At 35.4% G+C, this 288,358-nt stretch overlaps 14 protein-coding genes across 15 annotated transcripts in view; 6 read left to right on the forward strand and 8 right to left on the reverse strand.

The window, feature by feature from the left end:
• LOC113503604 (arrestin domain-containing protein 17) overlaps positions 1-6,804 on the forward strand; it is a 6,922-nt gene extending 118 nt beyond the window's left edge. Inside the window, exons 1-8 of the mRNA XM_026885654.1 lie at positions 1-98; positions 269-424; positions 1,213-1,424; positions 1,862-2,044; positions 2,496-2,684; positions 4,322-4,519; positions 5,033-5,132; positions 5,506-6,804. The exon at positions 1-98 is cut by the window's left edge and continues 118 nt beyond it. Of these exons, the coding sequence (XP_026741455.1) occupies positions 1-98; positions 269-424; positions 1,213-1,424; positions 1,862-2,044; positions 2,496-2,684; positions 4,322-4,519; positions 5,033-5,132; positions 5,506-5,651 (1,282 nt within the window). The 3' untranslated portion in view covers positions 5,652-6,804. The remainder of the gene's footprint in view (positions 99-268; positions 425-1,212; positions 1,425-1,861; positions 2,045-2,495; positions 2,685-4,321; positions 4,520-5,032; positions 5,133-5,505) is intronic.
• A 16-nt stretch (positions 6,805-6,820) lies between these two features.
• On the reverse strand, positions 6,821-15,272 carry LOC113503603 (regulator of nonsense transcripts 1-like). The gene is made up of 10 exons (XM_026885653.1): positions 14,917-15,272; positions 14,619-14,803; positions 13,698-13,898; positions 13,238-13,308; positions 12,799-12,866; positions 12,051-12,166; positions 11,410-11,619; positions 10,911-11,081; positions 10,377-10,536; positions 6,821-10,182 (listed from the first exon to the last, which is right to left on the reverse strand). The coding sequence occupies exons 1-10, from the start codon at positions 15,094-15,096 to the stop codon at positions 8,428-8,430; spliced, it is 3,117 nt and encodes a 1,038-aa protein (XP_026741454.1). The 5' UTR covers positions 15,097-15,272; the 3' UTR covers positions 6,821-8,427.
• Positions 15,273-48,762: 33,490 nt separating this feature from the next.
• LOC113503591 (A disintegrin and metalloproteinase with thrombospondin motifs 12) lies at positions 48,763-129,789 on the forward strand. Of its 2 annotated transcripts, none has more exons than XM_026885638.1 (20): positions 48,763-49,183; positions 74,884-75,248; positions 82,353-82,572; positions 93,734-93,896; positions 103,915-104,535; positions 104,734-104,907; positions 105,167-105,417; positions 114,621-114,734; positions 121,156-121,302; positions 122,936-123,009; positions 123,289-123,455; positions 123,760-123,947; positions 124,425-124,555; positions 124,934-125,056; positions 126,060-126,208; positions 126,538-126,653; positions 126,735-126,849; positions 127,157-127,331; positions 127,728-127,882; positions 128,186-129,789. In XM_026885638.1, exons 2-20 carry the CDS (start codon positions 75,071-75,073, stop codon positions 128,318-128,320), a joined length of 3,396 nt encoding a protein of 1,131 aa, XP_026741439.1. In that variant the 5' UTR covers positions 48,763-49,183; positions 74,884-75,070; the 3' UTR covers positions 128,321-129,789. The 2 variants fall into 2 exon arrangements, with proteins under 2 accessions (XP_026741439.1, XP_026741440.1); XM_026885639.1 differs by lacking the exon at positions 48,763-49,183 and adding an exon at positions 74,587-74,607.
• On the reverse strand, positions 129,782-134,382 carry LOC113503592 (G kinase-anchoring protein 1-like). Its single transcript, XM_026885640.1, has 7 exons — positions 134,261-134,382; positions 133,883-134,056; positions 133,516-133,632; positions 132,874-133,054; positions 132,026-132,331; positions 131,425-131,567; positions 129,782-131,047 (listed from the first exon to the last, which is right to left on the reverse strand). Exons 2-7 carry the CDS (start codon positions 134,039-134,041, stop codon positions 130,961-130,963), a joined length of 993 nt encoding a protein of 330 aa, XP_026741441.1. The 5' UTR covers positions 134,042-134,056; positions 134,261-134,382; the 3' UTR covers positions 129,782-130,960.
• A 307-nt stretch (positions 134,383-134,689) lies between these two features.
• LOC113503365 (leucine-rich repeat protein 1) lies at positions 134,690-136,742 on the forward strand. Its single transcript, XM_026885262.1, has 4 exons — positions 134,690-135,443; positions 135,522-135,613; positions 135,939-136,093; positions 136,268-136,742. Exons 1-4 carry the CDS (start codon positions 134,873-134,875, stop codon positions 136,680-136,682), a joined length of 1,233 nt encoding a protein of 410 aa, XP_026741063.1. The 5' UTR covers positions 134,690-134,872; the 3' UTR covers positions 136,683-136,742.
• LOC113503364 (putative elongator complex protein 1) lies at positions 136,703-144,913 on the reverse strand. Its single transcript, XM_026885260.1, has 8 exons — positions 144,495-144,913; positions 143,122-143,341; positions 140,502-142,953; positions 140,259-140,425; positions 139,961-140,180; positions 139,454-139,658; positions 139,235-139,385; positions 136,703-136,819 (listed from the first exon to the last, which is right to left on the reverse strand). Exons 1-8 carry the CDS (start codon positions 144,834-144,836, stop codon positions 136,755-136,757), a joined length of 3,822 nt encoding a protein of 1,273 aa, XP_026741061.1. The 5' UTR covers positions 144,837-144,913; the 3' UTR covers positions 136,703-136,754.
• Positions 144,914-145,293: 380 nt separating this feature from the next.
• On the reverse strand, positions 145,294-148,312 carry LOC113503435 (28S ribosomal protein S30, mitochondrial). Its single transcript, XM_026885412.1, has 5 exons — positions 147,797-148,312; positions 147,346-147,484; positions 146,947-147,088; positions 146,328-146,483; positions 145,294-146,115 (listed from the first exon to the last, which is right to left on the reverse strand). Exons 1-5 carry the CDS (start codon positions 148,237-148,239, stop codon positions 145,352-145,354), a joined length of 1,644 nt encoding a protein of 547 aa, XP_026741213.1. The 5' UTR covers positions 148,240-148,312; the 3' UTR covers positions 145,294-145,351.
• Positions 148,313-148,528: 216 nt separating this feature from the next.
• Positions 148,529-150,009, forward strand: LOC113503347 (eukaryotic translation initiation factor 2 subunit 2). Its single transcript, XM_026885234.1, has one exon. The coding sequence runs from the start codon at positions 148,639-148,641 to the stop codon at positions 149,566-149,568; it is 930 nt and encodes a 309-aa protein (XP_026741035.1). The 5' UTR covers positions 148,529-148,638; the 3' UTR covers positions 149,569-150,009.
• A 34-nt stretch (positions 150,010-150,043) lies between these two features.
• Positions 150,044-151,868, reverse strand: LOC113503346 (beta-ureidopropionase-like). Its single transcript, XM_026885233.1, has one exon. The coding sequence runs from the start codon at positions 151,462-151,464 to the stop codon at positions 150,304-150,306; it is 1,161 nt and encodes a 386-aa protein (XP_026741034.1). The 5' UTR covers positions 151,465-151,868; the 3' UTR covers positions 150,044-150,303.
• Positions 151,869-152,742: 874 nt separating this feature from the next.
• LOC113503395 (microfibrillar-associated protein 1) lies at positions 152,743-157,432 on the forward strand. The gene is made up of 9 exons (XM_026885332.1): positions 152,743-152,815; positions 153,540-153,736; positions 154,073-154,284; positions 154,431-154,543; positions 155,104-155,285; positions 155,743-155,867; positions 156,339-156,482; positions 156,888-156,984; positions 157,160-157,432. Exons 1-9 carry the CDS (start codon positions 152,743-152,745, stop codon positions 157,343-157,345), a joined length of 1,329 nt encoding a protein of 442 aa, XP_026741133.1. The 3' UTR covers positions 157,346-157,432.
• A 1,061-nt stretch (positions 157,433-158,493) lies between these two features.
• On the reverse strand, positions 158,494-159,519 carry LOC113503396. The gene has a single exon (XM_026885333.1). The coding sequence runs from the start codon at positions 159,398-159,400 to the stop codon at positions 158,717-158,719; it is 684 nt and encodes a 227-aa protein (XP_026741134.1). The 5' UTR covers positions 159,401-159,519; the 3' UTR covers positions 158,494-158,716.
• A 1,094-nt stretch (positions 159,520-160,613) lies between these two features.
• Positions 160,614-161,689, reverse strand: LOC113503397. Its single transcript, XM_026885335.1, has one exon. It carries the CDS (start codon positions 161,298-161,300, stop codon positions 160,695-160,697), a length of 606 nt encoding a protein of 201 aa, XP_026741136.1. The 5' UTR covers positions 161,301-161,689; the 3' UTR covers positions 160,614-160,694.
• Positions 161,690-167,237: 5,548 nt separating this feature from the next.
• Positions 167,238-170,469, reverse strand: LOC113503496 (acyl-CoA Delta(11) desaturase-like). The gene is made up of 5 exons (XM_026885504.1): positions 170,051-170,469; positions 169,507-169,637; positions 168,839-169,044; positions 168,352-168,537; positions 167,238-167,679 (listed from the first exon to the last, which is right to left on the reverse strand). The coding sequence occupies exons 1-5, from the start codon at positions 170,262-170,264 to the stop codon at positions 167,394-167,396; spliced, it is 1,023 nt and encodes a 340-aa protein (XP_026741305.1). The 5' UTR covers positions 170,265-170,469; the 3' UTR covers positions 167,238-167,393.
• An 86,306-nt stretch (positions 170,470-256,775) lies between these two features.
• On the forward strand, positions 256,776-257,627 carry LOC113503539. Its single transcript, XM_026885569.1, has one exon. The coding sequence runs from the start codon at positions 256,776-256,778 to the stop codon at positions 257,625-257,627; it is 852 nt and encodes a 283-aa protein (XP_026741370.1).
• Positions 257,628-288,358: the final 30,731 nt, after the last annotated feature.

Consider the following 288,358-nt stretch of genomic DNA (forward strand, 5'->3'; position numbering starts at 1 on the left):
AAATATATATTTCGACAACCAATGGAATACATATTACGCCGGTCAAACTGTAAATGGCAGAATAGAGTATGTGTTCGACAGTCCCAAAAAAGTTCGAGGTATGTTATGTAGCTCGTACGATTACTTTTATTGTGGTCTTATACATTATGAGTCACGCATTAGTTAGCACACAAAAATAAAACTATTTATGTGATGATCGTAACACGATTCGTTGAGAAATCCATCGTTATTTCTTATGTTTTATATTTATGAGTGAATTTTTCCGTAGGTATCCATGTTAAAATTAAGGGAGAGGCACACACTGAGTGGTGTGAAAGTAAGGAGGAACAGAACTCTGAAGGGAAGACAGAAACCTCAGATACTATGCACACAGGCCATGAGGAATATTTCCAAATTTCCTACTATTTACTTGGGAGCAATTCAGGTTTAACATTATTATTCTTGTGTTTTAAATCATTGATACACAAATCACACTCATGATAGACAGGTAGGTAGGTAAAATTTATGTAAGAAGCTAGGAATGGGGAAATAATGTAAACCTGATGATAAATGTTTATACAAACATAAAGGTGACATCCTTTGACTTGTCTACATAAAATAGCAAACCAATACTTATTATCTAATATTGTAAACATTTGATATACCTAGTACTTGTTAAAAGCTATTTCAATTATAATCTCTGTTTGATATTTATCAATGCATTCTTTCTAATAATAGAAATTTATTCATCCCACACAAAGTTGACATCAATAACTAGTGTTAAATGTACCTCATTGTAAGATCAAGGTTAAAAGATAACTATAGTTGAATAAACTCAAACAATATACAGATTACATTGATTTGACATAAAAAAAAAATGTTATTGTTTTTTTTTTATGATAAGTATAACATAATACTAAAGAAAACAGGTAACACATACTTGCATTTCTGAGAACACATTGAAAGCAAGTGTAGTAAAATTATTCACTTTTAACATTTTACATTACTCATTTTGCTGTCTCTAGTCATCCTAGTGTCAGTCTTAACTCACTATCACACAAACTTTTTATATTGGCACAAAATACTGCTTTTTTATTTTAATCCACAACACATATACACATTGATAAAATCCATGAACACAACAAGAAGGTTTGATCTTTCAACAGTTAATGAGCGATTTTCAAAGCAACTTACCCCAATAATTTCTAATAAGTACAATTTTGTTCCTAACAGGGAATGAAATAGAAATTCCGTCAGGCAAACAAGTGTACAACTTCACTTGTACATTACCTCCTGTCCTGCCATCATCCTTTGAGGGCCAGTATGGATACATAAGATACACAGTTAAGGTCACCCTAGACCGTCCATGGAAATTCGACCAAGAAACCAAAATGGCTTTCACTGTCCTAAATGCATTTGACCTGAATCTGAACCCCTCATATAAGGTAAGGAATGTTTTACAGTTGCACATAGAATATGTAATATTTAAGTAACTTGTTTATGCAATCAATTAGCATAGATAAAGAACTATACAATACATGTTAACTGATAAGTTTTACTGTTACATAATATTTGATGTCTCTTTACTAGCAAATAGTTTTTATATACAGACAATGTTTCTCTGTAGCAATATATGCTCATAAATTTACACGATCAAAATGCATCCATAATGTATTTATGAGAACAACCATTTCAATCGCTAGCATTTTTATTTATGTTTCTAAGAAAAATGATCTTGTCTCAAGGAAAATACTGAAGTGAATTCTAATTAGATGTGGAGAATACTAATACAAATATTCAACTATTTATGTGAGACAAATAAATATGCAAAAAAAAAAACAATTACTTGTTATTTTTCCTGTATACAATGTTTTTATTATAGGAACCAATCCATATTCAACTAGAGAAGACATTCTGTTGCTTCTGCTGTGCCTCTCCGCCTCTGTCTGTTGATGTTCAAGCTCCGGTGTCAGGCTATGTGCCTGGACAAGTGATACCTATAAGAATTGACATTGAAAACAAGAGTAATGTGCAGCTTCATCTTGTTAAAATCTTCTTGAGAAAGGTGAGTTCTTAAAGTTTGTTCTTTTCTTTCGTTCCAAAAAAACTTAGTAATATTTAGTTATAAGACAGTTATAGTGGTAATTGGAAATCGGCAAACTGCGTCATGTTTACAAATCAATTAATTTTAATTATTATTTGTTTCCAGTTTTGGTCTATCTTGTTTGAGTCAGTCAGTTATTATTATTATTGTCTCACTGCAGAAATGCAGTTTTGTTCTTCACAGTTTCAGTATAATGAAGCTACTACACATAATTATCTGATATTTTTAACTGTAATCTAAGCAGCTTTGGACAGCGGCTCCACCCGCAAGTGCGACGCCTGTGTTCGTTCTTGTAGTTCAAACTATCCCCATGCTGAATATTAATAGCATCGGTCTATTAGGCTTGAAAACGTAACGACACACAGACTGAGTTCCTTTCACATGTATAATATTAAATCGCTTTTTCTTTTAGGTGGTCACATACAGAGCTACATCGCCAACAAATGCGCTTAAGAAAACTAAAGATGTAGTACTAACTGTACAAGAAGGTCCGGCCCCTGCAGGTTCTACTAAAAACTGGAACTTGACTATGGAAGTACCCCCAATACCGCCGTCCGATCTCGTCAACTGCAACATCATTGACCTGGACTACGATTTCAAGGTCAGTAAAAATTATTAAATTGTGGTTTCTTAGGTTTACGCGAATGTTAGACATTGAAATGAAACGACTTTTACGGATTTTATCGCGGTTTAATTTTTGGTTTTAGTTCCCGACGTTTCGACACCTTTGCAGGTATCATGGTCACGGGCAGACTGAGATGGTGTTCGTCTTGACAGAAGATGTTGCTCGTTCTACCTTCATATTTTTAATTTAAAATTAAACCGCGATAAAATCCGTAAAAGTCGTTTTATTAAATTGTGTTAAATAAGCCGGTTAGGACACAAATTCAATTTCACTATCATTCAGTTTTACAACAGTGAATAACAATTCAGAAATATACAAGATAAAATAATGAGACAATTAATAATTTTTTAATTCTTCGAAAGTGATCGTAAATAGTTGTTTCTTTGCCAGCGCTTTCGTAGAATTTAGACGCGGCACTAAAGGATCTTTGTATCTATATGTAAACCTTCAACTCGTATTGTAACTCATAATAATTCTTTTTTTTTCTCATAATAAAACTTGTTATATTTTATTATCATCGTCAATCATACACCACAGTACAATTATCTGTTATTAAACTTATTATATCATTGTACTGTGCTTCGTGGCGCCGTTTCCAAGGTAACGTAATCTAATATCGTGGTTTATCTCACGGTGTCTGAGTTTTTGTGTATCTGTGATGTAACGATGATGTCATGCTTAGGTCTTAAATTATATTTGTATGTTGTGTTAATGAATGGTCGTTTTGAAAAAATGCTTGCTATAGTTTTATATATTATTTTAAAATCGTTGATTTAAAATATATCGAAAAAAGAAACGTTTAACCGTAATCGGTTATTCAATATTCGATTATGACTTTATTGCAACCCACTTTGACCTTCATAATATTTGCATACGTTGTTGTAACTTACCTACGTATAATATTATAAAAACTGCGCATTGTAGATAAGTCTGATTCTCAGGGGAAATGAGTCATTTTACTGTGGAGATAAAATACTTACGGATAACATAACAATTATCAAGTCCGCCCAAAAGGCCCAAACTACTGGTTGCCCTAAAGTGTCATTCTTTATTTCTATAATGTGTCGAAAGATTTCACTACCAAAGATAGTATTATAACAAATATTTCATCGAGCTTAAGTCAAAAACTCTAGTAGCCAAATCTAACGAGAGATTTAGTACAGTAAATGGACGTAAATAAGCTACACGCAATGTTTACAAGACCACTAACGGTCGTACTCCCTCTTACATTTTGATTTAGAAAAGAAGTTTTTTTGAATCGAGATTGAACTGACAGAAACAAATAATCAAGAGCGATTCAATGTTCTCAGATTGATACGGCTTAACCCTTAGCGTAAAGCGAATTGTCACAAATTTAAGATTCAGGAAGGTTTTTTTTTTGTTTAAAAAGTGACTTCCGTACTAAAGAGTTTAAATAGTTTAATCTTCGTGCGTCCTCATGACTTAGTGCACAAGACTGAGATTCAGAACAAGCATTCGTGGATCACAGAAATACTGACCTGCGCATAACCCACGACGCGTCACACTATCATTGACCTTATGTGCTGGCGTTCTGACCCTACTCGGTTATCCGATTAGGTATCAAGATTCAACTAACTATCATTTTTATACAGGTGGAATGCGTAGTATCAGGCATGCATATGAACATGCACGATAAAAAGTACATCACTATAGGTACCGTGCCGCTAGTCGGTATGATTGGGCAGGCCACTCCTTCAGCACCACTTCAAGACAATGTTGGGAACGGTGACCCAGCACAGTACTCTCCGAGCCAGCCAGCTGTCCTACCCGTTGGACCAGCACAACCTAATGTAAGTACCGTAAAACGAGGTGGATAGAGTTTCAAGGGGTGAACAGAAAATAGTGTGTTTTAGAGGTTGCATGAATATTTTCTTACATAAAAATACTTCAACACAATTACTTTATGAAATGTTTGCGAATGTTCGTATAATATTGCGTATCTCTATATTTTGTCTTATTAAACGTCCAAGTTTAATAAAAACTCTTCTGTCCACCCCAAAAAAATCTCTATTCACCTCGTTTTACCGTTATTTAATATTGACGTTTTATTGCCCTTGTATGCGTAGAACACATGAGAAAAGAAATCATATAGATAGTAACGACAAATTATTATCTACCTAACTCAAGTGTTACCAAGACAATAAACAGATGCAACTTGCATTTTATGGCTAATGTGCCATTTAATAAAATTTATTGTTTGAAGAAAACTGTTTTTCTACCAGTTTATGATTTTTAGTACTTACATCAAATTGTCTACTGGGATACTATCGTATATATTTTTATATGTTGTAAATTGTTAACAGGCGCCGTCGGCTCCCGGTGGTGACGCCAATCCCGGCGGTTGGGTGATGCCTGGAGCGCCGCCAGTGCAACCACCATACCAGACATTGTACCCGGCACTTAGTAAGTTATTACGGAATATTTAATATGTATGTTTAATACTAGCTGTAGATGTCCTTTTGCTGAGCCTCTTTCCATATAGAGAAGTTATGTGCATTGATCACTACGGTTACCACGCTAGCTCATATAATATAATACTTTTTGATTTATGAAATATATAAGGCAGGTAGTCGCTTTAATATTTAGCAAAATGCAATTAGTAGATCATAAAACTTCCTCTTATTTAAAGTCGGTCGTAAAGTTATCCCATTCTTTTAACATTATCAGGATAAACTATGAAAATATGGACGTTTTTCTTCATGTTAAATTATTTACACAAATTATTAAAGAACGAAGGGATAAGAAGGATAATTTCTATTAATTATCTTATTTACAGCATCACCGGTTTACAAAGAATCTCCGTACACAGCTCGTACGATTCAAGACCGAGGCGAGTCTAACCATTTAATGATAAGCGGTGGTAACTTCGCCCCATTCTACCCTACCTACGCTGCCGTCCAGCCGCCGCCGCTACCTCAATAAGCAAGAGCTTCGCATTTCGAAACATTTATTTCAATTTTAAGACACATTTACAATTAATATTTGTATTTTTAGGTATAAGCCAACTTACTGCCTTTTGGCAGTATATTTCATGGATACCTTAAGGTCTACGATATGTATAAGCGAAGAATAATACCTATATTGATGTAAGACTCAAGTTTTTAATAAAATCCATAGTTTATTAACAGTGGCGAAGTTGTCGAATTACATTGTGCAATATACGAAATATTGAAATAAATATTTACAATGTTGAAGTTGTAAACTATATTGAAATAAATAAGACTAGGAAACGTGTTTCAGATTCTACTTGAGTCTTACGTGTGCATGAATTGCTTTTAAAAAAATACTCAAAAAGATTTAAGCACAAATTAAATTGAAAGCCCAGCTCAAGCTTAAAATTGGTCGTCTACTGGACTTGCCTTGGTAACTTCCAAATTTCTCTACACATGCCTACTTGGTGCTTACTACAGAAGCTTGTATAGTCAACTGCTAGTTCGTGACTGCATAGTAGAGCATCAGTCTTCCGATGACATTGACTGCTACCCAAAGCTTGAAAAATATGATACTTTTGGAATGCGTCTTGAAGCACAAACTAGATTAGATAGATTTAGGTCCTTTTTACCAAGTATTTTCTAATTGGAATGTTTGATTTTAAACTGAAATAACAGTTTAAGATAATTTTTTAGTCATTTCTTTTTTTTTCAAAATTATAAGTCCACCTTATTGGGTGAAATGTTTAAACCTGAATGATATTTTCTTTTTTTAGTGCTTCTAACAGAAGTAGTGTTTGGTTGAGCTCTGAATTTTGTTGATCTGGCCTAAATAAAGCTTTAATACTGTGCCAATAGAATCATTAAAATGACGTAAAACACTTTGTGCTAGAATGATATAGGAGCAATGTTCTTTTTTATTTATACAGTACAAATGCACGGATGTTCAATGGTATTTTAGTAATCTCGTTTTACTTTCAAAGTTTATCAAAGTAAATGTTTACTTTAACATATATTTATAAAGAGCTTTTTATGTTACTCTGTTGTCACTTGAATCTAATATAATATGGTAAATGATAAGAGATATTGTGTGATCATTTTATACATGTAATATTGTTTATACAAATAAAACTGCTTTATAATTATGACATTCTTTATTGATTTTCCTTCACAAACAAAAACAAAATGTAAAAACCATCTAAGACAGTTCATTATTAACATAATAACAGGAAATACATCAGACTAATAGCCGTAAGAACCCTTTCACAATATTCACTTACATTAAAGGTTAATCCCCAGGAAATTTTAATTGTCTTTAAGACTAAATGAAATTTGAGTTGCTTTAATAAATAAAATGTTTCAAAAAGTAACAGAAAGTAAAATACTCAAGGAATGTTATGAGCATGTGTAAATCATTAGATCATAGAGTACTTCATAGTATATATCATGAAATGGCGAAATCTTGCAAGAACGGTTTACTTAATATGGAGATTTGTAACAGACATAAAATATCAACGATAAGAGAAAAATAGTTTTAGAAACAGTCTTAAAATATATTTGATATTCTTGTAGTGTTCGGCGCCATGGAAAGCGAGTACCGGATGAGAAGGAAAAACAATAGAGCCCCGTTTAACATTCATATTGTTTGTCTAAGATGTAGAACTGACACTTTGATATCGTCAATGATATTTATAAAGTTTAATATGAACATTAAGAAATTCCCTATGACGAAAACAAACCATTACTAGAATTACTGTATGTGTCGCCTAACAAATTATAATCTGACTAATTGGCTTACCATTTTCGTTTTTTTTTCTTGAATGTGAAATAAAAAGTAAGTTTAATTTCTAAGATGCGAACTAAGATGTTAACGTTCACGTACCCGAATGATGGGACATCGCGATTCTTTTATACATCTAGAAACGAGAAAACAAGTCTTGCCTTTACATACACAAATAAAATTAAAATGTTATGATTGATTTAAAAATACTGATAAAGAATTTACTGATTTTTTGACGTAATTAAAAAAGTCTTCTTGTAGTCTTGTCTAGTGTTAGAATAATAATATTATTACTTCAAATCATATAAGGTGATCAATTAACGTTTAAAAAAATCTTTACATATATTTATCTGTCGTTGTTGCCTCCATATCTTTCTTCAAATCCCGGAAGTTCGTCCCGAGCTCTCTCAAGTCTCCGCTCTGACATGCCATTGTCTACTCGTTTCTAATTGTGTAACATAGTAACACGTGTAGTAATAGAGGATAGCAACAAGTTTATAGTAATGTCAATTTGGTGCATACGTGTCTAATGGAATTTGATTTAAACTTTAACGACCAATTTTTTTTTAAAAGAGCGTGTATTACATAATTTTCCCTTCGTTTGAACATCAGATTTACTTTTGTATCAACATCCTATAAAAATTTCTATCCCTGTAATGGAACGGTTACATTTTACTTCGCGCAACAAAACGTGTTGCGCAAGTTTGCTCCGCGCGTGACACAATTTCTAAGTTTTGAGTTTTCACTCTTCAATACGGTCGATGGGCGAAGACAAGTCGCGGTCGGATTCCGCCGCCGGCGCAACCGATTCAACCCCGCGGTTATAAAGCGACACGGGGAATCCTCTGTCTGTCTCTGCACCCGAGTTGAGATCGTCGTCAGTCAGGTGTGCGGTGCGCATCGGCGTCTGTCGTCAGTACCGTGTATCTCCACCCCGGAGGAGTGAGGTCGGCTGTTGCGGCGCGGCCCCGCGGCGGACGCCCGGCCCTCAGTACTGGCTGCAGCGTGCGCGGAACCCGCCCTGGTACGTGGAGTCCTGGGACAGCAGCCCGTCCGGCTGCGACGGGCAGTCGGGCGCCGCCGACTCCTGGCTGAAGTCGGGCTGCGACGCGCCCTGCGACAGCGACAGCGGCGGCTGCTGCGACAGCGGCTCCTGCGACAGGCGCGGCGGGCGGCGGCGGCCCGAGCGCTGCGCGGCGCTGAGCGGCGGCCGCGCCAGGCCGCGGTGCGCCGAGAAGGCGGCGGGCGGCACGGGCGCGTGCAGCATGGCGGCGCGCTCGGGGCCCACGTAGGCCAGCGGGTCGCGCGGCGGCCGCGCGCGGTCGTAGATGGAGCCCGGCACCATCGCCTCGCGCGCGTCGAACATCGACGTCGACATGAAGTGGGAGCCCGGGTTCTGGGCGTTCACCAGTTTCTTTGGCTTGGCGAATTGGATCGCAGATTCCTTTAGATTGGATAGGGGTCCTTCCGTGAGTACGCGGCGTTCCTTGTAGAATGCTAACAAATGATTCCACAAAGGCTGTTTACTCAACACCTTGGGGTTACCTACAACTATCAGACCATATTTGGCGCGTGTTAGAGCGACGTTCAGACGACGCGGGTCGCTTAAGAATCCGATACCTTGATGTTCGTTTGAACGGACACAAGACATGATGATAATATCCTTTTCTCTGCCTTGGAACGCGTCTACACTGGCCACTTCGATTTCTTGGTAAAGTTTGGCATGTAAGCTTCCCTGATATTGCATGTGCTGTACGAGGTAGGAGCGCTGGCCTTCGTACGGTGTAATGATACCTATCTGTTCAGGACGAACACCCGCTTTTAAAAATCTTGTGGTCAATTTTTCTACATTGGCTGCTTCTGTTCTGTTTAAATAAGATGTTCCAGAACCCGCAATTTCCTCTTGTCCTTGAGTTACGTAGAAGAACATAGGGCGGTCCGGCCTGGGCCACGGAAAATCAATTTTATGCAAGCGACGCTCTTCCGCGCTTACACCATTCTGTAATGAACCCTCATAGAAGAAATCGGAGGGGAATCGAGATAACTCAGGATGCATCCGATATTGGACTTCAAGGCGGAACGGGCGGATACCAAGGACGACTAAACGCTCGAAAAGACTTTGGCTCAGTCCAGCTTTGGCAGCCTTCTTGCACATAACTACTGGACCAAGTTGGCAGTGGTCTCCAACGAGGATCAATTGCCTCGCACCCAGTACGACAGGTACCATACACTCAGGTTCCGTAGACTGCATACCTTCGTCGATGAGTATGGATTGGAAGCGCATGCGGGCGACCCTGGGATCTCCAGCACCTACACAGGTGGTACACACCACATCAGCAGCATCTAAGAGGCGTCTCTCAGCGGCGCGGCGCAGAGCTCGGTACCTCCTCTCATCAGCGGCGGACAGCTCACCGGCCTCTTCCTTGAGCCGCGTAAGTTTTCTTAGTTCGCTGTCTGCCGAGCCAAGAGCTCTCGCTTGCTCGTGAAGGGCTAAAAACGAGACCGATGACTCCATAGCTTCACGAGATTTAGCGCACAGTCTGACTACTTTGAGACCTGTTCTGTGGATCTTTTCCGTTAGTTGGTCCACGGCAGTATTAGAGGGAGCACAGACGAGCACTGGACCGCTGTTTTGTCGCACCAGTTGGTATACGATTGTTGCAGAAGTCACAGTTTTACCTGTACCCGGTGGTCCTTGAATCAGAGAGAGAGGACGCTGTAGAGCGTGCTTCACAGCATATACCTGTTAAGAACAATATGGGTTACAATAACAATTTTTACTTATGGAATTACTGAAGGTAAGGAGGTCTTTTTAAAAAAATTTGGTAATACTTTTTTTCAATCGACAGATTACTTAAAGCCGGATTTGTGACCGCAGCAGTAACTGTTCCTTTTAGGATTTCGTAAAACAAAGTTGTATAATTGAAACTTATTTACCTGAGAACGATTTAGGTCAGGCAAGTTTGGAGCACTGAAATGTTTCGGCAGATGAACTCTGAACAAAACTTCTTCGACCTCATGGCCTAAAAGACGGCGGTAGATGTAGCCAGACACCGACGAGTCATCGACCGCAAACTTACGCAAAGCTAGCTGCATTCTGAAACAAACAAAAATATTATCCTACTATTAATCTAACCGCGAAAGTTTGTATGTATGGATGTTTGTTACTCCTTCACGCAAAAACCACTGAACGTATTAAGACGGAAGTGGGTACACTGATAGTTTATAACCTTGATTAACAGACAGGATAGTTTTTGTCTCGATTTTATGTTCCTGTGGGATCATTTTCGATACGTATCGGGCGAGCCCGCGGGCAAAAGTAGTATATAATATGACCAGCATGGTCCGTAAATTAGAGCGTGAAGAGGTAACAAATACACATAAATACTACCATGAATTTCCTTTTTCTTATAGGGGAATAATTTATATGTAAAATCGTCAAAATTATAGGTATGATAGAACAAACAATACCTGTCAAAGGATGTACTCTTCCAGATGAAATCAACGACGAAGTTAGACGTGCAGTCCAGCGGTGCGCCGGCGCCGCTCTTCAGCTCGAGGCCGACGTCGTCGCCGTAGTTATCCGGTACCTTGATCACGTGACCCACGCCAGACCACGCCTTATGCAACTCGCCTACATATCTGAAATTTTAAAGAATTGTTATTTAGCAAAGAGATTTTTGGCTAAACCGGATCGTAAATTTGGCCGAACCACACGCACTACGATTTTAATTTATTTTAGTTTAGCACGCTTTTCTCTGGTATTTTGCTGCTATTAAGTCCAATGTCATAAAAAGCAGCATTAAAAAATTATTGTTTATTTTTTAAGGTTTTCAATATGTCAATAGGTCAACTCTATCTCTGTACAAATTTCATTAAAATCAGTTCAGAGGTTTGACGTGAAAGCGACAGACAAACAGAGTTACTTTCACATTTATTATATTAGTAAGGGGTAAGGATTTAAAGTTACCTCAATCTAAGTTCATCTCCATGCATGAGTTTCATATCACTGTCAGTTTTAGCGAGCGTGAAGTACGCAATGGTCTTCTTATTGAGACCGACGTCCCAGCGGACTTCAATACCCTCTTGAGTTTGAGACTCTTTGAGCCTCTTGTCGTAGTCCGCTTCTAGTTTCACTAGTGGACCAAAGATGTTTTGGTATTGGTAGCCGTCTTCGTATCTAGAAAGAGAAATAACATATTAAGTTCTGTGAAAGTAAGTTTTGTTAATTACATGTGAGCCATAGAATACTACTCTGGTTCAAATATAGTTTCCCTATATTCACTATTAAATAAATGATAATAAATGCGGACAACATCACATACATTGTTCTGAACCCAAAGTTGCTAAAGCATTTGTGTTATGGAATTCAGATACAACGAAGGTACCACAAACACTCAGACCCGAGACAATGTAGAAAATGTGAATTTTAACATTGATCCGACCGGGGATCGAACCCGGGACCTCAGAGCTAGCGACACTTTGAAACCGGTGCGTACGCCACTCGACCACGGAGGTCGTCAATATTGTACATTCAGTCCATTGAACTTTGTACAAAGCTGATATCATAATGAAATAAGGCAAAAATCATGAAAATATGTTCCTATTAACCTCAGCAGCACTTGATGGGGCTCTTCATCCACGCCAGGCTTCTCCAGGTCTTGAAAAGTAGCGTCCACATTGTCACGCCACAGCTCTTCAAGACGTCCAATCTGTTGTGGAGTCACCTGAAAGAAAACATAATATTACTTATTTGCTACTGGTACTAATAGGCAAGGAATACTGGAAACTTAAAAAGTTTATGATCTAGTAATAGAAAAAGAATATTTTAAAGTTTAATAGATACAAACAATTAATTAAAAAGTTAATTGTGAGTCAGTTAGTTGTGAATACTAACTGAATTTTTATGTAGGCAGAGTAATCAGTTAGTTTATTCAGTGCCGGCGTAAGGGCTACTGACACCCCGGGCGAAAATATTGTGGCGCCCACTTGAGGGAAGCAATATCAAGTGCTAGTTTTTTGCTGATCCCAAGTAAAATTATATTAAGAATTTCATCTTTCCTTTAGCGTTACGTTTGGCGGTGGAAGTATTCCACCTCTAGCGTAGAGCACAGTTCTGAGGGTTTGCGCCAGGAGAGACAAGAGACTCCAACTTCAGACCTTGGCGCCCCCCAGAATTTGTCGCCCTGGGCCATCGCCCCATCACGCCCCCCCCCCCCCTAACGCCGGCACTGAGTTTATTCTGACCTATTTGAAAGTGATATTTTTATTTGAGCAGGGCTAATCCGTTCAATCAAGTTTTGGTTAGCTTCCATAAATAAAGTATTGTTTTGATATTATTAGTTGATGACTGACTTACTTGACGGGCTCTCATCTGCTCAGCCTCAGAAGGCACCTTCACCAGCCAAGATAGAAAGGCGCGGTCAGCTGTAGAACACAATAATTTATCAATTAAACATGTAATAATCGAAATTTGTGAGAAATTCATATAGACAGGACCAGTTTGTTAGACAAGTTTTTTTCAATTACTTGAAAATATTTCCACTGTATTTTCCTTTTGATATGGTTGATGTACAATCTTGACCAAAGGCTTCTAATATGATTTAACACATCCTTGAAAGAGACTCAGATGAGTTGGTTATCCTATCTTTTTTCACCAATTAAGGATGTGAACCACTTTGTAATTTATACACGAATTTGAAAACACATGGATGCATGCCAGAATTTGAATCCCTAAAAATGCTGTTAATATGATAAAAAAAACGAAAGGTTTTTTTCAAAAGGTTTTAGTTACTTACATATTAATGGTTTCCACTGTTCTTGATCCCAGTTCATATCCTTCAATGAACTTTGAGCTGCGCAAGGTTGCCTGGAAACAAAAAGGTAAATCAGAAAAACTCTTAAAAGCTACCTTTTAGTTTTGTATTGTTTTGCTTTTAGAAGTAAGTATACATTTCTATGAATTTTTTGTAAAATGGTTATTTTCGTTTTGAAAAGTCTTAAATAGGTCATAAAATGTAATGAAGATCTTTGACAAATAAACATAACTCTTCTGCCAAAATCAAACTTATGAAATATTCTTTAAGATTGACAATGTGCCAGAATGTATAATTTCATATTACAAATCCTGCAATTTTATAAGCATAATATAATTTATTTTTTCTTTATAATATTTGGTGAGAAATTGTTAACACTTGACTCCTTTATATGTAATTTTTAGGTAGTTAGATTCGTACAAGAATCTAATTGGTTTATTACCTGCAAAGCAGTACAACTACGGAATCTGCCTTGGCTGGTATAAAGCCAAGTACGAAGACATTCCTGGCACCGCATGAGTAGCATTCCAATAATGTTTCTCCTAGCGGTCCGTCACGATGTAACGCAGCTTCCTTGTGCTTGGCACGGACCAAGTGGTTGATGATATGTGAGCCTGACGTGTTCCCACGACCGTTGCAAAACCTGGAACAAAGTTATAGTTGAACTCCATAGCTATAATACTTACTATCATCGTTAAATAGTACTTCTGGTTGGTGATTTTCAGTTGGTAAATATTCTTTAATATTTTTAAGTTTCAACTATAGATACCTAAATGTATTTTACCTTCCAAGTACTGACATATAAGTATGTATTAAGCAAAAAATAACAACTCAATTCTAACCAAACTTGATAAGTACTGTGAATAATTCACTGCAAATATGGTATTGTCGAATATAATAAAACTATGTTTTTATTAATTTACAGAGAATATTATCTATTGCTTATTGTATAGCTTATCACTTGTTTATCTGTCATGCAAGTTGTAGTCTTGGGTATAATATTCAAATTTCAGTTCAGAAGTAATTAAAATGTTAATGAGATCATTTGAATTACATAAAGTATTCTAGCAAATAAATTGAATGAGGTATTCATTACTAAAACCTCCTTTTCATTACAATGGCAAAAGGGTCAGTTATATTACAAGAACAACTTAAATGCAAAGATTATTTTACTGTTTGGAAATAACCTTGAATGAAGCTTGTTTACTCTAATGTTTTCGCTGTTGCATAATGTTTAATCGTATAAATTTACGATAAAATAGACACACGATTGTGTAGGGTAGAATGTACTGCATGACATGACAAAAACATAAATACTGTGGACTTATATATGTAACTAAATAGAGATGATAAAGTGACTCACCACTTGTTGCAAATATTGCACATGACAACAGTGGCCGGGTCATGTATGCCACAATACTTGCAAGCGTGGTCAGGCAATTCTTTGCTGTACAAGGCTTCATCTTCTTCCTCAAATTGCAACTCTGCTATGGCATTGGTCACGTTAGAAACTTTTGATGACAAATCTGAACGTCCCAGACCATTCACCTGCAACGAAAACAGTGCCAAGTAAATTATCCGTTATCCACTCCGCGAAGTTACGTATTCATCAAAATAAGGTTAGTAGGAAAACAAAAATAATGAACTATGTTTTCACTAACCTGATTTGAAGATGACAAGCCATGGTCATGTTGAGAAGCCTGTGTTTGGCTCTGCGATGGAAGGGTAAAGTCAGTGAATTCGAATTCGGAGCCCTGAGTATCAGCCCCAATAAGATCCGCTTCCTCAGTGTCCAAAAACGTGAGTGTTTGTGAGCTCGGTCCGTAGGCGTCTACACTCATTTTTCCTCGATATAATTATATTGAACAAAACAAAGAAAATGTGTCTAAAAGATAAAATATTGCACGATTACACCAAATTCCCATAACAGCCACGCAATAATTATCAAACGACATGCGAAGAATGATGAAAAATCGCCATGTTAGCACATGGTTTGTTTCCGTTTACAAAGTCATATGTTATTGGTTCAGGGAGTAACATTTTAAGTACGGGCCAATCATCGCTGGGCATTATTACAGATAACAAATTGTAACCAATCACAACGTAAGAAAACAAGGACGATAGTTTCTTTTTTATAGATTTAGAAACATCTGTGTTTGGATACCTGCAAAATGAAATGGTTTTGGCATGATTCATGATTTTTGGTTATTATAATAAAAACTTTTTCAGTGCAAGTGATACGATTTAAAATACCTTCGGCAATTGTCCCTTATTTTTGTATATTTTGATATTTTTGTCTTTTTCTTCCGATGGACTACAGCTACGAAAATAAAAAAAAAACCAAATTCACCGGTTGGCGGTTATTACCTTTATTCTAGCGATAATTTCTACTGATATTTTCGGTAAAGTATTTTACGGCAAACTTTTGATTTTTAAATACCATTTATATTGTTTTTGACCAAATAATAATGTAGTTGTAAAGCCACACTGACTCGCTGGTAAATACGTGCCTACTCATTTTTTTCCCAAGCTAACCTTACCGTGGTCTGACGATCATTTATGATACTAGGTAGAAGCAAGTTTTGATTGCTGGATGGCCACTTGAGTACAAGCAGATGATTTGTCGAGTCTGGCTGTCTGGTTCTAGTTTAGTAGTTCTATTTTCGTTGCGTATGAGTAAGGCACGGCCTGCAAGAGTAAGAAACAAAAAGGTGATTAATAATAACATACATCTGGCTGTATCGAGGTACTCAAACCCAGCTATAAATTATTACTTATAAAGTTCATCCAAAACCTTTCTAAAATCATAATCCAAAAAAATAAAACAATTATATATACTTACACAAATAATCATTGAAACTTACGTATACTATCATACGTAAGTATGTTTTTTGGTTAGCCATTGTAAGCTATTGTTAGAAGAGAAATAAGAAAAACTTTTACCAGCGTTTGCAGTAAATTTAACAGAATAAATTTAAGTGCCTACATGTTATTTGTGAGCATTAAGTTCTGCGGCGATAATTTGCTAAGAAGGTTATTAAAATTGTATAATTTTTAGGTACTTTTGGAGATCTGGCGTGAAAAGAATTTTATTTTCCTGTAGTGGCATCACAACTGTTATACCAGATTTTAGTAAGCCTTTCGCCATTTATACAGATGGTAACACTCGAGGACTTTGATGATACATTTTAAGTTTAACAACATGCTTATATACATCCCATGGTTGGGTACAGGCCTCTTTCCGTACAAGAAATCTTTTAAGCAATGATGACCACGCCAGCTCCTTGCGGGTTGGTGATTTCAGATCAGAATATTTAGCATCCAGGTTTCCTCAAAACCTTTTCCTTCACCGTTTGTCAAAAATTGTCATATACCTACACTGGGCCCCAATTCCGCTATTAACAATGGCCGAAGAATGAATGGCAATTGGATTTACGAGTAATTTAACACTATTTGTATTCGCATAAGTATTCCGTCAACACAATTATTGGAAACTACTGAATTTCATGCTATTTTACCATGTTATACCTACAAAGATTAGACAGCTATAGCTAAACTAAAAGTTAAAAGGTTCAAAACTAAAAGTGAGGGTATCGTAACCTCGCGTACGAAGGGTCTAATAAGTCGTAAAGTTTATAGTTGGTACATACTTATCCGCTGTCTATAATAAATATTAGACATCCGAATCTTACTTGGGAACTAATCACGGACGGTAAGTACCATAACTTTACGACTCAAGTTTTAATATTTAATCCTATTTTGAATGACTTCCGCCAAAAGTTATATAATCCTTGTGTCGCGGAGTGTCATGTCCATTGACACCCTTTATTCAAAATCTGTAAGAATCTTACCAGAGTGTGGTCAGTCGCAAAAATTGTATTGTACCCAATTGAATTCAATCTGTTCTGTTCTCTTCATATTTTTATGGGCCAATATTACAAGTATTCCTTATCAAACAAAAAGATTCACTTAAATCTCATCGAATAAAGAATTTCTTAGGTTTTGCAAACAATCGGTAAAAAAAACTGTTTATTTCCATGAAAAAAAAAGACATAAGATTCTAAATATTACATGTTAGGTGATAGGTACCATTCTATTCTAAATCTGAAAATTCTTATTCTAAATGTGAAAGATGACTGTTATATTCCACTAAAGGTTTAACCTTATAACCTATATAATCTGCGGGATATTAAATCGTTTTTTAGGGTACGGATATAAAATATTTTATATCGTCTCACCACACACTCTGTAGAAGTGGCTATACGCGCTGCCGCAAATCTATACTACATGTAATAAAATCGTAGGAAAGTGAAATCTGTACATATATTTAATATTTAAAGTTCCGTACCTCAAAAGGAAAAAACCGGTCAAGTACGAGTCGTATTGGCGACATAGAGGGTGCCGTACAAATCGGCTGATGGAAAATGTTGTTTAACAGGTAATAAAGGTCCAAATATTACTTGCAGTATGGTTTACTAACGATAACTGCTATATTTTTTCTCTCTTTTTTGACAATTTTTCTGTGTTTGTTCAAACTTATACCAGTAATGGTTTGATTTATGTACATCCAATATTACTGACAAGGTCACGATTCGACGCCGACGAAGTCGCGAGCACTTCTAGTATAGAACTGTAATTTTATTTGTGCAAATTTATAGAGTGCATTTTCGTCTAATTTAGAAACCAGTTTCGTTGGCGCCCATCCAAGTCTAGATTATCATCAAAGAGTTTTAGTTTTACTTACACAAATGTTGATTACATTAGACATGGCGACTGCGTCTGGTGTTACATATTTTTTATGGTTGAAATTAGAGGTGAAGCCCTCTTTCACAAACGTTTGCGTCAGTAAAACAATCAGTAATATGTCAGTAATAACCATCCTAAATTGTCCTGAAAAAAAAAACTCGAAGTGATAGAATGGAGGATGGTCTTTCGCCATTAGGTACATACATTGTTCAGTAACCGCAGTAATAAAGAGTAACGTAATAAAGCTGAAATGACATTTCTATATATTTGAGCGAAATTTTGCAGCGGTTGTAGAAAATTTAAAACTTTATTTTTTACTGCGGTTTTACTAGACTCTCTACTTACGACCCTGAAGATCTATTTTAAGTGAGACTGAAGAATTATCACCACCACAACTAATAACGATATTTGGATCAGTATTGCATACCATTTTCATATAAGTTCTCAAATTGTTGCGACATAAATTTCATGAGTTATCACATTGACCAGAATCAAGAACAATCATGACGGATGGGTCAAATGATACAAATTATTTGATACATACATAATAGTGATTGGTATTCAAGGGTTGGATAACAGATCAGAGGTACCCAACATAAGATGATAGAAACGAAAAAATGAAAATTAGTTTTGTTCTAGCACTTATTGTAACTCCTGTAAGCTAGGATGTACAATGAAACTAACGAAAACCACCAAAATAGTTAAATTCGGTGTGTCCCAGGGGGAACAATTAACTGCCTTACGAAATTAATCAGAAATAGTAAAAAGGAGGAGTAAGAAAAAACGTTCCACTTCCCTCTATAGCAAGCGAGACACTTAGTTTATGATGGCCTGATATAAGCTGTCCTAGATGAAGTGATATTCACCGGTTCGTTTGAGCTATAACAGATTTTTATCCACTTAACAGTAACTGATCCATAGATCATCATAATTGTCGCATTAACTCTCTGATAAACTCTTTCAATGCCGAGTAGTTATCTGTGTGAGGTTAAAAGACAACAAAAAGAAGAAAAACAAGTGTAAGAATTAAAAAACAAATCCAGCTTTCAATATAATAATCAAAATTGCCCATATGTGGTCGTTAACCGTATCAGTCTTTGTCAAGTGATATCTGAGTCACACAAAGGAGGCGCCTGTTCTCTTGATACGCACTAAACGTCTGAAAAGAAGTGTAATGATAATTTTATGGCTCGTTGATGCATTCTAAATCTCAAAATAATGGTTATGATGAGTGCCTGAGTGTTTCTGTATCTGTATGTTGGTAGCAATGGATTTTACGCTACCCTTAATGTTCGTTCGCACGCTTTATGGAGTTTCGACCTTCATGCAAACAGTTTAAAGTGGCACCAGTAATTATTGTGTGGGTGACAAAATGCTCTTATTTGAATACGTTGCAAATAACTATAAGAATCTACTGCAATTTCATAGGGACAAACACTATCGTTTTAAATAAAACCGTTTTAGCGCCACTTAATACTTAACGGTATCTTTCTTAACATTTGGTAGGAAATTATTGTCTCGATACCGGAATCCTGTGTTGTTCAAATCATGACGTCAAATGGTAGTATAAGGCTATAAATGTCTCATGCTAATTATCTTTTACAAACATCTCATATGTGCATATGTTCATTTGTATTCGACCCATTTCGGACGAAGGTCGTCTGGATTCCTTCCGCCTTACAATCACTCATGTTACGCTTTATTTCACCTTTCATCATTTCGCGTGACGACAATTATCCATCCGGATAATTCAAGTCCTCTGACCACCCAGATAATCAATTTGAGACCCATAAAGTTCTTTATCTCTGCAAAATAAAAACAAAACTTCAATGGCCGTTCAAGATGTCATGTACACACATCCAATTAAGGGCCTGCAAGTAGGTAATGTTGAACAATATGAGCATATCAGATTACGCTGCAGTCTCGAAGTTAACTCTCAAAGCTAATTGATGCAAACGTCTTGATTGATGAGAGCGACGACCTTCAGTCTTATTTATTTGTAAAAACACAAGGAGACCGGTTCTGTCAATTAAGATTTTACAATGCCCTTTGTGAAACGGGAGTAAATATAATTATTACTGTGCAATGATTTCATTAGGTCGTTTAGCAAATTGTACGCGCGCCATGCTAGTCATAGTAGGACTAGCACGAGACAATTGCTCACAATTGGTGCGCAGCGGCGCCACTCGTGATGTCACCAGGACTTCACAACTACTCTAAATCTTAATGTAATAACATTTAAAACGGTTAGTCAGATGTGTTGTTACCACAGTTCTAACCATATGAGATTCCAGTAGTACCCAGCCAGCAGTATTGCGCGTCCAATTTGTGAGGCCTGTTTATACCTATTGCGGACACTACAATCCAGTTAATTGGTAGGTATTTTAGATATAGATTTGGTTTCGTGAAGTAAGACGTTAAGGGTCTACATTTATCATGCCAGGATCATGAATGTCTATTATTGTTGTCGTAAAATTATGTAACAAGAGCTGTGAACGATGTCGTATAAGTCAGCTCGTTTTTATTAAGCGATTGTAGTTTACTCTGACTGATTAATTGCTACATATAACTTCCTGAGTCTGTCCGAATCATTCATATGTAAATGTATGGTGAAATCGCTCTAGTAACGTATTATGCGTTGGTAATAAAGCATAATGACATAGTGACGACACGATTCTGTATTCAGAGTTCGCAGTTACACCTAGACCGCAGGACTAAGAATTTGTCTCGTGAGCTGTGGAACATAACAGTAGTCGGTAGAAAATAGACCATGATGGATGGCGGAAAGTTTCACTTTCTCATGGTAATAGATTTGTTCATTTAGGAGCACGGAAACATTGTTTGATGTTTCAACTTATAATAGTTAGAAGTGATCTACTTTTAAGTGCCTATGTACAAGGTGCCTAGGTAATACATGTAGACGGGAGGAATGCGGAGAAGGCTAATAGATATCGTCGCATACGTTTTAGTTTAAGATGCCAAAATCTTTACGCAAAATGTGCATTAAAATCTACAGATTTTAATTACAACAGAGTCTTTAAACACTCCCAAAAAAACCGTCAAAAAACGACGCGCGTGCAAGAATTTTCAAAGCCCTCTCTAATTTTCATTACAATTACGATTTGGTTTATATTTTCTGCGAATATATTGACACAATATTGCGTTGAATATACAAGTACGTGGATGTCTGGAAGTACACGGCACGTTTTAAATAATTAGCTATGCCTGTTTCATACTAATATGCAGAGCTTGGCGCCGATACTCATCGGGATTCATGACGCGACGTTCTGACCCTAGTTCGTCTCACAAACTATTAACGACAAGTGAAGTGTGCCCTGACTTGTGTGGCACCCAACTATGGTACGTAGATTTATGATTAATGAAATATTGGCGCTGTCATATTGTAATAGCTTATAATATTATTATATTAGCTATGCCAGCAACTTCGTTCAACTGAAAAAGTGTTTTTTTGAGGTATTTTAAACGTATTTAATTTTTCTACGTGTAATTAAAATCGGCAGATTTTTATTCTTAAAAAAAAAACAAAGTTAAATGCAGCATACCATACATATGGTTATATGCACCACAATAGATCAGAGAAACCTGTAGAATTCTATCTTTTCAAGGCTTTTCAGGACAAGCATTCAGCGGTTATTCAAAAGCTTGTCCTACGCAGGGTTCGAACCACCTACAAATCGTGCACAATGTTTTTAACGTGGTGTCCTTAACCACCACACCACCTTAACAAGATTAAGTAGATGTCGGCATGCGGAGAACAAAAAATTCAAGTTAGAATTAAAAGAAGTAGAAAACTCTGTAGGTGATTACTATCATCTCTGACGCGTTTACATGAAGTTATGAATAGTATTCTTATTTGATAGTTATTTAGATGATCATTATAAGCCTTGTAATTAATGTAACCTCTCGACCCCTATGACTTTGTCTCACAATTTCCTTTTATTTTTATAGTTCTTTGTAGTTGTAGTGATTATAGTTTCCTTAATACATATGTTTGAACTTTTTTGTTTGCACATCGCGATATTTTTTTGAGTTTCTCGCAAACTTTTAATTGTTTCTAGTTAAATATGGCAGAGTTGGCGTGTTATGTACGTGGTTAAGCTTTCGTCCTTATAAGGACTATATAGCTGATCGAAGGTACAATGTTTTCTTAGTGCCCATGAGTAGGTACTGGCTGGTACCCGGGTCCCGAATCGAATCCTGCACGCAATAATGTCTTTTGGAGCTCATGTGCATTTTAAAAGGTTGTAATAGCTTGCTTGAAACGGTGAAGTTTGTCGCCTTCTTTTATTTGTTTTTGTATGCTGTTACTCTCTTTTTCTGACTGATATTATTAATTATTTCTAGTGTTTACCGACTCTTTGTGTATTCTCTTCTCTTCTTACTGTTTGTTTTACTCTCTAGCGAATGGGTGAGTTAAAATGGCCAAGAGTTATTGGTAATTTATTTTTGTTTTGTTAGTGTACTTGTATTTTATATTTTTAAGTTGCGTATTTTTATTTATTTATATTAATATTTTATTGGCATATTTTTATTTGAATGTCTATGTGTGATTTCAACTTAGACGATAGTTTTTTCTCTTGCTCTTCAACTTCCAACAGTTTTGTCAGCGCTGATGGCGACTCTTCTGCTCTCTTGACGTTGGGTGATCAGATCTCCTCACTTCTGTCGCCTTATCCTAATAATTTCAACATAGCCCACATAAATGCTCAGAGTGTTCCTGGTCATCACTCCGACCTTCTGGCATCTATTGACAGTGCGCACCTTGACGCTTTGTTGATTTCCGAGTCCTTTTTGAAACCTTCGCTTCTGTCTGCTCACTATGCCCTCCCTGGTTTTGTTCTGGTTCGGAACGACAGAACGGGAAAGGGAGGTGGGGGTGTTGCCATGTACTTGCGGGCTGATGTCCCGTATAAGATCATCAGTGCTTCCCCTTCATTATACTCGGAATCAGCAGAGCATCTATTTCTTGAAGTTATCCTAAATCACACAAAGATACTTCTTGGAGTAGTCTATAGTCCAAACCTCCATATTAATTACTTCGACATGTTAGATTCGCTGTTGAATGATTATTGCCCGTTGTACGAGCATATAGTCATGATGGGTGATTTTAACACTTGTCTACTGAAGGATGACAGTCGAGCGCTTAAACTTAATTCTCTTCTTTCTTCTTTCAATCTCAGTATTTTACCTCTCTCTGCTACTCACCACTTTCCCAATTGTACTCCTTCCTTGTTAGATCTTATGATTGTGTCAAAGATCAGTAATGTTTCTTTTCACGGACAGCTAACTGCTTGTTTTTCCTACCACGATTTCATCTTTCTTTCTTACAGGATTCGTCCTCCTAAGCGAAAGCCACAGTACCTTTTCCTTCGGAATTACAAGGGCATTGACTTGGAGGCATTGACGCGTGATGCTGATCTCATTGACTGGACCTGTGTGTTGGAGAGCACCTGCATCAACGAAATGGTAGACTGCTTCAACCTTAAATTACTACGTTTGTTTGACAGCCATGCTCCCATTCGTCGTGTTAAAGTTAGGAATATTCCGGCTCCCTGGCTCACTCCTGCCATTAAAGAATTGATGGCTAGTCGGGATAGGGCGAAGAGGAGGCTGAAGCGTAGTCCGTCTGAGTGCAACCTTATTGCTTACAAAACTTTACGTAACCGCTGCAGTCGAATGTGTAGAGATGCTAAGAGACGCTACTTCCACAATTCTCTCGATAATCGCAGCTCCTCCGAGGTTTGGAAATTCCTTAAATCGATTGGTATCGGCAAGGCTGAGGCTACTTATAGTGGTGACACTGACGTGTGTGCTCTTAACAATTACTTCTCCTCTCCTCCAGTTCGTTTGGCTGCACACGTCAGAGCCAGTACATTGAGTCAGCTGGCCAGTCTGCCGTTGCCTGATTGTCCTCCATACGAGTGGTGTGCTGTGACCTCCGATGATGTGAAGAAGTCTATTCTGGCAATTTCATCTAATGCGGTAGGTAATGACGATATATGCTCTAGAATGATATCCCTTACTCTTTCCTCTGTCCTTCCTGTTTTGACTCATATTTTAAATTTTTCCTTATTCTCCGGTTCCTTCCCTGATCTGTGGAAAGCAGCGATTGTCATTCCTTTACCCAAAATTGTACATCCTGCTGCTTTAACTGATTTTAGACCCATCTCAATCCTCCCTTTCCTTTCCAAAGTTCTTGAGCATTTAGCTCACCGTCAGTTGTCTGCGTATATATCCAGAATGGACCTGCTGAGTCCTTTTCAATCTGGCTTTCGGCCTGGTCACAGTACATCAACAGCACTGCTGAAGGTCACCGAAGATATTCGCCTTGCGATGGAAAACAAATCTCTCACCTTACTAGTTCTTCTGGACTTTAGCAGTGCATTCAACTCTGTTGATTTTGATATTCTTCTCGGCATTCTAAAATCTATAAACTTTTCCCCTTCCACCCTAAGTTGGTTTGATTCGTATTTAAAAGGCCGTTCACAATGTGTCCGCCTTGGTAACCTTACCTCTGGCTGGTGCAATCTCTCTGCTGGTGTACCTCAAGGTGGCGTTCTCTCTCCTCTCTTGTTTTCCATTTTCATTGACTCTGTCACAAAGGTCATTTCTTCCCACTTCCATCTCTATGCAGACGACTTGCAGCTTTACAGACATTTTCCCTGTGCTGATGCTGAAGCTGCCGTTGCTGCCATGAATCGTGACCTGGATGCGATTTGTGATTGGGCGCAGTCCTTTGGACTACAAATTAATCCCAGGAAGTCTCAGTCCATGATTATTGGCAGCAGATACATGCGTAGCAGGCTAGATGTTGCGTCACTACCACCACTGTGTTTGAATGGGGTTCAGATTGACTACGCTAATTCAGCGAAAAACTTGGGTGTTACTCTTGATACCTACTTATCGTGGTCAGCTCAGGTCAATGAAGTTAGTCGCAAAGCTCTCTATACTTTTCATACGCTGAAATGTCTTCAACAGTTTTTGCCCTTGAAAACCAAGATTTCACTTGCTCAGACTCTCATACAACCCATTATAGATTACGCTGATGCCTGTTATTTGGATGCCACCGAGGAGCTTTTAAATAAACTTGAGCGCTTGCAAAATCTTTGTATTCGTTTTGTCTTTAATCTTAGAAAGTATGATCATGTTTCTCAATTTCGCAAGGAACTCAAGTGGCACCCAATTCGTCTTCGCAGGAACACTCGCATTCTGTGTCTTTTATTTAATATCCTTTTCAATCCTAAATCTCCTTCGTACCTGCGGGAACGCTTCTCCTTTCTCCGCTCACCTGATGCGTCCTGCAGGACACATCTCAAATCCTTACTTAAAATCCCTTCCCACTCCACTGATTACTACTCCTACTCCTTCACCGTGCACGCTGTACGGCTATGGAACAATTTGCCGCCTGAGCTGAGGAGCTGCCAAACTGTTGCTTTATTTAAACGGAAGTTGAAGGAACATTATCTGTCCTTATCATCATAGACGCATATAGTATTTAGTGTATTTATATATATTTATTTATTTATATATATATTACATATGTATTTAGGTTAAAGTTAGTAATTATTTTTAGTTATAGCTTCTTTCTTTTTTGTTTTTTACACACTATCTGCATCTCTTCTTATTCTAACTCTCCCATAACGGGCCTGCTGGAAGAAATTTCTGTTGAAATAAGCTGTGCCTATGTACTATGTGTTCCATCTTTCTTCTTTTCTGTACTCTGTGTGTGTATCTGTGTACATAAACTATTAAATAAATAAATAAAGGGAAACATCAAAAGGAAACTGCACAACAGATTTTTTTTCAGGTTTCCTAAAGCCACACACCATAGAACTCACAAACATTCAAACTCTGATACTAATTACTCACATAAACACTCCAATTTGACACCAGGTTGTACAACAACCGTTACGATGAGAAGAAGAAAAATACTCCACATTTGTACCTACTTTGTCGAGTAGGTAACCTATCATGTGTATGTTAACTAACATTGCCTCTTATAATATTTGTGCCACAATATTCCAATCAGCTATAAGGGTGATGGCCTGATTTATTCCTAAGTGGCCCGATTATCTTATTTACATTATCCGTTGCTTAAGAAAACGTATCACAAGTCGGCTATATATTATGTTATTGCGCAAACTATAAGACGTTAACGAGTAGTATAGAACTCGGTCTAGACAGAACATTCGTATTTACCTAGACTAAATTAAGAACAATTTACGATATGGTTGTTTTATGTTTGCAGACAATTTGGTTCACGGCTCATTCGCAACTATGAATTTCTGCAACAACTAACTCTGCATTCTTAAATGCAACCTAAATACCAAAGTGTGGTTAATTTTACTTGGTAACGAATGTTATCGTTCTTATGACAATAATAAACCGAATTCTCTTTGAAGCAGGTTCTTTGTGAGCTTTTAATGTGACCTTTTTGTTTTTGCAACGTCGTTCGTTTTTTTTTCTTTACCCGCTGTCAACGATAGAATCTAGTGTCAAATTTGAAAATAGATGGGCTATTCTCATAATAATTATTTAAACGACTTGTTTGTTCTAGGTACTGGTTTGTGGCAATCGATCATTTTAGTTTATCTATGGGTCGATGCCTGTTTTTCGGCACGTGTTTGTTATTAAATGATTTTTACGCTCCAACGTTTATTGTGAGGTAATTTAATCACTTTATTGGATAAATTGGTACCGGCCACACAGTAGGTTTCTATTGAATGAAAAATAAACGAATCATCGTCGCACTCAAGAAGTCGTTAGAAGTACGTATCATAAACTTAAGTAGAATTTTATAGCTGTAATTTATTCGTTATTAGTTGATTTTCGTTTTATGGTGTCAATGGGCATTTGATATAAATTACTGGACGTGTTTTTGAATGGTTGTAGAAAATACAGGCTCATAAACGGTACACGCACGACGCTGAATCTGTGTTATCTCTTGTTAAGTTTAATTTGCTGTATGTTGGGATTTTACTCGTGCCTTAAAATGCTTGAGCACTTATTGGTATTGTATTTACACTATTTTCATAAATGAAGAGGAGATGATGTATGAGTAAGTTTTTTAGGGATTTTTGCCTAAAGAAATGTAATTGTTCTATACATAAAAACTGTGATAAAAGTGTGTGTGTACTGGTGTGATTAACACTGCATTTATGGAAAACTACATTCTCTGGACTTTAAAACAGGCGATGATCCCTGCCTGAGATTTTTTCGACGTTCCTTCGACTCCAGTTTGCTATTTGCAGAATTTATTATTAATTATTTCGTTTGAGGTATATCTTAAATTAATTTTATATCCGTCGTTCTTTGTAATCTATCTAAATTATTGCTATATGTAGTCAAAAACCCCCTTGTGAGATTAAAACTACTTTTTCCATGACTCTACATTTCACTCTAGGCTATCTAGGCTTATTATAATGACTTAAATGTACCTACTAATTGACTAATTTGATATTTTTTACACTTTCCTGTGTTTTTATTTGTATCTTGCTACCCATAAGTCTATTACGATGGTGTTTTAAATAGGGGTAAAGTATTAGTAGGTGTGGTAAATGTTACTCCATACTTTTATTGCACTTTAACATAGGTGCCAATGAAATAATATGCACCTTATATTTAGAAATTCAGGGCGCTGCATCTTTAGGAAGCCATTAAAATGTCGATAGAACATTGAAGTTATATCTGTGATAGAATTTTATATATAGCTAAATAACTAGGGTAATATTGAAATTTTGCAGCATCCCGATCGTAGTAATGGTACTATACTGCAAAAGAATTTCAAAAAGTTTAATCAATATGCTTTCTTCACTGCAATCTACTTACTCAATACACAAAACAAAAGCGCCAACATTTCTATGAGCTCAACGTCAGAGGCTCATCAGATAACTTACATTTTTGAGCCGAGCTTTCAGAACCATGACCATTGTTCGAACTTTAATCACGATCACACGATGAACCAAAGAGAATAATCTTAACAACCCAAACCACATTTCAAGTGTTCTTAAATTAAAATCAAATACACTTTGAACATTACCGCTGTGTAATTTTAAATGTCAAATTAGCCGAGTATAATGGCAAATTAATTGGTCCCATTTGCTCGTTATTTTTCTCAAGCTTTGATCTCTTAATTTCTTGGTTAGCCGTATAAGAACGTACAATTCAATACCATTTTTGTATACCGAGGCCTTGACAGTCCATAGCGGATAATAATGTAATTATGTTTTGTAATTCATTATGATGACGTATGAGCCCAAATTTATACGTATGACGTCTCTCATTTCGGTTAGGGTAACATAAGGTCCATTTCAAATCCCATATTTGAGGGGTACTGAAATAGATTCACATACGACATTTGTGGAACCAATTTGAAGAGAACATGCATTGCCATTCGAAGCATGCCAGATGCAATTATGTAACACGAATTCGAGCTAAGTAGTTAAGCGCCATCTTAAATTTTATTGGATACATAGTAATTGCTAATTAAGCACTAAAATGTAAGTTGCATTCATTTGTTTTACAGCACACGTTACAGGAAGTACGTCATAAAATACGAATGACGTTCGAAATAAAATTCTGCATTTCTTAATTTATAGTAGGTAAATTGGTTACTTTTAATTGTATTTTTATTGATGGTAGATTCCGCTATACGTGATGGTAAGGAGGAACATGTCTTTTGACAGGAACTGACGTTGGTACATCGGTTATGGTGGCCTTAAAATTGATTCGTTGAAGTCCGCTGGGCCGGCCTTCACCGTCTGCGAGGCCCGTCGGTCGTTCACGCATCTCCCTAGCTAATTATAGAAACTTTGAATGGGTCACGACACATTCTTTTACGGATATTTTAATAGCTGTCTAAATATGCTTATGTATTAAATTAAATTATCATAGTAGTTGGCTATTAGCTTTAAATGAAGAACACGAGACTAGAGATGTTGTACAACTTTCAATAACGAAAAAAAAGTTGGTTAAAACCTTCTTGCTCAAATTTGGCCAGTTCACCGAGTAGGTAGCATACTTATAAAAATGAGTATTTAAAGTCACTTAAAGTATTTAAAACATTTTTATTACGACATTTAACTAATCTAAAAGTACTGACAGTGTTGACAGTTACAATAATAGGCGGTCTAGATCAATAGTCACGCTGTCTGCGGATCTAAATGCTAAACAGTATAAATAACCAAGACCGATTAACGAACTCGCTATGTTGTTCTTAATATAGGGAATTAATTAGAACTCATGCTAAACTAAAAGATTAGTTGGTGATTATTTTTAAGACAAAGTTTAATCGTTTAATCAAAGAAAAGTTTGACGGCAGAGTCGCGCTTTCTTTTTTAAATTTAATAATTAATGCTTGCAGATTAAAAGCTCTCATTCATGCTCTGATATTAGTATCATTCATACGGTGTGTTATCAAAATCCTACACAACTATTGACAACTAGTCATAAGAACTTATTGTATTATCCTCTCCCTGGGTAGTCTATTATTCTTGCATAGTTCCTGTCAAAACAAGAGGCCATTATAAAAGTTTTTAGAAAGCAGGACAGTAAATCACGTCTACCATACATCGGTGGTTACCTTTAGCATCGCTACCACTTTTACCTTACTTAGTCATCAGTGTAAAGCACTCAATCAATTACAGTTGCTTGTATTAAGACGTTATGAACACTAGAGCTGTATTATCGGGCATCAAGCGCCGTTCTATCAATGAACCCTTCAATTCATTTATCGCGATAGTGTCACCCATTGACCCCATTAGCGATCAATTGTAAGCTAAGTTCTTACGTAACTTTACGCTTGTCAGCATTAAGAGAAGTGCAGTATTGTGCCTTTAGATATATCTTCATCTAAAGGTACTTTATAAGGATCTGGTGGCCTATTTAAATATGCTGCGTAGTTTCATTGAATAACAGCCTTTTATTGTGAACTGCTGAACTAATCTGTTTTAGACTTCAATTCATTCATCCATGATCGAAACCGATGTTAATAAGGGAAAAGAAGGTGACAAGACAGGGTGAAGGGAGTTATAGGGTATTTGACGAAATAAATGTTTAGACCGTCAGACAGATTTCCCAAATTATTGGATCCTTCATAGGCGTAAGAAAATATTTCTTATTCTTGAGGCAATTACGCAGTCCTGTTGGGACGATAAAATAGAGATGATATAAGATGGACTGATAAACAAACGAAAATAATATAAAGTCACTTTTCTTTCTTTCTTGGCAGTTTATATTATTGCAAACAACTTTTTTTCAAGATTGAAAGTTTAAGGCCTTTGCGATGCGTAAACCCTTCTAATGAACTTTTCGTAAACACGAATAATTTATTAGCTACGATTTTAACCTTAGACTTATCTAAAAGACTAGGAGCATTTAAAGTATTATTCAATTGGATACCTAGGAGTATGTAAGCCAAAAATAAATTGTGAATTGTGATGTGTGATTGGAAGGTGAACTTGGTGAAAGTCATGGCATATTGCATGATTGGCTGACTTTTTAAAAATTCTTTATGTAAATTTAAAGATTTGCATGTTTTTTTGTTCTTCATTTCTGAAAATTGTTTTACTGTGCTCGCAATAAATAATAAAGTACACAAATAAATAATACGTAATCTGGGACAGACTCATTGGTTTGATGTAGATAAATTGATTTCATTTTATCTACTGAAACGTCTGGTGGTTTTCCCGTAGTACTTATAGTATTTAACTATAGCAGGGAATTTCGGACAACTTTATATCCGTGAATTTTTCATTAGGTATTGGTGTAAAAGATGTATCCAAATTGAAAAGGTTGTCTGGAAGATATCGCTATGAGATTTTAGACCGTCATTGTATCTTTATAATATAACTACTAGACTATATAGATTATGCCTAACTTTTGTACGAATGTAATTTGTTAGTTTATCTAAATCTTAAACATCAAATTCAATGCAATGTATACTTTTATGCAACCCAAAGACAGAATTTTAATCTTCTTTCAAAGCTAAGTTTCAGATTATCCAAGTGTCCTAGAATATTGTCCTCGCATTAAGGTTTTATCATTTTTTTACTGGGTGACCAAGTAGATCCGGAATGTGAAGCCTAACGGAATGTTAATACAATCATTTTAAATATACATATATTTATTATCTGGAAAGTAGCACTATTGAGACTGGATCAAAAGATGTTATAAAGGTCAACTGGATTCTCAATTTTTATTTACGTGTATTATTGGTTCAGGTACATTACTTCTTATAAATAAGAATATTTTTACAAAAGCAGGTACTGATTTTGGTGATTTTTACAATAACTATCCAACTTAGTTTATCGTAAGGAGGTTTTTTTTTGGGTAAGTTAAATAACTCAGGCACAAGATAAGGGTAGAAAATTACTACTTTTTAAGCATTTAAAAGACACTCCATATGGAATTACGGGTAAAACAGACAAAAACTGGTCAGTCGCGAGCCGGGCTCACGACACTTATGTCCAGTATGAATAGGCTCAAGTCAGACTGATAGTAGACGGACAGATAGGGTTCCAAATTATTTTTTTGGCTCTAGAAAAATAAAAAAGCGTCTACAGAAAATGGAACAGTTTAGCCCTGGATCAGAGCTCAGAGCTCCAGGATACTTAGAAGGATTTCGTTCTCCAGTGGTACAGCTAGAATTACCTAATACTAATAATACAGTTACATAGCTTACATTAATTCCCACAAGAATAATAATACGATTTACATGTATTGTGCCCTCGTTTTATGAACACAAAGAGTCGTTAATTTCCCTAGGTTTGTTCACTGGAGTATATCTTTGTCGACTCGTTCATCGAGTCCTCTGATCCACGCCCAGCGTAGCCGCCATTACACGGTCCATTACTCTCAAATTACCTTCTAGAGGTTCATGTCTCGATGTCAAATGAACATCGTTAGCAAAAGACGAACATACATCTATTTTGATTCCTGCCAGACAGGAGTCATTTCTTATACAAACCGTTATTTTTATGATATTCTAATTCATGAGCGTATTTGACGGTGTAGTAGTTTTAGGATTGTTGAAGTTTGTTGTGTACGGAATTTTAATTATTTTTAATGAAATAAACACGTGCTAAGGACCACACAGGTTAAAAATGAGGCCCTAAATCTCGATATTTATTCATGTTGAGTTTCATCGCATGTTGTCTACCTAAAGAACTTACGAACTGTTTGCCTTATGCAATTCGTTATGAATGACATGGTTGCATCAGAGTGCATTGAATTGTATTACATTAGCATGGACACAATGAGCCGCTCCATACAATACAATGCTCCACGAACTGAAATCTTCTGAAATAAATGCACGTGCATAAATGTGGATGGGATACATAATATGGGTCTTGGTAACAACGGTAATTATATGGTGTAGGGAGCACGTACGAGAGCTTTTTGCCTTAGACTTATCGTACTTGGCGGTGGCCAGAGTATTCCATAAGCAAACATCTTAACTGTTATGTCATCTGTGAACTTGTACATGTGCTGCCATCATTCTTGTGCCAAGTTAATCATTCATTCAGTTCTGCGATAAACGAGAGAGAAACAAGGCAAGCTTAGTACTAATGTAGTTTTAAAAGTAATTTTACACTGAATTAATTTAAGACGCCTTTGATGAACTGTGAAGGAATTTATCGTAGGGAAACCTTGATTTCAATTATTCATTAGCGTGGTAATCATTGCTTTAACGTTCACTTTATGGAAGGAGGCTTCTCTGTGCACAGCCTCTTTCATGGTGAGTGGGATATATATTTGCTGATATTTTATTGACTAAATCCGGTCTAACATAAAAAAGTGAAAGGAGCAGATTTTTAAAAGGTTAATTTATCAGTTCAATTGTTTCAAATGTCAATCCAATGAATTAATTTGGAGTACAATAGATGATTGACGAATCGATATCCGTTTATCAAAAATTGTATCTAAAATATCGAATTTGCTTAGCAGTGGGTGTCACGGTGTCTCCTACGCTGTCGAGACAAACGGAGGAAGTTGAGTCACGCATTAAGTAGTTCCTAAACGATAAATTTCAATTTACTTAATATTCTGTAGAGGACCCTCCGCAAATCATTCTGCGGAAAGGCGGCCACCATCGCGTCGGACGAATTCTATGCGGCTCACATACTAAAATATGGAGGAAATCGAAAATTGGAGTGTCAAAAATTTCCGAAATTTACACCCAGCAATAAAAGTATGCGTAAATTCTTGAAACAACGAGGCGATCATGTAGCCAGATATTGGAAACGACGCATGCGATGTTTTGTGACTCAAATTTCAAATGAAGTTTTTGAGTTTCGTGTTCTGTCACGGAAAAGGAGTTTCTGTGTTAAAATGTATGTCCATTGGCGCGGTATCTTACTTTTATCAAAGGTCTTTGCGAAGAGTAGGACAAACGTGTTTCAGATTGAGCTGACAAGCATGTTTTTGGGAAGGGTAGGACGATTGGCGTATGACAATTAAGTTGAAGATTGTATTTCGTCGTTTCACTTTCATTAGTCAACCCTGAGTGGTGATGGTGAAAAGGGAGGCTACAAAGAGGAACTTTTGAGGAACTTCTATATGACAAATTATTATTATTTTGTTGTGGGGCAATTTATGTCATTTTGCATGTAATCTTTTTTAAAAGAAGAGACAACTTGCTATGCTGTGGATGGTTCCGCCGTTTCTTCTTAACTATGAACTTAGGAAGTATTGAAGGGCGATGCAGGGTGCTACATAATTTTTGACGTAAAAAGAGTGCTTCTTTGTCCTTTTCGAAAAGGATATTGTTATTTTTATTTATGTGAGTAAATATATCAAACGATGCGATAAAACTAAATGATTGGCATTAAAAACCATGTTTACCAAGTTCTCTTTGTTACTGAAGCAGAAACAAAAACTTCTTACGAAAGATTAATACTCATATGGACATAATACAACTGCTCGTAACACAACATCAACATTTCCATCCATTCAGATACATTTACAACATGAATCGGTGTCTTTCAAGAAAGGACTTAGTGTAAGTTTTATGCAAAGCCTGTCTAACGTAACGGGTGGTAATTGGTAATTTGTGGACGGTATTATGCATGCAACGACACGAGTGCAGGTCTGTTGCACAACCTATACCTCGTCACTGTGACACAGCTTTACTGGGGAACTTAAGTTGCAGTTACATCGAGTACTTCGGGCTATCATTTTGGAAGCTATACTTGGACTTCCAGAATTTCATTTCTAGCCTTAGCCAAATTGTAAGAACGTTACCCAATTGCCAATCCTCTGAGATTGGTGCATCCGTCTGTCACCACGCTCTATCGCATTAACCGTTACAGTTAGACAATGTTTAATCAATTTCTGTTGCCGCTACAAACTGTTAGTACGGTCAGAAGTTTGATGGGTAATTATTTGCAAATTAGTATTTTTTTCTGTGCTTATTTGTACGGAACCTTTAGTGTCCTGAGCCTGACTCTTATTAGTAGTAGGTAGTAGTAGTAATAGACTGTTATTATGAAATAACACGTCGGTAGTTTAATTAAAAACCTTATACAGCTTACTATAATTTTCATATTGGTGATGGATTTCAATCTGACAACATCAATTTATACAAAAGTAAATCAGTAAAGTTTTAACCAAACTGCTGTAATTGAAAGTTTTTGTAAGTCGAAACCCACTCACGGCACTCACAAGTGTATCTATGTCCTAATAATTCACAAAATACTATCTAGCTAACATAAAGTGTCAAGACCCAAGATTCTAGTTATTTAAGGCTGTTTAAAACGCAAATTGCTTGTAAAAAGCCTTACCGAAGCCGAGTGTGTTTAGTATTCCGATCGAGAAAATGTTCGTTATCCTGTCATTATTCAAACGTTAACACGTGGTGATTTGTCGGCTTAATGAAGAACTATTAACCAGCAAATCTGTATTTACCTCGTCTCATTTGAATACGCGTACTTTGAAATAGACGCAATTTAAATGTGTGCGTTCTTGCATTATGATTAAACCTGTTGTTCTTCTTATTCGTGATAAACATAGAAAATATAGTGACAGTTATTTTTTTTAATGTAGAACCAGACGAGGTAATTTTGACAGAGCAACTTAATTTTTTAATTGTGAATGGAAATCATCAATTTCTCATTAAATTAATCAAAATTAACCTCATACATTGCAATATACCCTGATTGAAGGTACATGTATTTTTTTGTTAATTTCGGTTCTATTCATAGCTAGAAATACTAAGAATTACGTTTTATTAAGTAACCTCAACGACTATTGGTCCAGCCTGTAAAAAAAACAAATTTATACACAAATGTATCTATACTTAACAAGTGTGAGGATTAAACTCATTGAACATACTACATCTCTTTACACATGCATAGTATATGAAAGTACATCGATCCTTCAAAGCTTCGAGTGTGTGAACGTGTGTTTAAATTCATTTCCAAGAAAAGCAAAACAGTGCATCTTGTTTGAGTTAAATAATAATATGTATTTTCCATGCGTTCCCCGAACTTGACCTTCTGAATAAAGATATATGTAAGTATGTTTACATACACTACCGAGTCAGATATTTGAAAATAATACACGAACAGTGAACTAATTTGTTTAGATATATTTTTCTTCTGTTTCAGAATATATGGCTTCCGTTTCTTTGTATAATTTCCTAGTTTCTCATAAACATTATATTTACTACAAAGTTTTTGGAAACAATCATTGATGTACTCTATTAAACTTTGGATGTCTGTGTCTATTTCTTCGTATTGATTAGTCATGTTATGTTTAGATGTTATGATTTGAACACATCAAAATATCCGTTGCAGCGTACGCGTGTTACAAGATGAATGGGTACATTGTGGTATTCTTTTGTTTTTTCTACGATGATTTCCATCAAAAACTCTCGCAAGATAGAACAGTTTGGACAGTGTGTCTTAAAAGCCACGACTTATAAAAAAATACTATAGGCGTCGTATCTGCGAAACTCCCCGCGATACAAGGATTAAAATCCTTAGTGCAGGAATCGTATAAAAAAAATTGAAATTATTCAATTAACTCTAGAGGCGTTCCTACTCTATGGATAGTACTAAAGTCTAAACCTACAGTTTTTTATCGACCTTACACTTTCCCGGGTTATATATGTCTTTTGCTTTTAAGGCTTCGTTGCCAAGGGGTAAAAACGGTAAACTTTCTATCTGTCGATCTCTCCGACCTATCGCCCGTCAACAGGCTGCATATCACTTTTTTATAATATCTATCTGCATCGCCAAGTGACCTTCTGCAACTAGATTCATAGATTTATTCTTGAAGCAGTTGGTTTGCGAGAGACGATTAATTTCTGTATAGTATCAATAATTTCAGCTAATGAACATCACTAACCCACATATAAGAGGCATAATTCTCTATCAAACTGTATTTTACTTTGTAGTAACTAATCTCAAATAAACTTGTAGGTGAAGGCTAAACCCAAGCTCATTGCACTAATACTTAACCTAGTAAATAAAAGATAAATCCATATTCTATACAAGTTCTTTTTCAAGTAGTCAAATCTGTCCAGTTCTTGTGAAAGAAGTTCAAATGTATTTAAATGACATTTCTTTTTGACAAGCCACTTTATTTTGACTAGTCCCCTAGCCAATTGCAATCGTTAACGTCAAAAGAAACTAAATTTCATTTTCACACGTTAGTGGGTTTTCTAGTCGCGTTACCGATGATAGAAATGCCCCTTGGCTGGAAGAGGAGTTAAATGCATTGCATTTGAGCAATTGGATAAGCGTCAGTGTTTACAGAGGTGCTGCTTCCAAAGATGGCCGGTTATGATATAATTATATTGAAGGATGCCGACAGGCGACAGTGTCCCAATAAACTATTACGCTTTCACAAAGATGATGGCTTTAACAAAACCACAAAACTTTCACTATGTTATTTCAATATTTACCGCTAGTTAACTTAACATCAGACCAATAATGACAGCAATTTGCTACCGATTATAACTTGTAAAAACTATATAGACTATCGGATACTCCAGTACTCCATAAGTACTAACTTACGAAAACAAAAATATATCTCAACAGAAGCAAAACATGATTTAACAACGTTTACGTAAAAATAGCTTCGTTATATAAAAAAAGAATTAACGTTAACGCACAAGTTTAACCTTAAGGACACCAGTGACTAACCCCACTCTGTGCGTGCGGTGCGTGCCTCAAATGTAAACATGAAAATCCACAACAAAGTTTCCATAAACATATAATTAGTAGGGAGCTCTTACATAGTTTCAGGTTTGCAAGGCGAAGGTTAATTTTCGTTACAAATATTCCCTGTATGTAAATATACATTGTAGTATTTACATTAGCTCCGCGTATTAGGTCAATGACGAACGACAGACAGATTAATCGTTATAGCTAACGGGTTTCTATACATGCGTGAACTTAAGTGACATTGCGTTATGACTTGTATAAATACACATGTTTGAACAACCTAATGAACGCAAATTTTCGTCCTCGAACTCTTGAGTTTTTATACGGAAGTAATTGTGAGTCACGGATTTATTTAAACTCGTCCGTATTGGTTTTGGATTTGAACGACCCAAATGGCGCAGTAGAACGTGGCCTATTCCGAGTTAACAGGATCGATGTAGGAAGTAACTGTTCGATATAGGCTTTTTATGACTGATATAAGGAACGGTTAATGACCTCAATACTAAAATCATCTTCGTTTGTGATCATTGAGCTAAGAGAGAAATTTATGTTTTTTTTACGAATCACGTCTAGACTATTTATAATATAAGGTGATGACGTGTGGTCTAAAAGTCCTATTTAGTCACAATTACACTAAGCAATTACTTGAGAAATCTCAGCTCCTAATTTTCCACTTGCAAGCAATAAACTCGAAAGCAGTTTTCGTACCCACAATTATGAAGTGTGAACCTCATGATATCACTTCCAAAGCCTAATTTGAGTAATTATCCAAATTAATGCCTCCAATTAGCAAGTATTGATAGAACAGACTGCGTGTGTATTTGCGCGATTCTCCGTACTTTGCACAGGTAAATGAATTCCAATTTGCTGTAATTTTACGATCTGCTAAAAGCCAGGTATATCTGTTATGACAGCTTCGTGTGTATACATATCGTGTTTGTTCGTGTCTACGAAGTTCGGTAATAATTGGTATCATCATCTAGCCAGACAGCGGGGCGCGTCAGGTAGTAATGTACACTAGATTCTGTGATCTAGAACATAGAAATTGCTGTATTATCTCCGTTTAATTGAGGCATGGTGTAAAGTGTCACAGCCTGCAGTGGCGCTAAATTTTGCAACAATTTTAATTGACCCAGACAGCGATAGAAATTACAAAGATTTATGATCTCGGCTTTATGCTCCAACCGATGTAAAATACACTCTTGTCTTTATTAATATTACAGGCTATAAATATTTCAGGATTTGGAAACATCGTTTACTATTACGTCATCTCGTAATCCCGAAACGATTGTGGGTTATTAAAAAGATTCGGCATTTTTTTCGCTTTAAAATCGGACTATCAAAATTCATTCGTTCATTGTTATGAATGGAAGACAATGGGGCTGTTGAAAAGTTTCGATAATGTATTAAGTTCGAGCCCACGCTGCACGCCATATTAAGCTGCAAATACTCGTAACACGTTGAAAGACGCCGCCTGTATTTTTTGCCGAATGTGCAACGTAGCATGTCTATATTTGATTAAAAGTAGATTGTAACTAAATGGACAAATTTGTTGAACGAATTGATTATATTATAATTCTTAGAAATGACGAAGGAGTAGCGAGAGGTATTGTGTAATGGACAAATATAATTTATTTTATTTTGAGAATGGTAATACATCATCATTTGAATTTCATTTTATTTATAAAATTGACTGCTACTTATTTAGTTTTTTTTCCAGAGATAAATGGCAGCGCATGCCCTTAGCAACAAGTTCGACTTGTTTTACATGGCGAAGTAAAACATACACGCGGAAGGATTTGAGACGCAAACGTTACCTAAACAAAACTAGAGCGTCTAGTTTCGCCTGAGAAAGCGTTCCATAAACAAAGTCAATTGGTCTAAACGAGTAAATTTTTATTCTGGGGCGATGAGATCATTAGGTGAATGGCCGATGGGTGCGCGGTTTTTGAGAAAATGGGTCGCGGGGACTCCTTCATGACACTGGTGGGCAAATCTTGAGATTTGCTTGAAACCAGACTACGTACATATAATAAAATCATAGAAAAGTAAAAAGTTTAATAATAAGTATATTCATTTATATCTATGCATAACAATAAAATAGTTAGATGCAAAGTTACTACGCTGGTTTTGGTTCATCTGTTACAACTTGAAACAAAATAGGAACTTATTGTATTACTTTCAAATATTGAAATAGTGTTCTCTTAAATTGGCAACATTACATACACAATAGTATAGATATACTATACTAATATTATAAATATGATGTTTAAAGTTTGTTTATTACACTTTCACGCGAAAAATACTCAACTGATCGTCATGAAACTTTGTACACCTGTTCTTGTAGGGATAAGAACAAACTTTGTATGTATAAAATTTTAAGTTAAAAATTTTGTGAATGAACATGCTTTAGGATCGGCAACCTTGTCACATTCAGACATGAAATAAAATGTAAGTGCTAAAATGAAATAGCGCGAATAGCATTTAAATAACGTTTGTTTTATTACAGAGTTTGTATTGGTCTGTTTATTTACTAACTTATATAACTAGGTTGCACGCTATGCCAAATGATTTTCATAATCTATAAAATAAATAGTCCGACAATAACAATCAGTATAAATGTTTTAATTAACTGTTGCCTAATATTAGCTCGAGAATAAACTTTGAAGCATCTGTTTTGAATATAAATTCTTCAAAGACACGTATTACATGAGAACGGAAATTAAATTTAAATCTTAGTGACAAGACTAATCCACATTAAAATAACGAGAGTTAAAAATAACTTGTTGTTGAACTTTTATTTGTTTTAGGCGCCTCGGATGGGTTGGACTATAAACTGTTAGACTACTTCCTAGATCTCAGCTATAAATTTTCTGTAGCAGACAAAACACTTAGTCTTCATATTTTATAATAAAAAATAAACGTAATTTTACTTCTATTGACTGCTAGATATTTAAGTTTTTTTTTAAGAAAATATAATTTAAAACCTTAGAAGTTTTTTTTCTTAAGTTTGTTTATTATTTCTTCACATTTCACACTAAGACAACCAAATATGCAATTAATTAAATGAAAACTATAAAAATCTGGGTCCATTTTAAAGTGTTGTTTTTATGACTATTGTGACTAATGACTATGTTATTAAATGCCAATTCTTTAAATTAATTAAGATACTTTTTATTTCACTAAGTGTTTTTTTATTAACAAACCAATTTGTTTTATACTAATTAATATAAATATACAAGTATGTTATGACAGGATAAGTGTCCATAAGGATGTAGAAAACGATAAACTTTTTGTAATTCAAATACCATTTTTTTCCTTTCAAAATAGCTTTAATAAATCGAATCAAATTTTGTCAATTAAAAATAAGTAGTAGCTTAACCAGATCTTGGATATATTTTTTTCTATTATTTTAGTAATTCAGATAGAACAGCTGGAAAAGTCCCAGATTGATCAGTTTCTAATAAAAATAGATATGATTAGTTTTAATTAGGTCGAAGTGTCAAGAAAATGTACTATTCCAATAAATTTTGAGACTTGTAACGAGAGTGATGCGGTGTGTCAAATAAATAGGTTTGGAGATGTAAGAAATCATGTCGTGTAATGTAAATAGGTTGATAGACACTTTGAATGGCATGTTTGAGTAATGGGCTTAATATAAAACACTGGTTCAAAAATGTTACAATGTATTTTAATACATCCAAGCAATAGTTTATGAAATAATTACATATCACGCAGACAAAATTATAAGCAGCTAAACCATTAACAGGTTTTTACACAATTTTTCGGTTCAAAATTACCGCTATACCCTTATATTAGGTTTGGTATTTTTAATCTGATAAAGAAACTAAATAAACTACAGGAGATGAACGTCCAGGGACATTTGAAACCATCAGTAATAAAACCTCCTTTATTGAGTAACTACGCAATCTACGCATGTTCCCATTCAAAACGGACAAACGATGCTTAGGAGCCATAAAAACTTTAACGCACCGATTAGTCTGATTGATATATATTTTTTATTTTGATTAGTGCTCTATTTCTCGTGTGTCGACATGATCCCCGTTGATAGATTGCGCGCCATCAATCCGACTGATTGGTGAAATTGATAGGCGCCGTCTGCCATGCTAACAGCGAGATGCACTACAAGTAAGATATATGTATATGCAGAAGCTCCAGTTTACACTACAAATTCTAGGAAAGATACCACGAGGAACTCCTTACTGGATGTGATATGAAAAGTATTTTTGCCTGCCATGTTTTATGATAATATTGAAAAGTTACGGTGTAAATCTATTATTTCGACTAGCATTTTTTGTGGATAAAGTAATGTCCTAAAACACTATGAAATTCAAGGAAAACAACAGCCACATTGTCTTAAAATGACTAATGTAATGTATTTTTTATGTGAGTTTAATCAAATGGATGTATTAAGAACGCACTTAATTAAAAGAATGTCGGTTGTAACCTAAAAAACAATTCCAAGTTTTTTCTCTCCGTGACTACCATTATTTTTAGGAACTCATCTTTGTAGTATTCACTGACATTGACTACTTAATAAACCATTTAAAATCGCATAAGGAAGAATTTCCTCAAACTCTTATTATGATGGACAAAAATCAAGCAAAAAGGTCTAATTCAACAACAACATTTATTCTCAGAGCGAATATGACGATGTCCTCTGTTCTATCAAAGTTTAAGTGTAAAATCGGTGTAACGTTACAATGGATGTTTCTAATTAGGGTCCACGCCCACCCTTAATTCCGGGCCCTGATTCAGTGTAACATAAAACCCGTTCACTAATACTTCTGAACCCGTTTATTTGTTATATGTCTTCGTTGAGCGATCATTCATGACTCATTCCCACGTGACCGTCCCATTTGCCATGGAAATCATCTAGGATATTGAATAAGTAACATGCAAAAAAGGCGCCGTTTCTAGTCAAATACGTGATCCTAGTACAAATGTTCCGATTAACAGACGAACGGTTTATTATTCTTACTTATAAATACTTTCGCTGCAAATGTAACTAAAATAAACACAGGTTCAACTGGTTAATGGAGTCACTATACGAGTACTTCGTAGTTATAATGCACTTTATGGAACGGTTAGAGCAAAGTCCATTGGGTATTTTTGGGATCTTTTTATGTCAGACAATAATATGTATTAGTCTCTGCAATTTTTTTTTGAAAATCGTCCCACAAGAACATAAAATCGGAATAAAAACTCTGTGTTATAATTCCAAATTTTATCTTAATCCGTTCAGTTGTTTTAGCGTAAAGATAAAGGAATCCATTCATACAAACTTTCGCGTTTATAATATTAGTAGGATTTGGGGCAGTGCAAGATCCATCACAGCCTTCACCAGCGATCAGCGTGACTTCGGCTCCAGCAGCGGCAACCGCCTCACTATCACCAGTAGCAGTCAATCCTCAGACCTGCTGTTTACTTAGAACGTATGTTTCCATTGGGACAATACATCCTTAAAAAAAACAAATCAATAAACAGTAACAATGCCCTTTGCCCACTGTTGTGATTAGGCTTAGATGTTGTTGACCATTTATGTCTTTAGGCAGACCTTTGCCTGTATGATGCGCTGATAAGTCAATATATTAAGACTGAAGTAATCATGCAATTTGTGACAGATCCTCTATTACATTCTGTTTATGATAAACATTGAAATTAATGACTTTCCTCTGCTGTTCTCCGTTTTTAAATTTATTATAAAGCAGTTATCTTTTAGCTAGATTATGTCTAGGCATTTAAGCGCCGTCTGCATTTTTTCCAACATAACGACTGGCCTGTATTCAGACAAGCGGGTTCGACGCGAAAGTAAATATTTGTAAAAAAAAAACATTTTCAACTGAAAACTGATCCTTCAGTATTACAGAAAATCTTGAATGCAAAGATTATGTAATATTGGTTGCTAGCTGAGATTTATAAATTTTTGATTAATGTTATTTAGAAAAGTAAGTAAGGAATTCTGTTTAGAAAATAAATGAGGGAGTGAAGACGGAGTCTGATAAATATTGGGTAATTAGTATTGAATATTTCTTCTGGAATTTATTCTACGTAGAACTGCCTGCATATTTGTAGAGCTGATATTGTTAATGAGCTGAGATTGAAGGAAAAAGATCACGGCAACTTTGAGATTTGTTTTTTACTGAAACGAGACGATTTTAACGCTATAATGTACAAATTACGCTTAGGTAGATACTAGCTATTTTAGCAATGATACCGGTAGAATTGCAATAATTTGTAATACTAATTTCTTAAACAAATATTCAATTTTCTGTGTACAATATCCTCTCGCAGACGTCATAATAATAGCATATGACACACTTTGAAAAACGACGTTCGCGGTTTATGAAAGTGGCGCCTCTGCGATCCAGATCTGTAAATCATACAATTTGGCAATGCGCCGGACAAAGATTAGCGAGTCCAACCAATGAAGACTGCTACTCTAATTTTCTCTATGAAATTAATACACGAACAGCGACCGCTTTGCTTCACCACATCAGACGATTTCGGAAGCCTTCGGACGCTTTCGTGCACTTTCGACCGACGTCGTTCAGCATAAGTAACATTGGTAAATCTTCAAGCTAAAATATTGCCAGTAAATAGAACACATCATAACGTGGCCTAGATTTAGCATAACATATTGCGAACTACCGGATGTAAGTAAAACCGCATCCCGGGATTAATGCTCGCTACATGTACTAACGTGAATGAACTATCCATTGATCTTATTTACAGTACTAACATAAAGTTTACAAACATGTCTATATTTTCTGCGTAATCTCAACTCTGTGGTCGACGCAATTTATTTTTATTAAATATTTTAAATTAACTATTTACTGTTGGAAAACTGATCTTTATAAGATCCTCAAGGAAAGTGAAACAACTTCGAACGCAAGTTTCGTCGACTTACTTGTTTACAAAACAAAAGAGGTGAATGAATTTGTCGAGAGTATCGTAAACATGTCCAGAACTATAACTGTTTTGGAACACGTTAGTCTACGAAGTGCTTTTATTGCGACAACTAATATCACCAGACGGCTTATATACTAGGATGAAACGTTAGAGCAAAATTAGCAGTGCAATACCCGGCGGACATATTTCAAGCACTTTACGCTGACATGAGACATCGTGCCAACTCAACGTATAATTTTTGATAGTAACGGATATCTTGTTCATTGTTTAAATAGACTTGTATCGCGGAAGGAGGTAGATAAAACTAGGTGATGAATTAATGTGTTGTTCATCAAGATTTAGACGTAGTCAAATGAATCATTGTTAGTTTGAATAGTACGTAGTAAACACCGTTTATCAGTGTAGTTAAAACTAGATCCTATATCAATCGTTTTGAATTGCTATCGCACAATATTACTTCATTTATTTTATTGGATAGTAATTCGATATTCAAATTTGAATACTGCACAGAATTATCAATATTTGAACGATAAATTAATTTGGCCAACTACAACATTTTTTTTGTTTTGCTTTTTTCTCTTTGATTTTAAATTTCGAATACAGCTGTGACAGCTTAATCCTTCAAAATGGCCATTATACTTGATGCTCAGAATCAACAATGTAAACATTTATTCAGCCTATAAACTCTCTTTACTCTCATTTTTATTTGAGCAGTAATTTTAGTAAGTAGTCGCTCGTATTCCGGGAGTTGGTAACGAGTTGTGGGTTTGTTTGAAGTGGCATCGCCGTTGCTAAATGTGTACGATGTTATGACAGACAATCGTTTACGCAAACGGCTTTGCCAATGTTTCAGTACATAACACGAACAGCACGAATACGAAATATTGTTATTAAATAATACATTTCGACGACGATTTATTTTAATTTGACTCACGCTCGGTTGAATATTCAAAGATAAGTTACAAATACCATTTTATATTATAAAACTAATCATAATACTACATATAAACTACACAGGGACACAGAACAATTGATCGTGCTTATCACACATTGTCCTGGGTGGGAATCGAACCCACCTCCTCCGGCATAGCAGTCAGACCAAAGGGCCAATCAATTAAGTACATTATTGTGCAACGTAGACTTTATTAATTATATTCCAGCACGTGGGTCCAATATTAACGAACAACGGGGGATTAGAACGTATTAGGAGTACAAGTCGGGCCACGAACGTGTTGATTTGATAACTGACATGTAGTGAATGCTATTGTACATCGGAGGTGACAATTGATATTATCTGACAACCGGTTGATGGCTGAGAGAGACCACACACCGACAAATCGAGTGTTACTTTAAATATACAGATGATTAAACCGAATCTTAGAAGCTGCGGTTGATTTCTTACAAATGAGTTCTATTTATGACAAGCCTTTTTTATGTAAGTGGTCCAATATAAATTGTTATAGTGAGACAATCACAACACACACACCAACACAACACCTTCACAAATATTTTTTAAGTGATAATTTATTCCCGTTATCTACACTTCTAATTGTTGAACCATCTTGATATCCATCCTAAAATTAAGGCGTTCAAACAAACAAACAAACAAACTTTCACTTTATAATATTTATTGAAAAATGTAACTGGTGGAATGCTTAACGCTTAAGTAAATGATTACTTGATATGAGATCACATTCAAATACTGCACGGGTAGGCGATTGGTCGCGGTCACCACGCCAAACCCACTATGCGCCACGTGCCGCGAGTTCGATCCCCGCGTAGGACAAGCATTTGGTGATCCAAGAATGCTTGTTATGAGTCTGTGTGTCTTCTTGCATGTGATTTGAAAGTTTTTGAAACCCACGTGACACATGGATTAAATTCATTACTGTGGGGGCGCTTTTTTTAATTTTTTGCGCTTTGTTTGTGTTCAAGGTTCCCGTCATATTAGGGTACAGTCGCAACACGCTCCTAAGTACTCCAACTCTTGGATCATTGCGAAGGTCTTCCAAGTTCGATGGGATTTTGCGCTTGAAGACGCCGAACGAAACACTTGGTAGTCCGTTGATTAAATTCGTGAATACATCTACGGGACTCATATTTCTTTTCTATCCGTGACTGATTGTGTGAGTTTCCTTTGACGGATGTATTTCTGTAACACAAAAATAGCAATATAAATAAATGCTGCAATGATAAGAATTGGTGGAATAAATTTGACATAAATGAAAAAAAAACATGGATGATGATGATAGATGCATCTCATTTTATATTATAAAGTTCACAACAATCTGTATGTTGAACCTGGGTCCTTGTAGAAAGATCTTTTGTTTTCGTTTTGAAAGTCCCTGTAGTACATTCATAATGGAAACACTCGAATGTATGGAAATGACATTTCGTTCAATAAGTCACGTGACTTTGATCTGTCACCTCTATAAAGTCGAACGTTTTCTATCGACGTTAACGATTGTACGAATGTCACTTTTCTAGAGAGTCTTTGTATGACAAAATGACAGGTGCATGTTTGGCTGCTAAAAAACATAAAAAAAATACTGTACACTAAGCAATTCATTATATTTAGCTCTATAGACCTCGGTAGAGTTTCAGTAATATCTATAGAGTATATATATTTACGAAATTCTTATCGATAAAGGAACTTAAGTGGTGTATTGTGGTCAATACCTTGATTCACGTACTTGTAGAACTCGATCGAAATAATAGGGCTAACTGCATTGTATTAAGATTACTAGTACTATGAGTCGTCGTCCACAAATGCAGCCGAACTATTCAAATAAATATGACAGTGATTTACTTGAACTAAAGGCTCAGTTACGAAACTTTAAAGGTGTAAGCGAAAAGGAGGTTTTAAAAGTTCCGCTGCAGTCATACTGTCTTTGTCTAATTGGCCGTTTTAAAAAGAGATAGTGATAGCTGCGTACGTAATTCAGTCCCACTAAATCACAGACATAATTACAGCTCTAAAACGTCGCCGCATCGTATCTGTTCGCTGTACTTACACTATTCTATTTAACAAGGACCAGAAGCGAGCTATTTTAATAAGTCGCTATACGCTATGGGTGAATACTAAATACGTATTTATTAAGTACTACCTGCACTAAGGTACTAAGGGTAACTCTTCGGGGCATTTTTTTTTAAATTGCACTACGGTATTTCAGTCTTGGCATCGCGGCCATTACTAGCATTACAAATATTACAATAACATTTATAAAGACTTCAAACTTAGCACAATGGGTAAGTGTAGATTTAACCCTCGATACGTCTTCGCCATTGGGCTATCCGTTAATTAAAACTTTCACGGTAAAAACTTCTCAGAAAAATATAAATTTCTCGTTAACGACAATAAATGTTAATTCCTCGAATACGTAAAAAGTCAGACGCGGTTTGTGTATGTTGATAATATCAAATACTAATTCTGTATCTGTTAGTTCGCGAAATTGGTTATATGGTCATGTATTTACACCATACCTACATTTATTTGTTTAGACTCGGGCAACAGAACATAAAATTTTATCTTCGCGTTGTAAACGTGAATTATGTTACCATAGCCAGTATGTTTATGTTTGATCCAAGGGCTGGGTAACGCGGACTGAGGTTGTCGGACGAGTGACTGCCGTTGGTTTGGTGGTAAGTGGCCCCGACTGCTAATCCGGAGGTCGAGGGTTCGATTCCCACCCAGGACAAATGTTTGTGTAATGAGCACGATTATTTGTTCTATGCCTGGGTGTAATTTATCTATATTTTGTATGTATTTAGTAGTATAAAAGTATGTTTATCCGTTGTCTAAAACTAGATGGCGTTGTGTGAAAGAGGAGTCTCTAATCCCTCCAAGTGGTGTCGATAAATCAGTCGCAATCATGATTGGTGACATCACCTTGTGTCCGACCTTCCAGCTAATAGTCTCATACATTTTCATGGTAACTAGACACATGTAGGTCGAATGCCTTCTGTAATTGTTAATGGCTTATGAAAATTTACGAACAATATTTTGGTAACGCATTGCGTGTGCCATAAAGTACAGATATTGTGTGTCCCTATCAATTGATTTAGGGCGCTATTGTATGTTGTGTTACGAATTATACAAATTTACAGATTCACCTTTGTGTTGACATTCTTTGCATGTTATTAGGACGATAAATGGTAGTGTAATTGACTGTAATGATTTTTCTTTGGCGACAACAACAGAGCAGTTGAAGTTTATTTGTTTTAAAATAAAATAGCTGGGAAAATACATGAGGTGACTTTCATAAGTGTGAAGGTCGTAGCCTTTTAAGTGCTCTCGATTTTTTTTATTTATACTACAATTATAATATAGTTAACAATTACGAATTGATTTTGTTCAATTTTTGGATATTAAACAAGTTTATTTTCTGTTGATAACCACAAATAACAGATATCAATAGCAAAGCCTAGTAATTAAGAATATTTATTCATAACAGGATACAAATGATTAGGTACTAACATAGATTTGTAGATAGGAAGAAAAAAGAATAGATGATTAAAAAATATCATAAGGTTTGATATATGGTGAATGAAAAAAGCAGGCGCCGAACGTCTTAAGTAGTCGGAAAAGCGTGCAGACGCCGCGGTTCAATTTTTAAAATTGGAAGAGTTGAAAATCGACAGCAATCGCAAGCGCACGGGCAGTCAGTGGCCCGCAAGTCGTCGCGACGCGCGCTCCGCTCTCCGAGCCGCTCTGTACCACGACGCACCCGACTTATTTAGCGAACGCACTTCACTTAGAACTCTATCGTAGATGCGAACGAAAATACCGATTTATTGAATTAAAATAAAAAGGATTATTTTTAAATATCGTCTCTTATAGAGGAACCGAACTTCATATTATCAAACACGTGTATATATAAAGTTGGCGCGAATAGAATACGGTGTTGCTGATCCACGTTTTTCACTCCGAGTGAATAAATAATTAGCGGGCGACGAAGACGTCGCGAGAAATTTCACTTTTTACCGGCAAGGATCGCCTCCTTGCCTTGTCTACGGACTGTCTATACCAAATGGAACGGAGATAATACAATTAAACCAAGTAAGTATGCACTCTTCTTTACATATCGCATGATTTTTATTTCGTTATGTGTTTTAATTTAATAGTAGGTATATATGGGTATCGGTCATTATTATTATACATGCGTTAGTATATATATTTGGATGGATGTTTGGTTCTTTTTCAAGCGAAAGCCACGGACGTGGACCAAATTTAGCAGAGAGATAGTTTTTATCCCGATTTTGTGTTCCCGTGGGAGCATTATTGATTTGTAGTAATCGGCAACGCTGGCAACAGCAAGTTAAGTATAGATATTGAATTGCAATTTGTGTCGATATTATAAATAGTTCTGTAGTGTTTTCGCGCGATTTTATATTTCATTGAAAGTAGCGCGGTAGAGCAATTAATAAAATAAAATGAAGGCTTTTTAAATAACATTTCATTCACCTTTGAATTTAAGAAAATGATTAAATACTTTTATAATTGACTAGAAACCGAACCGCATACTAAGTCGATGTGACATTCACTGAACCAACAGGTCTGCAAATATTGTGTAACTCATTTAATATTTGTACGAAGGTATTATCTATTGAGCCGAGGTGTTAGATAATCGGGACAGGACGGCCATTTAATTGACCATAAGTGCTTTCTATTTGAACAAGTACTCGATGTGTACAATCAAAATACACGCGTCTGTACACACTATTTCATTTCACCTGAATAAACTCAAGTTATCGAACTCTACCTATTGTACGTCAACTTATAATTTCTAGTATCTATACACTACCCACAATGTTTTTCCTAATTTGAATATAATTATGCATTAAGTAGGTAATACAAGTGGTAACGAGTCAAAATTTACATTAAAACAATATTAAAGATTAAATTGCGTTAGTATTAATTAGATGTACAAAATTTAAATTCTCCAATTCTCAACAGCCTTTGTTAATAATTAACGAGTAGGATTAATTGAGTATTATTTATCTGTACATTTAATTATGAAACTCAAGTTAAACCGCGAGACAAATTACTCTAGATTGGTCAATCAAATTAATTATTCTTAGTTATTATGTTGTCTGTTCTCGTAAGTACGCGCTCGGTTGATTAAAATTAAACTAGAAATATATTTTTAGTTGTTGTTTCTATTTTATCGCTCAGGTGCATGACCTTATGGCTTGTGATACCGGTACGGATTGACTCGCCATGATAATTATCGACTATGAATGAAACGTTGTTCTCTGCATTTGCAATCTCGATGTCTGCTAGTCCACAACATTGTGTCTAGAAGTAGTATTTAAAAAGCATTTAGATTATTTAAATTAGCTTTATTATTATTGTATGAAGAATAATGCTTCCGTTTATTTTCGGATCTACAAAGACAAGCTTTAGTCACAGAATTTATCTGCCCGTTAAGGTTGAGTGATTTTTACGAGCGTTTATATTATGAAGCGATAGATAACAGCGGTAGGTCTCGCAGGTGAATGAACAGTAGTTCACAATATGTGCTAATTTTCGCTTCTGTTTTTGGTTTGCGGTTCCATTTCGCAATTACGTAGAAAAGAGACCTTGTGGAGCCGACACGTTAATTGCTTTTGGTATTCGCAAAATATTACAGTTTTTGCGCGGCAGGGAGCAAATTGAGATCCTGTTACTTTAAGATTGCTTCTTCATTTCGTATCGCAAATGTCCATCTGTTATGAATTATATTTGTAATCAAATTTTATTTAAAGCAGTCTTGTAAATGCGTTTATATTTTTTGTGTCACATGCATTCGAGTAGCCGCCAAATATTTTTTTATTTGTCAGTGTCCGAGTCTTATTGCCCGATTGGCTCAACACTCATCGAGCCATTTAATGCTGTCACGTCGTGGCCACCTCGCCAGCAGTTTGTATCAATTAAATCGTTGTTGTTAATTTTCGCGTTAGGCTTGTGAGAACGACGTCGGGGTCGCGCGATCAATGCTGTGACGAAGCTTCAGTACTACGTAATTCGACTAACATAAATAAAACTCATTATTTCATTAAGATCCAAAAGACAAAGAAAAAACAAACTAAACAATAGCGTTTTTTTTAAATCTCGGCTGTATAAGACGTGACCGAGCCTAAATGTCACATCGCAAATGTCTCATTATATTTTTTTTCTATTTCAAAGCAAGGCTTAGCACGATTTAAGATTACTTTTCCATGCCAACAGCTGAAGTTGAACTCTAACATATTATTGTTTATTTAATTTTAGGATATGTTATCTAAACACGTCGAAAAAGAATAATAGTATTCGCTTTTTGTTTGCATTCTAAAAATCGTACGATATTTAAAGTGGTTTCGATTGATGGTAAAAGTGCCTCAACCTCAAGCCTCAACAAATCAACTGCGAAGATACGCCCTCCTCTGTAGGTCACAGTGTTTTAGTTGATGAATGATGCATAAATTTCTTTTACAAATAAATGTATACACGAAATTCATAGTCTATTTATTTTAGTCAAAATGGATGTTCAGTGCTTCGTACGGAATGTGAACGCATTCATATTTCGAACACTCTTTACTTCTAATTTACAAAGTGCCAGTGATATAATAGATCTAACTAAAAAGTTCCGTAATAAATGAGGTTGAAGTTGTTTTCGTAATAAATAAGTTTGGTAATGATCTCTCACTTCATCCCATTATTAAATATTACCTTGATGAGAGATTTAACGCGCGCTGATACAGCAATGGTATACTAACGGTAACTGTTATAGTTTTGTGCGTTATTTCATATCACTAACGCACCTCAGCAACCGCCGCACTATAGCGATAAAAGCGTCGGCTGGATTACGTCAATGAAATGGGTTAAATGGACTGAAGCAATAAAAGTAGCCCTCGCCGTGAACTCAGGAACAGCAGCCCCGCTGAAGGCCGGCAGAATACTTTCAGTAAAAACGTTATGATAATAATATTTTATTGTGATGCTACTACTCTCTAACAGCTTTTGAAATACAAATATAAGCCTATAAAATCTCTGATAGTTACAACTAACCTACATTTCCAGAGAAGACTGACCTATTTAGACACTCGAAACTGTAAATTGTATCCAGAAATATGAAATTGATTTGATATTCAAACTGAGAACAAAAACCAAAAGAGTGTTCTTTTCAAAAAAGGTTCTTGAAGGATTCAAGACTCGAACGTGGTGCGTTTTTGAGCAAGCGTTCGATTTGCGAATCCTTTTCTTTTGACGAGAAACAAAAAGATTCTTAACCGTGTTCCGATGCATTTCTGTAATAGTCGGTGAGAACCAAATATGCAGATGAGAATGTAAACTGGGTTTTGAGGTTCTTGTAAATTATAAGTTGAGTTGACCGTGGAATACACACACCTTGCAATTTTAGGCGGTGTGCGGAATAATAATGTTCTCCATTACGCGTCCGACGTTAGACAGATATTTTTGGGGACAGTGATTAATTAATACTTATTTAGCGTGAGAAACAATATTGTTTCTTATTATTACTTTGATGAAAATGTATTTTTGTCGCAAGTTCTCTAATCGCTTGTCATTGATATTTTATGCATAGTCGAAAATAGATTACATATTAACTTTTGCAAATCAACAGTATACTTCAAATAGATTTATCATATTTAGCATTATTGTTAAACAGTGAACCATTATTTTAATAAAATCCAACCTATTTATGACAAACCAGGTTTTAAAACAACATCATTTAAATAAATTGCGTGAAATATGTAGCGATTGGGGGCCTACCGTCACGACTACAGCAAAAGCTATTGCGGGTGTAAAAAAAAGACACCACTCTTCGCTGTATTGCGCTTTCACGCTTCTACAACCATAATAATGTTATTTTAAGGAGTAGTGGTAGACCCTCAGGCGCATTTCAAACAAATGAATATTGACATTCTACTTCTTCCAATCGAATCCACGGTCTTCATTGAAAAACTGACGTGAAAGAAAGTAAAAAAAGTGCAGTAGTCGTTCCAATTTTGTTTCTTTGATTAAACTCAGCTAAAAGAATTGCTAAAAATGTCAAACAATTCACTTAGAAATGGAACGCGCCCGTTGGTAATGAACCGGGGCATCGCATTGAATGGTAATGATAACGGCGGTCGTTGAACGATGAATCCGTGAACTTGGCTTTGGCCTTCGTGCCTCGCACCATCTTATTGTTAAGGTACAAGTCTACAAGGCATTGTTACGTCACCGTTTTTGGTTCTAAAATTTAAGTGCAGTTTGTAGTTGATTTGTGGTGTTAAGGGGTATACACACCGTAGTTGGCGGGTCGGGTTCATAAGGTCGTGGTCGCTGTCTCGCTGAGTAATTAGTTACCAGTTCGAGAGCACACTATTAAGGCGAACATAAACGTCGAAAGCAATTCCTTTTGTAAGACCATAAAGAAAACGTACTTAGTTTAATATAATAAGTTTTTTATCGGGTGTAGTGTTTTGGCTAAAAGTTTGTAAGATGTAATTATTCATAATAGTAACACATTATTTTAATTAGGTGTGGAATTATGATAAAAAATCAAGTCCAAACGTGTAAAATGTGATGCAAGGTTGAACATATATTATTTGCACTTATTAATTTATCGGAGTAAGCACAAATACTTCACTACTGCCTAAGAACAAGATTAAAAAGATTAGGTCCCAAATATTTTCTTAGAATTAGCGATATTCCGTCATTAATTTGCAGAAATCTATTCAATCAGTGTCGCCTGTATATTTTATCAAGTCTAGTTTTTCCCTCGTAAAAGAAATCACATTCACGCCACAGATACAAAAATTCTAATTTTGAAAGTAACTCGAAACCGGGTGACAACTGTCTTTCTGAAGTCATCTATCGTCACTCCCATTTGTAACCGTCACATCTCTATAACTAGGACTAGACTAAATCGTGGCACGTTTCGCTAATTGGTACTGGCACGTGACAAAATAATGAATAATATTATTTTTAAATAAACTCGATACACGTGTTGTACGATTGCGTTATAGATATGCTTAGGAATAAGTCGAAGGAAGTTTATCGATAAGCTTAGAACGAAGAAGGAAGAGTATTGATGCAAAATAAGGGTATGACTGGCCATGTAGTCATAAATTCTGGCTTTATATCGGTTGCTGAGTCCCTTGGTAAAACCCGTTAATCACTACGATATGAAATTAAATAAACAGTATTATAAACCACCTTTACAAATTAGTCATCTGTTTTGTTTAGACATCACCACCGGAAACGCAGGGTAAGGTGTCTTAGTATTCTAGTTATATTTTTACAATATTTTTCCCTGCTATCTATTTCTCGTGTTCTCAAATTTATTCTAGACATGAAATATGACATGTAGAAACTACCAGAATATTCGAACGGAAGATAAATCAGGTCATAGATTCAATTTATTTCAGAAAATAATCCGTTTCAGATTAAAGCGTTGAAGAAAATATTTTCATTTCACGTGCGTGGCTTTAAAGATAAATACTAGAACATAACTGGCACTTAAGCCCGTCCGTTTAATAGGCAATCGGCCTCATTAAGAGCTAGATATTTTGCAAACATGCACTTAAGTGTCAGAATTATTTAACTACATAAACATAAAATATAGAAGTATTTGATATACTTGCAGCCGACAGCGTACTTACCTACCCAGATTAATATAGACCGGATCAGGCCTTCAAGCCATCAAGGAGTAACATGCATCTGACTATCCCTGTCATAACACATTTCGAACGCCTCTTTACATTCAAGGTTTCACTCGTCAAAAATGTCAGGACCACTTTTATTCCGATAAACAAGGCATTTCTAATTGGTGCCCATTGCAACTATGTTTGTCTAGATTTGGGTCGTACGTGATTTTATCCGAAACTGTGAACGAGTTCAACTCTAAATCTGGTGGGACCCGTATAACCGACCTCAATTACTTTAATAATTTTGTACCATTAAAAGCACCACCGTGTATTTCGGTCGTCCTATATTGGCGAAAGACATAAATAGCGTGTGTATCGTATGACTGAACATAAATTTCCTCTAACATAGTCTCTTTACGTTTTGTATAGACAGGAGGCTGGCACATTGGCCTAATTTTCATAGTTCAATAAAACATTTCCCCGACTAGTTTCCCTGAACTTGCACGCGGTCGAACTGATGCGAGCCGCGCAACAAAAATAGATCGCAGATTCATGCGTCAAAGAGTTATACATGTTATTACATATTGGAGAAGGCATATTAAAAAATCTTTTTATAACCCTTAATCAAATATCAGTACTTAGTTAAATGCATCAATTTAAAAGATAACAAACAGTACCAACATTTCTTCCGAGAAGTATATCTTCATGTTAGCAATAAGTAAAGAGATAAATAAGCTAAATTTAAAACCGATCATCCGATTTGAAGTGAATTATTGAGGAAAAACAAAACAAGACAGTTGTTGCATACCACATCCACTCGGCAATGTTATCTTTGATTAGTACAGGGGTGTTCAGAGTCGTGTGATTTTTATTTTGGCCGGGAGCTCGGCACGCCGGCTATGTCGTTAAAATTTAACTGCTGTACGTATTCAACACCACAAATGTTGTTATTCCTATACGTATGGCGAGAAAAAGTTTAAAACCAAATATATGGATCAGCTGTTGCTATGGTAACGATTTTTTTGCTTCTATAGAATACTTGAACAGCAAAACAATAATATTCTCATTCTCGTAGCTTCATCGGTTAGAATCGAAATTAGTTCTTAGCAGAGCCAAAAAGATGCTCCCCGTAAACTAAGATGTCGTCTACAAGTATAAACATTTGAGATTCGAAAATGAAATCACAGTCACGAAAATAATCTCGTTCTGTTTTCGGGTGTCGCAAGCTTAGCCTACTGCAGTCAAACCAGACAGCATGATAACATAACAAATTCAAATACTGAGAATTTCTCTAATCAATCATTTTCGTGTGAAATCTTCAATAGTTGTAATGTGTATTGCTGACGTCAATACGATATCTTTACTATCGACGATCACGATGCAGTTTACAACCAGGATGTACTGCATTTAATTCGAGAATACCCTCGTGCGTTGCCAAGAGAAAATTGATAAACAGTGTGATAAGGCTGAGTGATGTAATTTAGTGTTATCATAATCTAACGGTTGACGTTCTCCGGACCTACAGCCACTTGTTATAATAAGACTGCTGCGGATGTAGAAGCGAGATGGTGAACATAGTGAATAGCGTCGTCTCTTTTCAGTAACTGCTATAACATTACTTGAACTCTGATGTTGTTGATGGTCACTTGCTGTCGCATTAAACGGTAGTAATGTCTTACCTGCTTACTGGCAAGATGTACTAGATAAGTAAGTTCTTAATGACGTGTCCAGCTGCGTATTTAATATTTGAGTCTAGAGGAAATGAATTATGACGTCTGATAAAGTTTATATATGTTACTGTCTCTTTTTAATTGATGTTATTAAAAGTATCTGTTATATTTCAGTCCACGTTGTATGTTAATTGTATCTTTGGAACTATTACTTCCTTTTATGTTATTTTCTTGTACGTTTTGAGGATAAAATAATGTTAGATATAAATATGTAGAGTCGACATCAGATTTGATTCTCCGTGTGTTTATTTTGATGTACCATTTGCTGCACTCAACACTTGAAGCCATTTCAATCCGTTCTTAAACTTTAATAGGTGTTGACAAATTAACATTAACATTTCGTTCGCGATTAGCTTCTGTTTTTATTTGTGAAACTCATGAGCATTACAATCTCACATTTGAATGAGTTGCAGAAGAAATTATCACCAGCCTCTTGAAGTATACCTAAGTATGCCCATTCTTTGATGTTTTTCAAATATCGAATCATGTTTATAATAACTGCATTTGCAGTTGTATCAAGCAGTGTAATATTTAACTTAATGCAATCGTTAATTGAATTTACAGCTACGTAAAGTACTTTAATTAGATAGAATATAAATTAATTACTTTCATAAAAGTTTAAGGACCTTTTGAGTCTTAATTAAGGTTAATAGAAATGAGACAAGCGTAGGCGTTCGTAGGCGATGTATCGCGCCTACGACACAACACTAACCCATTTTCCTCGGCAGGCTTAAAATAGATCTGTCAGTATCCGGTTGTCCGTTTATCATTATTCTAATAAACATTCTAATTATACGATATGACAAGTGACAACTGAGATAAAAGTGGCGCCATTATTGTTATAAATAAAATTTTATTATTAAGTAGAGCCGTATTCGTTGTGTAACGCTGAAGTAGAGTTTATCCAAAGGTCTTCACACGTACGGTAATAAAGTACCTATTATTTCCAACTTTGTAATAATTAGTTATTTTATTGATAACTCAGTTATTTTTATGCCTATTGTGGTGAGACGAGTGTTGTAAGTTTGCGATATTATAATCGAATGATATGACTAAAAATTTGACCTCAAAGATCATTGTTTTTATAATTTACGATGTTAAACGGTTTGTTTTAAACATTTAAGCTCTGAAATCGAGTTAATTATTAGATTGTTTTTGTTAATTGATTGCGTTGACACAATTTTTCGACCTCCCTGAAATATAATTATAAGCTGTATTTACTTAATCTTTAAAAAAATACTTTAACACTGGTTCATTAAACTTTAATAATTAGTTTATGATGGCGGCAATGTAAGTCATTGATTGTCGTATCGGGATAATTCTTAGAACACATAATTTAAAAAAATATCATAATTAAAGATCAATTATATCTCTATTATCAGCCAAAAATCTTGTAGATTTAATTTATCGTTCATTAAAACGTAACTGTTTGATGTGAGAGCGTCGGGTTTTGATAATCGTGTTAGTAAAATAAATAATAGATAATAATCAGTCGACGGATGGCCTTGTCGAGGTCATTATCGCTATGAAAGTGATAACGTTATCTACAGCGGAGGATTTTGGTTGTACTGATCTTTTACAAGTTTAACGTCAAATATTACTTACCGTCTCTGATCTCGAATGATATGAGTGTTGTCTTGGCAGCTTGTCCAGTAAAGATTAAAAAATATATATTTGCCTAATAAAGTCATAAAACAAAGGCTAACCGTTGTATTATTGTTAATTTTTAAACGTATCTTTCACTTATTGTGAAAGTGGTTTAAAGTGGTTTTTCTGTGGTGAACTTAAACACTTTGAACCGGACAGTCAAATAACAGCGTTGTAAAACGGTATTCCTAAAAAAATCGTGTAGTTTACGAAAAGTCTGCTTTTAACATACTTATTATAATTCTCAAAACTACTCTGCTCTTCATTTGCTATGTACTAATAAGACCACTTCTGTCAATAAATTAGTAGTCACTGTATTACAATTAAACTGTAGCAGCCAGTGCTAAATACTCATAATTATGATAAACATAATAAATACTGGCGAATATTTGGCAGTAGTAGTAGTAAAGAGGTTTTTCAATGGACTATAAACTCTTTTCTTTTATATCGTCCTTGACAGTCGTTACAAAGGTGAATACAAAAGAAAAATAACTATATGTTCTCTATCACTGTATTGTGCAAATTGTGTTATTTACATATAGGTATATATTTTTTCCTTCTAGCAAATAAAGATTAGAATATTATTTTTTTCTTCGCTAAAACTGAATTTTTACACCATTATTTCTTGGTAAAGTATTTAATAAAACTGAATCCTACACATATTATAAATAGATTTAGACGAAACTTGGTACACAGATAGAGAGACAGTTTATAACACCCGATTCCCGATTTTATGCTAGCTAGTGTAAAATCTTTCTGACATGGTGTAAGACTGTATGTAAAATCTTTTCTGTTTCACTCATGAATAAGTCTACTATAGCTGTTAATAGAAAATACATCGTTAATATCTTTACTGACCTAAAATAATACAAGCCAGAAATACGAAATCTTTGGTAATTACGTTTAATCTCATAATTACATCTATTCTAAGCACCTCACACGCTTAAATGCAAATTGTTAACTTGTAATTAAAAATAATAAATGTTAAATTATAATTATTAACAATAAAAAAATATCATTACATGAATTTTCATGTCAGTCGGTACAAAAGTCGGGCGATCGATTAATTAATAAATATTAATGATACTAAACTAATGATGTTTATGTTTTTAGCCTGATTTAAATGAAACATGACATGAAACATACAAAATCTGTCCCAAAATTAACGTACATTTGTTATCATATATACGATTATCTTATCGGACCACAGAAAGTTATTTGAAATGTGTTACGCAGTTATTAATAAACATTAGATTATATAATAGTAAAATAGGTAAATTTTAGTTCATTATGTGAAATAATGAGGTAAATGACAAATGACTATTGTGAAAAATGGTTATTCTTTTATATACTTACTAGTTTTTTTCGACGTTAGCGAAGGCGAGACAGCCAAGTTTCTATAACAATTAAATATTATTTCTAAATATCGTTAAACAAATAAATAGTAGTTATTTATTATATACTACACTTAATTTTTTGTTTACTAGTAATGCAACATAGCCTGCCAGCATTCGCAATTTTCGCCGACATGTTTAAAATTAGAATGATTCGAAAATTTTCTTTTATTTTTTATTCTCGAATAAACCAAAGAAGTTTTATTGAAAATAAAAAAGAAGTAAAGAGTTATAATACTAAATTCAGCTATAAACTGGAGTAGTTAATCTTTTTAGATATAAAATCTAGGTTTTCAGTTTGGTTCCCGGTTCAACCGGAAACTTTGAACTTCGGTCTCTTTTGATCTAATATTTTAAATAAACACAATGCTATTAGAACGTTTTGTTTAAATTAGATAATGTATTTTGGGGTTAATAAACTTCTATCGCGGTTGTTAGGCTCGCGTTTATCTGTTTTTAGGAAGTGATAATTTATATTAGTTTAAAGCAATTTTTTCATTGGATTGCACCATTTTCATATGCCTCCACTTATAGTCTACTAGCCTTTCGCCCGCATCGAGGTCGGATATATCGCGTTTCCAAGAGAACTCTTCAAAAGTTTGGGATAAAAACTACCTTATGTTCTTTCCCAAAGTCAACTCTATCTCTGTACCAAATTTCATTAAAACCAGTTCAGTGGTTGAGACTTGAAAGCGTAACAGACAGACAGAGTTACTTTCGCATTTATAATATTAGCAGGGATCTATTGACAATCGTTGATGCCTGCTGGCTGGTCGAATATTGACTTTATGATCTTAAAATAGACATTTAGGGTATACGCAAATCAAAACTTACGAAAGGCAACGGACAGATTTAGGTAAAAGTGTGTAAGTATAAACAGTAAAATAAACAAAAGAGCGGTGCCGTGTGAACACTGACTTACATTGTCATCCGTTGTACCGGTTGTACAGTCAACAGGTAAATCATAAAATTAATATTAGAAGGAGGTTCAGTACGTATTCCTTTGATAACGTTTAAAATCATTTCTTTTTATCATGATTTTGACACTAATTATCACTAAATAATGTATAAGTTTAATGTATTAATTATCCTTGCTGAACAGTAAAACTTTAACCAGAAGTTGCTCTGAAAAGGCTGAAAAGTTTCATTTCAACACTAATTATGAACCAAACTTTTAGACATGCGTATCATTAAATAATCACAAATCAATGTTACCTGAAAAAGCTAATGTTGAAACCTATTGTAATGCTATCGCTTCATGTGTTCTTAATCACAAATTTAACTTAACAAATTATAACAAGCTTTTTTAAACGAGAGGTTACTCTTATCTTCACACTAGCTTTTCGCCCGCGTCGTTCTCGGTTATATCGCGTTTCCCAGAGAACTCTTCAAAAGTAAGGGATAAACCCATGTTCTTTCTCAAGGTCAACTCTATCTCTGTACCAAAGTTCATTAAAATTAGTTCAGTGGTTTAGACGTGAAAGCGACTGACAGACAGAGTAACTTTCGCATTTATAATATTAGTAGGGATGAATCTGACGGCTCATCGGACATCGGCCCACAGATTAAAAATAGTTTACAGATAAATAATTATACATCAATATCAGTACAGACTAAGCGAAGTGTCACGCACCTTGTTTATATAATTAAAAAATGCTAAGTGTTTTAATGGAAGACAATTCAAAAGCATGAATTTAAATCAAGTAGTTTTATTCGTGGCGTGCACTTGGAGAGGCCTATGTCCAGCAGTAGACTGCGATAGGCTGATGATGATGAGTTTTATTAACAAAATATATATAAATAAATAAATAATTAATTACTGTACAAGTGCACTTTTGTTGTCCACAGTACTAACTTCCAAGTGTACCACTTAGCCTGATGACTGGCAACCTAACACCGCACTTACGTTTGTCTGACTACAAGATATTTTCTTAAAATACATAAGACATATTCCTAAACCGTTAGCGGTTAATGGTTAAACTGTTTATCTTTAGTCAGTCATACAAACTTTTTACGTACGTACACCTAAAACATACTTATTATTCCTTATTTTGCTTCAGAACTAAACACTTTGTTTTGATTAGTGTCTTATTGTATAGTAAGGCTTGCCTCTTTATATTTATCCTGGTCTAACTACAATGGCACAAGTTGACTGAAGCTTCACTTGATACGGACGGTCCGTGGATGGGTAACCATATACGTCATAGCGTGTTTCTCCGTGTGTTAGAAGGCACGTCAAATTGTGTGTCCCGGCTGTTAATTACACCTCTCCGTTGCCGTTAGAAGCTGGAAGGATGGGATGAAAAGTCTGACTTAGGGGTATCGGGTCGCCTAGGTAACTGGGTTGAGGAGGACAGATAGGCAGTCGCTCCTTGTAAAACACTAGTACTTAGCTGCATCTGGTTGGACTGGAAGCCGATCCCAACATAATTGGGAAAAGGCTAGAGTGATGATGCTGGTTACCTGCTGCCAATGCTTAATTAATGTCATCTGCAATCTCTTAATGTTATTACAAATTTGGAAAAGTGACAGCAGTCTCCGCGACGTAGAGTGTCCACTCTCTTCAACATCTGTCGTTAAATAACTTTAAAAGATAGAGATGTAAACACACTAAGTTTAAAACTCTATTACATTCTAGACACTACATGTTTTGCTAAACTGTATGTGATTTGAAATCAGCTAAAGGTTATCACAAACTAAACAAGGTTACGATTCATTCACAAGTGACATTCGTCGTCATTCACTGGCTTATTATGAATCAAACGTATAGAACTGACGACAGCGGAGTTAGCTGTGATTTTTATACGAAACAAATGACTTCTGGGATTTAGAGATAGATACTTACATATACACAAAGGTGTTTGCTTTCCATTTAAAAAAACGGTTTAACAACCAAAGAATGCTAGCAGTATCTTAATAATTTTGTTACTTTGCATCGTGTATGGCTTGCTTTTTTATAAAAAAAAGTTTTTTAACAATTTTCTAAGCAAACTATTAAGAAAGTATAAATAAAAACATTAAATTGTTATTTAGGTCAATTCTAGCAGTTCCTTTAGAATGTGGCTCATCAACGATAAAAGTTGCTAGGTTCATTAGTCTCTAACTAAGTGTTACCTCAGGTGAAAATTGTTTATTATCTACCTATAATGAGAAACATTCATTATTTATTATCATATAATAAAAAGCAATTATAAATTCCCCTATTACATCCTCCTGACTTCCATAGTCACAACGGCACATAGAGATAATAAGATCAGGGATCACAAACGCTATCATCTTTATAGAGGTGTTAAGTTTTGATTGATTGGAGATGTGCAGGGGTCGTAAACAATTTACATTTCACGGAAAATTTAGAAGCAACAAATCGAACGTTGACGCGGCGCTGTTTCGGTGAAACGTGCCATAAAATAAACTTATTAAACACCTCGGCGACCCTGGATTTTAAGGTGTACTAAATCTTCGCAATTATGTAATACTATGTGTATAACACCTCGACTGTATTTTACCGTTATAAAATCGTATAGTTTTAAAACAAACACAATTTGTTTAAACAGACGTTTCTGTGCATTAAATGCAATAGTCTGTTCCGAAAGAAAGAGAACTCGTTTACAACATTTAATCAGCTGATGACGAATGTGTATTGTGAGCGCATTTTCCATTCAGTATTGGCTGGTCTTCTTAATGTTAGTGTTATTTCCATGTATACAAGCGATATTCAAAACATAATTGGTTTTTTTTTGTATTATGGAAAAATAATAAAGGTCACAACGAAAATAACAAAAGCGCGCTACGTGTTGCAGGTTCGATCATAATATTTTTCCTTAAATCATTATTTTCTATTAACTAATTTTCTATTGACTAAAAATGTAGCCCAAGATTGAACAGTCTTTCTTCAATAAATCTTGTAAAACCATCTAATGGTACTATTACTAGTAAAAGATGAATAAGTAATGGCGAGTGCAGTAAACTATCTGCCGATGAATACATACGATTCAATAGAATGTGTATCGTTATAAATTGGCAGTATTCTCTACAATAAGACCGTGTGAATGTGTCCGTTGCTAAGCAATCATTTATTCACGTCAGTCTCTGTACATCAAGATATGACTTCGTATTATTTGGTGTTTACAGATGTGTATATAAGGCATAATTTCACTTGCAATGACAATTGTTTCTATGACTTTACGCCATGAGCTAATGACTTCGAAGTACGTTAATTTTACCTACGAGAGGAATGTTTAGTCGTGATTGTAGTATTATGTGTGTGATAAGCTACCAAACCAGTTAAATCAATAATGAAGTATATTTAGGTACTATCAAGATTCAGGTACTTCCGAAATGTAGTAAATAGGTAATCTAAATTATATAAAAAATAAATACTAACTACTATTACTACTAAACAGATTCAAATAGAGCATCAAAAAGCACTTGAAGCAATAAAAAGCCATACAATTTTACTTTACGTAAACAATTTTCGCAGCAATTCCAGTCTAAATAGATATGAGCAAGTTACAGGTAAAAGATATAAATAATTTCGCCCGCCCACGGTCTTTCAAACTGTGCCATGGACCAAGATCAGTTAGTTGGTTTCACGATTTTCTCCCGACAATCAAGGACAGATTTATGTATCCTTTTCACGGCCTACGCGTTACATCTCGGTCTATGTAAATAGATGCACCTTATTCTCAAAATAAATACAAAAAGTACTCTTCCAAGAGTTGAAAGTGAATGACAAATAAGGCGAGAACGTGTTTTGTTTTTTGTGTGCTAATAATCTTGATACTTGCTGTAGCTTTTTTCGTTTGTGATGTTAGGTCTATTGGTTGCAACAAAGGTTCTATTGGTTGCTTTCTTAGCTCTTTGATCTATCCTCTTTTAAGTCACCTTATCGGAGTGGCATTCGCTGAACACCTGTATCAAACAAGCAAGTCTTAGTGGTCGTCATTTAGAGGGTTCTACGCTAGCTTTAAAACATCATCTTTTAATATGACCAATACTATTGTGATTTTGATATATTTGTGTACTCACAAAGCTTAATCCGTTATATTGGTGAATATTTGTTCCTACCACCTAAGCTCTAACAGTTGAGTCCCAAAAAACATCATGTATTTAATTCTTCTAACTTGAATCAATATTTTTTCTTTGTAATTAAATCTCACCCAAGACTGCTTAAACTTGATAATTTCATTAAAAAGAGATTCTTGGTTGTGAAATTTTGTCCATATAAGTAATAGTTTAATTTGACTGCCAGTGGCACTTAATGTGTCTATTATAATCGTCTTTGGAAGATATAGGTAGATGTGGGCGTTTAATTTAACTATGATGGCTTTAAAAACGTTTATGCCATGCCATTAACCTGATACCATTTTAATGACACTTAATGCAATTTAGAAATGTTTGTTGTCAATAGAATTAACATTTAAATGTTTTATTTTTTTATTAAATTACCATAAATGTTGGTTAGGGCAATTAAATAAGAATTCACATGGAAATAAAGTTACTAAAATGCGAATTCGTTGTTAATGGTAAAAATAGTAAGGAAAAATTGACAAAAATGAAACATAATTTGTTAAAAGCTTGTTTTCGCAAAATAGGTAGAAAAAAATCCCGCAAACAAGGAAATATCGCGTCGGTATCGACCTAATATTGTAATCCTAAAAATATTTGAACGTTGAATAAAACCTCTGTGGTTAAATAGTGTGACTATCAATGTAAGGAAAAATCAGGCATTACGAAAAAGCGTAATTAAAAATTAGGCTATTTAACAAATAAATATGTACGTAGAAACTATAAAACTTACTATAATGTAATTAATTACCTTAATTACCAGTTTACACATAGGGCATTTTTCCAAATACAGTAGGCTTACTAAGGAATAAGAACAAGAGTCAAGTTCTTAAATAATTTATTTGTATTCATTTCTTCTTAGAAATTCTGTTCCTAAACATGCATCCCAAACTACAAAGGTTTCACTTCAATACATCAAGTTACATACAGACAAAACAGTTAAACGCTGAGAAAAACCTTCCACCGTTGAAGAGAGATGAAGCGATACACCGTGTATTGCTATCACTCTTCCACCCGTAATAATATCACTGTCTTATAACTTTAAGAGGTTGGTCGTGGCAGTTTTCTACAAGTGGGCGAAGACATCAGGCGATGTCACTTGGGGACAGTGGAATAACAACCGATAAAACAAGTACTTACTTCAATTCACATTTCCTTTGCGCATAAATTGCGCTTAATTTGGTGTACTTACAAGTACAATTAACTTGATGTTCGGCTGTTTTGAATGCCTGCTTGTATTTAACGTAATTTTGTAATTTTATGAAAATAAAACAATTTTGCTTGAAAATTCTACATTAAACACTGACAGCCGTGTGATAGAACGCTCTTTAGGTAATTAATTTATTAATTATCTTTTCTTGTCTTCATTCCACCTGACATGGAGCTGTGCGTCGTTTTTGCATGTAATAGAATATTCTATATTGCACGTCACATAAGTACATGATTAGACAAATGATAAATACCTAATGCTCTCGACATGATTAAACTGTGCAAAAATATTGTCTTTGAGTCTGCAGTCTGCTTTCCACCAAAGCAAGTCTCGATCTAGTCCAAGTTTAGAACCTAGTCAAGACTTCAAGTCATTATAAGCATTAATTTCCGTTTTTCTTTATTAAAATACATGCTTTTGTTTAAAAGTAAGTAAGGTGTTAATTTTCTTGCTCAATTTCGGTACCTTTTGTTGATATGCCCGGGGTGTACTTAAACTCCTTGTTTAGAAATAAAAACCTCAATGAACCAGTATTATAAATATATACCTAGTTGTCGTGCGTAATACCGTAATCAATATCACATATAATACATATATTTTCCGCCTTCAGTGTCAGTTATATAAATCATGAATGATATCTGCTGTATTACATTAACGTTTGTGAATGGGACCCAATAACTAGTGATGTGGCTTCGTAAATAAATAACGTTAAATTAAAAGTACCTACATATTTAAAATATGGTGAAATCAGGAGTTTTTATACGTTTTATCGAGGTAAGAGATACAAATCTTTAATCTTATTGTAGGTTTTGATATGTTCTGTATATTTTGCAATATTATGCAATTAGTTTGAATACGTAGATATCTTCTTATATGTATATCTTTTAATATCAAAATAAATACCAAAAAAATTACCAGATTATGAGCAAATACCTCCTAATCAACATATTTTTATTTTTTTATAAATTTATTAAAAAGTTGTAATTTTTTGCAAACTGAAATATGTAGCTCACGAATGTCGTGATTTAAAAACTCCAACAAATAAGATAGTAAGAAATAAATAATCTGTTCAATAAGTACACAATTGAAAAATCTGTTTTATGATGCTTGACAATAAATTTTGAAAGGCGGAAATAAATTTAAAAAATACAATTCGACAATTTCATAAACTGTTATAAATGGATTCCCGAAAGATGACAATATGGATCGTGAACCTATTATCATCGAAAAAAATTTATCTTTAAAAGTTTTGCCAAAACTCTGTTTCAAAAGTTAAAACATTAAAACCATCGTGATTTGCAAAACGAAAACGTGCGATACGACTTTTGATTTATCGATAAAGGAACTGAGTGTTACAGTGCCATCACTAGTGGTCGACCTTTCTGTTCGCAGTCAGGTCTGTGACAGGACGAGTTGCAAGGCAACGATCTCAGTCGCATGCAAATCTTATGCTGCTGACAATCTAATTAGCACCTTTATCGCGTGCGCGCCGTCTACAAGTAATGTCATAATCCCTTATGGTTTTATGATGTGAAAACTGTACATTAAGTACATAAAATTATACAGTATCTTGCAACAAACCTTTTTTCTATCGCACACATATAGGAGCGGTATCATCTCATGTTGTGTTTCAATGTTTCAAACCTTTTTGTAACAGTGTAACTTGTATTACTTTAAGTTGTAAAACTGTAACATTAACGCAAAGAATTTGCATTTCATTTAAAGGAAAACACAAATAGGTAAGTAATTAATAGCTGTACTGTAAGAAAAACGTGGTGGATGCGTTCCTACACAGGCAAGGATTTGGTAAAAAAACTATCAAGACTTCTATCTCATATGGCAATTGTTTTTTCTGAAAGATCAAGAACAGACGCTCATAACTATCATGTCATCAGCCACTTGAATACAATTTATTTAAAATGATGTACATACATTAGTTTTATTAAACAGTGGTTTATGTAAAACACGTAGAACAAATTCGCACGCGATCCTCGTACGACAACGGTGCGACCGACATAATTTTGCCGGCCTATTAACATTCTTTCTATAAAAACCGGTTTATGGGAATAGGTTCTTACGAACTGCGTTTCCAGGTATGTCTCGAAATAGAAACACTACTTAAAGTCCTGACGCTAGATACCTTATACACGTGTTGGTACTACGTCGCTGTTACAAGTAATATACAGAATTATTATTCAAAATATATCCGAATAAAATACTCGTCAAACATATCCGGATGAATAAGAATTCCTGCCAATTTATAATGATTGCTCTATAACGAATTTATTATAAGTGTATAAAATTATCATAATTACCAAATTAAGTAGATAGGTCCTATTCCAAATAGCCAAATATATCTTAATTTAAATAATTAGATATTTTGACACGAAATGAAACTTAACTCAAATACGGTGATTGAGCTAATAGTAATTTATTTGACTTCAATTTATTCCGCTCTTAGCAAGGAATTCGTATAGAACAAATATTGTTCAGAAATATAATTTGTTCGGCGATCAAAAGTCACATAAATAAGGGTTTGTGAGACTGAATATTGATCTCCACGATCCACTAATATATTGCTTGTTCCAAATTCAATTTATAAAATTAATAAAATCATTCAATTCTGGAACTATAATCTGTCTCATTATTATTCATAAGTTAACCACACCTTAAGCTTTAAAGTTCTCGTAACAAAGCGCGGTGCGAATGAGTGCATTTAGATGCAAGGTGTTCCTTCAAGAAAATTATCGTAAAAGAATAAAAACCTAATCATATACAATTTGTAACCTGAATAAAATAGATTTCTATCGGTACATGCAAACACAATAGGACATTACACGATAGGTATTCCGATAAATCTCTGCCCACGCGTTTGAATGTGTTACATGCGCATGCGATCCTAAATCGATGTTCTACGAAACTGACAGTTGTCAATGTAAACGTCAGTGTCATCAAACTCGCGGCTCAGGTTTCATTCATGCACTTCAAGTAACTTATAAATATATGTAAACATTTGTATTTAGGCATTTAAGTGTCGTTCAACTTTGTATGAAATGCTAACAGGTTGTTTGTACTGGTGCGTTTTGTACAATTTTATTAATGTATTAAAGTATTAAATTGATATTCTAGTGGGCCTAGTTGACTGTTATCGACTCTATTTTATATTTTACTTGAACTTAGATAGATTTTATATTAAAATTTGTATAAAACTTTACCAGATGTTCAGATTGAAATTCTATCTAAAATTATAAATGCGAATGCACTTGGCAAAATGCCGCGAGATCTTCAATATGATGAATAAATAAAGATACCACTAGACGGATATTATAATCTGAAAAAAAACCAGCTAAAAATAAACAGACAATCTATGATCTACTTTTAGTCACATATTTCAAGCTCACTTTTACAAACAATGGTGTTTATGAATTATTCAGTCAGTCAGACAATGATGGTATCAGCATTCACCTAGTGACGAACCTCCCCTTTGATCCACGTTGACTCACACATCTGATCTAGTCCATCTACAAATCAATATTTTGTATTCGGAACAAACAGTTATTCTATTATTCAACGTTCTCGGCTCTTGTTTGTTCTCGTTGAGATGTGAAAAGCTCGTCCCAGTATTGTTGACAGCGGCCAGTATGAATGGACCCTTACTTTGACGAATGACACCTCCGACTGATTTCTTGACCTATTGATAACCGATGTACAGCTGTGAGAAGTGAATGGTTGATATGCCCTCTGTACTGTCAATATGTATGTTTCCTTCAGCGTTATATCCGTTTCCTAGAAGTTTGTTTGTATCGTTTGCATGTTCCATAAATGAGACGATTGTGACTGTAATATGTGTTTTACGCGACGCGTATCGGTGTTTGATAAAACTGCACTTAAAATATTAATACAATGCAATCAAACGTCAGCAATACTTTCTTACGACTTACTGTACTTCGCAGTGAAACTTGAGATTAAGGATTAAAAAGCTTTGTTACACGTCGAGCTTAGTAAATCTTCAGCCACGAGAGGGTCAATATTACGTACGATAAAGATTAATTTGTTACACCGGATTTGGCGGGACAGCCCAGTTTACAAAGCTGAGCCAAAGTTCAATAGTCTGCTGTGACGTGGGATACGCGTAGTAGATTTATAGATAAGATAATATAGATTTACGTAGGTATAATTATTATGTGTACCTTGGAAAACTAAATAGGCAACACGTAATTGTTGAGTGATTATATTTAATGGATAGGTGCTATGTTTTGTGAAATTTTTAATTATATAAATCTGTAGTGAGTAAATAGTGTTGTAAAAGGCTTTATGATTCATGACTATAGCTAATGTTAAGCGTAAAACCTCCTGTATAAGATAAATCAGAGTTTCGTAAATAAAACACTTTCTTCTATTAAAGAAAAAAGTCGTTATCGTCATGTTGTCACACGTGTAGCCATTTCTGAAACAGAAATGTTCTAAAGAAGCAACATTTAAAAAAGTATGACATAATAAAAAAAAGCAATTTAAATAAAAAATAACATTTTTTTTATAATTAAAAATTAATAAGTATTCAGCTCTATTCAAGTTAAGACTATAAGTAAAATACTGTCATGAAAATTAAATAAAAAGAAGAATAAATAATTTCAAATTGAGAATACTGTCTACCATTTAACGAGTAGCCATGAAATCTGGATCGGGCTGTCGGCCAGTGGCCTGTCAAAGAGGCGACGCAGCAGAGACAATAGGCGTCGAAAAAAATACTAGCTTCACCCGTCCGACAGCATTCTACAGATTCCCATGAAGGATTTCCGGGTTAGCTCATTGTTTTATTATTACAAATGCATTTTAAAGATTAAATTAAGCTATAGTTGGGTGTGACCTGAAAAAAAGTGTTTTTTGTAGTCGTAAGGCATGAAAAACCATCTTGAAAGAGCTGAGATTAATTAACAAATTACTATAAAGTTATACGACGCTGATCACAGACATAAGAGTCTCAAAACATTAAACTTTTTAAACAATCGAACTAATATAATATCCTTACGGCACCGTAACACAGGACATAATGATTATTAATAGCTAAATAAATTAGGATTCTCCTAGTGAAAAGGCTTACCTAGCGAAGCGTATCAATCAAACCAGTTTGACACAAAACGTGTAGGCTGGTGTGCCTAATGGATCGATTGAACTATCAATTCTGTTTACATGTGACCTCTGTATTAATAAAGCTTCTTATGTTTTGATCTTTAAATAGGTAGCTTAAATTGCAATGAAATACAAAAACTAAGAGCGATCTGTTTCGTCAATGGATCGAAATAGTCCTTTTATAATAAAACCTGCGTCTATATTTTTAGGGGTTGGGTTTTCTTAAATATTGAAGATGTATAGAAATGATCGATCACACGTTTCGTAGTTTATAGGTAACTACATACTTTTCCTCTCCAGAGTTTAAAATACGAGTAGCGCAGCGAAAGCCAATTTACTCAGTAACAACACGAAAAAGGAAACAAAAAGAGCATAGTTTCTTTCACGCACTTGCAGGTTCCTATTTCACATAAATTCGAACGATCTCAGAGGCAGGTCGGTTCATAAAGGGCAATAATTCGAGCCGAGCATAACCGGCGCTACCGGTCCTCACAATGGCTCCGGTGTTCAGACAAAGCCGAGTGCGCGCGAGACGATGACGGATGCCCCCAGCGCGGCACCGCGAGCGCATTGTTAAGCTCACTACACGTCGCGGAACTAACTCGCATCAGCCAGTATTCACCTTTTTTATTCTATCATACGCATATACGCTTCAAATTATAAATTAAATATCCCGAATTATTTCAAACACGTGCCTTTATCTCTACATATAAAATACAAATACCCACCATCATACAAATGTATTCTATACGCTAATTTATATTAAAATGTTGAATCAAATCTGAATCACGTTAGTTCTAAATGAAGACGTTATCTAGCTAACATTATCTTTTTAAACATACGTAAACGGTACAAAAAAACGGTTTATTCACCATTATTGTAATTTAAAAATAGCACAATAAAATATGATGTGATAAGAGGCTTTGTTAAGTTTGCATCAACTGACAGACACATTATGTTTTAGTTTTATCATTCTTTACACGAACTCTTTATATTAATGAAGAAAAGTTTGCGACAGTATAATGTAGGCTGTGAGAACTATAGATTGAAGTTAAACGAGAGGAAAGTCGAATTTGTTCAATATTACAATCGTAGCATTGTACGCAGGGATTTGTTAGTTTGTCCTTTCTAAAAGTACGTTTCGTTCAAAAGAAATTGAAGGAAACTTAATTTAAAAAAAAAAGAACATCCCAGACTTCTAGACGATGCAGAAACTTCCTTAAGAAGGATTAACTTTAAATTAAATTTAATATTTATATCGTTAATCTTTTGCATGTGAGAGACATCTTGTACATGCAGGAAGTCTACGATCGACGTAAAAAGGTTGATTAATATTGAAAGTATTTTATAAGGGCCTTGCTTTCGTTGCGCTTGGAGAAAAAAAAAACTTTAAGTACAAGTTCCTCCGAATCCTATCTCTGAGCTTCAAAGTGGACGGTGGCCGGCGCCACCGTGTCGTCCGAACAACTTCTTGCTACCCGAGACCGTCATATTATCTATATTAAGCATACTATTACAAACTGTAATTTAAATTCACTTATTCGTTGCTTAGTCGGAGTTGCAGGCTGTAATTCTACGTGATCGAATCCTAACCAGCGGCTGCTTCGTGCATGATTAAAGCCTTCTCGTTTTCATTATTGTTACTTACAAACGGGGGCCCCTTCAGTTTTATCTTGTATATACTAAAGCGTTAATGATACGTCTATAAGATATGAATATTATATAACTTCAAATTATAACTTGGTTGGCCTTAAAAACCAGGTCGCTTAAGTCTTCTTATATTATCTGATGTTTGAATAAGACGGTGGAGAAAAACTGGGTTCAGGTCATACGTCATTATTAGCCTAGGCACGAATCAGGTCAGCACTAAGATTAGGTGTTGTACACATAGAGATATTATTATCTTTGCTGATAACAGTGATACTACGTGATACCGCGAAATCAGAGAGTTGTAAAGATTATGATGTTTATTATGTGTGCCGTGTCATTAGTTTCGCGTTATTATTATGTCAAATTTATCTCATTGATAGATGTTTTAACTGCAGAGAAAGGCTGTTTAGAAACTTAATTAAACTTCTTCTTGACATCAACTTTTATTTATTTTATGATGCCATTTGTTACTTCGAATTCACTACAAATTAAATAAACCTTAAAAAAAACATTATTTAATAGGTCTAGGTATATAAATAAACGGCATCAATGAATTGACGATACTATCAACAGCATGAACCCGATAACAGCGGTTCATTGCATATTTCCTTGTAAAAATACCGACAGTTTTAATTTACAGTTTCACGTGACAAACTTTTCTACTAGCCTGCTGTAAACTCGTTACCAAGCCGATTCAATGACTGAATAGATCTAAAAATTGACACAGCTGTAATGTTACACACTGCTATTGTAATGTGTACCTAATGTTTGGTACAGGTGGCCTAAATTGGCACGTATGATATAATGTAGGCTAGCGTATCGCAAAAACGTATTCACCCGAACGTCACAAGGTATGAAACAAATGAAATCGAAATATCAATTATCAAAATTTATTTTTTCGTATTTATTCTGATATTCGTATTAAATATTTGTTCTACATTATTGCTATGACACTTGCTAATTATTACCGTACATTCTCGTTCGAAATTGTTTTCTTAATGTAAAGTCTTAACTTTTTTTCTTTGCGAGGACTTTCATTCATTGTTTAAAATACCATAACGGTCAGGTGAAACTGCGTTTGCTCTTACCATCAGATAAAGTGGGGTAACTCTTTGTTTCCACTCATATAACGTTAATTACAAACCCATAAAGCGTCTCGGTAAACATTTTTAACAATCCGTCTTGGCGCCGGGCCTCGCCTCCTGCTCGGAGTCAAACAAAAACAAAGAGGAGCCTGGCGCCTGCGTTATCGCGGCACGTGGGCCCTACCAACGCCCTTAGCTACTAATTCCTAAAACAAATTCCTTCATAGAAATGCACCTCTTGTTATAACATTGTCTTCGAACATCACTAGTAACAATAAGTGGACACCAGTAGAATTGCAGCAACTTTCATGTTAAAACTACATGCAGTAATGTATGTACATAATTGTAGAGAAGACTGTTTATGGTTTAAAATTGTAAATAACGCAGCAGTCTGTCAATCATTCTTGTTTTGTCGCGATGCCGATGAAGAAAGCTTCTCCTTATACAGAGAAGTAGTCAGCTATTCTTGGTGTTCAACGTTTAATGGGCCGAGTTTTTTGTGAGAATAAATAAAATTTATATCACGTCTCAATCTTAGCACATCTGTTTCTTGTAATGTATTACTATGTTAATATGTCACAGCGTTTGCAATTTCACGTGTTAATATCGTTCGTATTTTGTTTTACGTGTTATTGTAGAGCGTATCAATATTATCGTATAGGTATTATAGTTATGAATGGATTTAATATAAAGATTACTGTTTCTTAGGACGTTTTCCCCAAATTGTGTGTACACACGAAGTGAGGAGATAATAACGTAATTATGAATAATTATATAACCTACGGGCCGGTTGACTCTCAGATAGAGATAGCGATCTAAAGTCAGCGGTCGCGTACTGTGTAGGTATAACTTGTCACGTAGCAACATCACTCTTATTTTATTTTACGTACCTATTAAATTTTAATTAATTAATTGATCGTTTTATATTTAAATAGTGCTGTATTCTATTAAGCATGGTGAGTGACCTTAGTTTCAGTGTTTAAAAAAAAGTACTTACTCTAAATTTCGTGCTCCGATGTTGAAAACGAAAATGTTGTGTATTAATTTATGCTATTAAATAATAAACCTGCCTAAATATTGTGACAATAAATGACACGTGATTTATAGAATAATTTATAATTTGTGAATTGGTGTAATAAAAACTTTTTACATATTTTTATATTCATCTGTGAATTTTAAATAGGTTACAATTTTGACGTCTAAATTTATTTTGTATTTTTTATTTGTTGCAGGTAGTGTATGATGCGAAGTCAGCTCAGGAGGCGAATGATGAGCGCATTATCAATATCCAATTATAAACATAAAGCTTCGTAAATGTTACGCAGAAAATCAGAACTATATTTTTGCCGGTAATAGTGTGGTGAAAAGAAAAACAAGTGAAATTTCAAGACTAATTAAAAAAAGAAACGTGGACTCAAAATGCGTGTTTCTAAGTGTCGGGTGCTGAGAATTATGGATGTGCGGTGTTTGTTATTCAAACTGTTATTGTTTCAAATGCTGGTGGCCTGGTGTGCCGCTAAGCATGTTACGATACAATTGAAGGATGCCGGAGAAGTGGAAAAAGGGGTCCAGGAAAGCATAAGAAACATGCTAACTGGTAAGTTTTCAGATATATCCTAATACATCTAGACGCCTTCACGTAAAACATTCACAAAACTCCTTAAAAACTTCTTAGACCTGTCATTAACATTATATTATCTATCAACTTTCTTCTTAAAAACTTACTTATACAATTCTACTTTTAAAATATTGGTAGAAAACTTATCTGTTCATAGAATAAAATCTCTTTAGAATTAAGACTTGCCAAACACATTTTTAATTAAGAATAGTATCCAATTCAAAAATGGAACATTTAGGCAGTTTGGTATATTAATATGACCGACTTTAACGATCGTGTTTTTAATAACAATTAGAAACAATTGACGCACTTTTTTGCTATCGCTTCATCAGCAAAGAAAGTAGATCTACATATTTGTCTATGCGAATGAAATAGTCAAATCATCATTATGAAGAAGATGGCTTAAACAATTATTTTAAGTAGGCATTTAGGTCATAATAGTATCTAGCTAAAAACAATTATTATATAAGAAGTTTTAAAATAATTCTGTATTTAAATATTTGATTATTTATTACCACTCTATAAAACGGGCCTTATAAATCGAAGCATGAATAATGCAATTGTAGATTCTCTAAGAATTTACTGAATAAATGTCTCAAGTCGAAAAGCGCGGAAAGAACTGATTTACAGAACTATCAAAGCTTTCGGTACAAAATGAAGACGTTTCTCTTGGTCAATACATTTTGCTGGCTCATTATCAAGATAGAAATAATAACACAGCACATTAAATACTTACCTACATATATAAGTGTGTGTGAGATTCAACTGCGCGAAATGGGTTAATAGAATCGTAGGCGATGCCGACAGTCATTTGTCTTATTTATACAGTAATCGCGATTTTTAAATGAGGCCGTTATAATGTCTCTTAAATATATAGTGTTGGCACTGTCTCATGTTTCCCTATAAAACTTCGCTACGTAAAAAAAAAATACCATTTAGTTATCTGTCAAAGACCTGTCAAATTTTGACTGTCTTCTGTAGAACGTAAAATGAGTTAGTTTAAGAGGTATAAACATACTTGTATACTACTTTTAATACTTAATTTAAATTTAATTCACATACAAGGAAGCGAAGTTGCTTTTAAACCGGTAATGTAAATATTTACTTATTAAAAAGTGATCAAAAGAATAATATATTGTAAAAAATAAAACTGTCACGATACGATGCAAGCATTGCAGTGTTATTATTAAAAGATAAAACAACAAGCTATTCAAATAATAAAGTTTAAACTGTTGACCCACGTGATGTCTGATTGTCAATAAAATTATTATTTAATTCGATAAAACATGCGACAGAGTGATATTCATAATAATACGATAAAAACTAATTTTATAGGCTCAGTTATTTACTAACGACCTCGGGATATGTAAATCAAAAACGAAATAAAATTAGTGATAAAATATTCGAATGAATCATTTTAAATCACGTTAACCCTAAAATTATATTTGACAAGAGTGACACGTGACGTGGGTCAGTCATCAGATAAATATCATAATGTCAAGTTTAAAGAATTTAGAGGTATCTGTGTTTATGTCTTGTATGTTGTTTTGTGTGTCACATAGTTTGAAATACGGATAATTGGACCGAACGCGCTTGACAGTCGCGACCCGAGCTCGCATTACAAGGGTTAAGTCATATCAATTTCATAAAGACGGCATTTGATATACCTACAGCATAATATCAAAATTTAGAACATCCATTTTACAATTATAAATGTAAGTTTTATAGTCATTATTCAATATCCAACATATAATTTACATAACATTGTTTTTCAATATTTATTTCCGAGTAATTATAAACAAGTTTGCAATAAATTACTATTGTAAAGTTGTATTCAGAGATACACAGACAACGTTACACAAGAACCGACCAACATATAATTATTTTAATTACAAATTTCATCTACCAGACAACGACCACCGGCAGTTATAGTCATTTCGAGCTCGTTATAAAATACTCGAATCTCAGAATTAAAAATGTTTTTGGATATGTCCTACCGCATGAAATCGGCTTATGAAAGGCTGTAAATTAAAACCCTAAACTATAATATTACTCGGTATTGTGTTACTGTATCCATCTGACATTTTAACACACGATCACCTACGTGGTAGATTTTTTCTTTTTCTTTAACAACACCTGAAGGTCGTGATAAAAATAGTCCATTTACCGTATCGCTTTCATATTACTTGCAATAATTTAATAAGTGATAAAATTAGTTGCAAACTCTTATTAGTAAATCGCAATATCAACATAAAAAAAACGCTGACGGTGGTATTGATGAAATCATACGATGTCTGGCCAAATCTTTGATGAGTTTTACAAAATAGTGATGTAATTTATGCGTCTGCATTTATCCGTTTAGACATACTGGCTACACGAATGTTCGCATGTTTTGCGTAAAACGAACGAAAAGTACACCTGTACAGAATTAACAAACTATGTACCTGATTGATGATTTTAAACACAACTGAAGTCTGGAATAAGTGCTGATAATAAATGAATTAACCAAAGCACTAAAATGCAGCAAGGAGTTCTATTTGCAGCGTTAAGAACGTTTCAAAAATAGATCGTGGATAACGTAGAGTGAGTTGAACTGAAAGCTTCAAAATGAAGCATAAACGTAATCAAACCAATAACCGTAAAGCGGCAATCGGCGGCAGGATTTATAAAACAAAGCTGTTAGTGAGCGACACGGTCGTCGAACTCTCATTCTCAATTCGTACCTGTGACTGCATTGTGCCAATATGTCCTACTTAAAATCAAGAAACGAACAACTGAATATAACGCGAGAACAAATTGATTATCATATGGTAAACAGTACCTTATAATTGCTCAAAATTAACGCAGGAAAGTGCAAAGATCCTGATTCGCTTATCTAAAAAGTTCAATATTTGTCTAACCAATCTTATCAGTGTCTCTGCAAAAAGGCGCGATTCTGTTGACTTTGGTGACGCGAGCCATGACGTAAAAGCGTCATTTGCTAGATGATGATATGACCATAATAATCGTAAGCCTTTATATTTATTATGGACGAGAAAATAAGAAAAATACTGAAAGACCAGATGACACGATTACTCCAGACTCTACATTTTGTAGCATTGAAGCGATTTATTTTTCTAACATTAATCTAATTCACGGTGTCTCTAATATAATTTAGTCACAATGTAAACAACATCTTATGTTTTGCAGGAAACTATAAATATGACGTTTGCTCTTGTCACATCTCATATAATACTTGTGTACACTCTGATTATGTACAATTTAGGGTGATGTAACACTTTTATCGCCTCACGCAAAATTTAGTTTAGTTTGTTGCCTAGAGACTTAGAAATTATACCCATTTGATAAGCGATATTCAAGTTAGTTATTACAAAAACTTATGTCAATTACTGGCTGCCTTGACCCGAGAGTCAAAAAATAATGACGAATACAATATGGAACCTATTCTAAGACGCAAGATTATCAGACTGGTTCCGATCCGGTTTACAGCCTTATGAATAATAATTAATTAATTCTATTAGATTACCTACTTATTATAGCCACAGGGGGTACTCGTGTTAAGATAAGGACGATACTATATAAATACTTAGTCACACGGTTAAATTACAACTCTACGCTCGTAAGGCCTTGTAAAGGCGCCCTAGAGAGATAATGGCTCCTTGCCTATCTTAGCTAGCCTATCAAATAAATTTAATTCACAATAAAAATAATTTACTTGTGAACTCGTAACCATAAAATTAATTTACGTAATCGTTCGACATAAACTTCTAAATATACAAAAAATACTCATAATTAAACTCTTTTAGTTATAAAATGGTTATAGTCTGATAAGGATATCGTCAAGTCAGATCATTAATATTCTGTATGGACATCACATTCATGGTCATGTCGAGCTTGTAAACAAAATAGAAGGGATAAAAGTTAAGGGCCTATTAAGTCCACCCATTCACGCAGTGATGAGCGCAGGGGGTCCTACCATCAAATCTTTAAGTAAGACTTGCTGTTGTTGAAGCGTGATAGGGCACTACGCGTCATAGAGCGGCATCTCTGTTCCGCAACTGCAATAATATTTCTTGATGAGGTGATAGGTCCCCCTAGCTGTGTTGTCGCCCGGCAGGGGGCGGTGCCGTCAGTGTAATTACTAGTATTTGCAGTCATGCATAGCAACTGCGGCGAAATAAACAGCCCACGCCTCTCATTACAACACTGATTAATTTTAACATGCTGGCTTTTAAATATAATACAAATTTCGTCATTTTTTAAAGTAAATGTATAAATAAATGATGAAAAAGGAAATCGTAAAATGTAAGGAAAATATCTATTTTAGAAATAAATCATTCCGAATAGGCACGTTATTTCTTTTAGTGTTTTTTAACATTATTATTATCGTATTTTTTTTTATTTTAATGGTTCCTTTAATTGGTCAAATTATAAAATCCTGTTCTTATCAAAAAACTAAAGCAATTAAAATCGTTTTATGAACTATATTATATTCAAGGCAAGTTCTTTGAAAATTATCGCTCTATTAATCCATTTATCGTCTGGAACATTTAAACCTGCTATGGCTAGAACAATTGTAGTTTTTACCTTAATTAAATTCATTTATGTATGGGCCTCGGAAGACTAATATGGAGTGAGAAAAACTCGAGTTGCAAGTAGAACCTGTGTGGCCTTAACAGTCAGCGAGTGTCGAGTGACTAGCGCCACTGCGTCGCCGCAACGCTGACCGCGCACACAGATTTCATATGAAATCGTTCATATGATGAGTGATAAGCTAGTAATTATGATTATCTATGAAAAATTGAACTTATTACTAGGAACTGTGGTGTCTAGGAACGTGTCATGCTAACGTGCCACGGGGTAATGTTACCGAGCGCTTGGATAACAAGTCATTTAATGAGAATGCAATTTAACATCTAATATTTATAACTATACAATTTCATAAACTTTATTCATTTTAAGTCACAATAAAAAGTACACTTAAAACTTAAATTACACGTTTTTACAAACCTGTAACTAGTCAGAGAGTCCGAGAAATAATGAAATTATGATTAATGCCAGAACGTCTTCCATGCCTTTTCGAGATTATTTTCTTGTTAAGTTATTAATCGAGGTATACACTTTAACAAAAAACAATGTATGAAATGTCGTCATAATTTATTAGAGGTATGTTCTTAGGGTATAATTAAGGCGTTAATCGCTTTGAGATATAAAAAAGAATGGTGGCGCCTATAGGCTGGACGCCGTATTTAGGGCGAAGGGAATACCATGAAGTACTTTTATACAATGGTTTAAAAACCGGTGCGTCATGCTCTCCTGGTAACACTTAACTTTCTTTTATTTTATTGTTCCATTTACAAAGGTTTTATTTTATTTATTAGGGCATAGTTTCTTTTAAAGCAATTGTTATTTTCAGTCAATTCTTTTTGAGTAGGTAGGACATGGTTACAAGACAATACTTACCTTCTTAATTAATGATATCGATTTTCAAACTGAATTTATAGAAAGCGCACGATACAATAGACCATAGGACGAGGACGACCATAGGACGAGGTTAAAAAAGTTGATAAATGATCAAAGAAACTGTTTTCATGGAATTCAGTAAATGCCATTGCAATTTTGTCTATTCGAGAGCATTGACCCAAATTCTAAGAACTCGTCGAAACAATAAAAAGCAAATAGTTTAACGGCCTCTAAAATTTGTACGCTAGTCGTTGACCGAAAAATAATATCGTATTACAGATATCGTACGATCCCGATTGCAAAAATAATGCATGTGTGAAAAACAATTGTATATTTATTTACTACCGTCAGCTTGTTCTGTCTATATGTTTGTTTGGTTTCCGTTGTTACTGGAAAGCATTGTAATTATATACAGCCGGCAACGATAGATAGACAGACTCAGATTTACGAACAGATAAAATTGTTTAAAAACGTCTATATTGTTTTTCTTTTAGCCAATTTCCAATAGAATTTGTTAATTACTTATTATTAATATGTAATTTTCTCTTCACGTAAATGTAGTTGTGGAATTTTATGACAGTGACGTTTTTCCCTTTCAAGCCAGCTCAGGAGCCTGGATTGTTCGAATGGGTTACCGCGACCCCCTTACGCAAAGGGCAAAAGAAGGAACATGGGTGGGTCTTAATCAGTAAAAGACTGACACTCCCATCTACTAAACCCAAAGAGATTAGTGATTTGATGATTTCAAAATTGAATCCGTCTTTTTAAGAAGTAGCTCTAACATGAGTTATCGTGGTAAAATATTACTCAAATAAACGTAACATGCACGCCGAAACCCTACTCTCAAATAACCAAATTTAATTCTTTAACAGAATAATTTGCTAGTCTTCCATCACCCCAATGTTTTCTAATACTTCTCCGTGACTCAACATGAGTAACATAATAAGATAATTATCGTCTACTCTATTTATTTACGTTCGAAACCCTTCCTAGTTTACGCCAACCGTCCGTACCAAGCTATTTCCATCCTAATGAAAAACAAACACTACTTTAATGTTCGTAGTACGAGGGCCCGTGTACTTTTAATCTCCCTGAAAACTTGGTCTGTTGCCAAATTCCACTTTTTGATTGAATATTTTATTCTGTTCTTAGACTTTGTTAATTAGGATTATGTATTGTTATTGTTTTCAATTTGAGCAGAGAACAATTGAGGGTCATGTTTCTGGTTCTAAAAGTAAAATATTGAGTGTTGCAAATTTTGTGTGTTCTTACTCTTATTATGTCATTTAGATTTTTTAGATGGGATACTTATTTTTATTATATTCTAGTTTAATTTTAACAAACGTCAGTATTTCTTAGCCTCAAAAGAATCTCACATCGATCACACCGTAACAACATAACCTATCGTGCTTATTCACAACTAACAAGTTCGTTATCCATCTTTTAAGGATCCAAACTTCTTTCATTACACCTTTCAAATCTTTTCATTAATTACCTCTTACAAACGAAGTAGAGGCTGGCATAGTCGCCTCGAGTGACTGAGGACTTGACAACCTTTAGATTAAAAAAAAAACAAGTATCTAACCTCTTTGACTCCAACCTCCAAATGCTTGTCACCAGGTATCTACTCTCACCAACACCTGGACCCATCGCAAGTGCAAGTGGTGCACCCTGTGAAGGTGACGCGTCACGGCGAGCTGGTCTCGCATGCGGTGGAGCACGCTCACGAACATGGGCACGCGCGCGCCAGACGGGACCTGCACTACACGGAGCAGCACCAGCCTCATGTCGTGCATTACAACCTCACTGTTGATGGAAAGGATCTCAGGCTGGACCTGAGGTAAGTGAACAGCTCATTTTTTCTTTTTGTGGTTTTCTAATGTCGTTTGCAGTTGACCTCCTTTTTTCCTTTAACAAAACTATAGCATTGATCAAGTGTATGCTTGTATCGCTCTGGCTTCACAAAAAAGTCACAAGTCTCCAGATTCAGAACAGGCATCACAAATGCTTATCCGAGGATTGATCCCGCCACCACGCACAGTGGGTTGAACGTGGTGAATTCAAATACTAGGCTATTAGTGACGTTCCGTTATTTGAATAAAAATAAAATCTAGGAATACAGACCAAAATTACCTTAAATGTCACAGTAGTTCGAAGACAAAAATATAGTGTGAATCTTCTATGAGAGATGACACATTTTACAAGTGAAGTGCCATCGTAAGTAGCTGTTAAATATTTAAATGAAAGTCCCTAAATATTTCCAATAGCAGAGTCGAACAGAAAGACTTATTAATTTATAACACTTCAATATTTCTTACGTAATGAAAAATCTGATATAAAAATTACAAGAGTAGTATTTTGCTACTACAAAAACGTAATCTTACAATAGGCTTATCGGCGAACATACAGTCTGTTAAATCAGCTGATATCCCTCACATTGACCTAACACGTTGTGATGTATTTCATCTATTTAAATAGATAAGAGCTATGACACTATCTTGAGCACCTACACGTGGATAAACGAATGCTCGAAATCTAAGAGTAGATATGAACGTTGATCGTTTAAACAATTTGGACGAATGTAGAGTCGCGCAACGATAACATATTTTTATAACATCTACAAGGTCTTTATGATTATGTTATATTTTATGTAGCTCTGTGGAGGTGCCTCCAGGCCCAGTGGGATTGTACGAAAGGGTTACCGCGGTCCCGGTACACGAAGAGCAAAATAGGAACTTAGATTTAAGTAAAAGTCTGACTCTCTTTTCCGCTCAATCCAAAGCGAAAGGAGTCATTTGATGATTTTGCGCTCGAAAAAAAAGAATTTTGTATTTATGTATTGTGTTTTTCGAAAGATATGACTTTGGATGAAAAACATTGCAATGATTAAACCTTATGAGATTATTTAAAGGCATATGAGTATAATAATAGGTCGATAGAAAGTGTAGCATCGTATTCTCTTCACACTATTAGATCACTTAGGTAGAGGTGAATTGTGTGCAATAACGTGAATAAACAAAACAAACATTAAAACCTGTGACACATCTCCCAGACTAATATATAACCTTGTAGACAAGAATCCCTTAACCAAGTAATCAGGGAAGTAGTTAACATTGATTCGTGACTACAGTGCGTGCAAAACATAAGATAGGCCTTGGTAAGTGATGATATACTTATGAGCAAACGATAACAATAAATAAATAATTCAAAAGCTTTAATGGACTGGGAAACACATGTCGTTGTAGCGTCATTTCTTTTATTATTGCTGTCATCACATCCATAAATTTTAATAGAGATGGTACTTCTTCTGGAACTAAATTTGAAATGAGATTTAAAGTGATGTGTCCATACTCCTTGGATGATTGTCTTAGACTACAACAATAAAAATGTTTTGATGTTTGCTATTTGTGCAGGTCGTAAAACATTTTTAGACGGTTTTATTATGCGTATAGACTACAGTTACAAAACATGATTCAGTATATCTGGCGACGATAACCCGGGCCATGTGAAATTTCGGGCATTAGAGCCATTATTAGATAAGGAAATGTGCGCACGTCCGCACAGCACGCTGTTGCCGACTGGACTGACACAGTTTCTTTTTTTTCATATCGCGAATCGGCCTTCTCAAATATTTGAACTTGGATCTAGCGTTTTAGGACATCGACGTTTATCATAAAGCACTAATGAATTATCTCCATTATCTGTATGTTCTTTGTCCAGATAATGTTCTGTCAGCTGATTATGTTCCACTTTTTGTTTCATACGGCATTAGTTCAATGCAAAAAGTTGAGGTAGAAATAATCAATCACATTGAATTATGGCCATCTGTAAGCTGATATTGTGCCGATTAAGAAGCAAATTACTTTTTTATGGCTTTATATATTACATCACGTCTGTATTTATATCACAGATAAATAGCGTGGAAGGTACAAGTACATTGTACCAACATTTATCTGTTGTGGTTACCTATTGTAATTTATTAGACACATTTCGTGGAGATTCATTTAAATTTGGAAGCTAATAAAACTAAACAAATGCCTGTCAACTTATCCTTAATCGTATTTCAAAAGATTCCATATAGTTCTTAATTTGATTAGGTAGCACTAAAAAAAACAACCATATCAAAAATGCATTCTGACCGCCCTTCTTTGTAATCTAAACGACCGATCTGGTAGAGTTCTCGCTGAATTAACAAATCGACTTGAATATCTTTGAACTCACAATAAATCGCACTGCAGTTCAATTAAAATTTATTTTATTCAAACACAACTAGTCATAATTATACCAAAACATAAACTGTGGTACGTTTAACTAAAAATATAACAATATCTTCGTCTGGAATTACGTGATTTTAATAAGTATTAACCTTGAGACGGTCTCAGCCCGTTTCCGAGGAGTAAGAACATAAATCTCTGTAAATCTGCCTCTTGTTGGTCTGACGTAGCATTAATATTGGTGTCGCTACCGGCGACAAAACTCCACTACTATACAAATGAGTCTTTGTTTATTTAAATCTTTATTATCGTATTAAGAAATCTTTTAAACATGTGGTTTGAGGATTTTAAGATTTATGTCTTTAGGTTGTATTTAGCAGACCTAACTGGCTTTTTTCCGAAATTGGTCATTTAGATACAGCCATACTTAAATATTTCTAATTACACCTAAACTTAAAACAAATGATCGTGCTCATCACATTAAGATTTCTCCTGGGTGGTAAACGACCTCCTGTATAGCAGTCAGGGTCCTTAACTACTAAACCAACAGGCCGTCTTATTTGGGCGATATCGTTCAAGTGTTATCGGTTGTCTTAACTGTCCACAGTGTTAGGTCAAAAAAGTACAAAATCGATTAAATTCATTTAAAATAACTCGATTCTGGCGTTAGTGAGCCTACTGTTACGAGAAGTTGTTACTTAAGTCACTCCAACTACTTGACATGTATCTTTTATATCTAATCTCTTGATCGATAAGTCTTTGATTATATCGCAACTGATTTATTATCATGATGATACAATTATTGTCGAGTTTAACTCGTGGAAGCCCAAATTCATTACTCTCATACATGCTAATGAAAATTTTTTAGCATGTATAAAAAGTTGATTGTTATTAAACCTCTTTTTTCAGTCACTTTTGAATGCCAGTTTCATAATAACATATACACGACGTTCCTTAATAGTTAATAGGTGTTTAATAGTCGTTACATTTAACAATTTAAAGCGCCAGTGTTGCCATTGACATAACAATTGTCTGGAAGATAATCGCTGCATGCACGATCAAAACCAGGCCTATTAGTCGCTGACTGGCTACGAAGGTTACGCCATGAACTGTAATTGTAGGTACTGATAATCTGTCCTAATAATATCTACACGTAAGTCTAGTTAGTCTGTCTATTAGATTTCACGGCTAAATTGCTGAACCGACTTTTATGAATCCACGAGATCTTGGGACTACGGACACGTAGCGTTTTACTAAAAATTAGCGAAGATTTTATGAGTTAGGTTAAAGTATTCAATTTAATCCTTTCAATTAAAAACATCCAATTCACATGAACAAAAGCGCCTAGATTCAGCATAAGCATTAGTGGATCACACTAATGCTTGTCCTACACGGGGTTCGAACTCGCGACACGTCACGCTTTAGCGTGCTATCCTCTACCACTCGGCTACCAGTACATATCATATTACTCTATATTTCATATTTACAATATTCAATTAGGTCCAAACTCCATGTGTTGGCTACTCGGTACCAGACATGTAGTTGGCCCCGCGCCTAGCTCACCGCACGCGCTACTTACTGAAACTCATAAATTTCTACAGCTATTCCTGTACATTTTTACAGCAAAACTTTTATCCCAAAGACCGACATTAATTCGCGTGGGAGAGAAAAATGTTTACATACACACATACAACGTGATTTGTATGATTAATTGTCACTGGAAACTCTCAGAAGTATGGTGTTTTAATATAGAATACACGGAAAATTATCGCGAAATATTAACGCTTGAGATCAATGCCCCGGGATGTCCTTAACGGCACATTTAAAAATGAGACGAAATATGCATAAAAACTTAGATTTATTATGAGATGTTTTTTTTCCTAAAATTGCGAATTCCTTATAGTTTTTTTTTCATCTAAGATCAAGCGCTTTAATAATCAGCAATCAACTCTTATAAACTGTCCCATTTAGACCTTACATATTTGGCAATTTTAGTTTTTAACTATTATTATAAATCTTTCGTAGATAAACCCAAGTTCTTACTCATAATTTCACAAAACCCTAGAAGCAATATTCGTCAACTAAATAGCATGAGAACGAAGGCTATGCAAACTGTTACGATTGCAAAATACATATAATATAAAGTCATCGTGGTATCTAATTTAATTAATTTTAATTGTTCAATTTATAAGCTATGCGCAACAGACAATAAATCAAACGGCGCATAATGTAATACGCATAATTATCAACACTCGCACTAGGGCCGGCCTTTCGCTTGCTTACATATCTGCGACATTGTTCCTACATTGTTCCACGAGAATTTAATTACTATGTAATTTAAATATTCAACAGAATGATTAATAGGACGACAACCGGCTAAAAATCTAAACAGATGTTGTTTTTTTTTCAACAAGTTTTTTCGCACACAAATCGCTTTGACAAACAAGCCAGTATTAAAACATGCAACAGCTGATTCGATAAATCGATAACCAAAAGATTGTGTTGCCATAATAAATCAATAACTACTGTTACCAGCCGCAAAATACCTAATGCTTAGTTTTCCTAATCGAGCTTTAAAGCTTGTTTTATCTTAGTTAGATATAATGAATTCCAAATCTGGAAGGCATAACAGCATTCCTGTGCCAAATAGTGTTAATAATTTATGAAAGACTAGATAGTTAATAAAACTGAATTTGTTCGTAAATATGTACTTACTTTCCGGGATATAAATAACGGTCATTTACTCGTTTCTGTATATCGAAGACATTAATATTTCGTAATATTCAAATTTTATCGAGTATCAAATGGTAAAGTTTAAGAGCGGTATCGTCCACATGTTGACGCGGAATGAAATCAATAATATAATTTGCATTCATATATGCACGCGGAATCGGTATAGGTATCTGCCTATAATTTATTAGTTTGATTAATTGTGACGGTGTGCTTACGCAACTCACACGCGTACCTAATGTCGCCATCCGCTAACGCAATCCCAATCGTGGGCTATGCACACGGGATCAGATACATGAGCCACTCATTATTTCTTTCGAAATAGATAAACCCTTGCTCACTTGCACTCAAGATTATCATTACATTGCTAAATTATTACATCACAATTTCATTCGCAACGTTGTCTTAAATATGGACATTCTTGAAATTGGTATAACCCTAAAAAGAAGATTGACAGCCCCTTTTCTTTTGGACATATCAAGAAAATTACGTATCGTTCGACTTTCGTGTCCAATTAATTTATAGTTTCGAGCACCGATAAGGAGTAGATAATTATGCTCTTATAGCTATTAAAGTTCGATTTGCAATCCGCAGTGATTTATAGCCGTGTCTTGGTTATGAGACAATTCTAATGGGAACGAGATTGACGGATAGCGACTTAAAGCGTGGTTGTACAAAGTTTGTTTTAGAATTTGATAGTTAAACTATTTAGAATTGAGCGGTGTCCTGTCTGCAGCGGATGATCAAAGCTGCGCTTGCGTCGAGTGCGCGTCGCGGTTTCGCCGCGCAATAGTTTCGCGGAAGCGTCGCTATCACTCGCACTCGTGTGAACGCAACACTAGCTAGAAGCTGTCCGTGCACTTTTTGTACCTACGCAAACCGACTTGATTGCAGCTTACCTTATAAAACACACACTTTCTAAAATAATAAAAAAAAAACACAAAATACCTAAGGCGGATATCAGGATATCATGTACGGTACTGTTTCAATGACAATAAAAAAATACACATGATCACCTTAATGCATACAGTTGTCACCAAACTTGACAGACTAGGGTGCGGGCGCGCGACCTCGCCGAATTTCTTCTTATTCAGCAACTGGGACACAGGGCTCATGCATTTTTAATGTTCTTGGGACAAAAACTCAACAGTTTGAAAGTTGCTGTATGGTCTTCGGAGTTCAATTCATACATATTTATGTGGCAATTATTGTAATACAATGAACGATGAATATTGCAAGGATTGCACAACCTGACCCTACGTAGCGGGACAAGGCGTGCACCGAATATAGTGTTACCCAAATAAATAATAATAATAATATTCCACAACTTTCAAACAACGCCATCTAGTCTCAAACTAAGAAAAGCTTGTATTATGAGTACTAGACAACTGATAAACACACTTAAATATTTCTACATTAAATCACAAAATGTTGACCCAGACACAGAATAGAATTTAACTTGGGTGGGAATCGAACCCCTCTGGTATAGCACTCAGGGTCACTAACCACTAGACCAACAAATCAGTCGTAACAAATGAAAAACGACTGTTTAATGCGAACTGTTCTTTACAATTTCTGAACATACGGAGACAAGGAGAATTCTGTCTCAGCCTGAAGTTAAGACAAATCGCTTCAAAAAACTTCAATTACACTCAATTAAAAAGTCATTTATCTCGCGAAAACTAACGAAATTCTGAGAAAACACGAAAGATTATTCAGTAAATCCTCTGAATGTTACCGTTAACATTTCAAATGACTCCGTTACTCTTGAACTGGGATAGGTAAGGCCAAGGTTAAACATTGTTTATGTATACAGCGAACGTCAGATGTATTTTTGTATACTTAATACTTGCAGTTGCCATACACATGCCGCCAGCAGATCTCGAGCGTGATTTAACATTATAAAGATAAATCGAACGTTTTCGAAGATTTAAATTCTGAAATCAGGCGTTTCAATTGTTTAGTGTTAATAAATGTAATTGAAAAAGACATCGCGAACCAAATGATTTAGACTATAAAATATTTCTGTATAATTGAAAATGTTTACTAGTCCTTCCATAAAATGAACGAAATAACGATATACTTCTACGAAAATCCAATAAGATCCTAAGAATTGTCATAAATACAGTAATTTCAATAAAATATTTAGTAATCGCGATATCTATAAATGTTGAGTTAAAACAAAACTTCAGTACAAATGTTTTAGACAAAGATTACTTATATTACAGTCGTAAAGGTATTTTACAAGAACCTAACCCTCTCTGTACGATAGTCTCAGGTCCTTTCACCCTTCGTACTATAAATAAAATAGTAATAGTTGTCGTAATTTCTAATTTATATGCAGTCCATTAGTTTTATCGAATTATAAGATTTTATAGCTGTGTATTAAGATTACTTAACAGCGCATACTATCTACAAAACACTTAGGAAACTATAATCGACCATAATTTCGAAAGGCCGTTGTTGTTCCTTAATGCAATTTAAGGGTTACAAAAGGAAAAATTCTCCAGTAATTTGAACGTACAAATAATGCCTCATTGATGCTGTTTATGGCTTAGTAAAGACTCGTACCAGTTCCGAAGGTTGAATCGGAAATTTCGAAAATTACACCTGTTATCGCCTGCCGATCAGCAGTTAATATTTTTATCGGGTAAAATTGCCACAAGAGATCGCACCAAAGCACTCTAATGATTGTTGTAAATTTCACCAGGTCTTGGTAAATTGGGGCCATCGATAATAAATTTTCGCACTGGTAACATCGACACGGCGAGAGATCAGACAGGTTCTGCGTGCGAAGTCGTTAGGTTCAAATAATTTGCATAACAATTTGTTGGTATTTGTGTAATTGCTTCGAGATTGTGGCTGACTCATTCCCAAACAGAATTTCTATGATTTATTTGACGTGCGACTAAAGTAATAACTTGATCGGGTTTCGCCCACATTCTTTCAAACAAAAGACTGTCTGAGCATTAAAAGCGAGAAACGGAATGACCCGACCTATTATTGTCTTACGTAGAAACGCAATGCAAGTTCAAGTGCAAGGAACTCGTAAGAGTCTGTAATAAAATAAAGGTTTTGCACGGCAGGGCGCCGAAACCACAGGGCACTGAGAGATTTATATCTACACACGCTGCATATATCACCGCGCGATACCTGATACGACGCGAGACCAACAACAAACTTGAAACAATACGCCTTTACTTCAACTGTTTTATTTCCAAACTCTACCGCGTTTAATAATGTCATTTTATATCGCAATGCTTTCGCAGTGACATTTACTAACGACCTATGACACCAGCGAATGTTAGACAACTTGGATTACACTTCTTGCGCTTAAAAGGACAATGTTTACGTTGCAAGCATCGCAAACAAGATGATAAAGCCAAGTTCAAAATCTTTGCTAACTTCGATCGTTCATAAACCTATGTAACAAGTTATCAAATAACGCAATGGAATTTTATACTAACGATAATTTAAAGTCGATATATAAACAAAGATGTGAACAATTTTATTGCGGTGTGAAATAAGGGATTCTATACTTTAACAAAAATTCCATTTTGACGCAAAGGTGTTAGCATACTTAATTTAATGAATGGTCCTGTAAAAAATGGAATGTACCTACATTTGAATATCTGGATGTCTTTTCAATTAAGGAATACAACAATCTTTGGAATTTTCACATTTTCTCGAATTTCAAAGTCATGAAACCTTGTTCATTGGACCTTTTTTCATTTATAATGACATTATTTTCCGAGAGACAACTTTTGCAATATATTAAATTGTTTGATTCTTTTTTTACCATATGACGAGTAAGGAAGAGCTGGTTTTTTAGACGTCCATACTTAAAAATTATATAATTTATATATTTCCCTTTCCCCTGGCAACATACTTTTCCAGTCGATATGCTCAAAAACCTGCTAAACACTCAATATTCACAGCAATCAGTTTTACATAACCAGTAGCTTCAGTTGTCTTTTGCAATACACAAGAGGCATGCGGAACGATTCTTTGTGCCACAAATATATACATAAAGGTAATAAAAGGAGTATTTCAGTCCATTCGCATGTTAATCGCGGCAATTAGGGCGCTATTGGGCCTTATCTTGTAAGTACTCGTTCCGGCGCCTGACTTACCACATAATATAGCGATATACGTAGTTTACAAACTGGTCTAATCCAAATAAACGAGCTCCCAACAGGTAACGACTCCAACTATATCTATTTCGAAATAGTTTTGATATTCGTTTTTGTTTGAAAGGGGAAATACTTTCCTAATACCTAATGGCATTAATGGATGTCTGGGATGAATTTTAAGCTTGTTAACAAAAGCTCCTTTAAATTGCTCAGTTGTGCGTAGAGAAAATTACGATAATTTTGCGTTTGCCAATAAAGTTTACACGTGCATTCCGCATTAAATAAGTGATTAACATTTATGATCGCAATAAAGTTTACCGTTATTTCCACAGGTCTGTCTATTGCCAAAACACAATACATGTCAAATTTAATTAATGTTTATGCTCACACACGTCGCTAAAGGCTGGGCGAAGGCTCTTCAACTTTAAAAACAATCAATCGTCAACGATGACAGCCTAGTTGCCATGTATGCATAGACAGACACGCACAGACGCAGACATCAACTCGAATCTGGGGCGGCCGCGTTTACCTCAACTAATTGCCGTAATGAGCCTTATCTGTGTGCATAGTGGTCTACTCGTCACTCGAACTGTTTGCTTCCGATCGACAGCCCACTCGGCCGGCCTGATAATGTCCACAACAAAGTAAAAACAACAGTAGTACGTGTTAGCTCAGTGGCGCCGCGGAGACGAGTACGTAAGTGGTTCGTGCTGTACAAATGTACTACGCACTACACTCCATTCAACATTTCGTGACTTCAGCGAAATTATCAACGATTACATAATTTACAGGTTGTTGACCGAAGACTTCAGTCGTTGTAACATTAAAATTTATTCAACGCCAATTACCGCGCCATAAATTATTGTCACTTACAACCAATAAAATAGGATATAAAGGTCGGTTAGTTACAAATACAGTGAACAGTAGTATATAGTTTCCTTTTTCTACTGTTAATATATCGTTAAATTCCACAATTGCTGCATTCTGCCCAGTATCTAAGGCCGGTCCATACTGTCCGATAAATCTTGACCGTGTGCCAGTGCGAAGTCTACTTTTTATGGTCGTCGTGGCCGTCGCCATAGTGGACAGATTCCTTGCACGATATGCGATTAAACCGCCGTTTGAATTTATTGCTGTGGACTGGCGTTTTTCAATGTTCGATTGTTAGTTTACGAAGCTAAAATAAAGCAAATCATCGGATCCATACAAAAATAACGATAAAGCCCGCGCTGTTGGAATGTTAATCACAATACCTAGTTACATCTACAATCTAGAATCATCTGTTGTCTGAGTATACATAGTTTGCTCGTACTGATGTATACTCGTTTTATTTACGGACTAGTCACATAGTTATCCGGCGCGCGCAAGAATCCAAAGCTCGCGGCGCTGGCCAAAGAGTTTGTGGTAATCTGCTGGACCTCGTCGAATAAGGCGCGCATTCCGGCCGAGAATCCCAATTATGTCGCTATTCTCCTACAAGGATATACATCACAAAAGTAAAAACGAGGAAACACGTAAATAATTGGAATAATATTATTGAGTTTTTATGGTTTAATCGTATTTTTTGTTTGTAGGACATGTATGTAAGTCATTATGATGCATACGTCGTAATGGAGGAAAATAGTTGGCGTTGTCGTTAAACCATTAATCAATGACATTCCTATCATTACGCGCATATTTTTGAAGAAAACAACAAACCATTATGCAGCAAAGTCGTTTAGCGGACAAAACTGCTCTCAGCTCGCGTCATATAAATTCTCTGAAAAGAATGAGACGAACATATGAGTACCCAGCTTGTTCTGAATCTCAGTATATGTATCCTCTTCATAGCAAGGGTTTCTCGCTTATTTCCGACCTCCTAAAATCCTGTCGTATCAGTGTAATATTTTCTATCTATTAATATTCCTATTATCATTTGTTGCAGGCCATCAGTGACGTTCATAACTCCAGCGATGGTGGTGGAGCGTCACAAGGTGGGCGAACGCTCGCGGGACCCGCCGCGCCCCGATGCCACTGCGTGCCACTACACTGGCTCTGTGAGGGGCCAGCCCTCGTCTAGCATCGCTCTCTCCGCCTGTGATGGACTTGTAAGTTATCTTAACGTTACATGATACTATTATTTCTTTAAACTTCCTTTTTTTCTTTGCTCTTGGAAATTTTAGTTTAGTTTTTGGCAGTAAAAAGTCTCTTGAAGTAACGTCTACTTTTTTCCGAATGAACAGCAGACATAACTAGAACTTGAACCCAAAACTTATGTAAAGACTTAAGTATAGGTTAATTTTCCCTTAATGATTCAACGTGAACTTCAATACATTTTAATGCGTTTTCTGGTTACCGTACAAAAAATAATAAGAAGCTACTAAACTCAAAAGATTAAGTTTCATCGATCAACGGAGAACATTTTTTATTCATACAAAAAATAAATACTCTCGCACCTTAATCCCATACAAAGTATTTTGAGGCATTGAATAAAAACACTAAAGGTTAGCCCTTATTAAAAATGTCCCAAATAAACCACGACGAGTTTTAACTGGAAACGAAGACGGTGAACAAGTTAGCCTTAACTTAGAGGTTAAACGTGTTATCAAAACATGCATTTGATTTAACCGCACAAGGAGTTAACTATGCGAAACTCAGAACTTTTTATGTCTACAGTTAAATCGTTAATTTTATTGTCAGATATAAATAAAGTTTAAGATAAATCACAAAGTCTGTGGGGCTTGAGGCCGTGCAATAAAATATATTCGACACGAGACCGATCACTACCAGGAATCCACAAAATCAATCAGACAACAAATTAAATTATGTTGGTACATGCCTGCGTGTATTAATGTGGGAACAACTGTTTTACAAGGGAATTGGAATTTTAATTTTAACATTAAAATGCTGCTAGATTTTAAAAGAGCTGTGCACTCAGTTAATAAGTTGTGGAAGATCGATGTGTATTGAATTTATGCAGAATATTCCTCTTTGATCGGAATACCAACCGAATTGAGTACTGATTATATACCCTTAAAACTTTATTAATGCTTAATCTTAGAAAAACCTAAGATAGGAATAACTTAGTAGTATGAACACGTTTCAAAAATCAACTTCTTTTAATTTGCTTTAAAATTTTACCCACATTTTTTTTATAAGATTAAGGAAAAAAACTGAAAAAATAAGGCTTTTTTCTCAAGCGCCTTGACGACGAAATTAATAATTCATCTAAAGTATTTTTTTACTGGTTATTTGCATAGATACAAGAGCCTTCTTGGATTAATATTAGTGTTAAGACATGTGTAACAATATGGATATTAGTCCATAAAACGATAACAAATTGTTTTTTGAATTAATGAATGTCAGAGATCATGAACCGTTTCGTATTTTTGGGAAACCCCGATAATTTAGATAGTCAACTTTTATTTTACACATCCCAATGCACGAGCCAGAAAAAAAAACACTAAATAATAATTATCTAAATTCTTTAATAGATACTCTTTTGTCTTTCATTATTAAAAAAGAAACATTCAGCTGATAAGGTGATAATACAATTGGCCTTGCGTAACACCTTTCGATCATTAATAATTAAGATTAAATTAACATATTCATATCTGTGGTGCCATATTAAAAATAGAGCTTTTAACGAGTTCCAAAAATTCTAGATCCTTGATTGTTTTAATGATAACTATTTAAAATCTTTTAAATTAAAACACTTAAATGCTAAATACTAAAATATGAGTAATAAACGCAGTCGTAACGCATATTATTAACATGCGCTACGTTCGCGTTCACGCAAAAGTTGCATAACATTACGCAAAAGTTAATTTACTTTGATAGTTAGTAGAAGTTTTGAGTCTATTCTGGGGGGCTGAAATTGCAATTGCGGAACCGTGACAGCGTACTCGAACAGCGAACTGTATTTCTCTTTTACAATTAGAACAATATTACTTTAAGACGTGGTTATTGGTCCCCTGAGCAGCTTTACACATAACGTGTATTAAGCAACTTTTAGTTAGCCTTTTTCCCCAGTCCTTTTTCCTCTGATCAATCTACAATCGTACCGGACTTAGCGGACCTAATTGACTGGTTGAAATGGTGGAACATCCATGTACCACGTCAAAGCGGCTCTTCTTTTATTGCCAATGCCACCTGTTTCCAGCTTTAAATCAGTCTTTATGTTCAAATTTATATTTAGCCTGTCACTGATTCTATGTTAGCTTTCCACAGTTCAGTAATAAAGCAATGTCGTATATTTACTTTCATATTTGACGATGAGCTGATGTGATGGAAAGTGAAACTATGATTTAGTGCCGGCCCCTACAAGTTTCGAAAACAAGTGTACGGTTAATCACTCAAATGATTACCCTATTGACAATTATTGTATCGCATAAATTATTAACAAAGTATGCCTATGCCTTATTAATTGGCAAGGTTAAGACTATATAAGGTGTTTCAATAGCCTTCAATTAACCAGAAACATTATCTAAGCGAAATAGCACGTCGGTCTATTTTATCTCTTGTTATAGGTATAAAATTGTTTTCCAATTATCTGGTAGTGATCATTATAAAACATTAATATGCAAAAAAACATGTAGAATATCTACTAAATAATATATGTAGAAGCCAATTTACTTGTAAATTCAGCTGGAAGCCTTTGATTTGCACAGCACCTACACATGTTAAGCGTGTCGGCGGTACACACACTGGATTGATAATGAAACTTCATGGTCTCATTACACAAACGGCGCATGCGCCAATCTGTCATCGAAGCGCATCCAGATGGCTGAGCGAATAATAAAATTCGAAAGATACATAATTTATAGTTCACTTCATATATAAAAATAGTCGGTTGATGACATGTATCTAGTATTATTAGCTACTAGGTCATCGACAGTATGTGGTAATGGCTTGTAATACGCCTCGGGCGACAAACCCATCGCGCCAGGTGCGCGCACGCGCTTCACACGTCAATTCAACAAAACGTTTGACACATGACATAGCTTCGCGATTTAAATTAAGAATTTTATGTTACAATGATAACTTCTTTGAAATATTTAAATATGCAACAGTTTATTCTTGATCGCGTTATAAATCGAATATAAGCCGCAATAAATATTAAAATTTCTTTATTTTATTCATAGCTAAAATGCTTTACGAGTTTCAACCTTGATTTGACTGGTGTTGCATAAATTAGACAAGCCAGTCAAAATTTTACAAATAAATGAAAGTGGGCGTCGTTTACTAAATAGAAACGAGTAACAACGCCCACTATCGTTCGGTAGTTTTATGTTTTGACAATATAATTAGGACTAATTAGTTCCGTGGACCGCCGTGTAGGTTTTGTTTATTTAAAGCTAATATATGTTTGATTTTGGTTCATTCTACAAAAATGCCTTAATTAAATCCAAATTGGTTAGTGGAATTCTGTTTAATGAATTTGCTATTTGTCAAAACTTGCCTTTTAATTTAGGTAAAAGATGAACGGAAATAAATTAAAAACCTTGCATAATTAAACCAAACGATTCTTCTTCCCTAGATATTTAACGAACATATATTTACATATTCGATTAAAAAGCCGTATAATTGCGAAAGGCTTTAAATCAAGCATTTCAAGAACTGATCTTTTGTGTTTAATGGCCGCGACTCCATCATCATTAAATCAATAAACATTAGCAAATGAATAAACTCGAAAGTTTCTTATATCATAATATTTAAATGACTCCGGATTTGCCTATTAATCAATTTTACAATTATCATCACACAAATTAATTTGACAAGTCGGTCTAATGTATAATTATATACGTTCTTTAATCATAACGTGTTGTGAAGTAAAAAAGGCAATTGCTTGCTAGGCACGTGGGCGTATAATATTAATTCATTCTCCTTTGAAACAAACCTTTTTAAACGATCAACTTGATAAGGAATATAAAATTATAGTTTGATGCGTACGTGTTAGTATGTTACGGATCGAATTAAGATAAACCTCGTAAACATTACTTTGGTTTTATATAGAAACCACTATTAATAGTATCAATAACCTTTAGATAGATTTAGAACTGAAATACGTTAACAATTTTAGTAATAGCCATAAATAGAAGTAAACTCTATTTTAAATAGGTATTTAAAAGTATTTTTAGATTGCATTATTGTGTATAAAGTTCACAGTAAAGGCCTATTAGATTATGAGTTATAAATTATTTCACAATTAAACATAGCGTAACACTTTATAAAATCAAAAGCGTCCGGATATACGTATCTTTTCTATTTTTTACACCTAATCTCGCAGTACGGAATTTAATATTTGTGGCGCGATGAGTTTCACAAACATTTAAGTCATATATTCAAGACCCCTAAACTCAGAACTCAACGTTCGGGGATCGAACCCGCGACGCGTTGCGCTGTGTAGGTTTGACGTAGTGACCTTACTCGACTATCCCTGTTCAGTATTCTTATCGCATACTATGTTTTGATTCTATGAGTCCCCAAAGCTATATTACAAAGAATAATTGTTTAGAATTGCATAGTATGTAAAAACATACAGTATCTTAATCCTTAATAAGTTACGGATAATAAATAAACAGCCGATGTAATAGAATACAAACTTACAGCTATTAAAATAAACCTCTTTTTTCCTCGGTTAAAGTTACAGTGTAATTACAATTATTTCATAGTAACCATACTATATTACTAACATACATATAATTAAATATACGTACATAAAATTATAATATAAAATAATACCTTGCCTATTTTTTATGAGCAACTGAACGTAGCGAGCCTCCATAATAAGTATTTAATGGAGATTTTTCTTGTTTTACAACTTAATAGCTTCGCAACGGATGTGGTTCATTATAATCTGAATACTTACAAAATAGTTTTTATGTTAGTTTAATCTACATAGTTATGAACAAAATATTTGTCTTCCTGTTACATAAGGACTTTTATGGCTTCATTACTACATTTGCTAAATTGTACTAATGTATACTAAAAATTTTCTGCAGCCAATTTTTTGACATCAACTTTAATATTTCAATTTTAATCTCAAAATCACGACAATCTATAAAAACTATTACAATACAATCAAATTACATGATCCCGGTCCCGATGCGCCCAATTCATGTTTCAATTCAGACGAAGGTGTGGCAGTAAGTCGGGATGACATCATGATATGGTTCGAACCGCAAGTCCCCTTCAGACAGTCGTAACAAAAGACAAAGGCACCTTTGCCGAAATAGACTGAAATCATGCATCACTGCCAGATAAATTTGAAGTCTGATAAACCAGTGACGTGTTAGTCGGGTACTGTACAGATAGGATAGTAGGATAAGGAAAAACGAAGTAGATAAAAATATCGTCACCCGTCCGATTGCTGACTGTAGCTTACTGTTGCTTGACATCGATTATTATTTTCGTTTGAAGTTATAATGGTATCAGAAATACAACATCATGAATATCAGCTGTCTATCATGGCCCATGAAATACCAAAAGACAACAGGCCTGAGTAATAGGGTTTCGTTTTTATCCTTTAAGGAGTCCAAGAAGAGTCTAATTAAATTTTACAATGTTTTGAACTGAACAGATTCCGGACATAATTTTGAAGTTTAAATTTTGTACCTGAAATTAAACATTTCAAACTTATAAACAAAATAAACTCTGTCGGAATGATAGAGAGGGTTAAATAAATATTATTTTTGGAAAATACAAATATTAAGATCCTGATCGACTAATTAATATTCGTACACCTACACAATGACTTTTAGAATGCTGTTTAATTACCTAGAACACGTCTGTAATGTCTAATCGTCTCTACAAATATCCAATATTTGACGTCCGATTTCTATGCAAAGTATCAGCAATAACTTCGATATTTTTATTTTGAATATAGCAGCATATATGTATTCATGTCAGTGCAGAACAAGACTCTTTCAATTTGGGAATGTTTGAGCGATAATCAACCACGCTATCTCACTGCGCGTTGGCGTGTCTGATTTTAGGTTTCGGTACCAAGTTTCCGTTTTTCAGCGGTGTCTTTATATTTTTTTTTATTTATTTGCTTAGCTTTAATCTATCTTAGCTTATGAAAGACAATTTGACATTAAAGTGATTAAGACGAATGTAAATCAGTCAATACCAGTTATCATAACTAAGTTATCATTGTATGCCTGTGTTGGGATCGAACCAGCACCTAATGCATACAAATTCACACATATAACCACAGTGCCACCACGATATGTTTATTTGCTCGTCTCCTTTATAAATCGCTCGTAGAGATTTGTAGTCCGCTCAAATGTCTGATCAAGGTTTTACATCCAGTACCGTAAGATAATCTCAAAACACAAATCAAACAAGTTATTTATAGATTTTACTATCGAACCAACACTATTGATGATAGATGCCCGTTACTAGGGATTAAAGTGATACGATAATAAATCGTACAGACAGCAAGAGAAGTTGGATAACAATATCAGATTTAAATACAAAGAAACTGTTATTTTTCAGTACTATATCGGAATCAGTGCTTAGAATGTTTAACTATACTTGGTGTCAAGCGAGTACGAATACAATTTTTTTTTTAACATTAGACATCTGTTGTTGACAGTACAAATCTATAAAGATAGCACACAAGTTTCCAAACAACATCAATCTTTAAAATCGTTAGGATGAATGAACTTCGACAGGTGAATGAATGCTCGAGTTAAAGGGGTGTCAAATATGATATATGAAACTCGTTCATTTACGAGCGGACCTTTGTGTTTGCTAAAATACCGGTTAGAAATGTGTGGAACATAAAATTAACGTTCGATTTCAAAAAAAAAAAACGCTAAATCGTTTACAGCCTGTCCATTTATTTGCACGAACGAAGTTTATTGATAAACTCCAGCGTTTTTAATTAAATTCTCGATTGAGCTATATGTTTTGAGATAAAGAAGAAAAAAGACATATGACCCTATGACCCTAAAAGCTGCAAAGAATTCAGCGTCTCATTAATCAAATCTCAGAACATCATTTCGATAATGCCAAGTTACTTAATTTAACATTTTTTTTATTTTACACACAAGATTAAGGTTCATTTAATTGAAAAAGGCGGACACTAAAAATAAACACGCAACACTTTTTTAGACGAGAACAAACGATTTAGATGCCTTGGATACTATTAATTTTATTCAGAAATAGTTTGATGCTACTCAAACTTAATAAAAAATGAACCTTCCAGGAATGTATTATACCTTTTCGATCCACAGGTGATTTTAGAACTAAAAACTTAATGAAGCTACATTCATAAGTCATAACACCTAAATACAATAATTTATTCAGCAAATTAAATCATCATCAACAAATAATGGCGTAGCTACAGCCCACATTAAACACTGCACGGATACACCTAGCACCTAATATATTTACTCAGTGGAAAGTTTTATTCCTTTGCTGCTCAAACAAACACAGGAAATGTATAGATAAAGCTAAGCAAAAAATGCAAGACGAACATCAGTGAACGCCGACAGATCTGAAGGAGTCTGGCCACTTGATCCACGCAGCTGGACACCTCTAGTGCCCACATCCGCGTTACTACATATTCACTTTCTACCTACAGCAGTACCGCGATGATAATAAAACTGAAAGTGATACCGCTAGGGGCCAAATGTGAGTTCCCTGCGTACCGATGTTAACGAACATGTACATTTTCGATGATCGAGTTCCAAATGAGGTTTTAATGCAAAATATGTTTGGAAATACAAGATGCAAAAAGCGCGAGTAATTTAACGATCTAAAGGAATTATGTAAACGCCATTTAATCGCAGTTGAGCAACGTTTGCATAATTTTAACATGATAACATCTAGTGAAGTCATTTGTATATAATATCTTTCGATTTCCCATTAATTAGCTGAGTAGGTTTAAAAACGGTCTTAGTTTATTACTATTTTCTAGAAAACCGCTTTTCTATAAGGAAGTGATATTAAGTTGAATTTGCAAACGTTGTTCGCCAAATTGGTACCGTCTATAACTACGCTATCTAAGATCAGTTTATTTTCAAGGAATTTATTTCCTCCGGGTTTTTCAGACATTTGGTTAATTAATTCATCGGCCCGTATGAATTTTCAGTTTAAGGCAGTCGCATCGTTTATTCTTCGAAAGAAAATTGTATCAACCAAATACTTGCAATGAACTTGAAGGCTAGACAGAACAAAATTAAGACTGCTCACTTACAAGCAAATGCAAACCAGCTAAGTTCTACTAAATAAAATGTTACATCAATCAATTGAATGAGTTAAATTACGCAGTATGACTTTCGCGGACGGCCTTCTGTGCGCAAGGCCGGCGACACACAGGCTAGGCAGACCACTCCATGTAATAATACTACGAGAACTTGGGACCTTCCGCCACCTTCAAAGTAACAATCTTGCAGTTGCGGAAGCGAGATAGAGCACTGTACCGCGTAGAGCGGCGTCTCTATTTCACAACTTCAACAGTTTTACTTTAACATGTGGTGGTAGGCTTGGTGTCTTAGATGTGCGGTTTCACAAGACGATGACGTGCAAAAAGCTTGGATAAAACTTAATATTTAGAGCTACCACTGCGGCTTTTTGTTATTTGCATTTTGATATATATTTTTTTAACAAACAGCTCTAAGTAATTTAATCATTTTGCCGCGGGGGGTTTCACAAACACAAAAGTCACATGCATAAAGACACCCAGATTCAAGCCAAGAATTTGTTAATCACACAAACGCTTTTCCTACACGGGGTTCGAAACCGCGACATGTAGTGCACTGTGGGCTTGGCGTGGTAACCTCCACCACTTTGCAGTCGACTATATATACCTCTCTTTGTGTTAGGCTAATTTAGGAGACGTAAACTTAAATTATGAACCTATGCTCATTTTCTAAAGAGTAATAGATGAATATTTGTACACAAGTATATGTCAAGTAATGAAACATAATAACAAATGCACAGCACGTTTCATAGACAACCTACTTAGTAAATGTTCCTTTTACAGATAAGTATTATCTACGGATTAATCGGTAAAGCTATATTAGTGTCAGCCGACTACTTAAATTAGAATTTACTGATTGATCGCAATGTAAATTGGAGGACTCTTAATAATATTTGCAGGACAAACACAACGTGGAAGCAATTAACTATATACACCTTTGCAATGCTAATGACGTGTCATTTTAATTGTCCAACTAAAACTACATAGTGTTATTTGCTTATAGTGTTAACTAACATATCTGTTCAGTTTTAAAGTAGGTTTTTATTGACAAAATTGAATAAATATTATATTAATGACGAATTTATTCGGAGTTTCGTAATAATCTTACACTTTGACCCTTTAAATATTTCTTTACATGTAAAAAATCAGAATGATATTATATCAGTATATCAAATTCAATTCTCTACACGTTCAGACAATAATTGTTCGATGTTACAGAAATAAGATGGCGTGTAGTTATTTTTCTCTTTCAAAAAACCATTTATTAATAAGGATATTCGTTTAGCTGATTTTATATCGAGAATAAATCATTCCGCAATCACGCAGGCACTACAGCGATCAAGATATCCGCGCAGATGGAATAGTTTCCATTAAATTTCGCGCAAAGCCGCCTCTGGTTCGTTATCAATCAATTTATCTAGCTTTACTAGCAAACATGCCAGATTTGTTGACCCACTACTCGCTCGACCGGTTTGAAGCTCTCAATGGACCGTAGGCCATTCAATGTTGTTTAGATGTAGGCATATTATGCTGATCGGTAACCTCTATAGTTTTTGTAACTATTTAAATAAATTATATTTTATTAATTTGATATTACATCAACTGAATAACATTTAACCAAATTGACTTCGAGTCGATAATCTCGTAATGAACCTTTTAATATACCATGCCTCTTGAAATAACTTACCAGATATTGAATACATCCTAATTCGTTATTATATCATCACGCCATCACCATGACGTACATAATATAAGCTGTCATAAAAATACCGAGGTCGCTGGCAAGAGACTTCAGACGTTTGATACCTTAAACAAAGTGATTTATTTTATCCGCGATTAATACACCTTTTTGTAGGTATAATTTGGTTGTAATGTAATTTATCTTATTCATTGCTCTTTTTTATCACCAGGCGGGTCTCTTGTGGACGGAGCATGGCGAGTATTGGATTGAACCGTCCAACCACGTCCCCATTGACAGCTCACAACCAAGGCCACATGTTATATTTAAACGATCAGCTGTTGACAAAGTGAAGGCATGGCACAGAGCTAAGAGGGAAGTTGACAGCAAAACGAGGACCAACGATCAAATTCAGAGGACTAACTATGAGAAAAACACTCAACAATATAACAAACGACCACGACCAAACCCAAAACGACGTTTAAGTAAGGAAGCAATGGACAAACGCAGGCGAGAATACCTGGAACGAAGGCAAAAAATGATGGAAATGATGAGGAAGGATCCGGCACAGTTCAGGAGACATCAAGCAATGCGCCGGATGGAAGAAAGGAGGTTACAGTCCAATTCGAAGAGTGGTTCAGTAGAAAATAGTAAGTCTACGGATCAAGCATCACTGGAGAATAGAAAACGAAACAGGTCGAGGTTGAGTAATGAGCAAAGGTTACGAAGGATCAGGAACAGACGACGAAGAAAGAGATCGAAAAATTGCGCAACGAAGCAACCGTCATACATTTGGAAGGAAAAAAACATGCAGAGTCAGGAACAGAAACATTACGATAGTAAAGACATCAAGGTGAGTTATCAATTTATTTTAATCGCACTTATAAAAAAATATGGCGCAACTTAGGAGAATATGCCGTTGTCCTAAGCTGTATTGATTGAACAAAGTAGGTACTTTTTAACCATCTTTGTATGATAAATATCATTTTCCCGGTGTATTTCTTTCCTCTACTTCTCTTTCTTTTGGTTTTGACTAAGAATATGTTTACAGAACCATCGGCGGTATCCCCATCACCGCTATGCTTCACACACCAATTCGAAGCGAACCACGAGATCTGTCAGCAAGCCGCGTCATGTTGAAGTTCTCTTGGTAGCTGATCACTCTATGACGGATTTCCACAACCAGAGCAATTTAGAAACTTACCTGCTAACTATTATGAATATGGTAGGTATAGCCTAGTTTTAAATCTTCTGCTTTTACTGCTATGTATCTTTTGTCTGGAGTTTCTAGTTCTAGACATTAAAATTAAAATTAATAAAACATCCCGTTCCGGTTAAATGAGCATACTTCAAAGTGATCCCTTAATCATTACAATAATTTTTATTTGTTAGCTTAGAGATTAAACCTAAAATATAATTACCATGAGGACAATCACAATCAATAGAATTTTTGCAAAAGTATGACCAAAGTGTGTTAAAACCAGGTATCTTCGCTCTACATGAACCCTTCAATCGGCAACTACATAAAAGTGGTTGTGGTCAAAATCATCTTAGTGGAAGAAATAGAAGCGGCTCCGGATCTAGAAGTATCGACGGATGCGGATGGGACGCTGGCGTCTTTCTGTCGCTGGCAACACCAACGGAACCCGGATAATGATGACAACCCTCACCATCATGATGTAGCTATCCTTGTTACCAGGCAAGATATATGCAGTCAGCACGACGCGCCTTGTAGGTATGAACTATCATCAATTTTTACTCCGATTTTTTGTCTTAGTATAACGTATTTGTTCGAGCTCCATTTAGTCTGCTGTGCGAACGTAATGTAAACACTCAGAACGCAGGGGGCAACACGGCATATTAGCATTTCTTTTTTACTCAACGCCGAGACAAGGTCAATGGCAGGAGCAGCCGTCTGTTAGCAAAGTAAACAGAATCACGATGAGTAACCGACTCAGAAATAGAACACTTTCGGATTTGAGCGCAGACACCTGGACATATTCTATGTTTAAATATCAATTTCTTTTTTTTTCAAACACGTTATTTGCAATACACAAAAAAGTTTTACACGCTTTAACACGTTTCACGCGCACGATAAATAAACTTATTCATATGAAACGGAAATGTTTTCGTTAATAAATGCCTCTAGAATCGTGTTTAAATAGCAAAACTAAATAGCCTGAATATTTCCGACGAAAATGTTTTCTAGTTCATACGTTTTTCTTATTTTAAAACGCCGCTCATCCATCTTGAATAAATAGCGACTCTTGGATTTAAATTACAAACATTGTATTATTAAATCATGTTTGTGAGCAAGGAGATCTAAACACGACCCGGTTACAAATTGAAGGCTTTGTTTATTTATTTTGACATACGCGGGAATTACTTCACCTAGTTTCCCGATGGATACAGGCGTCGTAAAATTAGCTTACTAATTAAAATAAATCATATATTGTTGCATTTGGTTCTTGTCGATAGGCTGGGCGCTTGCGTACTGCACACGTGTTACATAATACGGCCTCGTGTTTAGTCTATACGGTATTTAGTTTAAACATTTACTTTGTGGATATATTCCGAAGAACACTTGACGATCAGCACTCAATCAGAGCGGCTCCGAAGTGTCTGATCACACATACTTGTCATAATATTCAAACATTTGTTCTTTATCAACTTTCGTTTTGCTACAAACAAACTACATGCAATAAAGAGATTGTGATAAGTATTTTTGCGCTCGCTTTTTAATCTCTTAACTACATACAATTTTCTAGAAATGTGTGATAGTCTTGACATTGAACGACGATGTAATTGACACATATCTCTCGAGTAAAGGACACTTAAGTAACTTAATCAGCTTTGCTTCGAGAGAAATGGGCCTAATAGCATCGTATAAAAAGAAGTAAACTACAGCCAAGATTTCACAATCAGACACAACATAAAAAGGCAAATTAAAAGTAACATATGTTCTCATACAAAAACGTTTAAAATATTACATGAACAATCCATCAAGTTCTCAGTTCAATGATTGATAAAAAAAAACATTGCCAAAATGTAGGACTCGTCGACAAATTGCTGTTTACATCATTATCGGTTTTTTGCGTATATTTGCGAATCGCTAACGGCGATGAGTGCGGCGCGAGCGGTCACTTCAAAAACGCCGACATTAAGGCCAAGGATTCTGGGTGTGTACAAATTGGGCATTCATTATTTTAACAAAAGCCTATAACCATATAGCGTTATATAATTACAAGCACAATTTTTTGGCCATACAGAGTTTTGCGCGTTGCACAAGAAGACTTGTAAAAACTGCTTGTATATGGGATTGGTATCGACTACGGCGAAACATGAGCTAAAAAGACCAAAGAATGCGAACAGACTCTTACGAACCCATTAAAAATTATTTCTGTGAAACAAGTCTAGACTCAAGCAAAATATTTTCTGAAATTTCAGGTTAAGTACGAATAAAATGCAGTTTATATTCTCGGCTTTTAAATTGTGCTTAAACCGTAATTTTAAATCTTTCAATGAGGCAGTTACACTGTGAAAAGTAAATGAAGTTAACAAAATATTTTGGTTAAACAAAACATAACCCGCATCCCGCATACCTGAAGATAAGCAGACTTGTGTTACGCAACTTCCTACTGCAATACCGAATTTCAATCGCACGAATTTCTCAAGTAAAATGCACATTTATCTTAACCGAATAGTTTACGTTGGATTAAAAACTATTCTTAATCTAGATTTGTATAAAAAGCACTACCTACACTTTTCTCGTCCGTTCAACTGAGCAAGAAGTTTCTATTTGCAGACGTATTATAGTGTATACAAAGAATCAGACTGCACGACTTTGATGAATATTATAAAGAAATTTAAAAAACCCAAATATAATTTCACTTTCAACGAATAAAAACTATTTACGCAACGTATCGTTGAGAAAAGCGGAAGTTGAGTTTTTTCTAAACCATTGTTATCTGATTACAAAGCCAAATAGATAACACTTGTACATATTTATGTAAAGTGTTTGCGGTGATCAAATCTAGCGTACACATGGCTGTGCTTAATGAAATGATGTTGTTCGTTGCACAGGGCCGACAGCGGTATCGGCTTGTTAACTACCTTAATTCGTATCGAGAGCACGCATGCCCAAAAACCAGTGTGTAATGAATGCAATGAGGAAGCGCGGTGCGTTCGGTAAACGGTACAAACGAGAAGTCGAATGTTCCGAATGTTCCGAGAAGGCGGCGATCAAAACACAATCGCTGTAACTCCGTAACGGTGTCGATGCGAGCCGCGGGCGGTCCGCACGCCGCGACGCATTATGCAGCCGCATAAAAATTGCAATCATCAATATGTTAACATCTATGAATTATTTTTTTTTTGTTAAATGCTGGCTGTAACTGGTTTTAATGAGGAAACCTTTTGTGCGTTAATATTGGTAACGCAAAAAACAAACATGTTTAAGTGGCAAGTTTAATGTGGTAAATATACAACTATATCTGTTTATTTAAATCATAATTCTGCATGTTTTTTTAGATTTTTCTGTTTATTATAATATACGAAAATTAAAAGAATGTGTGGCAAATTGTAATTAATAATTTGTGCGACTGCGTCAAACTGCTACAAACGATGCAACTTAGAACGCATCACATTCTAAACATATCACAGCTTAAATACTCACATAATCAATTCGTTTCTGAGTAGCGGCTTGTGGACAAAGGAAACTCGTTAAAAATAATGATGTCCGTTAATTTTAATCTGTGGTCATGTACTTGTAATGTCGACGCCACGCCGTCTCGTGTGTCCGCGAGCCAACCTGCACGCTTATCGCTTCCGCTACTCGATCGCTAATCTTACATGCATGCTTTAGATTAGGACTCATTCATCATTATTATTGTAACTATTGATATATATAATGACAGATCAATCAATAAAAATATATGGACCTTGCATACCAAATATGAGATAAGTTTGCTAAATGCAAATTTTATCCTTAGGAAGTTTAAGTTTTTTACAACGCCATCTAGTCTCAAACTAAGCAAAGCTTGAATAATGAATACTAGACAACTGAGTAGACATACTTATATATTTCTTAATACATACATATTATAGACAATTAAACCCAGACACAGAACAAACATTCGTGCTCATCACATAAACATTTGTCCTGTGTGCGAACCCATGGCCCTTGGTATAGCAGTCAGGGCCACTAACCACTAGACCAACAAGCCATTCATTGTATAAGGTTATCTAAATATGACTATTATGTAAAGAAACGTTTAATTTTAAATATAAATTGACCCTATTGAAAGCAATTATTTACCCAAAAAGGTATCGTCGAATATGGGGTATTGACGTGCTACTTTCTCCGTCCGTTTGTGGATGCCGCCTCGCGGGACCTCTCAACCGGTGTCATGTTTGAGCAAAATTATCATTTTTTATTGGCGTTTGCAATCGGCGTGATTGGTGGTCGGAATGCTAAATATCGGCCTTATCTGTTGGTAACACCTGTTCCGTGCTTCTATCTGAAAGGACTTGCGTGTGATAATTTTGGTTTTTTGTAAATGGTTTCAGAATAACTGAAGTTAAATATTTTTTTTTAGCCTTTTTTTAGCTTGTTTTATGTGCTATTGTATATAAATACCAATTTAAAAAATATATAAGAAAAATAACGAGGAGGTGATGTACGAAACGTGAGCTTGCAACATATTGTTACTGCTAAAAGTTAATGATTATCAGTCTCATTTATTCAAATATGGGTTATCCTAACTTGATATTTCACTGCTTTGCATTTATTAAATCCGATCCAAATTAAATTATCAATTCCAATTGTACACACAATGTGCGTGCGTGCCTAAACCTTCATTTAGACGGCAAGAATAACCTGCTAAGTACATTGCCGGGAATGAACAATCACTTACAATACTCAATCCTTGCCACCGCGCAATGTTCAGCAACTTGTGCAATATTACTTATGCAAGTATCGCCCCCTGGCGGTCAACCGTGTAATTACTAGATACATGTTACTAATTACGCATACATTTAACACCTACGTGTTATGCTTTGTGACATAATTCAGAATAGAGGCGTGTCGGGCAATAACTGTTAAGTAATAATCATTTTAAGTAGTACCTACCTGTTAATAATGGCTTTTATGTGGCTATTTCATTAAGTATTTGCTTATAAAATTAGTATGTACTCATGGTTCATCACAGTTATGATTATAAATAATTAATCATTGAAATAATTTTATTAATTTGCTAATTTATTTCTTTCACCTTTCTCTTAATAGAAATGTTTGGATCAAACTGAGACGAAAGTACACTTACCTTATAATAAATGTATCTCAAAGAGAAGGACATCATTTATTATATATACCAAGGGGGGTTACGACCAACCTTTTCAGTAAGCCAGACTGTTGAAAGGCATCACTCTCCACCGTTCCACCACCACAACTCCAAAAGACTTACCTAAATAAATTGCACAGGAACCCAAAATCTTTGTAAAATATGACACCAAATTAATTCAGTTAAAAACTTAATAAAAGTACCAAAAATAGCAAGCTTTAATCGCAGTATTAATGTTTAACATTATAGACAACATGGCGCCTTTACCGAAATCAAAATTGAATTAATCTTTAACTTCACACCTTCATAATAATAAGTGAACAATTAACGGTACCTTTGATTTATGAGTTACACATAAAAGGACAATATTAATCGAAATTTTAACGTCATTAAAATGTGATTACACGTTGTTGTGTTTTATTTAATGACGGCAATAAAACACTTTTTTGATTTTATCAACTGTTAGCTGTGTTTTTATTGTTGAGAAATAAAAAAATAATGTTCAAACGTATATGCATTTTATGAACTTATGTCACAACTTTGTAATACGTACATCTGCAGGGCAGCCAGTGGCGAGCTGTTTGTGAGTAGCGACACAACGGAACCTGAATGCCCCAGGGGGTCACTCTTTACGGGGACTCCCAGCTCTTTCTTGCCTTAACTGGCTGGCTAGAGAGGGGTCGCTAGAGCTATATGCTCGGGGGTGGAAGTGTCTAATGGCGTAATAACGAGGTAACCCGCTCCGGGTCTGTGACCCGCGATGGTGAAATCGGTGTCGCACCTCTCTACACCCCTAGCCACTCGCACTGGTGTTGCCCACCTGCTGTCAATCGTGACGGTATCATAGGGGGCCCATCTAGTGAGTGGCGAGTCACCGCCTGCCAATTTATTTACATCACCATGTGTAGAGAGGCAGGTGCCATAGTTTACCGGATAATTTAAGGAACTGGTCCACGTAACAATGTCTCATATATATTATAATAGTCTAATTGATTTTACACACATACTTGCAATAGTTCTGCATCTACTTTGGATTCTTCATGTCTGTTCTCCCATAGAGCAGAGGTGAATGATCCCTAGTAGATGCCCCATCACTTTGTAGATTAAAGTTCTCAAGAAGGCCTCTGCACGTTGGACCTGTGTCCCCGTTCACGCCTTTAAAAAGGACCGGGTCTCTTCGCATGAAGTTAACCCGTGAATGAAAAGAGATACATAATAATAATAATAATTTATTTATTTGGAAGAATATTGTTACAACAACACAATTTTTGTAACACAATGCTAAGGAAATGGCTTTTTATTTGTCCTGGCGACTTGTCAAGCGTTAATTGAAGAACTATAGCTTATCAAAAATCCGCAGATTACCATACAGGAAAAATATTTTTTTTCCTTCCCCACCGTACGTAGGTAAATCGACTATCGTCGAAATAAAACTCATATTTAGTCGGCATGAACTAAAAAATAAATAAAATTAAGAATATTGTTTTTTGCGTAGTTCAATTTAATTTTAATTACTGATTCAGATATTATCTTAAAAAAAGCTCGTCGTTGAAACATTGTCAATCCACAACAATACTGTTTCTATAGTATTTATTTAAACTGCAACGAAGAATACCAGCAAAATACTCAGTACATTTCATTATACGTTGCTTCATTTTACAAAATAATGTCGTACTAATATTTAATACGCCTCACGTTATTATTACAGCTATCAACAGTGGCTATTATAGCCGCGTTCACTACTGCTTAATGATCCAAATTGTGCGTAAATAGTGGCCAGTTGTTAGCCGCCGTTCGCGCGATGACCCAATTCTCAAAGTGTACTTTTACGACACGCACTAAGCTAATAAAGGATAGCTAGATATTACCGAGCACTCAATAAACCAATATATTCGTATCAAGAGTACTAAAACAGTACACAGGGACTGCCATATATTAGATAAACTGCCCTTTTATTAGTCGAGGAAATCATTTAAATTGAATAAACGTAAACTTATATTTCATTCAGTATAATATAACCCATAAATTATAAATAATTGGAAACGTTAATTATGAATTGGTATCGGATGTAAATATTATATTACTACCGACAGTCGAGTCAGCTAATTTTGATTTGTTGAGGTCATAAATAGAAGAAAACAACAATTAAAGGAATTTGTTTTTGAATAGCCCTCAACGACTACATTAAGATAAATGCCTAAATTATTTGTGGCTTCGTTTGATCCCATTCTGTTTCTTTAAATCCTGAACATTTTTTTGTCCGTGCCATACAAAAGACATCAACGCGATACTTTTTGATTAAATGAATATAAATAAGAATAAGTTACTGAAAACATAAAAATGGGCACGAGTTGTCAAATCAATTATCGATTTACGTACCAAGCGATATAAATCTTCTCGCATATGACAGTTACTTAAGTGTCGTGACATCTCGATTATAAATATCGGTATGTCAAATATTTTGATAAATCGTAAAGTGGCTGTGCCGTTATAAATATAAATACTAATATTATAATACGTTTACTGGATGAGTATTGCGTTGCGTATTGAATTTATTACGTGGAATTTATAGAGCTTTTCATCGGCTTCCGTGTGGTAGTGAGTCAGCGACGCATGCGTATTATTAGCCGCCTATTCCCGTACCATCAAAGAATAAATAGTATTCGAAGATATGACGCTCCCTTTCTATTCTATTCTCAAGTAAATTGAACCACACTTTCATAACTATTCACAAATCCTATTGAGTTTATATAACTGTTTTTAATACATTTTTTACCTGCAATTCTAAAATTAATTTCTTTTATTGAAGCAGGAAAGAAATGGCAATGTAACAACTTTTACTTTTTTTTATGAATCAGCTGTATCGTGTCACGAGTTCGGCTGCGCGTGCGTCGCCTAGCTGTTCAATTAAGCCACGCCCATTGTACGCACGGCCTGTATAATTAGCACGTAATTAGTAATCGCTATTGACATTCTTTATTCGTCGCTAATTCACATGTAAAACAATAATTGTTTCCTTGTTTCCCGTGGGACTTTTTTCTCTATGTAGGTAATTTGTTTGTGTAAAGTGGCCTACCGGTTTAATTACTAGAGATTAATTACAGACTAGAGTAGACATTTAGTTCTTAATTTTTTTTTAATTAACCGTATAACTAAATCAAAACCGATCCTTTCTTTTCTCTTTGCGTATAATAAATAAAATATATTCACGTACTACTTTTTAAATTAAAAAACCAACTCAAGCTAATGATCACGTCGCGAAAACCACGATTCGAAAGAAAAATATCATTGAATAAACAATAGAAATATTTACCTATCGATAATTTACTTAATAGACGATGCCGGTGTCTTAATAACCTGTATTGACTAATAGCGTGTTTATTTTCACGATTCATTAACATCATAATTTAGAATTTAAAAAGAAATACCGAAATGCAAATATTTGAAGTTTATGTCTGCGCTTGATCTATGTTCAGAGGTTACCGGGTGACGATAATATGGTAATATTCTTTCAAGACCATTAATTGCAGTGTATAGGTACCTACTGTTGTATAAGGAATAATGTGTCGTAATTAATAGTACTTATGGCGTGTCATTATGCTTGCTTTTCTTGTAATAAAATGCACTTTGAACACCTCGTTAATGTCAATATTTTCCGGCTACGCAGAAACGAATTAAATTATCAATACTATTGCGTGTATTTGGATGCCAAATGTCTGCATAAGTAAATCGCTTTGCAATACCTAATTACTCTAGGAAAAAAATATTAAAATCATAAAAAAAAAACAAAACTTCTTGTGTATGGCAGATTGATGAATCTGAATATCTGCTTTTATGCTCAAGATCAACAGATTTTTCGTAAATAAAATAATCATTTCGCATCTTATTTTTTTCACCTATAACAATTAAATAGACCGATAGAATAGGGATGACGACAATTTTTTTTTGCAGTGTCCGTCTTGTAGTTTTCTGTATAATAATGGATACGTATTTTTTTATTTGTCCCGCAAACAAAAATTGACCAAATTACAGTGAATGAAACTTACGCGTGACGTCACGATTGTGTATAAATTTTACCATATCGTTACGTCACAAGCCCCCTCTCCTAAACTTCAAAGCAGTTAATCTTTGTCAATTCTAGTTTTTCTGAAAAAGGAAAAAATACGTGTCTCATACTTTTCAATTATCTAACTCAGGGACTATTTAGATTTTTTCCTTTTATACCCAGTCGTCATCCCTATTATCCAAACATTCAAACAGTATTCCGTATCTATAAGCATTTCTCTACATTAAAATTTTTTATTGTTTTATATTATGTACTAAACTTTTATTACATATTTATTTCTTTTATTTATTTATTTATTTATTTATTAGGTATACCAACAGCATAACATACATATTTAACAAATTAGAAATTAAGTAACATAGTGTCTCGTATGCATGCCTATTATAGGTACACACAACATTTATATTATAGGTGTACTAAGGTTTTTCTTACATGAATTTATATTAAATTAAAATTTACTTATACAAATAAAAAAAATACTAAAACTAGGAATACTTTTATTATGTAACATTATTATGAATATTGTTGCAGTACTCTGGGAGTCGCGCACGTGGCGGGGATGTGTAAGCCGGACCGCAGCTGTTCTGTCAACGAAGACAACGGCATCATGCTCGCTCACACCATCACACATGAGTTGGGACACAAGTATGTATAATGTAGTGTTAGTTTTATACGCAGATGTTACTTTTATGGGATCCACGAGTGCTTGTTCTGGATAGAAGATTTAAATACCTACCTCAGCACGGTGGACGTTTTTTCATTTTTATCTCATAATCGTAAAGGGAGAAATTCTTAATTGTAGTTCCGATAGAACACAGATGTCAAGTAAGATTTTCGTTGGCCAGAAATTGATTTTGATAGGTTTAAAATCGCAATGGTTTTCAGCATGAAAAGGGTCACTCAGCAACAGTGATATAAGTATTTATTCATAAATAAATTACCGTGATTGGCTAAAGGCCCTTATAGAATCCAAAACTTGAGTGAAATTAACTGCATAAAGACTTTAATTAGAAGAAGAGCCGACTCTTAAAACGTCATTCTATAATCTATTTGAATACAAGACCAGGATTATGCATGAGATGACTAAGGTGTTTTAGTATGTTTCGATTTTTAGCTATCTGAATTCCTTAGCCCGGAAATCTTTGAATGCATCCAGAAAAATCTACTTAATTGCTCTTGTTATGCATAGGACGGTGAAAACGTGCAACGTATCTCTATAATGAAATTATTAGAGAATTCCTACCAAATAATTAAAATATATCTTCAGTCGGGTTACATTATCAAAACATTTCACACTTTCAGTTAAATCTCTAAACAATGTGCAGATGCATATTTTTTTCTGCATGTTTGTATGAACCACATTTTTGGCAAGCACTAACTAGGTTCATGTATTTGGCAGATGCTAACTACATTCACGGCATTCTGTGAAAACGTATGAGCATTTCTCAATTTTAATGTTCGAACTGTCAGCAATTGTTAAATAGACTGGAAAAAGGAAACTAGGAATAACCATCATGATGGGAATTTGTTTAAAACAACATCACAATTTTTTTAAAGGCGAAAACTGTTTTTTATGTCACGTTATCTACCTCCCAAATAAGATTTACCTGGACAACTTTCGGTTATCATGAGTAATTTGTAGCGAAAAACGATTTTCGACATATTCGTCTGTGGATAATGTGCTCTGTCAGAATGACAAAAATTCTCGACAGAGTTACGGTCGAAGATTGGCATAAAGTTTTTTTTTTTATCTTTTCGCCTTATGGTCTTATACCTAAATGGCTAGTAAAACATCAAATACATTTTAAAAGGTGGATAGAGACAAATTCGAAAAATGGCTGCCCTCTGTTACTAAATGAATAAACGGTTTTCGCAAACATTACTACATAGTAGAGCTTCAATACTGCGTTGAAAATTCAAGACCGATATATTTAGATTACAATACGATCAAGTTTATTGATTTTTTCATTCGATTAGATGACTCACACATCGTACCATTGAACTAGAATTATTAATCGCAATGTAAACACACAGATTACATAACACGTAATGTACGATTGAAGTAGTTCCCAGTGTTTGGATCACGCCAGGAATAGATGTCTTCAGGCCTTCGAAGTTGGAACTGCGTACTGAATGTTTTATATGCCATAAAGAATCAAATCGGATTAGATAAGGAAAATGATTTAAACCACAATTTAGATTTATGTTAACGACGCACCGTTATCATCTGTAGCAGTCCCTACAAATCGATGAGCAGTATACTACCCATAAAGCACTAATAGGCACTAATAAATTCTCATATCGACCATAATTTTACGTCGCACAGAAATTTTATAATGATTTATCGATACTCTCGTCGCTAGAGGTTTACTCCAAACATTTTTATAACCCATCGCCGCCTGTGCATGTCGAAATGGTGAATATTGGCCGCAATGAACGCCACAAACAACGTGATTAGTTTGTTCAGTGCATTTCGTATCGATTCTAGATAAGTAGGTTATACAAACATAGGTGCAGTGATTACTCGGTCGTGATCGTTGCAGACGAGCGGGCAAAGTTTATGTGTGATGATCAGTTCACTTTACCTTCTTTTCATACGGTCTAAATTCCTTTTGATAATATCGTCAATACACTATTATGATTATATAAAGCGTTTAGCGAATTTATAAGACGCGGCACGAGGCGACTTATTTCCAAAATACACAATCATTGAGTGCGGACGTATCACCAAATCCCCGGGCAGACGCAAGCTCTTAAACACATATATTTTTAATTTATTTTGAAACAAGTATGCGTAATATTGTTAGTATTATTTTGGAAATAAGTGCTAGTTTTATTTGGCAACGGTTGCCGAGTGCTTCGGTTATCGGTACTGAGTCATGTTTCTAAGCCGAGATTACCGCAAGGACGTTGCTTTCAAGACAGTAAAATTATGAAACACTTAGTTGCATCGGACGTTTGTGGGTACGGTTGTTCGTTTGTATTATTTAGTACTTACAGAGAGTCATTAGCGTATTAGACAACGCCACAATCATAATACAAACAGGGTTATGTAATGCAAACAGCGACACAGCCATTGACCTTCTTGTAGACACATGAATGCATCATTCGCGGCGTACAATGCTCCCGGTGCATTGACGCCGCACTATCGGCCCACACAAGTTCATTATTTTTCATGGCGTTATCTCGAATAAAGAATAAGGGGGTTTAATAATAAAACAGTTTGCTGGCGACAGACGTCGATACGGGTCACGAGGTGCGACCCCTGACCTTTGCCTTTATGTAACGTATTTACGAGAATACTGCGAACTCGGATTTGATATAAAACTTTAACTTGCTTTAATAATGTTAGAAAAAAAACATGAAATAAAAATAAAGGTATCATAAATTAAATTCATTGCGGTTATCGAGATAAAATTAATAGCGGCTTTTTTCCTCCTTCCAAAATACTGAATTAACAAGTTCGTAACCTCGCGTGCCGACACTTCCGGAGCTCGTTCGGTTCGCTAAAAGAAGATATTACATTGATAATGTTACGCTTGACAGATCCGCGTACAATCAGTTATTTATTTTGATTGAAGACTGAATTGACAGTCGCAGCGCCGTTCGTTTTTACGAATAAATATAAACAACGTTTTTATCTTGATTCGTGGTAATACTACTCGTTGTTTTATTTAATAAATATATTATATTCTTGTGTGTATCACGTTCACACAGATTGTAGTCTCTCTAAAAACCTGACGCTAAAAGTTTGGAAACACAAATGAGTATCAAGTTCTTTCCGAACTTATTTTTTATTCTTCTCGCATTAAAATACAAGCTTTAAATTAGCAATCTATATTCTGGTGGTATCGGTCAGACATGGTACATTGATTCGCCGCTGGAAAACTGCCAACGTACCTTTCATACAGATTTGCGATAATATCTCAACGAGAATGCCCTGTGAACATGTGTGACGTCACAGGTGTCGATATAAAAACAAAATGAAGGGTGTCCAGTGCCAAATAACGCGGTGACTGACTGACCTAGTGTTATATCTGGCTGGGTGTACGTTGGTATATGTTTTGGCTGTGAATAGATTCTGTCACTTCCTAGTAGTTCCTAACTGTGCTCTCCAGACAAAGAGGAACATTTGAAAAACATATGTACTTATAAGTAGAGTAGACAACTGTACAGATCTTGTATCAAATATTTTTTATGTGGACATTTGTCCAAGCACTGTATAAAGAGTGAACTGTTTCAATTTTTTGTCACAGTTTCAAAAAGTCTTGACAAATAAATATGTCTTCACTTACGTCAAATACGACTCCCAGAGTAAGGAACCTAAAAGGAATCTTTCAACTTATGGGCAACCAATATTAGGTTTGTCAACCACATTTTATCATCATCTTTTCCTGTTTTTCAACATAAAACAATAATAAACATCACACATCAGATATTTCCCATTTCTCTATTAATAAGACAACATAAATACATTCAATCAATAAATTTCTGAGAATAAATAAGATATAGTTGATCGATTAATTACTGTTAATGACGAGATGTCATATAAATTATAACAAGCGTGATAATTGGTTCTGACGCGTAACCTGTGACCTTACACACCTTACAGCAATAACTATTGTAGGGCTGCGTTTACAAGTGGCACTTAATACATTTAATTTATTTATAGAAATAATAGACGCTTTTTGATTGAGTGTCTTTGTGTGTGATTAGAATGTTTGTGACACCCACACAAGGATTAAATTTCAAAGTGCAGAAAACGCTTTTTTTTTTAGAAGAAAAATTAAATGATGGTGTCATGAAAATAGATTGTATTTTTATGTCGATAAATAGGCGCGATAGATAGATAAATAGTTGTTTTTTCTTGATTCTTTCTTTAGGTAATTTGGGTTTACGGCGTTTATTTTGAAATCGTTATCAGCCGGGAGTTTCGTTTCTTTAATTCTTTTAGATATCAAAACACCTCGATAACAAACACCGCAATATCTGATTAAATACTGCAATAATCTAAGTAGAAAACATCGATAGAAAAACGCTTATTTTACGCTTTCAACTTCTAAACTTGGTCTTACTGAAGAAAGCTTTTAAAAAGTCGCTTCTGTAACACTTTTCTAAATACATAACAGTTAACAATTTAAAGTTCTTGGCTTAGCTACAGGAGAGAGCGAAGTGTTTGGATTTTCGCAGATATTTCTGACAGGCGTGAAACATATTGAGGTTAATACTTCCCCTGTATAACGCTCGCGTTAATCGCATTAGTGCGTCATCATTATGACTTTACTCCAGTGTATTAGCGGATATAATGTTGCCCTTTTGAAAGCTTTAAGGTGTGTATTAATCAAAATGATAATTTAAAAGTAACTGTTAGAAATGTAAACGTAAACGTGAGAAATGTCGTATGCCGTCAACAACTTTTGAATAACATCACTCAATAACTCAGAAGTTGTGTCTACTAACGAAAGATTAATTCAATTCTTTGCATAAAAAAATAAATGAAGAGCGCCTTTACTGATGTTACCACAGCTGAGTAATGCTGAAAAATATCAAACATTGAATAAAATTGGTGGATTTCTGGAATGTTTAAAAATATTAATTTGTACATACACCACATAATGTACCCCATTTACGAAATATTATATTAAGAGCGCGATGTATCCCTGCCTTAACAGGGGCGCCACCGCTCACGTTAAGATAATGATTACGAGCGATACTAATAGAGCTATTAAAATTAACCATGTTGCTACACAACCGATAAACGTCATTTCATTGCGTTAATAACGCTTTATGAATGGCAAGTAATGGATATATGATCTAAGCGAACCATAATGTATAAACTATTGGAATTATTACGAATATCAGTAGTTATCCACGTATCTAATGGCGGCTGTCACAGTGTTACCCAATGACTTACTTATATTCAGATTCATTAAATTATAAGGTTTAAATTCGAACCATTTGCATAAACGTGCGGTTGATTGACAGTTATTCATAAGTTTATCATTCATTCACTTTATAACTTTGATAAGCTGATCGATATTGGCCTAAAGCTGGGATAAGACTGGACTTTACATCGATCACTTGACTCGTGGTGTATTTGATTGGTATTAAGTACATTTCTCAATACTACCAATTTTTGTAAGAATTTTATCCTTGTATTACCACACAAGGTAAAAGAAGTAGAATCAAACGTTCTTTGGTAACAAGCTCATGAAAAGGGAGATTAGCCTTCAGAAGGGATTTACTCTATCGTTCAACAGAGCTTAAAACGTGATGAACGGTGCCACGTACCTGACAAACGCGAGTGACGTGGCACAGCAGTTCTGGTTCAGTCACTGAGAGCCTTACTCTACCCAATTCCACTACTCAGAAGGTAGATCGCCACGAGAATTACCCAGTATAACCAAAAAAAAAAGATACTTGGACAACAAAATTAGACCTGTTTTTTAGAGAAAAGTCCACATATTACTTCAAATTACTTAAATGGCATTATACATTCGTGCTATTTAACTCATTATCTCAAGATACAGCAACAGGCAAATGTATCTAATGCTTTTAAAACTAACGGAGTATGCAAAACTAAGCGATATCGCGCTATCGTAGACGCATCTCCTTGAGGCTGGCAATAATGAGATGAGGTCTGGGAAGTGTATGTTGGTCTAGATAGAAGGATTAAACTACTAGCTCTACACGCAGACACACATGTAGTTGTTAATGAGGAGTTACTTAAATTTAAGATAAATTTTTGATCAACTGGCTGACGAAAAATTGGATCTACATTTAGGTTTTCTATGCAAGCATGATGGTCGCCATAGCTATTTATTTTCATACAGTTTACGGAGAGATTAACACTCAAGAGTAAGATATAGGTCCATATTTTATGTATAAAATAATCAAACCAACCAATTTAACGCTGCTTGGTTTCCGTATATTGGTGATTGGACATTCCAATATTAAGTGTCCAGGTTGCCTTACCAAGACTCTTCGTTTCCTTCCTTTAAGTAAATTTCTATTCATCAAACACTCTTTACAATAGAACCTATTTTAAACACCTCTTTCGTTACAGTTTCGGATTGTACCACGACACCGAGAAGATTGGCTGCCACCGGCGCGAAGGCTCGACACTACACATCATGACGCCGATCTTCGAGTCGGATACAGTGCAGGTCGCCTGGTCTAGGTGCAGCAAGCGAGATGTTACCAACTTCTTAGAGTAAGTACTTACCGGCTATCCATCAAAAAAGCTTTTAAGAAGCGGTGATAATGTCTAATGTTATTCGTCATTTAGAAAGTGCTTCTTTATGGCTTAATTTTAATTAATGATTTTTCATTTTAATACCAAGTGTAATTCACAAATTTTAATGCGTATTTGCCTCTACAATTCTCTTGATAATCTAACAAAAAATAAGACAAATGTAGTAGTGTCAACTGTACTAATAAGTTAATAGAGAGTATATAAATGGAAATTGTTGGTTTTGAACGTATGAAAATAATACAAATAGGAATGGAATTGTATTTTTAATAAAAAAAATAAGTTGCCACACAGCTAAAGTGACGCGATTGAACAATTTCCTAATTGCCAATATCGTCCTTAACAATCAGAATTGGTCATTCTCTGATGCAAAAAAACCGGAGCAACAAGCCCGTTAATTATCATCAAAACTGATACAATTATCGAACATTGAGTTTTATTTGTAGGAAGCGAACGAGTTTCGTACCGTTCAACTTTATAGCGCTTCCTTAAACCGTTGACTCATTCAGAGCAGAGCAGCATCTTCCTCGATTATATTGCAAAAAGCTTTTAAGTATTATTTGTATCGTTTACTTCGAAAAACACTTAAATGTTCACCGATTATAACACACCGCACATTCTGCTTACCTACTTAATTTACCGAATCGTCAAGCCTTTTCTGTAGCGGTGCCATTAAGATTTTATAGTTACTCGGACCGTTAAGGCAACAACTTAATTTAATCCTACATTTATACATGAAAGTCACTGGACTCTACATAATAGTGTCATTACTAACAAACTCAGTACATAAAATGTTTTATAGTATCAATAAAGTTGAAAGCAGAAATCCTACGCACACATAAATATTTGCCATAGAAACCTAACACCGGATGTCGTTATTTCGATCTCCGAAACTTAATTATTGATGTCGAAACTCGATTCATCAAAATTTTACACGTAGTCCAAATACACGAGCTCGACTTATTTGTCATCATCAAATATAATAATCATCATAAAGCATCGATATAGCGGTATTATAATGAATTGAATTTAGAATTTCGTGATGAATAGAATTAGAAACGATGGCAGTTAAAAATTAATGGTTCTAAATGTGTGACATGTTTATTGGATGTCTACCAAGGACTGAGTATGCCGTTGTGAAACTACCGTGCGTTAATAGTAGGCGTTTTCGTTATATGTACGCACAAATCATTTTAAAGTGTGTAAACGCGCTCGTAATTGTGCGAAATGTGCTGAAATGGATCCAGTAGGCGCGGCTGCTGTTCTGCTTCAGCTGTTATTTGCTCAGTTACGTAGAAAATGTATTGTGCCACAATTTTATGGCTGAATGGATTTAACGTTAAATAACTTCCAGTTTGTTCACGCGTTTAATAAAATGAAACGTCTGTTGACTTAAGACGAAGCTTATTCTCACGTGTAACGCCACTATTTGGCAAAAAATTGGTTGAGAAATAGTAATCACCATAGTATACATTTATATTAAATCTCGAAATTATCTTCAGATTTTGTATACCTCTAAGTACAAATTCACGCCTAGGTATGCATGTTCTTCATTGATTCAAATTAGTGTTAAAACAATAAGTTATCTTTTTAGCGCGGGATTAGGCGAATGCTTGAGCGATCGACCATCTCAAGAGCCGCTGTACGTCTACCCCGAAGTCCCAGCCGGTAAGATATACTCCCAACTACATACACGATGATTATAACTAATTATTTTGACTTAAAAGCTAAAATGAAATTTTCTAGTTATAATTAATGGAATATTTGGCAATTTCGTCTTTTCCACTCCCAATAATTGCGCCACTCAAAGCATTTTTGTTTAGTTTTAGAACAGATTTTTTCTGTACTTTCATTCAACGTTTAATGTGTATTTTATGCTTGTTTCACCTAGAATTTACAAAAACCGCTTTTGTCCTGTAAACCTTATTGAACCTCAAAATTCCTCAGGTGTAACATTCGACGCGGCGAGTCAATGCCACTTACAGTTCGGAGCCGAAGCGGTTGTGTGCGCGAAGCCGCCCGAGCTGTGCGAACATCTGTGGTGCCAAGTGAACTACACGTGCAAGACCATGCTGCGGCCCGCCGCGCCCGGAACCACTTGTGGACCAAATATGGTGAGATGATATAAACTTTTTGTACGCAACTTCCTGTAATCGCTGAAATAAGTAGTCTATTTACCATCTGTGGTTCCACAGACGAAATGTACTTTGTAATTATTTATTAACAGACATAAATATACTTATGATCATAAATATTAAATACTGCTAACACAAAAATAATTACTAAAACTAAAAGAAAATCAGAATGAGCAATCAGAGTATACGAAAAGAATTAATTGGTGAACAAACTTTGTTAGCTCAGGTATCAAAGTCACCATACAAATCAACAGGAGCTTAAGGAAACATTTTCTATTCATAGTGGTGTCAGAATCAAACGTGCGTAGCTCGCACTCCATCCCCCGTACCACGAGACGGCGGCTGGGGCCCGTGGTCGGAGTGGAGCGAGTGTTCCCGAACGTGCGGCGCCGGCGTCTCCACGCAGTCCCGCGAGTGCAACAACCCAGAACCGCATAACAATGGGAACTACTGCATCGGTGACAGAAGCCGGTAAGTACATGTACCGTTTGAAGGCGTCAATTGTGTAGATCCCTAGGATGATACTGACAGTGTTCCGGATTCCTGCGTTAAAACAACAGAACATTTAGCTGAGGATACGACCTTTAGATACTAACTTATACCCGAGCGCTATTGCTGACGAACCACTCCAATATCAAACTGACTAGTTAAATTATTTCAAATGCGATGTAATTTCCTGTCTGACTAAAAACTTCCCTAAGAAGAAATGTCGAAACAAACTCAGGTTTGCTCAAGAACAATACAATTTGTTGTACCTCGTTTAGATTTTCTATTGTAAACTTTTTTGAATTTAGATCTTTCCGCAAACAACATGTTACTTGATCGACACTTCAATGCTGCCTTTTTAAAAGTTTGATATAAAACCATATGGTCTGAATTATTGAAAAAAGCTTCCCTATTCCAATTTCATAAGGTCATCTTCCAATTTCATTATGCTTATTATTATAGGTATAAGATCTGCAATATCGATCCGTGTCCTATCAACGAGCCATCGTTCCGGGAAGTGCAGTGCTCCAAACATAACAACATGACATATAGAAATGAAACTATCTCCGAGTGGATACCATACTTCGATCAAGGTAAGGACATACAATGCCAGTATACTTTCCGCGATATAATTATGCCTAACTGGTCCTAATCTAACGGTCAAACACCATCAGGTAGACAGCTTGTTTTCTTATCACCACTATTATAAATGTCACCACAGACATCAAAGAAATTAGAATAGTAACTGGATAAGTGAGAAACCTTTTTTGTTCCTTCACATTTCGAACAATCCAAACAAAAAGCAATTTTAATCCGGGTTAAGCCAGTACTTAATATCTTAATAACGATGGAAACACTCCTGTTAAGTAAACACTGAAATTACCTACTAAAACGACGGCTGCAAAATGACAATCATACACTGGGAGTGTCAGAATGATTGAAACGTTGATATAATTGTGTAATATTTCCAGACAAACCGTGCGAGTTACAATGCGTGTCTCGCGACGGCAGTGATGTGGAAATGCTGGGCGGGTTCGTCGCGGACGGCACGCCTTGCCGACAGAGTGTGGGGGCTCGGGACATGTGTATCGCAGGTAAGGCATTAAACGAAACCAGTAACTATGGCCAAGGGAAATTTCGATGTCATAGTTAATAGAAAACGCGTATAGAGATACCAGATCAAAGTCAAGAAAACTAAATTCCGTTAACATACATGCATTTGAACTTTTCCTATTGACACGAACTATTGTAAGAAAGAAAATTGGATAGAGAAACTGATGATGATCTCTTATTGCGATGTATTTAATCTTCATACATGCACGGATAGCAGAGTGGTTGAGGTCACCAAGCCAAATCAACTGTGCGCGACATGTAGCGAGTTCGATCCCCGCGTAGGATAAGCGAGCTAATGAGGAAAGCTTGTGAATTGGTTTGTGAAACCCTTTATTCTTATTTTTGCTCGAATACTTTACCGTTACTCTACCGTTTTTAAGCGGGTGTTTTATTGTATGGAATGCAACAGGGAAACGAGAAAATGATACAATCTAAAATTAAATAAACCGTGCTATGACAATTTCAAATATAACAGAAAAAAACTAGACAGTTTACATCTGAAACTCAGCGTAACTCCACGAACAATTTGGAACTTGCCTTGAGTGCTAAATAAAAGCGTCGCAAACAGCAATTAGGGCGCTGAACCGATTAAGTGCCTTAACTGCTTAAACGTGCCCAACTGTGACGCTATAAACATACTCTAATCCAACCATTACAAAAATAAAATGACATAGTTTTTACAGTTTAAGCATGAAAACGATAAAGAGGGTTGTCAATAAATCAAAGGATTTGAACATCCTCATATAACAAATCAACACCTGTTTATAAAGATCGTATCCGCCTTATTAACTAATCTTTATTCCGTGTGGTTTTCCCAAACATCAATTGACATACATAATCACCCAAACTTGGAAAAGGCATTTCTGGATCACACACGCTTGTCTCTTGCGGGGATCGAAAGCAAGCATATCGAATGGGGTCGTCGTTTTGTAACACCCTAGCAATATTTTTCTTCCTGCCTCTCAAATTTATTTTTATTCACAGGTGTATGCTACAAGGTCGGTTGTGACTGGATTGTTGGTTCCGAGACTGAAGAAGACAAATGTGGAGTTTGCGGAGGAAACGGATCAGCTTGCAAAACGGTTCAAGGCATTTACAGCAAAGACACCACCAGGCAGTCAGAATTCAGTGAAGTAAGTCGATCATAATAACCTTCGGTTTTGTTTGGGCAGGAAACATCCCGGCGTTATGGGAAAATATTACCAGAATTAGAGTCCGTTTCATGACCGAATCTTACTTACCAATGGTTTTAAGTTTCAGTTTTATTCTATAACCAAACTTAGGTACCATACTATAGGTTGACTGCATTGAGGATCTAGTAGTGTTCTGTTTGTCGAAAGTAAATAAAACAAATGATGAACCGCACCCGCAAAAAGATGTTGCGAGACTAAACATATTACACACGTGTGATAATCTTGTATAAGATAGCTATTCGTTACCTAATAACATTTATAATCCACAGGTCGCCATCATACCAGCCGGTTCGAGAAACGTGAAAATACAAGAGAAAGTGAATCCAGGCAATTACATATTTATTAGAAGCGAGAAATCGAAGAAAATGTACCCAAGCGGAGCCAGGTAAGTCCAGCGAATTAGTGTTAGAAGAAAATGTGTTCTCGGAAATTGCCTTGTTTTAACCTATTGCGTATTTTATTGCAGAAATGCTACTTTGTCGGAATACTTTGTAGCTGGGACCCAGGCTATTTACGAACGAGACCGTGATTGGGAGAAAGTACGAATTATAGGACCACTCGCGGAAGATATTAAAGTTTATGTAAGTTACGATCAGCAACACCCGTTTACTAGATAGGAGATTTTTTACTTTGCCTTAAGGTCATTTGCATGTTTGCATTTGTTCGCCGCAAAAGTTAACACCATGCCATTTTTTATCAACCGTCTCTCTGTTGGTAGGTATAGTACCAGTAGTCCCAACAGCCTCATGCATCTATAAAATTACCCTGTGACTCCTCGAATCAACTTTCGCTGCAACTCTTTCTGGGGAAACTTCCACCTCACCACACGCCTGTCACCAACAGCAAAGTAATATTTCATCTAAAAACATCTTCCTTTTTGTATTATAGCAAAGGATATACCGCGGCAGGCACCGGAATCCGGGCGTAACGTACCAATACACGGTAGACAGTCAGCGAGTACATCCTAGATACCGGTACCGGGTGTCCGATTGGTCGCCTTGCTCGGTCACGTGCGGCATCGGTAACATGCGACGCCATCTTGAATGCTATGATGAACATAATCGTAAGTATTGAGTGAAGATATACGCTTTTTTGTGTTTCATAATTGTTGGGTAAATGTATGTAAAGTACTTAGCTAGAGAGCAGATCAGGAGAGACTAATTCATATGGACACAACATATGAATTAGTCTCATACATCAAATTTGTAGGATGTTTTGTTCCAAATTTGGGAAATCAAATCATATTTTCACGTTGTCTACCCAATCCTTTCTCCAAACCGTTCAAGGTACTCTTTCAGATTAAAATATGATGTTGAAACTATAACCTCTCTTATCCTTTTTTGCTTTTTTTTGTCAGTGGATAACGTAAAATGACCTAAAGCATCCTGTTTAGGTTTCTAATTACGCCATTAAGGCAAAACCATGGTCGATATTACACCTATTCTATACATATATCCAGGTGCGGTGGAACTATCCCAATGCTACCACATCGAGCCGCCGCGACACGAGGCGCTGATGCAGCAGTGCCGGGCGCCCGCCTGCCCCGCGCGAGAGATACACACGCACTGGTGGGTCGGCGCATGGAACCCCTGCTCCAAGCCCTGCCACATGCCCGTAAGTTACAACCACATTATTCTGTGACCGAGAGGAGTCTTCCTGGACTTTTCACTTAGGGAAAGGTGAGAGGGTATGCCAGACACATCGGTCGAGGGTCGAGCACTATATGTTCCAAGAGGATGCAGTGAGGATTGGAAAAAAAATGTATCGGAAGTGCGAGTGCGTCGTCAACCTAGTGACTGAAATTTGTCTGATGATGATGTATTTCAAAAAGGAGGATGATTTCGGGACACATATTTCACCGTTCCCTAAGATAAAATGTAATAAGTTTGTTACAAACATTATTAAATTATTTTTCAGGGTGAGGAAGCCACAAAGCAACGCAACGTATACTGCGTGGACAAAATAACGAACAAAGTAATCGATGAATCCGAGTGCGACCGCCTTATTAAACCGATAAGCACTATCAAATGTGCAGACGTACCTGCGTGTTAACGGTGACCGACACCATGGAAAAATCCATACGGAACACAACTGTCCAAGAGGTTTATAAATAGGAACAATGAAACATATCGCAGAGCGACATGAAAGTGTTCGATTATTAACAGTCAAGTCGTTCCTTCAGAGCAAGCCTGTAGAGTACCATCTGCAATCATATCCCCGAGATGAGGCACAGAGGGGAACGACAAACATGGAATAATAAGACAAATGCATTTGAAAGGGAAGGGTTAGGGATGTGACGTGTAAAGTGTAGGACTCAATGAGCCACGCTGAGGTGGGAATGTGAAATGTGTGACTGAGATCCAGTGTTTTATACTTGTTGCGTATTCTTCGTAATATGAAATAACCCATCGAATAGACATTAATCAGTTACGTGTAAGTACTCGAATAGTACCGTCGTGGTGTCGAGCGAATCTCGCGAGTACGTTAAACAATGCTCTGCAATTACCACTTACTGCCATATTATAAGTAAATAGGTATAACATAGTCTTCGCTTAGTTATTAACTACTAATAATATTTTATATTCTGTAACATCAGTATTAAAGTGGTGTATGTATTTCTTTAAAATAACGCAAATTAACGTAATGTGAACGAGTATAAGTATAATATAAATTTTTGGACCAAAAATATTTTAGAAATCAAATTCACGTTGCCATAATCACTGTTACTGCCAATATGACACTTGTATGATATAAGTAGGTATTTACTTAAGTTTTTACTGTACGATGTATTATTGAATGATTCATATTTTTGTACAAATGAATTATGAGTGTTTTGTAATATGATGATCAAATGAAAACTTATTGTCCCAGTTGGTATCCATATTTAGAGCTGAAATCTGTTAAATCGCTTGTTTTGCATACCTGTAGACAATAAATAATCAGCTAGTCAACAACTTAGGCATTTGTAACCCAGTTTATACACAGTTGTATTGTGTTTAAATCCATATATCAATCGAATAACATAGGTTAGTATAGTACCTATTGCATATACAGTAAGGACCTTTATGTTAGATGCGTTAACTTGTAAATGTCTTCAATTAATAATTTGTGTGTATGAAAATATGGACTAAATACAATTGTGCCTATTTCTGGAACAAAGCCGATAATATTTATAAATATTACATCTTTAGTGTCCTTTTTCATTGTGACTATGCATAATTTTAAAACATTAGTAATACATTTATTTATCACCTACCTAATTTTAAGAATAATATCAATGTACCTTGAGTTTCTCGTGATCTGATGTTCCCGTTCTAAGTTACATCAGACACACGTCGATCAATTGATACACAATTTTAATTTTGAATTAAAGTGCTTAGAAACTAACCCTTAATGTGCACGAATTACGTATTAAATAAATTGATTATAAGATTACTGTCGAATAATTAAATATTGTTTTTTTATCAATTATAATTGTGTATTTAATTAGATATGGCAATAAAATCGTGCATTGTTTTAAATAATGTTTTTATTTGTCCATACAAAACTTATACAATCCTAATTACCCATTTGCTAAGAATAAAAATCACAGTGAATAATATTGGTGAAATCAACACAGTTTATGCACCAAATAAAGAGTCAAACAATATAGACGGATTCAAATAATCACATAGTATAATTTTAACATACATAAAAATACAGTTCCATAATAAATCATTCCAAATTAAAAAAAAGAAGTTCGAAATTATTAGAAATAAAGATGAATATTCTGTGCGGCTACATGAAAAAATCCTTAATAAAACATAGTTACAATTTGTGCATGCTGCAGACATAAAAAGCTAAGTCATGTAAGGGCGAAATCTAATTACATCTACGGTTAGGTTTTGGAAAGACGGTACATACGACATCAAAATATTCATATAATATCTTCATTGATACATAAAAACCCAAAGACACACAGGATTCCGTCTTAAATGACCGTAAATATTAATGCATCATAAAATCAACTGTACGGTTTGGGCGCAAGGTTGACTTTGCAAAATATGCTCAAATCAACGAATTGGTTTAGTTACTTTGGCTTCAAACTATGTACCCAGGGATTTTATATACCAATTCATAGACGAACATGTATTTTTAACTATAAACATTCAGTTGTATTATTACCTAGTTAAAATATCGAATAATTCAGACTACATGCAAGCGAACCGCTTCATAAATTTTGATAAGTAATTTTGAGGTATTCAATTAGGACAATGGACAATATAAATAATAAATCAATAGGTCATCAATATCCTTTTTCACCAGTAACGTATACTGGCTGAATATTGATATCAAGAACACATGAAATTTTCTTATGACATAAAAATATCTTTGTCCACTTAAATTGACATTCCTTAACGTTATTGAGATTCATATCTTGAGTATCATCTAATACCTATTCTAGAGTGCGAAAAACATCCATTTTATACTAATTGCGACAGTCAGTTATTTAATGGTAATTAGTACCAATCGAATCAATTAATCAGTGGTACTCAATCAATATCTTTTTAATTTTGTTTACGGATATGATTGATTTACGGTCATAAATCTTAAATTACAAATAATAAAAATGTCACAGATCATTTTTCGTTTATTTCTATTTTTATAACATTTAGTAGTATTTATTAAAAAATTACGTAAAAAGTCTCCATTTTAACCAGTTCCAGAGTGTGAATCTTTTGTTACGAGAGCTTCCGACGATACATCGAAACGTATGTTTTTCTTTCTAGTGGGGTGTCTCTGAAATAACATTTTAAAATATGAGAAAGCTACCACTTTCCACTAGTTTGTTGCAAATTGCAGTTAATAGGAATTAAAAAAGAAAGATTGATATATTAGAGATATTGTTGTTACGTACATGACGTAACAACAACATACCTACATATGATTATGAGTGCTAATTGAAGAAAGTAGGACATTGGAATATTCTAAACGCTACAATTAGTTCAAAATATTACTCACTGATAAAAAAAGAATCAAATTTAGGAAATAAACACTTAATTTTTACCCGGCTGCTTCAAGAGGCGTATAGATACTTTTTATAAGTTACACACGCATTGATAGGTATTAGAAACAGTGCTATTTTAAAATCACCTTGTATATGAATTGTCACTTACCTTTTCTTTGTTGGTCCTAGGGTCGGTGTTCTTAGACCGTTCCCTCTCCAGGTCCGTGTGTAGTGTCGCCAGCTCAGAAGTAAGCTCAGCCTGTACAGAGCGAAGCCGCTCTACTTCCACTAGCACTTCAGCTTTATCTTTCACTGTAATTTATAAATACTGCTTAGAGAATTTTTAAGGTGTTTGAAGAACCAGCAGAAAAGAATACTCTCGATTTTCGGTGGGCTCAATTTTTCGCAAGTAGGCTCCTAGTTGGCCCAATGTGCGTCTCGATATTTGGTAAATAGGGTTATTTTATTAACTGTTGCATGCGTATCTGCTACAAATCGAAAATGATGCCACGGGGACATAAAATCGGGATAAAAACTACCATGTGTTAATCCTCCTTATGAACTATATGTGTAACAAGTCTTAATCCATACAGTGGTTTTTGCATGAAATAGGAACAAACTTTCGCTGCAGCTGTTAACAGCTGACATATTTCATACACCATTCTCAAGATAGAATATGCTATTTCAACCATTAACTTACACACACATGTCTTCGGAATAAATGGTTTGATTTAATTTAGCACAAGTAAGAATAATAAGTCTGAACTTACTTTCTCCCTGCCCAAGAATATTACACAGTTTCTTGTTCCGGGACTTCACTGTAAATAGTTCTTGTTTGAGTGTTAGTATCTCATCTTTTAAGGTAGCTATTTCTCTATCCTTTCTCTCCAAAGCGTCAGCAAACTGCACTCTGGTTATAATTTCGTCAGAAGGCGGCTGACGATTCTTAACTCTATCGTAGATCTTATCCTTTAAAAGCTCATTTTTCGTTTCATGTTTTACTCTCTCGAAAAATTCTGTATCCTTGTCGGGAGATTTAGGATCTTCATTCAAACACTTCTCATCAGTGTGGTTAACTGAAAAATAGAAACTCTTATTAGGATTTGTAGAAAAAAATATCTATTTTTGAAATTTATTCTTGCCTAAAAAGCTAATTAAATATGTCGTATGTCTCAAGGGTAATTCAGAACCACATCAAAATAAGTTATTACAAAGCAGATTGATAATGAAAATGTCAATATAATAATTAAAAAGGAATGGAATAGAAATGTAAAAAGAAAATATGCATCAAATAAGTCCATTTAGTACGACTGTATAAATATAAAAGAAAAATTGTTTAAGGGACTCGTAATTCAGCATTAGCCTTATAACCTAATTGAAAACCTTAATTGGGTCAAAAAGAACTTCCAAGACTGAAACTACTATTTTCACACCCCAGAACATTTAAATATTTCAACAGGTTTTGATCAAACACTTGCACACACTTTTAATACAAAAAACTTTTAACTGCTCAATTGGTTTGGAAACTATACACCGACAAGTCAAACTCGCATCACCCCTCTTTCTGCATAGAAAATTAATTAGATAAGATGTTAGAGCAAACATGATAATAACTTACACTTCATCTCATCTCCGACATTCATCATATCATTGAACTGGTCCAAACTCATAACATTTTTCTTCTTCTGTTTTTTTGAGTTTCCTCGCTCCGCTACCTTCTTTTCAACATCGGCATCCTTTTTTGACTGTTTGTAGACATCTTTCTTTTCTTCAAAGTCCAGCTTAGATAGTAAAATAGCCTGAAGGTAGAATTCAAATTTTGATCTTATCAACTCTATTTCTATTTAAAGTAGAGAACTACAAGTATCTTACTAGGGTAGAAAGACACCTTTAATTTCTTATGACTGGACATGTATAAAACAATTCTTGTCTTATACCCCTTGCTTTGTAATATTAATACCTTTTCAAAGTAGAAGATAGAAGCTTTCCCTTTGGACAATCTTTTGCCACAATCTGTGCAATCTTGTTTAATTAGTGTTAAGTATTTGAGCCTATCCTATCCTGCTGAGATAAAAAGCCTTCCAATACCAGATCTTTCATTAACAGAACAGTTAAAGGTAAACAACTTTATCAACAAAATACAATAATTCATATAAAAAATTATGAGTGTTTATGAAATAAAAAGTAAGCAGTTTCTTATTTACATTCAATTTAACACCTAATAGTATTGGAGTTATGGTATATAATACTAGGTACTGACTTGTTGTAATTCAGTCTCAAAGTTGCCGTCGACAATTTCTTCATCCTTCTGCTTCCACAGTTCCCACTGGTCGGCCGAGACAGGTTGTTGTCTAGACTTCTTCTTTTTGGGTGCGGGCTTTAATAAAATTGAAATATAATTTAGTTTTAAAAATAATTATGAATTAAAAAGAACAATATTTGTAATTTGTAAATCTAATTATTCATTTCTTTTGGATGCATTACAATAATATATTAAATTCGCTCAAAATTCGCACTTACATAGATCGAATTAGTTTAGTTTAAATTATATAATTTCGAATACTTTTAAAATATTTAAAGAAACAAGTAGCTATGTTAGATACAGTTATGTGAAGTTAATCTGTCACCTGAAGTTTGTTATTGTTGTTTTTCGGTTTCTTAGGCGGCTCAGGCTTCTTGGCAGTGTTTATTTTTGGCTTTTTTGACTTCTGAGTATCATTAGGAGGGTAGTCGTCATCCTCAATCTTCAGACCAGCAAAACGTGATTGAACGATAAGCGAAGCCATTTTTTGATAATGGATCTAATTGTTAGTAAATAAATGAAAAGGTTACAATGAAATTTATGCAAAATTATTAGTACGAATGAAATAGTTCAAATTATTGATTAAAAAAATGGATCGCAAAAATAAACTTTACATAGTTACATCCTACAAAATGAGTTATTGAATTCTGTAATTACGCTAAATATATGACTTTAATAAAATTATTATGCTTTAAATACTTACCTATTAGAAAGTAATGGGAAGTTTAATATTCTATTGTTTTGTAATAAATAAACCCACAGAAAGCGGCGATATGGATATTCAACGGATTGGGATTAGACAGTTGAATGTAATATTGCCATATGTAAAATAATTTACTCCGTTACACAAAATTCCAAGTCAAAAATCGATTTTCAGTGAAAGTTTTACTAGAAAATAAATGATTAAATCTGAGAAATTTTAATGGGAAACCTAACATTAAACTATTCATCTTAGCCAATGTTTTTTGACCCATAAATAAGTAAATTAAGTAAAACCCATAAGTAAAATTTTGAATCCAAATTAGTTACAAAAAAAAATATAAAATAAAATACAAAACAGTATTGTAACTTGTCAAATAAAGTCCATTGCTATGATCGAGCCTACCCATTTCATGACTAGGTAGGAATTATAACACTATTGTGTGGTAAAGAGCATTTTGTAGTTGGGTGAAACATACTATTTTCCACAATGTGCTACAGCTGATAACTGTCAGTGTCCTTGTTTTAGTGTCAGTCAAGTGAAATATTTTGGCGGGTTTACTAGAAAAAGTTATAAAATCGTTAACTTTATTTCCGAGATTTTCTGTAAATAATAATGAAGCTACAATGCCAAGTCGAAGTTATAAACAGGTTGCATAGTAGTTTGAACATAAGATCCAATGGTAAATACTTAAAATCTACTTTAGCATTAGGGAAAGAACCAAAATCTGATGTAGAATATTTTATTCTTCACTTTTCGTCTACAAACAAAAGTGGTACAAAATACCGTGCTAAATGTATAAAGCAAGTGTTTGTAAAGTGTATAAATGAAGGAAAAGCGACCATACGTTTCGAAGAACCGCCTCACGATCTATGTATAAAAAGTGAAGTTATTCAGCTGAAATGTTTCATGAGGATATTGCGATCTGTGCTTACGGGTGATACGAAGAACTTAAACCTGGCTCCATTGTCAAGTTTGAGTGTAACACACAAAGACGCAGCGCCGACTAAACTCGTGATTCGGGATCGAAGTGAATTCCCTGTGAAAGGACTCCCTCGAACTTTGGAATCTCTATATATAAATGGGTTAAACCTCTGTAACTTTAGACGGGAAATCTTACTATTAAAAAACCTTGTGATACTTGATCTTAGTAACAATGCTATTGAAAAGCTGCCACCAGAGTTTGGTAAGAAAATTTACTTTTTTTTGTTGTAATACTTGCCTTTGATGTGTTGAGTAATGTTGTATGTGTTTTCCCTTGCAGGTAGAATGCCAAATTTATGTGAATTATATTTGTCTAACAATCAACTTGGTGTAAAGGATGTAGTAGACTGGAGATGGTTATTAAACACTCAGGTGGGTTAGAATACAAAGTATTTAAAAATGTATACCTTGATTCTTTAGTATATAATACAAAACTAAGGGTGTTACTTTTACCACCATTTTCCTCAAGATAGTTACTGCTTTGGGCCATCTCTTGGCTACTTCTTTTTCACCAATAAGGATCAGCAACACCAACAATGTCTAGACTAGGGCATAATATATGCAGGTTAAAAGTACAGATGTCATTGTATTTGCCATGGTGGATGTTGGCCATTATGATATCCAAAGAATAATGATTGGAATAGACCTTGTAGAGGACCTGTTAAGCATACACTCATTTTGACATTTTATGTTCCAGATATCTCAAAAACTTAAACTATTAGACATAAGTGGTAACCAATTGAAATACTTACCAAAACCAATTTGGAAATTACAAAAACTAGTCACACTTAAATTGGATAATAATCTTTTAGAGAAATTGCCTACAACACTTGGTCGGATGAGCAGCTTGAGGTAATTTGTACTTAAAATATTTTTTATGCCTGTTTTTCAAGTAAAAACTCGAAATTTTACAAGTATGTATATAGATACACTGATGTATAGCAAGATATAATTTTCAAATATAAATTAATTCACTCCTGTTACCTATTTTTTTTATCCAATAATTATTAAAAAAAATTCTTACAGGCATCTCACAATGACCCAAAACAGACTGACAACACTACCTTGTGGATTATTACAATGCCGTTTAGAATACATAGACCTATCAGAAAACCAACTGGACGCCCAAGAAACCACCCCAGAACCATGTAAAAGTACTCCTTGGGAATTTTACATTGGCAGTCTGGTTGATATCACCTCCAAAGTTGTATTAAAAAATAAGTTTTACTATGCTCCCAACATAATACCATGGACTTTGGTAGAGTTCTTAGATAATGCTAATATGTGTGTCTGTGGCGCTCCAGTAGTAAACAACAGATTCTACATGAATAAGGAGTTCCAATTACGAGATTATTTCCATGTTGTTGTTTTTAATAGCAATCGAAAAAGTACTGTTACATTTCAATGTTATTTCTGTTCACATAAGTGCTTGAATAGGTGATTAGGAAATAAAATTAAGGATTTAAATACTTTGAATATAATATTTATTAATGAAAAATGAGTAATAATTTTCTTAATTAAGACCTTCAAGCTTCCAACTGACGTCTGGGATAACTGGGGCTATCCTTATGTGTGGTTCTGAAAGATAAGAATGAAGTAAGTATCTTTATTATGTAGTTTGAATATTTTTAATGCCACATAATAAATAAAAAACAAACAATTTCGTCCAAAAAATAAATATTTTTTAGTAATTTAGGAAATCTTTCAAAATCTGAATTAATAAAATCAAAATTATGTTAATAATTTAGGTGTAATGAGACAAAATTATCAGAACAGTAATAAAAATAATTAATGATGAAAATTTAACAAAGGTAAGTTATGATCAGGGACCGGCCGGATACTCATTGAAAGGGTTTTTGAAGGGGTTTTTTTAAGCGCTTCAAGAAAAAACCCTATGACATATGTTACACCTTCGAACGGATTACTGTAACCCTGTTCCGAACAGGTTACCCTTTCACTACCCTGTAACACTGTAACAGGGTAACCCACTCCAACCTAAGACAATGTAATATGCACTCTTTATCATAGACATTAGTTTGAAAATAGTATAACCACGAGCGCACGTGACATCTTACCGCCCAGCGGCGCCATTGTTGCATTTACCGAGCGACTTGTAAACATGGAATAAAAATCATTGTGGATATGACCTTACAGTTTAATTTTGCTTGTCGCACATTTCAAACGTTGTGATATATATTTTTCGTGTCTATACTTGTACACCAGGGTCGATAATTTTTAAAACCAAAAAATAAAATAGTAGGATCAAACCCATTAGAAAAGTAGGGGAATATAATAAAAATGAAAGGAAAAATAATTTACGGGCGATCTGAGGTCGGGAAGGGGGTGGGAGTGACGTTTGAAGAGTAAAAAACGGTTTTTCTCGATTTCCGGCAAAAGTAAAATTCGTATCAAAAAAAGTCAAATGGCAAAGTTGTAGGTAATAAAAAGATCTAAAACTTTTGTGTTTACATTTTTTTCACATAACCTCAAAATTTATGTGAAAGATCCAAAAAACCAAGATTGTGGTTTTTTATTTTTATTTTTTACAAAAATTTATTTTTGTAACGAAATTTGGTGAAAGCTTACTTTTTTATATACGCTGTAATTTATTTGATTAAAAATATTTATTTTTTCACCTTATTTTGAATTAATATAAAAAAAACACTAATTTTCAATCGAAAATTCACCCGTCATGTCTTCTCAGAAAATGCAAAAAATGAAAAAAAAACTTGATTTTTTTTTAAATTATTATAAATAATTTCATCTAAAAAATTTGATTTGAGGTTTTAGGCTAGGTATATAAAATTACGCTGCAACTAATAGGAGCGAAGATTTAATGGAAAATGCGGCAAATACGGGGAAAAATATCAATCTTCGAGGGCTTTCGTTCAAAAATTCCTAACTTATATCTTCTAACCACGCGGACGAAGTCGCGGGCAACAGCTAGTTACCTATATGAAGTTTCGCGCGTAGGTAGTTTGTCCGAGAGGCGCGAGTCGCGGCGCGACACGTCGGCGATAGAAGAAAATCAGCTGTAGTCTTAGTAAAGCAATGAGGGGCCGCTAGGGTGCAAGTATGCAGCTCAAGTTTAGTGGGTAATTCAGGGTAACACGAATAAAAGCCTTTCGTGAAGGTAACCACTTCAAAGGGTTAAGTTATTGAAGGGGTTAACCCCTTCACGTGGTTACCCTAATGAAGGTGTTAACCATTTCGCTGGGTTTCGAGGATGTAACTCGAACAAAAGGTAACACTGCGATATGAGTTACCCCGTGTACGGGTTACCCTGTCAAACGGCTTAACTCTAAAGTGGGGTTGTCCGGTCCCTGGTTATGATGCAGGAGCACAAGCCTCTTTGCACGTTCTGGTAACAGCCTATTCCTCTTTTAACGCGAGCCGACGTCTTGACCGGCGTAAGCCTGTTTGCACTTGTTTACGCGTCTTTCGATTGAACCGAGTTACTCGGCCGAGTACTCGGTTGAAAAAAAATTGAGCCGAGTAAAATTCGGTACTCGTTATCGTTACTCGTTACTCGGCAAAAGTGTTACTCGGCGCATCTCGCTTACACGGGATTTTTATATATTAGATAGAGTATTTATATATATGTACATCTGGGGATATACTACATTAGTACAATTTTATGTTTAAGTTATACTTAATTAATAATGTACAATGTCATTCCAAGTTTACATAATTATATCAAGAGAGAGAAAAGCTTCGTTACTTGTTTATTTTAGAGGATTAATATAATCAATCAAGTCAAGTATTATATTAACTAATTTCTATTCATCGATAAATTTATTTAATCAAGCATTGCCGTATGTAAGTAAAAAAAAGTATATGAGAATGACAAAAATCGTAGTTTCTTTTTTACTGAAATGATAATTCTATTTGAAATCCTCCAATCATCTGAAATCCTACTACTCCAGTATTATTGAAATGGAAATATGAAATTCGTTGAAAACTCTTTAATTAAAGTTAAGAAACAACACTTACCAAGAGTAGCAATACCTTGTGGTATTATACTTTGTCCTTCTGGTACATTCAGAGCTGCTATAGAAGCATTAGTCGCTTCCAATACAAGATCATTTGTCCAAATGTCTTTAAAACTGTCCTTCATTTCTTTCAACACCTTCTCCAAAGATGTCTAAAACAAAAAAAAAAGTATATATTTTCGTTCCTTTAAAAAAAATGGGAAGAGATTTACAACATTACCTGTAGAATATAAGGTTCTTTGTCCTTACTGAAGTAACTCAAGGCAATGACAATTTCCTTCACCTGCAGCCTTAGATCAAAGGTACCAGTAACTAGGTTATGTAAAGCCATCACCAAAGCAACATCTTCATACTGAGAGCCCTCTTTGAGTGAAGCCACTTTACGTTCATGCTTTCTTCTGTTCTTACTTGAACGGAATGACCGACTGTAAAAAATAAAACGAATGTTAATAAACAGAAATATGTAAATGCACTTTGGATTTTGGGACCACATTTCCCTTTTTAGATGAGTATAGACTTAAAGAATATATTCAGGTAAAAATATAGGGCGCCGCTAAACGCAAATAAAAGTCGCCGGGACAATGCAAAAATTGGAGCGTTAACACAAGAATGGTTTGTGGAGCCTAGAAACAGATTTCTTTTTTAATGTTCAACCAAGACCGGCTGAACATCATCATCATTTATTGTTATGTAATATTAAGTATCCAAATAAACTCATTCTACTTACGTTGATCCCCGAGATGATGAAGCCAGTGTACTTCCAGCATCGGAATATAAATCGCTGTCTTTGTTCGCATAGAAGTCGATATTGTCGACTGGATGTTTGATCTTATTTTCTCTGACGAATAGAAGACGTTCGCGATGTTTTATAAATGTCACAAAATTAGTTTCAATCAGATTTTTCATATTGTTATACTCTTCTATTACTGCTGGTAATAACTTTTCTTCTGCAATACAATAATGTTTTAAATTTACAAATCGAAAGAGAAATAATATCCATTTTTATTTACATTTACGAATTTTACCTTTCAAGTTTAATTTATTGTATTGTGAACAAAGTCGAATGGCTGTCTTGTACTGTCCACATTCAATAGCATATAAAATGGTTTGTTCTTGGTTACCACAAAATTGGTCTAGAATAGATAACGCTTCCTTGTGGCGTTTTTCCTGTTTCAATCCTTCTACTAAATCCCTGAAAAACACGATAAGATATAGAAGAAATATTTTAAGGAAAACAATTGCAATTTAAGTTGAGTAGAACAACTTACCAGCACAAACTCTTAAATTGTTCTTCTGGCCACGAGTGTGCTAATCCTATTGCTAATTCCCATTCCAAAGCATCTTTATAGCATTCAGTTGCTTTATCCAAACTGTTAGCTCTTTCGTAAATAATACCGGCCTCTGCGTATTGTTTCTTCAATTTCAAATATAGACCGAAATCGTCTGATATTTCTTTGAATATATCTTCAGCAGGCGAGAACAACGCTAAAGCTTCGCGGTACAGGCTGTGGTACTTCACAAATGTTTTCAACTCATTGTGTCTGGTCGGTCCACACAATACAAGGCTCTCCACAGCCCTATCGAATCTCTTCAAATGTTTATTGATCGTAAATCTCTTGTAGTTTTCTTCCATTAGATTAAGCTCGTCCAGAAAGGGTACATATTCTTTCGGGTCTTTCTGTGACTTGTATGCGACTAGTAAAACTAAGTCGAAATCATATATACCTAATGCCACATCAAACAAATGGTTTACATCTACCATGTAGAGTAAATATTTCAGAGCTTCATCAGACCCAACAGGTAATTTTGAACCAGCTGATTCTTGCAGTTTTAAGTCTTTGACAATCAATAAAGCTTTCTCCAAATCTTCAACTGAGTTCTTCTTAACATATGTCGTAAGTAGTGGTAAAACTCTACTGGCACTGTCTGATCTGTTCCTGAGGTATTGTCTAACAATATCACAAATCTTTTGGATTTTTAAAGCCACCTCACTCTTCTGCTGTTCCGGTTTGCTGGTGTAACTACTCGAGTACATTGACTTCGTAACATCTTGATTCTCAAGGTCTGATAAGAACAGATTCAACCATGAATTGTTTTGGATGGATTCCAAAAATATATCAATATGTTTTATGAACTTTTCTGGGTCATGGTCATAGATCAGATTTAAATTGATTCTCTGTTTTCTCATTAGGTCAAACGCCTCGTAATACTGAAGGCGGTCTAGAAATTCACCAATAATCTTCAATGATAAAGGTCTTGGCTGAATAGTTTCCAGGTTACCTCTTGGCAATTGAAACACAGTTCTTGTGTCATTGGGTACAGCAATGACAAGTTTTGATCCCCTTTCAATTTTCCTCTTATAAACATGGTTTGACTCATTCTTCTGATATTCAATAATGTCATCCAGTCCTGGCTTAGTCAACTCAGTACATAGGAGTAAATGCTGTAATGTTGTCAACAGAAGGAAATGCGTGTGAACGAAAAAGGAACTGACACCGCTCATCGCTTTCTTGTTGTCAATAAAAAGATTGTTCTTGTGTGACAATCCAATAAAATGTAAGTCGTTTTCAATTGAGAATACATTAAATTGAGGACATGGAACACCAAATGACACATCCTGAATTTCTGTAGTCTCTCCTAGGGTGTACTGGAATATGTTACCATTTTGGAGTTGCAAAAACAATTTGGAGTCTTCAGAAGGGTGAGACTGAACTCTAGCCACTGATGCTGGTAAGGTAATTGTATTTTTCTTTTCAATTTTTTCTCCACTTACTTTATACTCCACTAAACTATAAGTATTCTCTTCAACCGTAACACATACAAAGGTTTCAGCATTTGCCCAAAACCAGTTAAAGTTTTGGAATGGGAAATCATAATGGTCAATTTCAAAGGTATTAAAAACTTCATACTGCAGAGGAAACTTATTAGTCTGCTTGTAAAATATGAGCCTATAGTCAGCAGTGCAAGCAAAAAAACAATTAGGAGTTAATCCTTCCTGATTTTGAGGGGCAAAGTGGACAGAATTGACATTACTGCTAAGTTTTATTTCAAGGGATGACATTGGTGGTGGCACAACAGTCTGTCTAAAGCCTGTAACTAAGAGTTTATCTCCATCTATAACAGCTACCACAGCATCATCATCTGATCCATAACCCCTACTGTGATCCACATTCCAAATCCAAGTGTAAGAAAAATGCTTGCCATTGTGTAAAAAGACATGTAATTTTTTATTGTTGGCAACATCAAAGTCATTGTCCCACATTATTTTACTAATTTTCTGTTCACTGTTGAATACCAAAGATTGTTTGAGATACCAGTGGTAGTTGCCAGTTGTAAAAAGCAGTAAGAACTGAGAATTTTTCTCCATGTCCTTGCATTGTAATGTTAAAATTTCAGAGTCAGAACTCCAAGTTATATTTTCAACTATTGTATTGGAATTGATGGGAATATCAAACTCTCCATGTTTCAAGCCATTCTTTTCAAAGAATGATAAAATATGTTTTTCATTTATTTTCTGTGTAGTAGCAATGACATTTCCACTGGGTCTCCATTGTAAATTGGACTCTAAACCTTGTTGCTTCTCACTGGTATACTGTAAGCAACCTTCTTTGTCAAAAACTTTGAACCTTCTGATACCATCCCAAGTAAAGCCAACAGCAAATAAGTTGCCATCACCTCTCCAGGATATTTTTACTGTGTCATCACTTTTTATTTCCGGATCTGTAATGTTAAGTAAAAGTAACAGAATATAAGTTACAAAATTATCTAAAAAATAGGGTTTTGTACAACCAGAGAGATTCTTATTTTAACTTTCATTAAAGTGATATGACAGATAGGGAACTACAGACATTTTTTTTAAATTTAGTTTATGGTTAGGATAGTATTTACCAACGGTGACTTCAGTCTTCACTTTAGCAGCTTGTTTTCCTGCTGAACCATGGAACTGAGTTTCTTTTTTCCCCCATCCAACTGTTATGAACTGTTTCTCTCCAAACTCTTCATTTAAAAGATTAACTTCACTCATAGGATCAAACATATTCATTAGGATCGTGTTCATCTCTTTTGTAACTAAGACCAGTAGCTCTTGGTCTGGGCTCCATTCCATGGCCTAACAGAATAAAATAAAAAATCTTGTAAGAATTTAATGAGGCTTACAACAATTATTACAAACAATTTTCTATTTTCATTCTAGACTTAATAATATTTGGACGCTGGAAACAGTAGAATATTATGGACTTATTTTATGTAACACCTGTTGTAACAATATTCTTCCAAATAAACAAATTATTATTATTATTATTATAATAACACAAGTATTTGGTAAGCAAACAAAACGCTTGTTTATTTTTTTTTTACAACTTATCAACATTTGTTGCGGGTATTCTTTAGTAATCGGCTGCATTCATAGGAGTGTGGGGATAGGGGGAGGGGGGAGGGGTGGTGTCCAGGATATACCCACTAAAGGGAAAAGATGCGGAAACGTATATTTTTTGAGATTTTTTGAAATTTAGTTTTGCGGTTAGGAGTGTCAAAACGGTGTTATTGGCTCGGTCGACGGAGCCCCGCTTCGCGGGGCTCCTACTTCTGGGTGGTTTAAAAATAAATAACCACGAAGTGGTTGGCGGGGTCTATTCGCTCGCTTCGCTCGCTCAACGACCCCGCCAACCACTTCTAACCTAACCTGTCCATGTCGGGGTGCTCCGAGTCGGGGTGTTAACTATGATGATGGTTCTAGATTTAGTTTTATACATTTCAACATTTTACATAAATTTCGTTTTATATGATAATCATCATAACAATTTAGAAAAATCACAATACGAAAACACGGAACATAAACAATCGCGAACGAAAAGCGAATGAACTAAATGAACTATTGGAATGTAATTACACTCTTTGACAGTTGAGTGACACTTCAATATGACGGTTAGAGTGAGAAAACACTAGTTTTTGCCATACATTATACAATTTTCTGTTTCATTTTTGAGAATTAACCTCAAAACTTTAATTTAAGATTTCTCAAAAACTACACATTTCCGCACAAAAACACTTTATATTATAACTCGGGGCATCATTGCCGATCTATTAAAACCAAAAACACCCAGTAATTCGTGCAGCCCGTTTCTAAAGTCAACCCTTTGTTGCTTTGTCTTTATTACAACAATACAAAGAAATAGCTATTCAGTTGGCATATAAGTCCTAGGCATTTCTCAGGAAACCAAAGAATCATATAAAACATGCGTTTATATTGTAAATTCACTTACCAATAGTCCATTGTCACAAACTCCGGCTAATTCACAATTACTGCCATGATTGTGACTTAAGGTTATAAGCTCGCCATTTTCAAATCCTACACACAGAGTATTGGTGATTGTAAGAAATGTGATGTTTATAGGTTTGTTCTCAGGTGAAACGATGTCTGTAAGGTCTCTAGTCCATTTTATTTGACTATCTTCATCAAAATTAATTACACTAAGGTTATGTGTACAAACATATAGTTCACTGGATGAACTTTCTTCATCATGAGCATTGCAAACTATAAGGTTCTCCCCTGATTCGTGTTTGAGATCTCTTATAGAGACTTCCCATAAATTTAAGTTCTTCATCTTTAGAAATTACAGTTTAATACAATCATAAACACGTTTTACACTGTACATTCACAAATGACAAAACCAAAACAAGTGGCATGACCGACATGACGATGACATATGTTTATGACAGTTAGAATGTGAAACTTTGATTTCGGGCCTTTTGAGCAATGGTAAAATTAATCTATGGAAGTTCAGCTTATTTGCGATAAGTATTTGAGGATACTGATTTAATGTTGTCATTTAAGGATTATGAAATATGTATTTAAAACTAATCCATAATATGGCGTACACCTATCTTCTCTGAAAAGTTCAGTCAGAGTACAGTCATTTATTATTTTTCATAACAGACCGAGTACTTTTTATGAAGCTCACAGGTAGCGGAAGCGGGCCTTTCTCTCATGTGAAATAAATAGTGTTTTGTTCAATAGAACGGAATATCATGGGCATGGCAGAAAAAAATCAAACAAGCCAATTTACATTAATATCTATTATTTATGGAAACACTACATACAACTATTTATATATTACATTTAAACTTTAGGGTAGTAAGTAGTCTCAAACTTCTTTTTACTCCTAGGATATTGGCGCAAAACCTTTGGAATATAAGGAGGAAGGTGATCATCTAACCTTCTATTGAATGGGTTGACATTTTTCTCGAAAGGTCTTCTCTTAGCTTCGAAGAATCGGGTGTTGAATCTTATTTTGTATATCTTTTCCCACAGATAAACTTCAGGCAATAAGAAATGCTTTGGTCTATTTGCAACTAAATGTTTGTATCTGGCTTCCAGCCAGCTGCGTCTGTTATCATCCTCTATGTCAGCAACAACCTGCTCTTCCTTTCCTAAGTATGGTTTCATGTCGTGGTCTCGTTCCTCAGGAGTATTAAGGTAAAACTTTACCAACATTTTCAATACTTCTTCATTGAGACCCTGTACTTTACCATTTTCGATAGTGTCATACAACTTAAAAGGTTTTGTGCCAAAGCAGACATTGTTTTTTGGGTTGCTGTCAAATTTATCATTGTGCATCTCAATTGTGTTTAATTGGTAAGCATACAATGACCATAGCTGACCATTTGTGACCACAGTTTGTGTTACTAAGGGATAGGTTAGGTCATTGTATGTGGTGAAACCTTGGTAATTGGCTTGGGCTAACAGCCATCCGAAACTAGCTTTCATAGCTTGACAATGCAGTGCTTCTAAATTGTCTTGATCTCCAAATGATTCTCCTCTAATGTGACCACGGCCATGATATGATACTAAACCAAATTCGTCATAGTCACCTGGCCAGTAGCCTGAAAATTATGAAATACTAATTAATCAAATTCTTTTATTTTCTTTCATCTACAAAATAAAAGTTAAGAATATGAATGATTATGGATGCAAAATGCAAAAGACAAGAAGAGAAACAAACTTAAGTAGAGAGTACAGAATAGCAGTGGATTAAACAAGGCTACAGGTGATAGATGATAAGGTTCAAAATTGAGAAAAAAAGTGTTCCCCATACCTGGTATATTAGTGCCATGTCTGTGGGTTTCAAAATATCCAACCGTCTTGGGAGTGTGGGTAAACTGTGGGACCTTGAATTCAGGGTTTTCAGCTTCACTGTATGGTATAATAGGTTTTAGAGGAAGTTTGCCTCTTAGAGTTAGCATGGGGGTTCCTGGAGAAACAAAAGGTACCCATTGACATACATGTTACTGGCAATAAATATATTCTGATAGTAGCTTTTACTGACACCAATATTTCCTGCTTAGAATGGAATGGAATAAAACCTGCTTTTTTAAAAGCTGAGAATAGCTTACATGCTTGCAATCAAATATATTTTTTTATAATTAGGGAATAGTAAACTGGTAACTATTAATTTATAATTTTATATTCACCCTATATGCTAGGAAGCAGTTGATATATTTTTGTTTGTTTTCTACAATACTGTCTTGTATTAGGCACACACCTGTCTTCCTTTTAACGGAAAGCTACAAAACTGCTAGCAAATGAGTCATGCATTCTTCTCTGTCTGTATGCCTGGTAAAACATTTAAAAGCCTGTGCCTATGCTAGCTGTACAGATCTGCATAGATTACATAGTTCTTAGATAAAATAGTTCTTTTTATGTAACAATATTACCTATATACTGGACAGGTCTATCTATGGGGTCATCATAAGTATCTTTTAACCATGGGTACTGTTTCCTCCAACGTACCACCTCAAGTGGAGGGTCAACACCACCCACAAACCAGAATGCTTCATGACGAGGTTCAATGTCAACCTGTAAATTATGATATTGGGTGTTAAATAAATGTTTTGGTAGCAGAATCCAATAAAGATGTTAGTAGTCTTAACTAATATCAAAAATCTTATCAAGTTTGATTATTCACATGTTTATTTTAACATAAATGATCAAACAATATTATATAGAACTTTAAAAAAATATTATTATAGAGCGGCACCTGATAATGAAAACAAAAACATGCATAAGTTCAAAAGTTTGTTTTTCAAATTGCTAAAATTAAAAGAAAAACTTACTTGAGAAGACAATATATGATCCAATTTATCAGTTAAATTATTGGTAATGATCCTGTTTATTTGTTTCACTATACTTTGTGCTAAGGCATTTGTCTTTTGTGATTCAATAGAACTCTCATTTGTAACAGGGAAATCTCGGCTGTAAGCAAATAAAAAGGGAATTAGTGTCTTTGAATTGTCTATGTTATAATTTTGGTCATTTTTCTATCTATATTTAAATTATTCATGGTTTTTAATTTTAAAACAGGGTGTAAAACACAATATTAGAATGTATATTTTAAAAATATGTGACAAAAAGTTTCATGTAATAAAATTATGGTTTGTGAAGCCTATTACAGAGATCACTGTGCGAGCATTCCAGCAAGCCTTGTTACTTTTTTGTTGACTACCAGCTTATCAAAATGTTTACTTTACTTTATTTCTATTACAATAATTAACCCACAATACATACTCAATGCCTTCATTTTCTATCACAATAGCTTCTTCAACAAGAGCTTTTATTTCTTGAACAACAAGTTTCGCTGCCTCTTCAGTGTCGTTATAATAATCTGGGAGTTTGTCAACAGGGATAAAATGGCTTCTTGTGTAATACTGTACTAGAGGCATCGTATTGTACGGATTTCTAGTCTCGTTAAACATAACACACTTCCAGCCGTAATAACGCGGCATGTTCAATGCTATCTGCTTCTCTTCAACTGTATTTATTTCCTTAATTTTCTGATATAGAGTTTCTCTTTCTCGTAATTTCCTGGCCTTAAGAGACATATCCAAAATAGGCGGATATTCTGGTGTTTCGGTGTATTCATTTTGTTCTGCTAATGCTGCTTGGGACTGTGGCCTTGTTATTATCTTTTTCAATTTAGGAAAAGTTCTATGAACTCTATTTAGATACATAATAAATTATTTTCAGTCAGCTGTAAGTTTGAAAGTGATCTCGTATTTGGTTAGATAAATTTGATGGAGGTTATGTTTTATTGACGTTCTAAAACATGACTACATTTATGGTTTCATAACCAAGATTAACATTTCATTGAATTTTCCCATTTGTAAAAAAATATACAAATATAATGAAGATTTTATGAATGGAGTTATTAAATTTATTCGTGTGATGAAATATGTTTGTTAGAAAAAACTTTTGTTTGTGCCAATAAACAACCGCTTTCTAAACGAAATAGAGCTGATGCAACGTTTTGACATTAGCTACAGCCTGATAGCCACCTGCCAAATTATCTTGAAATATAACCATTCACTTGAATATTTAACGTAATTTAGTGGCTAATTCTATACGTAATCATGGATGACGATATGGTATTTGATCCCTCTTTAAAGAAGAAGAAGAAAAAGAAGACCGGTTTCGACATAGATGCAGCTCTCGCAGGCGAGCAAGGTGAGAGCACGAGCGTGGAGGCGCCCGCTGGGACGGGTGACGTAGACTTGCCTGAGGATGATAACCTCGATTTGGACAATTTTGGAAAGAAAAAGAAGAAGAAAAAGAAGGCGGTCTTCAACATGGAGGAGCTCGAAAGCACATTACCGGAAACACCTCCGGCCGAGGAGCCGGAACAACAGGAGGACGAAGTTATTGACGATCTGGATCTAGATATTGACTTCTCAAAAACTAAAAAAAAGAAGAAGAAGAAAAACATCGAGGAGCTTGTCCTTGAAGATGACACTAAGGGTGAGGACCAAGAAAATGTGGAAGACGTCAGTGGTGATTTATGGAGCGGCACCGACCGTGATTACACTTACGATGAGCTTCTCGAGCGCGTCTTCGATATCATGCGCGAGAAGAACCCTAGCATGGTCTCTGGTAAAAAGCAGAAATTCATTATGAGACCTCCACAAGTTGTTAGAATTGGTACCAAGAAAACATCCTTTGCCAACTTCACAGAGATCTGTAAAACTCTGCATCGGCAGCCTAAACATTTACTAGACTTTTTATTGGCTGAGTTGGGTACAAGTGGATCTGTGGATGGTAACAGTCAACTCATTATTAAAGGTCGTTTCCAACAGAAACAGATAGAGAATGTGCTTCGTCGGTATATCAAGGAATATGTCACTTGTCATACATGTCGCTCGCCAGACACCATCCTGCAGAAAGATACTCGATTGTTCTTCCTTCAGTGTGAAACTTGTGGATCCCGTTGCTCTGTGGCCAGCATCAAGTCTGGTTTCCAGGCTGTTACTGGAAAGCGTGCTGCCATCCGTGCAAAGACTGCATAGAGTATTAGTGCTTAGTGATAACTAATTATACAGTCAAGGATCTGGGGTACATACAGTAATATTCCTTATTTATGTTGTAATGTTAAAACATAACTTAGTCAGTGGCAATCTGATGCTTATTGTTATATCGGTGATGCAATTGTAAATGAATGCAAGCAACAAAAGTACATACATTTAAATTACTAAAAAATTGTACCTCATGGTATTATTTGGTATGGAAATTGTAGAACAAACTTGAATGAACTAGAATTTTAACACAAATTTTCTAAAATTTTAATCTTTGAATTTAAACAAACCTCCTTGTAAAATATTAGTGATGTGCTCAAATACATTTGTGATTGGTTACATGAGGTGTTGGCTGAATGTACCCCGTTCTAACCCCTATATTTATGTATAGCTCACTTCTGTATTATTCTCATTGATACACAATGGTTTTATAAATGGTTGTTTTATTTCTGATTGCAAATAAAACACATTTTTATTACATTATTTGTATAATTCAACAGTAAAAATAAGAACATCTGGTTAATAAAATCTGAAGTCATGAAAATAAAAACATACAACATTATTTGTAAATAGGTTTCTCAAAAATATGTGCACTTCTCCAATATAAGTTAGTCATAACAAACAAAAACAATTAGTAACAAAATAATAAAAAGCAGCACCACCTTAATTAAGTAAATGAAGTAACATTTTAAAATATTAAAATCAAATTAATTCAACATTTAGTACAAACTACTTCTTGCGAATAACTTGTGGTTCAAAATCATGCTTAATGGCTTTGTTGAGGCTCTCAGCGTACAAGTCAAGCCGCTGTGTCATTGTAAAGCCCCATTTGTCCTTTATTTGGCGGCATAAGTTAAGATCTATCTGTGCTATCAATAAACCATCTTTAATTCTTGATAAGCCTGGAGTTCTTACACCATCTGGGGCAGTCACATAGCTAGACCCATAGAAATGTCCAAATTCTTTATGTGCTGGTTTCCCATCTCCTGAAGTAAACTCATTGGGGAATGTCTCTGTCCCAACTCTGTTAATAGCACAAGTGAAGTAACTGTTAGCTATAGCAGCATTTCTGGCTTCAACAGCCCATAAATGCTCACTAAGACCTGCCACAGTTGCAGAAGGGTTGAATACTATTTCAGCTCCATTGACACCAAACATAAGCCAGTTTAATGGGTGATGGCGCCCATAGCAAATATTTATAGCAATTTTACCAAACTTAGTTTCAAAGACTGGGTGGCCAGTATTGCCTTCAAAGTAATATGTTGATTCATTGAAGTCACCAACACGAGGTATGTGATTTTTACGATGTTTGCCAATGACTTTACCTTCTTCATTTATAACAACAGCTGCGTTCCAAATGGTATCGCCATGAACTTCGTCTCTTTCTAAAATTGGAGAAACTATGACCATTTCATATTTAATGGCCAAGTCTTTGAGAAATTGAGTGCTAGGTCCATTCACAGGTTCGGCAAATTCACACCAAGGTTGCTTTTCTCTGGTGCAGAACGCGAATGGCATACTCCATGCTTCTTGCAAGCAGATGACGTTGACGCCTTCCTCACCTGCAGCCTCGATGATCTTGCCAACTTTATCAAAAATAGCTTGTCTCTGTTCGGTAATTGGCTTATCAGTGGACGCTGCAATGGAATTTTGGATAATTCCGACTTTTACGATTCGTGGTCTCCTAGTTTCTTCTTTCCTTGCCGGGAAGTCGTAAGCAGAGATTTGAAACCCATTTTTCTCTGCATTGTCCTGATTACTTTTCTTTACAGTAAGCTCGTGATGATCAGGTCTTCCATAGTGAATCTTGTTATACTCTTGCAATTCGCTACCAGTTAAAGTACACGCAATGAGGAAATCTAAACTTGGTAATTGTGATGATGCTGCCATCGTTAGTAATACAATATATTTTTTGATATGTTACCAACTAAGTCGCAGTTTTGAATGAAGACTGACTTTAAATTGTCTGATATCTCTTATCAGTTGTTAACATAAACACATATGTATTTACATACGTACATTTACTACTTACAAAAGTTACCTACCTATTATGATAAAAAACAACTAAATATGGAGAAAAAGAGGGCACTTTAGTTCAAGGGAAGTGACATGCACATGTACCAAATATGTATATATAGATCAAAAGGTGCTAATAATACCATAATTAGCAGAAAAAAGTACCATTATTCTGAGGCTTGATACACAAATAATATAATATGGTCATGTGAGTGATTTATTCATCTATTGCGATATCATACGCTGCGACGGCGGGGGCGACATTAAAGTATTCAAAGTCGTTGACACTTGGTTGACGGGAATATGAAGTCGAAAATTAGTTATAGCATAGAGAGCGGCCATCTTAAAAAATGTTTTCAGCAAAAGATTTTTCCAAATTCCAGTAGTATTCATCTAGGCACTAATTAGTACATTGATAGAATCATTAGAAATGGTTTTAGATTGTCACAGTAGCTATATTCAAGTATATTGTTTTGCGTTAAAATGTCGCCGGAAGTTAACGAAAATCAAGGGTCATCTACAATCATTCGGTGTCGAAGGTCATAGGTTCGATCCTTGCCTTGCATGAAATCAGGATATTGTAAGGGTGGGTCACAGGTAATAAATACTTGTGGCGGAGGTCCTTAAATTAAAAAGTAGGTATATTATTACTTGCTTTTGCCTATATGTAGGAACTGCAATATAATATTGGAGATTTATTTATATTCAGTTAATTAATTGATAATATGCATTACTTTGCATTCATTGCAAAAAACATGCTTGAAGGTTGCTATAGTCTAAAGACGACGCTTAAAGCATAATAATAAAGATGAATTCGTAGATTATTTCAAAAATGAAGATGGTACTATTTGCAATATAATGAAACAAAATTCGTCTATTATGATAAAAGTCGGGATTGAAGTTTCCGTGCACCATTTTTTTTAATCATCTGTATCTATTTTTGTTGTCTGTGCAAAATTGACAGCAATGTTTGTTGTAGTTGTGACAGTTCTTTTATCTTCTGTTGTTCTGTTCCTTAGTCTGGTGGTGCATTTATTTTAGAAAAAAAACATGATATTTGTGTGGTTGTGACAAATCTTTTATCCGTCTAATGTTTGTTGCATGATCTGATATATTAATTGTTATCGTGCAGGGTATATTATATAAATCATAATGAATGTGCTTCCTGCCCAACCCGTTGGGATACAGAGTACTGCAGGTGCTGTGCCCATCCGAAATGAAAAAGGTAAGCAAGTTTACACTAACATAGTACTTAGTATCAAGTCTGTAGAACCATCTAAACAAAAACGGATTATATGAACGAAATTCCGAAAGTGCGTAGGAATACATTCAGACATAGCTGAGTGCTCCTTGACAATGCACGCGAAAAACAGACAACGGTTAAAGAAAAGCAGATAGCAATACCCAATAGTGGGCGATTGTAGCTTGACAACGTGATGATAATACAATACTATTCAATTCTTTATTACACACACCATAATGTCATATAGGTGGTCAATCACTAAGTAAGTTTACAACTCATTATGGACCCTGTCTGTGTATGGCCTGAAGCAGGCTTATTCTTTAATAAGTAGTTGTGTACATATATGATTCTTCAAGGTCTGGTGACCTTGTAAATGTGTTTTGAATTTCAAAAAAAACCTCACAACACACAACTTTGAATTCCTTCGAATAGAAATCAAGTTTAGAAGAAAAAAATTGCTGAATTCCTTTAAAACAATAACCAAAAAAACTTTATTTGCACCTTACAATAATTTAAAACAACTTTAAAATAAAATCACAAAACACTTAAGTGTTGTATTAATCTCTAGATTAACATTTTTCACGTAATATTGTCTAGAAAAGGAGTTATGAAACATCAGAAATCTATCCATCCTGTTATATGTCTATGTCTTATAAGGTTACCTAAGTGACACCACACTATAATGTTCAATTTCTTCTATTTACAGGAGAGATTTCTATGCAAAAGGTGAAAGTTCAGAGGTATATATCGGGTAAAAAGCCAGATTATGCTCAAGGAGTGTCATCATCAGAAGATTCTGACACTGAGGACTTCATTGAGCAGCAGAAGCCAGATCGGAGGCAGCAGACTCTACCCCAAGTTATCACCAGAAAAGAAGAACAATTGAGTGATTCTGGAAAAGAGGTAGGTATTATTAAGTTTGGTGCAATTATTGTACTTGAAAGTCAATATTAAGTGAAAACTTCCCCTTATGCCAGTTGGCTTGATGGGATCAGAGGAATTTGTGGCTAAGTTAATTATTACTTTTTGAAATTCAAAAGCTATTGTCTTAATAAAATGTGATGTGACCTGCAAAGTTTGTTTAAAAAACCTTCAGTACAAGATTCTGAAAGGATTGTCAATATGCCTGAATTCAAATGTTTAGTATGTAACTCATAACCTCTCAGCTAACTCTGACTTTATGACAATAGAATCCTGGAAGTTCTAATCAAAAATTTAACTACTTTTTATCTTACCTAGGTTGACGACCCGCGTCTCCGTCGTTTGCGCCAAGCTGCTCAATCACCACCAAGGCGTGCTGAACATAAGCCAGAGATTATTGATGCAGAGCCCGAGGTAGAGTCGGAGAGCAGTGTTGAAGAAGCCAGGGACAGTTCAGAGAGTGAAGATGAACTCGACGAGGATGAAATTGAGAGACGCCGGCAGGCTCTTAAAGCAAAACTTGCAGCCAGGTACATTTAATTTTGAACTCATTACACTACTACATAAGGTGTATAATTCATTGTACATGTATCTCAAGCTGTAGACAGCAGTCAATTTTAAACTGTTTTTGTTGCTACACAAGGTGCATAATTCTCTGTGCCCTCTTATTCCTCAGGGAAGCAGAAAAAGAGGTTCTTGGTAGGGATGACGATGAGGAAATGATGGATGGTGATAAAGAGGAAAGTGGATCATCAGATACAGAATACACAGACAGTGAAGAAGACACAGGTAAAGTAGAACCTGCAATATTATTGATTTATGTTATATTGTTATGCAAATAAATGTATTATCGGTATTATCTAATATATAAAATTCCCGTGTCACGATGTTAGTTAACGTACTCCTCCGAAACGGTTCGAGCGATTTTTATGAAATTTTGCATACATATAAGGTAGGTCTGAGAATAGAACAACATCTATTTTTCATACCCCTAAGTGTTAAGGGTTGCTCACACTAAAAAAATATATGTTATTTTTGGAACGAAATTGTTTTTTTTTTTTATAATGAAGCATTAAAAATACATACAACTAGAAAAAAAAAATTCGGCAAAACGACGTTTGCTGGGTCAGCTAGTTACTTTATATAATCATAAAATATATTTCAGATTAGCTTATGGCTAAGCTATAACTTTATAAGTGAATAGATCACAGGTCAAGTTACGCTTGACGCGATTAGTCCGTAGATTGCGACTAGACCTCCTAGAAGCCGACCTCAACATAGTTGGGAAAAGGCTAGGTTGATGTTGATAAAACATACAATATATTAAATAAGAATTTAAAAAATTTCAGGGCCCAGAGTAAAGCCAGTGTTCGTAAGAGCTTCAGATAGGATGACAGTGCAAGAACGCGAGCGTAAAGTCAAGCAGCAGAAGAAAGAAGAAGCAGAAACAAGGAAGGAGAAAGAAGAAAGACGTAGAGAAGCATTAAAACTTGTTGAGGAAACTATTAGGTCGGAGCAAAGGAATACGCAGGTGAGAAGTTTTACTTGAAACTATGTATTCATACATGGTGAATTGATAGTCAAAAACTTGCGTTCCGATAATTCCACGCATCATTTTCCGCATTTTGTTTGAAGGTGTCACTATATCCACCTCTGTTATAAGACTCTTAAACACAAGCAAATGTATACATACATACATAGGTTATTATTTGGCGTATACTATCACCCTAATATTATAAATGCGAAAGTATGTGAGCGTCACGCCCAAACGGGGGAACTGATTTCTATTTTATTTGGAAGGGAGCTGACTAATAGGATTAACACATAGACTACTTTTATCCGACCTCTGTAAAGGAGGGTAATATTTATCGGCTGTAACCGACATCCAAGCGGGCGTAGCCGTGACCAACAGCTAGAAGTATAATAAGAGTAATAGTGTTCATTCAGGCAATGTTTAACCAAACTCAATTAAATATTTATTTCCACAGGGTGAGCAAAAGGAAGGTAATATCAACGATGTTTGCACTGATGACGAAAATGATGAATTGGAGTACGAAGCATGGAAGTTGCGTGAAATGAAGCGTATTAAAAGGGACAAGGAAGAAAGAGAGGCGTAAGTCAACATTATTTTTAAAATTACAATTAATGGTTAACTCACGCGTAATTGTTTATTAATTTATTCATTGAATTAGTCGGACGACTAGGAAACAAGTAGAGTAATCAGATAAGGGTTTGTCCAACTAATTTCGGACCTAACCGGAGTCCTCAATCATGAGCTGACGCAGCGAGGTCGCGAATGTAATCCTTCTAATGCACGTTTAATTCTAATTGTTTTAAAGCAATTCAGCATATTTTTTCTTTTAAACTTCTAAACCACTTTATTTTATATCTTGAGACAAAAAGGGATGCACTAGACTTTAATGCAACCCTTGTTAAACTTTACTATTACTCATTTCTCTCATCATAAGAGAATATTTTGATGTATGGGTAATTTAATTTGATTAAGAGGTGATATGAACTGGGGTGTAGTAACGCGAGGTATTGATTTTAAATAATTTTAATTTAACATACATTTCACTTACAGTGTTGAGAAAGAATTGTTGGCTATCGAGCGCATGCGCAACATGACCGAAGAGGAACGCCGGGTGGAACAGCGTCTCAATCCCAAGCTGGTTACCAACAAGTCCGTTAAGGGCAAGTACAAGTTCCTACAGAAATATTATCACAGGTAAGTAATTACACAATTAGTATTTTACTTCTCTAATATATAAATTTATCGTGTCGCGGTGTTTGCAGTTGACTACAAACGGCGGCACAAGAATCGGCCCCGTCACTTCGGAAAAGTTTAAACTCTTACGAAACGGCCTGACTGATTCCCATGAAATTTTGTGTGCTTATTTATTTATTTTCAGCACCCTAAATGTAAAGGGTGAACCATCCCTAACATTTTTTCTGCACCTGATATTCCCTCTAAATATTTTATATGGCAAAGCAATGTTTGCTGGGACAGGTAGTAAATTGATAGTTTTAATTTAATACTAGGTCATTTGCTTTGGATTGTATTATTGACGACAAAAATTTAAGGCATTAAATCCTAGTATGTACATTATTTATACTTATCTTTTAATTTCAGGGGTGCCTTCTATTTGGACAAAGAAGAGGAAGTGTTCAAACAAGACTTCTCTGGTCCAACTTTGGATGATCACTTCGATAAGACTGTTTTACCGAAGGTAAGTGTTTTAATCTGCCTGACGGACTAAACAGTTTTTTTTGTCAAATACCCAGTCATCATAGCAAGCTAAAATCTATTGCAGTCGTATAGAACATTCTAACTTACCTACAGACAACGGCAATACATTAGGTAGATAATTACTCCATAACTTAACTTAATTATTTTGTTAACAGGTAATGCAAGTAAAGAAGTTCGGTCGCTCTGGCCGCACGAAGTACACGCATTTGGTTGACCAGGACACAACGGAGTTCGACTCAGCTTGGAGCAACGAAGGTACAGCTGCAAGACTGGCCAATTTCAGAGGCGGAATGAAGCAAGTCTTTGACAAACCTTCGGCCAAGAGGAAGCATAACGTGTGATGTTTAATACTCAGACTGTTTGCTCTGTATTGTAAATAGTAGTTAAGTTTGTTGTAAGTTTTGAGAGAAATAAAGTGTGTATGTTGATTTTTTCGTATGATTTCTGAAATGTTGCGTTATTAATCCATAGTGACTTCTTATTAGTGTGTACATCGATTTAAAAAGATATAAGTTAATATTGATGGCACCGAGAATCGGCCTGGCGACTCCGAGGTGGCCTTAAGAGGCTAAAGAATAAAAAAGAATGGCCTGCCGTTATTACTAATTTAATTGTAAGAAAACAATATTTTTCAAAGATCCTTGCAATTAGACAAGTCTACCGAGGCCAGAAAACAATTGGAAATTATATTATTGACAGATAAAAAATTTAAAAAAACATTTCAAAGTGTAAATAAGCATTGTATAAATGTCCTGAAAAACATCGCGGATTTTAATTAGTCGTACGTCACAAGCCGGGTCTCCCAAATTTTAAAGCGGATTATGTTTGTCATTTTGTATTGTTCAAATTAATACCTACATGGAAATAAAATGGAAAAAATTCGTGTCTAATATTGTTTAATTAAATTATCTATATAACGGGTTCAATAGATTTCTATTTCTAATACCCAGTCATCATACCTACAAACACAGATTTAAACACATACCATGTTATAACATTAAGCTTATGGCATACCTACCTAAAACTTTAAAGAAGTAGATTCTTAGCATGAACGTCAGATTCATCAGCCAGGTCTTACGAGTTTGAACGGATTTAACAAAGAACTTCGATCGTTACCAACTTTTATACCGCGGCGAGAGAGCGATGACATAAGAGATTCCAACTTGATTTATGTGTTCGCTCTATAGCTAGACCATCTGTTGTGTTATTTAACTTACGCAATTCGTTTTAGTTTGTTAATTGACCATATAAAGTTTGGGACATTACTACACGTTTATGACTTGAATTAGAATCAAGTGTGAACGTGTTTCGGTGCGTTTTATTGGCAGGATGGCTGTTAATTTAAGTAGTATATGAACCAGCCCTTTTACGTCTAAGTTAGTGGCGTCAACAGTCATTCTCAACTACGAATCAAAATACTAAACTGGTATTGGAAAATCTAGGATTCATTCCTAGTTCTTTTTTGAGTAATAAATAATAACCAAAATAATAATTGTATACACTAAATATATTTTAAAAATAATTCATAATAACAAATATTTGCACCTAAGAGCATCAACAATACGAATAACAAATAGTAGATACATAATTACAAAACTACAAGACAATCATAAAAATAATTAACATCTATCAAAACAATAAGTACGTAGGTATATCGCCTAAAAACATAAATATAACCTAAAATAAAACACTTTCGAAATAAGTAAGTCGCGTTAAGCATTATGACACTTTGTTGTACCGCGATGTTCAAGCTCTTTATAATGATCAGGGTCTGGTTGGGGTCCACTTCGACTCATTGAACCTCGAGTAAGGTGCCATACGCGACCGTATTTAGGGGCGTGAGCACTGAAATAACTATCCTTTAGCCTCCACCCATATTCCCATCCACTAGTTTCTCTTAAATAATACTTCTTTTCTGGAATGATTACGCCTCTCCTTCTGATATACATTGCGCGTCCGAAGTGGGGTATACCTTCGTATATTATGTTCTTTTCTTCCGGATCGATAGGCCGCATTACCGGATCTTTCGACAGATCAGTATCTGGTCGTGCAAGTCGAGGGTCTTCTTTGGCGTCCCCAAGGCCTACATCAATGATAGAATGTCCTTTCCTCAAGTCAGCTATGCCTGGTATGTGGACCCCATCTCGAATCCCTTTTTTCCTCCTGTTTACTCCCCCAGAAATGCTGTCCCTTGTGACAGTGGCCATGCCAGCAATCAACGAATTTTCTGCAACATCCTGTTCATAATATCCTTTCTCTTCCCGGTTTAAAGTAGCTGCCTTTTGCAATTTGTCTCCATGTATAGTGTTCCATTTCATTCGAAGGAGGGCTGTTTTCTCATAAGTTTGTGTTAGAAACTTTATAACATCCGGATTATTTATATCCATTAAAGGCATTTTGGAGATTTAGAAGAAAAGGATTAAGAAAGAATAGGGAATAAAGTTAAAAAAAGTGAGAAAATAATAATTGCTGGGTCGAAATTTGACGTTTCTAAAAAGGCACAAATAACTATTTTTTTAATCGACTGTTTAAAAACGTTCATAAAAAAATCAAAACAGGACATATATCTATTGTTTGTGGTGAGCAAATCATGAGTGGGTATCCGCATTGAGCGATACTGGTATTGGATTCTAAAAATACCTATTTAGGTAGAAAATGTTGCTCTAATGGTAATCACTTATCACACACGTCGCGGAGAAGATGGATACAAAATATTTCATGCCAAATGCAGACAACATTAAGCTGGTACCTTAATAAGTCATACATTATATACACCAATGATACATATTTTCGTTACAAAAAGCATCGTAGTGCGTAATTAGTACAGTGATAACATTAGAAAAGTCTGTGAATGTGCACTATCGCCATGAGGGGTAAGTAAAAGTTTCGGTGTTACACTACAGTACCGAGGGGCCGATGTAATTTGGCACGTAGGGAAAGAGTAGCAAAATGTCGCCCTCTTTGTCTCACACAACGTTTATGTATACTTTGATCTCACTTTAACAAACTCTGATCTTTTTTCCGAACCGCTGAGTTACGTTGGCGCTACTGTAGGTAGCCAATGTGGGTAGATGATAAAAGTTTTGTCCCGTTGTGGCTGTTGTGAACGTTTTGTTGGGACGTGTCGAGCTCTAGGGTTTTTAAATTGCTTCTACCCTTCGCACAACACTTTCACACATTCAAAAGTTCAACAATTTCACACTTCCATTCAGAACTTACAGAATTTTGAGGCCATTGTTTAATCAAGTTCCATATATGCCTGGAAAAAGGTAAGTATCTTTTAGAAAATATGTATAATTTTGTATATATTAAAAACTGCATATTGTAATAGGTTGAGTGGTCTGCTGTTAAAAGCGCTCTATTTCAGTCTATCACACAGAATAATTTTAACATGTCAGCTGTGCCCCATTAGAACAGTAAATACGTTTTATTGTATTTAATAAGCGAAAATGACTACATTCAATCAATTATATAGGTACTTTTCGTATTTGAGGTGGAATAGTTGAAACATCATTACCTAACTACTTCGACCTGATTTAAATAAATAAATTTATCCTATTATTTATTTCATTTAAAATATGTATGTAAGAAGGTAAGTAATACAAAATATTTGCCACTAAGACTTTATTTGCAGATATTATGATACGAAAATACAGAGGAAGGCAATTTAACAACAATTGTATTCTTCTATTATTCAGAACCTACACATCTTTTGTATATACGTTCGGTAGGCGGCTCGTAGTGTGGTGGATCGGGATGGACCCCAGACAGTCTGTACAAGTCATGGAAGAAAGCGTCGTACTTCGAGTGTTTTGAGAATCCATAAGTTAGGTCGCTATCGTTTAATCTCCACCCATAAACGCTGCTAGTTGGACAAGAATTGTACTTGTCTTCTGGCATTTTAAGGTTTCGGGCAGAAAGGTATGTTTTACGACCACCGCCTAATGTCAACGGCTTGTAATGAAGGTTGGATACTTCATGCTCTACTGGTTTCATTACAGGCTCGTCAGGTTCTGGCTTGTCAGCTAGAGGGTTCAAGTAGGTTTCCAATTGTGGCTTACGCCTCCGATGCTTATTGTTTTCGTCATGTTGAATCTTCAGCGCTTGGATGCTATGTTCCACATCATGTTTCAGTATATCATTTTCTGTACGCTGATGGTGGCGTTCTGTGAACTGAGCCCTCGCAATTTGTTCATCTTTGTGTTTCAGAAACCATCGAACCCTTTCCCGATTTTCGTATCCATTTCTTTCAATAATACACTTTAATGTCACTGGATCAGTGTAGTCCAAGGGCATAATATTATTTATTTAAAATCTTGAAAAAATCGAACATTACGAATAGTATAGGTAAAATAATAAAATACATTTGTTATAAAAATTGCAAAAAATCAAGTCAAAAGTGCATGTTTGATGGGTAAAAAGCCCACCACAGAACACTCCGACTGACAGTAAGAAACTGACAGATGAATATTGAAAGAAATGCAGGAAACTCTTTGGTAGAACTAAAAAGAGTAGTGTTATAATTAAGGCGGAGTACAGCCTACTTTTGCGAAAAATATTCATCACTTTTACATCAACTTTTGTTGACTAAGCAGAATAAGTGGACGAGCGCGACTCTGACTCGCGACACAGCCTTAAAGATAGGCAAAAATATGGTCATTTATCCACATTACCAAGCAATATTTGACTTCAAAATTATTTAGGTTCTGTTGTTTTTTCAGCAACAGAAATACATCTTAAGAGGATATCTCATCTGACTAGCTATTACGGTTTATGAGAGACGGATGGACAGTCGAACAGACCGTGAACCCTATTACTCTAATTATTGTTCTTCTTAAAAGTAATATAAATGCTTCCTCAAGAAGTTTGAACTGTTATTGCCATTTTTTACTCCTCCCTTTTACTATTTTTGATTCTCTTTGAGAAAGACAGTCATCAGGGGTAGTCACACTTTGAAAGAAACTGTTACTAAAAATAAACGTTTATTTCAAAACATAAAATTGATTAATAAATAAAAATACTAAATAAAAGACAACCTAATCAGCTCTCTAAACATCTGTTTGGTCCACGTTCTAAAATTTTATAGTGAATCGGGTCTGGCTGCGGCCCAACGCGACTCTTTTCTCTATGCAAGGTCCAAACACGGCCGTATTGCGGTACTAGTGTTTTGAAATAACTGTCTTTCAACCGCCAACCGTAGTCCCAACTACAGGCTTCAGCAAAATAATATCTCTGTTCTGGAGTTGACGATTTACATCTGGTTTCCAAATACACCTTTCTTCCAAAATCTGGCTTGCCTTTGAAGAGTAATTTACGTTGTTTCGGAGGAATTGGACGCATAACGGGCTCAATGGTGAGGTCTGTATCAGGTTTTACAAGTCTAGGATCTTCTTTAGGGTCGCCTAGACCGACGTCAACGATGGAGTGACCTCTTCTCAAATCAGATACTCTAGGTATATGAACGCCATCAGGAGAAACCTTCAGTCTCCTGTTTCTTGCGCCGGACTTGTAGTCTGCCTCTACACTACTTATGCCTAATAAAACAGCTTCCTTCATAACATCTGATTCATAATAACCTTTTTCCTTTCCATGGAAAGAGGAAGCTTCATCCAATTTTTTTGCATGAACAGTATTCCATAAACGACGCAGTCGATCGGTTTTCTCATATGTTTCGACGAGAAATTTTATTACTTCAGGATTATTTATGTCTAACAGAGGCATAGTATCTACTAAAAATAAAAATTATACAAAATAACAAAAGGAAAACAAAATATTGTTTAAGTAATAAATGTCTTCGCCTAAAATGGCTGGTGTTACAAAAGATCTGACATTGACATTTTATAAATTACAAGGTTGTATCCAAAGACATTATATTATACTCTATGTTTTATCAGTAGGTAAAGTCATGTGATAAGCTGTGCTTAGTTTAGTACTCAATGAAAAAGTGTCAAAATGTCCAATATTATCTCCTTGGATCAATAAACATTAAACTTCAGTAGTTTTTCTTAGTTTAGGTTTCAGGGCTTTTCCTATCTCGTCCGGTCTAATTAGACCAAAAAAAAATATTTATTGAACATTATAAATACGCTTTGGTGAAATCTCTTGACATTACGTCACGGCCCAAGGCTCAAACAAAACTGTCAATCCTAATGTTCAAACATATGCAATTTTTTGGAAATTATTAATACCCGAGTTTACAACACATAATATATCAATTTCAATACCCGAATAAATTTATAATCACCATGGCGTCGCGTAAAATGACAGACCCTCATTTGATAGCATACTTAACGGAGAACTATGAAAATGAGAAGTGGTTACGTATGCATTGGGTCGAACAACACATGGAAGAATTGAATCGAGCGGCTATATTGGATAGAGAACTGACTAACTATACGCCGACAGATATAAAAAAAGCAGTCATAGCTGCATGCATGCCTTCCTTGAGTAACTGTGCTGCTTTGGGCGCTGCTTTTAAAAGAACAGCTCCTATAAAAGACAGGCGTTTGGTAAAAGTAGGTGATATTAAGGAATGCGATCCCACTATGAAACCCATAACAGATAAACAACGGGCAGCCTTGTTCATAAGTAAAAAAGAGTATCTGAAATTGCGATACAAAGTCCCTCCTCACAAGAAGTATAATTACATCGAGACTGTGAATATGGGGTATGGATGGAATTTAGAAGAGAGATTTAAGTTGAAGCTTCCAGAATATGGTAAAGTAATGAAACTGCAACGTATGAAAGCCATTGGGCCGCAACCAGACCCAATACATTACAAAGAATGCCCCAAAACTTTTTGTAACAATATTTAAGCTATATTTAATTGTTTATATTCTAAGGTCTACATTAGTTTAAAGAAGAAAGTTTAGTTTTATATTAATTTATTTGAATAGTTCGTTAATTATGTAATTTGTAATTATTTTAAGTTCTTAATAATAATATATTGTTACTACTACTTCGTGGATTGTTATTTTAGTAGAATAACATTACATAAACGCTTTCTTATTATTCTATTAATTCAAGAAGTTTATGAGAAGAGAGAGAATATGTACATACATATTAAATTACATGTAAATACATAAATTACATATTTTCATCAAAACCAATCATTCCGATTTTCACGAAAGCGAAAAGTCGAAACATTTAGCTCCTGTTGAAAAAATTACACTCAATCTTAATTTAATTATGGATCACCGACTTTGGTCCAAAATCAAAGTTTATTTGTTCACATTAGGATACAAGTTACATTGGACAGCACCTTGGTTTCTCCTACCTTCACCGCTTTCTAAGCGCTTTAGTCGTGGTGGGGAATCTAGTCGCCTGGTTGGTTTGTTTTAGTGTACCTAGCATTGGTTCAAGCTTCAGGTTAAAAATTAAGAGCGTTTCTGCCTTCAGTCTATTTTTTTGTGGACGTGACCCACCCAATCCCATTTTAGCCTGGCAGCCTTTTTACCGACGTCATAATGCCAATTTTGGAACGCAGCGTGGTTCGGAATTCGGTCTTGCAACTTAACACTAAGAATGCTGCGTTCCATAGCTCTTTGGCAAACTCCAAGGCAGAAGTTCTGCAAATCGGTCAGCGTTCAGGTAGAACCGTAGGTTAGGATGTAGTTGCTGACTCTGTGTTTGCATAGCCATTGGTTTGGCAAGCCGCGAGTGTAAGAGACGAAAACGCTAATCCTCTCTCGCTCCTTACTTTTTTCCGGATGGGAAATCATCAAAATCCTCAATCAGTGCTTTGTGTTGAACCGAAGGGAGTGTCAGAGTTTTACTGACTAAAACCTACCCATGTTCTTTCTTTTGCCCTTTATCTACCGGCGCCGTGGTAACCCTTTCGGACAATCCTGCGATTTACTTTCTCTCTTCTACCTTTACTGTTACCTACAGTGTGCACAATTGTTATCAATTTTAAGATCTTTTTACATTGTGGAACGCTTATAAAGTATTGAGTTAAATGGAGGTTCAAATACAATACTCTGTTACACTATGAGCATACTAATACGTCAAGACACAAAGGAAACTGTCATTCCTGTTACGGTTTATAAGATTTCAATTTACTGAATTATTTTTTGTTACAATGGCTTCGCGTAATATGAATGACCCTAATTACATATCGTATTTGGCTGAAAACTATGAAAAAGAGAAATGGCTCCGTATGCATTGGGTTGAAGAACACATGGATGAATTAAATAGAGCGACTGTATTGGATAGAGCAATGACTAACTACACTACGGCGGATATAAGAAGAGCTCTCATTACAGCATGCATGCCTTCCTTAGGTAGGTATGCTGCTGTGGGCGCTGCTTTCAAAAGAACAGCACCTCTTAAAGACAGTGCTTTGGTAAAAATAGGCGAAATTAAGGAATGCGAACCCGACATGAAGCCCATAACAGAAGAAGAACGGGCAGTTTTGTTAGAAAGTAAGGAAGACTATCTGAAATTACGTTACAAAGATCCTCCTCATAAGAAATATAATTTTGCCCAGACTGTGAATATGGGCTATGGATGGAATTTAGATAAAAAACGGTTGCGGGCTCCAGTACACGGCAGAGTACTTAAAATGGGACGTATGAAAGGCATTGGGCCGCAGCCAGACCCAGTACATTACACAGAATGCGCTACAACCTTTTGTACCAATGTTTAGGTTATATTTAATTGTATTTATATTTTAAGATCTACAGTAGTTTAAAGAAAAAACGTGTAGTTTTATTTTACATTTATTTGAATAGTTCATTAATTATGTAATTTGTAATTATTTTAAGTTCTTAATATATTGTTACTCACTACATCGTCTATTATTTGTTAAAAACACTATCATATAAAATATTGTGAGGATATTTTTTTGGAGGCCGTTGATAGCCGGCAAGAGGATCCTGAGTCTTAATTAGAAAAACCAAATTCAGCGAAAAATACATGTTTAGTAGTTGGATAACAAAGTACTACGACTAAGTTAACGATATAGCAAGATTCCATAATTTTAGAAAGAACGAACGTTCTTTCTCACATTCTGATAATATTGAAGAATTGTACAAAAAATTGTTGATGATAACATTCCAATTTAAATCATCTACAAGATTTCGAAAAAGTAAAATCTTTGCTTTCATTTATAACTTTTATGATTTTTTGTTGCTTTGATTCAAAATATTGGTACACGATAATAAAAATATATTCTTTTTGAAATTCGCAATTCACATTACGTCTTTTGGAAAAAGATGTCCACATTGATCTGTCAGACTAGGTATTCGGAAAGTTTATCAGAATTTTTGTCTTGGGTCTTTTTTTGGTTGATTGTCAGATTCTCCTATTAACCTGTTAATGTCGCCAGCAACTGAGCATAAATTTTGATTAATATTGAATTATTAACTATATAACAATACTTCTTTCTCCTACCTTTTTAGGTAGTTGTTAACCATTCTCAAAAAAATGGAGTTCAAATAAAGTATCGAGTATTATCATCGGAGGTTATAATCTTGGTACATTCACTTCATATTCTCTTTGGTACACTCTATAGACATCTCATTGCGCCATTACGTGAAGAAATATCAACTGTCAAACCGTTTACGTTACGTTCATGTTACAGTTACGAATAAATTTATCACCATGACGTCGCGTAATATGACCGACCCTACATTAATACCATTTATAGCTCAAAACTTGGAAAAAGAAAAATGGCTTCGTATGCATTGGGTTGAAGAACACATGGATGAATTGAATCGAGCGACTCAAATGAATAGAGAACCAACAAACTATACGTCGACTGATATTAAGAGAGCACTCATAACTGCATGCATGCCATCTTTAGCTAGGTGTGCTGTTGAAGGAGCTGTTAACAAGAGGACAGTAAGCGTAAAAGACATTGATTTATTAAATTTGGATAAAAAAACCAAAGAAAGCGAACCCACTATGAAGCCTCTAACAGATGAAGAACGGGCAGCTTTGTACGAAAGTAAAGAGGCATATCTGAAGTTACGTCATAGACTGCCGCCTTATAAGAAGTATAATTACCTTGAGTGTGTGAATTGGGAACACGGATGGAATTTAGTAGATAGCGAAATTAGGTTGCGGGGTCCAGCACATGGAAACATATACCATCTGCAAAGGATGGAAGGCATTGGACCAGAGCCGGACCCAGTATATTACCAGGATTTCACGGATGCCTATACTATCTGTAACGACGTTTAATTTACCCATACTCTAAGTTTTACATTAGTTTAAAGAAGAAACAAGTAGTTTAATTTTAATTTCCTTTTAATTGTTTATTAATTAAGTAATATGTTACTATTTTAAGTTCTTAATACATTGTCGACTACTTCGTCGACTTTCTGTTTAAAATACAATAAAAACGACAGTATTTTAATTTATCGTTTAATCTTGAGTGGTGCCTTTTCATCCAGCCGATCTCTCGCTTAGTTTATTTTCGGATAGTGGGAAATGTACTGGTGTTCCATCACCTAATCTGTCAGCCATGGAGTTGATAACATCTGCGCTAGCTTCCCTTAGGTCATAAGCCAAGCCAATTTTCTCGAAGAATCGGATAAAGGCGGTGGCGAAATTAAACATGTCGAAATGTTCTGCTGCTTTGTAGTCAAAAGGAAAGGCGTGGTGGTAGTTATGCCAGCCTTCACCAAGAGTACATGTTGCCACGAAGCGGTTTTCGGCAGGGACTATGTTTCTGCAAAAAGTAAAACAATGTTACTTCTCCATATAAAAACAAGACCAAAGGATGAATGTCGTCGTTTAAGAAATACGTTTGAAGTGATCTAAGCTTGTATAAAACTTGATTCGAATATCTAAGTGTTAAAATTAAGAGCAGGTAGTTAATAAGTTGGTAACAAAAGATTGAAGAGAAAGGAAGTTTGTAATTTTAACAGAAATTGTGAATTGTGAAACAATATTATGGTTAGATTATGGTTTCGAAATAAGTAGATGCTTTATAAATTTTCAAGTTTGGTAATAAAAAGTTTCGGTCTTCCATTGTAAAATGTTACATGAGTTCAATTAGCTTTAACCGTTATATATAAACAGTGAGTTAATTTGGCTTCATAGATAACTAAGTAGTTGAAGACACCTCGCCAAATCCACTAAGCGCGCCGTCTCGCGGGTTCAATCTCCACGTAGAACAAGCGTTTGTGTGATGCATGAATGCTTGTCCTGAGTCTGGATGATAGTCATGTGACATGAATGTTTGAGAAAACGCAACGATAAAGTTCGATCCAACAAACTATCCAGGATATTCAATTTATTGCCACATGAATTTTGATAAAAATGTTTTTTGAGTATTTTCAACTTTGAAGTACCTATAAATAAAAATCCTGATTTTGTAGCATGTATTTTAAATGCTTACTTGTTATAAGGCTTGTATCCGTAGGCATGGGCCAGACTGTTGACAGTGAGTTCACTGTGGAACATTCCGAGAAATCTGATAAAGCATTGCCACGCTACAGCACACTTCCAGTCCTCATTCCAAAGTACAACACCGATCGCCGTCGGCAGGACGTAGCAGAAAACGAGTTTGAGCATGTTGAAGTTCCTAGAAAAAATTGCATTGAAAAAAGCATTCGAAAAGAAGTTTATAAAGATACGTCGAAAGCAGGCATCGAGCCTATTGAATAGGTTGTCGCTTTTATTTAATTCAGCGTATTTTCCGTGCATTTTTTGAACATATAAAGTTTTTATTTTTAGTATGCTGTTTTCCAGGCACTTCCAAAACGTTACAATATTGACTCAAGGAGCACTCCATATTTCAGAATCTTTTATCGTTAAGGTTAATCGACATTAAACTCTCAGTAATATCTTTATTTTCAGGTCACATAATTTAGAACATATTATACCTTTCATAAAACTGTATAAGAGGATCGTTTTCAATATCGCTCATGTCCATTTGCTTGCCGCGGAGAATAACTTCACTGTTCTTCTTCATCATCAACCAGCCTATGTGCGAGAAGAATAAACCTCGGTTCGCGTTGTGAGGATCTGCATCTGTATCGCTGTATTTGTGATGGACTCTGTGGTCACGAACCCAATGGAGAAGAGAGTTCTAGGAACGAAAAGTGATGTTCGTTAAGATCCTTTTGTTACTAAGACGACTAAGGAATATAATCCTTGAAATATTTAATTTTCCTGAAAAGGAGACCGTTTTGTGTTTTTGAAAAGGCGGGGTAATCCTTTTGGACGACCATCAGGGCACGGAACTGGTAGTGTCAGACTCTTCCTGTCTAAACCTGAAACGCGATGCCACGTCATCCTTACTTGTGTGTCGGTGTATGGCAAAGCATGGCTCCTACACCCTTCATACACTTGGTAAGGAGACTTACCACAACGTAGAGCGGCCTCTTGGTTTATTCTTATGCAATTTTAAAAGGAAGAGGAGCGGTGTTTCTAGACCATCAATGGGTATTACGGTGTGACGATTTAATAAACATTTCCTTAGTGCAGTTTCAGATTCTTAACCACAACAACAATAGATGTATGTTAAACATTAAAATAAAAGCTAATTTACCTGGCCTGCACTCGAGAAGCATAATAGCAGGAATAGTTTGAGTGGAGTCGTTGCTTTATAAGATTTGTGAGTCCAAAGCCGGTGTGCGCCCCCAGTAATACCGAATCCAGATGCTACATACATAATGAACGCTGCAAACATAATTAGTTGTTTAATTAAATTGTTGGGACGCTGTTAAAATTGCATATTGAGTTACAACAGCAAATTGTGTACATTTTTAGGTCAGCAGGCGTTTGTTTTGGTAAATATTCCATATTCCTGAATTACGATTTTAAAATGTAACATTATCGTTTTGAAACAAAATTTTGTAAATATTGCTAGTAGATATGATAGTTTTCTATCGAGTGAATATGGTAAATAAATAAAATATGAACTCGTAAATTAATTATCGTTGGCAGGATTATATTATGCTCCGAATATTTAGCCATTGTTTAACGCAGAAATTAATTTTTCATATCCTCGAATCATTGTAGATTAGAGTCCAACCAAACTTCCCCCCAACACAAAACTCAGAAATACACTTCTATATTTCTAAATTACTTACCAAAAACAAGAGTCTGCCATTTCGCTGGGAGCGCGTAGTGATAACACCAATACACAGCTAACACATGATAAAGCGTAATAAAAATAAAACTCGTCCACTTAATCTCATTTTTGAATCCTAAACTCTTTTCGAAATTCTGAACTAATTCACTTAAAGTTAAGCCTCGTTGTGTTTTTTTACTCTCCATAGTTTTTTCTTCCGGTACCGTCTCCATCGGATGTTCGACGACTATTGACACTATCGGAAAAGGAACTTATGTAATCTTTTGTATTGAACCGTGTTGCAATGTAAACAGTAGAATTAATCGAAATAGTATGTAAGTAGGTGCTAACCAATTTACATGTATCATATATAGACAAATGGAATTAGGAATCAGTGAGCAATACTTGCAGTATGATAAACCTTAATCGGTCAAATAAGATTTGATTGGGATATTTGCTCTCCTTCGTTGTGGGTGCGTCGTGTGTGGGAGTACTAAATGTTGTCTGAACAGCGAGCTGAGTGCTATAAGTTAATTATTATTTTTAAACCCCGACGCAAAAAAGGGGTATTAAGGTGCAAGTTTGTCTGTTTGTCTCTCTATATGTGGCATCATAGCTCCCGAACTGATTGAGCGATTGCATTTCATTATAAAAGTGAGTGACGTATGTAAACGAGAAGTGGAAGTTTTTATCAAACTTAATTTTTTTTTGTACGACGTCAGGCACCATGATTTGTCCCGCACGATACGATAAGACTTGTAATCCACAATTTTTTGTCACGGTTTAGCTGCAACATTTTAATAATGTGTGACCATCACGATGTAATGATTCAAGTTTTGAACACTAAGTATTTAAGTTCTAAGGGAAGGTAAATGAGTAAACATGTGTTTAAGATATAGGTGTGCTACATAGACGTGAAATGAAAATTGATAACATTACCATTTCAACTCATGGTAACCTGTATCATGTATCAAATATATAATTAAATTATTTACCTGTAACATTAACAGAGACATTTACGAATTGAACACTAAAAACCGATGTTAATGTTGTTCGCCGTGTTTGCACGTTGTAATATCGGGATGAAAATCCTCATGTTTGTTAATGGAGACTGTAATTTAAATAACAATGTTAGGTTTTGTATGCAATACAAAATGTAAACTGTATTACGAATCAGAGCTGTTTAAATTCTAACTTTATTAGTGTAATCTCGTGTCTGAGTGAGTTCATATTAATTGTAACTAGAACTTAATTCTCTTTTGCTACTTATTTGCAATGTAGGCAACTTAATTAAAAGATAGGTCGAATTATATATTTTTAAACCCCGACGTAAAAAGATGGGTTATAAGTCTGACGCGTCTATCCGTCCGTCTGTGGTGTCGTAGCTCCGAAAGAGTTAAAGAAATTTAATTAAAGTTAGTTTTGTATCAAACGTGGAACAGGCATGTTCAGTGCGCAACCTTTGACCATGGTCTACAATAGCCTTGCAGTCTCTGTAACAGTTTATATGATTTCATAAAAGGTTTTACTTGGATAACATTCCCTTGATAAACTTTAAAAAAGAAACACAAAGCACCACCTCTGACATTTTGTGTATCAGCATCGGAGCAGGATCATATGAAAGGTTATCCTATGGGGAACAGACCCGTGGCAGTGCACGAACTATTTCATCGTGTCCAAAAAAATTGGACAAACAACCAACTAACTTCTATAATTCATATACAGAACACCAGTTGTCCATCGGACTCAAGTATTAATGAGTTTAAAACTAATTACCATTCAATAGTTCATTGTCTTCAAGCATTCTTATTAAGAAACACAACTCTTCTAAATGTAAATATATCCGGTATTAGTAAGTATTTGGGTTAGTTACAATTTTCATTTCGTAATCGAATGCGTATTTCGTTTTAAAGGGCTCTGATTTTTAATTACTCAAACACTAAGTTAATTGTCTTTGTGTCGCAAGGGTTTTTACAGACATTTGAATCCTACGTACCAAGACACCCAGATAACGTGTTAGAAATGAAGTATGTAGTCGACTAGTTGTTCCCTTGGATTTGTGTGGATCAGGGGCCTTGGCTCCTAAACTAAGATTTGATGTATTTTTGAGTCTTTCTACGTTGCGAAATACACTGTTTAGGTTCCATACTTGTAGCAGTCTTACTTAGATAGGTACGCTAGCAATACTTACAAACATTTCTGAAATGTACTAAGTTGCCATTAGTTTTTTTGTATTTTAGGTAACTAAAATACAAACAAAGAAAACTACGTTCATGATAAAAAAAATAGGTATTTATGAGATTTGAATAAATTTAAAATGCAATTTTTATTCAATATTATGATGCAATTCGGAGTTTTTTAGAACCACAGCTCTGTTGCGAACGCGGTCCGAGCCTTGTTACAATGGTGAGGGGTGCGGGCGGCGGCGTTTTTGTCATTTTTAAGAGTATATTTCAGATTTATCTTGTTTCATTTTTCTTCGTACTTATTATCTTAGTTGCTGATAAAAAAAAAATCGCACCTAAGGGTATTATTTTACGTCGTATACATGAATTGGGCTGCTTTTTTAAGACGACTAAAAAATTACCGTGTATAAAATATTTTTGTGAATCATAGTTATATATCAAGTTGCTGATCCGTCGAGGAACATGGTCATATCTTGTCCGGTATGCGGGGCGCTCATGACAAGAAATTGCATGATAAAAATACATAGGTTTGGGCGGCGAAAGCTTGGTACACCTGTGTAAAACTAGTAGGACCATTATGCGTCATGTACATTGTACAGGCTATACTTACTTAAAATAAATAGTGCTGTTGAATGATTCATTGCCTGTATTTAGGTTTATAGGTAAGTTGTTTTATTAGATAAACGTATGTAGTTTGGTAAATTGGAATAGTGGTAATCAATTCAATACTAATCATAAGCTTGATATCGACTATTATTGCCTCTATAACATAAATGAATTTGACATCAGCCTTAGCTTGCTTCAGTTTCTTTAAGGTTTCAATAAGTCTCAATTCATTTTCCACGCATTTTCACAAAAACCCCTTCTTTTTAAGAAAAGTGGACACGTTGTTATTAATATTTATTGGTTTCTTATTAATATTTATAGCTTCATATCAATTAGAGATCCAGGGCAGTCGTTTACGCCTTTAACCTCCTCTGTCCACAGCTAACAAAATATTTCTACAATCACTACGCTCTAATGTATGAAATTAACATTTCTTTGCGATAAGTCACGTGAATTTGACCTGTCATTTCCATACATTCTAGTGACCTTTACGTTTGTAGCCATGTCACATGTATTTTAGTTTCAAACTTGTCAACAGATATGTACACTTAGGCATTGATGACAAACATATGTTCGGTTGTGTATAATATCCACATTTTTTTGGAACTAAAATACAGGGCCACCTTCCGTGTGAATCCTGTGGCCCACCTTGTTTCCGCTAGTGATACGTATGGTGTTATTTAGATCCAATAAAGGCACTACAGTTCCAAAGCAAATAATTCCTTTTAACTTTTTAAATCTTGCTCGTTCACCTGATTTAGAGTGAGCTTTACAACACTTAATACTTTGTTATATTTTTATTATTATTTTTGTTTCTATTATTTTAAGAAATTTCCTTTGAGCACATTTTTCCTTTGTGAAAAAAATGCTTTAATTTCCTGCTCCTATCTGAAATGTAAAAGTGAGGTTACCGGCTGTTCTTTTGGAATTAATGAATAATAATTAAAACTTTGTCGTTTTTTATTGTTTTAGGAGGCCCTCGAAATTGTTTTTTTCATTGATTTAATATTTTTAGCAGGGCTTTATAAGGCAGAACTTTTTTTTGTAACTTTAGAAGTTATGTTTGATCAGATCAATTAGAGCCTGCAGCTGTATTGGGAAATTAACATAAATATAAGTTGCATAAAATCAAAAATGTTTTTTCACTCTTACTTACGCTCTTCATAACACAAGTTCTCGGAATCCATCATCCCGATATTATTAGTAATACAGTAGGTATGAACAAATGTATATATGTTTATTCCGTGTTTGTGGAGGTGTAGCGAGGGATTATACATATAGTAGTGCATTAAATTAATGAGAGATTTATAAATAAGTTTGCTGCCGTCTCGTTTAAAGTTAGGTACATTTTGTAGTTTAGTCCAGTCAAAATATACCAAATAATAGTTTATTAAGTAAATGAATATAGGTATATCATATAATATTTAGTTTATTATCATTGGTTTACGCAAAACCGATATATACCGCAAAATCGATAGCCGAAATTAAATTGTGGTTTAATACTTTACGTTACTGCCCCAGTTCAAACTTGACTTTTTCCATTGCTTATAATGAGTCTACTTTAATTCAATTTAATTCTCATTTCGCCTCGTTATCGGAAACAGCGTCTTATAGTTTTAATTTACCACTATATCTATGTAAAACAAGTGCAGTTGGTGGCGATATATGGCGATAGCGGCGTCTCCCATACACAGCTCCAATCCATCGTCATCATCGTCCAATCCTTTTCCCAACTATGTTGGGGTCGACTTTCAGTCTAACCGGATTCAACTAAGTACCAGTGTTTCACAAGGAGCGACTGCCGATCTGACCTCCTCAAACCAGTTACCTGGGCAACGCGATACCCGTAGCTGTATGACTTTCTAGATTCTGACTACCTGTAACGGCTGTCAAAGATGTATGAATAAGGGAAGGCACTCACAATATAACGTGCTTTCTGAAACAGGGAGGAACTCGTTATGACAAAAATGGTCAGCCATCTACGGACCAAGCGCGTCAAGCGCAGCTTATCCTGTGATCGATCCACTTATGCAGTTATGGCTTAGCCACGAGCTACTACACAGCTGCAATATTTTTATTGAAGAGATGATAGCAGGTCACTACAGGGTCTTAAAGTAGTATTATTATCGTTGAGGAAGCGTGGCAGCGCAATACTCTGCTTAGAGCGTTATCTCTCTTCGTAACACGTGGTGGTAGGCCCCAAGGCCCTGATTCTGCTATTACAATCAAATGGCCGATGAATGAATGGCAAGTCGATTTTAAACTAGGTATTTCTATTCTCTAAAACATATTGTCAACATTGGAAATTCATTGGATGGTGAGTGTTTCGATCTGTACTGAATTTTCAATTATTGTTTTTAAGTTTTTAAAAAGTGCTTAGAACAATTCGACAAGTGCCAGTTAAATCCAATTCCCATTCATTCATCGGCCATTGTAAATAGCAGAATTAGGGCCCTGATCTCATACATAAACGATTGATCAGCCAATTATCTGCTGCTTTTGGCTGTGATTAGCCTTGCAACACAAATGTGTCATTGTGAGCGGGTTAGTCTGGTTTATTTATACTTTTCGCGATAGACTTATGATTATGTATCTATGTACAATGTGCATGTCATGCATTGTTTATTCACACCGTCTTTTGTTTATATGTTAACCAGTCACATTTTGCAGAGTAATTGCATTTGGAAATAGTACAGTTGTATTTATTTATTTATTATTATCATTTACTAGCAACCTCAACCACTTGGCTATTAGTTAGTAGTTACAGAGTGGATCTATTAAGAATAGCCGAGAGGTTAAGGTGACCACGTGGCATGTCGCCGGTTCGATCCGAGCGTAGACCATGCGAACGCCAATGATGCTTTTTCTGAGTCTGGGTGAAATGTGCGTGTGACTTGAATGTTTGTGACAAACCCCGCGACAAAAGGATTAAATTCCTTCATGTGGAAGATATATTTAAATAAATATTTCGAAAATTAATAAACATAAGGACATAATTCACTATATAAACAAATAAGAAAAGATTATCTAAGGGCTAGACATGACTTTAGAAAAAAGACGTTTGAAATTTATAATCGCGTATATAATATTCACGCACAAATATAAACATTATTGAATATTTAACAACGTTTTAATTAAAAAAAACAGTCGGAAAAGATTTGAAAATCTGATATTTAACAACCAATAAGTGCTGTTCAGTAATTCACGATCGTTCATTACCATGCGAGGCTCACAAATCACATTAATTTCACAATTTTGTTATAATTATCAAGTATTATGTGGGCGAAACAAAATTACCTGGAAACTAATTAGCCTTATATTTGCATTTCAAATATAACTGTGTTTGTAGGGAAGTAATTATGTAGTAGTGCACTAAGTTAATGAGAGATATATTTACGATTTAGGACTGTAGTGTTATCTTGTGGTAAATAAGGTTTATAGTTGAAACTGGTCTGAGAAAGTGCAAGGCAGTTGTTTATCTACACGTTCTTTTTCTACACTTATGTGTTTCTACACACACATGTTTATTATAAGACCATATTAGTTAGGGGTCGTTTATGCATTTCCAAATAAATTATAAATATATTCCAAATAGATTAGATTTACATTTTCGCTTGATAACCTTAGTTAGAAATGGCAACAATTACACTCATTCGAATAATTTAAATAATACGAAATAGTTCTTTGAACATCCGCTCTTCAAACATTTACCGACTAAGAAGACGAAACCTGGGTTAATGGTATTAAGAATAATAAGATGTGAGTTATGAGCATGTTTTGATTATAAAATACCAGTCAAGTGAAAACGTCGACGTACGAATAACTTAAAAAAAAGAAACACTACCGTCAGATTTGTGACCGTACTAATCTATGCTTGCTGTTTTTTTTCCGCATTACGGTTCAAAAGATACAGCCGGAGGATAGACAGCGATGCCTGATCAATAGGGTTACTTATTAACATATTAATTCGGGACCCCTTAAAAGAAAGGGTTCCGTTTTAACCCATTGGATCCGAAACCCAAAAAAAAAGAATTTGGAAGAATAATGCAAAATACATCCTATGTATGCAGTGAGATATTTCAGCATTTTATAGTTCCTCAATAAAACGCGTTATAACTTACACGTTCGCGTATATCGATAGCCATTTGTAAAGTTTCAAAACTACTAACGTTACTTCACACAATTTTACAACATATGGGATGAAAACTAACACGGTATTACAGCTGTTCCAAACCTTAGAGTTTGGATGCTATGATATTTAATTTAACGAGTCTGTCTACTTTTACTTTGGATGGAATTTACTTAATTATTAAAATTATCATAACCGTTGTGTGAAAGCAGTTTTTATATGTGTGCCTTTTACACAATAAAAATTGGTTTCAATGGAATTATCGAATATACGCAACGTTAAATTAAAAAAAATAAAATTGAATACGTTCTTGTTTTAAATCTTTTAAACTAAGAACACATACATATTTTTTTAAAACACAAAGCTTCATGAACAAAGAAGTTTTTACATAAACAGTACTGTGAGTAAATTAATTAGCGTGATATATTATGACAGCTGTCCCGAGTTTCTTGAGACTGACGATAATGAAATATTGTGATGAAAGTTTTGTTGAATTATAAAAGGTGAATGACCTGACAAGACTGCACGTTACAAGCAAACAGTACAACTTAGCTCAAAGCGAAAAGAGATAACAAATCACCGAGAAATTGTAGGAACTAGTTACAGTTTAGTGTTTACCTTCAATACATCTGAACAATAACTCCATTTTATTGATTCAAATAAAGACTTGCTTACTAAGAGTTTCATATAAAGTTTGTCCAATATAAATGCGAGCTCAGATCGTAAATGTATCGCTGTTACAGTTGGAAGGTGTTTTTATATTTTGACATAAAACACACGTGCTTCACAACCCTTGTAGCGAAACTCCACAAAGCACTTTGCTTGTAACAAAGAATTTCAAAGGCTATTGATACAAACGCCATATTCAATCTGGGGGTATATTACTACCCAAAATAGATTTTTTACCATTGTGGAAGCGAGACAAACCTATACACGTTGTAGAGCATTGTCTCTTTCTCCCAACATTGAAAATATTGCTTTAAGGCTGTTGCTAGCTGAACGGATTAAACGGGTCGACGTTTTTGTTTTTAAATAAAAACTTTTCCGAGTGTAAAATTCTTTGTAACGAACATAAGGGTTGCCTTTGTGAAAATTATAAAAGTTTAGTGTTTTTCGACTTTATTAGGATCCTTTAAAGTTTGAACAATTAAAAGTAGAACCTTGACTGTTTTTAATAAATAATTATCACTTTTAGAGTAGGAGCTTGGTGATTACTACAGCAAACCTTCTCTTTCTCGTTCTCACTGTATGGGCAAAGGCTCTAGTCCAGCAGTGGGACATGTCCATTTAAGCAACTTTGATGTGCACAAATATTTAGAGTTAACTTTAAAATTTAAACAACACGCCACGTTTTAAATTAATTAGACAACCCATTTTCAGGGGGCCTGCCACAACGTCTCAAATTAATGACTTACGGGTGTGAAAGAGAGATGTTTGCTCTACGCCGTGTATTGCTCTGTCAAGCTTCCGCAACCATAATAATTATTTTAGCATTACTTTAAGACAAGTTGATGACCAATATGTGCAAGAATATAATTATAATCAAATTAACTAAACTCTTGTATACTCTATCTTAACCACTTGTGTCCATTGTCTTAAAGAGATTAAAATTAAAAACAGAGTCCATATTTGAATTAAGAATTCTTTTACTGTCTCGTTACTGAAAAAAAAACTCAGAGTAAAGACAAAAAGATGTTAATGTGTGAGTGTTTAAAAATAAACAATACTCTTGTGAAAGCCTTTTACGATCTTTATTTGCATAAATAATAAAACCTTCTTAACGTTACGGTTGACGCTCACGAACAATATAATATTTGATCTCGTTTTGTTCTTGAAATTAAAATTTAATGCTGGTAATAATAGTCTCGAGGATATACATATAAAGTAATGTAATTATGTACTTAAAGTTTGTAAGCAGAAACTATTATTTTTATTTAACCGTAGGGTAATAAAGGAATCAAATTGCTAAGGCTCCACTGTGCGTCTGTCTGTCCATTCATCAATAGCCTGTCTCTCAAAAATAGTGAAAGTTAGACTAAACTGAAATTTTTACAGCACTTTTGCTTACGCTATAAAAAACAAATACTTAAAAACAACACCGAGATCAGGCAAAAGTTGTTCCGGTCAATTTGATAGTAGGTGACCAACAAATTCACTCGCCACCCAACCGACCGTCTGTCCGATTCGGATTCAGCTGTTTTTGTAGAGCAGAATTCCTGAAATATTGTGCCCGTGAATTGAATAACTGGAGGATGGTTTTAGTTAGATAAATCTTGACTGTCAGATCTTGACTTTGGACAGTTGTTCAGTCATCACAATTCTGACTACTAGAACAACTGTGGGTTACAGTTATTAAAATGGGCTATGGAGGTCAGAGGAAATACGCCATTCATTTAAATTCGGTAAGACTGAAATATTACATTACTAAAAGATTAGATTATTAAAAGATTAGCCTGAAAAAAAACTAGAAGTTATCTATTTTATATAAATGGAATATAGAAAATACTAATACACAATAGGAATTTAAAAATGTTCTTTTGACACACTACGGACACCTAAAATAATTAAGTCTGGCGAATTATATTTGTCAGAGACATACCCATAATACTCGGCCAATTTTAATATAACAGCACAATAATTTTAACAACATTCGGTCAGCAGACAGCGTTAGCACATAGAAAGTTTTTTTATGAAATACTGACCAGCCCGGCAGTTTAATATTAATAACTATAACGCAGTTTTGTCTCATATATAAACAACGGCAGGGTAGGGAACTCTTGCTATCGTTAGGGCTTTATTGCCATAACAGATGTTATGAATTATGTCCACCCGAAGTGATTCATAAATCTTATATTTTTTTGTGCAAATATTAAATTATTGTTCTTAATAAAACGGCCAGCTATTTGTTTTATGCTCAGGCATTTGAAAAGGGAAATAGGGTTGGATTTAACAGGCTCAGTCGCCTTCTTGCTTGGCTGTAAATATGAAACAAAAGAACATTGATGTTCGGTATTTGATAATATTTTATTCAAATAATTAAAAGGAGTTTTTTTTTGTGAAATTTGTATACTATTGGCCCTTTAATGTGTTATCCGTGCAGTTCTTGTTGCAGTAGTACGGATTTAAAATGTAAATTAAGTCGTTGAAATAATTGGTAAATATTTTGTTTTCGTAAAGCAATTCCTGCAATACTTACGAATTTAATACTTCTGTCGCTTAACACACATTCAAGTCACATGCACAAAGAATCAGAGAAGATAATAACTTAATTTTCTGCCTTTTTTGTAATCCTTCTTTCAATGAATTTCGGTTGTTTGGTTACTAAATCCTTCAACAGATTTATAGTTACAATATCAAAATGACCAATACCTACCGTTAACTTTCGTTGTAAATCTTAATATCTATCGGTATCACCTTATTTGAGAGCAAACTATTGATAAAGTTGTGATCGATAAAGTTAAAGGGAAGTTGGGATGGTGTTCAGGACACGTCTCCGATAGTTCACTGACGCTGGTACACCACCTAAATCTGGTTGTTTTGGTACGACTGTAGTTTGCAATTTATGTAAACTTTGGAACTGTAGCTGGTGTTTACTACAAAGTATGAGGGGTAATGAGAGCCTACCGGCTTAATTTATTTACTTTAATTTCCTACAAGAATTATACAATGTAAGCTTAGCGTAGTTATATAGCACATAGTATACAGCACATAATATAATGAAACTACAACGACACCAGTCGGGGGTAATGAGGGGAGGAGATTAAGTTTTTACAAAACTTTGCAATTTGACAAGAATTTTGTTTATTAGTCAACCGTTCGTCCGTCTGTCTGTCTCTCTGTGTAAACTGAAGTCTACACGGACGGAGTCGCGGGCAATAGCTAGTATGTTTATAATTACTATTTTGTTACTTCACAATTTCATAATTTTCCATAGCCCAGAATCTTTTTCGTAGAATATAGAATTCTAGATTCAGGAATATTCGAACACATTCTTGTTTTAAAAATCACAGACAGACCCATATTAATCAGCAAATTGTCTCTCTAACAGAGTTTCTTTTTCAGGCGACAAATTACTTTGTCACTTGCAGTCAGCGAGCGCAAATGAAAATTGATGACAAACTCCTTAGTACAAATACGGATGCGTAAAAAAGATCTGTGAAGAAAAGGAAAAGGCATTGACCACTGAGCTTATTCACTTCCATGGTTTGGTTTGTTTATTTTGAATTTGAGAAATGTTAGACTACGTTTCTAAGACAGATATTCGTAAAAAGTGCTGTATAAATTGGACAACTATCACTTTAGTATTAGGCGTGTGTATGTTTGTTATGCCTCTAATCTTGAATGGCTGTTAGGCGTGGACGTAGCTATTACCCTTGAATTTTGTAGCGTATTACTAGCATTCTCGTCACCGAAGCCAGGACAAATATTACTTTAATACATGAAAGTTTAAGATTTGTGACATAAAGATATACATCACTCACACCACAGCGGGTATGAGTTTTTTGCTGCCCATGTTTCCTCTTTATGAAAATGATTTCATTTATAAAAAATACAATGCATTTCCACGACTACCGAGTTAATTTGAGAACAGCTTGCAGGGTACAGTAACTGGCCGTAAAAATATGGTTTCTCGCGATGTATTATGTTTTATTTAAACGAGACTCGTGAAAAAGTTTATTCATTTGTTCATTTTTGTTTATTTTTATTACTCATCGATTGTTTTTTTACTTGGTTATTTTTGAAAACATCTCAAATCAATTTTCGTTTTTACAAATTATCAATTAGTATCAAATGTTTTAGTAATAGTTATATTATGCAATTAAGCTTCTGAGAAACAAATATTCATTATGGACAATTTATATAAGAAAAAAAAGATGTAAAATAAATAGTTTATTTATAGATAACGAGGTTTTTGAATTATCATTATTGCTTACTATAAAACCCATTTTTTATACTAAGAATGCTTAAGGAATCTGGCTAAAAACTATGGTCAATCTACCACCAAAGTCTACATTAACGATAAGCCGATTAATTTTAATACCAAACTTCTGAGGCCTCAAAGTTTATTAACTAACGGAATTTAATAATCTTACAATCGGCAACATGGTTTTAGTTTCGAATTTAATAAGCATTAAGTTGTCTTTGTATTGGAACTTTGGAACTCCGAAGTTATGTCAAAGTCTGACTTTGCCACCACAGGAGGAATCTCAGTCGCGGATCTATGCTCAAAAGTAGTTCGAAACAGTCGCCCATAAGTTTGGCTACAAGCATATACACTATTAAAGTAATTGCTGTTAAATAAATAAGTATTTAATATTATTAGTGGCTGAATAAAGAGTGATCTGAATAAATGAATGACATCACTGTTACTTTTTATTCAAGTTTCCTTCAGTAGTTTTTTATACATAACATAAAACCAAAATAAGAACTGAAGTCTAGGTTTATCAGCACAGGTTAGTTTGTGTGCTTTTTAATAAAGAATTGAATATAAGGAAACAAACCGCTAACTTCTATAGTCACTAACGTAAATTTTTCATTGTTAAACGAGTCACAAACACCAAACGTGTACGTATACGTTTTCGTATTGCTTGTAATTTCCAGGTTCAATTATGTAATTTGTAGTTTGCAGGTATTAGCCGCAGGGTTGACCTCATAAAGTAAATGAGTCTTTAATGTTATAGACAGATGTGTATAGACCTTTATCAAGCTTCTTTAAAGTAGTATTTACTTTAGTAACAAATAAAATTAAATATTTTGTTACTGGGTGAAATTGTTAATATTTATTTTTATTTATAAACAGGTACAAATAACACTAATGTTGCAAAAACGGGAAACTATAAAACAGCTGGTTGGCAACAATTGACAGTGATTGATAGGCGTACGAAGGGTCAGCAAAAACAAACAATTGAAATAAGATTTTCACACTCAAACTGTTTAAAACATGCGTAATATTGGAGTTCAGAGGTTTTTTTTTTTAAGAATTCTGGTGTTTGTGCTATTGTGTTTCACTGTTCTAGTATATTTTATTCGTATTCAGGTAAACTGCCTTATCTTTCAATACTGATAGTATTCTTGAAATTCAATTGTTCACTGTAACATATAAAAAGTGATACCATTATAATTCCACTCAGTACAAAAATAATACTTGATTTGAATTATTCGTATTCTCGTATGCAATAAAATCATATCAATTAGAAAATTCTCAGAAATATCCGTTATCATTTTTCTTTTGCAAGATACAATTTTGCAAGCAGGTTAATTGTAGCTTATGTTATATAAACAATTAAGTACGTTTGTACTGTTTTGTACATAAATTCATATTATTATGGACTGTTACAGACAAACTGATGTAATGCGCTAAATTAGGATTTATTTCGACCATTACTCATTGCCGGATGGTCGGCTTTCGTTTATTATGTACGACCTTTGAGTACAGCTAACGAAACGACTGATATTTGTTGGATATTTCGATTAGTTTATTTACGGCAACGCTTTGGTATCTGTACGCTATTCGAAAGTGATTGAAATACGGCTTTTGTTCTAAGTTTTTAACCGATTTTGAAGATCACACAACTAAATCTAGATCCGCTCGATCTAGATTTTGTTGTGTGTTTTGATTTGTTAATACACATCTTACTATTGCGCATCAATCAAATTCATAAAATACTAAAAATTTAGATACATATGTGTGTTAAAAAATCTTAACTTGTGGATATAATCCTTAACCATTCATCTGAATATGAATTTACAGTTGCAAAAAAAAAACAATGAGAAAAGGCGACGGAAGTACAAAACGATTCAATCTTTATATCAAAAAGCATTTATAACAGAACTACAATAAACGCCTGCAGCCTATTGTACATATTAATTTAAGCCAAATTAAACCCGCACCACGTCCGCAACGGCTTAGCTCCGCATTTCACACTGCGTTGGATTTACATCCACTGCATTGAGTTTCTTCCCAGCGTTTCCGTAATGTCGTCAGACCATTTCGACAAGCTGACGTTCGATGACGTCACTGCGTCAACCTTAATATTATGTATACGAATTTTGAATACAGAAATTAAAAGGTGGTTGATTTCTGGCCAGTAACAATGAATGTCGTACAGAAAAAAGAAGATATTGAGATGTGGATATTAATTTTACTTTTAAATCGCTAATATTTTGTATGGCCAGTACTAAACGTAAAAAGATAGAGACATTGATTAAGATATTAATTCGGATTTGAAAAATTGATATTGAAGTTCGATTTTGTTTACCTATATAAAAATGTTTTTAAATATCGTTTGATCACACTTCTTGCTAGTTAAATTATTATTTGCTGAATGGTTTTCATATTAACAACACTTTTTAAAACATTCACATAATGTATCAATTTCGCTACCTTAATTCCACGAAGAGTCTCAATTCAGAACTGAAAAGTATTTCAATTTCGAACAAAATTAACAGCATACATCGAAAATTTAACAGCCTTTTCAACAGAGTTCAAAAATAAATCTCAAATCATATTTTTTAAATGTTTGCTATCTCAGAAGTTCGATTTGGATAAACTGGTTGTTGATTCTCCCTCAAAAAACCATCAAGTTTGGCTCAGTACTTTTCATTCGAAACCGGTTGAATGCTTTTTATATTAAAAATTATCCCACTAATCACATCATACTAATATCATAAAGGCGAAAGTTTGTGAGTATGTATGTTTGTTACTTCTTCACGTCAAAACGGCAGAACTGATTTTAATGAAATTTGTTATGGAGTTAGCTGATACCCTGAATTAACAAATTCTTAGTGAACTGACACCCTGGATTAACACATAGGCTACGATTTAGCACGAGAAAATATCTTATTTCCTAACCACGCGGACGAAGTCACGGGTAAAAGCTAGTTGTATATAACAGCTTTGTTCTCCTTTTTGATCGCTATATCGGAATCCCAATATCAATTCATAGATTAGATTGAAGTGCCCCACAATAGTAAGATGAGAACTAATTGGCGGTTTACTAAGAGCTTTAGTTTAATGTGATTGTTTCGTGTCTGTGTATCAACCTCTATTGAAACCCTCACAGGTAAGCTATTGTGCGCTTTGATTGGATGATCATATAGCAGGTTATAGAACAGTACATCTTTGGTATTAATATTACAAGTTATCAATTTATTGTGTAAGTATTGTTTCTTTTTTTCAATTGAAATCTTTTTAGGTATTATGTCGGTTTGGTCTCCAAAGCAATTAAATAAATCATTATGTTTTGATAAGGAATTCTTGTGCTTAGTTAAAGCTTTTTCCTATAAAGACAAAAGAGGATTGATCACGATGCTTGTTCACTGGGGGTTGACGATTGCAAAATTCTGTATTTAGAATCCAGGTTTCACCACAGTGTTTTCTAAGAATAATTAAGAAGTATAATCTGAGAGTCATATTTATATTAGCCAGCACATTCAAATTTTGAACCTCGTTAAATCTATTTACGGAACAGCAATTCAACCAACAACATTCACGAATATAGAAAAGGTCCTTGAAATAATTTTACAAATACATGCATAAACGAAAAAAGAAACGTACGACCTGCTATATGTTATTAGCCTTACATAATTGCCCTGAGCAGTGAGCACCAAACGATGGTACGAAAATCTCTTTGCAATGCAAAGATGAATTGCCATTCAAGTCTTCCATATTAATATTCATTCCCCTCATTATTCCCATGACGATGCTATTAAAATCTTAAGACGTTTTCCCTCGTAATCGGAGTGTGTGTTCGTGATAATACTTGGCTCATAATTTATTAAGTCTATAGGAGTGATGCTTAAGCATTATTTTTAGATTGATGTTTAGATAAAATTTGAGTAATGACTTTTAAAATCGTCTTACTGCAATTTTTTTTTATCAATAGGTTTAGGATTACTTGACTCATCGGCTTAGCCTTTTCCCAACTATTTTGGGGTCGGCTACCAGTCTAACCGGTTTCAGCTAAGTACCTACCAGTGTTTTACAAGGAGCGACTGCCTATCTGACCTCCTCAACCCAGTTACCTGGGCAACACGATACCCCTTGGTTAGACTGGTTGTCAGACTTTTTCAAGCTTCTGACTACCTGTTACGACTGTCAAAGATGTAGGAATAGCAGCCGGGACCCACAATTTAACGTGCCTTCCGAAACACGGAGTAACTCGTTATGACAAAGGTGGTCACCCATCTACAGACCAACCGCGTCAAGCATGGCTTAACCTGTGATCGATTCATTTATGCGGTTATAGCTTAGCTTAACTGTCATCTCCTTTTACTATTTTTGCATAGTTTTATTTTACTTTGAAATAATATTTTATGAAAGTTTGATCTCTTGTAACTCTGCTAAGTCCTTTTTATTCGACCTTTCATAGACATGTGAATACATAAATAAATTATCATAAATCTTTGCCCTAGTTCAAAGTTAGGTTCAAGGGCACTTTATTTACCTTTTACGGATGTGACTGAATAATGGATTTCTGCTGCTTATTTTCGTAAGCTATATAAAAACTAGTCTCGGAATTACATAAATACTCTAAGAAGAAACTTCGAAAAACAAAAAGGTAAAAAATAAATACAAAGTAAATATTGCTTAGACGTGTATGACCGGTAGGTAAACAAAAGACAATCTCACAAGCAACCTAAACCATTTAACTGGAACTTCATCTCCCGGAGGTGTCAGGCGAAAGTTCAAGACACTTCGATTACACTTGTTTGGTGTCCTTAGGGAGTGCAGCTAGCCCGTAATGTACCCCACACTAACATTTTTCTCGCAAACAATTTCACGCTATTTTCGAGGACACCGCATGAATTTCACGTCACGTTAAATCGCTTGATATTACCTACATCATCCATTCATCACTTTCTTATCGGTCTCTTGCGTCGGTGAGACATCGATCGAGATCTGCTGTATAAGTTGGGGAATTTTTCTCGAATATTCGATGTCTTATAGCGCCGTATAGACGTGGATTCAATGTTTTATGACTTTCGTCTTCCTAGTCTATTCCCATGTAGTGTTTATCGTCCCGGTTCAGCGAGTCTTGTAATAAATCTTGATTGAAAACTAGGTTCGATAGATAACAAAACTGTAGTGTAAGCGTGTGAAACGTAAGTGAAAACTGGTACTTTAAAGTTTTCTTTGGCTACAATATTTCTGCATCCCATATTGATTCTTAGGTACTGTTCGTATTTTTAATAGAAAATTTATTAATCTATACCAAATTTAGTAACGAATAAATGACAAAATAACGTAAAGAAAGTAATTAAAAATAATTGGAGTCCAACTGCTCGAGGATCGTCAACCTCTCAAGCACTCAAAGAATTTCTCTAAAAAGTGCAGATATACGAATAGCAGAAATAGCACGTCCACCGCATTCATAACAAGAAATCCAGTCTTCTACATCCAAATAGCGGTCACTATAACAGTCACAAAGGCAGAACACTGAACAGTTTTCTGGAACTTTATAGTACCTTTGTACGAAGCCCGGTGAACTTCTTACAAACATTGGCAGTTCGCCAAACCGAAGTTACCTTACTTAGTCCGCGATGCACGTCTAAGCAGTTTTCAGTGAAATCATTTCGGTTCTCATTGTGCGAGCGAGTTGACCATACAAATTGTTTCGGAACTATATTTGTGTATGGAGTTGAATTTTAAATAAATAAATGGAACTTTAAAGGTACGAGGTTTTGTATAAGATTCACAATAAAATCCAAAATGTTTTGACATGACTTTCTCTGTTCCAAATTTCATTAAAAAATGAAAAACATCGTTAACATAACATTTCGGGGCAATTTTGTCAATGACGTGGGTAAATAATATTCCGAAATACCGAAATAGGTGGGAAAATACATGGAAGAGAAAAAAGAAAATCCCTATATTTAACAAAGTATTTAAGTTAAGTAAAGATTTAGACGCTTAATAGCACGAATATAACTTTTCATCCCTATTTCTTCTCATTCACGAAGTTTTTGCGAAATAAATAATGATCCACATTTCTTCATAATGTGTAATGACGCGCGTCACTTTAGCTTCCATCTTAGGATATGAACGATACTTTTCGCGCTAAAAATATTCAGATTCGTTCGAATATTAAAATGGAGTGAACGCAATTCTTTCTTGATACTTTTTAGATTATTTTACGAGTTCCATTATAACATTTTACTTAAGATAAAGGAACAATATATTTGCTTAATCTACGATTTTTAAAAATAAAATAGAACTTGTTGATGTAGCTGATTATTTTTTGGTTATGCAGATCTGGTTGGCAGATTATTTATTCTATTGAGCTATATGTGTATTTACTGTTTATAACATACAATATGTTGACAAAATATGTATTTATCTGATTTCGTGTGTAAAGTAGGTTCACGTTAAAATCGAATTTAATCCTTGTGGTCCGGGGGGGTTTCACAAACTTTCCAATTGCATGAAGCCATTCCAACCACAAGAAACCTAAATTGAGGACAAGCATTCGTGGATAACACGAATGTCCTACGCGGGGATCGAGACCACTATGCATCGCGCACACTTTGCCTTGGTGACGTCAACCACTCGGCTATCCGATCTAATTCAAATCCTATCTAAAGTTCATTCACTCAACAAAACACATATTTCAATCTTGAAAATTAAACCTCTTCTAAGACAAATCAAGCCAATTGATTTCATCCGAGACAAGTCTATCGGGAATTATTTATGATGATCGAGTTTTGTATTCAATTTCCTTTCCATTACGAACAATAATCCATGAATTATGGCTAATAGAAACTCACCCCTTTCTTGTTGACTTTAGTTAATAAACAACTGAGTTCGATTATATGTCTTTTGTTTCAGACCAAGGTCTTATACAGACTTGATTGGAATTGTACTTTTATTTAAATTGGTTTTCGTTTTAGAGGATTGTACTTCTCAATCAAAAATGTTCGTAAATTCTATTTTTGAACTTCAATTTCTTTTCAAGCAGAAAGGATATTGTGTAACGTCGTTCCTTGTTAGTTCTTCTCCAGAGGAATGTCATTTTGGAAAAGTGCAACTTGCGTAAATAAAGTACCTAGTTAAGGTTTGAATGTGCCTGAAAAAGAAAAATTGAGGTCGGTATTTACTCAACATTTCAGTCACATACAGAACTAGAATCTACCAACAAGGACCACAAAAGGTTGCAATCGTATTTCTAAACAAGATCTACATCTTACAGAGAACTGAAGTCTTAAACTAATGGAACATGCAACGTTTCTCGTTCATATCGTTCAAGTATTCGTTCATGCCATTCATATTCGTGTCCATCTTGTATACATTACCTTTGTCCCGGAATTGGCGACCAGTATCATCGTGTGCCAGTGATTGCGCCCCCGGCTTTCGATGCTTCGCTGACTAAGGGGTGTGTCGTCTATTCAAATGGACCGTTCCATTCGTGCTATCGCATCTTCCCTTCGAGTTCCGTTGCATTCGATTCCAATGCAATTCGTGTTTTGTTTTCTACGATCATTGGATTATAGTCAGTTGCTTGTTTGGTTCAGCTACGTATTTTCTTTTCTATTTAAATGGAAAGAGATCTTGTAGCGTCTTGCATAAAAATGTATGAAATATAAGTACTGGTACCTTATATCAAAGTTGTTTCAACTTCTTGTATGTTTTCTGAGGCTATATACAAATGATAGGATTGTAAATCACAGGGTATAAAAAGTCTGCATTTTTATTTGAGACAAGTACATTGCTGTATGATATTTTGTATACTAGCTTCGAACGAACACTTCCAAAGCACTTTTAAATCGAATTCCCATCAACAATAACCCATTCACTGTAAATGAAAACGCGGTTTTATAACATTGATAGATTACAGCGTGGCTGTTGACATGGCGTCCAGATGAATAAATCTCCAGTCATGTAGCATCAGTGGGTGACAACTGGGCGAATGTGTTTGGCACCAGTGTTAGATGAGCCTGGGGACCTACTACCACCGCCTAAACTAATATCACGGCATTAGTGGAAGCGAGATGAAACACTACACAATATAGAGTGCCATCTCTTTTCCACAAATGAAATAATATTACTGTGAGCTTTTGTGGTAGGCCCCTGCACGTCGATATGTCCCCGAATAATATAATAGCAAGGCTGAATGGACCGCTGTGTTTTAGTGGTCGCTAATTGTATTATGTTTGCCCGTTGGTTTTGTATGTAAATTATTTTGTGGGTTGAAAATACAAACAATGCTTGAGTGCTGGATTAAGGTGAAACGAAATTTTAATGGGTTAGTGATTTAATTGATAAAGTTTTTCTTTAGACTAAGCTACTTAGTGTGTTTTTTTATTTTTAATACCATGTCCATCGAATCGACTTGAAAAAAGAGGAGGCCAGCCGCTATTCGAGAGATTCAGATCCGATTTGCATGATTGTTTTTTGTTTGATGCGGAATAGCTGCCAGAAAAAATTGTTTGAGTTTGGCCCAGAATTGTATATTTTACAAACATTATTTTTGATGTGAGGGGCCAATTTTTTAATCATCTTCCAAGTTGTTTGTTTTTTTTTGTTTCAGACTGCTTGCATAACATCATTTGACCTGAAATTATGAAGTAAATCTCATCCTTCATAGTAATAAAATAAATTAACCAAAAACCTAATCTGATGCTGTACGCGACTATGCAACTCTAGGTCCTTTTAAGAGTTACAACCAAAAAAACTGTGTATCTTACTTTAAAGCTTCCACTTCTTTCCATGAACATTTCTGTAAATAATAAAGTGACAACCCTGCAATCAGTACAATAGTGTACGTAACAACATGAAACCGATTAAATACAACTGCTCATGCGATACAAATTATATTTGATGGTGATTAGGGTTACTGCACAAGGAAAAAATATTGCGTCGCAATGTAATTAAGGCTAGATGTTCTTAATAACTTAGGTGATTAACGAGTGTAATGAAAGATGTAAAGGAGACTTGTAATATTTATTGGTTACAATTCTTCGCTTTTTATGCATATTGAGAACAATTTGTAATCATTCAATATTCCAGTCAATCTGATACCAGTCTAATACTGAAATCATATCAATATTTCAGTATCCAATGGAGTTCTTGCCGAAGAACCTTCATGGAAAGAACAGAAAAATAAATAAGTTTTTCCCTCTTTATGTCCAGCGGTGGACTGGGGCTGATGATGATAATGATGAACCTTTTCTGTGTCCTCCTAGTCTTTCCTATTATGTATCATACTATTCTGCCAACCACACTACAAATTAACTTCCACTACCACCACCAGATTCTAAAAATACAAACTTTTTCTCTTGTTTTTTTTTTATCTCTAACTAATTTGGATATTATGGTGGATTTATCTCCATAATAACAATCATCCCAAAAAACTGTTCATTCAAACCAGCTTTCAGCCAGATATCAATTCACCTACCTAACCATACGTTACTAGACCAGGCGTCAAGGGATTGCAGCAAAAGCCAGGACCATTAGGGACACAGAGCCTTTGAAGTATTCCAGTATAGCAGAACACACGAATGATATTGACTAACTGCTGTGTCGGTTGTAATATAATAAGTGGGTAAGGGATTAAGACCCCAAGCGTATTGTAGTGACTATTTCCTGAAATTAGTATTGGGTTCGTGGGTGTGCAAGGTAACTCTACATTTTGCATAATGTACTACGACTGGTATTTAGTTTGCAGTGTGGTGATGTGGATGAAGTTGGGAGTAGGTATATTTTTTAACAGTAGGTACTTGGATGCATCTTGCTTTTCCGTTGATATAGCATATTTTATAAATAAAACCTTTGTTAATAACGTGTGTTGCTGTGTGGCGCACTCTCCAAATCGCGAGAGAAGTTGTACGGCAGCGGTTCAAGTTTAGTCAGTAAGAGTCTGACTCTACCCACTTTCTTTCCCAGGAGTTGGGTCTTAATGAAGATTACATGTGTTATCAAATGGACACTTTTCACATTTATAAGACTCGACCTGTTCTGGGGTTTCATACAATGTTGTTTGTTTGCACATATGGGTTTCGTATCTCTGTTCTCATTTATTATGTTCCAACATAGGTATCTTTTAAATCCCGTTTGGATAAGGGTAGGGCAGAACATATTTCATGTCCTTTTTTTGCGAAGTTTAGGTGTATTTGAATTTATTTCTAAAGAATTTTGGTATTGTATTTACTGTCACGCAATAAACATTAAAAATTCTATTGCTAAGCCATCCACGTACTTTTAAAGAATTTTATGAAGTGGCTCGAAATACCTATTTCATAGACGCTATAAAAAGTTTCGAATTTCTTATTTATCCCTTGGGTTACAGAAGTTCACAAAAGACACGACCGAAATTTAAATATATGCAGAAAGCTGACTGTCATTTTAAGTATTTCGGGGAACAGAGAGACTAGCTCTTAAATAAATAATTAAAACAGTGTAAAATGTGCAAATATTTTATTTGTTTCTTGGAAGACGTCAAGGTTTGCATTTGTATGTAGATTTTACTAGTCAGTGTCATATTTTACTGCACTCTGTAACTTAGGTGAGCGAAACATCCATTAGAATGCAACGTTGCCGCTTTTCGCTGTTTCAGACGGGTCATCGGACTTCGAGTTTTAAAAAGCTATTAACTTGCGGTGACCGGTGTGAACCTATTTAATATTCCAAATTAGAAACGACCTCTTTGTTAAAATACTTATCTGAAAAATCAATATAGCCATATTAATTAAATGAATAAATCAAATATAAATATCACGACTTCGACCTTAGGTACTGTATTAGCTTTTTCTATCAGCACATTTGAGAAACAGCCTGTGATTCAGCAATATTTTTACATTAGTAATGTTCCTACTTTCAGTAATAGATAAAAAGACCGTAATAAGCATGATATTTAATTTAGATTCTATTAACGAAAATAGGTCGCTGTTTGGTCTAGATTTATTTTACCGACATGACTTCTTTAATGAATTTTGACCGTCAATATAATAAATTAAATATTGATTCAGGGTAGCTTTCATGTTATCAATAATACTTAAATGGATGATAAGAATCTAATAGAAAAGAATCTGTATACGCGGCGGTGGGGTCGCGGGCTTATGCATGTGACTTGATTTTTTGTGAAACCGCGACACAAAAATAATATTTCTTAGCGAGGAAGTCGTCATTAAAAATATAAAATCTAACAGAATACTTAAGAGTTTAACAGCGGGCCGCAAACTAAGTAGAGTCTAACCTAAAATATCGAAAAGGAAACAGTCTTTATTTTTTGCTTTACTGGATTCAGTTTTACAAAAGCTTTTGTAAATATGAATTATGCAGTTTTTAATGAGGTACTATATTATCAACGATATTTAATAAAGAGGTACAAAAAGTTTGACAACCTCTGACTACAGTATTAAAAGAAAAAGTAAGAAAACCAGATTTTAATCATCTGAAATCGTAAAAGCGCGATGAGTAAAGGTTGATCTCAGTTTTCAATCTCTTCGTGAATAGCAAGAGGTTTTTATAGAGGAACACTTGGTATAATAAAACCAAAGTAATCCCCAAAAAGTCTTGAATATAACGAAGGTAGGCAGTACTATAGTTAAGTACAAACTTACAATAAGTTTGTATGTATTTTCGTGAATTTAAGAAGCTTAACTTTTTGTTTGGAGTTCTGTACCCAGAGGGTCAAAGCGGAACATAATTACTAAAAATTGTTGTATCTAGACTGTTGAAATTTTTAGTTTTTTACAAATAATTTAATTTTGTTGCTACATGATTGAGGATCATAAATTTATTTGGGGAACACATCTCGTGGTGTTTTTAGCTGGCTAATTTTTACAGAACCCTCAGGACCGCGAAAATTTCCGTGTATAATTTGAACATAATATGAAATACATTAATTGGTAGAAGTTTTAAGCCTCGCTCCACGCCTCTATCAAAAACGACATTATTATAAAAGTGACACCATGTGTTCGTGTATTTATCTGTTTCAGTCAGTGAAGAAAACAGCATGTCATGAAAGTGTGATTTAAATAGTGTGGTTCTATTTATGAAGCTGTGATAGCCTAATGGTAGGACCACCAAGCCAAAGCTCTATCACAAAACTATATGTGCACTGTAATATATCCTCGCGTAGCTGATTGTTGTCTAGCGACACTAGCCCCTAAAATTGGTCAGGATATTATTGATACATGTATATTTGTACATCAGTGTAACTGAACCCCTTCGATACGCTCCACGTGATGAAGTACACGACTGCTATACTTTTTACACTAACACAGTTTGTTCTTCCACTTAAAGTTTTTATTTACTTAGCTTTGAACTAGTACGAACCGGTTCCTTCTCCAGGTTTCTTTTAGTTGTTCATATTTTATTTACTGACAGCTAAAAACTTTTCCATCTGTTTTTTAGAAGTTTAACCCTTCGAATTTATTTAAAGAAGTTGTTTAAGGGTTCGAACTTAGTGTAGTTGGAGTTTATTTTATAAGAGAAATGTTTTTTATTTCTGGGAAGATCGATGAATTTTATTATATTGTGTTCTAAAACATATGGTAGTCCATTTAGCTATTTTGTTTAGCATTAACGTCCGAGAAATTATGGTAATTTGTTCTCAACCGAAGGTCATTAAAAGACACAATGAAAAAAATGGCCAATTTAATGCTATTTATATTTTGACTTACCTAAAATTCGATCTGTGATCAACACGCCTTTGCTTAGCCAAATCGGTATAACTGTAATGTGTCGAATATTAGTCTCATGGAATCCTCTGGGTTTTAGCGAAACATAAGGACTGGACGTGGCAGCCGGGACCAAAATTAATGGATCCGTATGTAATTTAGCGTACCGAGCATTGAGCATGAGCCGCCATGTTTTTATTTCGGTGCACACGACAGTAGACATATTGTTTTATAATAAAACATTGCGAATTTGAAATAAGAACGCCTGTCAATTGCTGGTTTGCTTTTTTGACGTTCTGTTTTTGAAATAGTTTGAAACATTTCTGAATAGGATTTGTTTTTTATCTTTGTTTCTTTTTCACATATATTTAGGTATTTGCTCAGAGATATTTTTTATAAATATGTGTTTTCATTTATTATCTTTGACAAATAAATATGTGGGTTGCTGCCGCCATAAAAAGTAACACAATCGTGGGAGACTGTCGCTGGTCAACTCCGTATAGCACCATCTCGCTTCCACAATTACAAAAGTCTATGTTTAAAACGCAGTGGCAGCGCTAGACCCTCATTTTGAAATGGCTTTAAAAGTTGACCAAACTTTTTTTACAGATCAAATCAAGCAACGTTTGTCAGTAAATTAGTAACTCGTAAATTGTTTATGATATGTTTAGCTAAAGTTTGAGTTTGTAATATTCATGTTTCATTTAAGTTGAAATACAAATTCGTCCTATTTTGTATTCTACGATTACCAGGTAACAGGAATGTCTGTCTGAATACAAATGGCTAGAAGCAAAATGTTCAGACAAATTATTACAATGATTAAGTTAGAACAGTTAGGTTTTATTTGAGATTATAATTGAAATTTCTAGGTAAATGTTTTGGAAGATCTGAATTTTCATTTTTGTTCTGTAAGATGTTTGGTAAGGTTTTATTTTAAATACTATTTTGTCTTAATGTTTAGTTCTTTCCGACAATTAATCATATCTAAAAAGGTTATATTATTAGCTGAAGTGGTAATCCAAGATATTAGCATCCGGTAAAACACCCTTAATAAAAACTAGATAAGCCTACTATGACTATCTCAATTCTATAAGCAAGACGCTTCTCTACGCATGTGTGCCATCTTATTTCAACATTTTATTCCGTCAGTCTGTTTTAGTAGGCTCTAGTTGCGCTGTTCCAAATCCCATGGAGAAGGTACCTTTCACGTATAAACTTTCGCCTTTATAATAATAAGTGATTTAAATGGGTACGCAAACATGACCCCAGTATGTAAAGTCTGCGATTACCAGCTGATTGTAATAAGTCTTTATAGCAACGTCGGAATGTATTTACTCAGTTAATAGCAAAGCTCTTAACTATATAGTACAATGTTTATTTGACATTAACACACAAACTAACTTCGTCTGTTGTGTTATCATTTAAATAGAATTCGGTCTAATTGTGATGCTATTATGTTTTCGCTGGTAACTTTATTGGGGAGTGTTTCTGAGTGTTGACTCTTTGATCAGCGTTGTGTTTGGGAGTTGTTTGTGTTATTGACTGTTATTGGTTTCGAATATGGGTTATATTTAAATTTAAAAATTGTTTTTAGGGACGAAATTGGTCTTGTAGTTGTATAAAACTTAAAGGCCACTTGTTATTTACCCTGTGGTTCTAATAAGACATCTAAAAGTGATGATAATATATAATATAATATAATATAATATAATATAATATAATATAATATAATATAATATAATATAATATAATATAATATAATATAATATAATATAATATAATACAATATAATATAATATAATATATCCTGGGACAACTCACACACGGTTATCTGATCTCAAGCTAAGCAGAGCTTGTGTTATGACAACTGATATATTTCTAAACACCAGAACAAATGATCATGCTCATCACACAACATTTGTCCTGAGCGGGAATTGAACCCACGATCTCCGGTATAACAGTCAGGGTCACTAACCACTAGACCATCAGGCCCGTCATTTATCGATGATATATCGTTCTTATAGAATAAATGATTTCATGAAGTTATGATGATAACTAGGTACGGTAGGTAATTTAATTCAGTTAATACCTGAAAGCATTCTTTTAGACTTTAGATCTTGAAGTAAAAAAATCAAACGCGAATTAATATTAAGTTTAAACTAACAAGTAGACTTGATCTAGCATATGCAAAACTATTCGTTAGGTGAAGTTAAACCGAGATTTAAATAACATTTTAGATTGAATTTGTTGGTACAAGTTAGAGGTCATACGGTCAGAAAACCTAGAACGAGTTTTTTAAACTATTTGTTCAAAGTACACACACACACACAAAACGCACATATTGATCTCAATTTGTTTATTAATGTTTTATAAGTAAGACTTAAGTTTAATTTTGTTTTTTTTAATTTGTAATGTTTAATTTTTATCTACTATTAATTTGATACACAATGTTTATGATGTAATTAGGAAGAGCGAGGCCTCCTAGCACAGGTAAATACTTACTTAAAAGGAGGTCTCCATGTAAGATTTTATGATTATGTTTACTTGTGTCAAATAAATAAATAAAATAAATAAATAAAATAAATAAAAATAAAGTTATATTTTGTTGGACTTTATTCGTTTAAAATTAAAAGTAGTTTTTGTGCGTATTATTTGATTTAGCGGACGAATAAAAAAAAAAACGTGTTATTACCTCCTTAGTAAAGAATAGAAACGCAGCGCTCTATCAATATTTTTTGTTAAGTTAGGTCTGAATTCATGAATATTTCTATAACAATCTTTGGTTTTCTATAACCAATTGTTGTTGATTAGTTTTGGTTTTTGACTGAATCGCTTTATTTTTTTACTAAAGGTTTGTACTCCTGAGCGGATGGATGTCTATGAGAATTCCTCTGCCATATCAAAAAAGAGGTTCAAACTCAAGCCCAAAATGGACCCCTATTACTAAGGCTCTACTGCCTGTAGAAATGTCTGTCACCAGCCTGTATCTCACTAGACTGGACAGGGTTTTACTTCTGCTTTTCAAAATTCAGGACAACAAACAACCTTTACCTTACTATGCCTTTCGTAACGGATTAGAATGTCAGAATTACTGCCATGCGACACAACGCCCTGTTGATAATAGCACGCTGGAATCTTGACTCAGTTTCCGAGCCGTGTTAAATGGCTTTATAGTCGAGCTAACACGGAGGTTAAAGAGATTACCCCAGCCTGAGCCCTGTTGGTCACATTACAAAACGAACGACGAATATAGAACACGTATAAAATTAGATCAGAACATGTTGACTGTCATTTATTATCCAATTTATCAAATAACATGTTGAAGAATACCTTTATTCTTCAAAGCCACTCGTTACAAGAACAATGGGTTTCTTTTTATTTGATGTAATTGTTTCTTTTGTACTACAGATCCACTTCTATTAAAGTTCTTTTATGTTTCGTATGAAAGGCACATACAGATAAAGGGAGATACTCCATCTTTATTAGTGTACCCACAAACATATCCTTGTTAAACACACAGGATTGTGTGTAATGTAATATTTACCAATGTTCTGTGGGTTAGAGAGCTCGTATCTACGATATCGTGGGTCAACCCAGCTAAGTCTTAAACGGAATATCAAAGTCGCAATAAAGCTGATGTGTTTGGCGATATGGAAGGTCCAAACACACATCGTATACGTCCGGGATCCGTTTAATATAAATTATTTATAAGTTTTCATATTTGTGCGGTACAGTGCGATAATTTTACGCGTGTGTTCCGGATTTCAGGCCACTAGGTTCAGTTTCCTCGTGACGACATAAGGTCCGACACGGACGATGCGTTCCGCTCCGTTCCGCTCGTAATGGATGTTAACCAACCCTTATTAACTGTGAATCGGCAAGTCGATTGTGACTGACGATTAAAATTTATAGCACAAGCATTCAATTATTCATAGACACGTTTTTGTTTATTCATTGTTAAGTTTTAGGGATTTAAAACCAATTTCTAAGTTTGAAGTTCATTAAATAATATTTTATCTTTAAAGCAGAAGCTCAAACTATTGAATTAAGCGTGTTTGTTGTTTAATACTTCAAATTTGATCTTTTTAAAAGGCTGAAAACTCTTATAAGAATAAACGACTATTATTTTGCTTACAAAAAGATTCAATTACCAGTTAAAGTTTCTATTGTTTGAAGTCATAAAAGCTGTTGTTAAAAGTATAAAGCGGTATAATTGCGACCGATTCCCGGCTGATTTACGATATGACGTCGGATATGACTTGTGCGGAGGTTTCTGGTCGCAAAGACCGGACTATATGCTTTTGTAGGTTTATCGTGTGTGAAATCGACCTCCACCAATCGTTTGCTGGTGGATTAAGTGGAGATTGCGAACCGAAGTCTGTGTTTAAGACCGAGTGTACGCAAAAAGAAAATAAAGATATAGTGTGTTTCGAACTATAAGTAATGTTTGCTGCATATTTTTGTATAGATGTATGTAAGATTGTTTTCTTGTATTTTAGTAATCGATTCCCGCATTTAATCCTTATGGTGCTGGGTTTTCACAAACCACATGCACATAACTTAGCACAACAAAAATAAATATCCTACGGGCTACGGGTTTAAACCACTCACACTATAATGTCTTTTAGCAAGGAAAATTCTCTTAAAAAATGGATGATGTATTCAAACATAAAAAAATAACCTAGATTAAAAATTTCATTCCATTCATAGATAAAACAAAAAATTATCTATAAAATTCCGTCGTTGTTTTTCATCGACGCTTTTGCTATACAAATTTGGCGCGTACACGGTCGTAAAGTAGAAATGTATACACGAGTAAATGGTTTTGTGTCGGGCTACGGATGGGATTGGGCATCGTGGTAGTTTCTGCGTTGTCTTGATAAGGAAACGTTATGGGTATAGCTGACGGCTCTCCCCAGGGCCTATGTGCGTAACATAGAGGCAACACTTTTCCACTACTTGCTTTTAATCTGACTTGTAGTTTATTGTGAGTCGAAATTTTGTTGTTTGAGGGATAGCGTTGAGATTGCGTCATTCTATATCTTATTTAGAAATTGACAGTAGGTCGAGTTCTTTGAGGGACTCGTGGTTAAACTACAAATACACGAGGCCGTCGATCACAGGTTAAGCTACACTTGTTCATACGGTCCGTCCCGGGATGGGTGGCCAACTTTGTCGTATCGAGTTCCTACATTTTCTTAAGGCACGTTAAATTGCGGGTCCCAGCTGTTATTTACAGATCTTTGACAGTCGTTACGGAAGTTTGACAACTAGTCTGGCTAAGGAGTATTGAGTTGCTCAAATAACTGAGTTGAGGAGGGCAGATAGGCGGTCGCTCTTTGTAAAACGCTAGTACTTAGCAGCATACGGTTCGACTTGAAGACTGGACCCTAATAATACAGGGAAAGGCTAGGCTGATGATGATGATGACAGTAACTTCTTTGATAAGAGAAAAAGTTATAGTTCCCATCTCAAATACAATAAGGACTTTTTTTCGTTCACATCCCTTTTGAAATAAGTTCCAAAAATAGATAATAATGTTACAGTTTATTGTTTAGTTCTAAGAATTTGGGCATTACGCTAAGCACTTGGCTCATTACGCATTTAATATTCTTACGAAAATGGCTTTCTTTGATCTATTAATTAGCTTAAGGTATTATAATTGTCTTGTAATTAGATAACAAGTAAAGCTAACACCATTAACATTTTCTTGAAATTAATTTCCGAAATACGCCTCAATATTTATAATAACACACATGTATAATCTGCCAGGCTCAAACTATCTAGCGCCTTTAAGAAATAAGAAAAGCTTGTCCGCCTACACGGCGCTACAAGTACTTCGAGAGACACGATCAGACTGACATGACCTTATTTCGACGATCTTCTTTTCGTTGGTTGATGTACGCCCTGCTGTCAAAGTTAAGGTGTCAAAGTCTAGGTCTCTGACATGGCTAAACATAACTTTGAATTATCCTAGGTTTGATGGTTTAAACATGATACTTTTTGCAAAGGAAAATTGATTAATTATAGGCACATGGGGTCGAAAACACATTGGTACCGGTTCAGCGGTGTGTCAAGATTTGAACCTACGACTTTTGACTTGGCTGCTTAATGGTCATACGACAAGATCAGATGCTAATAAATTCTAAATTTCATAGTTCATAGTTACACACTCCGCGGATATCTTACTTATTACAAAGTCGAATTAATTCGTCAATTTTGGTCTCACAAAAACTCCATCTATCTCCAACTAAATGAAAAGGAAAATCAAACCTGGAAATATTATTAAGGTAACAGTGTGTGTAACACTATGTTTACAGCCGTTTATTTTCAGTCGGAACACACCAGAATCCCTGAGGCGCAGGACGTAAATCAGCCTGAATAATGTGACTCCGTTTAGGTCTGGGCCAGTAAGTGCACTTCTTCTTATTACATCGATGAAAAAACGAACGCACACTCACCTACATTTTTTCAGTAGTAGTGTTTCTTAAGAGCGGGTGGCAACAAGAAATGTTTTAACAAACACTGGACTAGACTTAAGTAAGTGGATATCTGCGTCCGGTACCGAAGTCGACACCTTTTTGGGATACCGTAACTAAAGGGTAAAAACGGAACGCGGAATTCTGAGCCTCTGCTGTCTGACCATCCGATTGCTACCAAGCTGTAGCTCATGAAAATCAAAAGTATTGTCATCAAGCTGTAGCTTGGAAATAACAAAGATTTCTGATATCGCTGTTGTACAAAAACTAACGAGGAACGGTTGTTACGGTGGTATAATTTTGGTACGTGTCAAATTTCAGGCACCGTCTTGCAAATTTATTTGTCATATACCTGATTTGTTTTTTTCAGCCTATTTCTACGGGACCTCAGTGTCTCGAGTCTGTTTCGCACTTCATCGGTTTTTAAGAGATTGGTTGCTGCAGGAAAGCTCTGGATCGAAACGTAAATAAAATAGTTCATGTGTTTTTGTTTCAAGTAAATGTAATTTATACAGTAGGCCATTTCAAATGACAGACCAGCTGGGAAGTGATCCGTCATAGACTAGATTCGTGGGTTTATTTATACTCGATTAAATAATTTTATATTATAATATTAAATTCTCTAGGACAATAAATCTTAACCTATAATTATTGTGAAGTCCGGTAGTTCGTAGAATTTCGTGCCTAAGATATTGAAAAGTTAGTTGGTTTGGTTTTTAAGACCTTTTTGTGTAGAAAACTACTTACTACAACTATACACGAAGTTAAAGTCCTGTTAAGAAAAACTCCATACAGTACATCGATACCAAAATAACTGTTCTTAATGTTGAACACAATATTTTTAGCTTCAAAGCAAGCCAAATTCCAACATAAAACTAAACGAAAAATCTCTTCAATCCTAATTTTCTACTACATAATTTGTTCTATAAAATACTCACAGAGAAAACACAGTTTTTTATTCCAATTATTCTTGAAATCCAGTATTTTTATTCCAATTACATTCTCTCATCTAACTTTGGGATAGTCTAGCTGAAACTAATTTGAAGTTGTCACCCTTGTGTTATAGTTGCAGCGCGTCTGCAAATGTATGTGTTTAGAACATGCGCATTGTCAACTTTACCACATTTCGCTTCATAATTGCGAGAGTGCGGAGCGTACAGCGAAGTTAAATACCTGGTCTTCTGGCGTTGTTTAAAGTTTGTGGTCTGGTGGTAAGGGATACACAGTTGTCTGAGTACGGTACTATGGCTATGTTATAGAAGAAAATCAGATTTTTTCTTTGATTTGCTTTGGAAGGTTTTTTTTGTATTTCGACATTGTGGTCTAAAAATATTATTAAGACAATTACGAAAATGCGTTAAGGGCCAGTTGGACTTGCGACAGTAATTCTTCCGTACCAAAAGGTGGAAGGTAAAACTTTAGCAAAAAAATATGATCATTCACCACACTAACTTTTGTTTTACCTAAAAATTGGAAACAAAAATACATAAACTGTTAAAAATTAAGGGTGAAGGCAATAATTATTTTAAAATGTCTGTTCTAAAACACATCAAGCGTCAAAGGATTGTTCTCAAATACACAATTAGGAAACTATTGTTACAGCTACTTTAACACTTATCCCTATTATTAGCAAAGTGAAGAACTTTCAATTAATAATGTCTAATGTATGTAACTATGTTAAATTATTCCACACAATAAAGTAGATACTACAGTTGAATGTTTGCCAAGATGACCGTTCTGAATGATGAATATGAGAGCGAACGCTGTGTTTACCCATTTATGTTACGTAGTCCGCTTCATTGAACCAATATATTAATCATAACTTAGAGAACTGGCTGCATCCTACATTCGAAAGTTAGCTAACAACCCGCAAGCAATTTTTAACCTTACACGTTAAGGTTTAAAGTTTAATTTGGCGTGAAGTCAAAAGCGTTTAATTATCATCTTGAAATGCTTTGGCCCATAACTGTTGGTAACTGCCTAAATACCCATATATGTGAAGTTAAAATGATGTATGTTGCATCGTATAAATTACAAATTGTAATTTAATCACTTAACTCATGATCTTGATACTTAGATTTGATTCAATAGATTTGAAACTGTCATGATGTCTAATTACTTAGGCATTTAGAAGCGACAGATAAAGGTTTGGTCTAAAACTCGTAAGTTCGAAAAAATGACTCCAACACAAATAAATTTAATGCTTGGAAGGGGGAATGTCACAAACAAGTCCTATGCAGAAGAAACTCAGTCTTAAAACGAGCATTTGAGGGCGTAAAACAAAAGCACTTGTTCTACGCGGGAATTGAAAGTGCTACACGTAACCGCGCACTGTAGCGAGGTGACCTATACCACTCGGCTCTCCGTGCTTTCATATAATTGTGCAGTATTGGTTGTCAAAAAAATACCTATTAATCAACGATAATTAATTCAAACGCACCATTTCCAAAAATTTAAAAATTAAGTCAAATGACCTAATTTATTTCAATTCCGTGCCCTACAAATATAGCTTCCAAAGTTATGTTTTCTTATGTAATTAAATCATGTGAAGGTGAATCGAAGTCAATTCTGAACGAGAATTAGTATGTTTTTATAGGTCTTTAATGTATTTTTTGGGGACTAGCGTACTAGGGTCCTAAAATAACAGCTTATGTAACCTTTTCTTCTTTACAAACTCGGTTCGATGAAACCGATTGTCGGAAAGTTCGAATTTACGCGTTCTTGTTAAGGTGTTACACAAGTGATCAATTGGATATAGTATTGAAATGTGTTTCTTTTGTTTTCTGCAAAATATTTACAGTGTTTTGGTTAAATGGAAGTTTATTTTAAAATCGTTTCTTTTTTTATCTTATACACTTCAGGCAATTGAAATGGGAATTCACTTAATAAAACAATGCAACAAAATACTTTTTTTGTAAATAGGCACTGGTGGTATGCCATCTTCCAATCACTCTGACTTAACTCAAAACGATCTTAGAATTCTGAAATCCTTTAAAATGTATAATCTAGTCACCAGCGCTGTACATAAAAAAAAATCCCCTACATATGAATGTATCGGTGTAAATACATAAGTTTTATATGACACTGAGTCCGCGTATTGAATACGTTATCAGAGATCAAGAGGAGACCTACCACCAAATCTTAAGGTGGTTGCATTGTATTAACTAAAGTTCTTATTGCATGCTTACTACAATAATGTATAAGAAACAAGCTATTTTTATTGCAGTAAATATATTTCTGTTTCATAAAAATATAATTTTGAAATTACAACTGAGTCATTAACTATCGTTTTGAGAGCACTAGGAACAATTTTGATTTGGTTTTGTGGAAGCATCACGGTTGTACACGGCGAGCTACGTTCTATTCTATTTTTTAAAATGTCTCCCACAGTAATTAATTAAATTCTTGTGTCGCGGGGAGTTACACACACTTATACTAAATACGAGTAATTGCACCCATTTGGGTTTGCCGTTGTGAACTTAACCTCATCTATTCAGCTGTTTTTGATTTTGTTATGTGGTGTCGTAAAATAAATGGGTCAACACAGCGTTCGCTTTCATATTCATCATTCAGAACGGTCGAAGCGGGATGGCGAACCACATGGCATATAGTGGCGACTTAAGGCTTATTTGAAATAAAGACGTTCTTTTTGTGGAAGAGAGACAGCAAACCTACGGTCTAGAGCGGCATCTCACTTCCACTAGTAATAATCTTTAAGAGGAGGTAGTAGGCCCCCTTAACCTCACGTATACCTACCATGTGAATAGAAATGACATCTTATTTCACAAAGCTCTAGAACAAGGAGATCCTTTTACATAGGAAATCCTTTGAGATTGGTTTTCTGTATAAAATCTGGTCTAAAACAATTGGTAAGCGACGGAGTAAATGATCACTTAGATTGTAAAACTTTTCTTTAGACGACGCGACGATCTGAAGGAAATAATTTCTTTCGAATTGTCTTAATTGAAATTATTGTTGAAAAGTTTTTAAAATATAGAAATATGATGCTCCCTTATTACCCAATTTTCTTAAAAAACGGTGATTGTAATGAAACTTTCGCAACGGAAACGTCAACTGTCATCTATTTGTAAACAAAAAATACCAGTGTTTGAAAGCGTACTGGTCAAGGTGTGATACATAATATGAAATTGAGCATTCACCAAACACTCAATTCTCACGAAGATCAGATTGTATTGAAACTTTCAAATAGTCTAGAAAGGAATTGTGAACCAAAAAATACCCATAATGTACAACTTTAATTTGCATGAATTCATGTACTAGTTGATACCATTTAATAAGCTTTAGTTTTTTCCCATCGATTTCACACTGTTTACTAAATAAATTTTCGTTACCAAGTTAAATTTAACAAAAGGCAATTTTTTAAGCAGCTCATTAACCAAGTAATTATTACTTCCACAAACAAGGTGGTTATCGAAAATGAATAATATTAACACAATATTCCGTTGTATATTCCCTTTTTGTAAACATAATATAAATGGGATAAGCTTCAGGATTTAATTGTGATTGGCACTGACACGGTATTATATTTTCATTATTTTCCACCACAAATACAATTATCGTTCCCTAGTGATTGCTGAAAACAATATCATCGTTGTGTCGTCATACAAATATTGTATACGCGGAATTCAGGGCTGCTTTATTTGTAAGCATTCGTACCGTAATTTTACAGCACTTTTTTAACGGAATTAATTGCAAACCGTCGATTCGACCAGGCAATTTATTCGAGGTGCTATCATGAACCTCGTGATTGATCCCAAATGAGTACAGTCATTATGTATTTAATTATTGTAAAAATTTACAAAAATAAAGAGAGGAAAACTATTTTTTTAAATCTATTTTTTACGTCTCAGGAAAAGCCGAAAATGTCAATGAGGGTATTAAAAGGTTGCAGCAGAAAAAAAATATCCGTAAAAATATCAACTGTCTTGAAGTAAGTGTTCATTAGATACAATTCGATGACAGAAGGACAGGTGGCCACACAGCGGAGCTTCAGTACTAGGAATTCCGTTTACATGTATTGTGAATGAAAATTAAATTATTTATTGTAAAATGGAATTTAACTAATACAGTACAGAAGATTCAAATTCCTTATTTACTTCACTTTCTTTGATGATAAACGTAACATAAAAGACGTATTTCACGGCACCCGAGTACTTGAATGTCGTTCATTCATTAGACCTTAAAATTTGGTTTGTAATTCATATTTGCGTCTTCAAATGTATCAAGACAGTCCTCGTTTAGGTGAGGTCACGTGAAATAATTCGTGTTAGCACGTCTTTATGTTTGTTTATAACTGTTTGTGTTTGACACTCGAATCACGAGACTGTTCGCATGGATTTAATTGGTGCGTTATATTTAAATATTTATTTTACAGATACGTGTCTTATGGGTGAAATTATCTTGTACATTTTGTAGGAAAGATGTAAATGGTTTAATAATTTGATGAGCGGTTGTCATATTTATAACATGAGCGTATTAAGATATAACACTGTTTTTGAATATTAAATGTTAATATTATTAAGAAGGTAAATAAAAATCAGGTCCCTTACGATTTTCCATTGCAAAACTAAATTAAATAAATAAATAGATGAATAACGCTGATTCGGTGAATTTTTTCCTACCGTGTTGATTTCTAAACTTAAACCAGCCGTTTAGGAAAAGCTTAGTGACACACACAATATAATTACTTATGAGGATTATCAAATTCAAAATAAGAATACAGAAGCCGAATTTTAAAATTCCTGTAGTTATATACTCCTTCATAAGAATTGCTCCAAGTCGCCATATTGTTACGCAATCGCAGAAGCCCTGTTCCTTACCAAACCCTGTATTACGGGTCTAAGTTTCTATACCCTTGTGATGTAGACTTGTAGGGGAAAATGCAAATTGAACGTTTGCCTCGCCGGCAAGCGGCACTTGTTCCAGCCTGATTCTGTTGTATACTTTCCCGATTATATACTCCTTGGGTTACATATGCATATTCATTGGTTATAGGACGTTGGTAGAGAAATCGTTTTGGTATTGGCTCCGTCAGGTTAGTAACAGGTTCGTATATTTAGATGCTGATGATGATGTAAGATTGACTGTGTCAAAGATAAGAAAATTTTGAACACTCACATTATATAATTTTTTTTCTTAATTCAGTATTATTTATTTGTACCCTGTTTAATTTATTTGTCCTACAAAAGAAACGCTGTTTTAAGTTAAAACAAAAATTAAGCTTTGGAAACTTTGACCACAGCAAGATTTGTCATGTGTTCAAAACTAAGTCAGTTTCAATTTCAGAATCATATAACCTCATAATTCCGAGACAAAATAAATAAGTGTTAAAATCTACTAATGGTACTCGCCAAATAAGATGCCGCGTGACTTGGAATGAATCCAATACGTGTTGGAAGCTCGCCAATTGAAACCTCTCACTTTGGTCCTGCGGTAATAGTTAGGATGTCATTCGATCTCTCGGCCAGCCCGCAGTTTGCTTCAAGAAAATGTTTCGACGGATTGTCTCGATATTTTGATCTGGCAATACGTAAGCAGGGGTATTCGGTATACGGTTTGTAACTTTGTTGCTTCCACAATTGTTTCTGCTAGAAATGAGATTTTGTTCATTTGTTTTTTGTCTATCATACCTCTCTCTCAAATAATAATTACAATAATGATGGTGAATTGATTATGATGACTGCTGTGCTCATGCTTTCTGATATGAGAAGAGTCCTGAGACCAAAAATGTTCTGAAATGATGTGTTCAATGAGTTTGGAAATGAAGACAGTTCAAACATGAAACAAACAATAATCTACAACTTCTATTCCATAAGAAATCCAGTTTAATTGGCCTGTTGGAAGAAAAACTCATTTTGATAGAAAACATTTTATCCCTGTAAAGTCTTGAGATTGTTCTCCGTCGCGGTAGGAGCCGATTTAACAAGGTACACCGGATAAAACTATTGTATTAGTAACCGATATTCTCAAGAAATATTACTATATTCCTGGTCTTTTTCTGGTCGTTTTCTATAACTTTTCCGTTGTTCATGGCAATATTACGAAACTCTTCGCGCTCGGACAGTCAACTTTACGATTATAACATAGAATTATCTGCAACGTCCAAATCTGTTTTAAAATTTTCTAATTATCCGGAAAATATTTTCAGGTTAATGTTTGATTTGAAATGATATTTTCTCTGGTATATTGTGTAAAGAAAATGGTATGTATTGCCAACTTCGAACCCTTTCAGTTTAATGTTAGATTCCTCTCACATTTTACATTTAATTTACAGTATCTCGGTTTCTTTTCCTCTATCCTAGCAATAAACATAGCTTAACTGTATTACCAGCCTGAATAATTCTTATTCAAATACCTGTCTACTATTAAATTGTAAAAATAAAATCACTGACAAAATATTTATTTCATTGCAGATAGATTTGGATAAAACTTAAAATGATTACAGCGCTTATCTTTTGGTATCCGCGACGACAAGGTATCATTTCTTTTTTCATTATTTTTTCATGCCAAGTTCTAGCAAAACCGGAATATGCAAGACAGATACCAACACAGATAAATTTCACAATTTATAAACGTAAAATTTTAAATTTATAAGCTCAAATATCATACGCAAAAGTAGAACTAGGCGAGTCGGACTGCAATAATGGTTTTGAAATTCAACTCGCAGTGAACGAGAGCAATGCTTTATGCTTACGCCTTACTTGTTTTAAAAGAGTTTAGTTTTCCAGGCAGCATAATTATACAGTTATGAAGAAAATGAATTTTATTGTTTAGTAATTCGAACGCTGCATTCTCTTTCATCGCGTTTTGTATTAAGAACAATACAAGAAAAGTTATTCATTATTTTCTTATACTGTGTGTAAACAATAGGTATAATTGTAGGTAGTAGGGAGTAAGAATCAAATGAGTAGTACATACGAAATGTATTTTTTTTTGATAATTTTAATCTGCAAAGACTGCAAGTGAGTTTAGGGTAGACCTGGTACTTATACGTATACGTCCCGCTGTAGGCCTCTTTTAGTATAGGACAGGTTTGAGCATTGATCCGCTATGCTAGCTCTGAGTGTTTCCGATGTTTGGAGCGTCTTAGAATAGTTAAGAAATTACATTTAACTTTAAAAAATCACATTAGAACTTTACCTGCATTGAACGTACAAATCCATGCGTGCAATTGCTGGGCCACTATGTCACGCACTCAATGGCAGATTAATAATTTTCAGAGCTTTGTAAACGTCAGATATATTCATGTTTGTATAGAATTAAAACCAAATGTTTTAATTAGGTTAAACTATATCAAATACGCATCTACTCGGATAATACAAACCTTTGTGTTTTTGCACCTTTTGTGCTTCAATAAAACCTTTTTACGTCATACTGTTTTGCTTCCAAAACTAACCGGTAATAAACAGATTCGCATTTTTTATTCGAATTTACATAGTTCCTACCAGTTTTATTTACATTGAGTGATATACTATGAGCTCTTTTAGTTGGATAACTGTCGTCGTAGAAGCGAAATAGCTATAGGCATTGTAGAGCGCTGTCCCTCTTCCGCACTCGCAACAGGCTTTTATTTTATGACTGTTATTCGTTTATAGTACGGGTACAGTATGTTCGGGCAAGAAATTCTGAGTATATCATAGACTTATTCCCGTGTTAGTAGTAAAGTTTGCGAGGGGAAAATGTTATGGTGGTCGTAAACGGAGGGTTAACAACTTTACACTGTAAACTTTGAACCCAACACAATATTTTTTTATATGCGAACCCTGGAGAATGATAAGTTTGGGTCCCTTCTTTAGTTGTAGTAATAGTAGTAAATAGATCCTATTTTCTTATTGTACGAAATATTTTACGCGCTTTTTATAATGTTGAAGGTTTATTGACCTTACCCTTTTGTGATAAAGTCACTTTTGGTTCGTAAATTTTCTTTTAATATACACGTACGTCCTACATATACAAATAACAATTGCATGAAAGTTGAAACTTCTATATATTCTTCGATCGAAGAAGATAAATCCGTAAGGTCTCCTGCACATTGAAGCCTCAAAAAAGAAAAAGGCTTTAGAAACATTTAGATTGAAAAATCCCAAAAAAAAAAAAAACCAGTCGTTAATTGCCAAACCTTTTATATCTAAAACATAAATATTTCCAAGACAGAGGACTGTGCTCATGAATTCTAAGTGCCTACTTAACGGATACCCGGAATTTAGGTGTCGTGGGGGTTATCCCTCACCTAGCACACTCAACTCATACTTGCGCTAAGTTCCATGTGTGGGTAACTCTTGTTAATACACAGTGACGTTGTGTACTCATACAGCTTTTGTTTGTGTGTCACTGTCACACTAATGGAAGCTTCAATAATAAGCATCGCTGTCAATCGCACGCACACATAGCGCCGCGTGCATAGATGTATTGAATTACCTATACTAGGGTCAAGTTTACTGCGTCGTAAGGTCGGCATGGACAATGTACTCGCAAATATATACATCTCATTAGCCAAGCCTAGTAGACACCTCTCGACTTTATATGTAACACTAACACTTGATCCCTAGAGAGATCTGCTATGAATAGGTCAAGATTATTTGTGTTAAGATCTTTTTGGTGTTTCTTCACATGATTTTTGGTCAATTATTATGACTTCTATTTTAGATCACTAGCGTCTAGGTGACTTTAATTGATTTTTAACTAACTTCTAAAAGGAGAAGATTCTCAATTCGTCGTTGTTTAGTTTACTTCTTTTATGTTTTTGTTTTTACCTTCGAACTTTGATTTCGTTGATTTGATGACATTAAACGTGAAATAGCTATCGCTTGGTCTCTTGAATTTCATTCATCATCCCTTTTCATCTAGTTAGTTAAAACAATATTTTGAACGAAACAAATAAAAATGTTATTTTTTAACAAGTTTGCGAATTATGTAGTGTTTATCCATTCAAATTAGTAACCCGATATCCATATTACATAAAAATCCAAAAATCCCTAACAAGACTAACCAAAAACCAATTTAATAAACTGCAAAAAATTCTACACTAATTTACCGATTTAAAATTCACGTTGTCGCCTTTTTTACGTAAAAGTAGGGATGCGAAATCCCGTGTAGGTAATTGGTTTTCGACACAAATACGCAATAAGTTACCCATGAAAGTTTATGTGCGTTCCGTGATCCGAATAGGGGACCGAGTGGCCTCATCGGTGGATGCGTCAAAGTAAGTGTTATCTCTACCCTGAATAACAAAAGCACGTCGGTATAGACACGCTTACTTGTATACATGGAACATGAAAATCGATTCGCGTACGAGGTCTCTTTGCGTATTTTTTCGTTTGTTTCTTACCTTAAAGGAATTCGTGATTTTGAAGATATATGTATAAGGAAATCGTAATGTAGAGATATTTTTAGGTAAATTTCGGTGTGCCGAGATTTATCATGTTTTAAAACGAATGAAGTGAAGCGTAATGACGTAGCATATGCATACATGCATAAAGTAGGAAAGAATATTTATTTGAAAGTACATTAGAACACAATACGACTTTTTGGTATACAAGGCTTGACAGTAAAAATATCGACATTGTAATGAAGATAAAAATATAAATGTAAGACTATTTCAATGGCATTAGCGGTGTGTTATATGTATACCAAGGATCATACCGTTTTCTTCCTGTGGTAAAAATATCATATAAATCGTATGTAGTATCTTAAAGTTACTACAGACTAGGCTCTTAATCATGATTGTCTTGATCTAATATTCAACAACACTATGCATTAACCACTATGATTTCAACAGTTCATATCTTCGTATTATCTTGTACATATATCTACTAATACTTGTATGTTATCTTAACACGAAGGGAGTGTAACAAAGTACCGAAGCGAACTTTCAGTATACGGTAACCGCTTTCTGCGGTGAATTGTAATATTATACTCCGCGAGATTTTCTCACCTCGTTACCTATTTCCAAGTTCAGCCTTCGGTTTTCTGGTTTGTTTGTATGTTATGTCATAGTTACCAGATTGAACCAGTTTGTTGTGGTTCTTAAGTGGCTTTTGGCAGTACCAAGTCGCTGTATGTGTAATGGATTTTCGTATTTATTAGTTTTGCGTGCGACTGTATGCTGAGTTGAAATTTTCTTGAAATTATCATGATGTTATTTGTCTATGAAAGCTGTTTTTACGGATTAAGTAGTACCACGCAAATAGTATGTTTTAAATACTAAAATGATACGACGATTTACTTTCGAATGTGTGTCATGATCGGCCAGTTTCGGACGGCACTGGAATCCTTAATCATGTGCTGTGCTGTGTCGTTAAATGACGCAATTAATCCATTGTACAATTCACACATGAATCATCCTCGCGAAAGTGTATATAAAAATGAGTTTTAAATAAATTAAATTAAAAAAAACCAATAACAAATATAATTTAAATTTAAATGTCAATCTTGAAATAAATTAACAATCCGAAATCCGAATAATAAATAAACAAAAATAATTATAGAAGCTTATTTTACAACTGGTGGTTATAATTCACCGCGTTGAGCCATCTAATCTTATAATTCTTCCTCATAATCTCAGAGCCCTAACTCATAATGAGAAGATTAAAAATTCCCCGTGTAATAATTACTTGAGGACTTCAATCCTTAATAAGGGCAACCCAAAATTGGTTTGTCTATTGATAGAGTCTTTGTGAATTGAAAGCGTCGGTTTTAGTAATTTTAGTAATTTAGTGAAATGTAGAGGTTTGACCACGTTAATTGTCAGTTTATTGGCATTTTTTCGCACTGTGATCTTTTCGTTATTGAGTAATGAATTTGCAGTTGGTATGAGATCTTGATTTCAAGGACCGACTAAAATATTCACTATAAGCTGCGCCCCGCAGTTTCACCCGCGTAGATTAATTGGGGGCGGACAGGGATCCAACAAATCACCAGCGTAGCAAAAGTCAGGATAACTTAATATGGTGGTTTAGTATTCTTAAATTTTTTTTCTTCTTACACTAACAGATATTAAATATTCTTTTTAACTTCACAGTTTTTAAGTCACAATCACATACATCTAGACTCTAAGATCTCACAAATGCTTGTCCTACGTGGGCATCGAACTCGCAATACTTCGCGCACATGGGTTTGGCAGATTTACCTATACTATTCGCCTGCCCTGCAGCTAACTGGTTGCTTAAATATTTTTAAAGTACAGTTGCACGCAAGTGTTACAAAGAATAAAAAATAAAAATGATTCTACAATTTACGAAACTTGATTAATGAATTACATTTGGCTGGCATATAAAATATCACACGCTTAAAACGAAGGTGTTATTCATCAAAAGAATTAAACTTTATATTCATGTCACACTAAATTGTAATTCGAGTCTATTAAATTTAATTCTCCACTTCAAAATGAACTTTTATTTTCTTTTGCGATGTTTAAAAAAATAATTTGTAGCTTGAATGCTGAAGAGCAACATTTCAATTTCACATTGAATCCTCAATTTAATAACGAAGTACGTGTTATTCAAAAGATTTGAAATACTAGAAGCTTTCAAATAACGACGCTCTTGTTATCTTTGTAAACTGAAATGATGTTGTATTTTTCTGTTATATTTATAACAGATTTTTCCCTTGGTTTCGTCCATATGAATGTCGCTTATATTTTCAAACACATTATCCTTCTTCTGCAGTAAAAGTATCTTTTCCATCATCACGTGTTGCATGTCTGTATAATTTAAAGACATCTATAGAAATCAAAAAGAAGTTTTGAGGGATTTGTATCCGCAATATTAAAACGGTATCTTATTACCTAAGCTTCGCTGTCTACTCGTCTGTATCCCGAAGGCATCTTGTGACTTTCATGAATAGACGTTTCTTTTTCTTTCGTTAACTAAACAAAAGTAAAGTGACCTATAAGCCTCAAAAGAGATCAAACAAAATTGATTGCTTTTCATAAATAAAGGTGGCGAAATTGGGATTTGATTTACGGTAACAACGGAAACAAGGTTTATTTGAAAGCGCACGTTCATCCACACCGTGTCATGTATAGTGTTCCAAGTTTTGTATACTGTGAAATATTCTAAACGAGATTGCCGAACACCTACTACGTCTTAGACTGAGACAGCTGCAGGTGTGCAAGCAAGACAGCGCATGACACCGCGTAGAGCGCTATCTCACTTCAACAACTCCAATAATGTTAGTGTAAGAGGTAGGGGTAGGCTTGTTCGTGCTCGATTGTGGCGAGTTCAAACCAGAAACTGTTGGTATGAAACAAGGTTTTAGGTGTTTTATTGTTATAGGTTTGTATACAGGATTTTGCATGGGGCTCGTGTATTGATACGGGGTCACGAGTTCAGTTTTGGCTTAATTTGTTGGCGGTTGTTGTGAGGATTTAGGAGAGGCTTTTATCCAGTAGTGCATCTAAAGAATGTGAGTTTCTAAAGGTTTCTTGAGCGAATAGAGATGAAAACTATCTTTATAAGTTGTTCAAGACGTTTTTGATTACCGATTTAGACAAGGTAAGTTATAAAAACCTTTAATAAATTGAAACTATCGGAAACATCACAGTTATTAATAAAACCATTTAAAATCAACCACAAAAAGTCAAACTAATTTATAAAATTGCATCGATCACATTTAAAACAACGTCCAAAGTCCCTCCGGTACCAAAAACTTTTTGAACAAATCGCTGAGCTTTTGTTCCGGACTATGTCTGATAATGGAACCAATTTGTTAAATGACCAACTCTATGGAATATATTTTGCCTATTTAAATACGAATGTTTTAAAAAGCTATTTCATTTACAAAGTGTCAGGATTTCGAGGGCGATAGTCAGGTTTAATAAGCTTATTTGTTGCCGAAGCCCGCCTAATATTTTGGTAGAAAATTTCAACATCGAGAAAATAATTCTGACTATTAAAGTTAGAAATATAAATAGCAATAAGCCGGTAAATGTTGTGTGCCGGTCCCAACAAGTCGTAGCTATTACTTGAAACCAGCACACATTAAAACAAAAAGTGTGAGTGCAAAGTTAATAGGTTGGATACTTACAGCCGCAATTTCGTGGTGCCTAAAATTTAAAGTGGTGTTAAATTTTACTCATTTTCCGCCTCCCAGAGACGTCCAACTAAAATTTGTTAAATGCCTAGTTGCGAACACATCAGGGCTTCCGAAAGTTTCGAAACTAATTTGCCCTTCCATTTTCATCATGGATTCATTTTGTTGAGGTATTCGATAGTCATTTTAAAGGATTGAAATCAGCTCGCGTGGGTTGAAATCACGTCGGTTGGTTAAAAGTAATATGAATATTCATAACCGAATTTCATGTGTTGTATTTTGGAAACTGGACATTTAAAGTCATCGAGTATTGCATTCAGTACTATTTGTTTGATTTGTATTCAGCGCGTGTAAGTAATTATTGGGGAAGAGCGTTGATGTTCTACTTTACCAAATTACTTACTTTGACCTCGTTACTGAAGTATGTTGCATATACATTATTATTGTTACAGGAAGTAAAAGGAGAGAAGTCAAAAGGGAGTCAAAGTTTTTCCTTGATCTGAACATTATTATTGCTGGACGACGTAGTTATGTATAAAACTAACTTTTATAGTATAGGTTATGATTATACAGTACGATACATTTTTGGTCGATATTATGGAACATAGCTTCCGAATCTTAAGACAACTTACTGTTTATTTCAAATAATACCTGTTATTTACTAATATTCAAGGATTGCATGCATTCATGAAGAAGAGTCCATAAATCAGCGTTTTGCCAAATACACCTAGTGCGGCGACAACCTACTTAACCTGTAATTTAAAGCTAACAATATTTGAGCAACATATCGTTTACAGCACATTGGCGCTAGATGTTCCCATTTCACTGAAGGCGCTACACTTGTACAAAGGATACACAGTACATTAATTCTGTTAATGAACTGCAGTGGGGCGTGCGCTGTTGTGGCGAGGAAACGCGAACATTACTGTGCCATCTCCTTCCGCCTTATTATCGCTAATGATATAATTCACGCTATTGTTGCTGAATAGAAAGAATACATTTTTGACTGCATGGGTGCCAGGGGTTGAGGTCATCATGCCAAACCCACTGAGCGCGACAGCATTTGTTTGCTCCAAGCTTATTCTGAGTCTGGGTGTCTTTGTCCATGTGACTTGAAAGTCCATACAAGGACTAAATTTCTTAACGCACCAGACATTTAAAATTATAATAATGTTGGACAATAATAATGTTGGACAATATTCACACAACGCCATCTAGTCTCAAATTAAGCAGAGCTTGTGTTATGAGTACTAGACAACTGATAAACATACTTATATAGTTCTAAATACATACATATTATAGATAAATTACACCCAGACACAGAACAAATGATCGTGCTCATCACACAAACATTTGTCCTGGGTGGGAATCGAACCCACGACCTCTGGTATAGCAGTCAGGGTCACTAACCACTAGACCAACAGGCCAGTCTAAAATGAAACAAGGAAGTGAATTTGAATTTGAATTTGAAATTCTTCTAAGGACAAATCAAACTTCTTATTACGAGTAAAAGTTCATAATTCAATGTTTGGAGGTTTTCTCATGATGTTTTTCTTCACCGCTTTTTATTACTAGGTATACTTATATTTCTATTACCAAAAATAATTTCTTTACCAAACCACACGGCAAACCCATATAGCAGAGCAACGCTCAGAATGTCCACAATCAACAACAAAGTAGTTAATACTAAAACGTGCATCGAAACAAACTAAATCCAAACTCACAATTACACTTCTCAGAATTTCATTTCCGCAAATTGCATTCAAGTCGAAAACTATTCAAGCACTTCACCACAACAGAAATAAGATGTAGTTGTGATATGTTGTAGATTTAACTTATGTTGTGGCATTAAAAGTGGAACGGGTCATTCCCTAGGCGAGGAAAGTTGTGTGTCGTTTGTAAGTTTATACGGACCCCTAGGCTCCCGAAGGCGCTACCATTGAAACTTGTTATGATATAAAATTGTTCTGTTTTATGCTCTTAGTGGTATGAAACCCTGGAATAGTGAGATGGAGAATTTGTGGTGTGAGTGCTTCCTGCTTGCTGTGCAAATTAAGAGATTGCATGTTTTGTAAGAGGTTGGGTTTTTTTGGTAATTCAGTTGACTGCTATGTGAAAACGACTTAAAATTGTATGTCACTTGAGAATGGTAGGTATAAACGATGTCACTGATTTTATTTGACGACTGAATGAATAATAAATCTTAAGGGTAAATACTATATTTAATACATTACGAAGAGTGTTAACCCTTCGGAATATTGCAACAATACATCGCATTCCTTTATAAAGGTATTATGATGTATCTTTTTTCGGCAATTGTTATACTATAAAGCTATAAAATATATATTTTTATTTATTACACTAAAATATTTCACGAAAGTATGTTGTGTTAATTATACTTCTCTACTTAAACAACCAGGAAAAGTCTTATATTTAAGTAGTTTTAAGGCTGTAATTACTGCCATCTGTCCGAGACAAGGCACGGGACATTTTAAACAATAAAAACTGAACTTAACGGGTATTCGTTCACTGGTACTAACTTCAACATTGTTACTGAAATTGTAACTATAAAATGAATTTTAATAACATATAGGCTGACATCTTTATTTATGATAACTGCTACCCCGCCCGTGTAAGTATTCAATCTGTGAATAAACCGAAACCTAACAAACGTACAAGTATTTTTTTTTCAAGGAAGTGTTAGGCAGTATATTTAATTAGGATAAAGTAAAAGAAAAAAATGTAAAGAACTAAAATTTTCTTTTTGCAATTTATTTCTTATCACCTAAATCCGATATCTTTCTGCCTAAAAAGTTCCTTTATCAACACAAAATAAGAGTTAATTAAAAGAGGTTTTTTCCCAAATATGCAGGCCGACCTTTTAAACTGGCTCTTTGGTGAAAAGGAAACAATCTCGTACATTACTATCTTAGTAAATTCACCGAAGGCGGCCTCGGGTGGTTTAATACCTTAAATGGTTCTATGTTAAGCTTCCGTGACTTGGAAAACCTCGATAAGGAGACCTTGTTCAATTAAGGATAGTTTCTTCCAGAAGGGTCCTTTGACTGATTAATGAAAGAAGAATGTAGGCCGAAAATATTTGGACACCAACGACTTTCACATGGTATATACCCATCCTTTTTTGTAAATTAAATACTGGATATAAACAAAACCCAAAAATTTTAGGACATTACTTTAAAATACATTTCGACACACTCGAATGTCAGTGTGACTGATATTCTCACATCCCTGCTATGTAGATGTGATGTTGTTTTTCCTTAAGGTGAGGCTGACATTTGAGGCTTTAATGGCACACCATTTACCAGAACACGATCAACCACTTCTTTTCAGTTTACCTTCAACAGGCTTCTTAACTTAGGACTGATTTCACCAGATACATGTAAACGCGTTTATAGGGACGCATCGTTTAAACGTATCGATCTCGAGACTTAGTTTAAAAATCATTAAGTTCAAGCCAATATGTTTCAAGTTCGCGAAAACATTTTTTTTTAATTTTCTTTGCAAAATAGCAAAAGTAATAATGGATTGGGAAATATTTTATTTGAGTATTTTAAGTATTCAACCTTATAAACATAATTTGATCTCAATAACGCTTAGTTTACGAGCATAAATCTCTATGCAACACAAACAGAGATCAGTTTCATCTGATTGAGTTTACAACCAATCGTGAAATCAGCCCAAAATCTTTAGTAAAACAACTTCACATAAGCATCAATAACAATGCGGCCCGGATTCCGAAGTCTGTGCATCTAGCCACAGCCACAATCCCCGTTTATTTCCTAAAGTAATTTACGGCTTTTGTGCTACTAAAGAGTAGTTCTCATTCGAAATTGTAACTGTTAACGTCATAAATTAACAACGTTGATTGCTTTGTAAGGTAGTACAAGTTCCGTTTTAAAGCAATGCTTGTATTTCTGGAAGTTTCAGTTCATTGTTATAAGAGTTTTAAGTATTGTCAGTGTTTTTATTCTTCATTGTTTTGTTTTTATAATACGATTATTATATTATGGTCTCTCAAAGAACTATCTCGATGTCCTGAATCAGGCAACATTATTTTCTCATATTTCATATGAGAAAATAATGCCTGATTCACGACCGAACGCACAAACACCTAGTGCTAGGAAGTGTTACTAATATAGTTTTAAGATTTTTATTTACTAAACAATACTGTATACTTTATATATATGTTAGTCTGTAAGGTATATATCTATGGGCCATGTTGCCTGAAAATAAATAAATTTATTATTATTCTCTTTATTTAAATTAAAAAACATATAAATTACATTTTTAAATATAGGCATATAAAAAAAACAACATATATTTAAAAATATAAAAAATAGTGTCCAACCGGCAACGGGAACAGGGCCCAAGCTGCCGGTGGTCAGGGCTCCAGAGAGAGGAACCTCCTCACGATGCGCGCCGTGTCCAGAAGTACCGCTTTCTGAATCAAACCCTTGACCCAGACGCCCAACGAGAGCCTCCGAAGATGTTGATCGAGGCTCTTGGCTATTAAGCCATTGGCACTTACGACTATCGGGACAATGATTGCCGAGTCCACCTCCCACAAGTCGACAACCTCGTGAGCTAAATCCAAATATTTCAATTGTTTTTCTTTTTCTGCTTTCACGAGGTTCTCGTCATGGGGGATGGTGATATCAACAATCATTGTCCGACGCTCTGATCGGTCGATCACCACTATATCAGGCTTATTGGCAACAATAGTCCTGTCAGTGATGATAGACCGATCCCAGTACAGTGTGATATGACCACTTTCGAGAACTGGGTCGGGCACATACTTATAGTACGGCACCTCAGATTCCAAAAGTTTGTACTTCAGAGCAAGCTGCTGATGGATAATCCTGGCCACTTGGTTATGTCTGTGCAAGTATTCACCGTTAGCAAGACGAGAACATCCCGAAACTATATGTCTCAAGGATTCACCGGAGGAGTGACATGCCCGACAGATGTCAACTGTACCATCCTTAATTATATATTTTCGGTAGTTATTCGTCATGATAACTTCATCCATAATTGCACATACAAACCCTTCGGTTTCTCCAAAGAGATCTCCGAAGCGTAGCCAGGCCACGGACGCTAAGAAATCTACATCGGCCCCGTGAAGGGTCCGATAATAGCGTCCGTGTAGCTCCTTGCTTTGCCATACATCTTTGCGGTCTTTGACGCTCATTACGACAGGTTTGTGCCAGTTCTCTTTACCTAGAGAGAGCGGAGTGAAGGCCTTATCCACTGCCACCACATCTCGGTGCATCCCCACGTTCACTCGGAGGAAATACTCCCTGAGGTTACATACCTCGCGATTATGGAGGGTCTTGGCATTTAGGAAGCCACGACCCCCACACTTTCGCGGGATATATAACCTCATTACCGATGATCGCGGGTGGTGCATTCGATTTGCGGTGAGCAGTGTGCGGACTCTTCTATCCAAGGCGTCCAGTTCGGTCTGTGTCCACTTGAGTATGCCAAAGGAGTACATTATCACTGGCATGACCCAACCATTAAAGGCACGCACCTTGTTACCGCCCGACAAGGAACTTTTTAGTACCTTATTCAGGCGGCCAAAGAAACGTGTCTGTAACGATTGTTTCATGTCAGCAACATTAATGCCTAACGCCTCTGACATACCCAGGTATTTGTAGGTTTCCGTTGAGGAGAGGGACCTCAGGTTTATAGAATCCGAGAGCTGTATGCCCTGGGATTCTACAATCCCACCTCGTTTTACATGCATGACTGCACATTTGTCAACACCAAATTCCATTCTGATGGAATTACTGAAGCTTTCAGTAATCTTCAGTAACTTCATCAGTTGCAACTTGTTGGAAGCAAACAATTTCAGGTCATCCATGTACAACAAGTGGGAGATTACCTGGCTTCCTCTCCGCAACGAGTAGCCCAGCCTTGAATTCTCAAGCAGAGTGCTAAGAGGATTCAAGGCTAAACAGAACCACAGGGGACTCAAACTGTCACCTTGAAATATTCCCCGCTCAATCCTAATAAGTTGACCGCTCTTTTGGATATCCCGACATCCTGGATAGTGAAGCACCGTAGTCCATTGCCCCATACATGACTTCAAAAAAGTGCGTAGAGTTGTATTGATTTTATACAACTCTAGCACCCTCATGAGCCATGCATGTGGCACCGAATCATAGGCCTTCTTATAATCTATCCAACATGTCGACACACCCTTTTTGGAGCGGCGAACTTGTTGGCAAATAGTCATATCAATAAGGAGTAGCTCCTTAGTACCACGTGACCCATTCCTACATCCATTCTGAGAGGCAGACATGATAGAAAACCGTTCAATATGGTCATTAATCTTTTCTCTCAGAATGGATGTAAGCAGTTTGTAGATGGTGGGTAAACATGTAATGGGTCTATAATTTTTGGGGTCCGTGGTACTACCTGTTTTGTGGAGCAGATGGGTGGAACCAGTAGTGAAGAACTGTGGGAGCACGCCCGAGTCTACGGCAGATTGGAATTGGGATGCTAAGCAACCATGTGAACTTGGTAGCCATTTCAACCAGAAGTTATGCAGTCCATCCGGGCCCGGGGCTTTCCAATTGGCCAACGGACGGACTGCATTGGCTACGTCTTGGGGACTAATATCAATAGCCCCCATTTCTTCTATTCGTTCACACGATTGCTCAACATCACGTATCCAATCCCCCTCAGAGTGGGTTACAGGCGCCGACCAGATGCTGCGCCAAAACAAATTTGTAGCGACATCATCCGGCAGGCGTCCGGCACCCTCCTCCGACGCAGGTTGCTCCCAAGATCTGTACACCCATCTTTGGTCTCTTTGGAACATACGGTTCTGGTGAAATCGGTCCACCCGAGTCTTGTACCGTCGAATACGGCTTGCCCAGGCACACACCTTTTGCTTAAAAAAGTCAATGCGTTCTGTAACTCGGGCGGTGTATTCGCTGGGGCTAATATTAGTCCCAGCAAACGCCCGCTTTACAAAACGCATGACCCTAGGGCGAGTGTTTCCGCCCCGAAACGCAACAAGTTTGGCTATGAGTGTCCTGGCCTCAGCAACACGCTTCTCAATCCTGCACTGCCAGGCTGGTGCCGCTTGCTTAGGCCGTGCAGCTGTGTTATCTCGAAAGGTAACACCAGCTACACGACACGCCGCAACAGCCGCACAGTACAGAAGCGAGTGCGTGTCACCGAGGTCTTCGCTGTTCTCAAAATAACTGGATAGCAGCGAATCCAGGACGCCCATTAGCGCCTTGTTTCGGTTGTGCATGGGCAAGCGAGGTAGTTGTGGTCTCTGGTCCCGGGGTGTTGACCGATACTCCAGAACCGCCTGTTCCAATGTACTCCTTATATGATCACTGCACTGGGTACTTACAGTTATAGCACCGTCATCATCTCCCCCGTCAGCAGGGTTGGCAGGCAGCGCGCTTGCAGCTGGCGCTTCCGCTATTGACGGGGTAACGACGACAGGGCTAGTCTGCACTTCAGAGCGCAATCGATCAAGCGTCGCGTCATCCAACCTGTGATTACGTTGGATAACTCGCACTTGATCCGACAAACGTTGTGCCGATACGTCGACGTCCGGTTCAAGGGTCCGAAACAGAGAGAGCATTCTGGCACGGTACGCAGTGAGGTTAGTTCCTCCCTCTGTCGCCCCATAGTAGGCGCGCATGACATTCTCGTTCATGGGTCGAGTCCACTTCATGCGCTGCACTACACCACCGGGAGCGGGAGCCCTGTTCGAGGCCGGTTGGCCTGAGGGCGCCAAGCTGCTCGGCGGCCGGCGCCTCCCCGGCCGACGTACAGGTGTTGGAGACGTCGGCGGGGAGTAGTACTCGTCGCTGGAGCTCGACGCGACTGCAACTGCCGGCGCTGGACCTCGGCCCGGCGGCAGCTGCGAGGCGGAGCTCGGCGACGAGCCCGGGGATGGAAGGCGTGCTGCTCTTCTTCGTGTCAACATTTATCTATTCTTGTTTTCTGAGTCGTAAATTACATATTTTATAGTGATGACATATGTCATCGTACATCGGATTTACATTTTTATTTACTTTTTTTATTTTAATATGGTTTCTTGAGTTTTATATGTGCACTTTTACTATATACTATTATAAAAATATTGTTTATTGTATAATTATCGTAAAGAAGTTCGAAAATAAAAATATTCAGAAAAAATAGATGATTGACGGTTGACACGAAGTTTTTTTTTTTATTATTATTTCCTTTATTTCATTAAAATACATATAAATTACATTTTTAAATATATATAAAAAACAACATACATTTAAAAATATAAAAAATAGTGTCCAACCGGCAACGGGTACAGGGCCCAAGCTGCCGGCGGTCAGGGCTCCAGAGAGAGGAACCTCCTCACGATGCGCGCCGTGTCCAGAAGTACCGCTTTCTGAATCAAACCCTTGACCCAGACGCCCAACGAGAGCCTCCGAAGATGTTGATCGAGGCTCTTGGCTATTAAGCCATTGGCACTTACGACTATCGGGACAATGATTGCCGAGTCCACCTCCCACAAGTCGACAACCTCGTGAGCTAAATCCAAATATTTCAATTGTTTTTCTTTTTCTGCTTTCACGAGGTTCTCGTCATGGGGGATAGTGATATCAACAATCATTGTCCGACGCTCTGATCGATCGATCACCACTATATCAGGCTTATTGGCAACAATAGTCCTGTCAGTGATGATAGATCGATCCCAGTACAGTGTGATATGACCACTTTCGAGAACTGGGTCGGGCACATACTTATAGTACGGCACCTCAGATTCCACAAGTTTGTATTTCAGAGCAAGCTGCTGATGGATAATCCTGGCCACTTGGTTATGTCTGTGCAAGTATTCACCGTTAGCAAGACGAGAACATCCCGAAACTATATGTCTCAAGGATTCACCGGGACAGTGACATGCCCGACAGATGTCAACTGTACCATCCTTAATTATATATTTTCGGTAGTTATTCGTCATGATAACTTCATCCATAATTGCACATACAAACCCTTCGGTTTCTCCAAAGAGATCTCCGAAGCGTAGCCAGGCCACGGACGCTAAGAAATCTACATCGGCCCCGTGAAGGGTCCGATAATAGCGTCCGTGTAGCTCCTTGCTTTGCCATACATCTTTGCGGTCTTTGACGCTTAATACGATAGGTTTGTGCCAGTTCTCTTTACCTAGAGAGAGCGGAGTGAAGCCCTTATCCACTGCCACCACATCTCGGTGCATCCCCACGTCCACTCGGAGGAAATACTCCCTGAGGTTACATACCTCGCGATTATGGAGGGTCTTGGCATTTAGGAAGCCACGACCCCCACACTTTCGCGGGATATATAACCTCATTACCGATGATCGCGGGTGGTGCATTCGATTTGCGGTGAGCAGTGTGCGGACTCTTCTATCCAAGGCGTCCAGTTCGGTCTGTGTCCACTTGAGTATGCCAAAGGAGTACATTATCACTGGCATAACCCAACCATTAAAGGCACGCACCTTGTTACCGCCCGATAAGGAACTTTTTAGTACCTTATTCAGGCGGCCAAAGAAACGTGTCTGTAACGATTGTTTCATGTCAGCGACATTAATGCCTAACGCCTCTGACATACCCAAGTATTTGTAGGTTTCCGTTGAGGAGAGGGACCTAAGGTTTATAGAATCCGAGAGCTGTATGCCCTGGGATTCTACAATCCCACCTCGTTTTACATGCATGACTGCACATTTGTCAACACCAAATTCCATTCTGATGGAATTACTGAAGCTTTCAGTAATCTTCAGTAACTTCATCAGTTGCAACTTGTTGGAAGCAAACAATTTCAGGTCATCCATGTACAACAAGTGGGAGATTACCTGGCTTCCTCTCCGCAACGAATAGCCCAGCCTTGAATTCTCAAGCAGAGTGCTAAGAGGATTCAAGGCTAAACAGAACCACAGGGGACTCAAACTGTCACCTTGAAATATTCCCCGCTCAATCCTAATAAGTTGACCGCTCTTTTGGATATCCCGACATCCTGGATAGTGAAGCACCGTAGTCCATTGCCCCATACATGACTTCAAAAAAGTGCGTAGAGTTGTATTGATTTTATACAACTCTAGCACCCTCATGAGCCATGCATGTGGCACCGAATCATAGGCCTTCTTATAATCTATCCAACATGTCGACACACCCTTTTTGGAGCGGCGAACTTGTTGGCAAATAGTCATATCAATAAGGAGTAGCTCCTTAGTACCACGTGACCCATTCCTACATCCATTCTGAGAGGCAGACATGATAGAAAACCGTTCAATATGGTCATTAATCTTTTCTCTCAGAATGGATGTAAGCAGTTTGTAGATGGTGGGTAAACATGTAATGGGTCTATAATTTTTGGGGTCCGTGGTACTACCTGTTTTGTGGAGCAGATGGGTGGAACCAGTAGTGAAGAACTGTGGGAGCACGCCCGAGTCTACGGCAGATTGGAATTGGGATGCTAAGCAACCATGTGAACTTGGTAGCCATTTCAACCAGAAGTTATGCAGTCCATCCGGGCCCGGGGCTTTCCAATTGGCCAACGGACGGACTGCATTGGCTACGTCTTGGGGACTAATATCAATAGCCCCCATTTCTTCTATTCGTTCACACGATTGCTCAACATCACGTATCCAATCCCCCTCAGAGTGGGTTACAGGCGCCGACCAGATGCTGCGCCAAAACAAATTTGTAGCGACATCATCCGGCAGGCGTCCGGCACCCTCCTCCGACGCAGGTTGCTCCCAAGATCTGTACACCCATCTTTGGTCTCTTTGGAACATACGGTTCTGGTGAAATCGGTCCACCCGAGTCTTGTACCGTCGAATACGGTTTGCCCAGGCACACACCTTTTGCTTAAAAAAGTCAATGCGTTCTGTAACTCGGGCGGTGTATTCGCTGGGGCTAATATTAGTCCCAGCAAACGCCCGCTTTACAAAACGCATGACCCTAGGGCGAGTGTTTCCGCCCCGAAACGCAACAAGTTTGGCTATGAGTGTCCTGGCCTCAGCAACACGCTTCTCAATCCTGCACTGCCAGGCTGGTGCCGCTTGCTTAGGCCGTGCAGCTGTGTTATCTCGAAAGGTAACACCAGCTACACGACACGCCGCAACAGCCGCACAGTACAGAAGCGAGTGCGTGTCACCGAGGTCTTCGCTGTTCCCAAAATAACTGGATAGCAGCGAATCCAGGACACCCATTAGTGCCTTGTTTCGGTTGTGCATGGGCAAGCGAGGTAGTCGCGGTCTCTGGTCCCGGGGTGTTGACCGATACTCCAGAACCGCCTGTTCCAATGTACTCCTTATATGATCACTGCACTGGGTACTTACAGTTATAGCACCGTCATCATCTCCCCCGTCAGCAGGGTTGGCAGGCAGCGCGCTTGCAGCTGGCGCTTCCGCTATTGACGGGGTAACGACGACAGGGCTAGTCTGCACTTCAGAGCGCAATCGATCAAGCGTCGCGTCATCCAACCTGTGATTACGTTGGATAACTCGCACTTGATCCGACAAACGTTGTGCCGATACGTCGACGTCCGGTTCAAGGGCCCGAAACAGAGAGAGCATTCTGGCACGGTACGCAGTGAGGTTAGTTCCTCCCCCTGTCGCCCCATAGTAGGCGCGCATGACATTCTCGTTCATGGGTCGAGTCCACTTCATGCGCTGCACTACACCACCGGGAGCGGGAGCCCTGTTCGAGGCCGGTTGGCCTGAGGGCGCCAAGCTGCTCGGCGGCCGGCGCCTCCCCGGCCGACGTACAGGTGTTGGCGACGTCGGCGGGGAGTAGTACTCGTCGCTGGAGCTCGACGCGACTGCAACTGCCGGCGCTGGACCTCGGCCCGGCGGCAGCTGCGAGGCGGAGCTCGGCGACGAGCCCGGGGATGGAAGGCGTGCTGCTCTTCTTCGTGTCAACATTTATCTATTCTTGTTTTCTGAGTTCTAAATTACATATTTTATAGTGATGACATATGTCATCGTACATCGGATTTTCATTTTTATTTACTTTTTTATTTTAATATGGTTTCTTGAGTTTTATATGTGCACTTTTACTATATACTATTATAAAAATATTGTTTATTGTATAATTATCGTAAAGAAGTTCGAAAATAAAAATATTCAGAAAAAATAGATGATTGACGGTTGACACGAAGTTTTTTTTTTTTTTTTTTTTTTTTTTTATTATTATTATTATTATTATTATTTGTATCTCTTTTCATTCACGGGCTAACTTCATGAGAAGAGACCCGGTCCTTTTTAAAGGCTTGAACGGGGACACAGGTCCAACGCACAGAGGCCTTCTTGAGAACTTTAATATACAATGTGATGGGGCATCTACTAGGGATAATTCACCTCCGCTCTATGGGAGAACAGAGATGAAGAATCCAAAGTAGATGCAAAACTATTGCAATATGTATGTAAAACTAAATAGGCTATTATATAAATGAGACATGTTAAGTGGACCAGTTCCTTAAAATGATTCGGAGAACTATGACACCTGCCTTTTTCCACATGGTAATGCAAACAATTAGGCAGGCGGTGACTCGCCGCTCACTAGATGGGCCCCCTATAATACCGTCACGATTGACAGCAGGTGGGCAACACCAGTGCGAGTGGCTAGGGGTGTAGAGAGGTGCGACACCGATTTCACCATCGCGGGTCACAGACCCGGAGCGGGTTATTATTATTATTATTATTCAATATAATTATTTCGGCATTTCTAATTGAAAGATTTGTAGTTCTTCGTTGTGGAATGAAATCATTTAAGAACAACATATCGAATTACAATTTTATATGTTGTGACCTGATAATCTAAAACTACATTTAGAAATACACAATTTAAATTGTACCGAAAGTCAGATAAATGCGCTTGCTTTGTCAAGTCTTGGCAACGATAACTTTGCTTTTGAACTTCGAAACTACTTTTCATACATTATCTGACCAGGAAGAAGTTGCAAAGACATTTTTATACTTAAAATATCTTCCCCGAGGCGAAGAAATTCCTCGGAGCATCCGGGAATAGTTTGTGCATTCCGTTGCTTGCGGCCGGCATATCATTGCTAGGAGCTAGGCTGCAATAACTCTAGGCCAATGCACGCCCTACTTTCGTAGGCTTCCTTTATAAGTGTAATTTGTTTGTTGAGATTATATATTAGGGCATTTAGTCATGTTAATATTTGTAGCTTTATAACCTTACGAGAAAATTTGTGACGTAAATAGTTGTGTAAATTATCTGTTTCCCTGATTTTTTTCGCAAAGGTAAACGTTTACTTTATTGTAATCTTTAGTCTTGTGTACAAATAACTGGTGCCACTTGTGATCATTAAAGATAGACCAGAGATCTTTATTTTATTAGAATATTTTTATTTTTGTCTTATCACTAGAAATGTACGTAGCTTCATACGTTCATGGTAAAGACTTTTGATTGCAAAGCTATAATATGATAAAAAGGAAAAGAGTAGGAAATATAATTTTTTACCTCCAAAAGCAAGCACAGATATAATTATGTAGATCAGAGGCTTTTCCACTCCGTCTTGAAGTAAAATTATAAGGTTGTTCAATCATGACAGCGCAATATACGGAGCAGAGCGCCATCTCTCTTTCACACCTGCAATATTACTTTGAAACATGGTAGTAGACCCCTGAACGTACACTTGAGACATGGTAGTAGACCCCCTGAACGTACGAAGCGATATTCAGAGCAAATAATTTGTACTTGACGATGAGATTTCGGTTCCTCAATCAAGCAGGTATGAATACACTTCACTGATGAATATTAGTGTTGATATTACCAAATCTAAATATTCAGGAATGTCTGGTTAATTTCAATCCGTTTCATGTTATTAATATTTGCTTAATAAAGCTATACCTGAGGCACGGGTTACCTAGAACGTAATTAAATTTATTAAGCGATCTGTTAATATAAGATCTAATTTAGATTTATTTATATTAATTTTCTTGTTATGGATCAATGACCGAGATATTATGTTTTAGTGCTCGTTTTTGATAGCGTTCCAGGAATTTTTGATTAGATGGTAATAAATACGTATTATATCAAGTAGTATGAAGATAAAATTATCTATAAAATAATTCCAGGAATTTCATTATTTTTACTGGAAATACTGGTTTATTACTTGTGTCACGTACTTAATACTTTTATTGATTCACAAAATTGATTACCGATGTCATAGTACAAATCATTGTTTTTTTTTTACAATTTGAAAGGCATTGTGCCCAAATTTTTTATGTTACAATCCCCTAAAAATAACAAAACACTCCCTACTAATATACTACCAAATAACAAAATTGAGTTCGATCCAATTCTGAGTATTGAAGTCATCTATACATATAATAAAATTGTAGAAAGGTGAAAACTGTACATTGAATATTTTTTTTAAAGAATAATTGCTGGGTGGTCTACGAATGATTCCGAAGCCGAAAATATGATTTTTAGAATTTTTGTCTGTTTGTCTGTTTGTCTGTATGTATGTCCGGAAAGATCTCGTAAAATACTGGATAGATTTGATTCAAACTTTCAGAGAATATCAACAAGAGGTCCGGTCAACATACTTTTTACTTATTATCTCGCTTTTCCTTACAGGGGGTGAGCAGGAGCCTTTTATATCTACCAACAAATATCATATTATCTCATAAACTACTGAATAGAATTCAATCCAATTTGGCATGGACATTGTCGAACGCTTGATTCAACATATATATAAAAACCATAACGCTACTATGCGGGGGGCATGAGCAGTAAAGTTTTTAATTTTTGGTCCCACCCTTAACATTGTGTAGTATAATTATGAGGTGTATTTTCAACCGATTTGGTAGTGGGTAGTACGGTCATCAATTTACACAAAAAAATATCACGCTATTTATCTTAAGACTTTTGGCAGAGCAATAATATAATTTTCGAAAATTAATAATTTTCAAAAAATTAGTCATTTTATTCTCTTTCAAGTCTATTATAGGCCTAGCTCGACTAAATCACAAGTAAAATAAAAGAAACATAAACTATTCATACTTTTTTTTTATTCTTGAAACATTGGAACTTAAATTATTTTTATTTTTATTGATGTACTAAAATTACTCAAGTTCAAACGTGAAATGCTGTAATACTGATTTTGTATTTATTTACGATAGGTATACTTTTAACTTTTACTTTTACCTATATGTTTAACTCAGTGATGTTGGCGATGCTACTTCAAGATCAAAACATTCGTATTCACACTCAACCAAAATCAAATACAAAAGTCATTTATTCAAATTAGGCTACTAAGTAGCACTTTTTGAAGGTCAAATTACATTGACAGCACCCAGTTTTGCCCACCCGTCACCGCTAACTAAGTGCTTTTGCTGTGAGAGAAGAAACGGCGCAACAAACTCCCCAGCAGCACGCTGTCTTTCCATCTATCTATATATATAAAAATGAAATGCTGTTCGTTAGTCTCACTAAAACTCGAAAACGGCTGAACCGATTTGGCTTTTTTTTAGTCTTGAAGTATTCGTAGAAGTCCAGGAAAGGTTTAAACGGCCAGAAAATTCGAAAAAATTGCGGAAAAAGCGAAAAAATAACAAATTTAATTTACTAAGGTAAAGGCACCATATTTCGATATTGTAAAAAAAACGGTCTTATCAAAGCAAGGTCTTATTTAATTAATAATTTAGCTGTTTTTTTTAATAATTTATGTACACACATATAGTCTTACAATTAATGATGGCTTTAGTATGTGTAGGTTTTCTAATAATCGCTCAGTTTAAGGCTAGCAGCTACTTGAATGCATGTTTCATACTAAATTTGCTAAATAGTGTTTAAGATGATAGTTTTATATTGTGTGAGTTTTTGTTTAGTTCAAAATATTATGTGGTTTATATTTTTATCGAAAACACTTATCTCTTGAGTATTTCTTCACGAATTGAGGAGAAAATTAAGTTTTTAAATACCGAGATTTTTAAAATACTAAGATTGATTTAAAATCCAAAGACAATAAAGAGATTTGCCTTTCTCCTTTCCTAAATATTTTTTACACTCAGAATTAGGAACAAAATGCATTGGAATTAGAATTTTTAAATCGGAATAACGTGCCTCAGACTTCTTTACATTTTACACTATTTTTTTTTTTTTAACTTTTATACAGTCAATCTGTGAGTATATTTCAAAATTAAGATAAATAGCACTTCTAATAAAAATTGCCAATTCTACAGAAAGGTATATTAAACACTCAATTTATGTTCTTTTAAGTTATAATGAAAACACCGCGGAATTAGGTGCCTTTACCTTAGCTTCCTGTCAAACATTTGACATATTTTGATGTCTGTCATAGTTTGAAAAGTAAATTAAAAGAAGTCTTTATTGTTTTATATATTGTCATAAAACCTACGTAGTAGCCAGCGGACCAGTCACTTTTACTTGATCAGGTAACTTCGCAATAAAACTATAACCATGACTAAAAAAAGGTAAATCTTTCCCAACGTTTCAAAGGAGCTAAAATATGGAGGATCATAAGGTCCCAATAATCTATCGAAGAGCGTCAGGAGAGAGTTGATGCTGTTCGGGAACATCAGGCTGCAACTCGCTCCGTAGCGTTAATTGCGTTTGATATCTCAGCGTATCTACGCATCCGCTTCTAGATCTCTAGCGGCAAGTGCAGAACATGATGCGCGACAGTCCGCTGATCGTGAACGTCACGCATTGTATGGCGATTCAGACGTTAATTTACTGATGCTTGAGTTCTCATCGAATTTGCATATCTACTAATAAGTCTTTTGAAACAAGTGATGAACGTGATAGTCAACAGTTTGACCGAGATCAACATAAATTGTACCGAACACTCACACAACAAAATATTCATAATCAATTACAAAGTCGAAGAAACAGAAAAAGAGCGCAACGAACATTTGAATTCTGATCGCCTTCGACATTCTTTGAACAATGTCGAAATCATCTGACATAACGTATCGGATGTGCCTCAAGGCATGTCGGCCTTTCTTAGGTTGATAAGGAAAGAAGTGCATTTTCCTATACTCCTATGATTGACTGCGCTACAGATTCCGCCATCAGATATGGTTCGGTATATATTATGAAGGTGTTAAATGGCAAAAAGAAACAAACGGTATGTTCTTCTCAGTTGGGAAAGTATGTATTGAAATATTAAAAAATACTTCAGAAATATTAAGACTGCTAAGCAAGTTTCTGACCAGAAGCACGCGATCGGTGTGTAAAGGATTGAAACACTCTACCATCATCTTGAGAACTTGCTGCCACGTCCTCACGCTATTAGACGACTTTGTTTGGGTATATACAGTGTGTATGAAAAACCCTGTCCAATCTTTTGAAGGACAAGTGACTTGCCAGACGTGCAGAAAAGTGACATGGCTTTCTTTTTAGTAAAAGAATTTCCAAAATCGGTACAGCATATTATGTTGATATTACCCCCTACAATGTCACAGACCCACAAATTTTACCTCTTTATGATATTACTAGCTGTTGCCCGAAACTTCGTTCCCGTGGGTAGAAGAAGATATAAGTTATGATTTATACCCGTCCTGTTCAATTCACCACCTCGCTCCTATTAGTCGCAGCGTGATGGTTTATAGCCTAAAGCCTTCCTCGATTAATGGTCTATTCAACACAAAAAGAATTTTTCAATTTGGACCAATAGTTCCTGAGATTAGCGCGTTCAAACAAACAAACAAACTCTTCAGCTTTATATATTAGTATAGATAGTATAGTATAGTATTATAGTATAGTATAGTATAGTATATAGAGTATAGATTAAAAAGATATACCTTAAGTTTATTTTTTCCTATATGCACATAACCTACACATACCTACATATATTATAAAGCTGAAGTGTTTGTCAGGCTTAAACGCCCTAATCTCAGAAACTACTGAGCGGTATGAAAAAATATTTCGGTGTTAGACCATTAACTCAGGAAGGCAATAGGATATATTATGTATATCTACTCTCAATCTATGATTAATAGGAGCAGATCAGTAATGACATATGTTACAACTAAGGGCAGAAACGTAAAAAAACTAATCCGATTTAAAAAAATCCTAAGTTATATTTTCTAACCACGCGGACGAAGTCGCGGGTAACAGCTAGTCTCTATATAAGTCGTATGGACACCAAAAAATCAATGCCCCAATAACACGACATTACCGGGCAAGACATTCCGGTCACAAGTATGGCAATTAGATACATCCACTCGAACGGCTATAGTTAACTCGGTCCGTTTATCACCGACATTATATTGAGCGCCTAATAAATTATATCAATGTAATTATGAATGGTATGGCTGTATATCTTGTACGCGTATTATGATGTCGACTTGTATTGACATTTCAATTATATTGATGTTTGATTTATAGATTGATATTAGAAATAGTTTTGTTGTTGTTATAGGGATTGTGTTTTGTTTGTCTTACAAGGTAGAGATTATGAATCTGATATTTGATGTAATATTCAGTAAAAAAGTATTTTTAATACTTGTGTACCTTCTCAACTTTATAAGGCCGTTGTAGTGTTGGAAGATTTTAGCAGGTTCGTGTTCCACGTGCGCCTCAAGTCAGCAAGCTCTGTGGAACCCATAGGGTTGCCATAGCCCCGGTACACGATGGGCAAAGAAAGGAAAATAGGCGGGTTTTAGTCAATGGAAGTCTGATACTCCCTTTCGCTCAAACCAAAGCCTAAGGAGTCATTTGATCATTTCCCATTTGAAAATAGTGTTGATAGTTTTTGTTGTGATTTCATAAGTGGTTGCTCGAGTCAAATCATTAAGGTTAGGTGACAATATGACGTGACATCCATTAAATTTAGGCCTGGAAATAATGATGTGTGAAAATTGTTTACGGATTGACAATATGCGCTCCAGTCGATAATCCTAATTAGTTCAGGCATACATCTCGCTATTGACGAGAAGCTTTTATGTATTGTAATAGCATTTTAGTGTTTTGCTACACTTAAAAATAAATGCTATACGATGATTAGAATCTCTGTGTGTTTGTAAGTAAATAGGTATTCGCTGGTACTGGAGATCAAACGCGTAGCCTCTTCCAATGAACCATATTCTTTTAGACAACATGAATATTGAATAATCATAATAACCACCGCAAATTAATAGCCCTTTAGAAGCTGATTCTTCCCATAGCAAATGTTATAGAAGTAGTTACAATCCTAGCTTGTCTATCTGTTATCCTGTCCTCGAAAGCGTTAGTCGAGGTGACCGGAAAAGTTTGTTATTCGGATGAAAAATGGAGCCGACTAAAATACTCGAGTTTTCACTGCGCCGCTATCATTGAATAACTTTGAAATTTGTCGGAGTTTCAAGCAGCACGACTTTTTATTACATTGGTAACTGCTCTCAGGATGATTTTAATTATGTTCGGGAGTTAATGTAGAGACCAGATAGGGGGACGTTATAAATGTAGTACGAAGGCTCGTGTTTATGTGGGTTGGTATGGGATTATGTAAATGTATGGTATTATGTTTTGATATGTGGTATTCAGAATAGTTTTTGATGGCCTACTAACTAATAAAGTAAGTGATAAATATTGGTTATTTAGGCGTAAGGAACTGAACTTATTTCATATATATCCATAGATCTAAATAAAATATACAGTCGACTTCAAATGAAAACTATCGAGCCCAATTTGATGTTATTGTTATGGAAAAAAACAAATATTTCAAGTTAAAAAAAAGTTAACAAAATCGGTTCATCCAATCCGATGTTTTGAAGTAACATGACATTAACAAAAAAAACTAAACACAACGACTTGAAAAATCCTTTTTGAAGTCGACTGAAAAGTCCTAAGAGACAACACTGTATCATGACGAAATAAACATTTTGACTTTGACATGAGCAATCTAAGGTATTTATTTCATAATTTGAAGGATGAATCTAAGAAAAATACCAGTCTATACTAATATATAAAGCTGAAGAGTTTGTTTGTTTGTTTGAACGCGCTAATCTCAGGAATTACTGGTCCAAATTGAAAAATTATTTTTGTCTTGAATAGACCATTCGCCGAGGAAGGTTATAGGCTATATACCATCACGCTGCGACTAATAGGAGCGAAGAAAAAGTCATAACTTATATCTTCTAACCACCAAACGAAGTCGCGGGCAACAGCTAGTTTAATTATAAAACCAAGTATGCAACAACTTAACACCCAAAAGTTTCTCAGGTGTATAAAGCATTCCCTGTAAAATACGTCAAAATAAAGGTATCTCGTCTCAGCATAAGTAAAACAAATGAATATACAAAATCCAGCGCGCTAGGCGCGACTTGCTAATCATTTGACTAACGAAACGTGTGAGGCAGTATTAATAGGACTTAAGTACTATTTACGTTAAATAAACTCTCTAGGAGTATAAATAAAGCATAGAATTCTATAATAAGTTGAATTCTTCGAAAGGTATAAGGATAAATTTATTTACTCTAATACAAAAAATTATGAATTAATCGCTTCATTTCTTCATCTGGTTAGGAATTTGCATACATATGTGGGTAAGCACTTTGTTGTTTATGCAATTAGTCGACAATATTGCTCGTGTATTGCAAGCCAGGGTTTGCAAGACAAAGTTCGCAAGAAACATCTATTCTAACTTGCATATTATACAACACTTCAAGCTGATACTTGTCACTAGTTGTCACATTCATACTCAAAACTTGCAAGACTGCTCAGACGGTGAATGCCTTAATTTAGGGTGCTAAATAACCCCGCGTTCGAGTGACGAGCTTTTCACTAACTCGCTTCAGCTAAAAGCAGTCTTTAGTTAATTAACTTATGTTGGAAAATATACTACGGAATAAAATGAGCTGTAAATAAGTATGGAATTTCTTGACATTATTTTTTAGTAATAATACTACGTCCTAAAAGTCGGTTAAACGTCGATTTTTCCTTACTACTTGCTTTTGGACTGGCCTTAACCTCTATACCGGCAGTCATGAGTTCGATTCCAACCCAGGTCAAATGTTTGTGTAAATAACCCATAATATCAGCTTCTCTGCCAGACATCTGCTTAACATACTTAAATACATAGATTATGTATTATAGACTATAAAACAGAAAAAACGATCATACTCGTGACTCGTGATGAGTATGATCGTTTTTTCTGTTTTATTGTCTATAATACATAATCTATGTATTTAAGTATGTTAAGCAGATGTCTGGCAGAGAAGCTGATATTATGGGTTATTTAAAACAGATTGGCTATTACAAATTGTATTTTAAATCCTGATTTTCTCACCATGATTTTTTACTATTTATCAGAAACGCCTCAAAATAATAGGATAAAAGCAGCTAAAATCGCTTTGAAGTGTCATATTGGTTAGAACCTGCATCCTTCGCAAAGCCAAGAACACAAAAAAGAGTTTTTAATATCATATTCAAAACAGAAACTCGGTTTAAAGTTAGCTAAGTTGCAGCCACGAGACTCGGTTAGCAACATGCTCAAGGTTTTGTAGTTTTAAATTAAAATGGAATGTAGTGCCCCTAGGCGATGACCATCTACTTCATTATTTAGATGCTTTTATAAAATTACCGTTGTATTGCCCAGATTGCTATTTAGTTTGAATAACTTGTGGATAAATAGACTGTGCGGATACTAGAGTGGTAAAGGTCACGACGTGCCGCGTGTTCAATCCCCGCGCATAAGAATTTGTGTGATCCACGAATGCTTGTTCTGCGTCCGGGTGTCTGCTTGAGCCTGTGAGTTGAATGTTTGAGAATCCCCCGCATCATAAGGAATTAATAACAAACTGCGTGAGTCGTTTTCTTCACATTTATTATTTAGAATCAATTAAATTGGAAGACATGCAGGCTTGCAAGGCTTTCAGTCAATCTCATATTATAGACTTGAAAATGTTTGATGATGAGTAGATTTGCTCATTGTCACTCTATTATAAAAGTAGCAACCGGATTGCAAAAGGAATTAATGAAAGTAATGCTTGCAATTCGAATTCATAGATGGGATGAAAATGTTATGGAGTGCACAACAGTTGTCCATGGGATTATAAAAATATAAATAAAACAAAGTGCAAAGAGTATTTGAAAGTGTTCTCAACAATGAAAGTTGCAAGCTGCTTCACTGTTTCATTTTTGCATGACAAAGGTAGGATGCAACTTCAACAGAATATATTTCATACTCTACATTCACTTACAATTTAAAGTTTTAATATAATATTGTTTACTACAAAGTTTTGGAAGAACTTCATAGCATTAAATGTTTTGACTTCACGTGTTCACAATGTTGTTTATCAAAAGAATTTTCATGAACATTTATCTCCTAAACGCCTGAAACGATTTGAATGATTTTTATTTATGCATTTGGGTAGCGCTTTGATGCTTTGGATCCACTAAGCAGGCTGGCGGTACTAAATGCATCGGATCAATTAGTAAAGGCATAAATTACGAATGCGTACGCACTTACCAGTAAGCTGAGTAGTTTTAGGGTCACGCCGACCATACGCTGACCGTATTAGCGCCGAAGCCATAATGTTATTATGTGAACAAACAATGCAAAAAACGCTATATATATCGCCATACATATTAATAGATGGACAAATGGGCAATCAGTCTTTGTAATAAAGTTCAAGTTTTTTTCGTCGGTGAACGGAAACCTAAAAATAAAATATATGATCTGCTTAATTCTAAAATTATGGAGATAGTCTTTTTATTTGTGACTGAAACTCAAGTAATCTTTAATTTTGAACTTCGCTACTGTATAAACACGCGTACATTTTGTAGTTACTTCTCGGAACCATGGGTATAATTATTATTATTGGGGCCTGATGGTGTAATTAGCTGACTGAAGCTGAACAAAGGTACAAACAAATGCGCGCAACCCTTCGGGGACTACGCCAAACATATTTAGAATTACTGTTAATTAAATAATTCGGGTTACTATTGCAGAAAATAAATGCAACCTATTTCAGTAGAGCGCGGTTATATTATTTTGTGTGTAAAAGGACTGGTTCCCACAAAATAAAAATGTTTATCCATGCATATCATAATGCAATCGTTTAAAAGTGGAATCTGTACATTTTTTTTTAAGAATATTTGCTGTGCGGTATATAAATGGTATTGAAGTCAAAATTTGCCGTTAAAACAATAAAAAAAATCGTGGCTGAGCAACGACTATAAGTATGATTTTTGATAAATTTTTTGGAAATATTTTCATATTTGGCCTATTTGTATTTGATTCGCACTTGACTGGTTTTTGGCGATCAATGTTATTTTTTGCAATTTGATCTAACATAAAACATAGTTTTCTCTTCGACCTTGAATCGAAATCTGTTCAACAATTTAACGTCGATTTCCTTGCACAATGCAACACTGCGTCGCGTCGGTTGAAGATGTTTCTTATACAAACCAGTTTAATTAATTGCTTTTCCGTTCCAGAGATTCAACTTAGTTCGAACTGATTTTATTGTACACTCGATATCAGATAGACGTACAAGACTAAATTGAATATTGTGATTAAATCATGACTTGTTATCTCTTTCTGATACTCATATCTTTCTTTGTGTAACAGTTTTTCTTTCCTTGCTTGTTCTCGTGTGTGAAAGAATTTTCACTAATTGTTTTTTTTCCCTGTTTTTATAACTTATGATTCAGGGAGCATCACTACCTCTTTGAGACTCTTGCAGTTGTTGAAGTGAGATAGAACACTACAATCGTCTGTTAGTCTCTCGCTTCCACAGCAGCAACAGCTCGAAGTGTTGCTAAGCCCTCAGTTACGATAATACAAAGCCGACGGGTCGATGGCTCGTCCGTCAACACGTTTACACTTGACATGAGTTCCACATTCAAACGATGGTTTATTCATAGCCCCGTGAACCTCTTAAGCGAGTAAGTGCTAAGCCGCGATGGATTGTTCGCTTACTGCCTATATTTATAAATATTTTATTGGAGTTACTTCATGAGAACAAAATATAAGGGGCTTTTGATGTAGATCTTTTTTTCGAAAGTTAATTTATTACAATTTTTAAGACGGTTTGTTAAATGAATTGTAGCACTAATTATTATTTTATGGAAACAGAACTTTATGACTGCTGTCGGTCCGTCTGTTACTAGGCGTCTCATGAAATGTGATAGCTAGAAAGTTATTTTTTTATAGATAATGCCATTCTCTTACCCCTTTTATTACAAATACAAAACGGATCAAGTCCTATACTAACCTAATCTAACCTAACTGTCCTCAACTTAATAGTTGACCCACCCGATTCGTTTTTCTTAAGGCAAAATCAAATGTAAAATATAGAGTACTAACACAACAAACTATTTATAATTGCTTTAGTAGCACAGACTCTCTTGACTACCTGTTCAGAAATCACCTTCGTAAATTGCATTTGTGTACATCACAGCATGCTGACCAATATGTGCCAATTAGTAAAATTATTTCTTGGAAAATTGAAATCGATAGGTTATATCAGTAAGCACCTAATTATATTCGTGGAAGCTCTACTGCAGCGCTTATTACGAGACTAGCTACAAATCTAAAATGATTCCACAGGATAGAACCATCGATCCTATGTATTTCTAGTTATAAAATACACATCTGTGCACCAAGTTTCGTCAAAATCGATTTATTCGGTTCGCGAAAAAAAAATCGCGTTTATGATATTAGCAGGATTTTATACTAGAATAGAATACTGTTGTGACTGAAATGAGAAACCCAGTGTACTATGCCATTTCGCTTACAGAAATCAACTGTTTTAATTGTTTAAGAGGTTCATAGTACACACATGTTGTAACAAGAATTTTCTTTATTGGCTAATTACGTGTTTATTTAATCTATATCAGCACTGATCAATAGTTTAGGATTTCGAGGAATCGATAACGACGCGTGTATATTAAATAGCATTGTACAATTTAAATGATGCAATGGTTTATTCACGCGTATTTATCGGGATTGCCGACTAGTATTCGCGATCCCGCCACCGAGTCAGGTCATAATGGAGTTCATTTGGGTCCGAAACTAGTCGGACAATCTTTATAAAAAGCGTGGGTAAACCGTTACTTCATTTTAAACGAATTATCCATACGAAATTTACAATAAAAACATTATACAATGATGAGACTGTTAAAAAACTCATTTTTCTTAGACTTTTGTTTAATTATCAGTCCTGCTCCATATAACGACTGAAATTCGCTATTTCTAGCAGTAAAACAAAATCGCAACCATTCAAAAAACAAACTGTTAACACTAAAGCGACGGTGTAAATGTATCAGAAGTTTTTAAAAGGCTTCCAATTCAGTTAGGATAATCCGATCGTGAACCAGGGCTTTACGCGACAAATTTGTAAAACACTACGAATTAAGCGTTAAAGCGATAGCGTGCTATAGATTAATTGGCTGTACGCCTAACTTGTCTACCAGTACTGGTGCAAATTCAAATGCAACCTGCGAATTGTAAGCCCATTTCAATTTCCTGAGCATAATGTTAGTCTCTGCTCGTAAATTGTCCTAGTGGTAATTACTCCGCCTCCATAAAGCTTCCCATTGCCGACCAGATTCAATTGTCCAGTTGACTGAATGCCGGCTTTTTAGGGTTTCCTAACTGCTCGGAATCCCTATCAATATGCGAAGTGGAATACTGTTGTAAAATTTCGAACTAATTTCGAAGGGCTACTTTTATTTCTTTCGTGTGTGTTTTAATTTATTGTTATGAGTACTTAGTTGAACTTTTGGGTATGGTCTGTATTAAAATTATTCTAGAATCTAGATTGTTTGTGTTTTTCATTTCAATTTATTTTAAAATTGTATTTATTTTTTTAAGCTTGGAGTTAATTTTTCCATTCATTTAATTACTAAAACAATACAAAGTGTTCTCATTCTAAACTTATAACATTACAGCTCACAGCGAAGTTAGATATGAAAATTTTAAACAACTGAGCATCATGCCTCTTCGTTGTGTTAATTAGGGACTGCATGTTTAATATTGTACAGACTGTCTAGGCAGGCTTTACGATGAATATTATAACAAGTTCATTCCAGTTTACCTAGCACGTCTCGTCATTCTAATCTTACATATGTGCTAACTGCAAAACCTGTTGTGAACTTACTGCGACCTTCAACTTTTTGAGATTTTACCGATAGAGATTCTTAAGTAGTAAAATAAATTTTGTCAAGAATTTTTATATTGTAACGGTTTTACGGCATCTTAAACTTCTGACTTAAATGATAAAAAGTGTTAAAGTGCATTTTTTATAATTTTTATTAACTCATCAAAAATTCTGTAGGTATATCATTTTTTAGTTTATTTAGATAAAACTGAAATATACCTTAGTACACTTACTTTTGTAGTATTTGAATCAGAAACTGTATTAACACGCCCAGGCTTCACCAAACACATGATATACTAGTAAATACCTAATATATATCTATACTCTATCTATACTAATATATAAAGCCTGAAGAGTTTGTTTGTTTGAACGCGCTAACCTCAGGAACTACTAGTTCAAATTCGTTCAAATCTTTTTGCGTTCAATAGACCATTCATCGAGGAAGGTAAAAAACATCACGCTGCAACTAATAGGAGCGTAGATACAGTGGAAAATGTGGCAAAAACGGGAAAAATATTCAACTTCGAGGGCTTCCGTTCAAAAATTCCTAACTTATATCTTCTAACCACGCGGACGAAGTCGGGGGCAACAGCTAATGTTCAATAATTGTCGTGTTATCATAAACGTCTATTTCTTACTTAGTATCTTAGAACTTAGTATCATCTCTATATATAGATCCCTATAGATTTATGATCACAAGTTAGATGTACCGTAAATGCGTGTTGTGTGTCCGATAGACGGGCCGGCCCAACCCTCTTGTGGCCGTCGAACACAGAAATCAAATTAGCTGAATCCCTTTGACGAACTCCAAGTTTGTTCAGTAACTGTGAAATTATTAACCAGCTAACTAGGTGATGCTAAAACTAGATGTACAGATGTTTACTTAGGTGCAAAACCATTGTGTTTTTAGGCTTATGAATACATTTAGTTGGATAAACATTCGGGGTTAGTCTAGCTTATGATTAAAGATGTTTGTCTGGATCTCTGGACAAAGGGTCAAATATATGTGAACGATATTAATGTATTATACTAAGTCTTAGGGATCTAGTAAGGCGACTCGTTGAAGACGTTATTGTTAGTGATAATTGTACCGTTGACTATTGCGTTTTTTTAAAACTCTATGCAATTAAATCCTTGTGCCGCGGAGGTTGGATTGTATGATTTTTTGCAAGTTTTCAATCAATATTGTTTAGCTTGCCATGTTATTATTATATGTCCATTAGTATCGGACTGCAGGGCAATGTTACCAAGAAATAAATTAAATATAGAGATCGTTCTCTTCGATATATTATTAAAATTCGGCTGCATAAGAATCGCGTCTCACATCTATCAAGTATAATCTTTTCATTTGGTGTCCAATATAGGCCGCAAAGTATAGAATGTTTAATATATATTTTGTTTAAAAACAAACGTTTCTTTAGCTAAAACACATCTGAAACATGAACAGCAGTGACCCGTCAGCCCCTCCGCGTTTGGTAGCCATCCAGCAAACTTTTAAATTATACGTTTTGTACATTAATTAAGCTGTCGACTGCAACTTGTAGACTAATGAATTAATTTCAGCTACTTATTCCCTATTTTGTTTATCGCAACTTTTAATTATTAATTAGCGTAATTCATTGTTTATTCACATTTTCACATTAATTTTATTACATGACAGGCCGAGTAATGCGCGAATAATTCTTTGATTAATTAAAATCTCTTCTAAGACTTTCTTAATTCATTCACCTTAGTAAATTTTAATATAAATTCTCGGTCTTATTGATGAAAACACGGTCCGTTTACAATATTAATATAGCAGAGGGCTGAAATATTGCTAGTGGGGATAGGACCTTTTTGTGTGCCAATTTGTAATTTGGTGTGTTTCAGGTGAGTTTATGTGAGTGTATGCGTAATATAGTTAGGTACATACATTCTGGCTTAGTACTTGAATTTTTCCTCTACAATAGGGTATTTAGGTTGACAAAAAAATTAATAAGTCAGTCAGGCAGATCTGTAGAAGTTAAAGGACTCGTTGTTTTTATCAAATAACAATTAAATTATGTGGATCGCCTTCAAATTGATTCGTTGCCAAATCGTTTCATTATTTACCATCACTATTAGTCAAAATTCTGTCTACTTAACGCCAGGTGAACCGATTTGCTTTGGAAAGCTTAATCTAAATGTACCTACGTAGGTGTAGTTCAAAATGGAGGACTAGAATTCTAGAGATAGGACAACTGACTGTAACACTATACGGTGCCAAATCGAGGCTATTTCAAATAATGAATTGTGAATGAATTGTGTTACAACAGTTTGCAATTCTATCGAAGCCTCTAGACTTAATTAATTATTTTATGTGACTATCGTACCTAAGTAATTGATTGAAATTAATTCAGTATTTAGATTGAGTGGGAAAGTTAAAATGGAATCGGTATCGATTTGAATGAACCAACTCAAAATAACTGTGACTATAAGATTTTTTTACAAAACATTTTTAATTAAATTGATCGACTAGGGTTAGGTCCGAAACTAGTCGGTCGATCCCCATAAATACGCGTACCATTTAAGCATAACTCATACTCAGGAAAGTTACTATCAACAATATCAGTATAATATACAATAACAAGGCCTTGCAGTAGGTTATACATATCAATAATTATTTAAAAAAAACTCGAGTTTTACAGTCAAATGAGTCATCAAAACCGAAAATTCGTATATATCACAGCTATAATATTATTATAATTCGCTCACAAGCAGTTATCATAGAAATAAGGCCAAATATAGAGTTTAGTCAACAACTACACCTGTGTTTCTATATATAACGATGTAGGCAGTTTTCAATTCATCTATTTTAAGAAACGTACCCATACTGGTTGAATCTAAAAATAAATCACATATATAATTCTAATTTAAGTTCTCGAAAGGTCCATTTAGGCACTATCCCTACAGTATTGTCGTATAATCGCGTAGGAGTGTATCTGAGCGGGTCCATTGTTCGAAAGCCTGTGGTGCGACGTCTGTGAGGTATGTTGACCTTTGAATCCACCGATTCAATTTGGAATGAATAGATAGTGGACGTAAAGAAAAACTATTGAAGTTCTACAGACTTTCCTTGCTTGCTGGATGTTGCTCAATTTCGTCTAAACCTGTAGGCAAATAAAATTTATCCGAGCGCTGATTAAAGCGATTAAAGCGCTTCTATGTATTGAGCTGACAAGTCAAAGTCACGTTATTGGTTGAAAGGGACTGTCATTTCTATAAGTTGAAAGGTTTTTTTGTTTATTTTCTTCATTCTGTTGCTACTGTTACACACTTGATGGAACTATTTATGTAGAGACAGACATAGTACAGACTTTCCTTGCTAGCTGGATGTTGATCAATTTCATCTAAACCTGTAGGCAAATTACATTCTTCCGAGCGCTGATTAAATCGATTCTATGTATTGAACTGACAACTCAAAGTCACGTTACTGGTCGTAAGGGACTGTCATTCCCATAAGTTGAATGGTTTTTGTTTATTTTCTTGCTTCTGTTGCTGCTTTTATTTTGCTGGGTGACCAATTTGTTTTCGTTATCCTGATTGTATGGAACACTTATTTGAGCGGCACTTATTTGACTTCTTTATAATTTATGTGGTGTTAATACAATGGTCAAATCCTCTATTCAGGTTACCTAAATAGAGTAGTCGATCATTGTATTGACCATGTATTGTGTAGTCTTAAGAGATTAGTGAATATTTAAGTCAGATTGTCTCCAAGTATGATTATAATAATAGAGTTACAGTAAGTTTCACCTGAGCCAGATTAGCTTGTGGCTAAGCTATAACCACATAAGTGATTCGATCACAGGTTAAGCTATGCTTGACGCGGTTGGTCCGTGGATGGGTGACCATCTTTGTCATAACGAGTTCCTTCGTGTTTCGGAAGGCACGTTAAATTGTGGGTCCCGGCGGTTATTCCTACATCTTTGACAGTCGTTACAGGTAGTCAGAAGCTGAAAAAGTCTAACCAAGGGGTATCGTGTTGCCCAGGTAACTGGGTTGAGGAGGTCAGATAGGCAGTCGCTCCTTGTAAAACACTGGTAGTTAGCTGAAACCGGTTGGACTGGTAGCCGACCCCAACATAGTTGGGAAAAGGCTAGGCCGATGATGAGTAAGTTTCACCTACCTGTCGGCGATAAAAGCGAAGTTTGTTCCATATTCTCGTTGATTTACTTTTCTCGGAATTAAATATTTTATAAAATTGTATTGTATTGTGTTTTGTATTTGCGTTTAATTGGAGGGTCATGAATTTAAAATTTGTACCTGTTTAAGAGTTCTAAAATTTGATTTCTGAAACCAGCTGTAGGATTTCAGTAAAGCTTTTTAATTGTTTGTCTAATTCACAAAATAGGTAGGATAGGTACAGCATATTAATTTACTATTTTACTCGACTATCAAAAATTAGCTCAAAGTATGTATGTTATAATTTACTTATAACCATGAGTTGTTTTGCAATCTAATCCTTACCCAACTGCAAATAAGGTACAAAATCCAAAAACAAAAGTCACTCAATTCTGCCAAAACTCAATCGTCTATTGTTTTCGTTTTCTTACTTAAGTAAACAATGTCTTCGCTCGTAATTTACAAAGCACTTACAGTTATTATGTCCAGTCTGGCACGCTCAACAAGCAATAAAGCGATATCTCTATAAAATGAGATATATAGCAGTACGTGCTAATTGCTATTACGCAGTGACCCGAACAAGTGTCCGGCTCTCACGAAACCGTTATAAAACAACTATTAAACATCAATAAAGCTATGGGCTAGTTAATATATAGCGACAATTTATGGGTTTTGTTCGTTGAAGTGAAAGAGTCCTTTGAATGTCAAAGATCATTTTATGATGGTTGATTAACTTTGTTCAGGTGTGCTGAAGTATATATTTGGGTAATAGTCTCCTAAATACTGTAGGCTTTAATAGAGTGCTGAAGAAATGTATGCGATGCGTGTTGATAGCGCATTCTTGCCGCGCTACGTTTGTACACTCTTACTTATAAGGTGACATGAAGACAAGATAAAACTATGATTATGAAAAGGATGTCATCTCGGTCTGCCGTCGACAAGGGTTTGCTGGGTCGTCAAACCTTATAGCCAAACCTGTCAGTTTGGTTAGCCATTTTGAAAAAAAGTCGGTCACCCTACATCATTGATTATACAGTGTTCAGCATGAATTTGTACGACAAAAATAATTAATGAAAGATATATTTTTTGAAGCGTTAATATTTCGGTCACTCAAAGCTACATGTAAAGACGAATCGTCATTATTTTAACAAATCAATTATTTATTTTCCTCTTCTGAGGAAACTTCATTTAATCCAGAAAGAAAAAGTAGCCGTACCTTACGTATTTTTTCCCTTCCATAATACTGTAGAAAAACAGAACTAAACGCAGGTGAATAAAGAGTTAACGTCCTTATTTAAATTGTCAATTAATCTCTGAAACCTAAGTTGTAAGTTATTCCATTAGATGTAGAAAGCGTTCCTCGTATTCAATATTAATTTAATTGAATATAATGTGTACTGGAACTCGACGCAACGTGAGATGCGAACTAATCAAAAGTCTTGCCGCCGCATATCACGAATCTTGTGTACTCCGACTGTGATTAGTGGATCGTGTAGGTACGGGAGTTTATACCAAAATACTTCTGTTCAATAAAATTAAACGTGTTTTTATAGTCCAATGTTGAATATCGAAATAAGGAAATATGGATGGACTGTATGAAAAGTTTGATATTAAATGCAAGTCATACTTTTAAAGCAACTTTTGTGATTTATGATTTATATTTAAATGAGGCAACGTTTACTCATGCCTAATCATCGGGATTGTTTGTCTAGTATCGAACCCAGCTAGAGTCCAGTCATGAGCAGATGCACTGGCGGAGTGGCGAGTCGAAGCAAATATAATAGTAAAAAGCCAAAAATCATATTCAATAGACAACCAACAACCAAAACATGTAAATATGGTAAAACAGCCTTATAAATTGAATGATACATCACTTTTTTGTTTTTGATGACACTCAACCTTCGTAACCTCTTTTTTCTTAATTCATACTCATACTCCTTTCACCTACTTACCTTTGAGTAACATTTCCAAGCTAATGATCTAGCTACGTATGGAATCAAGTTGTAAGTTACCTGTACACGAGAACGATTGGAGCACGAACGCGTTCTAGACCAAGTTGTTACAAGTAAACTACTCGAGGCGAACTGTAAATTAAGATTAGAACCAACCGGCTGCACTGGTAAACTTTTACGAAAATATTTGTCGTCTCAAAACATGGAACAGATGAGTAGATGGAAATGCCCATATATTGCCGGAGTATTTTTTCTTATGGCGCTTTATCAAATAACTCCTCTTGCTTTTGGTTGAGCGGGAGTGTCAGACTTCTACTGTTTAAAACTCATCCATGTTCCTTTCTTTGCCCTTAGTGTACCGGGGCCACGGTACGGACCTAGTTCTGATCGTGCGGTGAAGGCTAATGAAATAAAGACTGATGTAAAACGAGTTATAGTTGTAATGATGAATGCTTTAAAAGTCTAGACGTCATTTTTAAATTTCACCTATTTGGACTGATAACAAAAATCTACTAGAATGATTATAAAGAGAATAATTGTGCTTGTCACCCTAACATCGTCACGCGGATGTAATAGTGTAATTTCCTTCTAAATATCTATGTTCTATGTCTCCAAGGCTTGCACTCCAACAAATGTACATAGTACATTAAGTTCAGTGTGCCAACTTGTAACATTTGTACGAAACTTCCCTGTCATGTACCAACTTTATTATTAATTGTTGGGGATTGTGTATATTAGTAATGATTTACGGATGGATAACAATACGAAACGATGATCCATATTCTCGGTAATTTCTTTCCTGTTACGGCAGATGTTTTTTTTCCTGTTTCCCTGTGTTATAATTTTGTGTGGATAATACCAATGATTAGGTATGTTTGGAATACCTACATGTAATCGCTTATTGGCCAATCTTCTGAGCCGTATTAATGGCCATATTAAATTCTTGGTAAAGAACATTTACCGCACAAAACATAATATAAATCTAGAAATTTTAATGCGCTAGTAAATTATGTTAAAATACCACCACCATAAAAATAGAAAAATAAAATATTATGAGGACGTTACTCTAAAGACTCTATTAAAAGTGCCGCAAAAATAAGACTGCGAACGAAGCGGTATTTCTTATGAAGAAGATTGCCTTGCCATTCTATAAAGTATATTTATCGATGCTGAAAATGACCGTGAGGAGACTAGACTGAATAAAGGGTGTGAAAAAGGTTGAGGACTGAAAAAAGTTTCTGTTGTAACATTTTTGTATCGACGAAACTTAAGCTCAAAGTTGGAGATTATTAAAAGATCTTATTATGATCAGGTAACTATCAGAACCTAAGCCTAATATGTTGCCTAAAACTTAAATAAACAAAATTGAAACATAGTAAGTCTATATTTCACTCCAAAATGTTGATAGAGTAACAACACTTTAACGTTTCTCATTGAAATTCGAATAAAAACTCAAAGTATGAAACAAATTGTATTTCATTGTTTATAAAATTCATCACAAAGAGAATTGGCAGGCTCAAAACTTTGTCACATTCCAAATATTTTTATTCAATGAAAGGCAAAGTTGCAGTTTGCATAACGCCATACATATGCATGAGGTGACGGCCATGGCGCGCCAGGCGAATGTAAATTCAATAGACGATGTGCCTCACGAAAATAACACAGCGGAAAACAGAGATGTGACAAATCCGTTTTATATTAAACAACTGAGTTGCAACGTTATCGACACAGTAACTACTTAACTGGGATCGCTTTAAAGAGCTTTAACATTCATTATTAATGGATTTTAAAAGAATTCTGACTTTATTTGGAAATCTTTCGTTAAACGGTAGCTTTAAAAATAATCGTAAAGGTTAAATGCAATGGATTGTACTCAAAGTCGACTTCATAGCTGGGAATTGCGAAATAATGAAAAGAGCAAATAACATAATAGACAATAGATACACCTAAGCCGCAATGTGTAATAGCTAAAGGACATAATTCACACAATAGTCCCTTTAATCCCATACTGTTTGCACCGAAACCCGGCTCTGTTAACGCTTTGTACTTCCCCATGTATCATCTCAATGAATGGCATCCCACGTCTTTGACGTTCCCCATCGCCAAACAATCCTTTTTAAAGATATCCGTCCACATCCCTACGCTGATCCCAAGAGATTATGCGGGAACACTTCAAACCAACCTTTAGGCATATTCTTAAAAAACGACTTCGATACACGAATATGCGCATATTTTAAAGACCATAATCTACTCGCTTCCCGTTATCTGAATTCATCTGCAAAATCAGATTAAAATACACACCAGTTACGAATGCTGAAATAGATTCGCGTGTCCCGATCGAATGGGGACGAATGAGCCAAAACAAACCCATCAATCACGAACTTTTACATTTTGATTTTTAACTCGGTCCGATTTCGTATTGCGTTTTGGGGTAATTGCGAACGATTGAATACGTAAAAGAACATTCCTGATTGACCGTTTGAGAATCGAGCTGTGCTTTTAGGTCAGTGAATTTGAAATTTGTTTCGGTTTTCTTTGTTTGTTTTATTTGGTGATGCTGCTACATGCATGTTAGTCTTTACAGAGTTAATTGCACTTTTAATTTTACTCTAACTGAAAAACTCTAAATTCGGCTTTAAGTTATGTGCTGTAGGAAAGTGTCCTCATTTCAATTCGTAGCCAATTGTCATTTTATACACAAGAATCATAATCTTTAAATATGCATTCGTCACTCCTTGTAGTACAAAAAAAAAAAATCTGTATTTAAAATTCATCAGTCATATTCCAATCCAAATTAATCTACCTAGGACATGTTTATTCTAAACAAAATACTAATAAGTCGAATCCCAAAGACAACTCTATCACAAAAAAGATCAATACCTCAAAAAGACAAATGAAAAATCTTCATTAACATTTACGTCACAGCGCGTCGGCCATTACCCATCACCCATTACCACGTTAGTAACAAAATGTCCTAGCGGTACCAAGTTAGATAGGGGCATGCAAATGGCCGGCTGTCTGCTAACCTGTTATATCACGCTGTTGACAAATGAGTGCGGCTCTGTCGGTGACGGGGCGCCCATTAAATTATTTATCGAACTTGCATAGAAGGTTGAATTTGGACTCAATATCGAATAGGTTTTGTTTGTAGTTCGGGTAGATTGTGTGATTGGTAACGTTAGGTAATGCTATTTAAAGTTCCCATTTTGGTAATGTGCTCAAAGTTCATTTTATGATAGAAATTATGTCGCTGTAAATTTAAATTGCAGAAATAATCTTGTTAAATGCTTCCTCCTCTTGTTAAATCTTGTTATAAAAGAAAATACTATACCCGTCGACCATAAAATGCACCCCACGAATAACGATTTTAAAAACATCGAAAAAATTTACAGTTACACAATGTGGAAAACGAAAACAAAGTTTTAAACGCGGTAGTAAATCACAGAGGTACCATCTATCAGAACCAGAGCAAGATAAATCAAATCATCTCCCTTTAGCCGTGCACTACGACGAAGAATGTCAATTTTTCACTGAGCGAAGCGTACGCTGAGCTGATTGCATTCTGATGGGATGAACGAATGAACTGACCGGCAAAAGTCAGCGGCGTGTGCGATATGCAAACCTATAACCCACGACAGGTGGCGCTGTACTGCCAAAGATTTATTGCACCCAGAAACTGGGTGACGTTGTGTCGTTATTGTTTTATACCGAAATCAGTGGCTTTATTTGAAATTGGACTTGTTTTTGGTATCTTTCATGTAAAAAATATGAATATCTGATTTCTGTTGCTTGGTGGATATTTTTTGGAGTTTAAATATCGTTGATTTTGATATTCGTGTCAATATTGATGTTTGTGCCGGTTTAATTTTCATTTGTGCTGTATTTAATAAAGAAAGATAGTCGGATTTTTTTGAATAAAATTATCATTTTTCGCTACGATACCGTAGTCTGCTACGAATTCGCTACAAGCGCTGCGACAATGCTACGCGAGCGCTACGATTGCGTCACCAACATCCTGGAAAATTGAAGGTAGACATTACGCCGTCGCTCTTTTAAATTCCACGATATTAAGTTTTAAGCCAAACATATTCAACATTACGTATACTCATTAAAACTCCAATTTCTACGAATAATTATACCAAATGCTACCGGATACCAAATCCATTATGTGGCTCGCACCACACCGAACATTTACCGTAAGTTTATTTCTACAGTTTTATGTTACTTGCCGAGTGTTTTGACTGTTTTATGAAAAAGCCTCGCGAAGGGTCAGGAACCCATTAGTGATCCCTAGGGCGTCACAAATGTTTGTGCGACGGTCGTTTGCAGTTACAGTTACACGCAGACAGACAGTTCATTATAACGCGAACAAATATATGGGCACTGCAGATCTCGGTATGAAATTAACTTGGCCGGTTCAATTTAACCTCGCCTATTTAGGCTAGCAATATTCGCGCCTATTTGAACCAACTGGCGTAATTGCATGGCGTTTGTAGGCTGGCTAATTTTGTAAGCAGTAGCTACTGTTTTGAGTATGCCTTGCTTAAATTGACATTGAAGTCAGTGACATGTGAATATATTTGAAGGAGCTAAACTAAATATATGCAGCACAATGACGAAAATTTTATCTCAATTACAGATTCTTGATATTCCAAATAAGGTTTCATTAATCTCATTTCATTACTTAAAGTCTCTAAATTTCTGAGTAAATGTTTAATAATTATTATTTAAACATATTTTTTTAAGGCTGTAGAAACCTTTACCCTACTTCTTTATTGGAAATAAAATAGCATCAACAAAGCCAGCTATTCCATAATAACGAAAAAAAAAACATCATTTCTTATTTATAATACAAGAAATGGAGAAGCGATTTACGTTTATTGGAACGCCGAAGCACCGCGTACTTAACCTCGCATAAAATAAAATCGCTTTCGTTTTCCACAAGGAGATATATTACAATTGAATTGAGCAAAATTGTATTCTTTAACTTCTCATCGGGAACGTTTAACATTGAGTTCTGGAGTAAAATGTGATCATTATCTGTTCTGATCGTCTTTCTGTCTGCGACTTGGTATAATCAGATGAAAAAATATCGATATTTAAATAAATAAATAAATGCGGACATCGCATACATTGTTCTGCACCCACCGTTCTGACCCGACCGGGGATCGAACCCGGGACCTCAGAGCTAGCGACACCTTGAAACCGGTGCGTACGCCACTCGACCACGGATTATTTGACCACTTTATTTCAGGTCTTTCTTCTACAGCAGAGGAAAAGCCTTTTCTATTCTCCCTTCATCTTTTCCTAGGTATTGACAGTTTGAAGTGTAAACGGAACCCTATAATAGGCTCTGCTGTTAGGGTTGTTATGAGGATTTATCTCATGACTCATAAAATGGCTGAGCAGTTATCATTTTCACAGATAATGCATATCTGTGTCTGCTATAAACAAGAATTTCTTATGCAAATAAATATCAGGGTTAAGCAGAGGCTAGTTCTCCACAGGCAGGCTAATGGTGATTCGAAATAATGACACATGTTTTTAAATCGTTTCTATTTAGTAAAAGTTCAGTACAAAAACAATAACATTATGTTCCATTTGCGCTTTTACTGTAGCAAATGTTTTCTCAAACTTTCTCACTGACTGTACATAAAATAATTGAAATAGAGTATCTTTGTAGAGCAGTATTTCTGTATAAAAACCTCTGGCGGCGCTTTCCAGCACGACTCGAACGGCTAAGACTAGCGTAAATAAAGCGGATACACAAGAGCTTCAAACTAAAGGATTATCCTAAGACTTATAACACATACATGAAAGAGTTAGAAGGATAAATGAACAATTTATCTCGGGATTTCGCTTAACTAGAAGAAATATTGGTGTAGAAGATTTTTGTATCGTAATTTCGTTGTAGTAATCTATTTAGTTAGGTTTTACGTTACAATTTTTTTCTTAGACAGCCTTTGTATGAAACTCTTTTGTTTTTATTTTTCAGCTAGGAAATGTCGGCTTAAAAAAGACATGTAAAAGTGATATACTCGTAATATATTATTTACAGAACAAATAATTTCATTTCATTTCTGGTTACACACTTTTTTGGAAAAGAAAACGCTTAAGACTAAATTTAATATCCTTAAATGTCCCATTGTTGGGCAAAGACCTCTAGCTATATGAAATAAGTTTCAGCTTTTATCACCACGCTTGCTTGTTGACGATATAATAAGAGGGTAGTATGCGTCTAAAAAAGAAACCTTTTGTGTTTATTTCTCGTTTGTTTGCTTGATCCGCCTAAGGATAGAAAATCATGCAAACAACCTGTCAATCATGGTTGAAGTTGGAAACAAAGGCAAGATAAATAATCTATTATCTCTACATCAAGATGGACTTAAAGGCTAGAAAGAAAAAACGTACATAGTCTTCCTCAACATCGAAAGAACACGCACGGTATCACATAAGTGCGAATTTTCTATGAAATATTCGACAAATATTTACTTTGATTTTCTCATTTTATTCTGCTCTCAGTGTACGCGAATATAAGCGTATACCTATATTCCAATACACAATATTTGATGAATGGATCAGTAGAATGTTTACAGGAATTGTTGGTATAGCAATGCTTTATAACGGTACTCTCAAACGGGTTCTGGAGCAATATTACATAAAAACCTGGAGGCTTTACGTAGGTACTAAAATTCAAATTGGAAAATTAGTTCTAGAAGAATACTATTGTAAGAGCAACCATTTTTTTCCCATTTTATTAAAAAAAAACAGAACGTGCGTGTTTGAACTCCGTATTTTATTTCAAAATTTCATTCCAAACACTCTTAAAATTATAAGCATCTTTTTCGTTTTGTGATTTTCAGCAAACTGCCTTAAAATCACAAAGAAATTCAAGTCTTCATTATTTTAATTGTCAAACAATTCGGAGAAAAAATAATAAAGTGCTAATGGTTCTGAGTCAGCATGTAGACAGTGTCGGCAATAGTCTTGACGTGTGACGGTCATAAACCGGATCGTTTTGGAACAGTCAAGTTCTTCTTATAAAACATATGAAAGTAATGTGCTCATATATTACAGTTTTTGTTACATACGGTCAGTAGCAAAGGTCGGTGGATAAGACGGTCTTAAGAATTATTATTACATAGTCTAAGTGTGATAGTGCACGGCGTAGAGCAGCGTATTTTTTTCACAACTGCTGCAATAATGTCAGTTCAAGAGCTCTTTTTTTTTCGCGTGGGTATTCATTATTATTATTTAGCTTGTATATATGAACCATCCTTTCCTGAAGCTTAACTATTTTGTTACGAAGTAATTGCGTTTATGTTCGTGTATTTTTGTTGCTGACTGTACGAGAGTCTCACTGTTATGTAAAAAACCAGTATCGCCATCATAAAGACGACGGTGCTGTGTCAATGTATTTTTTGCAGCCGATATGTGGAGCGCGATATAATGAGGTACCTTTACATAAACGTGGCTTCTTTACACGGGGAATCTCTGTATGTTGAAAGTTCTTAAAGCAAAAATAATTTAACGTGTCGTGTCGATTTTTTGGTTTCAGGATTGTGAGTTAAAAAGGCTTTTAATCCGTGTCGATGATGCTGTGGAATGACCAAAATATGAAAAAGTAAGACAGTTCAATCATATGATAGATATAAAATGCTTTATTGCGCACAACATGAGTATTGGATTTAACGGATATAAGTAGTTACATGGTGCCAAAATGGGTGGTCTATGCGTTTTTTGTAGACAACCTTTGGGTGGACTTCATACTGAACTACGATACTACTGTATACGAATACTGTATACTACGCAGCCTACCTTTGGCTAATCTAAGCAGTTCAATCAGTGATTTCTATAAAAATGCATGTATGTAATGATTAGCTAGCTAACTGTGCTAATGATTTGCACTATGGACATTGATGCAGCAGATAAAATTTAAGCAGCAAATCCTTCCTCCCTCTCAATAATTTATTGTAGGTCATTATTGTGAAAAATTAATTACTTAAGAGACCTCCTGCTTTGGACGCTTCTAGACGGGTTGGAACTCATAATTCATATTAGGTATATAATTAAAACTTTCGTTTATGGGTCGCGAGGACGATGACTGTGTTGAAGAAATATCAAATAAATCGTATTTTTAAAGGGGCAGCTTTAATGGGTATTTTTGCATAAATTTTCGTTTTAAAGTGGAATTAATTCTGCGGTATTTTCAAACAACTTCAGTTTAAGGGGTTTTTTGTCTGTTTGTTCACTAATTCTACGAACGAAAACTTATGAGGCAAAGTTAATTACTAAGAGAGCAGCAATTAAAATAATTAAAGAGTTCAAAGTTTATTCGCGGGATGAAAAATACATACAATTTAATGTATCGCCTAAAAAATTAAAATGCTTCTTTTTCTTTAATCAAAGATTTCAGAATTCAAAAAGAATTTCCCTTTTTTTCCAATTTGAATATCAAACAACAGAAACATAAAAATAAGTGTACAATTACTTAAGAACAAAAGCAGTACAGACAACAACAAATAAAAAACCCAAAATAAACTAAAAAGAATAAACTTTTGTATTGCACTGAAGCTTGTAAAGTTTTCACAACTATTTTGTCTTCCAGACACAATACAATTAAAATCTTAATTAATTAACATTTACTTTATTTTTTCTAGGAATCTGTTATATTTTCTTTTAAATTCTTAAGCATGCCTTCACTCTTTTACGCATGAATAAAATTAATATTTCGTCTCTTTTCGTTCAAGATTCCGACTTACATTAATTTAGTTAAAATATCTTACCGATATAGAATTTATAGATATTATTTCTTCTAACACCATATTAAAATATTGAGTAATTGAACCTAGGGTATAGGTTCAATTACTCAATATTTTAATATGGTGTTAGAAGAAATAATATCTTTGGGTGGTTTATTTTAATATGAACAAGATGAAGATGTTGTGGCGAGTAAGTCGCACGACTAAACGCAGCACAAGATCACGCCATTTTACGTCACAGCGTGCCGTGTGCAAAACAAGTTCCGAAAGCTCCGCCCACCTTGCGACGACAAGTTAACTTAGCGCCGCCTCCCAAGACATGGCGTCTGCGCATCCTTTGTTCGAAGCACTAATGAGGCAAGATGGCGGCGCACTCATCTATTGTCCACGCTAATGAGAGGGCGTAAACTCCTGCGCAAATATGCCAAGTGGGAGCCGTTTTTTATCATAATGTTTAGTATAAATAGCTGTGTATTTTCTAAGATTCATTCATTACGCTTGTGTCTTGCTACCGCAATATAACTCTGTCGCTTTCACCTGGCATTTTATTCCTTCGCTTATCATCATATTCCTCATTGCTTCTGCTATACCCACCTGTATTATTTACGCAAGTAGTATATTGTAGCCAGCATATACCAACGGAGTCCTATACTACTTCACTGGTGACCCCGACGTGATCCGGATTGAAGTATAGAAACTCGAAGCCTGGTAAACATCAATTATGGTGGACAACAAAGAAGAGGACAAGGATTTCTTCATGACGTACCGAGTGGGGGTCAAGACACCAGCCTTCAACGCAGATGATCCACAATTATGGTTCGCGCAGCTTGAGGGCCAGTTCGTTCTCTCCAACATTACCACAGACAACACGAAGTTTTATTACGTGCTGGCGCAGCTCGAGCCACAGCATTCAGCTCAAGTACGTGACCTCATAGTGAATCCCCCCTCCACCGGCAGATACGAGAAACTGAAAGCAGAGCTTATTAAACGATTGTCCGCCTCACAGGAAAGGAAGATTAAACAGCTACTCATGCATGAGGAGTTAGGAGACAGGAAACCCACCCAATTTCTCCGCCACCTGCAGCAACTGGCTGGACCCACTGTCCCGACCGACTTCATCAGATCAATTTGGTGCAGTAGGTTGCCGGCGAACCTCCAAACTATAGTCACGATGCAAGCAAACTCCAGCCTAGAAGAAGTAGCAGAATTAGTAGACCGCATCAATGACATCGTTCCAGTAACCGCGCAAGTAGCTGCTACTAGCATGCCAGTGCCTGGGCAAGTAGCTAGCTCACAGCCCGCAACGAGCCAACAAAGCAGCGCTATCGAAGCGTTGACACAAACAGTGGCTGAGCTATCACGAAAACTTGAGGTTATGAGCTCGCAGTTACGTCACCGATCTTCCCGTTCCCGTTCTGGAGGAAGGTTTAACCAGAACCGCCACCGATCACAATCCCGCACGAGAGACAACCGGTACTGTTACTACCACAGCCGATTTGGCGACAAAGCCCGCAGATGTACAGAACCATGTGCCTATAATAAGAAGGCGTTAAACCACCAAGGCAGCCACTAAAGGCGGATTTTGACTGCCATGCAATATCGAGCCGCCTGTTCATTACGGATCGCAGCACTAAGATACAGTTTCTTATAGATACGGGTTCAGACCTGTGTGTATTTCCACGATCCGCTGTACGGGGACCACGCATGAAGACAAAATACGAGTTGTTTGCAGCAAACGGGTCAGTTATCAGCACATATGGATTTCATCCCCTAACACTCAACTTTGGACTCCGCCGCGAGTTCACTTGGCGATTCATAGTTGCCGACGTCACCAAGCCCATAATCGGAGTCGACTTTTTGGCTTACTACAATCTGATTGTCGACTGCCGAAACCAGCGCCTCATAGACAACCTGACGTCCCTTACAACTCAGGCACCACAGTACGAACCAACAGAAGCCATATCATCTATTCGCACCATCACCGAAGTTAGCAACTACCACCGCATCTTGAAGGAGTATCCAGACCTCACTCGTCCCACTGGAAAGCCAGGGGTACCGAAGCACAAGACACTGCACCATATACGCACTACGCCGGGACCCCCTGTCTCTAATCGTCCTCGTCGTTTGGATCCACAACGCCTCAAGATAGCAAAGCGCGAGTTTGAGGAGATGCTGCAAAACGGGACGGCACGCCCTTCGGAAAGCGCCTGGTCCTCACCACTGCACTTAGCGCCCAAGAAGAATGACGGATGGCGTCCATGCGGTGACTACCGCGCATTGAACGCACGGACCATCCCGGACGTCTATCCTATCAGACACCTGCAGGACTTCACCCACGAGTTGGCGGGCAGCACTATCTTCTCCACGATAGATTTGGTGAAGGCATACAACCAAATTCCCGTCTCTGAAGAAGACATACCTAAGACGGCGATAACAACTCCATTTGGCCTATTTGAATTTCCCTACATGACCTTTGGACTCAGAAACGCCGCACAGACATTCCAAAGGTTTATGGATGAAGTTCTGCGAGACCTAACCTTTTGTTATGGATATCTTGACGATATACTGGTGTTCAGCAAGGATATCCATCAGCACGAACAACACCTCAGACTGCTGTTCGAAAGGTTGGTCAAATACGGCGTCTTATTAAATACTAGCAAGTGTATTTTTGGCCAAACAGAGGTGATATTCCTGGGATACAAAGTCTCTGCGTCAGGTACACAGCCTCCAGAATGCAAAGTCCAAGCCATATAAGACTTCCCTGAGCCAAAGACGGTCAAAGAACTGAGGCGATTCCTAGGGATGCTGAACTTTTATCGCCGTTTTATACCTGAAGCTGCTTCAAAACAGGCACCTCTCAACGAACTGCTCGCAGGTCCAAAAGTCAAGGGATCACATCCAATCATCATGACACCAGAGCTGCTAGAAGCTTTCAACAGCTGCAAGCAGAGCCTCACCGAAGCCACACTCTTAGTGCATCCAGACCCTCACGCTGAGCTAAACATACTTACGGATGCGTCTGATACAGCAATCGGCGCAGTACTTCAGCAGCGGAGCAAAGGGAGATGGCAGCCGCTGGCATTCTTTTCGAAGAAACTCAGCCCATCGCAGAAGAAGTACAGCCCGTACGACCGTGAGCTTCTGGCAATATACGAAGCCATCAGATACTTCCGATTCATGGTTGAGGCACGCGTGTTCCACGTCACAACAGACCATAAACCGCTGACATTTGCGTTTGCACGCCCACGGTCAAATTGCCCTCCCCGGCAATTCAGATACCTGGATTATATAGGACAATTTACGACAGTTATCAGATACATACCTGGGAAGGACAACGTTGTTGCGGACACACTTTCACGCGTCAATGAACTCCAACTACCCTTGGATTACCAGGCCCTGGCCAACAACAACAAACCGACCTCGAACTGCAGAGATTGCTAAAAGGCGGATCATCTTTGAAGCTGAGGAAGGTGAAACTACCTGAATGCAACACCGAAATATACTGCGACGTAACGTGTATTCCACGACCATTTATAACGAGAACGTTTCGCAAGCAGGTGTTCATGTCTCTTCATAACCTCAGCCATCCTGGGCGTAAGGCAAGTGTCCGGTTGGTCACTGAGAGGTTTGTTTGGCCGGGGGTAAGAAAGGACTGCAGACAAATGGCAAAAGAATGTGAAGCGTGTCAAAGGAGTAAGGTGACACGCCATACCTCTGCCCCATTGCAGGCATTCAAACCACCTTCGGCACGTTTTCGCCACATCCACCTCGATTTAATTGGGCCCTTACCACTGTCCTCTAACTACAGGTACTGCCTCACGATTGTCGACCGCGCGACACGGTGGCCTGAGGCGTACCCACTGCAGGACATTACCGCAGAAACCTGTGCTACTGCTCTCACCACTGGATGGATAGCCCGGTTCGGCTGTCCAGAACATATCACCACGGACCGAGGCCGGCAATTTGAATGCCGCACCTTCAAGAACCTAGCCGCCCTGATAGGCGCCACTCACCATCTGACCACTTCTTATCACCCCGCAGCTAACGGCCTCGTTGAGAGACTGCACCGCCAATTGAAAGCCGCGATCATGTGCCATGCGAATTCAAGCTGGACAGAAGTTCTTCCATGGGTACTACTAGGCATACGCAGCGCATGGAAAGAAGACATAGGCGCAACAACCGCTGAACTCGTCTACGGTGAGCCACTCCGCCTACCTGGACAGTTCCTCACAGAAGCCTCAAAGGATGCCGTGGACATGAGTGACCTGGTAGACAGGTTACGCGCCCACATGACCAAGTTGACGCCACAACCAACGTCGTGGCACACGAGCTCCAGCCGACCCTTCTACATCCCGAAGGACTTGAGCACTGCATCCCACGTCTTTCTACGCGAAGGCCCAGGTCGAAGATCACTGCAGGCCCCTTATACAGGTCCACACAAGGTCCTTGCTCGCGACCAGAAGACAGTGGACATCGAAGTCAATGGAAAAAGACAGAAGGTGACGATTGACCGAGTAAAACCTGCATATAGGACGAGAGACGAACTGGATCCAGGACAAGGTCAGACTTCAGACCCAGTTCAGCCTGATAACATAGTCAGAAAAACAAGAAGCGGCAGGACGGTGAAATTTCCTAACTACTATCGCCCGTAGTCACGGTCTCGCCGGGGGAGTGGTGTGGCGAGTAAGTCGCACGACTAAACGCAGCACAAGATCACGCCATTTTACGTCACAGCGTGCCGTGTGCAAAACAAGTTCCGAAAGCTCCGCCCACCTTGCGACGACAAGTTAACTTAGCGCCGCCTCCCAAGACATGGCGTCTGCGCATCCTTTGTTCGAAGCACTAATGAGGCAAGATGGCGGCGCACTCATCTATTGTCCACGCTAATGAGAGGGCGTAAACTCCTGCGCAAATATGCCAAGTGGGAGCCGTTTTTTATCATAATGTTTAGTATAAATAGCTGTGTATTTTCTAAGATTCATTCATTACGCTTGTGTCTTGCTACCGCAATATAACTCTGTCGCTTTCACCTGGCATTTTATTCCTTCGCTTATCATCATATTCCTCATTGCTTCTGCTATACCCACCTGTATTATCTACGCAAGTAGTATATTGTAGCCAGCATATACCAACGGAGTCCTATACTACTTCAATGTACTTTTTTGATTAACCATTCCTGTAAATTGATATAGTGATAAGTGATGATAGTGATGATATTTAAGGCTTCATATACGAACCAATTTTGTTTTAAATCAAGGTTAAAGTTTGATAATGTTTTAAGAAAATCCTATAATGTAGTCCACCATTTTACCTCAATATTTTTCTCGTAATCCCCTCAATTTGACTGTATTCACACGCACATTTGCCTCCTAATGATTACTTTCGACGTGACCCAAAATGTTTACGTATCCCTTCTAGAATCTGTCTTTTTAAGGAGCTCATTACGCACATTCCAAAGATTTTAACAACTCGTTTACAGAAGAGTATTTCAAAGACGTTTCCTCGTTCTATTGAGGGGATACAATAATAGGGGACATTTCGTTCCAATACTGCCGAATGATATTTATAACAAGGTTCTAGTGAACCCATTGTATGTATCAATATTGCATTTTTGTAGTATTGAAAGGCTGGTATTGCTATCTCTTTGTAAAATTGTGAATCTTCCAGCATTGCAGCGTGCATTGTTATTTCGGAAATATATAGAAATAGATATCATTGTGACGTAATGATGTACTTGAAATTGGAGACATTTCGAAAACCAGCAAATGCTATTCCAATTTCAATTTCCAAAAGCTTCTGTAAACGAGTATTCATTAAAACCCAAACGCTTTCATCTATCGACAAAAATACTTCAAAAAATTTGAACAAGCTGCCGGCCATGTTAAATCCAAAGCTTGAAACATCACTTGCAGGATTTGAGGAATTATTAAATTCCCCGGAGCGTGTAAGCCGCAAGCGGGCCAGAACAAAAAGCGACAGAACCGGACCGGTAAAGTATTACGATCAAAGTCTGATCATGCCGCAAGAACAAACGCAAAGGTCGGCAGGCGGTCTACATTCGGCCATAGTACCACAGCGATTTCCCGCCGGCTAGCCCCGCGAAAATTTTAATCTCTTGAGCAAACACTGAAGGGGAACTAAAAGAGTTTTGCTGCCAGAGCCCAAATTGAACTGGATTCACAAATAAACCACGGTTTGTGTTACAGATTTATAAAATCTGTAAGTAATAAAGTCGCTTTTGCAAAATTTAAATGTTTTGTTTTGTGAGAAATTGTTGACAAGGATCTGATTATTATGGCGTGGTAAATTCACACATAATCAAATTGAGCATTGTATAATGTTTGTTTTATTAGATCCTCGTAATTTTAGTTACTTACATTATTATTTGAACAGCGCAGTACACTTGAAACTATCTTCTCTTCTTCCATTGTCCCTAGCTTTTCCCATCTCTTAAGGACCGTAAGTGACCACTTTATTCTCAGACTGTTTCTGAGGTCTAAATTATATATGTCATCAAACAATCAATCAATTCAGCCTATCAAACCTACTTCTGGACATATATAGGATAACAATTTAAATAACAGGATAAATATACTACTATGTAAATATCCTTCGATCTTGAATCGATGACTGAAGCCAAATACATATTTGATAAAAATGTCCTATATCCGCGATGGCTGGTATTGTAGCTTACTACGCTTCAGTTGACTTTCCCCGGTCAATTGATATGGACGAATCAAGGAAATTAACCATTACTATAGGAGAGAAACATAATAGTTTCATAGCCCCAAACGATTTCGGTGAATGGAGGGACCATTGAACGGAATCGTGTCGTAAATGGAATAAACAAGTGGAAATGTTTTCCTATATTTACTTCCTACCGGCTTATTCATCATTAATTGATCTCTCAACAAGGGTGTGTATAACGGTTGTTTGCTTCTTTTGACATCAATGTGATCTCTTCAGAAATGTTTTTGGATTTTCAACCAATAAATTTAGGGAGGCAGAAGTATCAATTATTTTAACATATTTTGTTTACTAGGTTATATTTGAAATATCTCTAAGGCATTAGGTAAACATCAATTGGAAAACAGTGTATATAATTACTAACATTTCAACCGGCTGTGGTCGTAGCCTTCAAATCCAAATTGTTTATACTAATAACGATTGCCGAACAGACATAAATCATAAATTGCCACCACAAATAGAACATCCAAACCCTTAAATGGATGTCAAAAGCGTTACAAAATTAATGATTTAAATAAACCAATGAGAAACGTCAAAAATTGAAAGCAATGCTTTTTAATATTAGCTCATATTAAAGAAGGTTTACGCTGAGTGCCCGGCAGCGTGGAAATGTATCTTTATTCCGTAGTGCACTCGTTGGAAGGCATAAAGTGGTCTTAAGTCTGCCATCTTCTGTTTCAAGCGCTTCACTGGCTTACTGTATCGTGCACTAGCTTAAAAGAAAATACACATTGTAAGTACAAAAATACGAGATGTTAAATATCGTCGGTTTAAAAGTTGCATCGTGAAATACGGCGACAGACGTACCTGAGTTTCTTGACTATTTAATATCGTGTTAGCATGTAAAACGGTTAGAAAACTTCAAATGTATGGTAATGATATTTCTCTACAGAGTTTTGGACATAGACTGTGAAAACGAAACTCAATTGCACTGATGAACTGTGATAGATAGACAATAATTTATAGTTATGTATTTCTATCGCCGCTAAAACAACACATACAATGATATGGATCCAGCCGGTGTTCCAATTTTACGTACCTACAGTAGCCTTATTCGATATTCGGTACAAAGGCAACGGATAATAACCGTGTTAACTGAATTTCTTTATAGTTTTAATAAAATCTTTAATGAAATTGACATAAAATTACAGACGGTATCCAATTAAAAATGAATAAATGCCATAGAATACGTTCAAACACGTTATTTTACGTTCAGACACGACAATGATAGTCAACAACCTCAAATCGTCCGATTGTGTTAATTATAGCTTCAGCATTCGCAGAAACGTAACTTGTCTAAGATCCCTGATTTGCGTTTGAATTGAGGCCTAGATTAAAGAGGAGTTTGTTTAATTTTCATCTGTATTGTTGAAGAGCCATCGTCGATAAACCTTGATGGTACGCCGATTATCCCTCTCTGGATAACTCAGCTTAAGATTCTTTGCGAATTTTGGCGATCTTGATAAGCCCTTATCAACTTAATCGGTACTTAGACATTCCTGACTTCTTCGAAAACGAATTTCTAAAAAGCGTTAAGCATTTGATGGAGCCTTATATTAAGGTTAAACTTAATATACAATAATTTTTCTTAAAACGAAAATAGGTTTAATTAATTAGGTTAGTATTCCTGATTAAAATATTAAGAATCTTTAGTAATACAAAACTAGTTGTGTGGAAAGGTGACGACGTTGCTGGGCCCAGCACACTTCTTTTATCATAGCCCAAAGAGATTTGGGCTATGATAAAATAATCACGTTAGCACAACAAAAAACTTGAATTAAAATTCTAAAAGAAGTATATGCGAAAGATTATTACATCATGACCCGACATTAAATACTAAAGAGAAAAAAAACTACATTAAGTAGAAGACAAAGAAAGTTCCTGTAAATATAATAAAAGCGCTCAAGACGGTGTTTAATTGTGTTAATTTCCAACATCGTTATCTCGGGACTCATAATTCTTAGCTTCCCTTGAGTAATTAGTGGCCAACGATAGGTAAGAACAATTCAAACAAATTCAATTTAACATAGTACGCGGAGTTTAAACTAAGTGTGTTTCTTCTTTAGAAGGCTATTTACTTTTTATAGTCTCACCTTTGATCTTAACTCTTTTATCTATAAATGCTTTAATAGAAGACTCGTAGGGGTTTAAGCACAAATTAAAATGATAACAAATAGTAACGTGTTAAAGTTTTTGACACCCTCATCGAACAAACGTTTGTCGCAATATTTAAGGATAAATCCCCTAATACAAACATACTTAAAAAAAAGGAAAAATATGAATTCTCCTCGTGCACGCTTACGAAAACATTTAAAGCGAGTCCATGTTATTCAGAAAAACAAAACCGAATCTGCTTTTGACAAGTTGTTGATATCGCTTTCAAATCTTTTATTCTAATGTGTTTTGTCTGGGCATGTTCTCTCTGTTAGATCAACATCCCTAGAGGAAAATTGTGACAAAAACACAAGTTTTCGTATATAAACAAAGGGCTAATCGAGAACAGTGTCGGCCTTCTGAATATTATGAAATGATTTTCGTCAATATTAGATAAGACTAAGTATTTCTTGTCGACTCGCTCCGCTTTACGGTCGTGGCGTTATCAGTCTTGGCGATAAGCGGTAAACGAGGCATCTCCGAGAGAAAACCGCTATCATTTTTTATAACGCAATATGCCCGTCGTAAATAGTCTGGGCCCTTTACTCCAGGTTATTTGCTTTGTCTTAGGGGAGACTGGAGCAAGGAGTTTGCGAATGTATTTGATTGTTTATTCAGGAAAGAGGATGGCTATGGAAATGTAAAATGATGGTGTCGAATGGGACCCTATTAACAAGTGGAAAAATGGGCAAAAGCTCGATTTTTATGGTTTTTCAAATTGTATAGTCATTTACAATGCAGTTAATAGAATTGATATTTCATTAACAAAAGTATTGCACATTTAAGTATTTTGGACACTTTTTTTTAAACGCACCTACTAATTTATTGCTGCGCACATGACTCTCAGCAGCAAGTCTAAGAGTAATAAATATACCAAAACTATAATTTACAAAACAACATAAAAACATCGACGAATATTCCAAAACCCAAATAACGGTAATAAAGAATCAATCATGATCAAATGTTCAGCGATCTTCTTACGCACGTTTCACTGCTAAGGGCCTTGTAGAACCTATTCAAGAAAGATTGTTGCCGTTCTGGACGAGGTTGCGTGCTACGGCGTAGCGTGGTGTCGAGCGTAGAGCGGCGTAGCGCAGCGTAGACCAGTGTAGAGCATTGTAGAGGTACGTCTCGCTTCCACAGTTGCTACGACCTTACATTAAGGAGTGTTGGTAGGCCCCATGTTCCTCATAACACGTTACACCTTAACTTTTATGGGCGGCGCGTGAGTACTGCCTCTACTACCGACTAACGTTTGCAGGTACATGTAAATTTTCTACGTGTTTGGTAAAACTAAGCGGAAGGCGTTCCAATTCTGTGCTGGTCGCTGTAAGGTATGATAATATTTTTTTTCTATAGGATCTAATAATTGTGTATTTTAAAAAATAGAAATCAGTCAAGTTTGAAACTTTTGTCAGCTTGATATTTATTACACTTACACAATAATATGAATATTTGAAATCTATTGAACTATCCACAAAAAATAAAATTATTATTGTTCAGATATAGCACTACACGTCATTATATTTTTTTACGGACGATTGATTTTCGTAATGAAACGAGAGATAATCCAATAAGCATTATTATGAATTATAATTAAACCGCGCTGATATCAGATACATAATTAATTAGATATGATCGTAACAGACTTGTATCGTAATATATTATGCATCGTAAACGTCGCGACAGCCTGTTATTATATTAGCTACGACAAATATTAATGATACATATTAATAACAGTTCATTAAATTACCTATCATCACTTTCATTAATTATATTGGTGTTAAAATATCGGAAAGAATTTTCGTATTTTCTTATCATAGAAGTAGAAAATTTCGTAAATTACATGCAGAATGAACAGTATAAAAGTTTATACTGACAAAGAAAATATTATAATTCTAAAGTAAAACGGGTTAAAAAAGATTTTCATTTGTGAACATTTTGTTAGCACGCATTAAGTTTAACGTGTTTCCAATAAATTTTCTCATTACGCCGCTTTATGAATATTGCTGTAGAATTTGTTCGTGGAAAACAAAATTAAAGAAATTTTAGAACTCTTTGCTCTTCAGGAGTGTTTTCACTTTAAAATAGTTGTATTTATATAATTTATTTTATGAACGTGTTTAATTTTTTAAGAATAATTCTATTTAGCTTTTATGGTGACGTGGTTTGAAGAAGCATATAAACTTTTCTCACGTCATTACAATAATTTGCAAACTTCGAAATATGTTTCTGAGAGACAGGTCGAAGTTTTGTCTAAAAGCGTAAAAACCGCACTCGGAAACTTTGTTGACCAAGTTTCTTTGCATGAGAGCTCCAAACTTGGCCTGCGAAAGGATTTTTCCCGAATCCGGCTATATTTTAAAGCTTATAGGGAGGCTTCATCGGATATCCTTCCGTTTCATCTCCATTTTACTTTGGGCTTATCTAAGGCTGTAAGATTTTTTTCCAGGCAAATAGACAAATGAGATATGTTGCGGCCGCGGAAAGCTACTTTTTTCCGATCCTCGTTTTTAGGTTCCGATACTTAAGGGGTAAAACCGGAACCTGATAACTAAGAATCCAATGTCAGTCCTACCGCCTGTTACAAGGCTATATCGCACGAACCGTGACAGCGTGACTTTCGAAATTTTCGCTGATAATGTTTGATGATAGAGTTTTTAGGTGGAGATTTTTTTTTCTTACAAAAATATATATTTACCGTATTTGTACGAAACTCCAAATGTCTAAGGTCTGCTTTGCGCTTGACCGGTATTTATTAAACTTTAAAAAACCAGTAGTATCTAAATTCTATAATATAAATGTTGTTTTGTTAAGGGAAAACAGTTCGTTTATTTCGTTGGAATGAGAAATGAGATTGGATTTCATGTTCATGAGCCACGTAACTTTGTATCGTAATAAAATTCGGGTATATGTAACACATGTTATTGCTTGTTCGTTGTCGGGCTGTCATACGTTGACGGATCATACAGCCATATAGCCCAGTTGCTGCAGCAATACAGATATATATAGGAGTGTTTGTATTACGTTTGTAATAAAATTTCCTTTTATTAACTTAGTGGTTCAGTGATAATGTGAAGACGTATTTTTAGATGTTATTATTAATTCTGGGTAGATAAAGGCATTTTGAGGCATTGTATTGTCAAGAAGATATTTCTCAATGTACAATATAGTTAAGAAAAAAGTACATAAAATATTTTTAGCTACAACAGGGTACGTAAAAGGTTTGGTTTGACTGTGAGATCGAAAACATTACACTAATACTACACTTTTATTATTAACTCTTAGTTTAAATTACAGAGTGATTATTATATACTTATGGTAGAATATTTTATATATTTCTTATTATTTTGCCATTACCCCTACAAGCTATAGAGTTCATTGCACAAGGGCTTAATACATAAGTGATCGGTATCAATTCTAAGTATTGGCTGATGAGCTTGTTGTAATTGAATTGGAAATTCAGTAAATCTGGATGCAACATGATTTCTGGGAAACTTAGGATGCCAAACTACCATGTATATGGGTGTTATTTATCCATAGTATTTTAAAGTATGTAGAGAAGTACCATTTCTCCGAGCGATGACGAAGATTGAATCGCTCCAACGTTTTGAATGGCAAGTCAAAGTCATTCCAGTCAAAAAGGAATGCAGTTTCCAAAATCAATTAGATAGAGACTAGATGGCGTTGTGTAGAAATATAAACAGATTGGATTTTTCTATCAAAATGGGATGTTAAATCGTCTAGACACAAATATACATGAATATTACACCAGCTCCGTAAACGTTTCCCATTGAAACCAAACTGTTATTCTCACAGCTTTCCCTTCGTTTAAACGTGACACACGTACTTTTCAATTAATATAGCTAAAGTCTTGAAGATAGTTCGCTAAGACATCGGGGAATTAAGAAAGTTTCTAATATTGCTGGAGGCATCTATTGGCAGCAACACAAGGATTGGTGAACGTAGATCCTCGGAGACACAACTTGGTTAAAGCTAATATTATAACTAGCCAACTTCCAATAAAGGAATTGTGTTATCAACTTTGTTTGATTGTACTTTGGTGGTACACTTATCTACAAAGTAGAAATAAGTAAAATAGTCTAGAGTAAACTTGATTTAATTTCTAAATAATTTCTAGTTTTTTTTCTTTTAGTAAGTACCTAAATTACGGTAGGGGAAATTCGAATATGACTGCATCAGTTAAACAATTTTCAGCCTATAGACGACAAACTGCTAAGAACGGGCCTCTGCCCGTGTAGGGATGGTTTGAGCTTTGATCACAATCCTGGCTCATTGCTTTTTGGCGATTTCAGATAGCAATATTTGGAATCAAGTTTCCTTACGATGTTTTTCTTCACCCTTTGTTAATGGTGTCTTAGAAATTTTCCATTTCGAACTTCAAACGATAAATAAAACTGTTATTTAAATGTTTTTTTTTTTCAATATTTTATAAGACAGTTAACATTGGTGCGAGCAAGATCGCTGGCCTTAGTTATTCTGAAACAAAAGAAAACTCTTTCTAATTTTATCCTCAACTAAGAAAATAGTCAGCAAAAATAGGTTCTAACATATATTAAAAAGCCACTACATTGTTGTTCGCTGGCAAAGGCTATCGTAATCTATTTGGAAAGAAGTAAGTTCCATTGGGAGACAAGTTTTTACTTGTGAAGGTACTTTTATCAGTGTTATGAACTCAAGGGAAATCTTCAGCTATGCCGCTCAAGACCTTTTGATGTTACGTACGATGCTAACATTATGTATGTGCTGACTTATACGGTACATAAGTAATTGGGCTGTTAAGCTTTTTATTGTACTCGTGGTCTTGAATTTTAAATAGGATGGTGATGTAAATTTCTGAGTTATAGACGGTATTGGGCGACGTTTTGAAGGATTTTTATGAAGTAGAAAAGAGGTTTTGTGGGCATGTGGTATTTTTACCTTTTTTAATATCGTACCTTTTTGGTTTGGACCTGGCCTGTTTTATGTTACTGTGTACTTTTAAAATTGTCTTTGGAAAATTATTTAAATTAAAATGAAACATCCAATGGCACTAACTACTTTCTGGCTAAAATGCATGATAATATTGTTATTAACGCTACAAACACAGATTAAAACAGTAAATCAAAAGGAAACCTAAGCTCGTTCTGAAGTGCCTAATAATTGTAAGACATTAGGAATTTAGGAAACAAGATGAAGCAGAAAAACCCTAACCGCCTAATTCGTGATTCAGTTCACGTGAAAAATGTTTAATAGAGCCTTAAAACCTTGACCGGGGACATTTCAAGACTTCTTTAGGTGCCTGAGGAATTCAATTTATTCAATCCTTGAACGGTAAGTCTGAATAAAATTATAAACAGTTTTTTTCGTAAAGATTTGAAATATTTGTCTATTTTAGGATTCTGGATCCGATTGGTTTTTGCTTAGCTTATTTGTACAGAATTCTCATCGTCGAGAGTCCTTTCGTACTTTTTTTTGTTTCAAGAAAGTACAATTTGAATATTTCCCTTTTTTACTTGATGGCAAAAACAAAAGATGGATGTGTAAATAAAAACAATGGCATTTTCGTAACATTTGTAGTTTGTTTAGTTGTTAGTAGTAAGATACACGAAGATTGAATGTGTGTACAAAATGAGCTACACATCTAAGTGATCGATGGGAGTCGATGAATTTTGAAGGGAAAATCTTCTTTTGCTCCGGTTTTTGTTTCTAAAAATATACAGCTTTAAAATCTTATAGGTAACAAAAAAAAAGTCTATATCTTTTGTTCTAAAAGCTATTGTTTATCTATACATATAATAAAATTGTAGAAAAGTGAAAACTGTACATTGAATATTTTTTAAAAAGAATAATTGCAGGGTGGTCTACTAACGATTCCGATGCCGAAAATATGATTTTTAGAATTTTTGTCTGTTTGTCTGTTTGTCTGTTTGTCTGTATGTATGTCCGGAAAGATCTCGGAAAGTACTGGATAGATTTGATTCAAATTTTCAGAGAATATCACCAAGAGGTCCGGTCAACATACTTTTTTCTTATTATCTCGCTTTTCGTTATAGGGGGTGAGCAGGAGCCTTTTATATCTATAAACGAATATCAAATTATCTCATAAACTACTGAATACAATTCATTCAAATTTTGCATGAACCTTATCGTACACATGATACAACAAATATACAAAAACCATAACGCTACTATGCAGGAGGCATGAGCAGTAAAGTTTTAAATTTTTGGACTCACCCGTAACATCGTATAATACAGTTATGAGGTGTATTTTCACCCCATTGAGTAGTAGGCAGCACGGTTATCAATTTACACAAAAAAACATCACGCTATTTATCTTAATACTTTTGACAGAGCAATAATAGGATTTTTTGAAAATAAATCATTTTCACAAAATTAGTTTCTTTCAAGTCTGATATGGGCCTACCGCGACTATTTCACAAGTAAAATAAAAGAAACATAAACTAATACATTTTTTTTATGCAATTGTTACCGTAATCAGTACATTCTTGAAAGAAAGGAACTTAAATAATTTTTATTTTTATTGATGTACTAAAACGACTCAAGTTCAAATGTGGAATTATATGATTTTGTATTTATTTACGATAGGAGTATATACCTAAGTTTTTAGCTCGGTAATGTTGGCGATGCTACTTCAAGATCAAAACATTCGTAGTGACACTCAAACCAAAGTTGCATGTAGTTCACATTGATCTCATCTATAATTATGCATAACAAAAAATTACTGAACGACACAGTTAATTATTACCTTGGTTCATCTGTAACTACTAGCAACAATTTTTTATTCTTAAATTTGCAACATTACCTAGGCCAAAAGTATTTCGGATAAAAAAGCCCAGAAAACTTGCATAAAAACTGCATAATAGGTATGCAATGTGAAAGATCTATAAGACCAAAGCTATCAATGAATATACATTATGTATCTATTGATAGAATAATGTCTACTGATACCGGGGATTTTTTAATATTTTAACGATTTGATCGGTCTACATCCACCATTATAGAGACCGCACACGTGGTCCTTCCAAAAATTCCTTTAACAATTTATTGTATTCTCTACTTTTTTTCTTCTTTCGTAGCCTGGTAAAAACAGGGGAAGGAACGAGACAGAATGAGTTTCTGAGATCCCTAAGCCGACGAGGATTAGGAACATATTTTTGGAAATTTCCCCAAAAAGGCTGATAATAGCGTGTAGCTATCAGCACTTACATCCGTCATACAATGTCTGGAAAATTCATTTTGGCTGTCGGTATCGATGTAGTCTTTATTTAAGTTCCATTTATGCAGTAGGGATGACGGTATTTTACTTCAATGATCGTCAGGTAGGTTAACGAATAAAATACGTGATGTTTCTTTGTAAATTGGTACAGTAAATAGAACTCATGCACATGAAGTCACTTTTATGTTCATATTTTTGCTTTGTCGTAACATCACAAATTACACATATCCTATACTTTAGATTTATGTCATTGTCAATTTTGAAAAAAGGGGTGTCTGATATTTTTTTTATTATCACGCCATTTGTTTATCAGCAATTTAAAGGCAAATCATGATCAAAACACCAGGGGGGCAATAACACGTTTACCAACTTTTTTATTTTGGAAATATTCCAAATGTTTGTGAGGATGATCAGTTTTAATATTAAGAGGACAATCAAACATAACGTGTTTCAGGAAACCGTTTATCTGGGCGCAATTTTGCAAAATCTTATATCTTATGACACTATGTAAAATCCACAGTTACCGAGCCCGACTCTCACTTCACCAGCTCCGTCCACAAAAATAATTTGACATCTTTTTTATATCGTCAGAAAACATCGTGTGTGAAAATAACAACTGTCTGGCTATGACTGTTCCTGAGAAACAGCCAGATGACAGACAGACAAACGGACACCGGGGCCTCAGTAATATGGTTCTGGTTTACCTCTTTGGTTACAGTACAATAATTTTATGATACCTCATAATCACTGTCATAATCCGTCTAGCAATTTCAGGTGTAGGCCGGCCCACGAACAGACGTGCTCGAATATCATAACCCACCCAATTAGAAAATGGAAAACCCTCGAAAGTAAATCATTTTTAGTAGAACAAAAAATAACAGAAGGGCTAAGACTGAGTTATACACTCAGTCTTAGCACTTCTGTTATTTTTTCCCACTTGCACCCCCCCCCCCCTAATTTTTAAACGGCTCGATTTGTAAAACATGTCTAAACGAACACTTGCACATAATTCACGTTTAAATTAAAATAGTTCAATTCGTTCGGAAGCTATGATGTCACAGACAGACAGGCAGGCAGATATGTCAAAGTTATAAACCCCTCTTTTTGGGATTAAATAAGAAAAATTCATTAAAACAGCTCTGAAATACATGACACCAGGATAGTATCGTAAACGATGAAATGTGTTTTATTCAAACACTAGCTGTTGCCCGCGACTTTGTCTGCGTGATTTTCAAGATGTGAACAACTATGAAGTATAATAATAACGATCAGCGCAAAAATGTAATGCAATATTGAAAATGAAACACTTCTTTTTACATTTTAAGCTTGCTTTTTTTTCTAAATTATAATGAATCTTGAGCGGCCCAAAGACTATCAAATGTTTAAATCAAACACATTTCATCATTTACGATACTATCCTGGTGTCAAATATTTCACAGCTGTTTTAATGACTTTTTCTTATTTAATCCCAAAAAGAGGGGCTTATAACTTTGACACATCTGCCTGCCTGTCTGTCTGTCTGTGACATCATAGCTTCCGAACGAATTGTAAAATTTTTATTTAAACGTAAATTATGTGCGAGTGTTCGTTAAGACATGTTTGACAAATCGAGCCATTTAAAAATGGGGGGGGGGGATGCAAGTATGAAAAAATAACAGAAGGTTTAACTCAGTCTTAGCACTTCTGCTAAAAATGTTTTACTTTCGAGGATTTCCATTTTCTAATTGGGTGGGTTATGATTTTCGAGCACGTCTGTTCTTTGGCCGGCCTACACCTGAAATTGTTAGACGGATTATGATAGTGATTATGAGGTATCATAAAATTATTATTGTACTGTAACCAAAGAGGTAAACCAGAACCATATTACTGAGGCCCCGGTGTCCGTTCGTCTGTCTGTCACCTGGCTGTTTCTCAGGAACAGTGATAGCCAGACAGTTGTTATTTTCACACACGATGTTTTCTGACGATATAAATAAGATGTCAAATTATTTTTGTGGACGGAGCTGGTGAAGTGAGAGTCGGGCTCGGTAACTGTGGATGTTACATAGTGTCATAAGATATAAGATTTTGCAAAATTGCGCCCAGATAAACGCTTTCCTGAAACACGTTATGTTTGATTGTCCTCTTAATATTAAAATCTTGTTTGCTCTATTGATCTTCTTCCTCACAAACATTTGGAATATTTCCAAAATAAAAAAGTTGGTAAACGTGTTATCTTGGCCCCCTGGTGTTTTGATCATAATTTGTCTTTAAATTGCTGATAAATAAATAGCGTGAAAAAAAATATATCAGACACCCCTTTTTTTAAATTGACAATGACAAAAATCTAAAGTATAGGATATGTGAAATTTGTGATGTTACGACAAAGCAAAATATGAACATAAAAGTGATTTCATGTGCATGAGTTCTATTGACTGTACCAATTTACAAAGAAAAATTACGTATTTTATTCGTTAACCTACCTGACGATCATTGAAGTAAAATACCGTCATCCCTACTGCATAAATGGAACTTAAATAAAGACTACATGAGGTTGGTTATGAGGTTACGCTGTCGATTCCGACAGCCACAATGAATTTTCCAGACATTGTGTGACAGATGTAAGTGCTGATAGCTACACGCTATTATCAGCCTTATTGGAGAAATTTCCAAAAATATGTTTCTAATCCTCGTCGGCTTAGCTTTGGGATCTCAGAAACTCATTCAGTCTCGTTCCTTCCCCTGTTTTTACCAGGCTACGAAAGAAGAAAATTTTAAATAAGTAGAGATTACAATAAATTGTTGAAGGAATCTTTGGAAGCGCCACGTGTGCGGTCTCTGTAATGGCGGATGTAGACCAATCAAATCGTTAAAATATTGAAAAATCCCAGTTATCAGTAGACATTGTTCTATCAATAGATACATAATGTCAAAAACCGTCTAGCGTACGCTCTTAGTCATTGATAGCTTGGGTCTTATAGATCTTTCACATTGCATACCTATTATGAAGTTTTTATGCAAGTTTTCTGGGCTTTTCTATCCGAAATACTTTTGGCCTGTGTAATGTTGCAAATTTAAGAAAACATTATTTCATTGTTTGAAAGGCTTTTTTTTGTTTGAAAGTTTTTATTTTTGTTGCTAGTTGTTACAGATGAACCAAGGTAATATAATTAACTGTGTCGTTCAGTAATTTATTGTTATGCATAATTATAGATGAGATCAATGTGAACTACATGCAACTTTGGGTTGAGTATCACTACGAATTCTTTTATCTTGAAGTAGCATCGCCAACATTACTGAGCTAAAAACATAGGTATATACACCTATCGTAAATAAACACAAAATCATATTACGGCATTCCACATTTGAACTTGAGTAATTTTAGTAAACCAATAAAAATAAAAATAATTTAAGTTCCTTTGTTTCAAGAATGTACCGATTACGAAGTAACATTTGTATCAAAAAAATAATAATAAAAGTATTAATAGTTTATGTTTCTTTTATTTTAATTATTGTCGCGCTAGGTCTACATTAGACTTGAAAGAGAATAAAATGACTGATTTTGTGAAACTGATTTACTTTCGAAAAAATATATTATTGCTCTGCCAAAAGTCTTAAGATAAATAGCGTGATGTTTTTTGAGTAAATTGATGACCGTGCTGCCTACTACTCAATGGGGTGAAAATACACCTCATAATTGTATTACACGATGTTACGGGTGAGTCCAAAAATTTAAAACGTTACTGCTCATGCCCCCTGCATAGTAGCGTTATGGTTTTTGTATATTTGTTGTATCATGTGTACGATAAGGTTCATGCAAAATTTGAACGAAATATATTCAGTAGTTTATGAGATAATTTGATATTTGTGTATAGATATAAAAGGCTCCTGCTCACCCCCTGTATCGAAAAGCGAGATAATAAGTAAAAAGTATGTTGACCGGACCTCTTGTTGATATTCTCTGAAAATATGAATCAAATCTATCCAGTACTTTCCGAGATCTTTCCGGACATACATACAGACAAACAGACAAACAGACAAACAGACAAAAATTCTAAAAATCATATTTTCGGCATCGGAATCGTTCCTAGACCACCCTCCAATTATTCTTTTTTAAAAATATTCAATGTACAGTTTTCACTTTTCTACAATTTTATTATATGTATAGATTTGATAGTCTTTGGGCCGCTCAAGATTCATTATAATTTAGAAATAAAAAATCAAGCTTAAAATATAAAAAAAGTGTTTCATTTTCAATATTGCATTACATTTTTGAGATGATCGTTATTATTAAACTTCATAGTTTTTCACATCTTAAAAATCACGCAGACAAAGTCGCGGGCAACAGCTAGTAACACATAAATTAGTGCTAAGGCCGTTGTTAACATACATTTGATTATGAAAAAATATTCTAACCATATTGCAATAAGGTTTATTTTATTATTTTTATTAATATGTGTAAAGCTTGGCGCATAAAAAATAAGAGACAATTTTACAAAATCATAAATAATCTCTATAATAATATGTTGTGTTTCATATTATTGCAGCATATAGCACGCTCGTTTAATAAAGCCAATTTACGTGCAATTTACGATTATAGCACTTTCCACTACAATTTGCGTGTGTCACACCAAACACTGAGTCGCTGTTAAACAAGTCTACGAGAAACAACAAAATATTATAATGGACTTTATACCTCAGAGAATAAGGTAGATTTTTCCACTTTAAGAAAATGTCAACGGGGCACGAAATAACTTTTGACGCAATGGGTGGCCTTATATTGCACAGCACGCGTTGTGTTTATAGGGATTCCGACAAACGTGACGACTACAATATTTTCGTTGTCCTTTCGAAACTAAAGAATAAAGATCTTGGCAAGGAATATTAAGTCGGGGAACAGGCAGTATTTTAGTGATAACTAATGCTAACCACTTTGAGAATTAAGTGCTGCGACAAACGTTTCCGGGGTGTTCTGCGGTGCACGTTAAAATACCGTTTAACAAGAAGTACGTAAACCACTTTATAATGCATTACCGTGCCCTTGGAACATTCAAACTTAGAATGGAATTAAATGGTGATCCCAACCCTAGGAAGGAGCCTATGAATATAATGACCACATAAATTTAGCCTAGAGCAGGGTTTAAGTATTTTTACGGCAGAAAGTTTTCGCAATAAATATATTTAGGAGATATAAATGGGAAAAAAACAGACATACGAAAAACTTTACAACATTATGTATTAATCAGTTGTTGATTTACTATAAATATGTTCCAAAAGTCTAATCTAGAAGTTCTAAACAGTATATTTATCTATTGTTTGATCAATATATATTTCTTACTTAAATTGGTCTACCTACAATACTTTTTACCGAAGTTTAACCTAATCATCCTTCCTCCACAACTATTTTATCCATCTAAAAAGAGCTGACTGGCTTTCACACATACATCTTCTGTACAATTTCATTTTCGGTAGCAAATTAATTTAAAGTACTAAATAATACAAATATAATTCTCCACTGTGTTGCTAATGAAATTTCAGCATTGGAGTCGGAGCTTAATTTATTTACTCTCTTAATACGATGTTAAATCATATTGTTAGTCGGTTTGGGACTAATAGTTCACGAATTCTGCTACGCTTGATATTGTAATTAAGTTTATTAAAGAATTTTCTTTGGAAAATTAGTTTTGAATTAAGAAATGTCTTATTGTAATTTAAAACGTTTGTTGCTAGATGGTTTTTATAGTTCGCCATATTGTACGAGAGAAGATTTAGGCGCGAATTTAGTGAAAGACAGAAAAGAAAATAATCCATACTGGGAAAAATAATTATTTGTTTGATTGTTAAAAAACGACTCTCGCAATCAGAAATTAAATCCTAAAATCCCAAATCAGATGCACAAAGACACCCAGAAGTGAAGTAAAGGTGCCTCATTCAAATAAACGACGTCTAATTTCGATCGTAGATTTTTAAAGCTAACCAGCACACATTTAGTTCTATTTCAATGCCACGCTAATAAAGCACTAACACTGCACCACTGATTCGGAAGAGGTCAAGTTCTAAACACAAACAGTCGCTCACATCACCGCTTCGACGCTCAAACGACACTAACGAAATCTCTTCACGGCTCGTTGATTTTCACGTTATTATAAACTCTATTGCGTTGACATAAGAGCTAATAAAATACGTATTCATATTAAATTGATTCATATGCTGGATTAAGTAATGATAGTTAATATTAGGGCATGATTAGAGGCTTTGAAAGTTTGTTATCCTGGGTATGTTTGGTTCTTGTAGATGGAGTGACATGCATGAACGCTGATTGTGTTGCTTAAATGTTTGAAATTGACATTTCGTAATTTAGAATTGTCATTTTCGTAAAAATGGAAGAATCAATCAGCGTTGTAGATTAAGAGCAGATTACTACACTAATTTGCTAAATGCTTATAATCATGCGAAGAAAAAAGACAGCTGTTCATTCTCAGACGAAAAACTAAAATGTTCATCGTGTTAAAATAAAAGCTAAAACATTTCCTTTTTGTTTGCTACTAAAAGCACATTATATAAAACGTCGAAAAATATTTATGCGGTAACTAGTTTCGGCCGTGACTTCGTTCATGCAAAAAATAAAGCCACAGTTTTTCCTGCATGAAAAGTAGACGCAGTAAAATTGTAGACAGGCGATGCTACACAGGTGAACATATAAAGAGGTTTATATAGGTCTGGTGTATGCATATTCGTATATATTTACGTTTCCATTTTTGCGGCAATAAAGAAAAATAACTGAATTTCTCATTTAATACTTTTATGTGTACTGCCAGCTACCCATATCTAATTCCTTTGAATTTAATCCTTTTGTCATGGATCACAAAAATTATTGTATACGAATTAAATCGGCAGCACGCCATGCAACGGTGACATGCCGGAGACGAACTATACCACTGCAGTTACCACTCCAGTTACGAACTATACTACTGCGGCTACCAGTGCAGTCAAAAGCAGGATTTAAGACAATCAATTAATTTATTTTTATGTGTCAAACGCTCGGTATGCGTTTCTAATCATATTAGATTTAGCCTAAAGGAGACAGTTATGGTTATTTGTACATTTGTGCTGGCCATTGATTAATGACAACTATAATGCTTCAAAAGGAACTTATCTGGTTTAATTGACACTGCTAGGTAAATTCTATCTCTGACTAATGTTAGGATGACAAATTGTCGTCTTACTTCTAAAAGCGATTTTTTTCTATTGAAACAAAACCGCGTAGAAACAAATTAAAAGACTCGTTGTTACATCGCGGGATGCTACACGTGCATAAGTTGCCTAACTTTAGGGTTCCACACAAGTTACTCGTTTGAAGTGACGCCGCGCGCTGCATAACTAAGCGATTCAACTAAACTTATGCCACTGAAACTTAGCTTCTTGCTTCCTATGTCGCGCGCTTTCATTTGTTCCATTAAGAACTGACTGTGCTGCTGTGTTCGACTCAAAAAGCTGTTAATTTCATCGGTGTAGTTGCTTGTAGTTTTATTGTTTGTTCTTGTTCCGTAATGTCTATTAGCTAATAGATAAATGTTTACTGTGAACACGGCTGTAGTTACTCAATTGTCTCATGCTATGGGGAATGGATTCGATTCAGACTACCTTATTGCCATACGAATATGCGTATAGAGTCTCTTGTAGAATGTTAAAAGTTATTTTTTGGGATGTACATTTGTATTTATTTTAATTTTCAGGTTTTAAATTTAAGCCAAAATAAATATGTATTTATTAAGTATGCTTTATCCAACGTTTATTTAAACTAAGAAACTTTAATTACAATATAAATTATACCAAATTAAGCGAACCCATTCTGTTTTCGTTTATGTTGAAAATTTTACAGACGTAATTAAAATTCCTTGTTTAAAAATAAGGGACTTCACATCTTAATTAAAATTCTAATTTCGACCCCCTTGAGTGACATTAAAAGTTCCAACTTAGTACAAACACAAAGTAAAAAAGTCTTTGAGAAGATAAGCAAGTAAATTATTAGAAGGAAATCCAGGTTTATCCGAAAGGTAATTTTATCGCTCCGAGTGTTAACATCCGGGGCGAAATTGCTCTTAGGAACGTCTGTGTATATCCGACTAAGATCTAAGGGCCTAACTCCACGTCTCAATGTCACTGTTGGGTTGTGGAAGCGAGACAACGCATTACATTGTATAGAGCGGTATCTCGCTTTCACAGGTACTATATTACGTAGAGAGTTGGTCGTCAGTGCTCTCTGAGGAATACGGTTCGTATTAGTGTTCGTAAAAGTATTTTATATTGAAGAATTTATTTTAATGTTTTTTTCTACTAACATTTATGAATGTTAAAGTAACTCTATGCCTCCTCTAGTCTATTAGTGTAAATTAAAGAAGAAAAACTTGAGCCTAAAACAAAAACAGTTGAGGTTTTTTTGCAAAAACGGGAACCACGCGAGCACAACCGCAGATAGTCGTTCATTTGTAAATCAAATTTAAAACTTTTTTGTCCGTATATTTGAATGTTTGTCTAGATAGCCGTACGTATATTAGTTGACGTAAAGAGAACTCAATTATTGAGCAAGCTTAATATAAATAGAGTAGTCCAAAGAGCACAGTTCACAGACTACCAAGTACTAATCGGTACTCAAAAACTTTCCGTAAATTAATACATGAACGAACATTTATTACCAACCCGTTTTGCGGAGGCGGTTTCATACTTTATACACCCTCAATAAACTTCTATCTTTCATAATGTATTTTTACTTTTTCATACCTTTTTTGTTACGCAAAGTCCGTTCAAGATAATGTAGACTATCTCCCATTAAGTGGTCAACAGGGCTATTGTTGAAATTTTCCAAGTCGTATTGAGCGCGGCATAAAATTTTATTTTACTGCCCTTTCCAATTACGACCTACAAAGTTTATGTTTTACCTGGGGTATAATAAAAACCCTTATCATCACAGATTCCCGGATTTTCAATTAAACTTTACGTAATCACCATTTGTTTAGTACAGGCGGGCGCGTAACTTCACCCGGTGAAATTGCAAAGTTTCGTCAATCTAATCAAAGTATTTTTGATAGCCGTTATAATTTGACGCTTCAACTTTGGTTTCGTATTTAATTTATTTATTTCCTTTGGTGAAAACTGCTGGTTTTTAATCTTATTTTATTATTCCACTATATTTTTGGAGATTTATAGGGTTTCCCACGCAAAGAATTAAAGTGGAACTCCATTCCTAAGGCTCCGTCCAGTTGAAGATTTCGCAGACGACGTATTTCTACTGCCGCTATTACAACAACATTTGAGGTTAATTAAACGATTAGTACGGGCTTAAAGTGATGTGTTGATTCAACCAATGAATTAAATTCATTTTAATCGTATTTGTACAAAACTCTCAAATTCATCTCAAGAGTATCGATTAATTATAGTAGCTTCCTAAAAGCCATAATATCCACCTGGCTAAGTTCCAAGCAATAAATGTAAGAGTTATTCCAGTCGACTACTTACATAATCATCTATAGAAATAATAAATATTGCCTCCGCCGTTCGAAATACCCGAAAATCTATGAGGCAATCCATTTTGAGAGAAATAGGTAAATTTGACTTACTAAACACACTTAAAAACTCCCTACTTAACTTTTACGTTTCCGAACACAACTTTGTAACATTTGTATCTAACTTTTTGAGGATCAACAGATCTTTTCAAGGAAAACTTTTGGAAATTCGCACCCTCTATACGTATTGAAACTTTTTTGTTAACATATTTCATACGCCTACAAGATTAGGCTGGATACGCGTTTCGGAAATATCGATGAGCAAAAAAGTATTTGTATCATTAAGTAGTATAACTATAATATGAAAATGCAAATTATCGTCTTACGGGTACAAGATTGAACTAGAATTAATATATTTACTTAAAAAGTGTTATGAATTATGGGGTGTCGTTTATCATTAGCAAACGTTGTTAGAATTGCATATGACAGTTTCGAACTATTCGAATTAATAAATAAAAATATACCTACATATAACGAAAAACTGAATATTCTGAGTTTAGGCAGTCATGTGTGACGTAGACACGGAAATTCATGTTACCAGTTAACAGTTAGGAGCTCAAATTGTCTTCAATGCTTGACCAGTGGGTATTACACAAGAAAAATAACACGAAGATTTGACGCGATTGCATGATATAACGCCCAAATAAATCCAAATGTAGGCAAGACGAAGCTCTGGTGGAAAACCCAAGAATATTTTCGTTAGGGTCGCCCGGATATCTCATTTGTCAGGAAAACCTCAAGAGCCAGATAAAATAGACGGATTCAAAGCTGGTGAATGTACGAGTTGGGTGTATAATAATTCATGCTCAGTTTTACAATAATACCGGCTTTCCAAAGCGTTAGGGAACAATTTGTCTTTCGATGAGAACATTAGGTGTATTGATCAATCAAGTAGGCTGTAGGTATTTTATTGATGGATTGTATCTGGAGAAATATATCGTTTCAAATATATCATTGACCTATGACTGATTATCGGGTACAGTACTGTGGTTTTTTTGTGTTATATCCCTGTGGACGAAGAACATGGTCATTAGGTACTATTAAATTACACAGATAAAATTATGTTCCATTTTATAGTATTTATTTTAGACTTTACCAAATGATTGTTTTATTTTAATAGTGAAATGGAACGCTGGAAAGTAACCAAAATAACTGGTTCAAAAATTAACTCGAATGCAACGAATAAACTGGTGCTTTTACTTTTTAATTGTGATCGCATCGCACACCAGTTGTATATGATTCTGTAACGTTGTAAAATAAAAGTTGTTCCTCTCAAATATAATAACTTTATTTTTTTAATGTTTTGCGCAATCAAAATTTAACGCCACTGTGGGTACGTGCGGCAAAATGGCTTGGGACTCTCAAAAACAAGTTAAACAAAATTGAACTCTATTTTTTGACGCCCAAAGCTTTTTTCCCAATCGAATTAACACAGTTCAAGGCTATGTTACGGGATAAGTTAAATCATTTAAATCTTACAGCTTAAGGTTAAAACGATGAGACATAGCAATTGGCTTCCTTTAGTATTTTCTAATAAAAACTCGAGTACTTTAGAATGTCGTTAGCACTTTTAAAATACAGTTCCACACGACGCTTTGAGGAATAAATAATTTAGTGTTGATATATAAACTGTAAGTTGGCACGGGAAGAGCATTTAAAATGAAATATACGTGGAAAATAAAGACAGGTCTTAAAGATGCGGGTATAAAACATTTAAGCTCCGTTTTCAAGCTTTTAAGACATCATTTGCAGTAGGTAATACGTATAGTCAACGTGTTTGTGAGATCTGGAGAACAACTATAATTTTACGTTGGAAAGAAATAGGTCACGTTTGAATTGTAAATAGATCCTCTGTTTAAACGATTTTGTTCTGAAAATCTGCTTTTAGAATACTAGACGAAAAGCTTACTGATTGTATGATTTTTTGAGGTTTCGCAGAGAAATTAAGTAATCCATTTTTGTATCAATAAGCTCTGAAACCTATTTCATAATGATTCTAAAGAACAATTGAATATTTTAATATATGAATTCGTTTGAACGTGATACGTAATTAACTACAAAGCCGTTTCTATATCTCTTACTTATCTTATACATATGTTGATGGTTTTTTATTGTTACGTGATATGTTAATGAACAAGTCCTCTTACAGTTTTAATATAACTTTGACCAAAACATAATTTGGTTCTTAGATGATGTATTGAAAACCTGTGAGTAGACAACGTCTCTTTTTCAATTTCAAGTTTTAGAATTTTTTGTCTCTAAGTAAGATAAAAGGCTACAAAAATACCACAAATCCCACAATGAAGTTAGCAGCTGCACAGTTAAAAGAGAATAAATTATCAATTTAACCGAATATGAGCCTTTCCTTTGTAATAAATTATCTTTATCCTAGATATTAATTCAACAAGCCGTTATATAAAGCCAATTACGCACATTCAGCATTTGCACCACGGTTCCCACATAAAAAGGGGGCTTTTGTTAATGAGGGCATAAAAAGTTCCCTTTCTGAATTATTTGTCTGAATTTGCATTTTAATTGGAAAGAAAACGCTACAGCTTTTGTGCACAACAACTGTGTTCATTGTGTGTGTCGTTAATTTTTCAGTCTCTTTTAATTTATGCGTTCATGTCACCGACATTATTTTGTTTTTTTTTTCACCGTGTCGTGTGCTGTGAGCCATTCCCGACTGCTGTAGGACAGAATAGTCCATATTAAAAGTTACGTTAACGTAGTGAGTGTATCAAAACGTGTTGTTTATTTTACCTTTGGATTTAATTTTTCATATGCCAACGGCGCCACAGAATAGAATTCATATTTTCATCCATGGAAAACTTTTATTTTTCTGACATGCGTGTCATCGCATGTAGGTCTGACGGAAGCAAAATAAAACTTAATTTAATAAAACTGTTACGTCATAAAAACTTTAGATTTTTGACTTTGGAGTCGTTGACTTTCTTAAAGAATTCCAATAGAGGAAGTAAAGTTGATGAAAAATAACAACAAAAAAAACATTTAAATAAAATCTGATGATAATCAAATATCTTATCTTAAGTAGGAAATATCAAGCAGCTTATATTTTCCGTTCGCGTCGCAGAATCGTCTTGGGAATAGGTAATCGTCGCAGGCATTCTTGGTGCCATCAAAGCGTTTTATCGCACGTCGAGGGAGACATTCCGCCGTCCGTTTTAATAATGATTAAAATTTTGTTTGTATACCAAATCCCTATGGGGCCTTAAAACAAGCGGATGTGACCAGAAGCGGGGACGTTGGGAACCGAGCAAATAGCAAGAGAGCTAGCGAAGTGCATGTAACAATTATTTAACGTGGTGTACGGACAACGGATTTAAAATACAATTGGGACAGAAAAGAGGCTTGTGTATTTAGATTGAAACTGGATTTTCTAGTATTCAATTTTCTACGAAGCACGTGTGAAAATCTCATGTTGGTTTTAGTTGTCGTATCTGCCTAGATATTTTTCCAAGCAATGTTCGTAGCGGCAACATAGGAATAATCTTAGTGGATTTAGCTGAATATCGGCTGCCCATCTGATCCAAGTTCACATTTTTTTGGATTACTCTGTAACCAAAAATATGTGCTACTCTCAGTAAGTTAACAATTAGTGAGTAGCCATCAGCTTTCAATATATCTTACAAAAAATGTTACAATGATTGATTGTATCTAATGTAGCGAGAACGTACATTTAAATGTCGACTATTTTGATTTAGATTTCAACCTTATTCCTTCTTAAATCAAGCAGAAAGCTTTAATGGTTTATGTAACAGTTTTCCAATACTTCCACAAACTTCCATTTAGCACCCGTTTTATTAGTCCTTATTTGATCTCAAAAAAGGAGTTATTCAGAATTTTTATACAGCAAAATTATTTCCAAAATTTACTACGAATTGTTTCAGAATAAACTTGTTTATATAAGTGTTGTTAGCTAAAATTCGAAATAGCTTTCAACAAATTATGTTGGGTTGACCCTTAGACCAGATTTCAACAGATGTTTGTTAGTATTTTACACAGCCAAAACTACTCTGAAATATTACTAAATACCTACAGATGTTTGCCCTTACTTAAATTTTGATCCAACAATTTCTCTCAAAAAATTGTGTATCAGCAGATTATTGAAATCAAAAAGATTGTATTGCCAAAAAAATACTTATTTTACTTAAATCCTACATAACCTTTTTTCAGACCATTGAAACTTTAAATGAATGACTCTACTTTGACGGTTCCAGAATTTCATGTGTTATTTATGAGATCGACAAAATCTACTCATCATCATCATTATAATCTTCATCAGCGCATCTCAGTCGGCTGCTGGACATAGGCCTCTCCCTTCGCAGGCTACTGAGCTCCATGCACCAACGCAGTTTTGCCTCCAATTCCTGCTAGCTGACTTACGAATATCATATACTGATGAAAGATAAGTTAAACAAAATATACGAGTATTTACATCTATAAGTTTTCATCGCAGAAAACCAGTTTTTTCATAGGATTGAAACACGCAGTATTCATCCTACGCGGTATATGGAATATATTGGATAGCTCAGGTAGAACAAACCTATAGAGTACAAACTGAGCACTAGACATCACGCTCAGGTTGGTAACAGCAAATTCTGATATACCCAGAATATACCATCTGTTCAGTGAAGTGAAATGTGCATGCATGGGTACATTGTGTACCAACGGTTATTGCAGTAGGTGTGCAGATCTTGAAGTTCTAACCATAGTATTTGTGTTTGACTTCTTAGAACCGAGCTCCTGAACTTATAGACACTTCACACTTTCGTCATTTGTAGAATAGGCATGTCATTCACGAGCCCGTGTACAAATAACATTTTTTTTTTAAACGACCCCCAAACTTAGGCTTTAATCTTTATGTCGCCGGGATTCACATACATTCAAGTCATATGTACAAAGACGCCAGACTCAGGACAAGCATTCATGGATCACACAAACGCTTAGCTTATGCGGAGATCAAACCCGTGGCACAACGGGCACTGGGTTTGGTGGGCTCAACCACTCGGTGAATGCGTTGAAGTAAAACGTTTCACGTCACTTACCTATATAATTATTGAAAATGATTATCATTAACGTACACTTAAAGTCTTAAAGTATATGCCACTGAAAAATAATAATAAATAACTAAATTATTCAGCTTATTTTAACTCGCTGTTTTCGTGGCCATACAGAGATTTAATTTTCCAGTCGTTGTAAAGGTACCCGATTATCTCTCCTATTAGTTTGTTTAGAATCTAAATCGATTATAATAGTAATATAACTGTTATGACCCTCAGACCCTTGGAATGGTTTTTAGTGAGACTAATCTTTGTGGTAAGGTAAGCGTACATTTTTCTTTAATTTATGACTTTTGTTTGATTCTTTAGTAATTTCAGGACGTAACTAACGACTTAAAAACTGGTCAAGTATGAGCTTATAGTAGTCGCGTCACTGCGGTTTCTGTACAAAAGGCTAGGGACATACAAATTTGTAAAAAAAATATGCTCACCCATTAAATTTATGACCGTACAAACAGCCGCTTGCACTTGGCGACAGGAATACTTTATCCTTAAAAAAACTTTGGTCACGCTTCATGAGATACAACCTTGTAATACACAGATGGACAGTAGAGCTATTGATCTATTAATTGGGTTCCGTTTTTAAACCTTCGTGTTTGGAAAAGAAAGAGCTCTTCATGAATTTTTCAAGCCGTGCTGTTACTGTTGAGACAAATAATCAGCGTTTTCTTTTCACGCTGCTCCATCTCACAGTACGCGAATAGATGTAATGAACTTCGGAATATCATTTTTATTTTATTTTTCTTTATGTTTTGGGGTCATCTTTATGATTATATAAAAAAAAACAAACGAATTCCGCACAAAAGAATTTAATCCTTATGCCGCGATCGTTACATTCAAGTCACATGCACAGAGACACTTTTTTTACATCCCGAATTATTTTTATTCAAAGTAAACAAACAACTGCAGTGATTCATTGTCGTAAGAGATAAATCCTGGATTACGAGGAAACGAACAACATTTCCTTGTGTAGGTACAACATAAGACCGGATATCACTAAACCATAGGAGACGTACCAGAAACAATCTGGTTTTGGAGTAATTATGTCCGTTATCCTCTTAAGTCGTAAATTGCATGTTTACCCATTATTTTTGAACTTCGGGGAGGTACTGCCGCCTTTTAAAGTAATATAATTGTACACACTACACGTCTCAATCTTTAAACTGATTTTTTTAAAGAAGTTAATTCACTACTTACATCGTCCTGCCTCGAAACTGATGGAAATAAATATCCTGATGTATTCATCGGGATATTTACTTGACAATTTTTTTGCAGTGTCCTTTTGTAGTTTTTTGTATAATAATGGATACGTATTTTTTAATTTGTCCCGCAAACATAAATTGACCAAATTACAGTGAATGAAACTTACGCGTAATGCACTTTCACGGACTGGTCCGACGCAGGGACGTTATCTGGTGGTTACGATTTTGTAAGTTAGAGTCTGACACTACCTATCTTCTCCTCACATAGGGTAGGTTTAAAAGAAGATTCACCTGCTTTACATAAACAAGAGCCTGAAGGCAAGTTACTTTTCTCT

The sequence above is a fragment of the Trichoplusia ni genome, chromosome 19, assembly GCF_003590095.1.
Source record: "Trichoplusia ni isolate ovarian cell line Hi5 chromosome 19, tn1, whole genome shotgun sequence".
Classification (NCBI taxonomy): domain Eukaryota; kingdom Metazoa; phylum Arthropoda; class Insecta; order Lepidoptera; family Noctuidae; genus Trichoplusia; species Trichoplusia ni.

Bases quoted from the DNA above. Each gene is read 5' to 3' on its own strand.
- LOC113503364 (XM_026885260.1), bottom strand. From the start codon at position 144,836: ATGAAGAACTTAAATTTATGGGAAGTCTCTATAAGAGATCTCAAACAC. The intron at 139,386-139,453 runs GTAATGTTGTAA...TTTTTGTTTTAG, and splicing joins AAGAACCTTATATTCTACAG to ACATCTTTGGAGAAGGTGTT. The intron at 136,820-139,234 runs GTAAGTGTTGTT...CTTATCTTTCAG, and splicing joins ACAAGGTATTGCTACTCTTG to AACCACACATAAGGATAGCC.
- LOC113503395 (XM_026885332.1), top strand. From the start codon at position 152,743: ATGAATGTGCTTCCTGCCCAACCCGTTGGGATACAGAGTACTGCAGGT. The intron at 155,286-155,742 runs GTGAGAAGTTTT...TTATTTCCACAG, and splicing joins CGGAGCAAAGGAATACGCAG to GGTGAGCAAAAGGAAGGTAA. The intron at 156,483-156,887 runs GTAAGTAATTAC...TTTTAATTTCAG, and splicing joins CTACAGAAATATTATCACAG to GGGTGCCTTCTATTTGGACA.
- LOC113503365 (XM_026885262.1), top strand. From the start codon at position 134,873: ATGAAGCTACAATGCCAAGTCGAAGTTATAAACAGGTTGCATAGTAGT. The intron at 135,614-135,938 runs GTGGGTTAGAAT...TTTATGTTCCAG, and splicing joins GATGGTTATTAAACACTCAG to ATATCTCAAAAACTTAAACT. The intron at 136,094-136,267 runs GTAATTTGTACT...AAATTCTTACAG, and splicing joins GGTCGGATGAGCAGCTTGAG to GCATCTCACAATGACCCAAA.
- LOC113503347 (XM_026885234.1), top strand. From the start codon at position 148,639: ATGGATGACGATATGGTATTTGATCCCTCTTTAAAGAAGAAGAAGAAA.
- LOC113503346 (XM_026885233.1), bottom strand. From the start codon at position 151,464: ATGGCAGCATCATCACAATTACCAAGTTTAGATTTCCTCATTGCGTGT.
- LOC113503397 (XM_026885335.1), bottom strand. From the start codon at position 161,300: ATGCCCTTGGACTACACTGATCCAGTGACATTAAAGTGTATTATTGAA.
- LOC113503591 (XM_026885638.1), top strand. From the start codon at position 75,071: ATGCGTGTTTCTAAGTGTCGGGTGCTGAGAATTATGGATGTGCGGTGT. The intron at 123,010-123,288 runs GTAAGATATACT...AAAATTCCTCAG, and splicing joins CTACCCCGAAGTCCCAGCCG to GTGTAACATTCGACGCGGCG. The intron at 127,883-128,185 runs GTAAGTTACAAC...ATTATTTTTCAG, and splicing joins CCAAGCCCTGCCACATGCCC to GGTGAGGAAGCCACAAAGCA.
- LOC113503396 (XM_026885333.1), bottom strand. From the start codon at position 159,400: ATGCCTTTAATGGATATAAATAATCCGGATGTTATAAAGTTTCTAACA.
- LOC113503496 (XM_026885504.1), bottom strand. From the start codon at position 170,264: ATGGAGACGGTACCGGAAGAAAAAACTATGGAGAGTAAAAAAACACAA. The intron at 169,045-169,506 runs GTAAATTAGCTT...TTTCGTTCCTAG, and splicing joins GCTTCTCGAGTGCAGGCCAG to AACTCTCTTCTCCATTGGGT. The intron at 167,680-168,351 runs GTAAGCATTTAA...TACTTTTTGCAG, and splicing joins GGATACAAGCCTTATAACAA to AAACATAGTCCCTGCCGAAA.
- LOC113503592 (XM_026885640.1), bottom strand. From the start codon at position 134,041: ATGGCTTCGCTTATCGTTCAATCACGTTTTGCTGGTCTGAAGATTGAG. The intron at 133,633-133,882 runs GTGACAGATTAA...ATTTTATTAAAG, and splicing joins ACAACAATAACAAACTTCAG to CCCGCACCCAAAAAGAAGAA. The intron at 131,568-132,025 runs GTAAGTTCAGAC...TATAAATTACAG, and splicing joins TATTCTTGGGCAGGGAGAAA to TGAAAGATAAAGCTGAAGTG.
- LOC113503539 (XM_026885569.1), top strand. From the start codon at position 256,776: ATGGTGGACAACAAAGAAGAGGACAAGGATTTCTTCATGACGTACCGA.
- LOC113503603 (XM_026885653.1), bottom strand. From the start codon at position 15,096: ATGAGTGTAGACGCCTACGGACCGAGCTCACAAACACTCACGTTTTTG. The intron at 12,867-13,237 runs GTAAGTAACTAA...TGTGTTCTACAG, and splicing joins ACAGTGGAAACCATTAATAT to CTGACCGCGCCTTTCTATCT. The intron at 12,167-12,798 runs GTAAGTCAGTCA...GTTTTCTTTCAG, and splicing joins AGCAGATGAGAGCCCGTCAA to GTGACTCCACAACAGATTGG.
- LOC113503435 (XM_026885412.1), bottom strand. From the start codon at position 148,239: ATGTATCTAAATAGAGTTCATAGAACTTTTCCTAAATTGAAAAAGATA. The intron at 147,485-147,796 runs GTATGTATTGTG...ATTTGCTTACAG, and splicing joins ATAGAAAATGAAGGCATTGA to CCGAGATTTCCCTGTTACAA. The intron at 147,089-147,345 runs GTAAGTTTTTCT...CATAATTTACAG, and splicing joins ATCATATATTGTCTTCTCAA to GTTGACATTGAACCTCGTCA.